At 39.5% G+C, this 288,358-nt stretch overlaps 2 protein-coding genes across 6 annotated transcripts; one reads left to right on the top strand and one right to left on the bottom strand.

The window, feature by feature from the left end:
- Positions 1-28,443: 28,443 nt before the first annotated feature.
- Positions 28,444-127,434, top strand: PIK3R1 (phosphoinositide-3-kinase regulatory subunit 1). 5 transcript variants are annotated; one of them, XM_036762391.1, is made up of 16 exons: positions 28,444-28,708; positions 42,617-43,307; positions 93,182-93,274; positions 94,419-94,493; positions 101,878-102,009; positions 103,529-103,730; positions 103,928-104,007; positions 116,512-116,617; positions 117,287-117,385; positions 117,498-117,678; positions 117,975-118,100; positions 119,436-119,578; positions 119,810-119,986; positions 120,095-120,163; positions 121,681-121,851; positions 123,028-127,434. In XM_036762391.1, exons 2-16 carry the CDS (start codon positions 42,974-42,976, stop codon positions 123,215-123,217), a joined length of 2,178 nt encoding a protein of 725 aa, XP_036618286.1. In that variant the 5' UTR covers positions 28,444-28,708; positions 42,617-42,973; the 3' UTR covers positions 123,218-127,434. The 5 variants fall into 5 exon arrangements, with proteins under 5 accessions (XP_036618286.1, XP_036618292.1, XP_036618299.1 ...); XM_036762397.1 differs by lacking the exons at positions 28,444-28,708; positions 42,617-43,307; positions 93,182-93,274; positions 94,419-94,493; positions 101,878-102,009 and adding an exon at positions 103,195-103,212; XM_036762404.1 differs by lacking the exons at positions 28,444-28,708; positions 42,617-43,307; positions 93,182-93,274; positions 94,419-94,493; positions 101,878-102,009 and adding an exon at positions 103,260-103,420.
- A 149,204-nt stretch (positions 127,435-276,638) lies between these two features.
- On the bottom strand, positions 276,639-276,961 carry LOC118834489 (60S ribosomal protein L38). Its single transcript, XM_036741935.1, has one exon. It carries the CDS (start codon positions 276,906-276,908, stop codon positions 276,696-276,698), a length of 213 nt encoding a protein of 70 aa, XP_036597830.1. The 5' UTR covers positions 276,909-276,961; the 3' UTR covers positions 276,639-276,695.
- Positions 276,962-288,358: the final 11,397 nt, after the last annotated feature.

The raw sequence follows: 288,358 nt of genomic DNA on the forward strand, positions 1-288,358 counted from the left end.
TGACAGATTTGGACTCAGTGATCCATTCCCTGAAATTCCTTTCAGCTCTAAATCCTACAAATGTCTAGAGCAGAAATTGGATCTCTCCAATAGTGGGATCCTTCGACTTGTCCTGCCCATTCTAATAAGTCATTTAGAAAAGGTATTTACAGAGTTGAACTAATACCAACTCTATGTTGGCAGCTATGTACTAGTAATTAAACAAAGTCAGCATCTTTGTTGTCACTTTCTCTATGAGAGTCAAGACAAAAACAGGGTAAATCACAGGCTAGTATTGACTCTGCCAATATCCTCCATCCTGAAATAAAAACATGACCCCCACCCCCACCCCAGAGAAACAAGTAAGTATCAGACTTTACAACCAGGCTTGGGAGGGGGTGGTAGTGGGGTGGTCTTTGCTCCTTGTTTCATAGCACCTGTCAGGGAATTGGAAGGCCTAGAATCCCAGGAGCAGACCCAGTTTCCTCCCTCCCCCATGTCCAGTGTTCATCCAGCCCGCCAGCTCCCAGCAACAGCGCTCAGCCCACTCGACAACTAGAAAGCATGCATTGAGGAGATGCAGCTGCCTGTGCTGCTTGTCCAAATGCTAAATAAAGCCACCGCTTCAGCGCCAGGGAAGACACTACTGTATTCTTCCCTTTGGGCAGCACAGTCATGGCTGGGATACATTCAAAGCAAACTGGTGATTGTTTAGATTTTCTTTTCATTGGATCACATTCCCTATCTTGAGCAGCAATGGGGTCATCCCAGCTGCAAAGTCACCCTAGCCTCTGGATTCTCTGGGTTGTTCATTCTCCCACCCATCAGACACAGTGTAACCAGGAGCTGAGTAAATGCCATACTACCCTTCGTAATAGATGCTTATCCATAGAATCATTTGCAAGAGACATTAAAAATAAGCATTGTAGCTATTGCATAATTTCATTATATACTGATCGCCTGTGATGTTTTGTGTAGTCTTTGTAGAGTAGAAGAATGAAGCTCCATAAATTACGATATAGTCAAACAAAATTAAGGGGATAACCGAGACCTTAAAACAAAGTTCTGTCTCAGGCTATAATACACTTTGTTTCTTAAGTTTTCCCATTACAGGGTACTCATATTTCTTTCTTCCATTCTTTCTGTCCAGTGAGAAAAGAGAGAGGGAAGGAAGGTAGGAAGGTGAGAAGGAAGGAAGGAAGGAAGGAAGGAAGGAAGGAAGGAAGGAAGGAAGGAAGGAAGGAAGGAAGGAAGGAAGGAAGGAAGGAAGGAAGGAAGGGAGGGAGGGAGGAAGGAAAGGAGGGGAGGAGGGAGGGAGGGAGGGAGGGGAGGAGGCAGGAAAGGCTCTACTAACAGTGCATAATGTACTTTCTGCAGTAGAAAGAGTGGTGAATTTGAAGTCTAGAGAACCTATATTCAAATACCAGGTTTGTCACTTACTACTTAGGTGACATTGGGCAAGTTACTTAGTTTTCCTTGGTCATAGTTTTCTTGTCTGTAAAATGAAAGAATTGCTTTAATGGCTTCTAAGATCCCTTCCAGCTCTAAATCTATAATCCTAACGGGGTTTCTTTAAAAAATCTTTCTTTAAACATTTCTACTTCCCTTAAAAATTCCCCACTACTTTTTTAGGCCAAGAACATTGTGAGTATAGTATTTGTCAATTACTTGGAACAAGTAATAATTTTGGTATGTTCTCATTTTGTGACAGCAATGGTCATGTGTGTATATCCTTCTCCAGACACTAGACTGATTCAGAAACAGATGACCCTGGATTAAACTGGTTTCTCCTCTGTTAGTTAATTCTTTATCAGTTGAGAACTAGATTGACAAAGTGAGAAGCACAATTATTTCAGAGTTGTAGAAATTACCAAATGGAGATTTTATACTGGAACACAACCATGTGCCATGCCCACACACAATGAAAATTTAAGAAATTCATCCAAGATAAGAGAATAAATATCCTTCAGTGGTCTGGTAATTCTCCTGATTTATAACCCACTGAAAACCCATTAGCCATAATTTAGTGAATAGGTAAACAAATTGTGGCGTATGGATATAATGTAACATTCTGAACTGTAAGAAATTATTTTTTAAAAAGTTTAAAGAAACCTGAGGAAACTTGTAAAACTGATGCAGAATAAAGAAAGCAGAACTAGGCAATTTGTATAATAGCATAGTAAAGATACACAACATTGAAAGACTTAAGAACTCTGATCGATGCAATGGCCATTCACAATTACATGGAATTTGTGATGAAATATGCTGCCCATCTTTCGAGAGAGATGCTATAGACTCAGGGAGAAGATTGAAACATATATTTTTAGACAGTGGCCAATTTGGGAATTTGTTTTGCTTGACTATGCATATTTGTCACAAGGATTTTGTTTTTATTTTTTTCAAGAAGGAGGAAAGGAAACAGAGAAAATTTATTTTTGTTTGTTAAAAAAATTAATTTTATTAAAAAAATCGATATTGTAAAGAAAAATAGCCTTGAAGGAGTTAAGAACTCTGAACAGCAGCATGGCCAACCACAATTCCAGAGGAACTATGATGAAGTAAGTTGCCTACCTTCTGACACAAAAGTGATAGACTCAAGATGCAGAATAAAATAAAAAAAAATTTTGGGCATTGGCAATGTGGGAAGAAAAGAAGGAGGAGGAGGAGGTAGAGGAGGAGGAGGAGAGAGGAGGGTGAAGAGAAGGGGGGGAGGGAGAGAGAGAGAGAGAGAGAAAGAGAGAGAGAGAGAGAGAGAGAGAGAGAGAGAGAGAGAGAATCACTAAAGATTTTTTTCAATGCACAGAAGATAACAAAAAGAAGACCAGAAAGAATCACAGGAAAGCAGAACACTGAAAGTTTAATTTATAATGTTTAATTTATGATACTATTTATTATATCAAAAAGAAATCAAGCAGTACATTATAAAGACAGTTTCATGTGCTATTTTCTTTTTCTATTTTACCATGTGTATGATAATATTAATTTATTTGATATTTGTTAAGTTTAGAATAACAGCAACAAAAACAATGAACCCTGTGGGCTATAATCAAGGCCACCCATGGAAGAATGGATTCTTTGTCAGATATATTTCCTATCTCATGTGATATGTAGTTTCTTAAAGAAAAATTAAAGAACACGTGTCAAAATCTTGCAACTCTGAAAAATCATGTAAAACAAATAACTGCAGCAAAAGATATTGCATATTAAAAGTTTTCTCTTAAAGATCTAAAATGTTATAAACATTTATGATTATGTTGATAAATCTAATTTTTTTGCTTAGTTCCAGTTAGTTTGCAGGCCACTGTAGCTTTGAAAATCTCCTTTGTTTCACTTCAGTACATTTTAAAATTCAGAATTGGATTACTATGAAGACATTACTAGAACATTTCATTTTGCCATGGCCCTCAGTCACTTTCTTCCTGCTCTTCACTTAAAAGAATTGGCAAAGTACAAATAGGCCAGTGATCCCTGCGTCTTTTGGAAATGTATCAAAAGAAGACGGGAAAGAAAATATAACGTGAAGTTAGAGTGAGGATGTGGTGGATCAAAGCAGAGATGGGAAACATGCAAAATGGGTACACAATTTAGATGTAAAGGCTGGTGTTATAAGCAAACAAGGAGAGGAAGGAATAGTTTACCTGTCAGATTTATGAAGAACAGAAGAATTTATGACCAAACAAGAGATAGAGAACATTATGAAATGCAAAATGGATAATTTTTATTACATTAAATTGAAAAATTTTTGTACAAACAAAGCCAATGCAACCAAGATTAGGAGCAAAGCAGAAAACTGGGAAAGGATTTTTACAACCAGTGTTTCTCATAAAGGCCTCATCTCTAAAATATACAGGGAACTGCATCAAATTTATAAGGATCCAAGACATTCCCCAATTGATAAATGGTCAAATGATATGAACAGGCAGTTTTCAGAGGAAGAAATTAAAGATATCTATAGGCATATGAAAAAATGCTCTAAATCACTATTGATGAGAGAAATGCAAATCAAAACAACTCTGAGGTACCACATCACACCTGTCAGATTGGCTAAAATGACAAAACAGAAAAATTATAAATCCTGGAGAATATGTGGGAAAATTGGAATGCTAATGCATTGTTGGTGAAGTTGTGAACTGATCTAGCCATTCTGGAGAGCAATTTGGAGCTAAGCCCAAAGGGCTATAAAAATGTGCATGCCCTTTGACCCAGCAATACCACTTCTAGGGCCGTATGCCAAAGAGATTGTACAAATGGGGAAAGGACCCACATGTACAAAAATATTTATAGCAGCTCTTTTTGTGGTGGCAAAGAATTGGAAATTGAGGGGATGCCCATCAACTGGGGAATGGTTGAACAAGTTATAGCATATGAATGTAATGGAATACTATTGTGCTATCAGAAATGATGAGCAGACAGACTTCAGAAAAACCTGGAAAGACTTATATGAACTGATGCTGAGTGAGGGGAGCAGAACCAAGAGAACATTGTACACAGTTACAGCCACTTTGTTCGATGACTAACTTTGATACACTTGGCTCTTCTAAGCAATACAAGGTTCTAAGATAACTCGAAAAGTCTCCTGATGGAAAATACTATCCACATCCAAAGTGAGAATTACAATCTGAATGCGGATTGAAGCATATTATCTGTTCTCTCTGTTTTTTGTTTTGTTTTGTTTCTTCTTTCTCGAGGTTCATTCCATTGGTTATAATTTTTATTTACAACATGACTAAAGTGAAAATATGTTTAATAAGAATGTATATGTAGAGTCTATATTAGATTGCATGCCATCTTGGGGAGGGGGGATGGGAGGGGGGGAGAAAATTTAAAACTCAAAAGCTTGTGGAACTGAATGTTGTAAACTAAAAATAAATAAATGATTTTTAAAAATCCCCCCCAAATAAAATAAAATAACCCCACCCCCAAGAAAATGGGAGGCAGAAAGATGAAGACAGAGGTAAGAATTTTAGAATACACATTCATGCAAGCTTGCACCTGAGAAAGCATGCCACATGCGTGCACACACACACACATCCACACACACAGACACACTACACTATGATTCTGCAGTTCTTATACAAGAACACTTGAGTTAGACACAACCAATAAGTGTAAATCAGAATTATAGTACTGAAAATTACAAGGAGGAATGGAAAGGAAGGAGGAGAACAGAAGGGAGGAGAAGGGAAAGGTGAAAGGGAAGGGAAGGAAAAGGAAGGGGAAGGAGAAGAAGATGGAGAGATGGAATACTGGTGTTGGTGGGGGGCAGCCAATGAAAATGCAGAAAGCTGGAAGATTCAAGAACAGCAAGGAAGCCAGTGTCTCTGCATTGAAGAGTATGTGAAGGGAGTAAGGTAGATTGGAAAGGTAGCATGGGGCAAATTGTAAACTTGAGTTTATTGAAGGGGAGGGAAGGGATCCGAGGTGTGTATATGTGTGTGAGAGATGGTTAGATCTTCACTTTGGAAAGATTAATTTGATAGCTTAGTGCAGGCTGGACAGGAGTGGGGAGAGACTTGAGGCAGGGAGGGAGATGAACCAGCAGGTTATTTCAATAGTCTAGGTATGAGGTGATAGAGCCTGGAATCCTTGGATAGATTTCAGTAACTTAAATGAGAAAAAAAAATACATCTTTATTTCAATAGAAGTGGTTTCTTTTACAAGTCTATCTATTACGTTCTATGTATTGAAGTACATTATTCTGAGAAAGGTTCATAGGTTTCACCAGGTTGACAGTTAATAAAAGGTTAAGAGGCCCTGTTTTATATGGAGTGTCAAGTTGTGGGACAATGGATGGTAATAGCTTGCAGGCATTCTGAGTCACGAAAGAGTTATAACACTGTCATCCAGGATTCCAGTATGATTCTTCTCTATTTTGGCTACTCTAGAGCTCAATCCTAGGGAGGAGAGCCAAAAATCATGGAGCAGGAAGTAAAACTGAACACAATAACAGCAGTGAAGAGGACCATGATGCCTGACAGGAGACAGAAATAGTGAGGCCCCATCCAAGGCAGTACTTACTGTAACCCATAGGGATTCTAAAGGACCCTATAAGAAAGTGACCTTCAGATGCAAATCTGTGGATCTTTAGTGTTTAAATAAAGCTGTTTTATGTTTTGAAAGCTCATGAGTCTGTGGCTTATCAGGAAAGTTGGAGGTCTCCACTGAGGGGAATGGCAGATACTGAAGTGCCTGGTTTCTGCTTGGAGGGGGTGGGGGAGAGGGGAAAATCACATTACTGAGAAATCCCTAAAAGAATTTAGACTCAATGTCAGATCTGTCAGCTAAGGACCTTAGAGATGCCTACTTTAACCCCTTCATTTTGCAGATAAGGAAACTGAAGCACAGGGTTTAGTTTCTATAAAAATCAAATTTGCACATGGTAAATCACATACATTTTAAATATACACTGGGAGCTTTTCATGCAAAGGAATCATACAGTGAACCCTGTGTAATGTAAAGGCTCAAACATTTGTTTGATATGCATTCTTATGTAGATAATCAACTCCTAAATTATCTGCATAGTAAGTTTGAATTTTCACGTACATATCGACTTTCCTAAAAGTAGGACGGGTTTATGCTTAGTTCAGCCATAAGAATAAACCTCTACCCATTAATCTCAGGGCTAAAAAAAAAATTTAAGGGGACCTACGGGAAGTCAAGCAGTGAATCCCAGAAGAATTTATAATAGCTCCAACCTCTGTTTCTTTTTGCCTTCTTGTTTGCTGTTCATGGAAATTGTGCTTGTGAGAAATGCTGTGTCTGTGCTACAGAGAGACACTATTTTCTCCCACCCTAGTTCTCTGAGGAATAGTAGAAGACAGATGGCAATGGACGAGGGCAGCAGCGTGAATGTGGGCAGAGTGAATGCAAATTATGCAGGCCAAATAGATTATTTTTGCAGGCCTGAATAACTTTGAAAAGAACCTTATTTAGCACTTGAAAATTTGAGAATCATTTTTTACTAGTTTCCTGCCTCCCCCAGTACAGAGACACTCTTAAGGTAGGTCAGTCTTATAATTATAACTTTACAGCTAGAAAAACCAAAATGGGGAGGTGAGGTAAGCTGTTCCCTCAGGTTAGGAACTCAAACTGTTGCCCGCTAAAAGAGAGCCGTTGCCTAAAAGGATGTTGGCCTCCTGAGGCTGCACTGCTGAGTGCCCAGCCCAGGGCTTGGCTTACTGAGCCATGAAGCTGCTGCCACCACTGTTCACATACCCCATCATCCTCTGTCTCCCAGACTGAATTAAAGCCCTATAATTTCCATGATGTCAGAAATATCCGTGAATGTATGATGGGGAAAGTCACATCCATACATCAATATGTAACTGAATGGGTAAAGCGTAGCTATTTGTTCTTATCTCTGAATTCCCATGCTTTTCCTCTAACCGCTTGGCCAGAACCTATTTCATTGTGGTTAGAGCAAAAAAAGAGAAGGTCTCAGGTCTCAGAACGACTTTAAAAAATGTAAACTAAAAAAAAAACTAAAAAAAAAAAAAAACTAAAAAAAATGTAAACTAGAAAATTCAGTTGTTTGGAGAATCATTGAGAATGGGACAGCTATGTTGTCACATAAAGTGGTCTAGCTTGTATTTTGTTATTTGGATCATAAAATTACAACTGGAAAGGACCACCATCTAACCTAACCTTTATTTTACAAATGAGGAAAGTAAAGCCAAGGGAGGTGATTTATCCAAGGTCACATAAGTAGGTGTCAGAATCTGGATTTGAAACTAGGTCTTTTGAAGGTAAGTACAATCCATGCTCATTCTATTCTATTCTATTCTATTCTAGAGACATGCTGTCTCTAGTGGAGTTTTTCCCAAATTACAAATATCCCAATAAACTTTTTCAAAGATAGTCAAGACAGTTTCTTTTTAGGACAAATTGTCATTTTTAAGTCTTTTTTTTTAAGGGGAATAGTAGGGAGGGAAGAATGCAACAATTTATTTCCTCTGAAGAAAATCCCCACATCAAACAGAAACAACCCATTCTTTTACATATTTCCCCATTGTTAATTCTATCCTGGTTTATTTTTTTGCTTTAAACATATTTTTGCTATCAGCATGGTTTTCTGCTTTTCTTTATAATATATCAAGTCAATTCACAGTACTTCACACTAGTTATGGTCTGAACAACCCTGATCCCTCCTCCAAAAAGCTCACAACTTAAGACAAAGTGGGAAGTGGCTTTGTTTGTCTCTGCCATATCCTATACTGTACATCATGTCTCCTTGCTACAAATTGGAAGGACCATCATGATGAGAATGTAGTCATTGTGTTCCTACTTTGAATTAGGAAATGAGAGAACTTTTGGTACTGGAAGGGATTTTAGAGAACATCTAAGTCCAACCTCCTCTCCTCCTCCCCTCCCTTCAGTGACTTGCCCAAGGGGCCACAGCAATATAATGCTGAAGCTGAGATTTGAACTCAAATCTCCTAACTTTACAGATTAATGTTCTTTCAATGGTACAGCTCTGCCTCATTGTCAGACATTGTTCAAGGGCACAGTTTATTTCCCACATTGTAGGAACAGCATCATTTTCAAACTTTCTTTTGGGTCAACGAAGAAAGGACCCAGAAAATCCTAATCACCATACTCCACTACTACAAAGAATCATTTTGCAAACCAGCCTTCCTCTACTTTTCCATGACTTGCAGTGGAATGCCATCCTTCCTAAATCTCCTCTGGGATAAAACCATTTCTGGCAGGGCTTTCCCATAACATGTAATAGATAATTCTTCAGTGAAATGGAGCTGTCCCCAAACCTGTTTAAGCCTGTGGTAACATCCGATTGTACTTGCAGGTAGGTGTTGACACAGCCCACTCCATCACACCACGATATATCATTATATCCCTCTAGCTGTATTAAGGCAAGATGGCAGAGCATCATGTCACCCTATCACACCACAAGGGTGAAGACTCATTTAGAGGATGACCAGTTTAAAGATGGCCACTTGACTCAGAAAATCAAAGACTTTAAGGGGGAAGGAGGTTGTCTAGTCCAGGGCTTCTTAAACTTTTTCCACTTACCACCTCTTTTCCAGTTTGGCAGGTTTCATTGGCGGTGCATGGCCTGTGCGCATGTTTTGTAGTCAGAACCAAGGCTGAAATGAAGCTTTGTCATGCAACTTGGGCAAGCGCTGCCAGAAATACCTCAGATTCATTATGCATTTGATTTTTAATTAATTTTTGGTTATTGCACATTCAGAAACCTTTTACTGCTACCAAATTTTTCGTGACCCTATATGGGGTCAAGACCGCCAGTTTAAGAAGTACTGGACTCTAGTCCAAACCAACCCTCCTTCACCCCCAGCTCCTTATATTATAGATGAGAAAAGCAAAGCCTAGAGAATTTTTGATTTGCTCCAGGTCACACAGGAAGTAAGTGACAGAAGAAAATTAGAGTACAGGTCCTGTGTGTGCAAGTCCCACCATCTTTCCCCTGGAGTGGGATGTCTTAGAAGTCAACTCTTTAGTCCATTCCTTCATTTCTCAGTATTAATTAGTTTCTAGACTACCTCACCATTTTCCTAAATAGGGGCAGGTTCCTATAACTTCAAACTATGTCATTGTCATACTCAATGCTTAATGATTAATTTTTTTTTCTGTATATGTAAATTCCTCAGTCTAGGAAAGTGAACCAAGCATGAGTTCATTCCCTTCGCTAATGCAGAGCCCCAACTATTGTGCCACTTAGTTTTAGAGAGTTACCTGGAGCACTGGGAGTCTGTACGTTTTGTCCAGAGACTCACCGCCAGAGATAGGATGAGAACCCCTCTTCTGGACTTCAAGGTGTAAGAAACAGGGGGAAGAGTTTTGTTTCCACGGAGTCGAAAATATTCCTCTTCCGCTCCCCCGCCCCCAGCTTTAGCAGAAACCAGGCCTCTGGTCGGTCAGGTGAAAGGTTAGATGCATGCTTAAATGAGCCATTTGAAGAGGGCATGATGTAGACAGTTTGGGGTTTGCATCTGGCCAGTGAAGAGCCTGGTGGGAGTTTCAAGGTGAGGGTCAATGAAAGGACTGACATCCATCTGAGTCCTTTGTACTTTCTCCTGTACTCTGTTCAGGTGATGTACGCATTTATACAGACTGAATAAATGTAAAACATAATTAAAACGTTCCCAGCTTCCCAACGAGCATTGTTTATTCCTAGACAATGTAAGTATGTTTCTAACAAAGGCTAATTTCCTATCCCCTAAACCAGATTATCTCTGATGCTTAATCAGTACAGCTATAAAGTATTGATTAACCAGAACCCAACCAACTGGGTCCTTCAACAGACAAGGAATTTTTATGCATTCTGTTTTTAGCAGAGAGAAGCAAGGGAAAGAGAGCTGTGCAGTGGTGACAGGTTCAGAAGGATTTTAAACTCAATGGAGATAGAGGACTGTGCCTTATTTAATCTGGTACTTTACTCAGTGATTTTGTATCTTTTTTATTTCCCATTTTGCCTATCCTCTCAGTTGTCTTGCACATAAAAATGACCTAAAAAAGGTTTGTCGAATTGCAATGTTATCGCACCCCCTAATTTTGAAGATAACCAAAAGACTCAGTTGTATTCAGTCTACAAACCTTACCATGACAGAAAATAAATCAAAACATTTTAAACAGATTTTAAACAAGAGTTGAAAGAAAAAGGACTTCCTGTTTTATCCTATTTAACAAGAAAGCTTCCTTACCAAGAACATGCTGTTGCTAGATTATTCCAGTTAATCCAGTCTTTGCTATTGCACTGAAGGAGCATTGCACCATTACAGGGTAAGAGAATAAATTGAATGCCTCTTTTCCAGTGTTCTTGGATAACGTAGACACCGATAACATAGAAACACAAGAAGAAGGATGTTCTGTTGGCAGGCTTTCCTGACCAGCCCAGTTGATAACCCTAAGAATGAATGAATGAATGATCTATTAAACACCTATTATGTGCAAATCACTTTGCTAATTGCTGGAGGTAGAAATAGAAAAGTTGAACAGTCCCAGACTCAAGGAGCTCACATTCTAATGGGAGAAACAATAAATATGGGAGGTTTCACCTGCAAGTCAAATACAAAAGTCCCATAATCCCTGAGGTGTAGTGGCAAAGCAGATAACAATGCTTTTTCTTTAATGCCGTTTCCACCAGTAAAATTATATTAGTTTCTGATATTGAATCATTTGACACTGCCAAAGACTTTGGTGACAAGAAGTTTCTTTTCTGAGTCTTCAATAGATGTGGTCATAATACCTACAGGAATACTTGCTAGACTGCATCTCCATAGGGGTTACTTCCCAGGATGATAGCTGCCAGCACTGGACTGGAAGCATTGCTATTCCTAAGGCTCTTGGGTTCAGGGTCCAGGACTGTCTCCATCAGAGCCTGAGGGGAAACAGTAGCCAGACCTGCCTGGCACATATTGCTTTCTATCTCTCCCATGGGGTACCATGGTACTTCAGCTAAGCCGACTTGTCTGCCCTGAGAGTGGCAGTTGATTGGCAATTGGTGGGGATGGCTGGCCCCCTTCTCAACAGAAGTTGCCTCTCAATGATGGCTAAGAGGGATAATTGGGAAGAAGAGCCAGTGGTTTGGGGGATGATTCAACGCTGGGGCTCCCATGACTGTTGGTGGTAGTTGACCAGCAATTGATATTGGTTGTCTTTAGGAAAGTGGACCCCCTCCCCATAGTGCTGCTTCCTTCAATAATGGTTGTAGGAACTGGGCTAGACATAGTTTTGGTGGTTTGGGGGAAACTGCTATTCCCCAAACTCTTGGACTTAGGGTCAGGGGAACTGGTGGTCAAAGTAGTAGGGGTGGTTTGACTTGACCAGTATATGCTGCCTCCAGTTTCTCCTTCAGTGTGCTTTTCTGCTTCAGGTGGGGTGGTTTGCCAGGTAGAAGAGGCTACCCATCTTTTACTTCAGAAGTCATAGACTTTTACACCTGAAAATCTTCTACAGCAGAGGTTCTCAACTGATTTTGATTATCTATGAACTTCTTTTTATAATATTTGGATAACTGCATTTCAGTATATTTGATTTCCTCTGCAATCCTATCTATTTTATTTATGCCATTAAAGACATTATTCTGAAAACAGTCCATGGGCTTTGCTAGATTCTCAAAGGGGTCCATGACACAAAAAAGATCAAGAACTTCTATTCTAGAATCTAGAGACATGTTCTTCAAGGAGCATCAGGATATTGGAACATCTCCCAGCTTTTAGTGCATTGAAGAAGATGCTCAAATACACAGTGTATTTATGTACCTAAATGTTAAGCACCATAACTCTATTTCATTTAAAAAATGTTTTATTTCATATTCTATTTTTACATCACCTCCATTCCTCATGTATCTTCTGCCTATCCCTTTCCAGAGTTATTTCTTATAAGAAATAATAGAATTTTTTAAAAAGAGGAATAAAGTTTCATGAAACGAACAGACATATTAAAATGTTTGATATTTTATTCAGTCTCTCATGCCCATGGTCCACATAGCAAAAAAAAAAGGCTCATGTTTTATGCAGTCTCTCATGCCTATGATCCCCTACCTTTGCAAAGAAGGAGAAGACCTGTCTTCTCATGTCTTTTCTTTGGAGCCGAGCTTGGTTATTATAATTCAAAACATTGTTTCATTTATTTGCTTTTGCTGTTGTTCCTCTCATTAGTCATTATGTATATTGTTTCCCTGGTTCTGCTTACTTCACTTTGCATCCATTAATAGAAATCTCCCCATGTTTCTCTGTAGTCATCACATTCATGGTTTCTTGTAGTATAGCAACATTCCTTTCCATTCATGTACTACAGTTTATTTAGCCATTTCCCAATAAATGGGTAGCTTTTTTGTTTCCAGTTCTCTGCTACCACAAAAAGTGGTCCTATAAATATTTTGTTGTATATGGGCCTTTCTTTTTGTGTGAGGCAGGACTTTTTAATGTTTTTGGTGTCGTGGACCCATTTGGGAGTCTGAAGTCTGAGTCTGAGGATGTGACCCTTTCTCAGAACAATATTTTTAAATCCATGAAATAAGATACATAAGTTTACAAAGGAAACCAATTGTATTGAAACATATGTGTCAAAATATTTTTAAAATTTTAAAACAAGTTCATTGACTCTAGGTTAAAAACTCCTAGTAAGAAGTTTTTCATTTTAAACTTCGGCAATTTTGCTGATTGAAAGAAGCAAATAACAGAGAGAAATGTAACTCTTACTTTCAATGCCAACTTACAGATTATGGAGACTGTTATTGTCCTTTAAGAGCCAAATAGCTCAGAGATTGTTACTGCAACATTAAGATGCAGATAAAGTGATAGTTGGTGCTGGCAATTAAGGGTTATAGTTGAGAAATGGTTTTATGTGAAGCATCTTTCCCTATGGCATAAAGGAGAAGGTGTGCTCATCTGTGTTTACAAGGATGCAGGAAGAATTTGTTTCCCGATTTTCTTATTTCTATCAGGGGTACCACCATCTTTCCAGTTATTCAGACTCACAAAGTTAGAGTAATTCTTGACTCTTCCCTTTCACTTGCCTCTGCTTCATCTTCCTTCATGTTCAGTCGGTTGCTAAGACCCATCAATCCAGCCTCCTTAGAATCTCTTCCATCAGCCCCACTGAGTCCACTCAGGTAGGTGGCCCCCGTCCTAGTTCAGAGCCTCATCACTTCTGACCTGGACTATCGCAATACCTCCTCTCTCCAATCTCTTAGTTGTTGCTCCTCTCTCCAATCTCTTCTGTCTCCAATCTTTCCTCCACAAATTTCCTCCCAAACTGGTATTCCTAAAATACAGTTCTGACCGTGTCCCTCTCCTACTCAAGAAGCTCCAGTTGCTCCTAATTGACCCTAGCATAAAATACAAATTTCTCTATTTGGCATTTAAAACCCCTTATAATTAACCCCAATCTTTCTTTCCAGCAATATACATGATTCCCCTTCGTGCAACCTTCAGTTCAGCCTAAGTGGTCCATTTTTTATTCTCTGAAAATGACATTCCATGACCTGTCTCCAAAGGCTTTGGGGGATAGTCCAAGGCTATGGAATGGACCTCATACTTCACTCTCTGAAAATGCCCAGCCTCATTCCAGATTCAGTCTGCCACCCCCTAGACATTCCCTATCTGCCCTAAAAATATCTCCCTAGCTGTTGGTGCTTCCACTCCAACCAACCCCAAACTACCTTATATTTATTTTGCACTAACTTTTCTGTGAATATGTTGTCTTCCCCTATAAAATGCAAGCTCTTAGCAGGCTGAGACTATTTTGTTTCTGTCTTTTTATGGCCTCTGTCTAGCACAGTGTCTGGAACCCAGTATGTATTGAATAAGTGTTTGTTGATTGAGTAAATGGAGGCCCAGAGAGGTCTAAACTCACATATTTAGTAAGGAATAGAGCCATGTTTGGATTGGAACTCCAGATCCTATGCTCTTTTGAACATATTCCACTTTGTCTCTCAATGTACTCTGGGTCCTGAGTTCTAACCTAGCTGTCTTATTTCCTGTTTCCAAGGTATGAATCCTGTATCCCCACTCAGACTGTGAATTCCCAAAAAGGAAAAGTCTGTGTTATCTCCTCCCTCATACTCAATACTGTGGTTCAGGTAGGAGGTGATGAAAGCTTGTACTGGGAATATTGACAATAGGAATAGAAAGCTGGAAGATATTGGTAAGGTGGAATCAGTAGGATTAGGCAACTGGAGAAGAGTTATAAGAGAGGGAGAGAAGAGTTCCACATCACATCAGGTGTGAATGCTGGTGCTAGTGACAGAAGTAGTGGAATAAGGAGAAGCAAGCAGGTTTTGAGGGAGACCACTTGCATAAAATCTCACACTCAAGGAAAAAACACACAAAATATTTTAAGAATAGGTTAATCTTGAAACGAATGTCCTAGACTCTCTTCACGGTGGCTATATTGATCTTCAGTGACTTGCAGACTTCATTACCGAGGGAGGTAGATGCTTAACTCATAATGATCATTTCTAGAAGGAGTCTCTGTTGCTCTCCCTATGTTGTTTACCTGGGGGCTTCATTTTCATTTGTCTAAGGCATATTTTGTTCAGAATCCCCTTTAATGATGCTATAGAAGTACAATGGGACTTCCTAACGTTTCCCTTTTAATTTTGCCACATGCAATAGCAAATATCTTGCCATTGCTTCTTTAGTAGGGAAAGGGGGGTAGGGAAAGCTCATTCCACAAGGACTACAGAATTCTACTTGGTTAGGAAAACACAGATGTTGTATCTGTAGGCACATGAAGGCAGGAGGGGAAGGTGAATGGGGAGAATACTCCAAGCTTGAGGGATAGCCTGGGGTCAGGAGGTAGAGCAGCTTGTTGGAGGAAAAGCAAGGAAGCCAATGTCACTGAATTGTGGAGTGGGGGGTAGACTGGAAAGGCAGGAGAGGACTAGGTTGTGAAGGTCTCTGAATGCCAGCAGAGAGTTTTATATTTGTTCTTAGAGACAATAGGGAGCCACTGGAGTTTATTGAATAGGGAGCAATGCACTCAGACCCGCACTTTAGTTGAGTGGAGAATGGACTGGAGTGGGGAGAAACTTAAGGCAGGGAGACCAACCATCAGGCTAGTGACATAGTGGGAGGTGTTGAGGGACTGCACCATGTGGGTGCCCATGAAAAAGAGAAGCGGACACACAGGAGAGATGTTATGAAGGTAAAATGGACGGGACGTGGCCACAGATTATTTGAAGAAGGAGAGTAAGGAAAAAAGGATGACACACCTAGGTCGCACATCTGGGTGACTGGAAGGATGGTGGTGGCCTCAAATAGTAACAGGGAAGCTCAGAAGACAAGTGGGCTGGGGAAGGGGGCAGAGATAATTGAGTTCAGTTTTGGACGTGTTGAGTTTAGGACATCTATAGGACAGCCAGTTCAAAATGTCTCACAGGCGATTGGAGATGTGTGACTGGATGTAAGGAGAGAGATTAAGGTAGCTTTGGAGAGAGCAGCTGCATTTGAATGATGAGAATGAGAGGAGAGGAAATATAGACATCTATTGTAGATCTCCTCGATGAGTTTAGCCATGAAAGAGAGGAGAGGTACAAGACGTAGCTAGTGGAGAGGGACAAATCAAGTAAGAGTGTTCTGAGGTTGGAGGGGTGGGAGTGGTAGGCATGTTTGTAGGCAGTAGGGAAGCAGCCAGTAGACAGGAAGAGGCTGAAGATAGGTGAAAAGGTGGGGATTAGAGAAAGGCAATTTCCTGGCTTGAATGAGATGACTTGCACATATAAAAGTCATTCTTGGTAATAATGTCACTTCTTCATTTGAGACACAGGTGAAGGAGGAGAAAGGAACAGAGGCATGTGGGTAATGTGAGATAAGGAGGAGGAAAGAAGAATTCTTAGTGAATGTCTTCAATTTTTCAGTGAAATACGAGGCAAGCTTCTCAGCTGAAAGTGTATAAAGAGATCATAAGACCACAGATTTGTTGATAGAATGTACCTCAGAGGCCATTCAGTCCAATGTCTTTATTTTACAGATTGAGGAAACTGAGGGACCGATCAGTGACTTACCCAAGGTCACATGGCTAGTGAATAACGTAGGATTAGGACTCTGATCTGTTGTTGTTTTATAGCTTTCAGACTGAAAGCCTGAAAGAGGAAATGAAAGTTTCTGGAACAAAGATCAAGACAACAGCGTTGGATTCATATTGGAATTTTGGGCCTTGTAAGAACTTCCTTGTATCCCTGGGGTTCGTAGAACCAGTGGTATAAAACAAAGTGAAGCAATACTTAATTGCCCTAGGAAAATCATTTAATATGCACGTACATGTTGCTTTGATAATCCAAGTCTCACAAGTCTTCTAAGCAATGGTAAAGAGATCTGAAAGGATGTTGATAAATATATTCATCACAACATTAGCATGTCCAAAGTAGAACACCACATATATCCATTTGCATTTACATAATGCTTTGTAAATGTTCTTAATTCTTTTCCATGATTGCAGTGTTGTGTATTCCTAACTAGATTGTAAAGTCCTTGAGGGCTAAAATTAAAAATCGCAAACTGGTGGAACTTCAGAATTGGTTTATAATCTACACCTGCCTCCCAAACCCTACTTTGCTTTGCAATGGTCTGGACACAGCAGGCACTCAATGATTGGTACTGAGGGACACCCTCCCTCCTTCAGAACTTAATTATTCTAATGAGGAACTTCTGCTGATGGATGACCCCCCAGTTGGATATTTCCTCCTGGCAATTGTCAGTCGGTGAGTCAATAAACATTTAGTAATCACCTACTATGTGCCAGGCACTGTGGTAAAGGCTGGGGATTCAAAAGAAGGCAGAAAACAGTCCCTGCTCTCCAGGAATTCACAATTGAATGGGGGAGACGACCAACAATTATGTACAAACAAGCAATATACAGGATAACAAGAAAATAATTAACAGGGAAAAGATACTAAGATTAAGAGGAGTTAAGAAAGGCTTCCCAGTAGGAGGTAGGATTTTAGTTGAATTCCTACATTGAGTTCTGTCTAGCCCTAATGCTTTAATATTTAAAGTCTGAACTAAAAATTGGAATGATTGATATTCATCTGCTGAACCTCAAACAGAACCTAAATAATATTTTTTTTACTGAACCAAAGTTTTTATTTGTTTGTTTATTTTTAGTAAACACTATTTAGTGAACCAACCCAGATCTGACCGATGCTCGGTTTCTAACCTCATTGAACTAGGACTAAACTAAATCATTATATTTTCTAAAATAAAATAGTGTTTCATAGGATAACATTTCAATGCAAGTCATTGATCCTTATAGTCCCTTTGTTAACTGTGCAAATTATCATCCAAAGCAAGGAATTCTAAATGACTTGCAGTTAGTGACTAAATGTGGGAGAATGTGTTTACAAATGCACATAAATTTTCCAGAAAACTCTTAATGATAAATATGTAGCAATATTTCTCTTTACTTTATTCCTGTATACATGTACCCCATTCATATGTGTGTACATATGTGTGTATGTATGTATATACATGCGTGCGTGTGTGTACATAAGTATGTATATGTAATACTGTTTGGTATTTTAATTTTAAGCTCATTTTTCAGTCATAACAGACTAAACATCTATGTATTTGTTTATATAGTTTTGACATACATACATATATAATTAAAGTTTTATTGATGCTATTTTTATCACTGTAATTATTTGTGGATATAACCTCTCACTCTCATCATCCACCTGGCACAGTCCCTTCCACTTATCGAATTGAATTGAATCGAAGGGAAGGCTATGTCTGAACTTGTAGACCAGTAAGCTCTTTAATTCAAGGAGAGCTTTAGCAATCTGTAGATACTGGTCCGAAGACAAAAAGGAAACAATTGCCTTTTGGTGTGCCTATCAGCTTCAGGAAAAGGGAAGGGTTTAAGGATGATTATAAAGCAATCTACACATGAATACAGACAACTACAATGCAAATGAACTGCTTGAGCTGGGGTGGTCAGCTCACTTGAAAAATGCTTGCCAAAGGTGGCACTAGGGTTATTTTGAGCCACACATCCAGAAGTACCCTCCCTCTGGAAGAACTGCAGAGTAAGTCTAGTTTTCTTGAGTGTTCTCTTCTCCACTTCCTGAACAACTCTTTCCACCCTGTGGAGTTTCTCCTCAGCATCTTACCCCATATTTCTACTATATTGTACTTCTCAATTGAATGTCAATTAATGCCAAATAAGGTGTTAGTGGATAATTAAGATTTCCCTGGGATAACAAGCTTAACTTGTGACCGCCACCTGCTTTATTTGTGTTGTTAAAAGTCTGGAGGGAGGATCTGCCTAATGCCCTCTCTTCCTTCTTCGGCTCTTAATTTGGTAGTCTATTCTCTTTCCTTTAGGATTCCCTAGCCCAAGCAGGTTCAAGTCACAGAGACTTCTAGGATACACTGTGCATGTTAACTCTTCTGCCTTTTGAAGAAGTGGGTCTTTTCTGCCTTTATACCCAATAAAATGTAAACTCCCTGAAAGAAGGAACTGTTTTTTCTCTGCTTCCCCAGTGCCTAGTACTGGCACCTGGTAGGCACTTAATGCATGCTCATTGGTTAACAATATCTCTCTCCCACCAACTACCCCTCCTCCATATACACTCTTCCCAACAAACTCAGATTCATTTAGTATTAGGAGCCACTGTATCATAATACGAACTACGTTGGGATTTGGAAGAACTGGGCTTTAATGTTGGACAAACTACTTCATCTTTCATACCCTAAATTTCATGTTCTTTTTTCTTTCTTTCTTTTTGGAAATGAGAAAGTTGGATGTGATGACTTCAAAGATCTTCCAGCTCCTAGTTGTTGATCTTGTGACCCCTTGAACTGGGGCCTGGGGGAATGATCAGAGTAGAGTTTTCAGGGAAGGTTTCCTGAAAGAGTGCAGTTTTGAATAAGGAGAAACAAGTGGAAAATATACTTGGGAAAAGGAAGAGAGGAAATGGGTAGAGAAAGGGAAAGAAAATTTCAGGTGAATGGTGAATGGTTTCAAGTGATCAATCTGCCCTGAGGGCATCATGTCTAGGGGTTTGTGTAGTGCCCTGGCACATAGATGGCACTTAGTAAATGCTTTTTGAATTGATTAAACTTTAATTGAACAAATCAGTTGTGCTTCTAGTCCTAGCTAGTTAGTGGTTAGCTATGTGACTTTGGACAAGTCACTTCCCACTTGTGCGGCATTAATAATTATTGCTCACTGAGTTATTAGTTTTACACATTAAGGTGTAGTTGGGGTCTGGAACATATCTAGGCCCCTGAACAAGGCGTTTCTCCACTTGGAGGACACAAGACTCTCTTCACAAAACCAGGGAGACATGATAAGGAAACCACTAGGAGAGAGAGAGAGACTGTGGAACAGGCATGGACATTTTGTAACTAGTTCTGATGTACTAACTCTTGTTAAAAGTGGGCTCTTTGATATCTATAGAGGCATTCAAAAAGTCCATTTTACTTATGGGTTTCTTGGCCTCAGTGTTTTGGGGGGAGCTCAGAGAGCATGCTGAAGTAAGAGGAACTATTCAACTCACTGAGTTTGATTTGTCCAGTGGGCTTCCTGGCATCCAAGTTTCACAGCCAGGGTAACATACATGCCATGAGTCCAAGTAGGGACTTTTGGGATTTGGGTGTGTCCTTCCTGAATGCAGACCAGAGGTAGCTGAGGGGCTGACAGCAGTCATGTCATATCTGGATATAAATTCAGTGGGACCAATGCTATGTAGGAAGTGAACCTCCCTTTCTCCACCACTTTAGTTGTAAGGGGGTTTGGGGGGAATTGTGCTCCCAGGTGTTGGAAGAAGTATTTTTATTTGTTCTTGCTGTGTCTTTAGAACAAATATCCTTATATAAAAACAAATCTAATTTTAAATGGAATTGGGAGGTGCTAGGCACTGAACCCCTAACAAAGGCAGGGGAACAGCAGAGGGGCTTGAACCAATGGCAGTAGACAAGAAATAGCCAAAGGCTCAGGGTACCTGAGTACCCTAGATAGACACGTAACAGGCCTGACCCAGAGAGAGTGAAGCTAGAGTCATACACGTTAGAAAAGAAAATTATTTTTCTTGGCCTTATTTCATCATTCAAATGCTCATTCTTTTGGCAAACATCTATTTTCACCCTTTTTTTGGGGGGAGGTACCTCCTTTAGTGCTCACATCTGGTGTAATTACTTATCAGGTAAGGAGTATTGTGTTGCAGACAGAGCAGGAGCAGACTAATAGTATACGTGTTCAGCATGAATTCAGCTTAATGACTTTGCCCTTAAAAGAGAGTAAAGAAAGGAGGCAAGTCTGGAATAAATTAGTGATAAAAAAAAAACCCACCCTGATACCAAAAAAAAAAGACATCATCTAAGAAATATCAGTAATTAAGCCTTTTAGAGTGTGTTTTGGACTAATAACTACATGTGCAAAAATACTTGTTAAACTCTGAGTACACATACTCTATAGACAGTTTTCATATTAAAGTACAAGATTCTAACCCTCAGTAAAAACAATACTTTCAGAGTGAATCTTTACTTAATCTCAACAATTTCCTTAGCTAGGCTTTGAGAAACATCTACATGGTATTAGCAAAATCTGGGAAGCGAATGTTCTATTTTTTCAGGAGTCTGCCTGAATACTCCAGATCACATACAAGGACAGCTCTGCAGCCACTCTAAGGGAGAGAACAAAGGCTAGGATTTCACTTTTGAAAAATCCGTTTAAGCAGTTTGCTTATCTAATACAGATTTCATGATCAGGGTTATCTACTGCACTGGTGTGTGTCTGTTCTTAGTTGGCAGGACTGGGCACATGTCATCCAAACCTACTTAGACACCCAGCTGTCATGGCACTATCTGGCTGAGCTATGCCATCGTGGACTTAACTAACATTAAAATCTCCCAGAAGTATGATTTCTGTCTCATTTTCCTGTTTATTCTTCTTGTCTATTTGGCTGCTTAAGTTTATTTCCAGAAATGTGACTGCTCCTAGAAATGCAGGATGTTTCAGATTTGCTGCTTTGCTAAACTGACAATTCCCTAAATGACTTCAGGATTGTCACATATACCAGATGCTATGGCTACTTTCCACTACAAAAAGAGTCTGTGTTTTGCTCTTTGGTCCCCTTGAAGGAACATGCATTTATAATCAGTAATTTCTGAGTAAATCAGCACAGTGTAATGGAGAAAGTGCTGGGTAGGAAGACCGGAAAAAGGCCTGGGCTTAAAAAAAAAAATCCTACTCCAAGGTTTGCTAGATGTGTGAACCTGGGAGTCACTTAATCTCTTGGTGCCTCAGGCAATGCTCTGTGACCTAGCCACTAAAGTTGGAAGATCTGCTTGGTGGTGAAATTTCCCTGTGACAATGAATGAAATCCCAGATACTTTAGTTATTTCTTAGTAATCATACACATATATAAATATATATATAATACATACATACATATAAATATAAAAGATGCAAATACACACAAACACACAGACACATAATATACATATACATGTTATATCTTTAATAATTTTAAATGCAAGTTCACTAGGCAACCAGTGCAACAAAAATATACATACATGGTTATATACATCTATATATATGTACACAATAAGTATGTGTATGTATGGGGAGAGAGAGACAGAGAGAGAGAGACAGAGAGAGAGACAGAGAGAGAGAGAGAGAGAGAGACAGAGAGAGAGAGAGAGAGAGAGAGAGAGAGAGAGAGAGACAAAGAGAGAGAGAGAGAGAGAGGAGTGGGGGTAGAGCATCAAGGGATTTGCCCAATGTCACACAGACAGGATATATCAAAGGTGGTACTGGATACCAATCTTCCTGACTCCCAGGTCAAAACACATATTTTTAATACATATATATGTAGATACGTATGTATATACATACATATATGTATGTGTTTATTATAACATATAATTTATAATATACATATAATATATACATATACCTGTGTATTTTGGCCTGGGAGTCAGGAGGATTGGTAGCCAGTACCACCTTTGTTATATCCTGGCTGTGTGACATTGGCAAGTTGCTTAACCTCTCCCTGTCTCATACAATCCTCTAAAACTCTTTGTGTCCTTCTGCACTGATATAGGAAGTTCCTCACCAGAAACTCCCTATACCAATGAAATTACAAATCTGGCCCCCATACACACATACACACACACATGTGCATTCCATAACATGTGGTTTTGAGACCACCAGGAATTGCTTCCCATGTTGAGAAAAACTTGGCTAAACCACTGAGGTGTCCCACAACGTTCCATCTCATACTGGTTGATCTCTCCACAGGCTTACAGCCAAATGAGACACTAAGTGTGTGCAGCTTCAGGAAATCTAGAAAAGAAACTATAGCTCTATTAGCAGAGGAACCTATACAAATTGTTCTAAAGAATATCATTTCAGCAATGTCTGACTTCATTCGAGCTGAAAAAGAAAGAACTGCTCAGCCAGGCTTGGAAACAATATACTAAAGAGACTCATGGTACTGTTTCCCCCTTGAATTTTTGTGTCTGTAAGTCTTCATTAATAAGTGCTTTTAAAAGGTTTCTATGTTAAATTGTACAAGTTTTTATTTTTGTTGTTAGAAGAGGGCCAATGACATGGAGGGGTGACGTCTGGACTCACATGTGGACTGGATTTAAGTGAGGCAGAAATGCACAAAGTTATCACCATCACTCCTTCTTTCAGGCATCAAAGTCCAGTGATGATTGGTGGTGAGTGGGATGCAGTGGACAAATTTGGCATTTTTTTTTTTACCAGGGCATAGTCACTGTGCTACCAATTCTTGTAGCTACAGGTAAGAGGTGGGCGAGAGGTGCACACCAAAGGTGGATGTGCAGCCTGGAAAAGGCTCAGCAAGCCCTCACACCAGAGGCGCTAGTCTTCTTGAACCCGTCATACCCATATGAGCTTTAGTTAAGCACCTATTAGGTGGCACAGTGGATGGCACACTGGGCCTGGAGTTAGAAAGACTTGAGTTCAAATCCAGCCTCAGACTCATCTGTGTGACTCTGGGCAAGTCATTCAACTTATCTGCCTCACTTTCCTCAATTATAAAATGGAGATGGTAATATCACCTAATTGTTGTCAGGATCAAATGAGATGATAGTATAAAGTGCTTAGTACAGTGCCTGGCACATAGAACTGACAATACAAGGTAGCCCAAGCCCTTCAAGAAGAGGTAGAAGAGACCTTAGAGATCTAGTTTAGATGGGGTAGCTAGGTGGAACAGTGGATAAACTGGTACAGACTTCCTAAGTTCTAATCAGGCCTCAGAAACTTACTAGCTGTGTGACTCTGGGCAAATCACTTAACCCTGTTTGCCTCAGTTTCCCCATCTGTCAAATGAGCTAGAGAAGGAAAAGGCAAACCCACTCAAACCGCATCTGCCAAGAAAACCCCAAATGGGGTCATGAACAGTCTGACATGACTAAACAATAACATTTTAGAGCAGGGACCACTCAAAATGGGAAAATAATTACCAAAATAAATTTTAAAATCCAATAAAACATATATTACATTCCATTTTTAAAAATTTATGATTTTTAACATTTTTTTGCATTCCAAATTCTCTTCTCCCCTCTGTAAGAACAATGCTGCTTGCCGCTACTGTGGTTATGTAAGACCAACGACACCAGCACACAGGAAGGCTGCTAGCACATGTTCTTTGATCTGCTTTTCTAAGGAAAGCAACTTTAAGGGGTTAACAATCTCACTTTAATCAAACATACATATATCATTTACTTAGTTCATGGAGGAAAGCCAGGACCCTGAACTTCAGGGCAAATACAAACAGAAATAATATGAACAGAGCAAACACACATAGTTGTCAAAAGACAGGCCTCTAGCTGTCTGACCAAAGAATTACATAGTTACCAGAGAGAGAGGCGGGGGAGTGGGGCTCCAGGGGCTACTCAGAGTCTCATCTGGTCACATCACAGGACACTCTTCTAGTAACCTCTGAGTTTATATACCCTGTTCAGGGTCAAAGGGCATCACAACCATGCCACTGAAACCTATGTGAACTAGGCTTTCTTGTTTCTTAAGCAGGTCATCAAAGACACCCGATTTAATCAAAGAAAAAAAGGCCAGACTCATCAAAGGCACTTGATTACCTCAGTGCTCCAAAAGAGAAAACAGTAAAAAAGTCACACCTTAATTGCCATTATACCCTCCAGTGGGGGGGGGAGCAGCACCCCCACCCTTTGAGAAGGCAGGCATTATGATATATTATACAAAAATTATTTCATTTTAAAGTTAATATGCTGCCTACGGGGATCTTTAAGTATAAAGTAATGCTCCCCCACCCCTGATTCTATCTGAGTTCGATATCCATGTTCTAGTTTAACTTACCCCTTGTCTTTTGGATAACTGTAGAGGTCACATAAGTAGCTAGCAGCAAAGCTAAGCTTCAGCTTGGCTTCTGCGACACCAAAACCAGCACACTTTTCAATGGACCATATTTATAATTTGCATATTTATACTGTAGTACCCAGTACCCTTCCATTCAGTGGTTGCTATTGCTTGTGGCTTTGTTAATTTCAGGTTTGCTCTAAGATGAAGCAGATTTACAAGTATTTGTTCCTAGATCATCTCTCTAAGGACTCGAAGGGACTCAAGATGGCCATTGAGTCCAGCTCCATCATTTTACAGATGGGGGAAATGAGACCCAGAGAGGTGGAAGGGCCTTGTCCAAAGTTACATAGGGAGTAAATGGCAGAATTAAAACTCAGGTCCTGACTCTCAAGTTGTATTCTTTTCACTGTACCAGGCTGCCTTCCCGTGACAAATGTGCCCAAGTCACTCACACCTCAGTGTCTCTTCACATGCAAAAACCACAGAAACATGGATGTCTACATGACCAAAATGGATTTTGTTTTAATGTCAAAATGTCAAATATGTGATTGCAATGTTTATATTTTCTAAGAATATTCAACATTTAGTATTGGAGGGTAAGTAGCTTGGCATTATACAGGGTGTTCCTTAAGTCTGGACACATAGGCAAAAATGCATATTTTCAAGAAATGAAATTTTCAACATTTTAATTGGAATATTAACAAATAACATCTTCAATATGATTTCCATCATTTGTGATGCAAAAGTTGGCGCACTTTACAAGATTCAAATGAACTCAATCAATAACTCCACATTGCTATCAATTTTGGCATATTCACTGTTTATGCATTCAGTCAAGTTGCATCTGTGATTTTCATTGAGTACACCTTCTCCTTTAGCATACCCCAGAAAAAGAAGTCGCTGAACAACACAGAGTCTTTGGTGAAACCGTTAATGAGATGTTGATGAGATTTCCTATGTGTCCAGACTTTAGGGACACCCTGTAGAAACTGTGATGGGCTTAGTCAGGAAGTTGTTGTTCAGTCATTTCAGTTGTATGCAACATCACATGATCCCATTTGAGGGGTTTTCTTGGCAAAGACACCAGAATGGTTTGACATGTCCTTCTCCAGCTCCTTTTACAGATGAAGAAATTGAAGCAAATAGGGTGAAGTGACTTGCTCAGGATTACACAGCTAGTGTCTGAGGCCACATTTGAACTCAGGAAGGTGAGTCTTTCTGACCCAGCACTCTTTCCACTGCCCCACTTGGTAGCCCTACTCCTGAAAGACCCAGATTAAAATCCTGCAGTGGACACTTGTTTTGGGATGAAAGACAAATCACTGAATTTCTGAGTTTCATGCAACTCCCTTAGACTCATCTACTAAGTATAGACTTATCTATAATGTTTAGACAGGAAGAATGGCAGCACCAAGAAATTCATAAACCCTTGTGCTGATATATTCACCATTTTATTGCACTTCCTGAATTATTGGATGTTCCTTCTAAGCCAGGGCAAATGAATGACTGAATTCAAGAAATACTGTACCATAAGCTTCCATGTGCTTGGCAAGAATGCAAATATAGCTTTGAGTCTTAAGCACTCAGCAGCATTCTCCCAAGGAAATGGAGTGTTTAAACAAGGAAGCCTTCTAGCTGCTTTCCCCATCCTAGCTCAGTTTTCTGTTGCTGGCCTTCCACCTCAAGTAAACAGCTAGCAAATAACCTTTCACACTTTTAAAAAAAAATGACACTGTTAGAAGGCATCCTTTCATACTTGATTTGTGGTTACATTTTTTTTTTTTTACTCAGGTTTATGCAGAATTCAGGACGAAACTTTTATGTATTTATGTCACTCTTTTGAATTAGTTCTTTTGAGTAGTTATATTGCACATGCTTCTTTTTGGTTTCAGAAAAGCTAAGATCCTAAAGGAAAAGAAAGAAAAAGAAAAAAAAAAAAAACCTCTGAGAATCATGAGCCAGCATAAACCGGCATGAAAAAAAAAACCAAACTCAATACCTGAATCACAGAATAGGAGAGTTGTCTGGGACCTTAGAGTCATAGACTCCAAACCCTCCTCATTTTACTACTGTGGAAATAAGAAGGCCAGAAAGGTAAAGGCACTATTTTAAAGTTATTGGCTAGCAACAGGGTGACTCTGGGTGGAATCCTCTTTCCCCCTCACTGTTTTTTCCTCATTATCCCAAGTTTTCAAATGTTATTTGCTTCATTTTTCACGAAGCTCTTGCACTGAAAGGTGACCTAACATTATCTCATTCAAAAGGACTCGCAGTACTGATTAGTTCTGCCCACTAGTATTTTAAAAAGTGTTATATGCCAGTCCATTCTATCTTGGCAGGAAATACAGGACCTTTAATTCAGGTTTTAGGGTCCGAGAACTTTGTCCTGAAAAACTACAGGAAGAGGGGGAGAAAATTTTAGAGCTACTTTAAAAAGGGTGGTGGGGGAATTCATATTTTAATTGGCTAATATTTAATGGGAAACAAGATAATGTTTTTACATGTAAATGTAGGCCCTCTTCCATTTGGGCTGATTGAACCAATACCAACCTTAATGCCAGCAACAAAAATCAAGCTGGCTTTTGTTCCTCTTTCCTTCCCTTCCCCCCTTTCATTCCTCCAACCACACCTCCCGGGTGGGATTGGGGAACCTGGTGAGGAGACAATTAGCGATAACGGGGTCAATCTGCCTTACTGAGTGACCTACATTTGCTTCAATACCACAAGAGTGGATGGGATTAATCAACGAGTACACACACACACACACTCTCTTTCATTCCCTCCCTTCCTCCCCTCTGCCTTATAAAACTTGTATTCCTTCACACAGGCACTCCGTTCTCAGGTTCGTTTAGGTGCCAAGCTTCAGGGGTTCAAGAGCCAGGGGCAAGTAGTAGCTAGACCCTCTAGTTTACCCTTTCAGCCCTTTCCTCACTGCCCTAGGACAACTCGCTGTGTGGCAAAGTCTTTATGCGCACTCCGTGGACTGGTGCTTTAGAGGCACAAGAGCTGGCCGATGGGCACCCGACAGAGGCCAGCTCCAACGAAGCTGACGATCAAGGAGTTGGGGGAGAAGGGGAGGTTTAGGTAAAGGCTGAAGGCGGATACAGGAGGTCTTCGTGAAGCGGGAGAGGAGACTCCCATCCAAGGAATACGCACTAGCTGGCCGCACACACTCGCCCCTCCAGGTGCCTGCTCAGCCCCAGGCTCCGGCCGGGGGCGGCCCGGCCAGCTGCCAGCGGCAGAGTCGCGCGAGGCGGGGAAGCAGCGCACGTCCGGGCTCTCGTCCAGAAGGGCCGGAGCCGAACTCTCCTCGAATCCAGCCCCGCTCCTCCTCCTCCTCGCCCGACGGACGCCAGGGAAAGCTGCAGCAGGTCTGCCGGTTTGCTGGCAGGAGGAGGGAGGGAAAAGCAGAAGGAGGAGAAGGAGAAAGAAGCACGCCTGAGGCCCAGCCGGCGCAGGGGGCAGGGCGCGGCGCAGGAAGGGGCCGGCGGGTCCGGATCTCCGCCACCCCCCGCGGGGACTCATTGGCCGGCGGGCAGTGGGCAGCCGGGTGAGTGGCGGCTGCGGCGGCGCCGGGAGGGAGGCGGGGGAAGGGGCGGCGGCCTCGGCGCTGGTTGGGAGACGGCGCGGGGGAGGGGAGAGCTGGGGGGCCGGGCTGGAGGCGGGGCCGGCGCGGGGCGACGGGGAGCTCCGGTGGAGAGCAGGCGCCGGCGGCTGCTGGAGCGGAGTTGGAGGAAGCTGGGGGCTGCGAGCAAGGCAGCGGGAGAGCGGCGGCGGCTGCGGCTGCGGCAGGAGGAGGGCGACGACGCCGCCGCGGAGAAGGGCAGCGAGGCGGCGGCTGCAGAGACGGCGGGGCTACTGCTCGCGCATCCGTCCCGGGGGTGTCTGCGGGAGCGCGGAGGCCGCGCGAGCAGCGGAGTCAGGCTGCGGGAAGGTAGGGGAGCCGGCGGGCTGGGCTCGGGGCGTGTGCGCACTGCTCCCTCTCTCTTCCTGTCACCGCCGGCCGCTTCTCCTAATGCCTGGCCGCTGCTGTGCTGCGGGCTAGCGGTGTCCGGGCCCCTGCCCCGCAGCCTGGCCGCTCCGTCCTGGCCGGTGAGGCGCGCGTGCTGCCCCTTGGCTCCCAGGACTGCGCTCCGCTTCCGTGCGCGCCGTCGGGGGTGGAGGGTCTTCCTTCGCGCCTTCCTCGGATCTCCCTGCGCCCCTGGGTGCCTTTCCGGGGCGGGGGGCAGCTGCGGGTTCCACACTTTCCCCAATTCAAGGAGTCTTGTTTCAGCCCTGGGTTCCCCCGGTCTCCTCTCGCAGGTTTTTCCTGGGCTCTCGACTGCTGTTACTGCTGCTGGATCTCAGGGCGCTGGAAAGCGGAAGGCGCCCTCCCGGGGGAGCTGCCCTCTCGCTTCGGGGGGTGGAGGGCTGGCAAGTGGTGGTCTAAGCAGCGAGCCCCTCCTGGCCCCTGCCTCCGGAGTTTGACGCCCTCCTCTTCCGGGGTGGGGGGAAGTGGTGCGGGTCCGGGGAGCCCGAGTGGTGCCCGGGAGCCCCCGCCGGGCGTGCATTGTTTGGCCCTGGGCAGATTGTCGAGTGCACATTCAAAGACTGGGGGTCGTTTTGGAGTCTCCCAGACACCCAAACGTTTGTTACATGGTGCCAGACTGGAAGGCCTGCCGTGCAAGCAACATGGAGACGGGGTGGGGAGGAAAAGTGAGGATGTGCAAAAGGAACTGTAGCGTCTTTGGGAAGCGTCAGTCAATTTCACTCGGAGCAGAAAATAATTAATTGCAAATCTTTAAATAATTGCTCCACTCCCTCCACCTTCTCAAACCACCCCCACCCCCCGCAGCCTCCCCCCCCCCCACCAAGAATCCACCGCTTTAAAAAATATAATGCACTTTTGCAAGCGGCATTCAGGCATGATACAAGGGAATGAGTCGAATGGCCGTCATAGTGTCGAAAGCAGAACTGTGTGAAATAGATTTGAGCTAAATACTACTCTATCTGGGCTGTCGCTGTCTTCTAAAGATCTGTCTACCGTTAGATCTTCTGGTGCACTTTGCAGCAGTGTTGTGTGTGATTAATTTTGTGTTTTTTCTTCTTTTCCGGGGTTTTAAAAAAAATGTTTGGGATTTTTTCAGCTAGAAATGCAAATGATCAAGAGAGCCCTTAGCTTTTGAATGAAGTGTGAGGTTGTCATTTCAGCGTGGATTGCCGGGGCTTTTAGCTTTCAATGAGAACTATGCATGGATAAGGACAAGTCTTGGGTTTTGTGTCAAGTGGAAAAATGCTAATTCTTTGTGGGTTGTGTAAGCTTTTTAGCTGTGTTATCCTGCAAATACAAAAGCTTTCCGACTTGCACTTTTTCAGTGGAATAGCAGTTTTGAGTCTTAAGATGCATTATGTTTCAGAAAGCTTTTAAAAAACAATAGGAAAGTAAGTTCTGCATCTGTTAGAGGCAAGAGCTCGTTCTGTAAGTTACGAATTAGTGCTTTCTTTTCACTCACTTTTGAAAACTAGAAGCTCAACGCCACCAATCAGCAAACATTTAAATGGTGCCTACTATGTGCCAGTCGCTGTCATTGACAGATCACAATGTTATTGGAAAAGAGGATTTTTGGAGTTAGTAATTATGACGTGCAGATAGTACTAAATGTTCATGTGATATTCCTAGAAATCTAACTTGGCCAACTTCTAGAAGCAAGTATTTTACTCACCAAAGAGCAAGTATTTTAAACATAATCTTTTCCGCTAGAGGACCTTGATGGTATGGTACGGTGACTTTAGTCTTGGATAATTGAGACTAGAGTTTGGGATCTAATTCAAAAGATAGACTGGAACAGGCTGTCTTGCAGAAGTGTTGAATAATTCCACTGCTGACTCTGAGTAGGAAGCTTTTATTTGCCAGACAGTGGTAGACTCCAGAGGGACACACTGCTTTTTCCATAGGGATTTATTAATTCTTTCACTTGACTGAATGGACTAGGAGACTGTGTGCTCCAGAGGATGGACTAATACTGGTTTTAAAATGGCTACAGGTTTTAATTTTATTACCTTGACTTTGGGCCTGCTCTTGAGTTGCAAAATTGTGGTCTGTGCAGACAAACATCTGTTGTTTCCTACTTTGATATCTTTTTGGTATCTTTTCATATCTGGCGTAAGTGACAAAAGATTTAGTTGCCCATTGTTGGAATGGCTTGATTTTTTTAAAAGTTTTTTTTTTTGTGTTATGTTTTTGATCTAAACTGTTGGTACAAGATACGCAAGAACCATAAATTGTTGGTTTTAGGAAGCAGAAGTAGTGTGTATTGTCACAGATAATGCATCTCGTGATTGCTGCTGGCAGGTTTTAGAATATATCTTTATCCAGAGAACATTTCTTTTAGCGTCTTTTTAGAGCAGGGGACCTTTTGGGAGAAGGAGGAACAAAAAAAAAAGTGAGTTGTTCTCAGGTTTGTTTGCAGTGGGCTTAGGGGTTGAAGCTTAATTTGCAATGCCCACTTAATTATCACAAGTCACTATTTTAAATATTTTTCCATTAAAAAAATCTAGTGGCTGCTCATAGCCATTTTTACTTTGGTATGCTACTAATTTTCATTTTTTTCTTGGGGCTAGTTCAGGAAATTTTTGAAAAGAGTCTGACAAATGAAATTGTACAAAGACAAGGTCAGTAAAACAAATCCATTTTAGACTCCTTTTTCATTAATAAGTTTTTTTCAGGCTTGTGAAATATCTAGTTTTAAATGAGGGAGTTACTGAGCAGATTACAGAAGTTTGGTTTGGTAGAGATTAAGGCAGGTGAGAAATGTCTGTGTTGTATTACTATTGTTATTATTAAGATCATTATTAATAGTCTCCAGTGTTTGAGGTGTAGGTGCCTGTTGATGACTGGATGGTTGCTTGTATTCCTTGTTCTCCCATTTTCCCAAGCGATTTTTTTGAGAGAATACAAATTTGCTACTAATAGACAAAGAGAATAGAGGTAGTGATAATGCAATACTGATTTAGTGGATCCCCCTTCCCCCTTAGAAGATAGTAAGGAATTCTTCAACCCCTCCAACAAAACCTAAATTGTAACTCAGGTTTAATATCTGGGTCACTTGTCACAGTTTTTTTTTTATTATTCCTGTCCTTACCTGCCATGCTTTTAGATAGTTTTACAGTGTTTCCTACTTAAAAGGAAGGAAATTAGAGGCTGTTATCTACAGTAAACCAAATAACATGAAGATAGCATTCTAAGAAATATGCTTGTTTGTTTGACATGGGTTAGATTTTAAAGAAATATTGAATCAGTGAAGTGTGGTTTTTTCTTTAAGGAAAAAAAACATACAACTGCTAATATCTTATCTCAGAGTGCCTTTTAGCAGTTATATTCAGTAACCATTATTTTGATTAAAATGTGTACCCATAGTTTGATATAGTGAAGATGAGTTCCAATTAAAGATGTCTCCCACAAGGTATGTCTGTTGTCTTTTTTTTTTTTTTCCTCACAGAGGTCACAGTTGAAAGTGAGTGGAAATTCCTTCAGTGGGAGCTGTAAATTAATAAAACTCAGGTGACTTGCCCCACCCTCTTTCTCTTTGCTTTCCTCCTTGGACTCCAGTGATATAGAAGTGAGGTGATTGGCAGGTTTTAGGGCTATGAGTAGGCAGCTGCCTTTGCTCTGAGGTTGAACAGTGGTGACATCTATGAGTGCCTTTGGGTCACCATGGTGACCTCGTGATAGAGGGACAGATCCCCACAGGTGTGGATCAGACACTTTGACCCTGGACTCCTCCTTTGACTTTCATGTATTACCTTTCCACATTATTTTTTTTTTAAGTCGGTAGGGGTTAAGTGACTTGCCCAGGGTGCCAGATTTGAACTTAGGTTCTTCTGACTCGTTCTCTATTCACTGCGCCACCTAGCTGTCCCTCCTTCTAGTGGACAGTGCTGCTTGGTGAGTCAAATTCCAAATCATAGAAAGAAATTTTAAATTAAGCTATCGTTCTGGGACTCAGCAGGAGGAAAGGTGTTGTCATACTTACAGAAATTGGGGGGGGCAAGTCTATGAACTGAAAGCATGGAAGCAGCTTTTACTCTAATTAGGTGATAAGATCTAAAGTACCTTTCTGTTTCTTTTGACTGTGATTATCCAGGGATTGTTATGTGGAAGAACTATGTCTTTTTTTTGGTGCTCTAGACATAGGCCCTTGTAGTCACAAATTGTGAAAGTTATATCCCTTCTATCATTCCCAGGTTCTAACCATGTAACTCCTAATGGATACCTTATGACACCTACCATTTCCTACAATAGTCTTTCCTTTCTGAATTTTTTCTAACACTGAGTGCTCTTATCAGGCTAGCTACTCAGTTAATTGGTAGACATCTATTAAGCCTGGGTATACAGATTAACACATAATTACATATTGTGTATTAGTCTTGTTTGGCCACCTAGATTGTACATTTCCTGAAGGTAGGGTTTGTTGTTTAGCCAATTAGTATCTTTCCTTGGCAAAGATAGTGGTGTAGTTTGCCATTTCTTTCTCCATCTTATTTTGTAGATGAGGAAACTGAGGCACATGGGGTTAAGTGACTTGCCCAGGGTCACACAAGCTAGTAAGTGTTTTGGGTCTGGATTTGAACTCAGATCCTCCTGACTAGGGCTAGCACTCTATCCACTGTGCCATATTATCTTAATATATTACTTATTTACCCATATACCATAGTAATTCGAATTATGCCCGGCATGGTGCCTTTGGACTCAGTTATTCCTAGCCCATTTTTATAAAGTTGAGATGATTCAGTAGGTTTCTTAGTGTTGTGAATTTGGCCTCTTTTGATTTAGCTGTCTTGGTGGATTGAGACAGAGGTAGTGGGCTGTAGTTTAGAGAGGGTGGCATTGGAGTCAGGAGGCCTGGGTTCAACTTCTGGCTCTGCCATTTACTAGTTGTGGGACCTGAAATGGGGGTGATAATAGTACTGCTTCCCAAAGTTGTTGTGAGAAAAGCACTTTGTGATTATTAGATTTGTATTTAATAAGAGCTCTGCTCAAGGGAAGAAATGTATCTAGGCATACCCAGCATAATTTTGTCCTGAGCAGTGCCATAGCGAAGTAACATTAATGATATCCCGTAATCAAACTATTGTTTGGAATCCTATTGTAAAAAATCATTTGGCTGATTACCCATTTATAATTGGTTATTCGGCGGCACAGTGGATAGAGCCCATTTCCTTCTCTAGCTCATTTTACAGATGAGGAAACTGAGGCAAACAGGGTTAAGTGACTTGCCTAGGGTCACACAGCTAGTGTCTGAGGCGTGGTTTGAACTCTGCTCTTCTTGATTCTAGGCCTGGACCTCTATCCACTGCTACACGTAGCTGCCCTAGGCTAGAATGTAGACTGTGTCAAAGAGAGGTAATGTGTAATAAGCCTGGGAAGAGGTTGTAGTCTGCTGCCAGATTGTGAAGGGCTTTCAGTGCTCAACAGAGGAATTGATATTTTTTTTGGATGAAATTGGGTACTGCTGGAGCTAATTGACCAGGAGAGCAGCATGGTCAGACCTACTATGCTTTGGGAAACATTTTGGCAACTATTTGGAGGATAGATTGGGGTGAGGAGAGAGGCTGGAAGCAGATAGACTGATGAAGAAATCTTTGGCCAGTAGTCCATGAAGGAGGTGATAAGGACATGAACTAAGGTTGTTGTGAGTGCAGAGAATGGAACTGATGTGAGAAAATTTGTAAATGTAGAATCTTAAAGACTTGGAAAGTGTTTGGATAATTAAGGATGACCCTCAGGTTGTCAGTGAGGTGCCTGGAAGTAACCTGGGTGACTTGGAAGAAAGGTGATGCCTGCAACAGAAATGGGGAAGTTAAGAGGAAGGAATGGTTTTGGGACAAAGATAATGACTTCTTTTGGGACATGTTGAATTTGAGGTGTCTGTGGGACATCCATCCCCAAAATGGAGACTCTTTGACTGGATGATTTTGATTTTAATTATTCTAAATAAATGTGTTTGGAAAGGTCCTATTTCAGTTTGAAATTCCCTTATCTCATCATAATCTATTGTCATTCCCCTCTCCTTCTTCCTTGTAGCCCTTAGACCCTCTTCTTCATCTAACCTATAACTTCCAATCCCTTGACCCCTCGCTTCTTTCCCAGGCTATTACCCCTGCACTTGCTACACTCTCCTCCCTTTTTCATCTTGACCCCTTGGTGAACCAGTTCAACTTTGCACTCCTCTCCTCTTGAGTCCTTTGCCTCCTCATCTTATCTCTGATCTTGCCTTGCCAAGCCTCAGCCTTGGATCACTTCCACTTTCCTCCTACACACATGTTGCTGAATGAAATCAGGGAAAAATCATGAAACCACTCTGAGTCCATTACAAGGAATTTATGATACATAACCCTAAGCGGAATCTCACTGCTGCAAGGCAATCCTTTTATATTCCTCTGCTCTCCACAAAACCTCCTCTTAACCTTTTCATTCCTCTTCAAACCTCTCATCACTCTCCTCCTCCTACCCTCTCAGCTGAGAACCTTGCCTATTATTTTACTGGAAAAAATTGAAGTCTGGGAGCTCTCCTCCCCTCCTCCTCATCTCACATGACCTCCATTGCTTCTCCCATTATCCCCTCCTTCGCATGTGTCTCATATGAAGAGGCGGCCCTTATTACCAAGCCTAACCCCTCTACATCCGCGAATGATCCCATTCCATCTTGTCTTCTCCCCAGCAGATTGCCCCATCTCTCTCAATTGATCCCCACTTCTCAATGACTTTCAGCCTCTTCTCGTCTGCTGGCTTCCTTCCCACTGCCTATAAACATGTCTGTGTCTCCCCCATCCACAAAAACCCTCACTTGATTTATCCATTTCCACTAGCTATCATCCCATTTCTCTTTTACCTTTCATGGCTAAACTCCTTAAGAAGATTATCTAGAATTGATGTATCCACTTCTTTTCCTTTCAGTCTTATTAACTTTCTGTTGTCTGGCTTCTGACTTCATCATTCAACTGAAATTGCTCTCTCCAAAGTCAAAGACCTCTTAATTACCAAGTCTTAAGTCTAATGTCCTTTTTTTCAGGCCTCATCCTTCTTGACCTCTCTGCAGCCTTTGATATTATTGATCCTTTTTTGGGGGTGGGGTGGGGCAGGGCATTTGGGGTTACGTGACTCACCCAAGGTCACACAGCTAGTAAGTGTGTCAGGTGTCTGAGGCCGGATTTGAACTCAGGTCCTCCTGACTCCAGGGCCAGTGCTCTACTGACTGCGCCACCTAGCTGCCCTGACATTCTGGATACTCTCTTGATTTCTGTAGTACTACTCTATCCTTGGTGGTTTTTTTTTTCCTTCTATGACTTCTCCTTCATTTCCTTTGCTGGATTTTCATCCACATCATGGCCAATTAAGGGATAGTGTTCCCCAGGGCTATGTCCTGGTCTCCTTTTTTTTCTTTCTGGTTCCTTCCTTCCTTCTTTCCTTCTTTTCTTCCTTCCACATGCCTCAGCATCTCATTTCATGATCTTATTGTCAGCTGTCATGGAATCAATTATCATCTCTATGCTTGTGATTCTCAGATCTACTTATCCATGCCACAGATCTGCTAATCTCCAGATGAAACTCATTATCCCCCCCCCCCCCCCCCCCACCAAACTTTTACCCTTCTGAATTTATTTACCATTGAGGGCACCAATATCCTCCCCCTCATCCAGGCACCTCATTCTTTATCACACCCCATATCCAATATTCTTCCAAGTCCTGTTGATTTTACCATTGCAACATTTTTTGTATACACCCCATTTTTTTCTCCCCATCTTGGTGCAGGCCTTCATCACCTCCTATCTAGACTGCTCCAGTAGATTGCTAGCTGGTTTCCCTGTCTTAAGTCTCCCCATCCAATCCATCCTGCATGTAGCTGTCAAATTAATCTTCTTGAAGTGTGGGTCTGACCATGTCACCTTCATGTTTGGTAAACTGGTGGCTCCTAATACCTCTGAAAGCAAACATAAAATTCTCTGCTTGGCATTCAAAGCTCTTCACAAGGTAACCCAATCCTAAATGCACTGCCCCCCTCTCCCCAGCACTGATCCAGTGACACTGGCCTTGCTGTTCCTCAAACAAGACACGGTTTACCTAGTCCAGGTGTTTTCACTATCTGTTGCCCGTGTCTGGAATGCTCTTTCTCCTCATCTTGCCTCCTGGCTTCCTTATAAGTCTCTGTTGAAATCTCACCCTTTACCAGAAACCGCCTCAATGCTAGTGGCCTTCTATTGATTATCTCCAGTTTATTCTGTGTATATTTTCTTTGTCCATAGTGACATGTATGTTGTCTCCTCTATTATTTAGATTGTGAACTGAGAACATAAGCTATCTTCTTTGTATCCCCAGCTCTTAGCACAGTGCCCGATACATAACTATCAAAAATGTTAATGAACTGACTGTTTACAAGTGTGTGTGTGTGTGTATATACACATATATATAATTTTGAAATTTGCTAAGCATTTTAGAGATGCTAATTTATGTGCTATAATTTATGTGTTATCAAAAGGTAGTTGACTTCACTTTGAAAGACAGATTTTGAAGATGCAAGAAATTGATTCTTTTTTGTATTGGTTCACTCTTCATGTCATAGAGATTTTCTTTCCTTGCTTTGTGTTCCAAATTCTACCCTTAAACATGTGTGTAGAATTTATAGTGCATTTTAGGTAGATTTGTGGTTAGTTAATCAATATGCAAAGCTTATATTTTGAGACTTCTAGTCAATGTTTCATATTATCTAGTAACCTCCCTATTTTAATCCATGTTCTAAACTGTCTGATGTATTTTTTAAAAGATATTAAACTCGGCTTAATTTGGAAAGGCAAAAACTTGCTTTAGTATTGATGATCGTGTGTGTGTGTGTGTGTGTGTGTGTGTGTGTGTGTGTGTGTAGAATTGCAGTATTCTTAGCACAATTTAGAGCTACTTTTTCTTAATGTTTTCTGCTCCCAATCCTGTTGGAGAAGAGAGCTTGACACAATGGCTAGCATACTGGACCTTTCTTTAACCTTTTGCTTACCTTTTCTGGGTCTTAGTTTCGATGTTTGTAAACAATGAGAAATAACCTACTTCTACTTATGTAAAGTGTTTTGCAAAACTTCATGCTGTCTAAATGTCAGTTATTATTAATATTAAGTTATTTTTTAATTCGAATGTGTTACACTTAGGCTTTTGCCAATTATCCATGAACAGGAGTATGCTTAAAAAGCTCTTAAAGCACTCATACAATTCTCAGTTTCTTTTTGAACATAAAAATATTTTATAATCCAGAATTTTTAATTTTAGTGGTGAGATAATATACGTTCTCTAGCTGATGGTGTGGCATGCCCTCCTGTGTTAGCAAAGTTTAGTCTAAAAGACTGAGGCGTAAAGTGTACTAATGGGGATCAGGACTTTTACACATTAAAATTAGATCAGAACAAGATCATTCTTAATGTGTTGTACTAATCTCTAGTCCTTGTAATATAGTCTTAGAGTTCTTAATAGGAAAAAAAATAAGCCAGCCAAAAGCCTTTGTCTTAAAATTTTGCAATTGTAATTTGAAAAGGTCTCAATGGTAGCTAATTGATACAAACAAAATAGGTGATCTGTTGCACAGTAGTGAAATACTGCAACACTCCTATGCCAGATAAACATAACTGGGAAATATTTAACAAAATAAATGAGAGACCAATAAAACAATGATAATATTATACTTTAAAACAAAGTCAGTACATGGCCTGCAGGGATCCTTATGTACAAATTAAGAGCCCCAGTTGCTGTTTGAATTTGACCTCAGACTAGCTGTTTGGTTCTGGGCAAGTGACTCAATTTCCCATGGTTTCAGATTTCTCTAATGTCCTTTCCGGCTTTAAATCTATAAGCCTCTGAAAAAGAACTTTGAATATTAAATTTGAATAGAAATTATTTATTAGACAGTCAGCTATGATAGTAGAAATGGCATTGCAAGGCTCCACAGGCCTTTTTTCTCATTGTGCCTCAACCTCTTAATAGCTATGGGACCGAAGGCCAGTCACTTACCCTTTCCTCCCCATAATTCCCTCATTTGTTAAAAATTGAATAAAACCACTTGCTGTCTATGACAAGTGACTATAGTGGAGATCAGATGAGGTAATGAGTATAAAGTTACATCACTGATACCTGTTAACTATTTGTTTTGGTCATACCTACCCAGTTGGACAGGGTGTTTTCTTAGTGACTTGGGAGATGAGCGGCCTGCCAATCTGTATAGCTTGAGTCCTGAACTGTTTTTAAGAGTCTTTACCAAGCCCTGACCAATTTTTAAGGCTTTTGGACTAGCTGGAGTACCAACAGGAGCAGTGTGAGGAGGAAGAGGAGGTGGTGGTGGTGGTCCAGTGATAACAGCAGTAACACCTGTGATTCTGGATTCCCTTATGTCCCTTGTCTTACGTGAAGTTGAAGGGAGAAATCTTTTCTTCCGTAGCTCAGGTGGAAAAGCCTGACGTAACAGTAAGAGAAATGAGATGGCGGCAGGAAATAATGATTAAAACTTATATCTGCATTGTGCTTTAAAGGTTGGAAGACACTTTACGTACAGTATCTAGTTTGAGCTTCATAGTATCCAGTAGGTTATTCAGGGATAATAATCCTGATTTTCCAGATGAGGATTTTAAAAGAAAGGAATCATTTTCCTAGCATCATATATCTAGTGAGGATCAGAGGTGAGATGTGAACCCAGTTCTTTCTGACTTAAAGTCCATAATGGGAATGTCTGAACATAACAACAGCAGGGGACAGGGGAGGGGTGTCACCAGACTTTCAAGAATAAAAAGTATTCCAGCTTTACTTATTTCCTCTGATTTAGTTTTTTCACATGCCAATAACAAATTTTAGCATTTAGCATCTTAAGACTCCCCCAAGTTGCATTCCCTTTGCTACCTTCCCAAAGCAGTTACAGCCACTGGGAACTGTAAACTGTGAGACACTTACACCCTGGGAACCTACAGACTGAAGCTGTTGATAGGGAGCTAGGGCCAGTCTTGTAGAACTGGCTTGGGCAGCCAAACAAGTCAAGTGTAGGCCCCCAGGGGCTCCATTGGAGTAGGAATAACAGTGAAGAGAAAAGGGAGGACTTTCGGGCAGACTCTCCCATAGCCTTCTCCATTCATTTCTTAGAATCATAGAGTTAGAAGAAGAGAGCTTCTTAACTTTGATGTGTGTCATAGATCTCTTGGGCAGTCTGGGGAAGTCGGTGGGGGGACCCCTTCTCAGAATTATGTTTTTAAATGCTTACAATACATAAGGTCACAAAGGAAAGCAATTCTGTGGAAAGAAAGATGTAATTTTTTTGCCATCTGAATTCACAGACCCTCTGAAATCTGTGCATGGATGTCTCAGGAATGGGATGCAAAAAAAAGTCCCCTTTGCAAACCTTAAAGTGTTATATAAATGTGAGCTGCTATTATCATCACCCTCCTCGCAATCAAAAGATGTCATCAAAGCGATCTATGGCTGGAAAAGGAAATAAGATACAACAAGAACAAGTGATAACAGATGGACCGCCTACATGCATCATTTGTGCTCCTTATAAAGCTGAGAGACATGAAGGAAGATCCCCAGCATGGTGGCTAGACTCTCTAGGAAGGGTTTATGGGAGTACAGGAACAATAGACAAAATGAGGGTAGGATGGAATGTTGGTTTTAGAGCCAGGAAGACCTGGGTTCTAACCCTGCCTTTCTCTACTTAGTTATGTGAGTCTGAACAAGTCACTGAATACTCTAGGTGGGTCCAGCAACTACCTAGGACTTACTGAAGTAATAGAATTTTGGTGGAGGGAGCTCCCTATGTTGACAGCATCATAGTGTGTTCATATATGGACAAAAAAGCACAGGATGAGAAGGCATGAATGGATCAGGACGTGCCCCGTGCAAAGGAGAGATTCTTTGAAGTCTGCAAGTATTAAGGCATCCTGGCTCCCTCTGAACGCAAATGTTAAATCACTGCTTACCATAGATAGACTTGAGTATATAGAAAATGAATTAATATTTACTGAAATGATCTCACTTTGTTTGAGTGGCTCTCTTGTAATATATAAAGAGCCCAATTTCCATAGATGACAGATTCATGTAGAAGACCTGTTGAAGCGGTGGTCAGTAATACCATGACTCCCAATAATGACCTCTTTAGGTTTCTCCTAATAACAGTCAGAGGCAGAGAAGTTTCTAATTTGTACTTGGTTCTTTTTAGTTAAAAGAAAATGGTAAATGTAAAAGAATAAGCGATATATATTTTTTTGATTTGAAAAAACACATTTACTAAGTACTGTGCTGAATGCTGGAGATAAAATAGAAAGAGCGAAATGGTCCCTGCCTTCAAAAAACTTGTAATCTAAGAGGGGAAGACAGCATATATTGTTGAGGAATAGGCAGGGAGGAATTGGTCTAGGAAGTCAGGGATAGTGAGTGGAGCCATAGGGCAATTGATTGATATGAACTTTGTGGAAATGGTAGTGTTGAGAGTTGGAAAAAGGGTAGAACGTGAGATAGTGGGGTCTGGGTGGAGCTAGATATGGAGAATTCTGGCCAGTCAGGGGTTCAAGGTGGCAGGGCAGGATCTAGAGTGCCCATTCTGGATCTGAGCATGCATTTTGTGGAAAATGGATTCTCCTTTGTATGTTGCACTTCTAATTTCCATGCCTGTGGCAGTCTACAGCTGGGCAGGGACTCCCTCCAGTGGCTTTTGGCCTCCTGATTGGAAAAAAAAAATCTCTACCTCTGCCTCCAGACACTCGGAGATGTGGACATTTTTATGAGTTCTGGGCCTCCATTACAGTAGCACCCTAAAAGTTTGGTTCTAAAAAAGTGCCTTTTGTTAGTTTACTTGATCCTTGATCTGTCAAAACAAAGTTGCTCTCTGAATAGATATTAGACAAAGGAATTTTCTCACCCTTGTGTAACCTGGTAATTGCCTTTATTTTTTATTTGATTGGATTGAGACATAAAACAATAGAATTCCAGATGAATGTTCTTGCTACAAGAAGATTTCCATGTTAGTAGTTTTTTTAAAAATATGTAGCGATCCTAAGAGTGCCTTCGGAAAGGGCTAAGATTTTAAAAATCTGTGGAAAGATGAATACATTTTGAAATGTCAGCATGTAACCATTTAATTTATAATTAGATTTTTTTTTTAAAAAAAGATCAGAATTTTAAATGGCTGTGACGCTGAAGTTTTGAAAATGTGTCTTCAGTCTGGTATACTTAAATAAGTTTTTTTAATAGATACGTCTCCAGGCTTGAAACATTCTTTCCTCACCTCTGCTTCCTAGAATTCCTAGTTTTCTTTAGAGATCAGCTTACCTGACTCTTTTTACATGAAACCTCTGATATTCTCAGCTGTAAGTGCCCTCACCCCATTACCTTGTATTTATTTTATATATCCTTATACATGTAAAAGCCATCTCCCTAATAGAATCTAAGTTTCTCAAAGGCTGGGAATATTTAATTTTTTTGTTTTTATATGCCCAGTATATAGATACTTGCTGTCAAAAAATTTGTTGTTTTATTGAATATAATAGGATATTAAAATTATGACATAATTTCAATAAATATATAAAATTCAATATATAAAGTTGTATATTGAATATATGAACATATTTATATAAGATTCATAGTATATAAATGCATATTCTATCTATATGAAACTTTTTTTTTGCTTTTTTGGGTCACTGTTAGAACTGAAACTTTCTAGATTTAACCTCTATACAGAAAGATAAGGTACAGAAAAACAGAGGTAAAATGTGTGTATTATATTGAAATTTCAAATGCACAAAAGCAGTAAGTTTGATGTTAATGAGTGTTCTGTTTCTTCTTTACTAGGTAAAGCATGTGTTCAAGGTGCAACTGTAAGATCTTAAGACCGATGGACAGTCAGTGGCAAGAGCATCACAACGGATGGCATTTGACTGTGAAATTCAATTAAATGTTTGCAGCCCCGAGAATTGAGCAAAGGAGCCCATCTGAAGGGAGGAAGTGGCATACCTTCTCCTGCCACACCTTTGATGGAGGACACATGGGCAGTAGAATGGCAGATCACCTTTCTTTTTAAATCTTTGAAGAATTCAGTTTTAACTTTTTCTGGAATTACTTTAGGTGTTTTAAGACACTCTCCCCAGGCTCTTTTCACATAAAGATAATATAACAAAACTCAGTCATTGATTGGTAACATTGGCAAAGATGAGTGCCGAAGGTTACCAATATAGAGCCTTGTATGAATATAAAAAAGAACGGGAAGAAGATATTGACTTGCACGTGGGGGATATATTAACTGTGAATAAAGGGTCCTTAGTAGCACTTGGATTCAGTGAGGGAGAAGAAGCAAAGCCTGATGAAATTGGTTGGCTAAGTGGCTTTAATGAAACAACAGGGGAAAGAGGAGACTTTCCAGGAACTTATGTAGAATATATTGGAAGGAAAAGAATTTCACCTCCTACACCAAAGCCTCGTCCACCCCGACCCCTTCCTGTAGCTCCAGGCTCTTCAAAACTGGAAGCAGATAATGAGCAGCAAGGTCAGTATTGACATGTACTTGCTGACTAACTCTCCTCTCTCTGTTAAAGACTGCTATTAAATTTGTATCTGGTCGTTAAACCTGGGGCATTATGCATCATTTCATTCCCTTTAGCATCTGCACCTAGAGGCCTTGCGTGAGAACTCTGGTCATCATTATTACGAACCTAGGAATAGGGATATTTTATGTTACATTAGTGGAAATGCTACTTAGTATGTGGATATGTCTAAAACTTTTTATATTTTAAAACCCATTCTCTATTGGCACAGTAGGATGCAATTCTTGGGACTCTCCAGAGGAAACATTAAATGCCTTCTCAGTCATCAAGCTTTTATTAACTGCTTATTATGTGCCAGGCACTGTGCTAAACACTGGGGATACAAAGAAAAATGAAACCACACTATTTCTGTCCTCAAGGAACTCATTTTCTAATGGGAAACAACATGCAAAAAAAATGGACATGATACATGATATAAATTGAAATCTCAGAGGGAAAGCAATTCTTATTGTAAAACTCAGATATTTGTCTAAACAGGAATCTTAGACGTGAGAGCCTTTTTAAAGTTAGCCGTATTTATCATTAGAATATTTGTAGGGGAAAATGTAGAGTAATAAAATGACCACAGAATCTAGCACAGAAGAAACCATTGTTTTTCTAACCCTGTATCTACCTTTTGGTTTCCTGTCCAGGAACACTGTGGCTGAAACACAATCCTGTAGTTAATATAAGTGTGGAAGCTTTATTTTCCTTAAATGCAGGGTTTTTTTGGGTGATATTAACACATATATTCTGTTTGGGTGATGTGTGGAAAAAAACTTTGATTTAAAAAAAATTACGACTGAGGCCACTTTGATTCAGACTGTTGATCAGAGATTGATTGTTATTGGCTTCTGCCTTGCCAGCCTTGTGGTTTAAGGCTTACAGTTTTTGCTGCTTCACGTAGGAAAGAGCCTCCCACTTGGGCAAACATTGTAGAATTAATTTGTGCCATGCTAGGATATCTCAAGATAATTTTTGTGTGAGTTATGCTTTTTTTTTTAATTCTTTGATTGAAAAGGAAGTGTGTTTGCCCAAGTTGCATAATGACTTGCGCTGTATGTGATGTCGCAATAACTCTTCTGGAAGAGCTTCTGATGTCGCTAATGGTGGACTATACTGCCACCGATAGTGGATTATTCTGTCACTGACCGAATCGGGTGGATGAAAGTGGAAGTGGAGGAGGATAAAAACTGTCTTTTAATCCAGTTATCTTGGTAATAAGGGATGATTGAATAGGAAATTAAAAAAAAAACCCAATTATGAGAGTTAAAGGAATTTGCTGAATACTTAATAAAATTTGCTAGGACATGCCAGAAGTTGTTTTTCTTCCCCAAAGAAGATGCTGCTTTCTTAAGTTCAAGTAATGCCCGCTACTGTAAAACTAATCACAGAGCTCATTTCTGTTTGCATATAAGTCAGAAAGCAATGACTTAGCAATAAAATACTGGGCTCAGCCTGCTATTCAAAAATGTTTTGTATAATTTCACTGTCTGTCTAAAGATATTTATTTATGTGAGTCTACTATACAACTACTTACTTGAATTCAGATTTTTAAAAAAATTAATCAGAGTAGTTTTTAATAGAAGTATTGAAAGATGAAAAGGAGCGAGTGTTCCCTAATATACACAGCCCTCTTTTAAAAAGGAGGGATGGAGTGGGTTGGAGGGAGCTATTCAAGAAAAACCATTTTTACATAGATTGTCAAGAGTAATTCCAATAGAGTCATCAAAAAAAAAAATACCGTCAGCAGTAATTTTAGTTGACAGCCGGCCTCAAGTATTAATATAGTTTTTGCTGTCATTCAGTCATTTCAGTTGTGTCCAACTCTTCGTGACCTCATTGGGATTTTCTTGGCACAGGTACTGGAGTGGTTTGCTCTTACCTTTTCCAGTTCATTTTACATATGAGGAAACTGGGATAAAGTTAAGTGATTTGCCCAGGGGCACATAGCTAGTAAGTGTCTGAGGCCAGATTTGAACTCATGAAAAGGAGTCTTCCTGACTCTATTTTCTTACCTAGTCTTAATCTCTGAATGGGTATTGCCTCAGTCAAACTGAGCTCTGTTAAAGACCTTAGCTTAAAAAAGCCAAAGTCTCCCGCTGCATCCAGGGTCATCTCCAGTTGTCTGGATCTATATCTTGCCACTGGATCCAGATGGCTCCAGAGGAGAAAGTGAGGCTGGTGACTTTGCGCAACCCTAACTCACTTAAAATCCAAGTCACTTGTGCATCATGGCATCCACTTCCTGATGTCATGGTTTTCTTTCTGAATGAAGGGCAAACAACAACCTGGTGCTCTAGCCGCTGTGCCACCTAGCTGCCCATCAATATAGTGAGGTTGACCCGTAATGGAATAGAAACAAGTCTTTCTTGATTGGTAAATGAATTTTAGTTCTCTTTTTAAATTTATTCTTTATTATTTCACTTCATGTATGTAGTACTGATCAAGATCTTTTAATAGCTTTTAAAATTTGACTCTTTAAGACACAGGAAGCTGATTTTTTTTTCTTAAAAGAAGCCACAGAAGAGAGGTGCAGAGTGTTGAGCGTAATAGCATAAGAGAGAATATTAATATAGAAAATAAGTGAGGAGGCAGCACAAATAAAAGTTTAAAAGAAAGTGGGAAGAGGTCCAAATTCAGTTTTCTGGAAATACTGAGCTTCATGTTTCCCGTTTTAAAGTAGCTTCAGTTTAGTACAATGATAATTCAATAGTATTAGTGACAAGCCAGATTATTATGGAAAATAGGCCAACGGGAATGAATTTTATGTGTGTTAGCAATTACTATTAAACTCGTTGGCTTCCTTTGGGCTAAACATATGTATTCTGCTTGAAAAGATATCAAAGTGACAAACTGGAAGTTGGGGAGCATAAATATCCTTTTCTGCTTCATTGTAATGTGATAATTATTATCCATGCCTCTTCTATCCCCTCCTCCCCAAGTGTTCATTTGTGACCATACTTACTCAGTTTAATTGGTTACCACATTGAGTCTGCCAGTCAGGCACACAGGCTAGGCCTGGGAATGGGAGTGAAAGCAAAGATAGTCCCTGGCCTAAAGGGACTTACATTCTCATGGGGGAAGACATAAAAAGAAGCCGAAAAGGAAAAGGGAGAGGAAGGTACCCAGTGTCTGGGCATAATGGAGACTGAGACTGCAGTGTGGTGAGCAATGAAGAGAAGGCTGCTCTGAGCCGGCCACTCTCCTTTCTTGGAAGTCCTGGAAGAAGCAGGGGTGGAAGGTGCTCTGGAGGTGTGAAGACATTAAGGTCAAGGACCAAATCTGTAACTCCCACTTATTGACAAGGTATTTTGCAAAATGTTGTCACACAAATAGTAATGGATCACAGTAGTAAAAAGACGAAACTCTGATTTGAGCTGCATGTTAATACTGTGTATGTGTTGTTTACTTTTTTTTTTTAAAGTGTTAAAGTCTGGCTAGAATCCTTTTCAGTATGAGAGCCTGGACATCGTTGGAATATAAAAATCTTTGTGAATGCATGTAGCTAAGGGAGTATTATGTCTCAAAGCAGGAATAGCCATTTTGAGTTCCAAGTTAATCTTCACAATTGGATCCGCACTTAGTATGAGATGTGTGAAACTATAAGACTACAATAGCTCATTTTGTTTCCTCCACTCCTTTTTTATTTTTCATTCCCTAGTATCATCCCCTTTCAGTAGTTACCATTGCATTCCTTTTTTGAAGATCTGAAGGCCTAAAACCCAGGTCTTAATTATTATATTAGCTCCTCCCCAGTAATAAGTACTCAGGGGATTATCTAGAGTATTTATGCTGGTGGAAAATGGGCTTCATCTGATATTACTCTCACTGTATCACTTAAGCAGAGTGAATGGAGTGTGTGTCATGGCAAACATTGACTGACCTGAATGCAGATGGTACCTGGCAGTAATGAGTAGGGAAGGAGTGAGGAAAGCATATCACCTTTTTTCTTCTTCCTCTTCCTTTCTTTTTCCCCTTTCCTTGTCACAGATGGTTTAGAACTTCACTATTAAATCTTTCATGCCTTTTTCTGTTCCCTTTTGAGATTAGAGAAAATGATATTGGGGAGTAGGGTGAATATTTGACTAGAAGCTGAATGAATCCCCACTGGGATGTGGCAGCAGTATTGTGTCCAGAGTATGGGGGTGTAAAAGTTTTCTTCTACTCTGTCCTGGTCAGGCTAGATATAGAATACTGCATTCAATTCTGGGCTCTCCATGTAAGGAAGGAAATAGTCAAATTGAAAAGTGTCCAGAAGAAAATCACCAGAGTAGTGATAAGACAAGAGCACAAGACATACAAAGGATGGTCGAGGAACTGGGGATAGTACCCAGCAAATGGGCTCACTTTCTGGAGACCAGAAGACTAGACTAGGCTGTCATGTGGAAGAGGGATTAGCTTTGTTCTACTTGTCCCCAGAGGGTGGAACTGGAATTAATGGCAATAGATAGAAGTTGCAAAGAGGCAGATTTAAACCCCACTTAAGGGAAAGCTTTCCTACAATTAGAGATACCACCAAAGTGCAGTGCCCTCCTTCTGGAGGTAGTGAGTTTCTCCTTGTTGACCATTAAGCAGAGGGTAGCTGACTACTTGGGGAAGTTGTAGAAGGAATTATTTGTTGGTCAGATGTGGGTTGCTCTATGTGACCTCTGACCTCCTTGTCATTCAGATTCTGGATATCTTTATCCTGTATTTCATTCTACTACTTTACTAGTGTTATGGACAGAATCCAACTACACCTCTGGCCAACAAGAATTGTGCCTGTTTTAATTTAAGGCAGTTTTCTTGTTTTAGGCCTCCCCAAAAAGGTAGAAAAAGTGAACATCCTTCTATAGTCCTTTATTTACTAGAATGGTGTTGTCAGATCACCTCTGAGCTAATAAACCATCTTCATTGTGACACCTTATCTCCTTCATATTTATAGTAGTTTCCTTTTAGGGCTTGTAAGAGCCTTCAGTACCCCACAAACCTTAGAAGTAACAGGGAGTAGTAAAGAAAACATTGAACTTGGAGTCAGGAGGACTTGAATTTGAGTCCCAGCTGGTATCCTAGCTATGTGACCCTGGGGTGTGTGTGTGTGTGTGTGTGTGTGTGTGTGTGTGTGTGTGTGTGTGTAGAATATGTGTATGCCTGTATATATCTACATATGCACACACACATATACATAAATGTGTGTGCATGTATATGGATGTATAGGTATCTGTGCCTCAGTGTCCTCCTCTGTAAAATGATGTGATTGGATTTTGTGTCTGTAAGTTCTCTTCTAGCTTTATATCTCCAATACTGTGATTCTACCTTTCTAAAAAAAATCTTTAAAAAACCGTATAAAATTTGCTGCCAGGTTTGGATAAATGTTTTCTAGATGAAAGCAGATCATGTCTGCTCATTAATGTATCCAGTGACTATAGTGCTAAGGAGAAAAAGCAAACTTGAGTTAGAAGTAAGATTTTAGAAAGTCAACAAAATAGCAATTCTGCATGTAGGTTTAGTGGAGAGTCAGGAGAAATTTTTATCTAAACTGACTATCAATGGCTTAATTTTTTCATTATGGTAGATGTATTTTCACTACATTGGGTTTTGATTAGTTATTCAAATAGACATCATATATGTCAATTAAAGTAACTTTTATAGGTCTCTACTACTTTGAGTATTTTCCTTCATTTTTAAAGAATTCCTGTTCTTTAGAGATTTTAGACATTGAAAGGTCTTGGTTCTAGAAATTTTGTTTTGTTAGACAATGGCATTCCATTCCCTTAACATATACACAAACCCACATTCTATAGATAATGGGTCTACATTTCCTCTTCTGCAGGAGGAAATGAGTTGATGGGGGGAGGTTGGGGAGTGATGAAAGTTTATTATCCTGCTTATATAATTGAGCTTTCAGTATTCCCTCTAGGGGATATTGTGTTCTGGAGTCTTTTTGGAAGTGCTTTGAGATCTTTGGTTTAAACTCATTATGGTAGAGAGAGTGGAGAGAGAGAGAGAGAGAGAGAGACAGAGAGAGAGAGAGAGAGAGAGAGAGAGTGTGTGTGTGTGTGTGTGTGTGTGTGTGTGTGTGTGTGTGTGTGTAATGTGCATCAGTGAGGCATTGCTGCAGTTAGATGTGAAAGCATTGACTCTTGTAACTTGGGAGATATTAGCTAAAGGCATGAAGCATGTATTCTGTGCAGGTTCACAAGGTGTTTTTTTTCCTTCTTCTCTCTTTGAAATGATTCTGATTAGGGTGAGCATCATAGTAGCCCATGAGACACAAAGTGCCAGCATTGTGGGTTCTTTTTTCAACTGTAATATTCCTTCTTGGTTGGAGGTTTCTTTGGGGCCTGTGTTTGTGTTTCTTTTTGTCCTATTGTAATTCTTTCTTGGGCTTGGTTATTTGAAGTATCCTGTGATTTGGCTGTCAGCCCCCTGTCTGGAAGCATAAGCTGTGATAAAGCTTATCAAATGGTTGCTTTCTATAGAGGTCACAGAAAAAGAGTATGACCTGACACCAAAATTACGTTTTGGTGACCCCTGGGCCCACTTTATGTTATTGTTCCTTGAGTTGACAGGAAGATATCTTTTGAACATGATTTAACTTACATCAAAAATGTCTGACCTTGTGAATTCTTTTTTCTTCCCCATCCAAAAATAGCTTCTTCAACTCCTCTACCCCGATTCCTGTAGCATTTTGGGGAATAGCAAGAAAGGTGTTCATTCACCATTTAGATCTCTGTTGTCTTTGCATTGGAACTGAAGTTCATGTTTGAGCAAGTGTCTCCTCTTAAAACACTGTGAGCCTCTGCCATAGAATTTTGACTGCCTGTTCTGTCACTGTGATCCATTTACTCATTTTGTGGGAAATTCTGCCTTGTTACTATAGTTGGCATTTGAAGACAAAGACCTTTGAAGAATATCTGGATTCAGGCTGACCCAAAGAGTACTAGCATTCTACACTCTGCTCCCTGGGGGTAAAATGGAAATTTTGCCCTTTGTAGTCTAGTGGGAAATAAAATAAATGTCTCACAGATGTACTCAGTATAAAGTGGAGCCATTGACATTTTGGGAAACAAAACCAAAAGACACAGAGTCATGATGATGAATCAACTTTGGGATGTCAGATGAGCATTATAAGTGCCACGATTAGAATCAAATACATTAATGAAGTGTTGCAGCCACACATTCAAACACAATTGTCAGAAATTGAACTTAAAGTTCTTACTCATGTGAGTTGTCCTCACATTTTTTTTTCTAGGCTGACTAAATTCATAATTTTAACAGGTTTATACTGAGAAGTTTTAATTTAACTGTTTTATCTTATCTGTGTATACAGAAGAGACAGAAGGACTAGTATTCCTTTGATCTGATGTTGATTTGGAAAGTTTGTTGCTTTTTGTCCTTCATTTTCAAGGAGGACCAGTGACTTCACAGAGAGATGTCTTGACTTCCTTGTGAATTGGATTTAAGTGAGGCAGAATCACACAAAGCTGTCAGCCTTACCTTTCCACAGTCGTCGAAGTTCAGTGGCAAGACAAAGTCAAGACTACCAGACATGGCCTGGATGTAGTGGATGACTATGGCATCTTCAATGTCTGATCAAGCTCTAAGTGCTCCAGAGCACCTGTTTCAGCCGCCTTCGTGGCCATTGGAACAAATTGTTCTCATTTGCCCATTCCACCTGGGGGAAAATTTTCACATGTTTGGGGTAGACAGCCCCCTAAGTAATCCTAACAGATTACCTGTCATTTCCCTTCAACCTGGTTTAGCCTGCCTGTTGAGACTATAATGAAGAAAAACTGGCTTAGACTTTTATTAGGGGAAAAATAATGTATACTCACAAAACCTTGTCTGTATATTTAAAAAGAAAGCACATCTGCTTTTTAAAAAAAAAAAATTATATCCTCTGGGTCTAGAATAGTACCTTGCACATAGGTAGTGTCTGATACCTGTTAGTTGTTGATAATTATTTGTTGAAATGAATTCACATAAGTAATAATGTGTATCATTAACCTGAATGTTACGTTTTTGGTCAGTGGTGGGGAGGTACTTCAGGAGTTATTGGTCTAACAGTGAAATGTCACCTTTAATTTGATTTTTAATATTCAGAAGTGGAGTTGCAATGCACTTTGAAGGAACCCCCCTTTTTAGTTTTTATCATAGGAGTCTTCATCATTTTAAATATTTGCCCTTTTCAATTTCTGGGGCATGAGAGTAGGCAGATCACTAGACTAGAACTAGAAATTCTTGAGCTTCATCTGCCTGTGGTGGTTTATATCTGCTAGAGCAGTCAGAGAGAATTTTGTACCACTGGCAGATGACCATGCCAGATGAAATCTATGGGTCCGTTTACATATACGTATCTTGCTTCATAAAACAGACATTAGCAGTGCAGCTGTATAGTAAGTCACATATTAAATTTCTCACTACCAAACTTTCATGAGGAAGAGCCACAGAATTGTTCTGCATTCTGAAATACGTGAAATTGTATTGACTTTAATAGCTAATAATGAATAATCCATTTGCATGATAGATTATATTCTTTATTGTTTTGAAGTCCTTGTAGCTTTTACTTTTGAAGTCTCTAAGAGTATAACGATTCTTTGCCCTTTTCACTAAAACTAGGTTGGATTAAAAAAAAAATAAAGCAATAACCAGTATTCATTGTATTAATCTGGCACCGTTTTCCCAACATTTTAAACAACTGAAACAAATACTGAGGTTATATTTTTTTTAAAGCATCCCTTTTTACTAAAACAATGCAAATAGAACCCAGCAGTTAATCTAACTTTTAATCAACCAAAATATTTTGTTTCTATAATAACCATTTCATTTATTGTTATCCTGTTAAATTGACCTGGCTGATTTTATGGACTACGGTGGTCAAAGACTAGTCTGGAAAAGATAAGAGGCTCAGCAGGTGAACCACAGGGTGGTGAATTTTTTTGGCCATAGGTAGCTTGTTTGTCAAGCTAGCTTGTCTGCTGCCACTGGAGAGGAGCTGGGGCCTCTGTCACCAGAGGCACTCGTTCCCCAAGCTGCCTAAGTAATAGTTCTTTGCAATTATCAATGTTAAATTGACCTTTCTGGAATATTACCTGTTTCTTCTAAAACAAAACCAAAAAAAACAATTATATTTTTCTTTTTAATTTTGCCCATAGGACCTTTTGTCTTTGAAGTTTTATAGCACTAAAAGTATTGTCTTAATTTTCAAGAAGGTAAGATATTTGTTCAGTCGAATGCTTCATACTAGCAGCTGTTTGCAGTAGGCTTATTTTATTGAGTTATCCATCTCTTCTAAGTTGTAGCATGCATGATGAAACACCTGTACATTTTTCTGAGCTATCTGAACTTGATGCTTATTACAGTTCCATGAATTTGTTATTAAGTGTTGTAGGAGAATTATTATAATTTGATCAGGCCTGATTTCAAGAGAAAGTACAAAAAAATCCCATTATTATATAAATAAAATAGAAATATCCTTGTTGTATGGTTGAGTTAGAACCTCTGCCTGCCCTGATTCACTTCTTGAGAGTTCTTTAACCCATCTGTGCTTAAGATTTCTCCAGTTTTCCAGAGCTGGAAAGATAAATGTAGGGATGTTTTCTTGTTAGTTAATTTTCTCTTGAGTACCTCTTGCTTGGGAAGAGTTGACCCCAAACTATTCAGAGAGGTCAGTGCAAATATGAAACTAATAGTTTCTTTCCTTTCCTCTAGCTCTTTTCTAATAAAACAAGTCCCAAGACTTTAGGTAGATCCTGCAGTCTTATTTTGGGCTGTGGTTGAGAATCACAAATTTCATTAGGGCTACATTTCAGTTTGTTTAGCTTTAAGAAAATGATTCCATGGATTAAAAAGAAATTATAGTCCTCACTGGTACCCCCAGACTCAATCTGCCAGTCTTATCCAAGCTCACCTGCTATAAGGAATTGTTCTGCCAATGTGAAGATTTATGTTCTGTTTAAAGTAGACATTCAAATGCTGGTGCCTGAATCAATTTGAGGCTCATCCAAGTTAAAGTCTTGCATCCAGTTGATCAAGAAGCAGATATTTATTAAGTGCCTATTACATGCAAGACAATGTGTTATTGATGGTACTGGGGACTTGGCTAAGGGCATTTTTGTTGACTGGTGATTGAGGGAATACAATGCTATGTATTTCAATGTTGGTTTTTAACTAAGGCAAGTTATGTGAAGAGGGGAGGTTGTCTTTAAAACCTTCTAAAATGATTTGCTTCTTGGATCGTGGAAGGTTCAAGAGAGTCTCACTCTCTGTGTGACTTTGTACAAGTTACATAGCTTATATGGGCTTTAGCTCATCAGTGAGAGAATCAGGTTGGGCTAGGACCAAAGGCCCCTTTTATGGCACTTCAACTTCTTTGATCCTGTGGACTTTATATTTCCCCTTTGTGCAGAATGTTTGTTTGAGATCCTTAAGTGCAGTCATCTCATAGGAAAGTATTTTCATAAGCCGATTCTTGTGAGATTCAAACACCTCACCCAAATTATGGCCAAATTTAAGGAAATTTCAAGATAGTAATGAAGATAGGGATACAGACTGAACCATGATGTGGCACACTTGGGTGAGCAAACTTGTCTAGATTGATGCTTTCTGTGTAACTTTGGGTCTAGAGCATGGAGAGGTAGTAAGCAACTTTCCAAGGCTCACACAGCCTATCTGTGTCATATAAATGCCCTGGACTGTGGAATTTTCTAACACTAAAAATATATACATTTATAAAAATATTTTAAAATCTCTTTCAGTGTTCCCGCCCCCCCCCCCCCCATTTCTCAAGTGTGGTTGGCCCTAAGACCCCTGATCTGTGCCTATTCTGTTCACATTTTAATTATTTTCATGTTCTGCTAGTGCTTCTCAGTTTCCAAGGGTTGTTTATGCTATTTGCTGCTATTTGTCCTACATTCTCAACGAGGACCATGATATCAGGGAAGTGATTCCATGACATACAAGTGAATTGGATTTAAGTGAGGGAGGGCTGTGCAAGGTCCCCAGTCTCACTTTCTCCTCCAGAGCCATTTGGTTCCGGTGGCTGTATATAAAACAGTACTGGAGATGGCCCAGGATACATGGGACCTTGGCCTTTTGAAGCTAAGCTCTTCAACTGGTCTCAGTTTGATTGAGGCAAAGCCCATCTAGTGATTAAGACTTAGTAAGAAATGAGGCAGAGAATGGCCTCCTTACCACATTCCAAAAAAAAAAAATCTGGAAGGGGAAGACCTCAGGGTTTCTGGCCAAAACCAAAACACTTGCTATTTACATTCATTCTAAGCCAATCTTGTGATACCTTTTTGATTGATTGGGTAAGCAACTTCTTTTGAAATACTGGTGCTGACGGGGTATGCTTTTGTAATTAAGTTCTCCATTTAACCTGGTTTGGGGAATGCTGGGTCTGTCATTGTTATTCAGAATCCTATTTTTTGTTCTTAGTTACATTTGAAGTTATCTTGTAACTGTCTTTGTTGTGGGCCGGTCTTCACTTAAAACCGTTAAAGACATTGTCAGGTTTTTTAAAAAAAAAAACATTTTTGAGGCAGTTTAAGAAAATTTATTATCTAAAGTTTACCATGTTCTTTAACTCTTTCAGTTCAACCTGTGGTTGATCAGCTATTTTAAGATTTGGGTAACCTTTGGTCTGTACTTAAAGAAAATAAGATAATATATAGTATGTATGTGTGTATGTGTGTATGTGTGTACATACACATATACATTTGCACACACAGTTATTCCCCTAGTCACCAATTCTAATCTGTAATATATAGAGTATATAATATACACATATATAATATAAGAACTGCATTATATAGAGTAAAAAGCACAAATGTCTTTATAGGAAGATAGTATTAAAACCCTATCTTGTTAAGTAAATACCTGAAAATAAAGGTGTCCTATTCAGTTTAAAGAAACATTCAAGGGGAACGCAGGGACTGGTTCTGAATTCTTATTGTTCCATTGTCTTTGCAGTTAATTTTCATCAATTGACAGATGTTTATGTCATTCTTAATAGGTGAATTGCATGGATTCCAAACCACTTTTTTTAGTCCCTTTAATGTTTCATTTGTGTGACTTGTATTTCTAAATTATAGAAGCCAAATGTTTGTTCTTATTTTGTTTATTTTAGGTTTACCAGAACATAATTCAGTTAAACAAATATTTGTTAAATACCTGCTGCATATGAATCATAATGCTAGGCTCTGGAGAAGACACCAAGTTTAGATAAGACAGTCTTGCCCTCATGGAACTTGACATGAGTGCCAAACTTCTACTCTGATACTCCTGGGTCATTATAAAGAAAGGGATGGAACTTAGAATTTTAAAAAATGAATATTAAAAATTGTTATTACATGTAATTTGGGGTGGGGGGAGAATGGAATTGTATTTCGAACTGTCAACTTGGCTACTGGCACAAGTGGCCCCTATAGGAACATCTTCAATCAGGCTGTCAAATGCTATTATTAGTTAGGTTCATATCTCTCAATTTTCCCTGATTTTGTATACTTTTAGTTTTCTGGTAGAGAAAGGAAATGGAGAGAGGTCTGGTACTTAGTTGTCATCGATGAGAACTTTATTTCTAATGTGAAAGGAGCTTATATTTATAACAGTGGAAGATCATTCCAGATAGGCCCACTAAGTTTTTATTCTAGAATTCATTCTGAAGAAAACTTATATATTTAGTGTTTGCGAGATGATAGAATGGTAAGTCCTAGTTTATCCTGCCAGCCTTTTCTGTGGATTTGGAATCTTGAAAAGATTCATCTTTGAAAGGAGAGTATGTGCTATTTAATTATTAACATTAACAATATTTGTTTTTTTAAAAAATTATTTGGAATCATTTAGGTTAGAATATTGCTCTCGTAGTGACTGATCCCCAGTGGGGAGAGTTAGGTATGTAGGTGTACTTTGCTGCTCATGTGATAGTTACATGAAAAACAATCCGTCCTATAAAATTTTATCCTGATTGTGTATGGATCAGAATCCAGTTGCTTGACTAGTTCTATGTGTAAGGAACATAAATCTTTATTTTGTTTCTTATGCTTGTATTTCCCAGAGTGGTACTAAGTATAAAGTTGAATATTTTTTCCCTGAGAACAAGGAAAGTTGCGTGTCCATAAGCCACTTGGTTCTTTATTAGCATCAAAATGAAATGTGAAGAAATGTTGACCTACATCAATAATAGCTTTTCTATAGTTTACATCCTGTAAGTGAAAATGCTAGGTACAGTGTGGCAAGGTGGGATGGACTTGGAGCTAGGAAGACCTGAGTATGAATCCTTTCTCAGCCAGTTAGCTAATTACATGACCCTGCCAAGTGTCTGAGCCTCATCCTCTGTCTGTAAAATGGGGAATTATAATAGCACCTATCTCACAGAGTTATTTAGGATCAAGTAAAAGAACACTAATAAAACACATTGCAAACCTTACAGCAGTGTTTAAATTCTAGCTAGTATTTTTATTATAATACTAAATGTTATATTAAATATTAAATTAGTGGTTTGGGGATTAGTGGGCTTGAAATCTAGATAATCCAGACTCAGAGGTGTGCCCTCTAACCTTTGATCCTGCAACGTGCAAAAATTTCCAATCGTGCTTTGTTATCATGGAACAAAGAGCCTGATACACACACAAACATCAAGCCGCATTTGTTGAAATGGGAACCTCATTTCATTTCGTCAGAAATGTTGAAAGGAAAGCATCAGGTTTTTGTCACCTTAAAGTAGTTTTGTTGTGACATAGACTTCATTATATGAGGACTTTGCGTTTAGTTAGTTTAGATTAGTTAAAAGTTATACTTTTCTTTCCTTGGAAAGATTAGAATGATTTAGAGTAACCTAAATAGAGGGAATCACGGGCATTGTTCTCAGGGAGCTGCGATCTGAAGTGTGCATGCAGTGTAAGATTGAATTATGCCCACTGATCAGGGTTCTAAGAACATCCAGAATCTGGTTCAGGGGTTCACCGTGTCACTGACCTAATTATATAACCCAAAGACCAGGACAGGTTCCAAACCGTCATATGGCTGGTATGCTGCTTCCAGTGAACCACAAGTGGGGAGACAGGGTGGCCTGCAGAGGGGAGGAGATTGGTAGAGACATGTGCCATTGTGTTTGAGGCTTTGTTCCAGCTCTGACTCAGCTCAGTTCTCACTTCTGTGCCAGGGACATAGCTAGCCCCAGGCTAGATCAACTCAATGCCTGAATCAGAGTGGCTTGTCAAGTGAGGCAGTGGGAAGAGAGTCCCATCAGTGCACTGTCTCAGAGATGTACCCAAGAATTGCTAAAGACTTAACTGCCAGCTCAGGCTTGGCGTGTTGGCTTTTTGTCTTGCCAGGATACATTGCTTTTCATTTTTTGAGGTAAGCATAGAAGGTCTCACCAGTGTAAGCCCATTTTCAGATTTGCAGGGAAGAGCTTGGTTTTCTGTGGGTCTAAAATGTTCTGACCCTTGTTTCTGAGTTTAAAGTGGCCAGGTATGATGGAATAATTTGTTTTAAATTAGTACTATACAGATAGAAAGAACCTTTCCTCTATTCATTGTCTTCCAAAGTCAGGACAATGGAATAATGAGAGCATTTTGTACATATACCATGTTATAGACAAGGCTGAACTTTAAAAAAAAATGTATATGTATGTGTATATATGCATACACATAGACATGTGTATTTATAAATATGTATATGTGCATGTGTGTATACATATATATGTACACACATGTGTATATAGAGAATAAAAAGCTAGATATCAATCAAGATCTCTCTAGCTGGAATTATCACTGCCCAATTGTGGCAATTGTTTACAGATGCCCATGAAAGAAAAAGAAGAATTTGTGCCTAGTTTTACTTCTTTTCTTTAAGTGGAATACACTTGCCTGCCTGCTTTGGTCACTTACAAGAACACTGTTTCTTTTTCCTTTTTACTCATTTGTGTGCACCTAAAATTTGAGTCTAATTCTTAAAGTAAAATTTTGACAACGACCAGCTATTCCTCATTCATGATTAGGCACATTTTTCCCACTCCCCTCCAAATTCCCATTTTCTGCTTTTAAAATGTGCCTTCCTCCATTAACCCTAAAATAAGGGGTCCCCAAACTGGATTCCTTGAATCCTGGTGTTCTAAAGGATATGAATAGGGCTTTCTGTGAGAATGCCTAAGTTTAGTCCTCATACAGGCTAGTGGTTTTGAGGGTGAATCAGATAAATAGTAGGGTCAGGCAAAAATGGGTGAGGAAATGAAGAGAAAAACACCAGAAACAGAACCAGGGACTATTTGTGGTGGGTGATAGCATCATGAAGGATGGGCCAGGGATCATTGATATGTGAGATCCTGCCCTGTTTAGGTAGCCCAGGCCTTTGAAGTAGCAACCCCCCCCCAGCCCCCTCATCTATTTTAATGCCTCCCTCCATATCCAGAAGGCATCCTGTCCTCCTCTTTAGCTATATGACCCCAGGCAAGTCTCTATGAGCTTGAATTTCCATATCTGTAAAACCCGGATAACAATCAATACCTGTAGTATTACATGGTTGTGGTCTGGCTTAAATGAGATAATGTATATAAATGTGATAATGTGGATAAAGTGATTAGCAAAATTAAAAACATGTACATATGTATCTATACTGATACACAAATGCATGTGTACACACACACACACATATATATATCTTTCTACACACACATACATAATATGAAAATGAACCTGAGTTCAGGAGCATGTAGGCCTCTTGTGGGCAGGGACCATTTTTCACTTTTGGTCTGTTTCTCCAGTGCCTTATACATAGTAGGCACTAATTGAATCACTGCCTGTTGAATTTTTTTTTCTCTTCATTAAAGATTCAGCTTAGGTACTACCTCTATCATGAAACTTCTAATTCCTCTTTACCCACTTCCCCAAAAGTAACCTTTCTCTGTTCATTTTTTCCTAGAGTACTTTGTATGGATCACCCCTTTGCCTCTGACATAGTCTTCGTTGGATTATCATGTGTTTACTTACCCTGTGCCCCCTCACTCACTGCCCCACCCCCCCGCCACCCCCTACCTCCTTTCTAAGTTTTTCAGAGAGAGGACTTTGTCAGGTTTCACCTGTTTATCTCCAGTGCCTGGTGCATGTTGAATAAATGATTTGCTGTTTTGAGGAGCTGAAGTAAATTAAGCTAATACAGACTAAATAATCAGGCCCTGAGCAGTTGAGGGACCTGCCTGTGAAAGAAGACTGACTACTTTCTCTGAACAACATAAATGGGGCCTTTAAGGGCCCTGGGCAAATCAATAACTTTGGTTACCTCTATTCTTCTCTTGCTCACTTCCTCCTAGACTATTATCAATGGTAGTTTTTCTGGCCTTTTATAATGAGAAGATTAAACCACATCTGTAATTTAAATTAAAGCATTAATTTAAAACGGACTGAATCAGGAATATACTCATTTACCTAAAAAAAAAATGTCAGCAGTCATGAAGTCTAGCATAGGAACATGTGGAAATCCCTGCAAAATTTGGACATTCTGTGCTTTTGTGAGTTATTTTTTAAAAAGATATTGAAATGGTGGTTCCCTTTCATTAAACTTGTTCAGTGTATGTCGAAATGAGTCTGATGTGTGTAGGGCCATGTAGGTAATATTGTTCAATGGAAAAGCGTGCATTGTAATTTGGCAAAACCTTAGACATTAGATACTGAAATGTCCTACAACAATCTTGGTCAAAATGAAAGAAAGATTTTCGGACTCCTTTAATTAGAGGTCTCTCGATACTGGTCTTAATGTAGCAAGCATCTCTTCCTTCCTCCTTTGTTTAATAATGGCATATCCCTCGTAGTGATGAATTCTGTCAGTGGATGTTCCATGTACTTAATAATTAGACACAGTAATTTCAGTGGACATGTTTAACTGTAGTAATTGTAATCAGGGAAACAAAAGAACTTTTAGAAATACTCAGTCCTTTTTTAAAAAAGGATGATATTTTTCCATTTTTAGATAACAGCATCGCATAGGTAGAATGAATTGCTTGTTAGCAAACGCATGTTTTTGTAGGTATCTAATAGCCAGTTGCATTAGGAGTTCAAGCAGAGAACATTTGATGAGCCACTTTGGAATCTTAGTGCTCTGGACAGTACACTTGGTCTCTCTACAGCTAGCTAGCATTTATAAAGTACTTTTAAGCTTATAGATATTATCTTATTTGATCCTCACAACAATTGTAGTAGATAGGGATAAAATTATTATCCCCATTTTACAGATGATCTAATTGAGGCTTAGAAAAGTTGAGTTGTTGTGCCCCAGGCTCACATAGTGAATGTCAGGTGGAATTTGAACTCGGAGTGTTCCCAGGTCCACAGCTATATATGCACTAAGTTGTAATTTCCACCACTGATTTGGCCTGTAACCTAAGGAAAGTGACATACTTAACCACAGTTTTCTCATCTGATGTTTTAAAAAAAAATCACATCATTAAACAAAGTTGCAGATTACAGTAAGTAAACATAGTAACTATCAATAAAAGAACCTTTCAGATGTACTAACAAGAATCTTTTTTTAAAAAAAAGATTGCATATGAAACCGAAAACTTCCTTTATTGAGTTTGTTTTTAAAAATTAAGTGGATTTGAACTTTAACAAAGTAGTTAAGTAACAAAGTTGTCCAGTGTGTTTCTGTGCCCCCTTTTCTGAATTTCTCCCTCCCCCCAGGATTTGAGATTGTTTAGCCTCAGGAGATAAGAGTGGGGAGCAATTTAAATCTAAAATTATATGAAGTTGTCAGAAGAATGGTAATTAAGTGTTCTGCATTCCCTGAGGAGAGCAGGAAAATGTCATTGCTAGGAAGGAAGAATGAATATGGCACATGAATCTAGCTTACCTGCTAGTTGTTCCCTTTTGTTCCCTTGTGAGGCAGACTTTGGTATTAAATCTTTCCCTTCAATTTTAGTATGACAGTGGTTGTACAAAAAAGTTAGATGTTTCCAAGGAAATATTATGGTAATATTTATATGTGGAACTTCGAATTAAAGTTTGCATTTTCTTTGTTGTGATTGTTCCCTGCAATAGGATTTTTAAACTAATCACCCTGCTCATTTCTCATGCTTTTCTTTATTACCAATATTTAGGGCCACATCAAATGTTTTGAAAGTATAGACCTAGACTGTACTTAACCTATGTCTGTTGCACAGTAGTAATATTGTCAAACCATGCCAGGTAAGACAATTTTCCTTTCTCTGAAGTCCAATCTGTGTTGTTACATAGTTATGGTTAAGTTTTACCTTAAAAATCTTAAGTTGTAATCATTTTCCCCTCCTAAAAATATTTTCCTTTCATAATTACCAATTAGTTATCCAATAACTTGTGGCTTAAAAAGACTCTCCCTCCTTCTCTCTCCCTTTCTTTCCCCTCCCTCTTTCTCTCCTCCTTTTCCTCCCCCTTTTCCTTCCTCCCCCTTCCCCTTTCTGTCCCTGTTTGTTTCTGTCTCTGTTCCCACCACCCCCGCTTTTGTTTCTGACTTTTTCTGCCTCTGTCTCTCCTTTTTGAGTTTCAAATCCTCAGGACAGTGATTATAGTAAGAGCTGATGCCATCTATTGGTGCACATAGGGAACTAGAAGATTCTTCGTCATTCATTTAGCAATCTGAACTTTTCAAAACCACTTGGGTTTTTTGTGATGATGTGACTAGTCACATTGTTTAAAAAAAGTTTAATTTTCGTCTGTAGTCTTTACATCATACTTTATACTTGTCTTAGTTCATCTTATTAAATTAGTAATAGAAGCATAGGGAAACTTGGTGTGTTGGTTTCATTTGAAACTTCATTTGAAGAGTTGGAATTTTTAAAATGTAGATTTCACAAAGCTTATGCTATTTTATTACTAACTCTTTGTAGCTAGTAAAATTATTTCACTTTTCACCTTCTCTTCATTTGAAACTTCGAAAAAAAGAATGACCAGATAAATCGAAGTTTCTTTGGACATATAGAAAAGAATTTCATGGGAATCTGACAGATTTAAGAGACATTAGAGGTCATTTAATCTAGTTTAAGTGACTCCTTCTGGGTCATAAAGACAGTAAATAGTAGAGCTGGTATTCAAACCTAGGTCCCGGGTCTCAAAATCTAAGATTTTTTTTTTTCTGCTACGATTTTGTAGCCATTTGATGACAGTTGATATATGGACATATTTTCCAAAAATGTGGAAATGTCAGAAAAATCTCTCAGGTGTTGTTTTCCCAAGTTGATAAAGTTCCTTAATACTTACTTTATAACCACAACCCAAAGTTGACACTTTCCCATGAACAATTCAGAGAAGGGAGGGCCCTTAGAAGTCATCTAGTTCAACTCCCAATCCCCTTTATTTTATAGATGAGGAAATTGAGGCCCAGAGAAGAGAAAGTGTTATAGAGGTTATATATAAAGGTTATATATAAAGGTTATCAAGGTTATAAAGGTATTAAGTGGAAGAACTAGGCCCTTAACCCTATGTCTTCTGACACAACATAGAGTATGTTTCCCATTATATCCTGCTTCCTCCCAAATTGTCCTAAAGTCTATCAATTTTCACCCTATTTTAATCAGAATTTTATACTCAGCTCTATAGGACTCCCTGGAGTGAAGATAATTTAATTCCAAAGATTCTTAACCTTTATTTGTCATAGACACCTTTGGTAGTCTGGTCAAACCTTTATAAGAATGCTTTAAATGCGCAAAATACACGGGAAACCTGTTTTATTGAAATACATTGATCAAATTATAAAATAAAAATTCTCAGACCCCAAGTTAAGAGCCCCTGATGTAAACAAAGCAAACTGGTACTATGTTACTTCCTCATTTACAGCACTGTTGCCCCATCTCATGGCATGCCTGTAAGAATGTAGGGAAATTGACTAGATTACCACTTCACCAAAGATTTATTATACTTGTTGATAAAATTGAAAAATAAGCTAAATTCTGGCTGTGGAGAAGAGCTGACAAACTTACCTCCTTCCTTCTTTGAAGAGGTGGGAATCTATGGGTGTGAAATGTTACTTGGCTTGGTTTTTTTCTGTTCTGTTTTTTGGTTAAAAAAATTTGTTTTTGTTTTTGTCACAAGATATGGTATGGTGTAGAGCAGTGGAAAGAGATATTTAGAAATAAAGGTGATGTAAAAAATCAAATGATTTCAATAACAATATTTTAAAAATTAAGCCTTTTTGAAGGACTAGTATTTTTCATATTGACCCCCACACTATTTTACTTTAGTTTTCAAAATACTTCATCTTGGAAAATTAAAAATCATGGGATCCTACATTATGTTACATTTTACTTGCTAATTTTTTTTTGTGGGTATAGGTATAGTACTGTCACAAGTTTATGAAACTTCCATAGGCAACATTCTGGGCTACCCACATATTCAGCCATGTTGTGTTGTGTGATGTGTAATTCATAATCCTCGTCTTTAATGTAAGGTATACAGGACCATCAGAAGAATTCTTATACCCTCTCTGTATTGTCATAAGTTGAATAAAAGTATTTATCTAATGAGTCTGTCCAAATTTATTAGCCATCCATTGTGTGCTAAGCTTAGAACTAGTGATATTAAAGGGGGAAAAACAGTAGTCCCTGCCTTAGTACCTAAGACAGTCATAGAATCCTGTAGCCCCTTAGATAGTGAGTGGGGAGCAGTGAATGGAAAAGCTCTGGGTGGGGGACTGACATTGGTTAGTTGCTGCTAAATCAGAAAATCCTTTTTGGAGGCGAGTGAAATATTTTATCTTTTCCAGGGAGCTAAGGGTCTGTAGTAATGGCATGTTTCCTTTAGTGTTTGGTGATGGTGCATATAATCCAGAAGAATGGTGAAAGGCCTGAGATTAGGTCACGCTTGGCTGGCGTTCAGTCATTTTTCAGTCACATCTGACTCTGTGATCGCATTTGGGGTTTTCTTGGAAAAAATACTGGGGTGGTTTGCTATTTCTTTCTCCAGCTCATTTTACAGAGGAGAAACTGAGGCAAACAAGGTTAAGTGACTTGCCCAGGGCCACACAGCTATTAAGTGTCTTGAGGACAGATTTGAACTCAAGAAGATTAGTCTTCTGACTCCAAGGTCTGTGCTCTAAGGCACGCCATCCATAGCGCCATCTAGCGGCCCAGAGTGCTTGATGGTGGTTGTCTTTAAATATTGGATGTTAGACTTTAATCTGCATAGCCCCAGAAGCAGAGGTAGACGCTTTTGCTTCAGGTTTTGTCTGGGCAAGAGAGAAAACAACAGTAAAAACACAGCTTTCCAACAATTAGCACTGCTTTCTCAAAGAGGGATGGACAGCCTCAGTGAGTGGCAAAGGTGGGTTGACCACTTGTCTGGAATGTTATAGAAAAAAAATGATATTGACGTGGCCTCTGGGGTTCCTTAGACCTCAGAGATTCTGTGAAATTCCACAAAGGTAATCCTGCTTTATGAAAATTGGCCAGAAACTTTAAAAAATGGACACTTTATTTAGGAAAAATGAAATGGCATTGTTACAATGAGATCTGCCTGAAAGACCTGCCTGCTTACCAGTAATGACACCTTCCTTCTCTTCTATTTCTGACCCTTCCTTTAGGAAAAAGAATAGATGCCCAGTCATTATTTAAAATACAGAGTCATTTTCCTGTTTCAGTTTTTTTTTGTTCTCGCCAAGATGATTAAGAATACATATATGTTGGAAGCTTTTCTGACCCTTTTACTTTCATTCATACTAAGACCTTAATCCTAAATAGTACTTTGCTCTTGTATTTTTGTTGTCTAGTGTTATAAAACTTAAAAGGAGTATATACATCTAAAATGTTACCTGGACTAATTTTCTCCTTGGGGACAGAGAAGCCTTGTTTTTTATCTGTTACATTGCAAGTAACAAGTTTCAAACTTAATACATTATAACTACTCTCACTCTCATCCTACCCCCATTCAATTTTATATTTTTAAAGTTAGTTTTTGAGTTTTATCTTGTTTTTATATTATTAAAACATGATAGCAGGTAGTTGAATTTAATAGCTAGCTGTGTGGCTTTCCTCTAAATTATAAATCTTGTCCAAACATTCCAGGAGTGACATCTAGAAATGATTACCTGTTCCATTTCTAAAAGTGTTATTCTAAGAATTCTTGTCACAGTGTGATTTCTATCAGTAGATACTTCTGCTCTGGTTAAATTTGTGTACTATCACTGTCACTTTACATTCTGGAGAGCCACTCTTTATTACTCCTAGGAATCCAGTCAAATTCTGAAGGGGAATTTATAGGGTGAGATAGCAGATTACAATAACATGGAGTCCTGTTGTCTGGAAAAATGACTGAATTAATTAGTTTATCAATATTTGAGATGGAAAGAAGTCCAATCATCTTAAACCATGCTTGTCTGAGCAGGACGGGTATTCAGGTAGTTTTTTAAAAGCACACTTTAAGAAATAGCAATTGTTAAGTATTCATGTTTGACTAATACTTTTTAGCTCCCCCCCCCCAAATTAAACCTTTTACTTCATTTACTAGCTTCCTTTTAGTAAATATTCCAGATCTTAACATAGTGCTTTTCTTTGTCCTCCAAATACAGAAATATTATACTTGCTTAAATGCCAGCCTTTCCCCTACCTCCTCTACCCCATGCATTCTTTTCCTGTAGGTTTTTTTTCTATCATTGTTTCATCTTAAAATTTCAAAAAGACTGTGTGTGTTTTAATAATGTGTTTGTGAAATTTAAATTCTCTGTTGTGTTTCTTCAGGCTTCAAATTTAATACAATATACCTAGCAGCAAAAAACCAAATTGACACATATTAATTCAGTCCTCATGTTAAGACATGAATTTTCTTTCCCAAGTGAACTTCATTTATGTGACTGCCAGACAGGACATTATTCCCTTTTCCTGAATTTTTTCTATGGCAGAGTTAATTTTCTGTGATCTGAGAGAGAGCATTACTAGAATGTAAAACAAGAAACTTCACTTTTATTCTCACCTCCCTTGTTTGCTTGTGTTATGCTGTTAGGAAAGTAATTTGGTTGCCCATAAAGTAGATATTATAATAGGAAATGCTTACTAAGCATTTTGAAATTTTGGATGGGGAAAAAACCCCTCCCTCTTGACCTACAAACTCTTTCCTTGTGAATATTGCACATGTGTCAGGGGTGGGGTCTCTCTAGAGAGGAAGAAGCCTTGCTTGAGACGCTGTGTTCTTTTCTTGCTGGCTGGGTGGATATTGGGAAACTTGGAATCAAAAGGCAAGATCATTTGTTCCTGGTGCTGTGGGATGCCCCTTTCTCCACCAGTTGCCATGACAGGCTATTAAGGGAGAGGACTACCGCCATGTTTCCTTCTGTGTAGGCCATACATAGCCCATGGTCAGGAGTCAGGTGAGTTAAGGAGGAATTTCCTGGAAGAAGTTGGAGGAACTCAGATATTGCTCCCTAATCTTCATGTAAATATTGTATTTCTCCTTTCCTTTTCTGTCTTTTGCTACCTTCCTTACCTCTCCTTCCTCACCACCTCAGCAGCTATGTAGAGAAGACTGCCAATATGTCCATATTCCTTTCTCCAGGTATACTAGTACACTTACCCATATAAAACATGTTCAAAATGGAATACAGCCTAATGTTAAAAAAACATAATTAGTAAGCCATAATGTAGGTAAAATGCTGTGAACTTATAATCAGTGCTTATATATCATCTACATTGTAGATTAAACAAGCTTCGACGGACTAGCTTGGTTGGGTAACCTGTGGAAAAAACATTCTAAGCTTTAAAGAAAAAATCAGCTTACAAAATGACTTTTTGAAACATAACTTGTGAGTAAGTAGGAGATTCTCTGTAGTCCACCTATCCCAAGACTTGTTTCACTTCATTTCTGTTATTGTACTGGCCTTTGCTTAAACCAAAACCAGCAATTCAGTCAATTTGAGTTAGGATTCTTTAGCCTGATGACAAGATATTAACTCTTGCTTTTTTCTGTTTTTGGATAGCCATGCTGATGGAAGACCGAGGTCATATGGACAAGTAATCCAAATCCTAAATTTAGCTCAGTTTCAACCTTTTCCCCACCAGCTAATCACAGGATCTACTAAGGTTAGCTTGGTAATACATCCTTTCTTCTTAAGCTCAAACAAAAGACAGGTGGCAGAAAGGAGAGAAGGAACGGGTATACACATACAACATAATTACCCCTTGAGCCATGGAGAGTTGTCTGTACAGCATTTTGCTGGTGTAATGATCACTATATCTATTTGAGAAGTCCATTGTTGTAACCATCAAGAGGGAAATGCTGTTTATACTAAAGACTTAATAGAGGGGGAGATACTATATGAGATAGATGGTGACTGCTGCAGCTAATAATTGCTTTTTTTTTTTAATGATGGGAATTTAAATTCTCAGGTTCCCGAATTAAATTCGATCAAATAGTTTTAAAATTTGCCATGAAAACAAGCTGTTTGACCAGACCTTAGTAATATTCAATAGGTTCACTTTGTATTATGTTAATTAAAGGGTTCTGAATTTCAGAGGGACTGCTTTCGCAGCGGAGAGCCCTGGGTCCTAGAAAGGGAAAGTGACTTACTTGCCCAAGGTGATATAACTATGGAAGAACCAGAGGCCAAGTCTCTTTAGGAGAGCAGCGAGTTAGCACTTTGGATAGAGCCCTGGGCCTGAGAGTCAGACAGCTTAATAGTTGTGTGACCCTGAGCACTTTTAACCTCTGTTTGCCTCAGTTTCCTCATCTGTAAAATGGGATAACAATAATAATAATACCTACCTCCCAGGGTGGTTGTGAGGATCAGAGGAGATAATAAAGTGCTTAACACCATCCCTGGCATCTAGTAAGGTCTATGTAAATGTTAGCTACTAGGGGTGGTGGTAGTAGTAAGTAATAGTAAGAAATAAAGATACAAAGAAAAAGCCATTCGAGAATGTCCTTCTGAGTCTGGACTTACAAGAGAAAAACTTTAAAATACTATGTTTTGTTAGGAGTAGGGACTGGATCTGTGATTTCATTGATAACGGGGAATTCCTAGATCACAATGCAGGTGATTTTTTTTTTCTTTTTTCCATCCTGTGTTCTTAAAGTGTAGACCAGAGGGGAGGTTTTAAGGGACTTGTCCAGGGTCATACAGCTAGTACATGAACTTCGTGCTGTAGGGAGGGAGGGGTCTGTCTTAGTGTTTCAGTGTTTGACCAGGCATTCTCGCTACTTTCTTTGCCAGGAGAGTTGGTGACTAATAAAAAAATATCTGTCAATCATTGACCTTAGAGCTGAAAGTAATAAAGATATCATCTGATCTTTGCTACCCCCCTGTCTTGACACATGTAATCTGTGAACTCCATTTTACAGATAGGATGACTGAGACCCAAAGAAATTAAATGACGTATAACTAGAAAGGATTGTAGTGGACAAGGAATATGAATCCATGTTTCCTGTCTCCCAGTACTTTGCATGCTACGCTAGATTAGTAACCTCTTAAGTTTGAGAGGATTAGAACTCAGTTGCAGAATTGCCACCTCATTATTTAGGCTAAACCCAGTATTAAAGACCACCTCTCAGCTATACTGCAGTGAACCAAATATCACAGGAATAATATCAGTTAAATTTGAGGAGTTTGCCTGTGACTGGCTAATGTGATGAGCAAGTTCATACATGTGTGTTTTATTATGCGTTGCCTTAACAGACTCGGCTATTTAAGTTGGCAGATCTACTTACTGAAAGTAAAGCTTGTCGGCTGGTGAGATTGCTGATTTCAGGAATGGGGGGTGGGGATGGGGAGGGAGGATTGTGAAGGGACTAAATGCCAAGACAGAGGGAGGGGAATATGGAGCACTAAAACTGTGGGGGAGCTATGAAGTTAACGAGAAAAAGTAGAATTAAATGTGGTTTCAATTTGTTGTACTGGAGTCAGGATGATCCCAATTGAGTTGAATTGTGGAGTGATTTTTTTTTTTGCCCTGCCTTCTTCAAAGACATTCAGCATCTAATTGTATAGAAGGACACATCTCCATGGTGCCTAAATTACTCTCCCTGGTTGTTAATTAAAGACACTAACTGTTATGGCATTGGTATGGTTCCACTTCATTTTCATTACTTAGCAATAAATTAAGGATTAAATAAAAAAAATGAAAATAAATTTAAATTTAAAAATAAAATAAAAAAGATTTATCATCTTCAGCCTGAAGTGTTGCCATTTTGTAGAAGTACAAAGAATAGGATTTAGAGTTAGACATCGTGGGTTGGAGTTCAGATTTGCCACTTGGCTTCATTTTCCACATAAAATGATGGGTGTATGCTAGGAGTAGGTGTCAGGCTTGAGGGTATAAAACTCCTGAGTGAGGTTGGTACTAGATTAAAATGTAACTGGAAATGTTTAACAAAATGAATGAAACGATAATACAACATAGTTAAGGTTAACGTGAAGCTGCAGGGAATATGTTTCCATTTGAGCTGATGCCACTGGACTGGACCATTGAGGTTCTTGTCAGCTTAGCTTTTGTGACTGTGGCTGTTCAGTGTTACCTGAGCCCTCACCATAACTCTCAATTGTCTTGAAATTGAAATAAGGCTTATTCTTCTTATACTTTAAAGGTTTGGCTAAAAAAAACCATTTGATTATATTTTGTTTCTTTAAAAGTTTGAGGTTAGGGAATAGTGGGGGAGAAGTGAGGAGGAGAGGGGGGAACTCATTTGTTGACAGTGAAGTCATATGCTCTAACTGACCCTCTGCTTTTTCCAAGAAGTATTTAATACAAGAAAATTCCAGGACAACAAAAGAATTTGGACAGCACCACAGAGTTCACTCTAGTGGCATTTGACCTGAATTGCTGCTTCCCTGTACTAAATGATCCCCTAGTGTCCTGTGCAAGAGTTAATGAGGCTCCCTCCCTAAATAATTGGGAGTAACTTGGACATTAGAGCCTAGCTGAAAAATATAATAAAACTTCACTAGCCAAAACTAATTTAGACAGAGGACTCGTCTGGATTACAGAATCTTTAAAGCGATGTAGTTATATTTATGTGTTGTACGTATGGTAACTGGAACTAGGCTTACATTATTAAGTTCAGTAGTCATTGTTGGGGGATCCCATTAACAGTTCACTGAGAACACTGTGTAATTTGTACACCATTTATATACGTAAGTGTTTCTAAAGTGGGATAACAAATTAAACATTCCCCCTGTAATCTTTATGCAGGCAGGTGCAATCCTGCTTTTTATCGCAGATTTGTTCAATTCATCTTGTGGTGCCTGAAATTTTAAAATTTAAATTCCCCTTTTGTTACCTTTCCACTTATTTTTTGCCATAATTCATTTTCCAGGTTCTCAGCTCTATTGGTCCCTTGTAGTAGGGTTTTCTAAATGGGCTCTCCTAGAGAACCATCCTTTCATCTTCCTTATACAAGATTGCCACCTAAAGGTTGTTTAAATTAACCGTAGGCTATACAGTAGCTATATACTTTCTAGGGAAAACAATCTCTTTTTAGCTATATGGCTTTCTGATATTTTCAGGAATTCATTAAGGTGAAGAGCAGAGACCCTTCAGAGTAGAGTACTCTTCATTTGAGATTAGCAAAACCATTTTTTCCACCTCCATAGGTAAAGGTCAACATTTTAGCTTGGCTCCTATTCTGCTTATGAAAAGTTTAAAAATTCCCTGTTTTCTCTTTCCAGCAAGCCCAGTGATTGCACAGTTTACAATTGAAATGTTACCATCCTAATCCCAGATCCTCCAGGTCCCATTAGTATAGCAGAAATGATTGAGGTTTGACTGGAAAGTAGTCTTGCTTACTTTCAGCTGTTACTTATTGTTTAAAAGTAGTGCACTTCAAATTATGTTCATTTAAATTCCTTCTTTAAATACCCTTTCCTAAATTAGGTTTCTAGAGTCAGTCCTTCTAAAAGTATTCCTTTTACCTTCACCTAAGTTGAAATACCTGGCATTATTTCTGTATTATACCACTGTTTTGAAAAAGCCTTCAGTTAAATACTTGAGTCAGTCCTTTAGGTATGAGATATCAGTTTCCCAGTATGCTTCATGATTTTGACTTCAGAAATGGATTAATCTCTCCCATGGGATTCTCCTGGTTTAAGAGGCAAAGCCAACTAACAAATGGAATTATCCAGCCTTGTGGCAGTAACTAGACTCCAAGAAATAGAAAACAAATATTCTTGGGAAGAAATTCATAGTCTGTTAGAACTTGGCTAATTTTTTTTTCTTGGTAAAGAAAAGCACATTTCCTCTACCCTTAGGAGCACATGCAGTTTGAAATACTACACTTTTAAAAGCCATTCTTAAATTTATTATGATGTTATTTATTTACACAATCTAGTTCTTTTCAAAAATTTGAGAGTTGAATTTAGAACTCAAAATTAAAAAAAATGAATGTTAAAAATTGTCTTTATGTGTAATTTGGAAGAATATTAACAAGTATATAAAAAATAAGTCATTGTCTGCCTTAGAAAAATTTCAGAATTCCATTTCTAATTAAATGATAGTTTGGAAAGTTATGCAAGATGCATGCCGCCTCAGCTATCAGTGACAAACAGCTGTTACTTATAGACATGTTTGCAAATTTCTGTAGTGATCTTGCGCATTGGCACCATACAATAAAAAGTCAGGTCCAGCTGTATGCATTTGCCTTATTAGCTTCCTTTATGGTGAATGAAATGTATACTTCATATACATACTTTGGTGTATTTGTAATATTCTCACAGCAATTGACTAAGCAGGTGGAAAGTTCATCTCAACAGAAGAATCACTGGAAATAATTGGCAATAAGAACTGCCTATATCTTTCTAAGGAAGCCCACTTAAGTAATTATTCCATGGATGCTTGCTTTTTTTCATGTTTTATAGAATCTTTGCTCTACAGCTAGAAAGGACCTCAGAGGTTTTCTAGTCCAAGTCACTCATTTTAAAGATGAGGAAACCAAGACTCAGAGAGGCTATGATTTGGTCAGATTTACGAGAACTTTCAGTGACTTTTAGAAATAACTTACTACCTTATCATAAGTATGGAACATAATGAGTTTTGCATACTTGAGCTCTATAAATGTATATAATAAACTCTCAGTTTATGACTCTGTTGGAACCTCTAACATCTTTTCTGCCCCACTACCCCAGTTGTAAGGGCAGTGAGGTATTGCAGTGGACCGAACATGGCTTGGAGTCAGGAAAACTCATCTTCCTGAGTTCAAATCTGTCCTCAGACATTCACTAGCTGGGTGACCCAGGGCAAGTCACTTAACCCTATTTGCCTCAGTTTTGTCATCTGTAAAATGAGCTGGAAAGGGACATGGCAAACCACTCCAGTATCTTTGCCAAGAAAACATCCCAAATGGAGTCAGGAAGAAGTGGACACGATTGAAGGGACATAACAACAAAAAACCCAGTTATTCAGTTTAGAGTGTTTTTGAGGGAGAATGGGCAGGGGGTATTCTGGCAAATGAGATGATTGCTAAGGTCCCTTACAATTTTCATATTCAGTGATTCTCTGGTAAACTTTGAGTTACTTAACTTTCATTGCTAACTTTTAAAATTTCTAAATTTGGATTTAAACAGATGTATCATATAACTGAATCAAATTCTAAACCACTTAACCGTGTTTATTTTTGGTTCTTTAACCCCCCGTGTATTCTTTAAGCAGTCTCTTACTAAGTGCCTACTATGTGCAGTACACGGTAGTGGGTGCTGGAGAAGATGCAAAGACAATGTCCAGTTCTGCCCTGAAGTAATATTTCAGGGGACTAGATTACCTAAATATAGTGTTTCTATTTTTTCTTCCAAAGAGGTAAACTAAACAGTGTCTTAAATTAATTTGAGCTTTTCTGAAGATCCAGAATTTTGTTCCTAAAATTTCCATTGGATTACATCCAAGTTTTAGTCCTGCCTTTGTCCCTAGTTGACATTAGTTGGGCCCTAGTTTAAACCGCTCCTGGAATGGAGGCCATTTTAAAACTGGACAGGGAGGGAAGCTGTATCATGTACTTAGAAACAGACGTAAAAAAGAATCTTCACTTGGAGGATGATCCAGAAACCATTCAGATGTGAAGTTTATGAAATTTCAGAATGGGTTATGAAATAGAGCAATAGTCAGCTTCTATAGTTAAAACAGGAGAATTACTTTAATTGTTGATTTCAAACAGGCTTAATGATTAACACGCCTCTTGAAAAAATTTAGCAAATAAACCTTTCTATCGTAGATATATGAGAGAAGGCAGTTGCCACTGAAAAGGGGAATCAGTAATGTGCATCTTGGGTTCAAAGCTTTTTAAATACTTGACCAAATTAAGTAAAAAAATTCAAAATATTTTTGTTGGCTTTCAAGTTGACTTGCTCATTTACTTCTTTAATTTGACAACGAAAATGTTATTTTTTCCCCTATATCTTAATCTGTACCATGATCCATCTATCCTTATAATTTATCATCATCCTTTTATCAGTCTTTGGCCTAGCTTCAAATATTAATGTTAGAGGGGATGGCTAAAAATAGTTTGGCCAGGCAGTGATGAACTTTCTTTTCATCACCTCACTCCCCCATCTCAAGTATTTTCATGATTTCTCCCAGTTCAGACTGTGTGGCTTTATGTTTTAGGTACAAGTAAATAACACCAGCAATAATAACCAGCATTTATATAGTGCCTGCTGTGTGCCGGGCATTGTGCTACATCCTTTACAACATCCGTATAACTACCTTGAGAGTGAGGTGCTTTTATTATCTCCATTTTACAGATGAGGAATTGAGGCGAACAGAGAGTTAAATGCCTTGCCGAGGGTCACACAAGTAGTAGGTGTCTGAGGTCAGATTTGAACTCAGGTCTTCCTGGCTCCAAGCCTGGTTGTTCTAGCTACTGAACCCACTTAGCTGTCCCATGATAATAGCTAATGTTTACATAATTGCTTTATGGTTTGCAAAATCCTTTACATATGTTTTCTTCTGATCCTCCCAGCAGCCCTCTAAGGTGAGTGCCACAGGTAGTTATCTCACATTTTCATAGCTTTGTAAATGTTATTAAATTAATATTTTGCTATGAAATTTCTTACTGAAAGAAGCCACAGCTACTGTACCTACTTGGGCATATCAACAAGCACTAATTTATGTAAGGAAAACAGTTTCCCTAAAAGTGTTAGGAAAGTTCTAAATGCGTATGTTAGCAACAAAAGTATCAGCGGCAACAGAAACTCAGTATATCAGACTGCGACTAGTCATTCCACTTGGATGTTCAGTCATGTTTGAGAGACAGCATGGCAGACTGAATGGAGTGCTGCGTCATACAGATGAGGAAACTGAGAATGAGTGCCCAGGAAAACACAACTAGGATACATCGGATGGACAATAAAAATACACGGCTTCTTGACTCCAAATTCTTTACTCGGTCATTTTAGTTGTGTCTAACTCTTTGTGACCTCATTTGGGGTTTTCTTGGCAGATACTGGAGTGGTTTGCCATTTCCTTCTCTAGTTCATTTGACAAATGAGGAAACCGAGGCAAACAGGGTTAAGTGACTTGCCCAGGGTCATAGAGCTAGTAAGTGTCTGAGGCTGGATTTGAACTCAGGAAGAGTTGGCCTGACTCGGGACCTGATGCTCTGTGCACTATGTTGCCACCTAGGGTCCTTTATGCATACTGCCTTTCAAATGTACCCACTTCATTGTCAGTAAATAAGAAGTCCTTTTTGCAGTCCTGGCCTTTTCCTGCTTTTGATCACTTTGATGGCTGATGTTGGAGTCATCTAATTTCTTTTCGGAATTTAACAAAGTTGACAGGTTTTGAAATTCCCAGCCAGTAGCTGTTGTTTGGGGCGTGTCAGTAAGAATGTTCACACCAAAGTATTGATAACATCTTCAAAACCACCAAAATGTGGGTTTTGCTGGCTTTCTAACTCAGTGTCTTTGTGTTGTGGTTTTGTTCTCTTCTGATGCATGGGGCTCCATGCGCTTAGACCCTGGAAGTGTGTACGGGTAATACAATAGGACCTTTAAAAGTAAGTCGTGGTTTATACACAATTCAAAGGACCTGCTGTTCCCTGCCAACTATATTGTCCTTTAATGAAAATAGCAGGGCAGCTAAGTGGTGCGGTGGATAGAGTACCTGGCCTGAAGTCAGGAAGACAGACTCCTCTTCCTGAGTTCAAATCTGGCCTCAGACATGTACTAGGGTCATGAAGACATACAACTGAAATGACTCAACAACAAAATGAAAATAGCCGTCCAAACTTTCTAACCTAGGCTTTTCTGTTGTCCCCTTTCATGCTAACTGGATTTCCCCTGCATCATACAGGGACGTGTGTATGTGTTCAAGATGGAGATTTGTAGAAGGAACAGCAGGCATTGGTTATTAGTCTCAGCTAGGATGTAAATGAGGGAGCTTTATGGTGCAGGTTGTTTGGCCAGAAGTAATCACGTTCTGCTCTTAGGTATGAAAAATCAAACGCCAAATTCAGATGTCAGCAGATTAGCAATTTCATGATTTGGTTGTATACATGTAGAATGGAGTAATTTTTGTTATGTTCCTAAGCAAGGCCAATGGCAGGGGTAGTGTTCTGTTATTAGATCAGGGAAGGGAGAAAATGCCTCTACCATTTGCCCTTATACTGGAAAACCATCATTTCTTTGGCTTTTTTTGTTTCATTAAAGTTATTAAGTTTATAATAAAAATGATTTAAAAGATAAATAAAAAGAGAAGGCCATGTCACACTTTATATCAAGATCAGAGAACCTTAGTTGGCACAGTGGATGGAGTATTGGATTTTGGAGCCAGGAATACCTGAGTTTGAATCCTGCCTCAGACACTTATTAGACATGTGACTCTGGGCAAACCATTTATTCTCTCAGCCTCAGTTTCCTCATCTTCAAAATAGAGGAAAGAATGCTTTCCTCACATGGTTGTTGAGGATCAGATGAGAAAATATACGTCGAATGCTTTGCAAATCTTAAAGCATTAAATAAATGCTAGCCAGTGTTGTTGTCTGTGCTCAGTGGGACCCTCTGTCATCTTCCAGCTCCTGGTGCCTAGGGCCACTTTCAGTGGGGAGCAGCTCTGCCATCTGAGGGAGTCCATTGTGCACCTCAACTGGCACTGAATGGATGCTAGCTGCAGAATAAGTGGGGTTGTTCCACATGTGGCAAGCAAAATGAAGCCAACTGGGGGGGTCTTGGATCATGTAATACTTGTTCCCGGGAGTTTGCATCCGACCATTCCTGATACCTGTCTCCTGGTTGCTCCATGACCAATAGAGCACAAACTCTTTAAAGGCAGATTATTAGGCTGTCTTCTTTGTATTTCCAGTGCTTAATAGATTGCCCTGACAATAGCAGGCCCTTAATAAATATTTATTAAATTATTGTTCCTACTAATAACAACTTATTCACAGAATTTGAGAGATGGAAGGGCCTTTAGCAACCATCTAATCTAATCCATACACTAAAGGAATCCCCACTAGAACACATCCTACAAGTGGCCATCTGTCCTCTGCTTGTAGTCTGTCACGGAGGGGAAACCCACCACTACTGAAGACAAGCCATTCTAATTTTGGACAGCTCTAATTTTGGGGACACTTTTCTTGACATTAAGCCTAAATTGCCTTCCTTCCATCATCCACCCCATGGCCTCTGTTTCTGCCCTTTGGGACTGAACTGAACAAGGCTAATCCCTTCTCCATATGACAGCCCTTGAAGATACTTGAAGACAGCCTTCGTGTCTCCTCTGAATCTTCTCTTTGGGATAAATATTCCCATTTCCTTTAAGTAAAAGATTCAGGGTGCTTTAAGATTTGCAAAAGTGATTTCTTTCCAGCAATCCACCTCTATATCTTCCCATATTCCTCTGAGGATAGGAAGTAGAAATAAGACCATTTTATAGACGGAGAAACAAATAGATACATGCCATCATAACACAGCCAGTAAATCCTGCTACAGATTTGATTCCAGGTCTTCCAACTTTGTCAAGTATTTTTTTTTTCTACTCTAACAGTCCATTCAGTTGTTCATACTTTAGTAGGAGCAGGTTTTGTTTGGTGACAAGTAGAATAGTCCATTTTGCTGTTTTGTGGTTTCTAAAGGGGCTTTGGGGGGCCAGGGGAGGAATGGATAAGTAAAATCAGAAAGGAGGTTGGTGAGAGAAACTTACTTTGAAGTTTTCTGCAGGATACCTGATTTTTCCCCTTTATGGGTAGGTAGCAGGGCAGGGGTATACTTTGCTAGAGGGAAAGGGGGAGAATAAAGTACAATTATCCCTTCCATATTGACGACTTTCCTTATCATGGTTGTGATACATGGTGGGTCAGCATAAGCAACTAAATGGAAATTTTGGGGGAGTTTTGTGAAGCTACAAACCACACACAAAGGCCAGCAGACAACACAAAAAAAGTTTAGAAATTCAGAAATGCATAAAATACATGTATAGTATTGTATAACATCAGCATATTTTATCTTTTAATATCATAGTAATTCAGACTTCTTCTCCGATACAAAGAAATGGCCAAAGAATTTTGTGAGGATTTTCCAGATCTTGCAGAGGAGGGTGGGCACCATGGCAGCTGCTGTGATGTGTAAGGGATAACCACACTATCCATTTTGCCTGCCTCGCAGCCTAGCACAGGTTCTGACAAATCATAGTCATAGCATTCTTTATTTGGCTGCTTGCCAAAATTTTTCAGTGCTTTTTAGTGAGGAGATACTACTTTAGCATTTCCAGGTCCTGGCATACTGCTTGTTGTCAAGGAGACCCCCCACAAAACCTAGTAGAGTGTCTTGTCCATAGTAGGCATACAGTAATGTCCATAGTTTTGCTTAGATTTTTTCTTTCTGAGTTAGGCCTAATGACACACGTCTCTTAACCAGGGGAAGCTGAGGTCAAGAGATAAATCGAGCTAGAGTCCAGAGCTGGTGAAAGGATCAATTTATAAAGTGACTGCAATGTGCCAGACACTGTACTAAGCACTTTTACAAAATATTATCTCATTTGATTCTCATTATAACCCTGCGGAGTAGGTGCTATTATTATCCCTGTTTTACAGTTGAGGAAACTGAGGCAAGCATAGATTTGCAGGTGCACAGTAAGTCTCTTCACCTGAATAATAGACTCCTTGAGGAGACAGTGGGGTATGGTCAGAAGAACATTGGTTCCCGAGTCAGAGGAACTGGGTTCAAATCTCAGTGGCTCGACAGTACCTTTGTGACCTTGGGCTAATGACTTCATTCCTTGGGCCTCAGTTTCCTCATTTGTAAAATGAAGGAATTGAACTAGATGTCCTCTGAGGCTCCTTCTAACCCTAGACTATAAGCCTGTATTTCTGTTTTCACTTTTTTAATTTCACGTGCCCATGAAATTCACAGTAAGAACAATAACTTTGGGTCCCAACGTGCACATTTTAGCTGGAACTTTAGCACCTTAGAGAAAGCCTCATCAGGGAACCAACTCTCACTTTCAGTTTTGTGTGCTGCCACCAAAGACATTTTTTCCTTTTGAGGAAGCAGTAGACTGAACTTTTAAGAGGAAACTGTGCTGTAAGTTGAGAAGCCTCAGTTCAGAGTTGATTTAAGTCTTCCACATCTTGTCTTAAAGAAGAAAGTAAATGTTGTTTGTTTGTTTATTTTGGGTTTTAAAAAATTTATTTATTTTAATTAAGGCAGTGCTATCTACAGGGTACAATAGCCAAGGGGGGAAGCATGTGTCAGGCAGGAGGGTGTGACTTAAATCGCTCCCCACGCATCACCTTGCTGCTTTTTTTGGCATTAGTGTGTAGCCCATAGAGCACTTGCGATTGTAGTACAGGAAACCATGGAATTGTTCCCGATTTTATTAAAGAAAAAAGTATTAATTAAGAGGCATGGCCTGAAAGCAAGCTACCTCGATTCTGGATTTGGGAGAATTCTGCAGATTCCATCTGCAAGGGTAGGAAGCAGACAATTAATTCTCTAGTTAGGTGTCCAATGGCAGTAATAGTCAGTGTACACAAAGACTCCTTTCTCTCATCTGTCCTATAACCAATGTCTCTTGGTGTTAATGGTAACTAATTTCATAAAGGAAATTATTGTCAAAATAAACCTAAGCAGACACTACCTTTTCTGACTTGATAACTTAGCACTGGGAGCCTTTCCCTTGTAAATTCAAGGCTCTGTTGTCTTGAGTCACCAGGCAGCAAGAACGTAAGGTACAGAGATTCGTTTAAAATCCCCTTGAAGAGAGTCCACGGCGGATGGTCATTGCTGCAGCTTACAAAAATGTTACTAATATCCTCATGGTATATTTGGCAATAGCAAATGTATAGAAATGACTGCTGTCCTAAAATCTTGCTTGGCTTAGTTCTTCCCAGTGATAAATTTGCTCATTGGTAGCAAGTTTGATATTAAATATTTAAATTTACTCTGCCCCCCAGGTACCATTTTTGCTTTGGACTAAATGCTTTGGCTGTCTGGGGCTAGATTATTTCCTTAATTGCTTACAATTTAGTTACTGAGGATTAAGGGATACTTAGTCTCTTAATTCTTTTTATGTGTATAGAACACCTTTCTGTAGTGCTTGGAACCCAGAGGCTAGCTGGCTCTCACCTTGACTCTTCTGTGAGGTCTCTTTCCCCTCCACCCCACCCAATGGCCTCTTTTACCTTTGAACTCCAATAGTACTGACTGTCTTTTCTGACAGTTGTCATTTTGCTCCTTGTATGGTTAGTTATCTTTTTGTGTGTCTCTGTCTTGTCTTGTCAAATAGATGACCAGATTATCCAGAACAAGGACCCTGTCCCAGCCCTAGAGCCTAACAGGGTACTTCTTAGATAGCAGACACACTATAAATACTTCATTGATTTCTCTCCTTCTTTCTATATAATTTTTCTGATTTGTAGAAAGGAAAACCTAAAATAAGTTTGCTGTGGAAATAAACAATGTTATTCCTCCTTGAGTAGTAATGAAACATGGCAAAGAGGTAGGTAAGAATGATTTTGGGCACCAGATTAACAAAAAAATGTGGCTGGTGGGAAGTTTGAATGGATGGGTTAAATTTAGGCTTATTAGATTGTTATTGGGTTTCATTCATCCACATGAAGTGTGGGAGTGGGATATATTTAAGCCCTGTGCTTAGCAGATGTGATATTTGACCTGCTAGGTCTGTCCTAGTTCTGGCTGCAATGTATATGACCCTTGGCAGGGCATTATGCCTGGGTTAGTGCCACATACACTCAGCTGCTCAACGAGAGCTCTCTGATTTTGAGGAAGCTTTGTGGGTCTCCTATGCCTCAGTCTTTTTTTTATACCTTAATTTCTTATTAGACTGGGCCTCTTCTTTACCTTAACCATGATAATACATTTAACTCAAGAACTTTGGAGTTTCACAAATTGCTTTCCGTAAGGACCACCCTGAGCACCTGGGGCTCAGAGAAGTTAAATCGGGGCTGCAACTTGGAATTCTGGTGCCTAGAGCAAATTCAGTGGAAGGATTGGCAGAGAAGGTCCATCCTAGTCAAATAGAGTTCATCAAGTAGAAATGGCCAAACAGAGAGGAGGAGAGAGGCAGCAGCTACTAGGCATTGGGGGCATTATGACTGCAGATGGGCAAGCCCCATAAGAGCAGCAAGACCCTAAGGAATGGTGTCTTGGACCTAGGTGAGGAAACGGCCTGAGAATCAAAGGATGGCTGTGGTAAGGACATCTTCCTCTCTCCCCACCTCCGCTCCCATTTTCCATTGCTGCCTTCTTAGGCCAAATCCTACTTAAAGCTCTATTTGGTGATTTGGTAAATCATATAGCTAATGTTGGATACAAGATTTGAACCTGAATCCCTGACTCCAGATCTCATGTTCTTTTCACTATATTACACTGCCTTATTACACCATAATACACAGACTTTACCAGATCATGTTCTGAGAAATTCTAGGGAATGTGAATTAGATGTTCTGCAAGATAATTTCACTGAGAGATTTTTCTCTCTGAAATATTAAGTGAGAAATATGTATCTCATACCCATGTGTTACCATTTTAGAGGTATTAGAATGGGTTTAATTTTCTGTTTTATGCCAAGATTTCCCTAGCCACCTTTATTCTAAGTAATATCTCTGGACCAGCATTTTTTTTGTCAGTATGTTTCAAGCCTCAAAATATTCTGTGGCCAAATTCATTTGGGAAATGCTCCCTTAAAGGAATGTCATGGATAAAGGAGAGCATCTGTAAAAAACATTTAGAAGTACTTGAACTGTCTGTAGGCTAGCTGGTTCATTAGAACACAGTGCCAATGGAATCAAGGCCTGGGGTTTGATAGCTAGGTTAGTTAGTTTTGCTCAGTTCTGTGGTTATACATTTGACCATCTTGCAAACATATGCCACAGATTTGGGAGAGAGGTAGATGCAGAAGTCAGAAAGTGTAGGTAGAGCAATAGGATAGTAGATTCAGAGGGATCTTAAAAGTCATGTAATCTATCCCCTTCATTTTATAGAAGACTGAGTTGCGTTGAGATAAAACGACTCACCTGAGGTCATACACACAGTAAGTAGTAGAGGATTTGAACCCTGCATCACTGGTTTCAAAGTCAAGAAACCGAAAGGCTTCCCTACGAATAATGGTGGGTCAGGATCATTCTTTCCATGTGTAGGACACCATTTATAAACAACTGTGCTTTGGAGGTTAATTTTAAGTTGTCCAGATATACAGTACCTAAAGAGTCAAAATTGACTAACTAGTTAAATAACCAGATTAATCTTCTCTTGACATTAGGAGTTTCAGAGACTTGAGCCTTTGGAACACAGATATGTTCCCTGAACACTGGGCTTGGGATGGGCACCAATCACTCTTTACCTGCTTTAGATACTGTCTCATTTGCTTTGGTCTCTGGGAAGTTCAGAAGAGCATGAAGCTTCAGTAAAATGCCTTATCAGCAAAATGAGCTAGGAGGGAACATTGGTGGAGGTGTACCCTTCTGCTTCACTGATGCTCCTCAGCACTGCTGTACTCTTAAGCTCTTGGTTCATGAACCATAAAGTGGACAAAAGAGACTTAGTTCAGAGGTACCCCCAAAACCCAGGAGGAAGGCAGCAGAGAGAATGACTCTTTGAGACTGGTCGGTTTAGAATGGTTCGAGTATTGCTCTTAATTTTCTTTGCCTCTGGAGATAGACTCCTTTATTACCAGTTTTTTGTTAAAACCAAATAGTTCTCCAATCTGTGCCTATCTTGATATGTGGGGCATTTAAAAAAAATATTTGTAATCTGATCCAGGTAAAGATATCTTGGGGTCATTTTTGCTTATTTGAAATTCTTCTCTTCATTGTGGTATAAAGCAGCTTGAAATCCTCATAAATTTTTTTTTACTTAGCCATTAGCAACATTTCCTTAGAAACTGGACTTGGGTTTTAGTATCCCTCCATTAACATGAATCCTTTCTATTTGATTTTCTCCTTTTTTCCCCCCTAGTACTTAGAGTAGCAGTTTACTTGCTTACAGTTATACCCGTGTATGTGTGTGTGTGTGTGTGTGTGTGTGTATGTGTGTGTATGTGTATACACAACCTTACACCTCCAAATGTTTTTGTATTTATATGTTGATATTTATTTGAATGTGCAATTAAATCCAAATTGCTAAGTAAAACTAATTTGATAGTTTAACATCAGCCTTGCAAAGAGGCTTTCATTAATGATTGTAACCTTGCATGGCAAGGACTCCATCTTTAGAATCATAGAATATTAGCCGTGGATAGTACTTTAATGACAAACTGCTACAACTCTTTGAGGAAACTGAGGTACCCACAGAATTTAAGTGAGTTATAAACCAAGGTCACCCATCTGGTTGATGAAAGAGCTGGGGTTAGAATCTAGTCCAACATTCTCTCCCCCCTTCTCTACCTGATATTTCTCTTTTAAAATAAACTTAATTCTTTTCGGTTGTAGTAGAGGTAACAGATACAGTCAGATTTTTCTGTTGGCAGTATTGAATCGCTAGATACAGCAGTTTCTTTAACCACAAACAAATAGATCTTCAAAAGATTGCAGCAAAGTTACCCATAGAGGGTAGCCTAGCATAGGCTCCACAATGACTCTGTTAACTTCAAGACACTTTTAAAAAATCACCCAAGCTCTGATTGGAGCCAACAACCAAAAGAAAAAAAAAACATCTGTTGTTTTATTTATAGCTCCTATTTCTTAGAAGCATATTCTTTAGCAGATGAAAAGAAGTGGTTGACAGGCCATAATTCATAAAGTTACTGAGGCCTAATCTGATAGAACAAAATGTACAAAATTCTCTTCCTTCATTCAGGCACTATTGCTTTCCTTTTAAACTGAACATAGGAATGGGGCAATGAAAAAGGAGAACATAAGTTGTCATACTTGTTAAGAAAATGAAAACTCTTTAAATAAGAATGCAGAAAATAATATCCTGCCATGATAAATTATTGCTTTCATCTGTTGGACTTCTATCAATCTGAGTCACTGTTTCTTCCTTTATATTGTCACAGGTGATTCTCATCATAAAACCAAGATTTTCTTATCATTCACATGACTGTTTACTTTTGACCATTTGTGTACTTCACACATGTTTCCCAGGGCTCCCAGCTTGATACCGTTCACCAATCTAAGTGGCATGTTCTTTTGTAAAGAGGTATAATATGTCAGTCACAAATAATGAGTAGATGTGGATCAGGGCCAGGCTTTAATACTCTCTCTTCCCACTGCCACACACCCCCAGCACCAATTCTGCTTTCGAGTTCTAGTTCATATTGATATCATAATAATAAACCAATAATAAGCCAACAGTTGATCCTCATAATAGCAATATGGCCTCTGCCATGTATTACAGATTCATTGATGAGACTGTAACTTGGGTTATGTTCAAAGGCTTTCCTGAAGCCAATTTATATCGATTCTATCGCTTCCCTCCATCTATAAGAATGACCACTGTATCACAGACAACATTTACATTTGCCTGACATTAATTACTCTTCATAAACCTATGTTATTTGACACTCAAATGCTCCAGGGTCCTTTTAGCTGTATAATGATTTGTTCTAAACACATTAAGGGTAAATAAATGATTGTAACCCTTACATTTTTCTTTTTTAAAAAAACCCACCAACAAAGGTGGTTTCATGAGTTAATATTGAGTTTAGAAAGATTAATATGCTCTTGTAGATTTCCCTGCTGGTCATCTTATGCTGTGAAATGTGAATGAGAAGCCATTAAAATTTGGTTCCATTTTAATTTTTTTTTTTTTTACTAATTCCCATATCATTGAGCTGCACATGTTCATGGCCATTTGTACCCATAGCATTACATTTGTCTTAAATGTACTCCAGCAACATTTCTTTTTGTTCTTTACATGGCTAGCATGCCAAAGAGATCAGGAGAATCACTGTATCAATTTCCTTTTCCATGAAGAAAATTGCAATAAATATGAACTTTTCTATTCACCTTTCTATCTGACAGCCAGTGGTGCTTGATAGGATTTCCAAGTGTCCTTTTTCTTTCCTCTATATTATACTACATAATTATCGAGTGGGGGTGTTGTAGAAAAACCTCATGCTTTGGATATGGATCAGATCAGGTGACCCTCAAAGTCCCTTTTATGAGTCTAACCTGATAGGGAGGGGCATCCCCAATTCCTGCATGTAATCATTGTCTCAGACCCCTTCATTAACAAGTAAAGCCTGGGAATCTTTAGATCCCATTTGGAGGAGCAGTTAAATCTGTCTTAAGATAGGATAGATTTTTGAAAACTATTTATTATCCCCTTCCAACTTGATTAAATAGGAGTAGTTCTCTTGCACCACTGAAAGTGATAAGTTGGCCAGCTATATTTAGCTGAATAAAAACTATGGCATCCTTTGGGAAGAATGTGCTTAGTTTAGCCTTATGAGAAAATGTTTAATAAATGTTATCCTGAAAATATTTAGCCTGGCCTATGGTCCTGGCTTAGCTTCAATCTTGATTTAAAAAAAAAAAAAAAGCTGTCACAGAATGGAACAGGAATTACCTTACATTCCACAGATGGAGGATTTTTGCCCCTGGCAACATAGGGTACAGTGGGGAAAAACACTGGATTTGCTGTCATTTACTAAGATGACCTTAGGCAAATTGATTAACCTTTGATCCTCTATTCTCTCAAATGAAGTGGATTTAACTAGATGGTCTCAGAGCCCTTCCAGCTCTAAATTTATGGTGCTGTGGCCTATAGATATTAAAATTTCTAAGGAAAAAGTATTCTTAGTCTATTATAGATTTTCCTTAGAAATTTTAACCTCTTTAAATAGTAGCCCCTGCCACCTTCTTTCCATGTCTTGGTAACCTCAAAGATATTCTGTGGTATGGTGTGTGTGTGTGTGTGTGTGTGTGTGTGCGTGCGCGCGCGTTAAATAAATAAATAAATACACACACACACACACACACACACACACACACACACATACCACACAGTAGCAAATATATATAAAGTAATACATATTACTATATATATATGTTCCTGTACATAAATATATACTTATGATATATCACTACTTTATAAATATTTACTACTATGTTTTATTGTACATATATATACATACATATATATACACACTCACATATATATACATTAATACACACACACACACACACACACGCTACTTAAGGTTTATGACATGTCCAATGAAAATGCCCCCATATTTGCTATTGTGGAATGCATCAGGGCTTTCTCTTCCTTAAACATTGTCCTAGCCTATTATCCTTTGCCATTATTTTTCCTCTGCACCCCTTCCCTATTATTTATGTGCACCTTTGGCAGTGTGGTGAATCTTGTGGACCTCTTCTCAGAATGTTTTTAAATAAATAAAATATATACTATCACCAAGGAAACCAATTATATTGAAATTAAGTTAGAAAAACCTTTTAAAAGTTTGTAAACTCTAAGTTGAGAGCCCCTGCACTTAAAATATAAACAGCTTACAGGATACAAATGGTATATTCACAGATAATTATAAGTAGTAAGTTAACCCACATTATTTGTTGATTCCAATTTAATTCAACTATAAGAGGCTTTTATAATGGGGCCTTTTTTGACTTTGAAGCGAATGGTCTCCCTTTTAACCACAAACTTAGATACATGTTGTCTTTCCTTGCCAGGCATCAAGTATAACACTTGAGGCTGGAGGTTCTATCCTCTGGATTCCAGTAGGGCTCATTTAATATGGAGCCCTATCTGGGCCCTTAATGCCTCCCTGAATGAATTCTCCTCTGCGTTCCAAACCTTTTTTTTGTACTAATTTCCTTCTCTCCTCTGCAGAGTCTTATTATTATTATTACTCAGTCTTATTACTTATTATCCAGTCTTTCAGTCTACTCTCCTCTAGCCTGAATCAATTTTTTTTCTCTCATCCCCAGTTTCTCTTAATAGCTTCCTTTACTCTCCATCTCTACCCCTTCCCTAGTCAGCAGCAATTCTCATGGGTGTCTTTCAGACCAGTCATGCCATTAGCATTTCTGAAATGATATGTGGTAACTTTTTTCTCAGTTAAAATGCAGTATAACTGCAGAGGAGTGTATTTCTTCACAGGACTGCCCTTGAAGAAAACCCAGGAGCTTCAGGTATTGTAAGAAACAGAGATTCATCTCTGATTTATAAATGTAACCATTTATGTTAGCCCTTTCTTAGATTAAAAAAATATTACTTACCAATATTGTAAAATGGGCTGGCAAGAGAAGAAAATAAAATACTTTATGGGAAATACCCAAACTTTTCTTGGACCAGTAGGGAGGAATTTTTGGTCATCAAATTTAGCGACAGTGAGTTCTAACCAGAAAATATTACTACGACCTGTGAAAATTGGCCAGTTTGCTCTCAGCTCCCCCAGTAGAAGTGGCTCCCAAATTTCTGTCAGTTTAGACCAGCTTCCTTGTGTTTAAAGATTTAAACTAGGAAGCCTTGGAAGGAAAATCCACTTCCTTTTGACACCCGCAGGTTTAAGCTAAGTTAAGTACTAAGTTGTTCTACTCAGCAAATAGAAAAAGTTAGCGTTCTTCTTGTAACACTCCAGGTTCTGAAACTGTATTGTATGCATTTTCTTCGTGTGTGTGTGTGTGTGTGTGTGTGTGTGTGTGTGTCTTATTAAACATCCATCACAGGGTCTTTGCTATTCATAGTGCATTGCAATGCTAAAGTCAGATTCTACTTTAGATGATGGGATCATAATTAGCTAGGCTGTCTGAGATTAATGTGGTATTATTTAGCTGTATTTTAACTGTTTCACTGTCTTGGTTAATGACATCAGAAGCAAAGTTGGAATGTCCCATTTTATAAAAGGAATTGTACCTGCTATTTCGGTCCTTATTTCCTATAGTAGTCTGTCTCCTGAGTATAAAGTTAAATTTGGAACAGATATCGGATTTTTTTTTTAAATCTATGTGGTTGAGAGGCTGGTGTCAGACAGTTCAGTTAAAGGTGTTAAAGAAGTATTTGAGTATCCAAAAAAGATATGAAAGGTTCAGCTTTTTAACAATGTTTAATCTCTTCAGTTCAGAATTCACCTGCTGCTAATTTAAGTCTGACACACAATTTTGATTGGGCCTCTTTCTTGCTTTGAGGAGGGGGAGAAAGGAGTCCTGTACATTTCTTTCTTGTTCCATATCAATTCAAAATAATTTTCTTTTTACTCTGAAGAGTAATGTCTTCTTCCCTCTTAAAATACAAAACTCAAGACTACCCAAAGTTACAGATGTTTTAAAATAAAAATCAGTATGTGTGTGTGTGGGGGTGTGTGAGAAATAAACTGATACTTATTTTAGTTATGACTTCTTTAATGAAAACATGCTTTTTTATTTTGGATGAATCTGCAAAAAGTTGCCAGTGCTCTGAACTTGAGCTGGTCCAGTTTTAAGCTCCTCAAATATAAAGACTATAGGTCTCTGCCTGAATGAAATGCCTTCTTCCTTCAAATTTTCCAGATAATTAAGTATAAAACCAAGATTAAGTTTAAAAAAATTCCCCCTGAAATTTTAAAATCAGGTTCTTGCATTGTTGGTAACTTTTTATTCACTATACCAAGGTATTTGAACAGCTCCTTCCACCCCATGAGGATGAAGATTTCTGTGGGGGTCCCAGATGGGTCGAGTAACCTTTGATACCATAAAGTGTCATTGTTAAAGGTGTATCAGAAATCTGCAGCGTGTATTTTTGCATCACAAAGTTTGTATTATACCACCAATTTGGATTTCTTGGGCTTGCTGAACCTTGAGAGTCTTGTATTCCTCAAAAGCATTTTAAGGGAGGTATAGCAAAGTATCCAATCAGTCTTGATGGCAATGGAATTTGGACTTAGCTACAGTTATTATGTAAAGTAACATCTGACAGATATTTGTTCCTACTTTGTATGTGAACCTCTTTTCATGTTATATCCTTTTACAGTTTAAGCAGCTCATGGTCGTTTCTGCCACTTTTATACTGCTTCCATCCATAATGAAAGATTTGGCTCTAACATTTCTGGAGCTAGTCAGTATTCTAGCTTTAATTTTCCACTTGCCTCTGCCAGACACTCTAAAATATCTCTTTTTACTGAGAACTCCTCCAAAAGGTACAGCTGTGTGCTGGTTTCATCTTGCACTTTGTAGCTATGTTGGCAACATTTAGTATAAGGTATGCTCCCACCTCCCACACGTTGTTGCTGCTGCCCAAGTACTGTTCAGGCCTGTCAGTGTTACCAGCTTGAGAAGAGCCCCAAGATTGCAGGGAAGCTTGGCCTCTCTTTCGCATGATTGGTTGTCGTTAGGGTAAGGAAAGAAAAAAATAGAACTCGTGGAAAATGTACCATTTGATGGGTCATCCAAAATCTTCTGCAGCCCGAGAGACCAAGGTCATCTTTGTCCTTCCAGAGGATGAAGAGAGAACATGGTAGACTCTTTACCCTCTACCTTTTAATACTGTGGAGGGGGAATGAGATTTATATCTTCTAATTTCTTCAGCTGGTCCTTTTCTTCAAGCATGCTGATGGCTTTTCTTATAAAATGATTCAGTGAAAGGAAAAACTGTTGCTGAGGTGTAGTTAATTTACAAATTTGCACAGATTTGAAAGGAGTGGGCTTGATTCTCAATTTAGTCCCTTGGCTCCAGCAATGCTTCAGAATTCCAAAATAGTCCTCAGTCAGGTACTCACCTAGAGTTCGTTGAGGATGATTTCAAATGCTTGCAAAAATAAACATTTGTAAATTTTGGGAAGACTGGATTCTGTTCATTGGTACTTTTCCTAGAGATTTTACTGAATAAAAATGGACTTTCTGTCTTAGTAGCAATTTAATGTCACTAGATTTTGTGATTATGGTGCTTTATCAGAGAGTTACTGTTTAAAAGGTCACTCCTAGTGATTATTGTTGCTTAAACAATTTCTTAAACATTACTTAAAAGAATGGGCGCTGAATTTTGCCTTTTTTTTGGATGGAATTAAAGACTCTCGTTTTTATTTTATTGTGTTTCTTGAAGGATTTTTGTGCCTAAGGTACAATTATGAGACTTCTCAAGGAAAATAGATTTAATAACATAAGCTGTAATGATGAATAGGAAGTCCTTGAAATCTTGTGTCACCTTGTTTCTGTTAAATGGTACCTTTAAAAACTTCTTTTGCATATTCTTAGCAGGCAACCTTGATAATTCAGGCATTTGAACAGTTGAATTACAGTATGTACAGTGAATTTATTGACAAAAAAATTGCTGCATTCATTTAAACCTCCAAATTTTCTACAGGGCAACCTATGTGGATTTTAAGGAATGTTCAGTATCTTGGGAGATAGGCTAGGTATAGAATCTTAGAGAGTTGCCTAGAGCGTTGAGCCCCACTCCGAGTCACCTATAGCCAGTATGTGCCAGAGGCAGGACTTGAACCAGGTTTTCTTGGTTTCAAAGCCAGCTCTTTCTACTCATACTGTGGCAGGAACCTTTTTGTTGTTGTTGTTGTTGTTAAAATATCACCATACTGTGTTTTGTTTTTTTTTATTTCTTTGTTTTTGGAGTAGACCGAAGTGGTAAGGAACTTTGTAGAGATAAGAAAATTGATCTCTTGGCTTACAGAAATATTGAAAGGACACAGAGAGGAACAGCACTAAAATCTGTTTGAAGTCAATTATTTTTTGTTCTGTTTTCAAAGCTAATGTTTAGGTGTAGTTTTTTTTTTTTTTTGGAAATATGGCAACATAAATATCCCTTTTTCTCTTTCCTCACGATCTAACATAGTCCATAAAGGATCTGTTTATATTTCAATTGGGTAAAATCAGTACCGTTTTTTACCACCATCTTTTCTTAGTGCCAAAATAATTTTATTGCCAAGATTTCCGAAGGAATCTTTTCGAACCCTTTCTTCTCTAGTCACTTAGTTTTTGACTGTCCCCATTTCACAGATTTCGAAAAAGAAAATAAGGGGGAAAATTGGTTTGCAAGAGAGGAGAGGAAGAGTGGGAGTAGAGAGTTTTTAGCCCGTGATCAGAATGTTACACATCAACTTAGTTATGCCTTTGGTGTTATGAGGCACATTTGTGCTTGCTTGAAGTGATGGATAGTGTGCTGGGGATAGATTCAGGAAGACCTGGATTCAAATTCCCCTTTAGGTATTTATTAAATTTGTGACCTTGGGCAAGTCATTCAACTACCTGTTTTTCCTCAACTCTTAAGAGTAGATAATAGCAACTGATCTCACACAGTTGCTTTGAGGATTGAATGAAGTCATTAATGTAGTTTGTAAACTTTTAAAACTTCATATAAAATGTCAGCTCTATATTATTGTTGTGTGTGGGACTTGAGGGTATAGAGAATCCCAATTGATGGCTTTCCTTTGGCCTCGGGTTTTTTTTTTTTTCCATCCTCGCCTTTTAATCTTTGCATTTTTCTTGCCTTTTTTCTTTTTAGTTGAAAATAGAAAATTTTGAGATTTTTAAAGCATAATTCACTCTCTGGTAACATTGTTTTTATATATAATGATCTGTATTGATTTTTCATCTAATCTTTAAATAATATAATAAACTTTTTTTTTTTTGCTTTTGTAATCAACCATGTTGAAGACAGGAACTGGTTGTGATGAGCAGTGTTTATGTGATCTGGTAATATCATGTAATAGAGAGGCAAAGAGAAGTGGATTGTGTTGTGTTGTTTGAGAAATCAAGAGTTGTTGAACTTTTTGCTTTCACTTTGTAGCATTTTTAAATAGAGTCTGTTTTTTCAGATACCTTCACTTTTGTGTGTGTACGTGGAGGTAGGTGGGTAGTGTATCCTTTTATTGTCTTAACTTGAATTTGCTTAGCTCAGCATTTCATTTTAAACTGTTATCCTCAGATATACTTTATTCTGCCAGACACTTCCCATTGTTTGGTAAGAATGTCTTATCTTTAAATGTTCCTGTTTTCTAAATATAAAGAGAGGAAATAACATTTATTTAGTGCCTACAAACATTTATTTAGTGTCTACTATGTACCAGGCACTGTGCTAAGTGCTTTACTAATATATTTTCATTTGATCCTAGCTTGGGGAGGTAGATAGTGTTATCCTGATTTTACAGTTGAGGAAACTAAGGCAGACAAAGAAACTTGTCCAGGGTCACAAAGCTAATAAGTATCTGAGGTCAGCTTTGAAGTGAGTTCTTCCACACTCCAGGCCCTATACTCAATCCACTGTGCCACCAGCTACATTTTAAACTTTGTAGTTTAAAGGAAGGAAAAGAAAGAAACTTCAGAAGGAAAAGAAACATGGGTTTCACTTATGAATTAGATGAGTCCCAAGAAAATTGTCTATAAAGTTAATTTCTATAGCATGAATCCCCTATTCCTTACAGCAGAGACATTTTTGATCAGGGTGAAGGCACAAGGAAGATGGGCTTTGTAAACTTAGAGTATAGAAGAAAGTAAAGGGGTAGGGGGCCCTGTGCATTGTAGCTATACCTCTACCTAGAGAATGTCCTTTGACATTTCCTAGGCTCTAACTCTATACACACAGCTCTTGGATGGTTTTTGTTTGTTTGTTTTTTGCTTGTTTTGTCTCATAGCTAGAATTACCAGCTAACACATGATGTAGTCTTGCCTGAAAGTTTCTGAAGTCTCCAGCTGTATTGATTTTATTAAAATAACCTAATGCCTTTTAAAAATAATTCCAAAAAGCAAATATTAATGAGATAATTTTGCATGGTGGAATATCATGGCAATTGAGAAATGTATAATGCTTAGTATGTCTGTATTTGAAGCTCAAGCTTTAATTGAAGAAATTTGTGTGGGCCATTTAGCATGTATTGCTTCTCATAAAGAATACTTGACTAAGACCCAGAGAACATTTAACACAAAAGGGAAAAAAACATTAGATCATATAAAGTTATCTATTTCCCAATAAAAGCTTATAATGAGTCACTAAAAAATAGTTAAAAGTCTAAATGGAAATAAGGGTGAATTTTAGCAAAATATTGGCCACACATGTAGAAATTTTCATATTGAGTCTGTTCCTCCTACAGTCTATGGTTTGACAACTTTGTGGAGAAAGTATTTAGCTCCCTCCTCTGGCATACTGTGAGAAAAATTACTTTTGCTGCCAAAAGATTTTCCTTTTTTTTCTTTTTGGCAACAGAATACCAAATGTCATCTGCAGTGTCAAAGAAAGAAATATTTGTGTGAATAACATCATCTAAAGTGTTTTTGTAGTATTGTAGGGTTTTTTTTAAGTATATAAGTGGACCCTAGAAAAAAATGTTGCATATAAACACTAACATTTCAGAAACTACTCAGTATCTCTCTTCTGACCAAAATGGATCTATGCAGAGTATTCAACAGTAGTGGCATGGAGCCTTCATCTGAATACAGAACTGATAGTATGCATTTGTTAAGGTTGAGAGTAGATAAAATTAGTTAGTTCTTGTTTTTAAAAATTGACTTTTTTTGTCTTGTGACTTATAAACTCAGCATTTTTAACTCCTGTCCCCCATTTTTTTTTCTTTTAGGTTTTACACTTCTAGACCTCACAGAACAGTTTTCCTCTCCTGCAGTTGCTCCACCAATCCTTATTAAATTAGTGGAAGCTATCGAAAAGAAAGGTATGGGTTAGGATTACATGCTGATTCTGTCTGACAGGCCCTTAGGTCATTGGTCTTACTTTGTGCATTTCTTACTTAGTCTTGAAAAAGTACTAGAAATTCAAGTATTAGAAAGTAGTTTTCATCTGATTTTTGAAATCAAATGAAGTTTGTTCTCCATTTTGTTTATTCTCCATCAGCCCATATTAAGTACCTGCTAGTGCTTCCAACTAGGCTTAGCCTTGGAGATATAAAGACAAAAATGGTGGTGACCCTGGGTTTTCAAAGACTGTGCCAGTGGGGTTCAAGTTATGATGGGCTCTGACAAATTGGAAAAATTTTCATCTATGAGGGTTCTGGTATCTTTTGTAAGAGGCCCAGCCTAGCTAAGCATGGATAAGCTCATCAGCAAAGGGTTGGCTAACCTGGTGATCAATTTTTTTGTGCACTACAATTTATGGAATTGTAAGTGACTCCCTTCTAAGTCATCATAGATTAAGTCAGTGGAGGGAACTCCAACACCAGGAACGTCATAGATCTTTTGAAGTGTTGGAGACAGTTACTAAATAATAACTTCTGCCTGCACTATATATAGCAATAAAATAACTTGTGCCTACACAGTTGGTCACAAATCAGTGCCATTCAAAAGGCTCGGTGCAGGATTTGACCTTTACAACATTTTAAGACATATGGCGTAAAATATCTTTTCTAGAATTTAAAAAATAGAAATTAATGGGAAATGGGCATGCCTTTCTCATTTGGTCAGCAGGTATTCATTAAACATTTATTATGTACCAGACATTGTGAATATAGATATAAACAGAAAAATGTCTTTGCTCCCAAGGAGCTTACATTCTGATGGGGGATTCAACACATAAAAGGAAGCTTAAAAGGTGAGGGTTGGGATGTGCGAGCCTGGGGAGGAAGAAGATATAGATGACTTGGGTGCCCTCCTTAAATGGGGGTTCTGGGAGGAGCCATCCTGTCTGAGAGAGAAGCAAGGGGCAGAGGGTACTTTCAATGTGTGATTTCCAGGACTGGAGTGAGACTTTATGATGAAGAGTTTGGAGCATGATAGAAGCGCAGCCTGTGGTTCATGGGTTTTCCAATAATACTTTTTTTTTTTAACCAAGACTGTTTTTTTTTGTTTGTGTGTGTGTTTTAGGCCTGGAATGTCCAACTTTGTACAGAACCCAGAGCTCAAGCAGCTTAGCTGAACTCCGGCAGCTTCTCGATTGTGGTAAGTATCTCAGGTCTTAGGAATATATAACACAAAAGAGGTTTCTTTATTTCTTTTTTTTTTTTAGGATATTTCTTTATTTCTTTTTTTAAAAATATTTTTAAAATCTAAATTTAATTAACCTGAATTTAATAATTTTTAACCCAGTTACATGTGAAAATAATTTTAACATTCATTTTTTGAAAATTTAGGGTTCTAAATTTTCTCCCTCCCTCCTTTCCTTGTGTGCTGTCAGGAATTGAACTAGTTGACATTTTAAGCTCTCTTCTAGTTATGAATAAGGATACCCCAAGCCATGTTGGCTGCCCTCACAAAAAAGCTGAGGTGGAGATAAGATAGAAACTTAGAAAACTAATACAAATTATGATATGGAGAAGGGTAAAACAGAATACTGTGTGTGATCTGAGACTTTTCTGTCTTGGTGGAAGTCTTCATGGAGGAGATGGGGTTTGAATTGAATTTTAAGAGATAGTAAACACAAAGCAGGAAGGAGATATCTTGAGCACAGGCGAGCAACATGAGTAAAGCACAGGAACGGGTGGGGGTGGGAAGTGCAGATTTGCTTGTAGAGTTCGCCTAGGGTAAATGGTATGAGATAAGGCTCATCAGATAGGGGAGGACCTAAATGCTAGCCAAAGGAGTTGGAGATTTATTTTGGAAACAGCAGGGAATCTTTGAAGATTTCTGAGCAGATCAGAAAGGAGGAGAGGCCATATGAAAAGGGACTTGGAAGGAGCAACTTAATAAAGCTATAGAAAAGACCTGCTAAAAGCCTATTAGCACTAGTACGGGCAAAAGGTAACAAGGGCCTGTGAGAGTGGGAATAGGGAGGAGGGGACAATAGAGGAAATGGAACCAACAGAATTTAAAACATGATTGGATGAGAAGGAGCTGTCAAGGTAAATATCATAATGCCATAAAAATAGCTTTAGTAAGTTACCATTGTCATTATGCCTTTCTCCTGTCATCTGTCTTCCAAATTGCCAACTCTACATTTCAGAATCACCAAGGTAAATATAACATTATAAGCAGCGTAATCATTACTATGGTAATATTGCTTTTTTCCCTTGGGATTTAATAATAAATGTTGCCGAGGTGTGCACATGTACACATACATGTCTCTGTGTGTGTGCGTGTGTGTGTGTGTTTGTGTGCGCATGTGCATTTGAGCATTATTCTCCTGCACGTTTTTTTACTTTTTTCAACAAGCCTACTTATGTCCCCAAGCAGTTGTCACAAATCCAGGATAGAAGCATTTTCTGATTTTTTAAAAAAATTTCTATTTCAAAAAATACATTTTCAAGCTAAAATTCAATATTTTTAACGAAAATGCCTAATATTAGATGTGATACTGTGTGATACTGGTTAATTTGAAGTGTCTTGAGTATTAAAGAAGTTTTCTGATGGATATAAAGTATCACTTATGTTTATCTTAAGTATATTCATATGATTGGGAGAAAAGGGACTCTTCACTCAGCAGCTCTTTATCAGGAACCTTTCCTGTACAAAGCATAAATAGGCCTTTTTAAAAATTTTTCTTATTTTAAAAAAAATATGGGAAAAAGGTGAATTGTGTGAGTAATGATCTATATTCTTTTTTCTCCTTCTTTTGCTCAGATGGTCTAAGATAGAAAAGCAGGCTTTTCTTTTTTAAATGCCTTTACAGAAATCTAGTTTTTCCACAGGTCACATCTTACGTTATTCATCAAATTTTATTTCATCTTTATTTGTTCATATTGCTCATGCTGATCATCCGACAAAGTAGCTATCATCAGGGATAATTGAATTGTCATGTTGTAGATTTGTGACTGGGAGAGACAGCAGAGACTGTCTAGTCCATACCAGGGCCCTGTCCCTCCCTTCCCCCATTTTTCAGATGACGAAACTGAGGTATGAGGAAATTGTGACTTCTCAAGTCATGGGTAGTAACTTTTTGAGGGGTCCTTTTTAAGCCCACTGGTTCTTCTCCAAACTCCCAGGGAATAGCGGAGGAAAAGAAACACCCTGGAATTAGCAAGTATCTCATGTGGCAGAGAAAATTGCCTAGGCCAGAGTGTAGAATCAGAGAAACTGAAGTCAAAGCCCGATTATGCCTCTCAGTCCGATGGTGGCCTTGGGTAAATTAGCCCATTTTCAGTTTCAATTAAATCACTTTTCAGCTTTAGTTCACTCTTGTGTAAAATGAGCAGCCTTTAAAGATCATTTTCACCTCTGTCCTGTGACTTATTGGTGATCCCATGACCCAGTGAAGAACCCTCTGGAGGAGGCAGGGGGAAATTATGCTGTTATGTTTATGTAGGTAACTGGAAGGCGGAAAAACTGTGGCTAAAAGACTACCAGTCTGGTTCCTTCTCCATAAGAGAAACTTAGGAAAGGGTCAGAGAAGCATTTGTTTCTTAGGCTGGGCAATTAACATAGAGTTTCATGTTTTAGGTAGGAAATTTGTTAAATAGTGTAAAGGTCAGAGGAAATACAGACATCAGAGATTCATGATAAGTCTATGAAACACTGAAATGGTGGTTAGTACTTAAGGTAGACCATGTATAGAAGTGAACCAGGTTAGCAATAAATATCTTCATGCCATGTTATTGACACAAGAACCAGAGTTTGTGCAACCAAAATATTGTGACATTAAATTGGTGACCTCCTGGAGGGCCCTGAGAAGCACCAGTAAAAGGAAATCACTTTGGGTCTCCACTTTCCTCTCCCTGTGAAATGAGGGGAATGATCAGCAATCTCCAAGATTCTTTCTAGCCCTGATATTATGGGGATTCTTTGCTGGGATGCTGAACCACAGCGATCCATTCATTGTTGCCAGAGAGAAGAGAAGGCTGCTTCAGTCCAGGCTTGTGATCAAACCACTGGGGCCAAGTTTTCAGCACATTTTCTCTTTCATGAAGATATATGATCCAGAAGGAGATTTGGGGAAGAGCCATTTAATCAAAATTTGGGAGAGCATGGCTTGCATTTAACTGTGTGAATTGCTGAATGCCCATCTAAGGTTTTATGCGTGTGTGTGTGTGTGTGTGTGTGTGTGTGTGTATTTAATTGAAGATAATTTGCATCTTTAAAAAATCTAGAAATCAAGGAGTATAATGACTGAGAGACATAATTAGCGAACTATAATAAGATGAAGAATTTAGGGAACAGAAGAAGCGAGTGTTTTCAATCCTGTAAATTATTTAAGTTTTTTGGGTTTATGTCTGAAGTAATTATGGGACAGAGTATATTTAACGCTAGTACCACAAATGGAACAAATAAGTCTCAAGGGAAGAAGTACTTAAAAATGCACATACATACATTCAAGGAGTAATAATTATGTTTAATATATACTAAATAGTATATCCTATAGAATGAACTTGGGCCTTAAAACTTGCTGTTCAAATTAGCTTATTTCTTATTGGCGTACTCTTTTACCTGCATGGTTCCCCTGTCAGTATTCCCAGAGTTAGCTTTTTACATACAGAGAAGCTTCTTTGTATTCAGATATGGGAGGTACATTTGGAATGCTAAATTCAGTGTCTTCTAGAAAATTTATGTGGCAAGTCCAAGGTTTTCATACAAAGGGAAGCATCTAATTATGCAAATTGTAAAATTAATAGTAGTAATCTGTTAGGCAAATAAACAGATTTATTTAAGTATACAGGAGACCAGAAACTTGCTAACAATTAGGGACATTGGGCAGGTATGTACATATTTATTTTTAATAGACTGGTGGTATTAAAAAAATATCTAGTAAGTGTTATAATACCAAATTCTCTATAAAAAGACAGGAAATAGTGAAAGAATCATTAAATAATTTTGTTAACTCAATTGAGGGTCTAACTTTAATTTTGTGTGAATGTAAACTCCTCAAAGACAGAGCACAGTTTTGGTTTTGTCTTTGTATTTCCCAGCACATAGTAGGTGCTTCAAAAAGACAAAAATTGAAAAAAAAAAAATTAAGCAGTACTTTTAATGACTCAAATTTTCTCTCTGAAGCAGATACCCATTTTTCACCACCAATATTCTTCCAGTTGTGCTATATAACTATAAATAATGGAATACCATAGTCTGTGATGAAATAAAGCTAGGAGTCACTCAAAGGACAGCAGGGAGATACATGATAAGCATAAATAGGCTTAAATGTATCACCAGTTAAGAATCATACCAAGAGCAGTGTAAAAGTTCATCAAAGAGATGTATGACTGAAAGAGGAGGTAGGCTAGTTGTGTAGAAGGTGTCAGGTATAATAACAGCTTATGTTTGTATGATGATTTAGAGTTTTGCAAAATGCTTTATAGATATGTCATGCAAACACAAATGCATATATACACACATAAACATAGATATGTTAGTCATATATCTCTAAGCCTCAGTTTCCTATCCCATTCCCAAATACATTAAATATTTAACATACTGGCCCATATATCTTCTAGCTAGTAGAAGATGTCTAGTGGTTAGCTAGTCCCCATTTGTGTGAATAATGAATCCTACGAAGTATCACATTATTTGAATTCATGCTGCGTATTTCCATCAGTTGCTATATTTTTCACAATCATTAACTTAAGATAGTACAAATTAGTACAAACTTCATTTTTTTTGTACTAACTGGGACCTAGCTGTAAATGTCAGAGGTGGAATTAGAAACTGAGTCTTTTTGACTCCCGTCAGGTACAGAAGTCCATCCATTATGCCATACTGTCTTCTTTAATAGGAGGTGACAGATGAACTGTCTCTTCATTCCACTTGTACCTATTTAACAAGAAAAGCTCTAGGGAAAGGCCTTTAGTCCATTGGTTGACTCTCCGGTAGAGGACTTGCAGGAGGACATTAAAAAGTTGCCAAGGACCAGAAGGTGTCGAATGGGTGGCAGTCAACAATGTTGGAGGGAGGGAGTATAACTTATCTTGGTGATATCAGAGATCCTTTGGAATATCTAAGTATGCCTTATTTGAAGATTGTCACGGCAGAGCAGCTTGTCTGGCGTCTTAGTCTCAAGTCTCCAGGGTTTGATACTTGAAATTCTAAAGTCATAACTCTAAAAATCTACACTGAGCCTTGTGCCTACTTACTTGGGGATAGGGCAGACAGTAGCTTCTCTAAGGATCCCTGTTTCCTTAGGTTAAGTGACTGAGACCCACATAAAACCTGATGGTGCCCCTTTCCTCTCTAAGTCTTTAGGATGGGCTATGTTGGTGAGCTTCAGAAGAGTCAGTTTTCAGTCAGTAAGATCTGTCAAAGCACCCTATCCTCTAGCCCCCATTTCATACTTAATTTCTTTGTGTTTGAAGAGATGCTGCTGTTGTTCCTCTCTCTGTTTCTTTAGGGCTAGCCAAGTCAAATGTGTGACCCACAGGCCTTTCCACACAGAGTACAAATGTAATCTGTGGTTAGTTGTTCTTGGTAGGGCCTAAAGTGGTTTGAGGCACTACCTCACAAGCTGCAATATTTTTTCTTACCTCCCATTGCTTCATACCAGTTGGATCTGTCTTGGTGCTTTTTGGTTGTGTCTGTCTTCTTATGATACTTTGTACTACAAGCGTCATAACCTTGTACAATGTGGTTTGCTAGGGAGGTGAACTGGGCTTAAGGTAAGGGATTTTCAGGACACCATTTCTATTTTCTGTTTAATCTTGGAGGGATTCTGAACTTTCTTAGGTATTTATTGCCCATTATTCCAACCATTCAGGCTCAAAATATCAGCATCATCTTAGATTCTTCCCTCAGACACCCCATCTCCCATATCCATGTGGTCACCAGTTCCTTTATAATGTCATACATTTGCCCCTTCCCGCTGCCATCACCCCAATGCAGACCATCAACCATCTTGGTTGCTGCCATCTTACGCGTTGATTCTACATATCAGTGCCAGATTAACCTTCCCAAAACACTACTTTGTTTCTTAGAAACCTACTGATACTTCCCATTGTCTACAGGGAAAAAGTCTGAAGGCCATAGTTATTAAGCCTCTATAAAATTTCTAGCCTCAACCTACCCTCACTCTTAAATCTCTCATTACAAACTTTTGTCACCAGCCAAACAAGACTATTTATTATCACTATGCCATCTCCTTCCTTATACCCCCTTCAAACACCATGTACGTTCCTCCTTTTAACTTGACTCATGCTGTTCTTCCTGCCTGAAATATCCTCTCTCATCACCTCTTGCATAAGTCCTTCAAGGCGCAGCTCAAGCTACCCTTCCTCCTAGAAACTTTTCTCATTTGACTCAGACCTTAGTGGCTTGTCCCTGAATTTCTTGTCTTTGCGATTTATGAGGAGTTTGCAACTGAATTATTACCGTAGCCTTCTAATTGGTTTACCTGCTTCAAGTGTCTCCTTTCTCCAGTTTATTCTCCTCCCCGATGCTAGAGTTATCTTCTTAAAGCACAGGTCTGACTATGTCACTCCCCCATTCAATAAACGCTAGTCACTCCCTGTTATTTCTAGGATCAAATAAAAACTCTTTTTGGCATTAAAATCTTGCAGTAATAGGCTACAACTTAATTTTCCAAATTTTTTATACATTGCTTCCTTTCGATTTCCTTCAGAGTTCAACTCAGGTGCCATATCCTACTTTTCTGATTCTGCTTCCCCCTTAGTTTGTACACCTCGCCTCCCAAATTAATTTACATTTATTTTGCATGTACTTGTTAAATGTGTACATGTAGTCTCCCCCCAAAAGATCAAGAATTGTATAATTTTTCTCTTGATTCCCAGTCTCTGACAGGAGATACTTAATAAATACGGTTTATAATACTGTTAATAAATACTGTTGTTTATAACTGAATTTATCATTTTATGTATATGTTGGGTTCCTGTAACTGGATATAAACTTCGTGAGGATGAGGTTTTATTTGCCTATGGTGTCTTGCATGGATTTGATTCTGATGCTTTATTTAGTGCCTGTTGGGAATAATTTGCCATAGTGTTGCTTAGCTCTTTTCTCAGTCGCTGGAATAGTAATTCTAAAAGTTGCTTTGAGTGGCTATCCAAAGAGCCACATTGTTATTACCTTGCATATAGTAGATGTTTCATAAACTTTTGTTGAATGTCAAGGAAAATAGCTTTAATCGTTTTGTGAACTAAAACATTGACATCCTTGTGATTGACAATTGCTAGATTTCTGTAAGTTTTTTCCAAAAAATTAAAGATAAATTTGCATGGATTTGTATGGTTCAGTCAGTGTTTTTGTGACCATCCCAGCAATTTGAGACTTTTAGGTAGTGTAGACATGATATATAAGAACACTTTTGAGATATCAAGCCTCTTACCATTTTCTTTCATTTTACTACTGTTAGTAGAGCAACAATTGGGTGTGCTGCTTAGGAAGCAGGCATTTTTAAAGACTGCAGGTCATGTTAAAATTCTTGACACCTAAAAATGTATTTCTTGTTTTACAGATGCCTCTTCCATGGACTTTGATGTGATTGATTTGCAGGTCCTATCAGACGCTTTCAAGAGATATCTCCTGGACCTGCCAAATCCTGTCATTCCGGGGACAATTTACAGTGAAATGATTTCTGTAACACAAGGTTGGTTTTCCCTTTGTAGGCAACTCAAGTAAACATACATTTAGAGATCTCAAAGAACTTAAATGTTGTTTACGGCTTACCTTTCCAGGCTGATTATGCTTTATTTGCATTTCCATACTGTGCTCCAGCCCAGTGAAGCTACATCTCTCACCTCTATCTTTGCACAGGGTGTTTGTCCCCTTTGCCTGGAATACTCTTCCTATTTACCTCTGACTCTTTTGTTTTTTTTGAGGGGAGAAGGCAGGGTAATTGGAGTTAAGTGACTTGCCCAAGGTCACACAGCTAATAAGTGTGTCAAGTGTCTGAGGCTGGATTTGAACTCAGGTCCTCCTGACTCTAGGGCCGGTGCTCTACTCACTGCACCACCTAGCTGCCCCTTACCTCTGACTCTTATAGCCTCTAGCACCCCTCAAAGCTCAAGTGTTCCCTTTCTTCTTCAGGAAGCCTTTCCTTACTCCCCAGGTGTTCTCTCCCCACCAATCCCCCCTGAAATCATGTGTTATTTATGTTGTGTATATACCCTGTATTTGTGAATCTGTCGTATCCCCATCGTTCTTCAGTCACGTCCGATTCTTCATGACCCCATGGACCTTAGCACACTGATGCTGTCCATGGAGTTTTCTTGGCAAAGATACTGGAGTGGTTTACCATTCGTTCTCCAGCGAATTAATGCAAATAGAGGTTAAGTGACTTGTCCAGGGACACACAACTAGTAACTGTCTGAAGTCAAATTTGAAACTGACTCCAGACACAGTGCTCTATCCCCTGAGCCATCTAGCTTCCTGTGGTATTCCCTTAGTAGAATGTAAGTTCTAAAAGTGCTTTACCCACCATAGATGCTTAATAAGCTCTTCTTTCTGGATAAGAAAACATTAATATTAAACTGAAAACATGAAACTGTATTGTCTAGTGTACCTTACTCACAGAGGCATCAGACAGTTTACCCAGAAGGATGTGCCCACATGTCGAAATGGCTAATTGTTAACCTTTTATCAATATTGGCAAAGTTCAGTATCAGCAGAGGACACAGTGTTCAGAGGTTCATTGGTAGTTTCAAGGAATTGGGACAGGAGACTGGTGAATGAGTATGCCCATTTCAGTTTTTTTCTTTTTGGATGATCATTACGGTGTATGTTCACAAAAGATGAATGTCAGCTAGGAGCTAATGCTCTCATCACGTGCTCTTTGGGACAGGATATCGTGGTTAGTAACCTTAAAAGTTAGAACCTGTGTCGCTTATCTGCTGCATCTCCAAATTAGCCAATCACCCACCAGTGAACACTCAGTTATGGCTTATGCCAAGCGTCTCTTAGATTTCCATTTGGCTTAAGAAGATCTTAGCTTGTCACAGAAGCACTTTCTCTAATGAGAAGAAAAAATGCCCTGTTCCTCATGGATACCGGCATTAACTGTGATATTCATTAACTTTGGTCTAATTAGTACTTCTTGTGAAGTTGTAGAAGCAATTGCTGGCAGTTTATTTGCTGATCTCTGAAGCAGTTTCTCTTTCTCCTTGTAGAACTACAGAGCACAGAAGAGAATGTCCAGATGCTAAAGAAGCTTATGAGGACTCCTCACATACCTCATCAGCATGGGCTCACGCTTCAGTATTTGCTAAAACATTTCTTCAGACTCTGCCAGGCCTCAAGCAAAAATCTTTTGAATGCGAGATCTCTCTCTGAAATTTTCAGCCCTATGCTTTTCAGATCTCCAGTCACAGGGTAAGTGCTTGTGTGGAAAAATGTTGGTCGTATGTTTGATAAAGTGGTCCTACGCCTTCAATTTTGAGGGCTAAACATGTTTTAAAAGGGCTGGCCCATTAATAGATCTGCATGTTTGTATCTCCTGTTTATAAAGATGTATGTTTTCTATTTTTTTAAAGCAAAATATTTCTAATAAGAAACTTTGGTTTTTGCAGCTCTGATAATGCCGAAAACCTCATAAAAACGATAGAACTTTTGATCTCAAGTGAATGGAATGAGCGACAGCCTGCACCAGGTCAGCCCCACCTTTTTTTGTTTTTATTTTCTTAAAGTTTAAGGATGCTTTTCTCTCCTTATCATCTTCCTTTTTCTTGACAATTATTAGCCTCTTATAGAATTCGGTTTCATTTAAAAAGCATATTAATTTAGTGATAAAGATTGAGTTGAGAGTCTGTGTGTGTGGTGCCTGTTCACTGGTTTCAACACAGGATTTAAATGAGAAGTACAGAGGTTCTTGTTTCCTTTCCTTCTCCCACAGGATACTTGAACACAGTTGCTTTCAGTAGTTGACACTTATTTTTCTTTCTAATGCCTTTAGAGGAGAAAATTTATAATTACTCTGTAATTTGAAGTATCTTGCAGTGCATGTTTTAGAAGCAGGTATGCTGAGAGAGATGTCAAAAAAAAATACCAAAACCCACCATTTTCAATCATGCAAGCCATAGAAAGCCAGAGTCTTCTCTGGAACAAGTTGTAGCAAGCCAGATGCTTCTTTGAAAGCAGGCTGCTCTGTGTTCCATCGGCTGGCGAACAGAACAGGAAACAGACTCGATGAGCGGTAGCTTTCATTTGAAATCATAGATCGATCTTTGCTCCTGTGAGATAGCTTCTCTCTCACGACCCTCTTGACCAATCTGGAAATGTGTCAGGAGTATTGATGAGAAGTGAATTCTGGTCTTTTATACTCATGCTGTATGGGCTGTGGGTGAAAGAAGGAAAAACCCCTAGACCTTAGATTTCAAGATGCTGTGTGTATGTTCAGATACAGATATTTAACTTTTTTGAATTACTGTATTATACCAGTGCTATGCTGCTCTGTACCAAAACATACCAAGGGTTAAACAAGAGAGTCTGGTTACTTAGAATGGTCCCGTTAACCAAAGTGAAATTTAGGGAGAACTAGGAATTTGTGTTTTGCTAATTTTAATTTATGTTGAGAATTAAAAATTATAAACTTGTCTTGAAAAATAGAGCACACCGGTAGAAGGTGTTTCAAGCTTCCTACCTGCCATTTAGCCTCTCGGCCTCAGTTTCCTTACTTGTAGAATGGGTATGGAATAACGCCTTTATGACATTGTTTTGAAGATCAGATGAAATGGTGCTTTTCAGATTTTAAAGCACTGTACAAATGTTGGCTGTTGAGAGATAGCAGGGTATAATGGTAAAAGCTGAACCTTTGCCTCGTTTATAAAATGAGGGGGTGGACTTGGTGGCCCCTAAGATCCTTTCCACCTCCTAAGTCTGTTCTGCAGTAACATGACAATCTTACTTTCATTATAAAAAATGTCATTTTCCTGTAGGTAGTTCACATGTTCAACTCTTGGTTGGGTTGCATTAATACTGTGCCTCTCTATAGGGGGTATCCTTACACACAGATCCAGTGCCTTCCCATGCAGAATTAGCTGTAGTGGATTTATATTTGGGTCTATGAATTTATCGTGTGGTATTTATGGGAGAGGCCCTAGCACATAGGAAGAGTTAGGCTGCTGTGTAAATTGAATAGCTCTTTAAATAATTTTGATCCCTAACTTAACTAAAAATACAGCAATTAAATTGTGCCTGTATTCATAATCCCTATTTAAAGCAGCTTTATGACAAAGGTGTGTACCTGTTCTTAGCATTAGGTGAAGAAATATCACAATAGGATTAGCTCAGTCATTTGTATCGAAGAATAATAAATAAAGCCATTTATGTTGGCTAGAATATCACAGGAGGGCTGATACTTAAAAGTGGAAGCTATTGGAGCAGGCTTTCCAGAATGCTACAAGCAAGAAGTTCTCAAAGTCTAGCTTCTATAAGGTTCCCCAAACACCTTGACCAATCTGGAAATGTGAGAGGAGTATTGAAATAAAGTAAATGCTGGTCTTTTATACTTATGGTGTACATGCTGTGGGTGTAGGAAGAACAAACCCCAAACATTAGATTCTGAGGCCCTGGAGGTGTATTCTGATACAGATATTTAACCACATAGCTTTATTATATTCTCGTTGGGGAATACTCTCACATGTGCAGCAGAGGTGTGCAAACAGTTTCTGAGATTGGTTGGCTTTGCACACTGCCCATGCGGGAGATGGCTGGACCTCTGTTACGGGGCTGTGACCAACCAGATCATAAAAGATTGACTGCTGCTTGACTAGCATTTGTCCTGGCGTTGGAAGTAGGATACACACAAGTGCTTGGGCCCTGATATTTAGGAGTGCAGTCTAGTAGAAAAGACAAGTCCAGAAAATGTATGAAAGCTAGCAAATGATACAAAATAGTCCATAATTAGGGGATAAACTGTATGAAAATGGGAGTTTTCTCTATAGGAATTCAGAGATGAGGGAGACACATGAGGAGTGCATTGAGCTGGGCCTTGAAGCTCGGCATAGGATTTTCCTAAGGGAAGGGACAGAATCATTGAAAAGTTCTGGGATGTTAAAGAGTCAATGTGAAAGAATAATCAGCCATTCAGTACTTTTACTCTGGCGAGAGTATACTCCCAATCACGATGCTGGTAACTGATAAAAACATTTTGTTCGGCAGTAAAGTGGTTAGCAGTATTGTTTCTTATGTTAGAGGGTTAAAAAAAACAACAACAATAAACCTGTTATTTCCTTATTTCAAATGTGTTGTGGTCATAGAAGTGTTAGCGCTGACAGAGACATTAGAGACCATCTAATTCAGTCCCTTCATTTTTACAGTGACATGCCCCAAATCATACATGTAGAGCTGGGACTAGTCCAATGGGACTTTTCCCCGTGCTGCATTGGATTTACTTTTCTTCTCCTTTCCCACTATCAGCCTTAATCTAGACTTAGACTTCATTATCTCATGCTTATGTTACTCAAGGATACTTTTAGTAAAAGATCTGTCAAATCCCACTCAAATCTCTCCTGCAAAATTCTGCCAACCACAACTTCTTTAAACGCTGTTTTCATCGTTAGTATTGTATTGCTGTCCTTCCTGTAGGATCTACGTGGCTCCCACTGCCTCCTGAGTTAGGTCCAGATTTCTAAGATCATCATCCTGACTACCCAAGCGCATCCATGTGTCCAGTGATAATTATAACGTCACACAAGTATTAAATTTATTATTGTTGCTGCTGCTATTTGTGGTGCTTTACTATATGCAGAACACTTTATGTACGTCATCAGGTAGTGTGAAATAGTGGAGAGAGTACCGAGTTTGGAATTCGGGGGGGACCCGGCTTCAAATTTGGTTTTGCCACTTAGAAGCTGTGAGATTAAACAGGTCACTTGACTTTTCTGGGCTTTGGTTTGCTCACTTGTAAAACAAAGGGATTGGACTAGATGGCACAGAAAGCCTTTTCCATCTCTAAATCTACGGTCCTAGGTTATTCGATCCTCCCAACCATCTGGTGAAGCGTAGATACTATATAAAGGATCGCTACATTCCTGTTTTTCTTGTTGTTGTTCGGTCGTGACTGACTCTTCATGACCTCATTTGTCATTTTCTTGGCAGATACTAGAGTGCTTTGCCACTTCCTTCTCTAGTTCATTTGACAGATGAGGAAACTGAGGCAAACAGGGTTAAGTGACTTGACCGGGGTCACACAACTAGGAAGTGTCTGAGGCCAAATTTGAACCCAGGAAGATGAGGCCTGACTTCAGGACCAGTGCTCTGTGCACTATGGTGCCACCTACCTGCTCACATCCCCATTTTACAAAAGAGGAAACTACAACTCATGAGTTAAAGAGAGTTGGCCATAGGTGTTCAGTGTCAGAGGCAGGATTTGATCACACATCTTTTTAATCAAATCCAGAACTCAGTTTGTACTACTCTAGGTTGCTTTTCCATATGCATCTTCCTCCTGTCAAATCAATTTCTTTGCCCCACCTGCTTCCGCCTCCGTGCCTTTCTTTGAGCTGTAACAGGCACATAGAGCGCCATGCCTGCAGTCAGGGAGACCTAAGTTCAAATCTGGATTCAGACACCAGTTCGTGTGACTCTGGGCAAGCCACTTAACCCTGTTTGCCTCAGTTTCCTTAACTATAAAACAGGGCGGTAATAGTGGCTTCTAGGGTTGTTGTGAGGCTCAAATGAGATGATATTCGTAAAGTGCTTAGCACAGCATATTGTAGATGCTATAGAAATGCTTATTCCATTCTTCTTCCTCCTTTCATCTAGTCGCCATGGGATCACAGGATTCCCAGGATCACATCCTACATTGCTTTTATACCTCTCCCAGCATGCAGCATGGTGCTTGTTGGGGGCTGATAAACTGTTGCTTCCTCCTCTCATTGGAAAGCCCCTGGTACTCTTTTCTGACACTCCTAGATTAGTGGTATATTCATTTGAAGTAATAATTTTTTGTAGCTTATCCTCTTTAGAACCACAGTTTTACTAAAGCTTAGTTTCTCCAAAGATTTCAGTGGCTTAGAATAGGACTTGTCATAAGGATATTGACAAATGTTCTTGGTATAGTCAGAGATACTAAAGTGGAATAATTGAAGTATGAAATTGTACCTTTAAGTCACATGAGGAAAATTTTAAAATTGTCCTTGCCTCCCACCTCCCCCCCCCCCAGCCCCTTTCCAACTGACAAGGTTAATTTTTAACTTCCAATATAATACAGTACATTCAGGTTGAACCTGCTGCATAAATCCTATTAAATGCCCTGGGTTTGATTTTCAAGCAAGCTTATAAAAGCAAGCCCTAGAGCAGAGGGAATGGCCTTTCAAGAATTTTTTCTGTTTCCTAATGCTCTGTTGGACCTAACCTTTGATATAACATGGGAGGGCTGACTGCTTTCAAAGGAGAGAAAGGGAACTTTAAAAAAAATCTGTGTCCTAGTTGGTCGGGAGGAAAGAACAGAGAGGAAGGCCCTGCCACGTTCTGCTGCAAATAAAAAGAATATAGTTGTGCTTTGTACAAGACAGAGGAGAATAATGATGCCAGTTTGTCTTAGCAAAACTCTCTCTCTCCTCTCTTTTTTCTTCTCGCTCTTCTCTCTCTCTCCCCCCCTTCCTTCCCCCCTTCTCTTCTCTCTTTCTCAGGTTTACTGGTAAATTTTACTTTTGGTTTGTCTGTGCAGGCTTTTCCTCTTCCTCTGAAAGTGACAGGAGGTTAGAAGAAAGTGGCCTGGGAGGGAGGAGTCATCATTGTACCATCAGGTGACAGGCGGACTTTTTTTTTTTTCCCTGTGGCCCAATAAATAGTAATCTCTGTGGAAAGGGAGGAACTTTTAAGTTGATAGGCCCTTCTTAAGTCTAGCTCTTATGCAAATAGATACCAGCCTGCATTTATGACTACAGCTTGTAAATTGAGGGCATGCTCCAGCTCCTTTTGAGGGAGGGGCGGTGTGGAGCAGTGGGAAAAGAGTCTTGAACTCAGAGTTTTTGTTGGCTTTGGTTCAAATGCTGGCCCTGCTCTTTACTACCTAAGTAACCTTGAGGGAGTCACTCATTTCTATGGGTCTCCATCTCCTCGTCTATAAGATGAGGGAGTTGGCATGGGTCCCTTCTGGTTCATTCATCCTCAGACCTTTTTACTTCTTTCTTGTGGGTATAAACAGGCAGAAGGGGCTAGGAATTCCCCCTTTGGCTGACTTGGAGGAAGAGTGGAGCCAGACAGTGGCAATAGATTTTGTCAGAGAGGCAACAGCACAGCAGATAAGAGTGCCGGTTTTGGGAAGACCTGAATTCAAATATAGCCTTAGACACTTATAATTGTGTGACCCTGGTAGAGTCACTTAACCTCTGTTTCCTCATTTGTAAAATGGAGGTAGTAATAGCACCTGTTTCCCATGGTTGTTTCAAAGATAAAAGGAGATGATATTTATAATGCTCTTCGAAATCCTGATAGTGCTATTTTAATGCTAGAATTATGATTAGCAACTAGTTAAGCGCCAATCATAAAAAGCAACAAGTTTATATAATAAAAGAACTTTCAGTTCCCAGCAATTATCTGAAGAGCATTGATATGTTGTCAGATTTAAAGGACTGAAAGAATTTTGGCATTATATGGAAGCTTTTTTTAGATTAGTAGCTTAAATGTTTGCCTTTTTTCATGTTTGCCTCTAAAAACATTTTTAAAAATTTATGCGTGTTTAGAAGATTTATGTAGTAGTTATTTTGCTGCCTATTTGTTACAAACAGATTTTTAGTAGTGTTCTCAGGTTCATGGAAGCAGGGTGATTCTTTGTCTTGAGTATACCTGTCGGGAAGTGAATTGCTAATGTTTTGGGTTTGCCTCTTAAACTAGATCTTGTAAAATATTTGGGAGATGAAGGTTGATGTGCATTTCATTTTTTTAAGACCTGATAATGCGAGCAAGTTTTATGGATATGTTAAGTTTTATCAAGATGACTATGTGTTTTGGACCCCATATACTAAATAATAAAATGCATGCATTAGCCTTAGGAAATATTCCTGCTGCCATTTTGTTGGTTGTTAGATAATCAGTCTATGGCGTTTGTGTTCACTGTGTGGTAATAAGTGATTCTCATAGTGAATCACATTGAGTTAAGTAAACTCTTCGTTTACTTGAAAATTCGACTTAACTAGGCATGGTCTTAGAGATCAAATTTACTTTCAGGAAACTTTCAGGAAAGTTACACAACTTCTCTGTTTTGCCAGCAGAGGGTGCTCTTTTTTAAGCTATTATGAGTGTAGCCTTTTTTTTTTTCAATAGTATTCATCAAAGGGAAGGATGCATTGAGAAGTGATTTATCTCATATTTTCAGCAATATCATAGCATCTGCATGGATAACAGAGAATTCATGAAGAAATTGTGTAAGCAAACTGTTTCCAAATATGTATTATAAGGCTTGTCTCTCCCAGTAACTGGGAAGAGATCCTGTCTGGTGGATAATTTGATTTTGAAACATAATCAATATCTTGGTTGATTTGGGAAGTAATTTAATCTTGTAAGTTTTTCATTTGATTGAAGTGAGAATTCTTTAGGCGTGATAACTCTTACGAGTAGAAAAGAGGTTTCTAAATTGATGAGATTTAGAAAGACAAATGGCAACTATCAGTGCAACAGTATCTGAGCCGGCAAATGCTTAACTAGCATTATTTTTAATCTATGCCTTTTTGTTGGAAAAGTTGGATTTTTGTGGGCTAGTCCATAGAGTGATGCTTCCTAAGTCATTCTTGAATGTCAAAACATTTTAGCTGTTTGACCAGAGTACCCCATTCATTATGAGAGTAGTTCTAAAAAGCATATTTTCTGTGTTTGTATCTGTTAATTCTATGTCAGGACAGGGCTGTGTTTGCTCTTAGCACTCTGATCACTCAGTGCAGTGCTGGATTGCTTTCAGTGATGGCTGTTATTACAACAAGCACAGGATAGAAAGCAGGAAAGTGTCAGGTGGATGGAGGTTTTAGCTTCTTTGCATGTGGCTAAAAGTACTTAATGACAATTTCTCTTGTAGCTTGGTTTTGACTCCCTCCTCCCCACCCCCTTTCTGTGGAGAATGGAGGTGGTATAGATTCTCTTACTGCTCTCACAACATCCACAGAGGTATCTGCAACTGATAGCCGTGGTACCTCTGGTCAGTCAGGTGAATGTGCCTCATGTTAACAGCGTAGCTTAGACTTTTTTCATGGCTCACTTCTTCCCTATAACTTCCTTACATGCAGGAAATGAAAACATCCTCCGGGATGATTTGACCCCAATGTCTTCCCCATCCTATCCTTTGCCCTGTGTGGCCATCAGATAAACACAATGTAGACACACCTCTTAATTATTAGAAAATGGTGTGGCAATTTAACTGTCAGGCAAAATCAACCTCATAGGAATGACTGCAAAGAAGTTTCCACATGGTCATGAAATACTCTATTCATGCCTAGTAATAATAGCCTTACTGAGGAACCCTCCCTTACAAATATTTTGGAATCTGTATTTTTAATCCGTCCCCTGCCAGTGCTATTTAAATGGACTCAGCCCCGGATGGAGCTGCTTCATAAGGGTCTTCAGATTGCACCTGTAGTAGCGGGTTCCATATAAGTGTGGAGGAGGAGGAGAGGAGGAGGTGGCCAAGAGAATTGTGAGCCAGTTACTCTGTATGTGCCTGGGTTGTTCTGAGAGGTTCAGAACTTTACAAGGAAAGCTTTGATTCTATTTTTTGCTGAACTAGCTCAACCACTTCCTGTGTTTGGCTCCTCATAGTGCCTTGCTTGACTGCCGGTTACTTTAGTCCTGCAGCCAGTTACAGAGCTTATTTTAGGTCTGCTTACAATGGCCTTCTCTCTCATGTGCTCGGCTAAAACGAGAAAGTTAGCCCTGCGTTGGCCACTTGTTAGCTGATGACAACTTTTACTTTGACTCTGGCTTTTCCCTCCCCCCACCTGAAATCCCTAGCTCAGCAAATATTTGAACCTGCCCAAGTTAATCATGAAGCTGAGATCTTTATCTGAGAGAGACGTGCCAGCGACTGAGTTTTTTTTCCACAGTACAGTACTGAAATTGAGTTTGCTTTTTAATGATGAGCCAGATAGAAGTAGATCTCCTCGGACTGCACTGAGATTGCATCTGTTCAGAGCAGAGCAGGAGGAGGGCTCCGCTTTTCTGTCTACATGTTTCAGTCGTTTCCTAGTGGATTTTATGGAACGTTAATTGAAAGCTGTAGAATTCCTCTTCAGGAAAACTTTTCTACCTCTCCCCTCAATTGGTCCACACAGGATTGGAACCAATTCATGATCTGGTTGGGGAAGGCCTGGGGGCTTTTTATATTTTCTTGGTGGAAAAATAGCTTTGTAGATTTTTCATATTGGTGGATCCAGGAATTTCAGAGGAAAACATTTGCAATGCATAACTTACAAAGTAAGTTGTTTCTAATTTGTCTTCTCCCCCCCTTCCGCCCCCCCCCCCAACCCCACCCCCTTGGATTTCACTCTCCTGAAAAGCATGAGATTTCCTCCCTTAGGATGTTGCTGGTGCTTATAGATTTTGTGAGTTGGGTGGAGGTTTGAGCTGTAGAATGGGGGTGGATTAGAGTAGTTTTTGTGAGTGTGTGTGGAGGGACAGGAGGGAAAGGCTGTCTTTGGATTGGAAGAGAAGGAAGGAGGTAATTACATTGTGCTTGGTTAGAAGTTGTTCCTAAGCCAGGTCCTAGGGAGGCAGTGGAAAATCACCTGTCTCTCTGTCCTCCCTGTACTGGCTTGCCATATGGTATCACAGCAAGCTAGACTGGTTTGGGTTAAGTGCTAACCTGATTGTACAAGTGTAGCTGTCCAGAGTTGGCTAACTAAAAAGTTGTAAAGAAATTGCTTTGAAAGTGTTGTTTTAATTTTTCTTTTGGGGGCCAGTACGGTGTCTTATTTGTAACCTTAAAAAGGGGAGGGGGAGGTTTACAAGCCTTATATTAAGCAAAAAGACTGTTACTTAGCACAGGCATTCTCAGCCCCTCTGTCTTTTGTAGGTGTCTTCATCTCTCTAAGTACCTTTTTATTGTATACAAATAAAATTTGGAGGTGTAATCTGTAGAATGGGGTGGGGGGAATACACACATATAGTACAAGTACATGCACATACTTCAATGGCTTTGTCCATAGTGTCCATTTAGTCTGTGACCAGATTGGATGAAAATCCTAAGAATAAATTTCAGTGCCATCTGTACTCTTCATATTGTCTTTAAAAAAATGCATGATATACAATTTAAAAAAATAATGCAGGCATTTTTTCAAGGACTGTGCTAACTTGCATAGCTGTGCAAATAAGCACCATTTGTCTTGGGAGAGTTGTTTCTTCTTTCTTTAGAATACATTGAATTTGATAGATCCGATTCATAGTGGGGATTTATATAGGCCTCACAGTAGGGTCAGCTGTGTCATGAGATAATTCAGTGGGGCTGAAATTGATCATAGAGGTACATGAAATCCATGTCTTAACTCTAAATACTGATGAGATGATATGTTGGTCTCCAAAAGGAGACACTGGAGGGATAGTACAGTGAGTAAAAAATGTGATGAGATTTTCTACTCTATGGAAAAATTAGTAGCAGAGTAACTGTAATGATGGAAATAGGGGTGAGGAATAATTTGTAGCTATACCGTAGTCTCTGCATTGTGATGGATAAACCATCTGTGTTTGGAGAGGCATATTAAATTACCCAGTTTTGTTCCATTTTATTACTTTAGTTCTCATTAAGCATTGACAATTACGTTTGCCCTCTCTGTCAATTTTCACTTTCATGCCTGTTTCATTCTTTCGCGGCGGGGGGGGGGGGGGGGGGGGGGGGGGGGGGGGCGCGGGGAGGGCATACAATTATATTTAGCTTTAAAATATTTCAGAGAGGGGAAGGGTTTTCTGTGCAATCTAATAAAAAAAAATACCTCTGATGTAGTGGTCCATTTTAAGGTCTCTGGGCTTAAATCACCCAAGTGAATTAAGTAAGAATAAAATCTGCATATCCTTCAGTTTTTAGAATTCTTGGACTTACTGTTGTTAGTATTTTGTTACTTCAGGAATATAAACTCTACCTTAAGTGTAGAATTTTGACATCTTTGTAAGATTTTGAAACCAAGAAATGACCTGGCTATCTGTAAACCCAGATGCACTAGGGAAAGGAAAAAAAAAAGAAAAAAAAAAAACCTACGTGCTGCAGCATATCAGCTTTTGTCAACCTGCCAACAGTGGAACGTACCATGCTGCAAGGAATCGTAAAAATGAATTAGAAAACTCCATGCTGGGAGGGAACCGTCCTCTTCAACACCTTTTGAGTAGATGAGCTTGCATACATTGCAGTCCTGTTAAATGTACAGTCTCCCCGAGACTGAAATAGTGTTAAGATTAGTATAGAACAAAAATGATGAAGCAGGAGGGGTCTGGTGACATTATTCTGACTTGATTGGCTGGGGTGTATGATGTAATAGGTTACAGTGCAGCCCCTTATAGGTTTTAAAATGAATTCCAAGACACCATTACAAAGAGAGCCTGACTCTTTTCTTATAACTGAGCTTAACCAGGGACACTCTTATACAAATGTACAATACTGTTTGGAATATGGAAGACCTGGATATAGACTGTTCTAAGACAGATATACATTGTGGCACAGACTTGATGTTTTACATAGAAATGGATCCTCCAGGTAATACTGCAGTGTATGATTGTGTGTGGAGGGCTAGTTCATGTTAGTCTTTTGACAGCTGCTGTCAGATGTCCTCTTTAGATTTCTAGTCTTGATTTCTTTCTTTCTTTCTCTTTTTTTCACAGATTAAAATGAGTTGGAACATAATAGAAATTTAAGAAATTGTTAGTTTTCATGTGAGGAGCCAGGATATTATGATAAATAGCTATTATTACTTAGATTGAGGTGAATTAAATTCAGACTTTATAGTTCTGCCTTTTGTTATTTTTAATTCATTGCTGCTTGGGTCATGTTGTTATAGTACGTTGTTTTGTGGTTAAAATGTTGCATCCTTTTTGCTTCTGATCTTCGGGGTGGGGGGCAGGAGGTAGAACGTGAAGGAAAGCACTGGTACTTTGCAGTGATAACACATTACCGTGTACTTTTAGCAAGAGCATTTACAATAAGACAATGCTTACAACTCAGTTCCTGGCCTTGAAACTATTCTAAGTCAAATACGAAGCTTTACTTGCTCTTGTTCATTTTAAGGTGTTGTAAAAACAGGAGTTGGGCTTACATTTATTATTCTTTAATTTTTATGAAACATTAATTTATCTACACAAAGAGCTGTAGAATTATTCTTAAATAAAACCATTAAAAGAAGCTTTAAAACTTGAAACTTAAACCCCCTCCCCTAATTCAGGATTCATTTTGATTTTTTTTGAAATCTCCCCCCCACTTCCAAATCCTGATTCCAGCTTTGTCCTTCCCCCTCCCTCCTTTCCCCAGCTAGTAATTCAGAAGTGCTGCAGTATCTTCCTTGGCACCCGCTAGTGTATGTATGCTGCTTTGACATTGAGAAAGGGGGATGTGGTTTTTAATTAGTCTTGGCATTTGGAACACAATTTATTCAGCAGAATATTATGCTTAACACTAAGGATATTTAGGTCACAGATGGGTTTCTTAAAGTGGTTTTTGGCAGATCAGTGTACAGAATACTAAGGATCAGAGAAACCTAATTCCTCTTCCTGAAACATACTGCTAGAGATGGGCTGTTTTTATTACCACAACAGCATTTGTGAAAGAGAGCAACCAAATTTCTCCTTGATAATTAAATAGGAAGAGGAAATTAAGCCAGACCATTCGATTCCTCATGGTCATATGTTGATGATCTTATAATTGATGGAATGAAACAGACACCAATTTTATTATAAGGAAATTGGAAAATGTATTTTATTTTGAATTTTTGTCACTTGTCCGACTCAGTTTATCATACTTTGAATTCTTTTGATCCGTACTTTGAAACATAGTACTCTGTCTCTTTTCAATAAAAATGCTCGAGGTGTTTTCAGGAATTGCTATTTTCAGGGACTCTATTTCCCAGTTTAATTCTTTGCATACACTGTAATGTCATTTGTCCTGAAAATGATAGGCATAGTTTTTATTCTGGACTTATACTTGGGAGTGAAAATAAACTTTGTCCCCCACCTCCATCCTTTACAGCACTGCCTCCTAAGCCACCCAAACCTACTACTGTAACACCTAACAACGGTATGAATAACAATATGTCCTTACAAGATGCTGAGTGGTACTGGGGAGACATCTCAAGGTAAGACAGTAGCACAAGTGATTGTATATGTCCCATTTATGTTTCACATTATTACGAACAGGAAAACTACCAGCTTGCCAGGGTCCATTCTCAAGATAGCTCCCAACATAAACATGAAGCATAGTTGGCTCTGTTCCAGAGATGACCAAAAAAAGTCACTGGGACTTGAGAAGCAATGAGGGCCTGATGCCTTATGAAATTAAATACTTTTAGAGCTTTATTATTGTCTGACATGCCTAGGAAGAGCTTAAATTAAAAGGGCAGTGCCTAGAGACAGAGTGAAAAGTCAGACCTTCTGCTTAAGAGCAAAACTTGCGAGATTTAATCCTCTCATTTCTACCAAAAATGAACACTGGTTTTGAAAGCCTGAATCATGATAGAGGAGCTGCTTCCTAGCCATGTCAATTGTTCAGAGATGTTAGAATAGTTAGAAAGAACTTACTGCAAGGATTATAGCAGCGAGACTGTTGAGTACATTTTTATCTTTCATGTTGATGTGCTTGCTTTTACAGAGACATTTAAGTGAGAGGGGGAAAAAATTGCAGTGTCTAAATAAAACACAGAATAGAGAGATTTAGTCTAGAAAGAAAAAAAATTACAGTTGTGAAATCAGAACAGCTATGTCACAGAAGTGAGCATCTATTCTTGTTACTCTTCTTTTTACTTCAGGGAAGAAGTAAATGAAAAGCTTCGAGATACAGCAGATGGTACCTTTTTGGTTCGAGATGCATCCACCAAGATGCACGGTGACTATACTCTTACACTTAGGTAAGGCTGCATGTAGTTGAGCTCAGCACTTAGGCTGACTTGGAAACACTTTCCTAGATAGGAAAAGTTGCACTTTGGAGATTAATATGGTCTTTTCCTATTTTGTTCGCAGGAAAGGAGGAAATAACAAATTAATCAAAATATTTCACCGAGATGGGAAATATGGCTTTTCTGACCCGTTGACCTTCAGCTCCGTGGTCGAGCTGATCAACCACTACCGGAATGAATCTCTAGCTCAGTATAATCCCAAACTGGATGTGAAATTGCTTTATCCAGTATCCAAGTACCAACAGGTAAATGACTCCAGTTAATGATTACACTTTGACAAGACATTGCTTGCAAATCACTGAAATATTTCAAAGTATAGCAAAAAAAAAATTGTAGTACAATTTTATTTGTAATCATCCTTGAACGTTTTATAATTGAGAATGGCCTTTCCTTCTTAAAAATAGTTAAATGAAATTTTGCATGTTCCTATATGGTTTTTTTTAATAAGGACCAAATTTTCTTAAGTTATGACTTTAATAATAAATTTAGTGTGCAAAATATTAACTCAATTAAAAAATTTTTAATCTAATCTCTTTTCTAGGATCAAGTAGTAAAAGAAGATAATATTGAAGCTGTAGGAAAGAAATTACATGAATATAACACTCAATTCCAAGAAAAAAGCAGAGAATATGATAGATTATATGAAGATTATACCCGTACATCTCAGGTAAGTTATTCCTAGAGCAGCCAGATTTCAACTTGAGAATTCTTGGTTATTGGATTTTAAGCTGGTCACCAACTGGCAAGCACTGGCTTTGGGAGTCAGAGGGCATAGGTTTGGCTTCAAGCTCAGTCACTCACTAGCTGTGTGATACTGAACAAATTAATCCACCTCTCTGGGCCTCAGTTTTCTTATCTGTAAAGTGAAGGGTCTGAACTAGCTGACATCCAAGACTTAACGATACTCCTATGATCCTATATACTTCTTTAAAAAAAAAAAAGGGAAAAGAAAAAAGAGAAACAAAAACCTGAGGAGTAAATTGTGTGTGTATAATGTAACTATTTGTAACAACATATACTTGATATTTCCATGATCCTAGTGACATATTTATCTTAAAAAACTAAGGAGCAAGTGTATAATATATGCATAATATATAGTTTAAAACATGATAAATGTGATTATACAATATATAAAAATCTATATTTGTCCTCTTTTTTTTAAGATAAATATATCACTAAGATCATAGGTATACTAATTAAGAAATGGAAGTCATCTTGTCATCCATTTGAAGTTATATATTGGGGTGTGTGTGTGTATGTGTGTATCCACCCATCCCAAAGGGTTCTCTGAGATTGGTTTCCCCCACTTCCCTCTTCACAAACCCTTCTCTGAGGCAGACAGTAGGAGGTGGGGAAAGACATGAATGCCATAAGATACTGATTCACAATGGGATAGCCTTTAAAAAAGATGACCACTGAAGGAAGTGCTACAGGGGTCTTCTTCCTTCCCAAGTTCTATAGAAGCAGCACAGGTGTGTGGTGTGTTGATTTCATTGATTTGAACACTGCTTATAAAACTATCTTGCCTGTGCTGAGTCCTTGACTCCAACAAAAACTGTCAGTGTTTTCTGTGTTTAGTGAACTGTGTTAGATGGGAGCTAGATACAAAGTTTAGCTAAGACAGAGTTCTTGCCAGAATGAAGTTTGCAATAGTTTTTGTTCAGTCGTTTCAGTCATGCCTGACTCTTCGTGACCCCATTTGGGGTTTCCTTGGCAAAGATACTGGAGTTGTCTGCTGTTTCCTTCTCTAGCTCATTTTACAAATGAGGAAACTGAAGCAAACAGTGTTAAGTGACTTGCCCAGAATCACATAGGTAAGAGTCTGAGGCAAGATTTGAATTCAGGTCTTCCTGGTTCCAGGCCCAGCACTCCAGCTTGCAATATACCACTCAGATTAATGAAGCCAGTCAATCCTTTTGTCTGTGTTTTGCTACTGAAAGGAAATTGTCTGCTTCATCTGAAGCATTGAGTCTTATTTCAAAAAACTCAAATTCCATTGCAGGAAATCCAAATGAAAAGAACAGCTATTGAAGCATTTAATGAAACAATAAAGATATTTGAAGAACAGTGCCAAACCCAGGAACGGTACAGCAAAGAATACATAGAAAAGTTTAAACGTGAAGGAAATGAAAAAGAAATACAAAGGTCAGTGGGCAATTAAAGGGTTAATATTTCTTTTTGGTCAGAGGTCCCTGAGCCCTTCTGTTAATCTCCAGAAGTTCCAGCCAGCTTTCTCTGTGGCATATAGTTTAGAAATGGAACAGGGGTACTGAGGACTGTGAGGTCCTTTATGCAGGTGGGGTGAAGATTGTTATCAACTTATGGAAACCCCATATGATGAGCCCACTGTCTGACAAGCCTGTTTCTTCCCTCCAGGATTATGCATAATTATGAAAAGTTAAAGTCTCGAATCAGTGAAATTGTGGATAGTAGACGAAGGTTAGAGGAGGATTTGAAGAAGCAAGCAGCTGAGTATCGAGAGATTGACAAACGGATGAACAGCATTAAGCCAGATCTCATTCAACTGAGGAAGACAAGGGACCAATACTTGATGTAAGAGAATTGAATTGAAAGCTAACTAAGTGAGCTATTTGTAGGTGATGTGTTTTATAGAATTATATCCTGACCTTGATTTTTAAATTGTTTTTTTTTAAATTATAGGTGGTTGACTCAAAAAGGTGTCCGACAAAAGAAGTTGAATGAATGGCTGGGCAATGAAAATACAGAAGAGTAAGTATATATTGACAACAGGGATATTGTCAAGAAATTTCTTAGCTCTGGGTGGAGGCCATAGGCAGTCGGGCTTAAAACAGTAACTTAGGCATTTACAAGGCTACAAAACAGTGGGCAAATTATTTTCATTTCTCTACTGAACAGAGAGCTCAGATCTTTAATTGGTTCTTGAGGGTTCTTCAGGCCCTTGGAACACAGATTTAGGATATATATAAATTAGAGATAAGGGATAATAGATTTAGCATACCATAAAGGACCATAGGAATCATCTAGTCCAACCCACTCATTTTACAAGGGAAGAAACTGAGGCCCAGTTTTTTCTGTCAATGAAGCAGACAGAAATTAAGTGACTTGCCCTAGGTCATACATACATTAAATGTCAGGACCAGGATTCCTACCCAGTTCCTCTGATTCCAAATTCAGTGCTTTCTAGATGGTGAAGTGGATAGAGTACTGCACCTGGGAGATAAGAAGACCTGAGTTCAGATGTAGCCTTCTCCACTTTCCTCAGTTGTAAAATGAGAATAAACCCCTACCTCCCAAGGTTGTTGTGAGCATCAAATGAGACAGTATTTGTACCTTATGTTTGCATAGTTCCTTTCATTTCTCAAAGCACTTTTGATTTGCTTTATTAGATGTCTCTTTTCTGGGGTAGCTGGGAATTAGTTTGGAACAGCCTCCAAGATAAACTAGTAAACCCTCCCCCATTTATATAGAACCCAACTAGACAGAAAGTTTAAGTAACTGGCATTTTTCCCCCCTCCCCCCTATAAAATGATCATGTATATTCATAATGGCGACTGTGAAGAAAGTGCAGAGATCCAAAAGGGCTTTCTGAAATCATCAGAGGAAAAATTATGTTCTGTCTGTGTTTAGGGTTGTTTTCATTCTTTGAAAACTGATGATATTGTGAACAAACAGTAGTTTACTGTACTCATTTTTTGCCGTCGGGATTGTATGTGGAATTCTTTGGTAGTAGGCACCACACCAATGGTTATCTGGCAGTGGGGTGTTCAGGGGGCATCTAAGATAGTAACTGATGCCGTTTCAGGATCTGTAGTGGTTGACCATTCCAAAATAAGAATGATAAGGATTTTCAGTCAAATCCTTCTCTTGCCCTACAACGTGAGACTGGCCTGATCCTTAAATGTGGCCAAGGCTAACCTCAGACCGGAGCAAAAGGAAAGCTTTAATCTGAGAAGGTGGGTCACCATTAGAGTTCCGGATTTGGCTTCAGAGCACCTGGGTTCAAGTTGACTCTGCTACCTATGTGACCTTGGGCAAGTCATTTAAAGCCCGTTGGGCCTCAGTTTCCCTATCTGTTAAAACAAGAGGTGGGATTAGTGGGTCCCCTAAGATTCCTTTCCACTTCACATCTCTGATCCTGTTTTGTGGATGTGGGAAGGACATCTACAAACGGTCATGATGGGTTCCCTTCACGAATTAGCAGAGTGACCAAGAATCTATGCTAATGTTCACCTTACACATAAACAACCCCTTCTGTTTCTGTGCAGCCAATATTCAATGGTGGAAGATGACGAGGACTTGCCGCACCATGATGAGAGGACGTGGAACGTGGGAAGCAGCAACCGAAGCAAAGCAGAGAACCTCTTGCGTGGCAAACGGGACGGTACCTTCCTGGTCCGAGAGAGCAGCAAACAGGGCTGTTTTGCTTGTTCAGTAGTGTATGTATTTCCAGTGAATTTTATTTTATTCTAGACTCTTCTCGAGGGCAGTGTCTGTTTAATCAGTGAAAACTTCCGGAGGCTCTCTGTGCGACAATCTGTATTAGATGTTGCTAGGGATCAGAGGAATAAAGAAGGCACGGTCTCTGTCTTTGAGGGGTTGACCCGCAGAATCCAAGGGTACCAGCGTAGGGAGGCACTGGCAGTTGATATTGGGCATTGGTCAACAGAGAAGACTCATTGATATTCTGGCGAGTCGAGGATGCATTCCCTTCATTTTAGTCTATTTTGAGGATGTCTTTTCGATAGCTTGAAAAATAAACTTGAATTTGCTAACAATACTTCTGAGAGGTACGGGTTAGCTTAGCAGGAAGGCTGGTGAAGACGGTGACAAAGAGACCATCTTCTACATAAACACATCTTCTCGTAGGGGGTAGGGTTGGAAGAGAACTTTGAGCAAGGACTGTGAATGGGAGGATGAGGTTTTCAAAGTATTTTTCCATACGTCATTTCATTTTAGCTTAACCACAAGGCAGTGAGTGGTTGAGTATTAACAGGGATTATCCCCATTTACAGCGGAGAAGCGACATGACTTTCTCATGGCTACATGATTCATTAGTTTCCAGTGGAATCTGAACCCAGGTTTTCCTGATTCTGAGTTCAAGCCATTTCTACTGGGTCATCAGCAATAATAGCTAATATTTATAGAGCACCTACTGTGTGCCAGGCACTGTGCTAAGCGCTTTACAGTTATTATCTCATTTGATCTTCATAATAACCCTAGGAGGCAGGTGCTAGTATTATCATCCCCATTTCAGTGGTGAGGAAACTGAGGCAAACAAGTGACTTGCCCAGGTTCACACAGCTAGTTACACGTCTGAGGCTGGATTTGAACTCCGGTCTCCCTGACTTCAGGCCTGACACTCTCTACATTGTACCACCTAGCTGGTTTAACATCAGACACTAATAGTTTAAAGTAGGCACTAAGCTGTTTAGTAAAGGAGAGGATTTGGGGGGAGAGGATGGTACATACCATGTTAATTTAGAGAAGTCCATAACCTTTAGCCAATTTTTTTTTTAAATCTCTTCTTTTTTCCTGCTCTGTAATTGCAAAGTTAAGTCTTTCCTAAACTCAGACCTCAGAATAACGTTTCCCTTTCCTCCTCTCCTTTCTAGGGTGGATGGTGAAGTAAAGCACTGTGTGATAAACAAGACACCGACGGGGTATGGATTTGCAGAGCCATATAACTTGTACAACTCTCTGAAAGAGCTGGTGCTACATTACCAACACACATCCCTTGTCCAGCACAACGACTCTCTCAACGTCACCCTAGCCTACCCAGTCAATGCACAGCAGAGGCGATGAAGAGCTCCTCCTGTCTCTTTACCTAAAGTTCCACGACACTGAGGCCTCTGGAAAGCAAAGGGCTCCCCCCCTCCCCTCCTCAGCCTAACCTGTGATTATGAGCTGCAGAAACAAAGCTGTCTGTCTTCAGATAGGACTAGAGCTTTCTTCGGGGGAAAAAAAAGGATGTGGGGGGAGAATGCAGCCTTGTGCTGTGACCGTTTTTAATCCGGAGTGTTTTTTTTTTTGTTATTTGTTTGTTTTATTTAAAAAAAAACACGAAGAGGAGAAAAAATGCTAAATCTCTGCCTGCAGGGACATAGAGGCCTTTAACTAACATGGTGCTTGTTTACGCTTTCTGAAGCTTTACCAGCCTGACGTTTGGACTGTGTGGACCTAGGGGCCGGCAGGGCTCAGCAGCCCTGCTATGAGAATCGATCGGTCCAGCCTGGATTGGATTTTGGCAAGCCACTGTGCTTGGTGGATCCAGACACACAGCACTGTGGATTATTTCATTTTTCTGATGAATGAATGAATGAGTGAATATGTAGCAGAAAGACACTTCCACTTACAAGGGACACTTTAAGAAGGACGCTTTAAGAAAACTTTGGTTTCGTGTCTGTTCAGAGGAATTGCTGTAGTAGCCAATTTCCAGGAAGTGTTTTGTTTAGACTTTAAAACAAAACAAAAAAAAAGGAAAAAAAAACACCACCACCACCAAACTACCCAGTTTGGAGAAATCAAGTTTGGAGAAACAAGACTTTAAATGAAATACAGTATATATATATATATATACATATATATATATATAATATGTACATAATATTGGATGACTAACTATCAAATAGATAGCTCCTATCAAAACCAAACAAGCTTCTCTTTTCTTTGTTTTGCTGAAGGCTAAATCCTTAGTGCTATGCAATTCTTCCTTTTCATTAAGTTGTATTTCAATTTTAAATGTACCTTCAGAATAAGCTCCCCCTCTTCCGGGTTTTGTTGCTTGAAAATGTTGTTTCCCCTGATTTTTTATTAATATTCATTTTGTTATTTTTTTTTAAAGAAAGAAATGTACAGGTTGCCAGTAAAAATTGGCTTCAGAATTAAAACTATGAAATATTTTACAATTTTCCTTGTACAGAATACTTGGCTGTTAGCCCAAGGTTAAAAAGTTCATAACAGATTTTTGGACTAAATGTTTTGTTGGGCAGTGCCTGATAAGCTTCAAAGCTGCTTTATTCAATAAAAAAATATATGAATATTACAAAGTATCATTGAAGTCCAACAATATTGTTTTGAGACTCTCTTAAAAATACGGTACCTGGCAATGTTTATTTGAAAGAACATTGTAAGCTTCTTGTGTTTGGTGGAGTGGGGTAGAAAGGGGAGAGATGGGAGAGGAGGGAAGGGTAATTTGCACCTTCTCCTTCCCTTAATGATTTCAGAGAACAAATGACGTAATTTGTTTTAGTCTTTTCCAAACCATTTTGATTTATTACTCATAGTCAATTAAATGATAGTCTAACCGATCACTGTAACCCTCAAGCTTCACCCAGCTGGTCAGATATTTCAGTTTTTAGGAAGGATGGTTTTCTGTTACTCATAGAGAAATACTCAAGTTTTTTTGGACACCTATTTATGGTCAATTAAAGGTGAGCCTTTGTGATCGAGAGGGGTATGATTGTTGGAAAGTTAGGATTCCCATTTTCTAAAACAATGAGAAGGAAAGGCAGGTTCTAAAAAGCATTTTGACTGTGGCAGCACCAGGTATATTCCAGCTGACCATTTTTTCGGGTACAAGAACCAAAGATGTGTCATCTTCATCGCCCACACTGCATCAGTGGTATGACCATTCCAGAAGTCTTGTCACTGCCCTTTCCTGTTCATCCAGATAATTGTGTCTTACTTTGTAGGAGGGAATAGGAATGGTCCAGTAGAGTTATCCTTCCAATTTTAGGCTAGGCAGAGGTATATTTTCCTTCATTTACATATGCAAAATCTATTTTGATTAATAGGATTTGTATATGTACTGAGAGGAATAAATCCTAGTAGATTCTCTGGTCACTGTCCAAACTAATTAACACAAGAGTCTGGAGACATCATTTTAACTTTGGACGTGCTCTTAAGAGATTGGTTTAATTCATGTACACTTCATTTGCCTTTCCACTTCTGCTTCTGTGAAGATTTTTTTAGTTGCTTTTGGAAACCAGCAATTGACTTCATTTTCTGCGGAATGTTTTATCTCTCAAACTGAAACCTTTCACATATGTAAGTTTGCTCTTAAGTCCAGAACTGTCAGTCCAAAAATTTAAGTGAATTTTTCTGAGCTACACAAAACTATTTATCATTTCCTTCTCCTCTCCAGACGGATCAGAATTCATCTGGACTAAATTCTTTACCAATGTTACTTTATGACCAGTTTGGGGGAGATAGGGTTGGGTAAGGTCTCGTGTGGCACAAAAATAGAGCAATTAGTGTATAGTAGTGAAACTAGCTTTCGTTGCAACCCGGATGTAGTAAGTGAAATTCCATGTTGTTTCAAGTAATAAAGACAGATCAGAGATGAATTACATTCCGTAGGCAAACACACATAAACAAAATTGCTGTTTTCACTTTTTTAAGAATTTTTCTCAGTATGATACCAATGGAGATGTTGGTATTCCAACATTTGCCTTCCTTGTAGCTAACGAGCACACTTGCAGAAGTTTTTATTATCATATTATTAAATAACGAGGCAGAATTCACAGCAACATATCATAGCAAGTTATGCCATGTATACGGTATTGCAGCCCTGCTGAATGCCTCTGTGGTTGCTGAGTAGCATGCCCATCATAGTTGTACTTCCAGACATTTCACCAGCATTCTGCAGTGTCCTTTCAGTGAAATCCAACAGTTGTTGCTAACCAAAACCAAATTGAAGCTTCCTGTAGACATTAGTGGACAATACATATATTAGAGCTACTTCTGAGAACTGTTTTATCCACCTAATTTTTCCCATCTGTGTGATATCCCTAAAAAGAAAAGCTAAAAACTAAGGTACAAAGATGCTATCGCAGGGCTGTAGGAATGGGAACACTGGCCCTCATTCTGATTACACAGGAAGGAAAGAGAGATCATAAGTACATGTAAAAACAGAAAAGCATGTTTTTGAAATCATCTTACAACTTAGACTTGAGACCCATATATATATATATATATATATAAATAGTTATATAGATATATATTCACATATGTGCATGGACTGTGTTTTCAGTGCACCTTTCAGCAAAAAACAAATACACAATCGTTTCGTTCATTCAAGCACATAACCATCCAAACTTCTGAGAACAATTTTTTGTGTATGTGTGTGTTTTTTAAAGGTTGTGTTAGTTTTGTTTTACAATGGTGAAAACTGTTTGCAAGTGAAATGGGAAATACAGTAATTCTCTGACTTTTTTTTTCCCTTTTGAAAAAAAGTAACTCCTTGCAGGCCGGTCTGGATGACTCTCAACTGAGAAATCCTTGTCTAAGTGTGTAGAGTCAAAATGTGTCATTGTGAGCTGTTGCTGTGGGGAATCAGTGGCTTTGTTTTGTAGCTGGTTATGAGTTATTGTGCTTGGGATGTCCTACTGATGTCCCTCCTTGGGAGGGACTCATTGCTGGTTGTAACAACTGTGCTTTTGTTATGCATGGTATCCAAGTCAGTTAGGAAGTAGACCCTGGTAGGTGTGCAGGTTCAGGGTCATTTAAGAGAGGGGCAGTTCAAAGCACAATGCCTCCCATGGGACAAAGTTCCAAAATGTCAAATTTTTCTAAAGATAAAACCTCCAGCTTTTGGGGGTGGGGATAGAGTTGTTATCCTAGGTGAGAATGGGGTTAGGGTCAATTGGAAAGAATATCCATGTTACTGTTACACTTGTCACCATGAGAGAGAGCATTATCTGCCCAGGATGCTGCTATTTAATTTTTTAAAAAAAATTAAAATTCATTTTTCTTGTTACTTTGTTTAAAAAGCTTTGTTCAATGTTTTTTACAAAAAAATATATATTGTTAAAATAAAGTTGGTCTTTGACGAGAGGGAGGATATGGTGGTCAGTTGTAATTTTGCCTTTACAAGGTAATGGGGGGGTGCTGGGGAAGTGTACCTCCTTGAAATTTTGTTCAAGCTCTAGATTCAATGGCTCTGTGTCTCGTTGTTTTAAGTTGCTTTTGATGCATTGTATTAGGTCTTCAAAAAGAATAAAAGTTGTTTTGAAACTTAATTTTGAATTGAGACTTATATGATCACTTTATAAGGACTTCCTAAAATAGCTCTTTATACTTTTAGGTAACCTATATGTGGCTGAATTTGTAATAAGTAATGATATGGGCAGTGGAGATGACCATAGTCAAGTTCATACCATAGCTACAGGGTTATTTGTATGCACAGGGTTGTGGAAACTGACTTTGCAGTCGGAGAACCTGAGTTCAAATTCTGCCTTTCAAGCTTACTACCTTGGGCAAGCCACTTAATTTCCTTAAATCTTAGTTTTCCTTCTATATAATGATGGACAATAGTCTAAATGGCCTATGAGATTCCTTCCATCTCTAAATCTATGACTAGATAGTATCTGAGATTACCATTTTAGCTCTTGTTCTATGATCTTCTGAGTTCATTCAGTTGCATCCAGTATTTCAAAGATCTGTGGTTTCGTTGGTTAAGAATTCCTCTGGTGGTGCAGATCACAAGCTTTCCAATGATGATAAAACCATCTGGCCCCCTTAAGTTGTTAGGTCCAAAAGCAAAAAAGAAAAAGAAACTTGGTACCCCACCCTCCAGTGATGACCTCCTCCAAACTTCACCCAGCAGGTCCTCGAATGAAACAGAACATGTTACTAGGCTCATGAACAAATTCCACAAAGGGCACCAGAATAAGATTTTAGTGTACAGCCCATATGACCATATTGTCTTTTTTCTTCAAGAGAGCAGAGCTTACTGAAAATCTTTTAATAATGTTTTTACAAATTCATTTGTAAAATCTTTGTCTATCTAATGATTGATCAGTAACAGAATCTGAGTCACAAGGAACTTAAGCCATCGAGTCTAATAGGTAATTGAATCAGAATGCTTTAACCAACGGACAAGTCATCATCAGTCTTTATTCGAAGACCTCGTAGGGAACCAGCTATCTCCATTTCACTATTTCGATAGCTCAAATTCTAGGAAGTTTTTCTTTAGGTCAGGACTGGATGTACCTTTTCAATCTTGTTGGTCCTAGTTCTGTTCTCTCAGGTCAAATAGAGGGAGTCCAATAGCTCTCCATCCCAGGTGATTTGCCTTCAAATAACCGTAGGTCACCTTTCCTATTTCCCTCTGCCATCCTCACTGAAGGCTTCTCTGGACTTCCCTACAATAGAGTTGAAGGACCTTCCAAAAGAGAAAGTGCTTGGAGATATTAAGCATTGATTCAAATCCCCAACTTACACCCCCCCAAACTGTTTCATACCATGAATTATGATGAATAATGAAGACCTGGGTTTGCTCCACATGCTTACTTTGGCTCTGGTACTTTAGGCTCATGATTCTTACTCAATCTCAGAATTCTCTAGATGCATCAGTCAATGTGTAAAGTACCTGGGGAGCATACAGAAGATTGATAAAATACTGTCTCCTATTAAGGGTTTTTACTCTTGTTTCATGTTTTGAAATACATAGTCTAGTCAATAGTTTGAAGAATAGGATATTTTCACATTTATGTTTAGCTCTTCCCAGTTATTTCTGGGTCAGATATGGTCAGATATGCAAAAGTTGGAAAGATGTGGGCCAAGTGAAAATACAATTAGATGTATTTAGAACCAGTCAAATGGCCAGACTCAGAGAAATCATTAATGGTTCAATGTCATCTGGGAAGGAGGTAACTAGAGATGTGTGTTTGGCCCAGTGCTATTTAACACTTGTCAATTACTTGAATAGAAGTATATAGATGGAATGGCCATCAAATTTGCAGATGTCGTAACTTCGAAATGTATAGCTAAAACATGATGACAGGATTAAAAAAGATCACAATGATAGATAACACCATGCTGAATGTGAAAAGATAAATGCCAAGTCTTATATTTGAGTTAAAAATTCACCATCACAAATATAAGATGGGAGGAATATTTTTAGAAGCTTTTCTTAAAAAGGTCTGGGGGCTTTAATGGGCTTCCAGTTCAACGTGTGAAATGCCCCCTGAAATATCTACGGCTGCTTTAAGAGAGATGTATTTGGCTCTTTTTCTCCCACCTGGAATGTTCTACCTTCTATCCAAATCCTACTAGGCTTCCAACATCCATCTCGAGATGCACCTCCTCTATGAAGTCTTTTCCAAGAACTCTCACTAATCTATCTCTATCTCTCCCTCCTTCCCTCTTTCTCTGTCCCCTCCACACAATACACACACACACACACACACACACACACACACACACACACACGTATATATGTGTATATATACATACGTGTATATGTGCGCGCATATGTATATATATTTTTGTGTGTATGTATCCAGTTCCAAGTCTTTCAGCTAACATTTGTCAGATTTTTGGGTATGTAAAGGATCCAGGAATAAAGAAATAACAATCCCACTTGTGTCCTGCCTGGGTGAGACCAATTGGCAGCACCGTATTGAGTTCCGGGTAACATATATTAACATATTAGGAAGGACATCGAAAAGCCAGAGAGTATGCAAAAGTGGGCAGCCAGGATGGCACAGGGCTCTGAGTTTGTACCCCATGAAGTTTAGCAGAAGGACCTGGTGATAGCCCAGAAAAGAAAAGACTTGGGGAACATGAACAGGTTGCTTAAGTATGTGAAGGGCTGTTGTGGAAAACGAATTTGACTTTTTTCGGCTTCAGAAAGCAAAACTAGGAGCAATGAGTTGATATTGTGGAAGGAAATTTAGGTTACCTATAAGAGGAAAAAATTCCTGACAGAGCTGTCCCAAAGTAGAATGGGCTGCTTCAAAATGTAGTGGATTCCCTTTCGTGGGACTTTTTTTAATAGCATGGGCAAAGTCAACATTTATTGGGTATGAGGAACAAGCATTTTATCAAGTGTTTACTACGTATCAGCCGCTGCGCGAAGCACTTTGCAAATGTTTCATTTGAGCCTCACAAACACCCTGTGAAGTACTTTTATTATCTCCCTTTTACACTTGAGGATACTGAAGCAAACAGAGGTTAAGTGACTTGCCCAGGGTCACACAGCTAGTAAGTGCCTGAGACTGGCTTTGAACTCAGGTCTTCCTGACTCCAGGCCCTGCTCTCTATCCATTACATCATTTATCTGCCTATGATTTATTGGGGATCATTTTAGGCTTGTTTTGGATTAGATGGCTGAGGACTCTAACATACACAGATAATTGATGTTTAGACCCAAGCTAGTCTGAAGTTCTGTGAGCACCATTTTGCAGTATGGTTTAAGTTTTTTGACTATTTTAATGTTTCTTGTGGTCTTCTGGAGTCATTAGTTTTTATTTGATCGATTTTAATTTTCATCAATTTTCCCCCCCTTAGATAAGGTACCTCTTGTTTCAAGTTGTTAATTCTCCATACAAATCTTTCTTCCATAGCTCTTACTTCTTTTCTCATTTTTTCCTCTCATTCCTCTCATTTTTCATTTCCTCTTCATTAGTTTTTTAAAATTATGTTTAGCTCTTTTTAAAAATTGTTGCTTCTCTTTCAGGAATTCTAGTTGACCTTGTGCACAAGCTTTGTTTTTTTTTTTTTTGTTGTTGTTGTTTTGTTTTTTGAGGCTTGCTTTGCTTGTAGATGTTTTGTAGTGATTCACTTCAGGGTTTGTGTCTTGAGCATCCCTCTTGCTATAAAAGCTTTTTATGGTGGGACTCCTTTTTGGTTCCTCATTCTTCTAGTCGACTTCTTGGCTTCAGATTTTGTTAGAGTGGGGTTCTATGAACTCCTAGGGATAATATCCAAGCTGAACTTTAGTCTTCTTGAGTCCTTTTGGTGCTTTCTTGTGGGTATTGAGTGTTACATTATTCCAAGATCCCAGGTACAACTCAGACTAAAGACCTACAAACTTTGAGTGCTTCGAGAGTGATCTGATCCAGGACAGACTGATCACTGCCCTCCTAGTCTGAGCTCTGCAAGTTCTTGACCTGGACTTGGGTCTGAGCAATACTCCTGTTGGCTTACCCCTTGTTAGAAGTCCCAGTAGTCTACTACTGGACTCAACCATTACTAGCGAGCTAGAAAAAAGTGCTAATTCACAGTGACAGAATTCTCTTTAGTCTGCGATTTCTGCCCTTGTTATTCTGCTGCAGGTTTCAGACTGGACTAAAGGTAGACACAGAGTTCCTGCTTAGATCCTGGGGTCAGAGCCACACAACTTACTCTTTGCTTCTGGAATTGTTCTTAGTTCAGTAAACGACCTAAGGCCCAGAACTGTTACTCTCTTTGGAATGCCACCCTTAGGCACAGGTTTCCTCTTAAGTCTCTCCTGGAACTGGGGAATGAACCACAGAACTGCCTGCTGGCACCTGTCACTGCTTCCTACACAAGGATGGGGTATCCCCCACACTGGGTTTCAGACCTCTTCTTGCCCATTGATTCCCTTTCAGTTATTATGTACTGCAGTGCTCTGTATACAGCACTCCCTTAGCCAGGCTCATCCCTAGTGTTCTCAGGCCTCTCCATCTCCTTATGGTGACCAGGGCTGGGAAAATGATTCTGGCTCCTTATGGTGACCAGGTCTGGGAAAATGATTCTGTGTGATTTTTTCTTTTTAATTTCCCAATCAAGATCTGTCCTAGTGTTTCTTTGATATTTGTGGAGAAGTTATGTTGAAAGACCCTGGTTGTAGTTCTTCTTGCTCACTGACTCTCTTGTCTCTGCCCAGTATGATTTGTTTAAATAAAATCATACTAAGATATAAAAGCCCTTATTTTCAAAGCAACTATGATTTTTTTAAATTTAAGTTGATTTATTAATCATTTAAGTTGGATTCTGAACTCCAAAAGTCAAAATCTGGCCCAGGAAGTTGCCAAATCTGCCAAAATGCAGTCACCAGGACCTTGCCTCTTTACAGATGCCAGCCACAGGGCTGTAAGTCAATCTGCCATCTGCCTGCTCCCTGGTATTGGTTGAAATGGTGGGAAAGAGAATGTACATGTTGGTTTTGGGCTAGGAAATTTTAAGGAATTTTTTTTTGGAGCAGAAACACTACACAAGTCAGTATTTCCATTAAAATCCAAATGACTGTTTCAGTGGGGAGTAAGAATGCTGCAGTTTGGTTCTCTTGAACACCCACTATGTTCTAGACACTGGGCCAGATGGTGAGAGAAGTACAAAGACACGAGTCCCAATCTGCAAGAAATTTACATTCTGCTGGGGAGAGATGACAATCTAAATATATGTTATATGTGTGCATAATACACATGTCTATTACTATATATGTACATGTATTTATACATATATATTTGTATATACATGTATTTAAATACATTTTTAGGTATTTCATATACACATACATGTATGTGTTATATGTGTATATATATACACACACATGCATATAGCTATGTGTATATACATACATCTAATACACAAGGATACATGTTATATGTGTATGTTATATGTGTATATATGCACAGATATGTGCATATATGTACATACATATATGTATACATACATATATATGTACATGGGCACATCACACAATGCAATATATGCCTCTATAACAAAAATTAGATTGTAAGTGCATGAAAGAGGTACACAGATCTATGACGTGTCTGAAGACAGAAAGATCATGGGATTGTGGACTTAGAGTTGGGAGGAATCTTTGAGATAATCTACTCCAACCACTTCGATTTACAGATTTGGAAACTGAGACCTAGAGAGGTTGATTTGCACCCAGGTTTTTTGACTTCAAATTCAGCACCAAACCACTTTCCCATGTTTTATTTACATCTTAGGGGATTGAGGAGGTTCTTGGAGGAGGTGGAACCCAACTTTGACTTGAAAGATTGGAAATGATTCCAACACAATTGATGGGACAAGAGACTGAATTCTGGGTGTAAGGGTTGGCATATGTGAAAATACACTCTCTATCCCTGTAACCAGTATCATAAAAAGGACACAGCGGAAAAAAGAACTGGACTGTTCTGAGCCAGGAGGCCTAGTTCTACCTAAATCTCCTTACTTTACTACAAATTAGCAAAGTTACTTTGGGCAAGTCAACCTCTCTAGTCCTCTTTAGTAGATGACCACTAAGGTCCCTTTCACCTCCAACATTTGTACTTGCTTAAATTATTAATAGAAAAATTAGATCTAAGGTCCTGTCTGACTCTGAGATTCCATGATTTGGTGGCTCCAAGGTACCTGTATACAAAAGCAGCCTTAGTCCTTTGCTAAGATTTTGGCCAAAGCTGTGGCCAGGTTGTGAATGCCCTAAGAAGATAACCACTCCAGTAACTCAGCACTGGTTGTTGATATTGATAATGAAAAGGGTCAAGGGAAAGTTTCAACATTGTTGTAGTCGAATTTTCCCACTTATCCATGCCACTTGGTTTCATCAGCATCCAAAATGGCACTATGGTCTTTCAAATGTTGTGACAATACATTTGGGAATAGTGTCAACACTTGGTTGGGGGTGGAGGTGAATGAGGCGGAAATTGAGAGTTTCTGAAGGCTGAGTAGAAAGAAGTATCTGCTGGGCCCAGTCTTGGTGGGGAAGGGTAATGTGTACTGGCGAGACTAGATAAGGACTTGGCCCTTTTAAAGGAAAAAAAAAGTTTAGAACTTGTCCCTTTAAATATGTGACAGCCTAAAAATAGGAATCCTGTTGAGATATCTTATGTGTAAATAGATGTAATTGATTGCTCACTAGCCAAACTTCAGATAATCTTTTCAAAGAATAGTACTTTGTAATCTCTAGCTTGGTATTGATGTCATAAATCAGCAGAACAGAAAGGTGCTGAAATACTTTTGGAAGGAAAAAAAAAAGATAAATGTTTAACCACCAATGTGCTTGACCACATATTTTTTTTCTCCAAAAAGATAGATATTTAGAGGCACCCTCGCTAGTGTACCACTCCAATGCTCATGCCGTGCAGAGTGACTTTAGGCTTAACCTCCTATTAAAGAAACCATCTACAGCATTGCCTTAAACACATGTAAGTGTTTGTCCTAAGACAGGACGGTGGAGCAGTCACCAACCGAGGAGGGCCTCTGGTGCCTCCATTAATCATATAAACATGAAAATGCAGGACAGGACTGCTGATCCTAGAGGTTGCTTACTGAAATAACAATGTGTTGGCTGGAAAATGCACTGTGTATCTTTCCTTCAAATCCAGAGCCTTTTGATACTGATGCAGCTCAAGTTTCAGATAAAACTAATTTATAGTGTCAAAAACCTTACCAATAAGAAAGAACAAATAACATGGTCACAGTGGGGGAAAGGTCCCGATCATTTTGAGTCTACATTGATTTATTCTTGCCCTGTTCTTTTGTTGGTAAGAAGCCTGGGGGCTGTTGAGGTCCTTTACATTTGGAAATGACAGTTTTACTGGTGGCCCTGTTAGAGACCGGGGTGGGTGTGAACACTTCTTGTTGCCTTGTGCTCTTTCTTCTTTGGGTGTGAATAGGGTTTCCTTGTATGGGTATCAGCCTTTACAAAGCTTCTCACTGTTCACAAATTTAGAACTAGAAGGGCCTTGGAGAGCCGGACTAGATGGTAGAGATGGAGCGCTTGTGTGGGGTCACATAGCTAGTGTCTGAAGTGGGACTTGAACCAGGGACCACTGACTCCAAGTCTAGTTTTCTGTTCACTGCCTCTCTTCTCATCGAAGGTTTTTGTTTTTCCATCTCCTGAGGTACACCAGTGAGTTGCCTCATCCTTGAAGGCTACACACCATTCTGGTCAGGCAGCTGACTTTTTTCCTCACTACTTAATTGCTTCCCGACTCCAATGGTGGCAGCTAGGTGGTGCAGTGGATAGAGCTGTAGGCTTGGAGTTAGGAAGACCTGATTTAAAATCTGGCCTTAGACACTTACTAGCTGTGTGACCCTGGGCAAGTCACTTAAGTTTGACTCAGTTTCCTCATCTGTAAAATCTGGAGAAGGAAATGGCAAACCACTCCAGTATCTTTGCCAAGAAAACCCAAATGGGGTCATGAAGAGTCAGATATGACTGAAATGATTGAACAACTCCAATGGTATCATGGGAAGAACAAAAGAAAGAATGCCTGGAGACTTGAGCTGCAGAGCCAAGACTAGAACTCAGGATCATGTGCTGTATAATCATATTACTTTACTCCTCTGAGCCGCAGTTTCCTCATCTGTAAAATGATGCTTTTCCTAAGGCCATTTACAGATTTAAGATTCTATTCTTAAGTCAATTCAACCAGTATTAATTTAAAATACCTAATGTACATAAAGCCCTATCCTCAGTGGTGAGGGACACACTGAGTTTAGATGACACCTTTTCCCTTCGCCTCTTTGCTTTGGTCAACTCAGTCTTCTCACAGTCCCTTACAACATTGCCATACTGATTTCCTGTCTCTTTGCTTTTGCCTATTTCCACCACCTGAATGTTTCCCTATGCTTTCCTCTCTACCCCACACCCACCAGTCCTTCAAGGCTTAGCTCACTGTTAGAATGTTAGAATCCCCTTGATGCCCATTAGTTGGGGAATGGCTGAACAAGTTGTGGTATATGAATGTAATGAAATACTATTGTATTCCATAGCTATAAAACATGATGAGCAGGCATATTTCAGAAAAACCTGGAAAGACTTATATGAACTGATGCTGAGTGAAGAGAGCAGAACCAGGAGAACATTGTACACAGTAACAGCCACAGTGTGCAATGACTGACTTTGATAGACTTAGCCCTTCTCAGCAACACAAGAATCTAAGACAATTCCAAAGGACTCATGATGGAAAATGCCATCCACATCCAGAGAAAGAACTATGGAGTCTGAAAGCAGAGCAAAGCAGACTATTTTCTTCTTCCGTTTTGTTTTCTATTTATTTCTCATGGTTTCTCCCATTAATTTTAATTCTTCTTTACAACATGACTAATGTGAAAATATGTTTGATAGGAATGTATATGTAGAGGCTATATCAGATTGCATGCCGTCTTGAGGAAGGAAGGGGAGTTTTGAAGGGGGGAGGGTGGGGGAGAAAGTTTAAAACTTATGGGAGTGAATGTTGAAACCTAAAAATAAATAAATTAGCTAAAAAAAGAAAGTAATCCCCTTCAGGGCAGGGAATGTTTTACATTTGTCTTTGTGCCTCCAGTGCCTGCTACAGTACCTGGCACAGAGCGGGTATTAAATAACTGCTTGTTGATCGACTGACTCCTCTTCCATGAATCTTCTCTGAGGTAATTTATAGCTGAAACATAAAAGACAAACATTTGCCTGCGGTTCTATTGACAGGCTGAAGTACTCTAATTCACTTACTTTCTCCCTTCCTTGGGTATTCTCGCCCTTTCCCTCTCCAAAAAACCCCTAAAACAAAAACCCGATATTTTAAGAAAACAATAAAGAAAAAAATCCCTTTCTGCACAATTCCCTCTTTTTTGATTGCTTTTCCCATTGAGTAAAACTTGAATCAAAAAAGTTTCAGAGAAGGATATTTTACAAGGTAAAAAATTACCTAACGAAAGATGTCAAAGAATGAAACGGTTTGTCTCACCTCTGAAAGCTTTTAAGCAGAAGCTAAATCACTCCTCTAGAATGTTACAGAGGTTTTGTTCGGGCACAGGTTGGACTTGATGTCCGAGAGGGGTCAAATATGGCAGAAAGAGCAAAAAAAGAACTGAAAGAAGTTCACAAGATTGAATGGAGTAATGAAAAAAAAGAATTGGACATTGGTCTAAATCCCCTTGCTTATGAAAACAGGTCATATCCCCTCTCTGAGTCTTATTTTTCTTATCTGTGAAAGAGAAGGAAATGGCTTAGAGTCCAGGGGTGGGGAAGCTTTGGCCTTCAGGTCACATGTGGCCCTCTAGGTCCTCAAGTGTGGCCCTTTGACTGAATCCAAACAAGATTTGTTCTATGAAGTTTAGATTCAGTCAAAGAGCCACACTTGAGGACCTAGAGGGCTACATGTGTCCTGGAAGCCACAGGTTCCCCACCTCTGGCCTAGACACTCTAAGGTCCCTTCCGTAGGGTTGGCTAGGTGGCACAGTAGATAGCATTTTGGGCCTGGAGTCAAAAAGACTCGAGTTCAAACCCAGTCCTAGACACTAGCTGTGTGACCCCAGAAAAGTCACTTCACTTCAAAATAGCACCTACTTCCCCAAGATTGTTGCAATGATCAAATAAGCTAATATTTGTAAAACACTTAGTACTGTGCTAGGCACACAGTAGGTACTTGATAAATTATTGTTTCCTTCCTTCCAGCTTTATATCTTGTGATGCCATGACTTCCAAGTTCCCTTTCAGTACTGAATTTCTATAATTCTAAGCCTTCCCAGAATGCTTGAGGCCACATCGATTGCTCCTTTCTTGGAAATCCTAAAGCATTTACAGTTTCTAAAACAATTTAACATTTGATCATGTACCTTCTCATTTGTTTTCAGTTTCATGACTAGCTTCTGAGGCCAAAGACTCATCTCCAACTTTTGAACATTGTGCACTAGCAAGTGTCTCTTACAAAGGCCATTTCTTGTCGATTTAATGAATTAATAGCAGTGAAAACTTGTTGGCTATTCTCGGCTCTGAAGGAAACTTTGAGTCTGGGTAGTGTGTCCAACCCCCCATCTCCCTTCATGAAGTTCCATTATTTCTGCCTGCCAGAGAAAGCTGGGATGGTCTTCCTGCTGTCATCTACTCTTAGCAAAAACGCAGTCCTGGGTTTACAAGCTAAGATACCAGACTGGCTGCCCTCCAGCGTCTCATTAGTGATTCTGTCTTTTTGTTTAATGTTAATTTTGGCTCATAGATAATGCTGATGAAACTGTTCAATTAGCCCTTTGTGACATCTATGGCAGATCAAAGTTTCAAAGTCATTTAGTCGGTTTATGTGCTCTCCAAGTTGTTCATGATTTAGCTACCTTTGATGCCGACCCAGCACCCCCTTCTATCACCAAGGTCCCCAGGGAGTAGGTTTGAGTTCTTAGTGATTCTTAGTCTTTTTCTTCATTCTTTGTCAAAACATCTGTGACTTTTCAGAGGTCTTAGAGACTGGAAGACACTTCCTTATCATCCCCACAGCTTCCAATCCCCAATTCCTTTCAAAGCAGAGCTTGGGTGCCATCTCCTACTCATGCCTTTCCAGACCCTTCTCCCTCAGTTGTCAGGGCTTTCTTCCTCTCTAAATTATTTTGCATTATTTTTCTACATTTTGTTTTTACTTACCTGTGCCATAAGAGTAGAAAAGCCAAGGACTATTTGGTTTTTATATTTGTGTCCCCTGCACTTACTATTTCAAATAGTAGCTGTTTAATCAAGTTTTCTTGAACTGAATGGAATTGAAAGTGTTGTTTGCCAGACGTCAGTGGTGACTTTCAGCTCCCTTTCTGCGAGGCATATAGGTTGGGCTAAATTAGGAATGCTGTGTTCCCATAGTTTTCTGAGTATTGTAGCCTGGTAACCATTAATGTTTCAGGTCAATCAATTGCTCAATAATCATTTACCAAGGGCGAACTCTATTCTAGGCCTGTGCTAGATGCTGGAGCACCAAGACAAAAATGAGGCTTTCTGCCCCCAATAAGCTTACCTTGTATTGTACCATACAGTGTTTTCACAGAGAAGAAAATAGAATGTGTACAAAATAAACACACAGCGATTGGGGAGAGGACAATTAATGACCAGGGGAGGTTCGGGGGGGGGGGGGGGGGAATGCTTTTGAAGGCGTGATACTTGAAGCGAGCCTTGAAGAATCCTCCCCCTCCCCAAGACGGCATGCAATCTGATATAGGCTCTATATGTACATTCCTATTAAACAAATTTTCACATTAGTCATGTTGTAGAGAAGAATTAGAATGAATGGGAGGAACCACGAGAAAGAAAAACATAAAACAAATCAAAACAAAAAAAGAAAATAGTCTGCTTCTATCTGCATTCAGATTCCATAGTTCTTTTTCTGGATGTGAATAGCATTTCCATCATGAGTCTTTTGGAATTGTTTTAGGTCCTCATAAGGAACTTCTTGAGCAAAGAAGTGACATTGACAGTCTTGTGCTCTAAGAATATCAAATTGGCAGCTGTACAGAGGATGAATCAGAAAGGTGAAAGACTGGAGGCAGGAGATCGATGAGAAGGCCAGTCTAACAGCTCCAGTGAGATGTGATGAAAATTTAAACCATGGTCATTTGAGGTGTATAGAGAACAGGGGAAATGGGGGAGAGAGGTTAGGGTTGATGAGACGTGGTAACCAATTGGATAGGATATGCAAGAGAATGTGAAAAACTAAGGTTGACCCTTAGTTTGAACACCTGGGTGACAGGAGGAAAAGTAGTTTCCTTGATAGAAATAGGAAAGTTAGGAGAAGATTAAGGAGGGAAAAAAATTCTGCTTGGGACATTGACTTTGTGGTGACTGTGAGACATCCAGGTAGAGATGTCTGGCAGCCAGTTAGAAATAAGGGACTGGAACTTATGAGACAGGTGAGAGCTAGATATAGACATTTGGGAGTCATCTGTATGGAGATGACAGATGAACCTATAGGAGCTAATGAGATCACTTAGACAATGTAGCAGGTCCAGGACAGAATCTAGGGGAATACGCATGTATGGGAAATAGGGCATGGGTGATGATCCTGAAAAGGAGGCCAGGAAGAATTTATCAGACAGATGGGAAAAGAAACATGATGGAGCAGTGTCACAAAAACCTAGACTGAATGGAATGCCCAGAACTAAGGGGTGCTCCAACTTGTCAAATATGACAGAAAGAGCAAAAAAGGAACTGAAAGAAGTTCACCAGATAGAAGAGTGAAGAGATAATGGATGACTTTGGACAGGTGAGTTCTGAGGATAGAAGGTAGATTATAACAGGTTGAGAAGTGAGTGGGAGGTGACCAAGTAGAGGTGAATGGAGGCAGCTTTTATGTATGTATGCATTTATTTTTGGAGAATGGCTATTAAAATTAGGAGAGGTATAGGATGATGATGTGAAGGGAAGGCTGGGGGTCAATAAAAGTTTTTTAGGGATGAGGGAGATCTGGGCATGTTTGGAGATAACAGATAAGGAACCAGTAACTAGGAAGAAGTTGAAAAATTAAAAAAAAGAGGGAATGATTGAAAGGGCAAGCTGCTCAGGGAGATAGGAGGGCATAGGATCACTGGAACAAATAGAAGAATTGGAATTATCAAGGAGAAGGACAACCTAATACCCTGAGACTGAACCAAAGGAGAGAATGAAGAAGGAAGTTGAGATGATTTGCAAAGTGGACCTGGATGGCAGAAGCAGCTAACGTTGTTAAATGATTTGTTTTTTTCAGTGATGTCTATCATGAGAGGAAGAGTAAGGGTGGTGAGAGAGGGGTTTTGAGAAATGAAACCTCTAGAGCATGTGTTGGTGAGTTGATGAATTAAGAGTAAAAGGATTGGCATCAAACATGAGGGCCCGAGTGAAACTGGATAACGTAAATTTGCTTTCTACAGCCGCATTCAATAGCACGTAAGTAGGAGCAGAGTACACCGACGGTTAAAGTCACCCAGGGCTGGGATCTAGAAAGGCATGAGCAGAGATAGGGCAATAGGGCAAGAGACTTAAGGGCCTGGGACAAAGGAGATTTGAATTTGTAAAAATAAAAGTTGAAATTTTGAAGGGAGAGAAGTAACATAGTTAGGGGTAGGGGTGGTGACTTGGGAAAACAAGGCAGACTAGAGGTTGCAGCGAAGACAGAGAATAAGCTTAAGAGGGATGAGACACAAGGCGACTTGGAAGGATAGATTCTATGGTCAGATTGAGAGATTTTAAAGTGATGGATCCTGAAAGTGGGACATTTGTGGGTGATGAAGAGATCAAGGTTACGGCTATCTCTGTGTGTGGCTGACGTGGAATGAAAGTGCTAGTTTTAGGAGCTGGGAAAGCTGATAAACCAGGAAGCAAAGATATTGATGGGGATATCAACATGCAAATTGAAGTCCCCAAGTATAAGAATGGGAATTGAGATACAGAGGAAAATTGTGAACCAAGTGCTCTAAGCTTCTTGTGAGAAGAAGGTGGGTGACCTGGGGCTGGTGGATAATTGGATCTGGACAGGATGATACATCTGAATGGTTGTTGTTGTTGAGTTGTTTCAATGGTGTCCAACTCTTTGTAACCCCACTTGGCAAAGATACTGGAGAGGTTTTGCCATTTGCTTCTCCAGCTCATTTTACAGATGAGGAAACTAAGGCAAACAGGGCTAAATGTCTTGCCCAGGGCCACATGGTTAGGAAGTATCTAAGGCCAGATTTGAATTCACAAAGATGAGTCTTTTTGACTCCAAGCCTGACACTTTTTCCACTGCATCACCCAGCTGCCCTATATCTGAACGGACTGAATCTCAAAAGGGAAGAAGCCCCCAAGCGAAGATGGTATAGGGAGGGCTAGAAGTAGCACAGAGGAGGAGAAGCATGCCTACATCCCTTCCTGAGCTGCTGTGTGTCCAGGGGTAAGAAAGAAAGTACATTTAGGACTGGGAAGAGTGGCCAAGGATAGAAAAAGTATCTTCAGAGGAGAGCCAGGATTCTATAAATGTAGGAAAAGGAAAGGAGTGTGAGAAGAAGAATCTTTATAGGAAAAGCAGCTTGGTAAAAATGGAATGAAAGTTCATAAAGGCACGTTAGACTGTGAGCTTCTTGAGGGCAGGGACTATCTTTGCTCTTTTTATATCCCCAGCACTTAACCCAGTGTCTGGCACATAGTAGGTGCTTAATAATTGTTTCTTGACTGATAATGGAAGGAGAGTACAGAGCTGAATAGAGCTGACTTGGATGGGTATGTGCAAGTGGGAAGTGGTGACCAGGAAAAGAAGCTTGTATCTAGGCAGAATCATAGGGATTCTTAGTGAATTTGCTTGCTGTTGTCTCCCACATTTGAGAGATGGGACTGTCTTTTACCTTTCTTTGTATCCCCAGCACATAGTAGACATTTAATAAATGTACATTGACTGACACTCTTCAAATCACCCCATCGTTGCCCCCACCCCATACTCTCCTTCTCTCCAGAATCACAGGGATGGAGCCAAAGGACAGTATATTGCCAAGTCCTTTCCAGTCATGATGGTAATGTTGAATTATCATTCCCTGAGTAGAAGCAGATAGCAAGTGGAGAAGAACATGATAACAGAACAGAGATGCCTGTCCTGGTGGGACAATTGAATGGGATAACATTAGAGTCTGGTTGCAATGTCCTTTGACTTACCCTCCAGTCAACTTCTGGGGCAGCTCTGCCAGCTCTGGTTTAAGGAACCCCTGAAAATGTAGTTGTGTTGGTGGTATTTGGAATCAGAAGATGGGTTTCAATCCCAACTCTTCCATTGATTAGATGGATGACTTTGGGTGCCTCTCATCATTTCTCCATGCCTCAGTTTCTTTTTGGAGAGAAGGAGATGTTAATAACCACACTACCTACCGAGCAGAATGGTTATAAGAAAAGCACTTTGTAAATTATGGAGCACTATGTAAATGCCAGCTATTAATATCACTTCTATTATCTATTTATGTGTATTCATGGGAGGAATGTCTGTGGGCTTGCAGGGGAGAGATATCATTGATTTAGATCTGGAAAGGACATTAGCAGTCGTTTAGTCCAATCTTTTCATCTTATAGTCTCTGTCTCTGTCTCTGTCTCTCTCTCTCTCTCTCTACCTCCCTCTCTCTCTCTCTCCCCCCTCTCTCTTCTCTCTCTCTTTCTCCCCCCTCCACTTCTCTTTTTTCTCTCTCTGCCTGTCTCTCATTGATGTCTTCTGCTGTCTTTTTGGCATTATTTCATACAACACTTCCTAGATAACACCTGTTCAATTTTTACCACATCACATTTTTTACACCCCTCCATCTCTCTCTTTCTCCTCTTTTCTCTCTCTGTCTCTCTTTCTCAGTCTTTCTGTCTCTTTTCTCTGTCTCTGTTTCTCTGTCTCTCTGTCTCTCTTTCTTTATCTCTATCTCTGTCTCTGTGTCTTTCTTTCTGTCTCTCTCTGTCTCTGTCTCTCTCTTAACAGCTATGCCCAGTGGGAACAAACCTTTTGGATCACACAGCACAGCAATGTTATGAAATCCTGGCCTACAGAGTAGACCTACTCAGGGAGATGATTGATGACTGAAGACAATCCTCTTCTGCTCCTCTGTTCCCTGAATTCCATAGAAGGAAGATGAGAGGAGCCAGAGATCTGTATCTCACACCATTAGCAGGAACTAGCGATGGTACCCATGAAAACTGGCACATCTGAATGAGACAATTACATATGTGAAGGAAGACTGGCTGAATTGGGACTATTGGATAGAGCATTGGGTTCAAATCCTAACTATATGGTTTACTTCTTTGGGATCCAGTTGCCTCATTTGGGAAATGAGGTGGTTATTTGGATTAGATTCTCCCTGTGGTCTCTTCCATTGATCATCTTATTAACCCATGATTAGTTTCCTGTTGATGAAAAAGTCATGGACTTCAAGCAAAAAGGCTTTATGAGATAAGAATATTCAGAGCTGGACTAGTGAGAACAACAGAGAGCAGGGCCAGCAGGAAATAGAGGCCAAACGGGAAAAAATCAGTAATGGAGGATCTCAACCTATCCTATATTAGAAGGATAGAAAGAAAAGGAAAGAAGAGAGCACAGGGAAGCATCATAAATAATAATGAGAATTATGATGGGAAGGAACAAATTAAGAATAATATGGAGAGAATAAAGAGAACATGGGAGATTGTATGACTGGTGAACTTTTTGGAGCTCTCTGTCCCAACCACTATCGGTCCCCACTAAAAGGCAGGCACACACCAGAGACCTCACCCATGGGCCTATCTGAGGCTGGTGAGTACACCAGCAGCTCTTGGTGGCCACGCCTTCACCTCCAGCTATTGCCACCAGCACCTTCTAGGGAATGGGACAGTTTATCAATATGGATCTTATAATTCCTGTCCTTGTCCTCACTCATGGTCTCCCTTTGGAGTTTTCTTTTTCCCACACTTCCCTTATGCCTAGTTCCCTTTTTTTCAGTTATGTCCATCTCTTTTGGTAACTACCATTGCCTCCTATAATCGATGTTATTATCTTTTTAAACTTCAAATCCTTGCAATTAAGGCTAAATCATGCTCTATGGTCAGATACACTTTTGGAGTTAATAGTTTTCCCCCTCTTCTCACTGTCCATATTACTGATAGGACCTTATATTTACTTAGCTACTATCTCCAAGCTCAAAGGCATCCTCCTGGCCTTATCTTATCCATTTTCATTCTTCCTTCTGCTAAGAGGTTTTATTGCCCTCATTGTATAAATTAGGAAACTGAGGTATTGACTTAGTGAAGGTCACTGAGTCAGTAGTTAGTGGCTAATCCATTAGAAAAATCCAGCTCTCAGAACCGTATCTATCTATCTATTTATCTTATGATTAGGCGTCTTTATAGAATACAAAGAAGAGAACGAACATTAAAACTGGCGTCACTCAGACTTCTCTTTTGTTCTGTGCTAATGTACAAACATTTTTTATAAGAGCAAACACTCATAGCTACTACTACAAGCTCTTTTTTTCTCTTTTAATAGTATTTGCATGAAATTTTATCTCTTTTCAATGAATAAACTTTTATTTTCTAACCCTTCTATCTCACCCCACTAAAGAAAAACAAAAATAAAAAAGTAAAGCAAAACTATTGTAACAAATATACACAGTTAAACAAAACAAATTCCCATATTTAACAGTCTTAAAAGTGAGGAATAGTCCATGTAAGCCATTTTTTGAGCTAGTGTTGCATATACATATACAAATATGTATACATACGTGTAGATATATATGCATATACACATATATCTATAATACACATACATATACCTACACACACATATATACACACACCTGCATTTTAATACATGTGTGTTTATATATACACACATACATATACATCTGTTCTTAGCTCTATAATATTTCATGATATTGGTAAATCATATAAACTTATTCTATAATTAATCCTCATGACCTCCACTTTTTAAGGGGCTGGAAATGCTCATGGCCAATGGAATTACTGGAGGAACAGTGAATAGTTTTGGGGGATGATCCTCATGGAAAGACCCTCACAATATGAGTCAAGTGGGATTGTTTTCCAAGAGGACCCCTAAATCACTCTCCAGCTGTATCAGTTTTTGTGTTTTCATTTTCATCCAATTACTCCTAGAACAAACTGAGAAAGATATCAATTGGTTATTGTACAAATATCTACCCAGAGGGCAGCCCTGGCCAACACTCCTCTATCTTCATAAGATAGGTAAGGGGCTAGGCAGAGTTGCATATATCCTACCACACTCATTCCTCCAACTTTTGCTACCCATCTCTCCCCAAAAGACAGGCCACAAGTTCTTTGGATTTCTGTTTCCTCATTTGTAAAATGAGAGACAGATTCTAGTTGACCTCAAAAGTTCCTTCCAGCTCTGGTTCTACAATTCCATGATTTCTTAGTGTACATGAATTATAGAACCAAGTCAATAATGGTACTGATTGATCCAGGAGAGTCTCTGGTTGCAGAGGTTCTTAACTTGGGGTCTGTGAGCTTAAAAAAACCTTGATGCCTATATTTCAACACAAACCTGGTTGCCTTTGTAATCCCATGTAGCCTCTTCCCCATCCCACAATGACGTGTCTCCAGAGACTTCTTCCTTCATCGTATAATTACTTCTCCTTCTGTCCTATAGTAATGTTTCCTTTTAGTGACTTCTCTCCATCATGAGTGATCTCCCTCTACAATGAACTCTCTTCCCATTTCACAGTGACATTTCTCTTCTGTGGTCTCTGCCCCATTCCAAAGTGGATGGTTTCACCAGCGACTTCTCCCTCTCCTGAAAATTCACTATTATTTAACCTTTGTTCTTTATTTTTCATCTTTGTGTCTTATTATCTCTTGACTAGGCTATAACTTTCCTGAGAACAGGGATTGTGCATTATATTTTTCATATCCTCACAATGCTGTAATCTTTGCACTTAGAAGAAACTCAGTAAATATTGCTTCTTTGATTAGGATGTATGATGACTGATGATATTCTGGTTTATGTAGTATAGAAAGGGAATTCTTTGGCAACTAGATAGTGGACCTAGTACAATCACTACTTGCCAAGTGCTTCTTTTCAGAATTAATTTTAAGATTAATTTAAAAAATTATTAGGCACCTACTCTGTGTAAGCTAGTATCCAAGGTGTTAGAGATGTAAAGACGTTATAAGATACAGACCCAACCCACAAGAAATTTGCACGCTAATGGGAAGGATAAGATATGTAGAAAGAATTCTTTGATAACATATCATCTTGAATGTGATAATTTTATAATTTATTATCTTCAATGTAATAAGGAAAGAGAAGTGTTGCCTCTCCACACACCACTATCATGACTCTCCTCCAAGCCCTCATTCCCTTTTGCCTGTACCATTTCAATTGTCTCTTCATGCATTTTCAGGCTTCCCAGTTTTCCTTCCTACAAATCCATCCTCCCTATAGATATAAGATTAATCTTCCTAATGCATTGTTTCCGTTATTTCCTGATTGAAACTTTTCATGGATCCCCACTATCTATAGAAACAAGTCCAAACTGCTGTGTCTAGCATTCAAAGTCCCCCACAGGGTGACTCCTCACCTCTCTGTATAAATGACTTCCCTGCCTGCTTCTTATAAGAACCCTCCACTCTAGCCTTTCTGTACTACTCATTGACCCTCAAATGACCCTTAACATAAATTAATTCCTTTTCACTTGTGACTCTATAGCCTTCAAATTGAAATCTATCCCACTCTCTCCTCCTCCCTTCCTTCAGCACTATTGGAATCCTAGATGTCCATCAAGGCCTAGTTTAAGTCTAACTGTTCTGTTTTGAAAGCTTTCCCAAACCATTCTATCCTTCAATGAGCTTTTTTTCCTCTGAACTCACCCTATAGCATTGGGCACTTGGAGAAATCAAGCATTGCCATTTTCTGGTAGCTAATATTTTCATATGTACTCAACCAAACTGTGTATTGAGAAGACAACAATCACGTCTTGTACTTCATCATATCCTCTCACTGGCCAAAGTAAATCATTTACAAAATACTTTTTACTAGCTTATTATGGATGGCACCTATCTCCTTACCCTTTCAAGAGCCTACCTTTACCTAAGAGGTCAATGATGTGGCAGAAAGAGCCACATTCATTTAGAATGAAAAAGTTTAGATACTGGCTCTACTACTCCCTACCTATGTGAGCTTGGCCAAGATATTTCACATCTCTAAAACCTGGCTTCCTCATCTATAACATGAAAAAGTTGGACAAGGTGGTCTCCATATATCCCAGCTCTGAATCCTATGATCCCACCCACCAACTTTTCTCCCAGAGAAAAAGTGAGGGTACATGCAAGAATGCTGATGGTGCATTGAGAAAAGAGTTTTTCTAAAAGTAGCTGGATTCTATTATTTTTTATGACATATTTCAACACCGTAGGCTGGGACTTGACTCTGAAATTCTTTGTTGCCAGAACCTCTAGATGTGCTGCTGTGTCTCAGAGTTGTTATGTTTGATAATAGAAGGTTGGGAATGTTTCTATTTGAAACTCAGTCTATTTACATTCCATATCCCAAGATAGTCTGAAGTGTCAGTATTCTGTCTTCATGTTTCTAATAGAATTTTATGGTGTTATATCAATAGTCACAAGTTCCCATGAGGGATTGTTGCCTGTTTCAGCTTTCGGGAAAGCATGTTATGATAATGACCAAGGTCGCATTCATGAAACAAGGCCAAAAAATCTATACATACATTCTATGCCTTACATGTTGGAGAGAGCTCAGTTACAACTTCATGTGGAGTTCAGTTGCTAGACATAGATTAAGCTCATTTCTCCTCACCTCTGCCTCATAAAATCCTTAGCTTCAAAGCCTTGGTGCCATTTCCTACACAAAGACCCTTCTTGTTAGTTCTGCTCCCCTTTAGAAATTACTTCTGTAACACAGGCTTCTTTGGGTACGCCTAGCTGAAAAGATGGTGGAAAAGAGCAGCTTGGTTTTACCAGTTTTAGAAATGCAGGCAGCCAATCAAAGAAAGCTACTCCCCACCCACATGGTAGGTAGGGAATGCAGCAGGTTCCATATAAGACAAATTTGGCATGCTCTAAAGGCCTCTCAAAGATGTCTCCATATATAAGAACTAGGCATGCCCAGAGAAGCCCAAGGTATACATTATATTATTTTGTGTTTTTGTAATATACATGTGTAATGTATGGCCACCTAGGGGTTGCAGAGGATAGAGCACTGTGCTTGGAGTCAGGAAGACTCTTCATGAGTTCAAATCTGGCCTCAGACACTTACTAGCTGTGTGACCCTGAGCAAGTCACTTAACCCTCTTTGCCTCAGTTTCCTCATCTGTAAAATGAACTGGAGAAGGAAATGGCAAATCACTCAAGTATCTTTGCCAAGAAAACCCCAAATGTGGTTATGAAGAGTTGTACACAACTGCAAAACTGAACATTATGTACCCACATTGGATGTCCAAACATATAGACAGGGTTCACAGATGTCATGGATACATAGGATCTGAGATCTGGCCTCCCTCTCAGACAGGAGCTCCAAGGACCATGTCAGCACTGCTGGTACACCAACAGGGAAGAAGGTGACAGGCAGACCCCAGGAGTGCCACCAAGGCTGCGTGATCTTTCCTGCCATCTCTGAAAGGGGTATTAAGCTCGATTTATAGCTCTGTGTCTCCCTCATATATTGGTAGTAAGGAGAAATGACAAATTCAGAACAATAGCTGCTTCTCTGTTTTAAGGAGCTTCATTCATTAACTTGGCCTTTTCCCACTATAGGTCAGTTACAAAAAAAAGACCATTACAAATAATGAATAACAATTTACTTATCAAAACTCATTTATCCAAGCAAAATAGTAATCAGAAGTTAAGGAAGTTATGCAGATTAGAATAGCATTAAAAAAAAAACACATAAGAGTAATTGTATTCTAAAGCTGAGAGCAAGAAAAGATTTCAGCTTAATTAAGAAGGAATAGCTCATTCTCACCAAGGGGAAGTCTTCTCTCCTCAGTCTCTAGCAAGACAAGTTGGAAATCAAAGCTATTGGGAATTAACCTGCCTTATGCGTTTGTAGGTCTTCTCACTCCATACATATGCCCCAAGACCATCTCTGGAACCAACTCAGTAAGTGCCTTACATAAATATGCATTGTTGAAAGTAAAAGGAAGCATTCAGCACACTGGGTCAACTCCCTATGGAGAACTCATGGGAAAATGTAGTGACAAGAGTCGCACAGGATGAGCAGGCATAGATGGTTCTCCATATGCATCGCTGGAGGAAACATTCACATCTATTGTCCCCCGAGAGTCCACACACCTATTTATTTTAGCAAGCATTTAATAGGCACCTACTGTGTGTCAGATATTGTAGCAGGCGCTGAAAGGGCACAAACGCTGAAGCCATCTCTGCTTTCAGGGATCCTGATGTTCTCATTGCTTTAAACATTTTGGGATTCTTGGAAAAAGTGTCTTTTTGAGGCCATTACATCAGAAAATCAGTCTGTTTCTTTTATAGCCACACCTTGTTTTTCATCAAAAATGCTTCTTCACATTTTGATCACCCTCCTTAGCTGTCAGGTTAGGCTGATGATGAATTTTGGTGATTTCCCCCCAAATCAAATCTCTTCTCAGAGTGTGAAGAGCTTCCATCATTTGACAGATTCAAGAGAATGCTCTGCTTTTGAATTTTAAAAAATGTGCACAACAAATAAATAAAAGTGGTTGAAATGAATACGAATGCATGCTGGTTTTGGTCTCTTGGATGGGAAAAATGTAAAGTTTGCCAGGATGCTCTCAACTAGAGGGCTATCTTGAATACAAAAATTAGATTCCTTTTCTCCTAATGACCATTGCTAAGTCAACAATACACATGCACATAGGAACACAGATGTGTTGCTCTTGGGTGAGAACCAGACCTCAATTCCTCTCCTGTTTAAACACTATCATTCCCTCCATATTTCCCTTTCAGCATCCCAGAGCTAATCCAAGAAGGGCACCCCCTGAATCTGGACCTCCAAAAAGCTTGTACAGTTGAGTTAGGGGTCAACACAATTTAGCAAACATTCCTTAAGTGATTACTACAAGGGAAGTGTAACAAGGGGTCCTGATTCATGATATTTTGTGCCTACAGTTTGGTTTCTCTATAATGCCAAGGCTTTCTATTGCCCAGGCCTCCTATCTCTTCTGAGGTCACAGGCTTCATATGGAAACAGCTCAAGTTGAGATGTGACCCAGAGTGGTCAGAAATGAATTTGGCAATCAGTTCAGCTCAGGTCAGTGGAACCACACATGAGCAACCCAGGGTAGGTCAGGAAGGATGACTAGAAATCCCAAAGCATGAGCCGCTGGTGTCAGGTTAGTATAGTGATTCAAAGTGTGGTGCTGAGACCAGTGTCATGGATCCAAGCTTAACTTTTTCAATTCACTGATGTGTTCATTTACCAAATATCAAGTTCCTACTATGTGCAAGGTATTATGTTAAGTGCTGGGGTGTTTTAGATAAACCCACATGTAACGTACAGGCTGTCCCAAAAGTTTTAGTGCAATTTAAAAGCTGCAAACTGTTAAGGAGGACACCCCCTGAATTTTAAAGTTTTAAAGCTTAAAACTGCACTAAGACTTTTAGGACAGTCTGTATATTACATGTGGGTAATATAAAATTCCAGCACAGTACCTTGCACACAGTAGGAACATAATAAATTAATTTTAATTAGTAACTAATTTTAATTGATATGGCTCATTAAAGCTTAAAACTGCACTAAGACTTTCGGAACAGTCTGTATATTCAATATATACATGTATACAGATACAATGCATATTATAGTATACAATGAATTACATATGTACTGTGTATAATATGTAAATATGTAAATAAATATATCATACACGTAAATAAATAACAGACCCTGCTCTAAGGAGCTTACAATCTAATAAGGGGGAAATATTTATATATTAAAAACTATAACATGAGAAAGAATAGGGAAAATGTAAAGGAGAGGATCAGGAAAAGTCCTATGAGAAAAATTTGAAGGTAGAGAGATTACTTTTTGACCAAAGTTGTTAGGAAAGGCTTCATAGAAGTGGCAATAGAGTCAGAACATGGAGGAAAACAGGGGTTTCAGAAGATACAGAATATGGGTGGGTGACAAGGCTGAAGAGGAATCACAAGTTCTCTTTGTTCAGTTGGTCCCTCCCAATTGCTAATGTCCTCATTCCTGAACAATTGTGTATTTAACTATTTTGTATTTGCTGAATTTCAAATCCAGCCTCAGATACTTACTAGCTGTGTGACCCTGGGCAAGTCACTTAACCTTGTTTGCCTCAGTTTTCTCATTTGTAAAATGAACTGGAGAAGGAAAGAATCAAACCACTCCAGTACCTTTGCCAAGAAAACCCCAAATGGGTCAGGAAGAGTCAGACACGACTGAAAAACAACTGGACAACATTAAAAATATATTGAATTTATTAATTTTATATTTATGTTGTATATATATTTAACATACACACATGTATACTTCTTGTTTCTCCCATTCAAATGTCAGCTCAACAGAAATATTTGCATCCCTAATGCCTAGCCCAGTGCCTGGGACATAGTAGGCACTTTGTAAATATTGTTGATTGATTGGCCACACATACTGTTTTCCCTTTCAGGCAGCTATCTCTTGTATACTTGGTACCAGTCACAATAGGAAGTAGATGAACGAAGCAATATGGTACAGTTAAGAAACTATGGCTCTGGAGCCAGAAGACTTGAGTTCAAATTCTGGTTCCATTACTCATACCATCTGTGTGTTCTTTGGGTCTCAGTTTCCTCATCTGTAAAGAGGGTTGAAGTAGATGATGTCATAGGTACCTTCTAGCTCTAGCTCTGTAACTCTGTCTGTCGTTTAGTTGTGTCCAACTCTTTGTGATCTTGTGGACCACAGCACACCAGTACTGTCCGTGGGATTTTCTTGACAAAGATAGTGGATTGATTTATCATTTTCTTCTCCAGCAGATTAAGACAAACAGAGGTTAAATGACTTGCCCAGTGTCACGCAGCTAGGAAGTATCTGGGGCTGGATTTGAACTCAGTTCTTTCTAACTACAAGCCCAACACTAAACCATGTAACTGACTCCATAACAATGACCAGATGACCTCTAATATCCTCTCCACTCAGAAGTGTATTGGCAAATTTTTAGCAACCAACTCTCTGGAAAACAAACAAACAAACAAACGGAAAACACAAACAAAAAAGTACCCACGACCCCTTTTTTTAGGAGGCAATCAGGGTTAGGTGACTTGTCCAGCTAGTAAGTATCTGAGGCCGGATTTGAACTGGGTACCTCCTGACCCCAGGGCCACTCTGGCCACTGTGCCACCTAGTTGCTTTCAACAACAGACTTTAAAGCTGAATCTGCATTATTAAAACTTTTCTCCATCACTTTCTTAAGTCTAGACAATCAACAAAGCAATATATCAAGGCCTGATTTGTAACATTTGCCTATTTCTGAGGTGGAAAGCTCACATTGAAAATTTAATTATCTATGCTGAGCCCTTTGAGCTGTTTCCAACACACCCCTGCTTCCAAGCTCTAAATTCTATGGAACCTTATGAGATTGGAAGGCCCGGTGCACACCCAACAGACAAACAACTCAAAATATGGGTCCTAGTGATGTGGGTCCACAGCAGAAGTGCTCTATATGAGGGAGTGAGCCCTTGGCAAGGTAAATGGTGGGCCATCACGCTGCACCCAGTCAATAAGAGGGAACCAACTCCTCTTAGCAGACACCTAGAGGAGTTCTCAGAAGCTTGGGTGGGAAAGTGAAGAACCGTGACGCAAATCACTTTAATTAGAGCTTATATAAAGGAACAAAACAGAGATAGGCCTTGTCTCCAAATAAGTTTGCTGGAAATGAATGAATGCCAAACAGAATCTATGTGAATTTTCATATATTTGAACCCAACCCAATGCTCTCCATGCAGGTGGAGGTCATCTATGTTTTCCTCCAGTATTATAAGATCAAGATATATTTTACTATCACAATGCTGAGTCCTAACCTTTCTGTGCAAGAAGAAAATTGATAGAGATTGTTTTCCCCTTGACTTTAGTGAGCCTAAATCACTTTAATCATCTCCTCTTTAACATTTCATTCTCAAGGGACTGGAGAAGAGGAATGTGAAGTCAGCTCACCAGGGGAGCAGGCAAGGTGGCTCCAGTCTCTTCTATGTGAAACAAAGATGTCAAACACAAGGTCCCACTGGCCACACTAGGCCCACCACATTCCCCAGGGTGACCGGAACCAGATTTAAATGTAATTGGGAAATCTCTAGCAAAATAAATAAAAATTCGTTAAAACATAGATCACATTACATCTTAAAACTAAGTCGGTGTGTGGCCTGCAGGGCTCCTTTTGCACTATTTAACGGCCTCGGTTTCTATTTGAGTTGGACTTGTGCAACAGTAGACACACGACTTCAACTTTTCTGGGCTTCAGTTTTCTCGTCTTTAAAAGGGAGGGTGGGATAGGTGACACAATGAGTGGAGGATGGGGTGTTGGCTTTGGAAGCAGGAAGACTCGATTTCAAATTCTACCTTACTTGGTAGATGGGTGAGCCTGAACAAACCACTCAGCCTTTCTCAGCCTCAGTATCCTCACCTGTAAAACGAGGATGATGAGAATCTATAATGGGAATAATAAGAACCTATCTCCCAGGGTTGTTGTGAGGATTGAATGAGATGATATTTGTAAAGCTCTGAACACAGTACCTGACATATGGTAGGCACTTACTGGGGAGCCAGAATCAAATATAAATGCCTTTGTTTGGCATCTTCAAGTCTGTGATCTTGGCACTGTATTTATATAGCTTGCATTTATATACCACTTTAAACCTAGACTGTCTCATTTATTTGACTCTCACAACCATCCGAAGAGGTAGGTGCTATAATTATTCCCATTTTACAGGTGAGGAAACCAAGTCAGAGGTTAAGTGATTTGCCCAGGGTCAGCCAGTGCATGTGCGAGGCAGGATTTGAACTCAGGTCCTTCTGACTCTAGTCTGCTTTAACAGTGACACTCCCTACCTGGGTGTGTACCGTATGGCTCTGGCCTCTTCTCTCTCTTTGTGACCTCATCAGCAATGATTATCTCTATTCCAGTGGCTTCCAGATGTCTACACACAGCCCTCTTCTCTCTCCGGAGCTGTGGTCAGGAAAGCACATTTCCAACTGTGCATTGCACATATCACACTGGACAGATGTCTTGCAGGCGCCTCCCACTCCCCAGGTGCAGAACAGAACGCATCCTCTTAACCTCAATACTCACCTTTCTTCTGAACATCCATATTACTGGTAAGTGACCATCCTCCCAGCCTCTCACACCCTTGGCATTATCCTTGGCTTCTCCTTTCACTCTCCTCCCAGAACCAGTCAGTCGCCAAATCTTGTTTCTACCTCCACGGCATCCCTCACATCCTCTTCCTACTTTCTCAGCTCACATAGCCACACCTCCTTTGTTCAACGCCTCCTTCCCTTCTTGCTTGGACTGTTGCAATAATGTCTTAATAGGTCTTTTGGTCTTGGGTATTTCCCTCTCTTTGATCCATCCTCCACCTAGTTGTTGAAATATTTCAGTGAAGGAACCCCGAACTCAATAAATTACCTACCTACTCCTGTTACCTTTAGTATTAAGAACAAAAAAACCAAGACTGTAACGACAACAATAAAACCCCTCCCTGTTTGATTTTTAAGGCCTTCACAACAGCCTACCTCCCTAACTTTGGTATACATTACTCACCCTCCTATGATCTTTATGCCAGCCAGACTGGTCTTTTATGATTCTTCATACGTGACAATCTAGTCTTCATCTTGGTGACTTTACAAAGACTGTCTCCCATGCTGGAAATGTACTCCCACCTCACTGCTGCCTGTTAGAATATCTTATTTCCTTTAGAACCCAGAAGCACCTTCTTCTATACAAAGCTTTCTCCAATCCACCATCTACTAATATATTCATTTTGCACATATTTTTCACATCGCTCATTATTAAGTACCTAGATGTTCAGAACATTGTGTTAGGAAATAACTTTAGCTCTCTGTCCTTATGATGCTTACAATCTAACTGGAGGCAAAGACTCCCACAGATAACTATTTTGTTTGTTGTTTAGTTGTTTTCAGTTGTGTCGGACTTTTTGTGACCCCAGTTGGGGTTTTCTTGGCAAAGATATTGGAATGGTTTGCCACTTGTTCATGTTGTTCACTGTAAACACGAGGCAGCGAGGTACATTCCCAGCATGAGAGACCACCCATGCAAAACCACAGAGAAGAGGAATGGAGTGTCATGTATGGAGAGTCTTAAAAGATCAATCTGGTTGGATTAAAGAGTATGGAAAGGTGAATAACACATAACAAGGTTAGAGAGATAGGTTGGGGTTACCTTTGTTGTGAAGGGCCTTCAAAGTCAAACTGGAGTTTCTTTTTGATCCTAAAAGCAATAGGAGGCATTATTGTTGTTTATCCTTCATTTTCGAAGAGAACCAGTGACATCCCGGGGTGATGTCTTCACTAGTGTGATTTGAATTTAAGCGAGGTAGAATTGCGCAGTTGTCAGCCTCACTCTCTCTTCCAAGAGTCATCGAAATCCAGCAGCAAGACAAGTCAGGACAACTGGCGATGACCGGGGATACACTGGATGACTTGGTATTTTTGATGTCTGACCAAGCTCTAAGCACTCCACAGTGCCTGCTTTGGCTGCCTTCATGGCCATTGGAACAAATTCTTCTCATCTGCCCATTCCATCAGGGAGAGTCTTCAATGCTTGGGGTACACAACCCCCTAACCCACTGACGGGTTGGAGGCCTTTTGGTTACACGCAGTCTGGTTCAGCCCATCTGCTGAGACTGTTTACTGGGGTGTGGCCTCTGGGCATGCTACAGCTTCTTGGAGCCGCAGGTGAGAATTGAGTACCAAGTGGACACCAAAGGTGGACAAGCAGCCCTGAAAAGGGCTCAGCAAGCCCCCACACCAGAGGTGCTTGTCCTCCCTGGACACCCTATATACATCAAAGGCAAGAGGAGGTAGGAGCAGTGGGAATAGAGAGGAAAAGAGAGAAGTGAGAAATGGCTTGAAGGGGGCATCAATGGGCTCCAAGTTGGGGGGGGGGTAAAGAGGAGAAGGGAAGGGAACTGGCACTTATTAAGTGCTTACTATGTGTCAGGCACTGTGCTGAATCCATGTCAACAAACACCTCCTGATCCCTCTAGGATTTCCTTTTATCCTTCTCCTTACCTCAAGCTTTACAAATATGATCTCACTTGATTATCACGACAACCCTTGAGGTAGGCACCATTACTATCTCCATTTTACAGTTGAGGAAACTGAGGCAGATAGGAGTTAAGTGACTTGCCCAGGGTCATTCAGCTAGTGAGTTTCTGAGAGCCAATTTGAACTCAGTTCTCCAAACTCCAGGTCCAGGTTACCATATCACTTCTCTGTCAAAGAGAGTCTCTACAAACCAGGTAACAAGGCTAAAGTGTGATGCCACAGATGGAAAGAGAGGTGGTAAGGAGCAGGTTAAGGGGAAATTCTAGGCAGATTAGGTAGTGTTTGTTGACCTGGATTCAGCAGAAGTAGGAAGGGAGGATGCTGAGGATGCCAAGTGTATATGGTTGGCTGGAAGAGAAAGGACGCTGGGATCCCTGAAAGCTGAAAAGAATCAGGCCACATGTCTGGGAAGACTGCCAACAGAGGCTGCTCCTGGAAATTTATCAATGGCCAGGGGGCCAGTCCATTAGATGAGGCTGTTCAGGGGCTAGCATGGTTCCAGAGATTATTTCAAACCCAACCTGGGGCAATCACTGCTCTCGTGGGGGAAGGACAGCCATTGGATGGGTTTTTTTTTGACAACCCCAACCTCGTTTTCATCTTTTAAATTCCCTCTTGTCTGAGTTTGAGAGACTTCCTGACAGTGCTGACAGCCACACAGCTAAATCAGAGATTGTGACAAAGGAAGGAAAAGTGCAGCTGGCCGAGTTCATCCGGGCATACAAGTGTCAGATAGAGCAGGCTCATATCTAGTCCTGGATTTGTGGCTGGAAAGGATCTCAGGGGTCATCTGACCTAGCCCCAAGATTTTACAAATGGAGGAAAGGAGGTCCGAGGAAGCCAAGGTCACACAGGTGGCAAGAGGCACAAGCAGGCGGTGAATTCAGGTGACATGACTCCAAATCTGGGGTTCTGGCCACTGTATCTGTCAGAGGTGGGTTAAGCTTGGAGATCAATGGAATTTTAAAGAAGTACTTTCCACAGAGGCCTGACTAGGAGAATAGGCTCTTGGAAGAATCAGAGACCCTATAATTTTAGAGGAAGACTGGCTTTATAAGACTGTGCTTGGGCATGGGTCTTCTCGGGTATTATTAAAATTGTATTGGCATTCTATTGCCTCCACTGAAGATGAAGACAATCAATTACTTCAGCCAAACAAAGCAATCTAGCCTTTTCTTATGAAGAGAGAGAGTTGTTTAGGATCATTGTTCCGGGATGGTGTCAGGGCCTTGACCCTGAGCCTAACCCTAAACCTTAACCCTAACTTGATTTGAGTCTGTGTCTCAACACTGTCCATACTTGTCCTCACAAGTTGAGAAGCCAGGACATGTCCTCAGACTCCAATATGACGACCTTAGCTCAGATAACTACAGCAAACACATTCAGAGATAATGATAGCTGCCATGAATAACAATCGCAAAGTGCCTGATGTATGTGATCTCATCTGAGACTCACAGTAACCCAGAGAGGAAGGTACTGAAGGTATTGCAATTCCAATTTTATAGATGAGGCAAGCAAGGTTAAGTGGCTTCTCGTCCAGGGTCACAAAGCTAGTAAATGTCAGAGGTGGGATTTGAACCCAAGCTTTCCTAACCCCAAGCCCAGAGTTTTATCTTCTTCAGGTTGCTAACTGAGACAAGCATGTTTGTTCTAGGGATTCTGATGTAAGTGGAGCATTGAGGTGGTGTTGATACTATGGCATTAAAAGGATGTTTCTCAAACAATAGGGAATATTGTGAAAGCTACAGACACTAAAAAGGTAACTAACTAGTCAGCACATATATACACTCATGTGTGTACAAACACACCCATGCATTGAGATCTAGGAATTTTTAAGCCTATTCATTTACCTTTCCCTAGTTATTCCTTGAAAGTTTCTCATGGTTAAAATAATAGGGGGACCATTTTTTCTAGCTTCTTCCTTTATGCTTTAAATGCTGTTCCCCTATTTTTAGAAAGGGGGGTTGCCTCCATACTAACTCATGTAGAATTAAAAATGGGAGCCAGAAGACGGATGCTTTGAAGGCATGTAATGAGACTCAGGACTTGTCATTATGAGAACATGATTCAATCAATCAGCCCATATTTCTCTTTTTTAAGTTTATTGATGTGTTTTGTCTTTACATATGTGTGTGTTTATATATACGTTTGTATATATATATGTTTATAGATTACTTTTCCTTCATGAGACATAGTAAAACATAGTAAAAAACTAATAATTCAGTAACCTTATCTGAAAGCATATGTAATCTTCCACATCTGTAGAGCCCTCCCACCACTTTATTAAAAAAGTTTACAAAAATCTATTTTCCCTTTCTTCTACCCCCTACCCTATTAAGAGAGAGAGATAAAAAAGAAAAACCTGTTTCTTGTAATGAATATGCATAGTTGGGCAAAACAAATTTCCTTGGTGGTTATATGCAAAAATATATTTGCCTCCTTTTGCACCTTACCCTATTACCTCTGTGTAACGTATAACGTGATTCGTCATTGCTCCTCTGGAATCACGACAATCTTTGCACTGATCTTCGTTCTTGCAACTTTCAGAGCTATTTGTTTTTACAGTGTTCTTGGTATTCTATAAATTGCTTTCCTGGTTCTGCTCATTTCATTCTTCGTTAGTTTATAAAAGTCCTCAAAATATTCACTTTTATAATATTGCTGTTATGTTATAAATTGTCCTCCTGGTTCTGCTCACCCTACTCTGCATCATTTTACAACACAAGTCTTTCCATGCCTCTGAAATCATGTTTTCTAATATTTTACAACACAACAATATGCTGTCACATTCATATACCACAACTTAGTTGCTCCCAACTGTTAGACAACCCCTTAGTTTCCAGATTTTTTTTTGCCACCACAAAAAGAGCTGCTACAAATATTTTTGTGTGCAAAGGACTTTTTACCCTTTCTTTGATTTCTTTCAATTTAGACCTAGCAGGAGTATTTGTTTGTTTGTTTTTGGAGGGGAGAAGGGAAGGCAATTGGAGTTGAGTGACTTGCCCAAGGTCACATAGCTAATAAATGTGTCAAGTGTCTGAGGTCATATTTGAACTCAGGTCCTCCTGACTCCAGGGCCGGTGCTCTATTCACTGTGCCACCTGGCTGCCCCATAGTATGGATATTTGTAACACACAGGATGTGAGCTGAAGATCTGTGTCCTTCCAGTGAGCCAGGGGTATCATTAAGCATTGGGATAGGAACAGGGACTGGAGCTCTGATTCGTCAATATAGGAACTCCCAAATGAGGAAAATCCTTCTCCAAATGTGATTTCTTTTCAATTTATGCTCTTAGGGCACTGAAAGATTAAGCAAATTGCCTAGGGTCACATAGTCCCCATGCATAAGAGGTGGGACCTGAATGCATGTATTCCTGGTTTTGAGACTAGTTTTTCATCCATTATGCATACAGTTATTTTCAGTCATGCCCAACTCTCTGTGACCCTGTTTAGGGTTTTCTTGGCAGAGATACTGAAGGGATTGGCCATTTCCTTCTCCAGTTCATTTTACAGATGAGGAAACTAAAGCAAATAGGGTTAAGTGACTTGCCCAGGGTCACACAGCTGGTAAGTGTCTGAGGTCAGATTAGAATTCAGGGAGATGAGTTTTCCTGATGCCAGGCCCTGGCACTCTATCCACTGAACCACCCAGCTGCCCCCATACACTCTGCATATTGCTTCATTAAGGATATACACCTTTATAAACTACATGACCATTAACTGTTTGTGTCTCTAGGTACCACATTAGGCAACTGACTCTACCATTTGATGGTTTGAATGAGCACTCTTGCCGGGAAGGAGAGTGATCTTAAGCTTATATAGAGAGTGACAGGTTTACTATGGCCGTGCCAGCAATGACTCCAGACCAGAGAGAAAACTTGAGAGATGCTTGAATGCCTTCTGGCTGTCTGGCTTATGATTCATGGCCATGTTAGAGATTTATCAATCGATCAAAAAAGTAAGGATTTGTTTGACTCCATGCTAGGGATATAAAGGTAAAAGAGAAACGTTCTTGACCTCAGGAAGCTTATATTTTATTGGGGAAACAATATACACACATACACACATAATACACATATGTGTATATACATGTATATATGCACACATATACACATGTGTGTATATGTACGTATGTGTATGTATATGCATACATACATAAACACACACATATAAATACATACACACAGACGCATATCCACAGTAATCATTTGTCGAACAAAAGCATCAGAGAAAATTGACAGAATCTGTTAAGGACGACCAGTTTCTGGTCTGAGTTCTGGTATTTGACCTGCTTCAAGTTCCCTCCTCTTTCATGGATAGAGCTGGTTTTTTTCTGTCAAATTGAAGAGGGTAAGAGGGACTTTCTTATTTATAAGGATGGGAAGGAGAGTGGGATAGAATTTAATTTATAGGAAAACCAATATCTTGTCCTGTTATATCATCATCTGTTTCCTGCCCATTTCATGTGGCTGACCCCAAGGTTGTCCTGGGGCTTTTGTTTTCTCTCTACATGTGCTCTCAGGGGTCTCATTTGGTGTTGTAAGTTCAATTATCATCTCGATGTGAATGACTCTCAAATCTATATATCCAGCCCAAATCTCTTTCCCCCTCACATCATCAATTAACTGCTGGACATCTCCAACTGACTGTCCCCAGAGAATCTCAAACTCCCCATTAATCCATCAACATTTATTAAGTGCCAGACTCTGCACTAAGTGCTGAGGATGCAAAAGACAGTTCCTGCCCTCCAGGAGCTTAAAATCTAACGGGGAGATAAGATGCAAATAAATATATGTAAAGCAAGCTACGTACAGGATAAATAGGAAATAATCAAGAGAAGGAAGGCACTAGAATTAAGAGGGGTTGAGGAAGGCTTCTGGTAGAAGGTAGGATTTTAGTTGGGACTTCAAGGAAGACAGAGGGGTCAGTGGTCAGAGTGAAGGAGGGAGAGCATTCCAGGCATGGGGGACAGTCAGAGTGGAGCTGAGAGATGGGGTATCTTATTTGTGGAACAGCCAGGAGGCTGGTTGAAGAGTATCTGATAAGGAGTTAGGTGTAAGAAGAATGGAAAGGTTGGTGAGGGCTAGGTGATGAAGAGATTTGAATGTCAATAGAACATTTTATATTTGATCCTAGAGGTGACAGGGAGCCAATGGAGTTTATTGAGTGGGGGGCTGACACGGTCAGACTTATGCTTCAGGAAAATCAGGTGGCTGAATGGAGGATGGATTGGGTGGGGGATGGAGGATGGATTGGAGTGGGGAGAGACTTGAGGCAGGCAGACCTGACAGTGGCTACTGTAATAGCCCAGGGATGAGGTGATGAGGACCTGCACAAGGGTGATGGCAGAGAGAAAGGGATGTATTTAAGAGATGTCTCAAAGGTGAAATTGACAGTCCTTGGCAACAGATTGGCTATGGAGCATGATGAGAGATGATGAAGAATCCAGGCTGACTCCTAGGGTGTGAGCCTGTAAGACTGGGAGGCTGGTTTTGCTGTCTACAGTAGTAAGGAAGGTTGGAGGTGGGGGAGGGAAGGGTTTAGGGGAAAAGATAATGACTTCTGTTTTGGATATAATGAGTTTAAGATGCCTACTGGACATCCAGCTTGAGATGTCTGAAAGGTGGCTGGAGATGCAAGACTGAAGGACATCAGAGAGTGTGGGGACAGGACAGGTAGATCTGAGGGTCATCAGCATGGAGCAGGTAATTAAATCTATGAGAACTGATGTGATCAACAGATGCAATAGTGTAGGAGAAAAGATAATTTTGATTACATTAAATTAAAAAAGGTTTTGTACAAATGAAACTGAATGTAGCCAAAATTAGAAGGAAAGCAGAAAATTGGGATAAAAATTTTGTAGATAGTTTCTCAGATAAAGGCCTTATATCTCATTTGGGCATAATTCCAGATTGCCCTCCACAATAGCCAGATCAGTTCACAGTTCCACCAACAAGGTATTAGAGTCTAAACTTTTCCATATCCCCTCCAACATTTATCATTTTAGACAATCTGATAGGTGTGAGATGATATCTTAAAGTTGTTTTAATTTCTCTAACCAATAAAAATTTAGAGCATTTTTTCATTTGACTATATATAGTTTTGATTTCTTCATTGAAAAACTACCTATGTCCTTTGACTATTTATCAGTTGGGGAATGATTCATTCTTATAAATTTGAAAAAGTTCTTTCTCTGTCTCTGTCTGTCTCTGTCTCTGTCTGTCTCTGTCTCTGTCTCTCTTTCTCTGTCTCTCTGTCTCTCTGTCTGTCTCTCTCTCTCTCTCTCTCTCTCTCACACACACACACACACACACACACACACACACTTATTTACTCTTTATTTAAACCCTTGGAAATGACAGGAACTCCTGGAAGATAGGAGATGCTATATCTCACAATGTAAAAGAAGGTCCAACATGGAAAAGGGTACCTTTTCATAATGACAGATTGCATTTATAAAGTACTTTAAGGTTAGCAGAACCCTTTAAATATTTCATTTGAGCTCCTCAATAACCTTGTTAGGTCTATGCTATCATTATTAGTCTTTCTACTTTACAGATGTGGAAAGCTGAGGCTTACTAAAGTTAAGTGACTTGCCCAGGATCACACAGATAGTAAGAATTTTGGGGTAGGATTCAAATTCAGGTCTTCCTGATTCCAGGTCCAGCTCTCTCTCCCCTCTTAACATCTAGCTGCCTATTTACTAACTCGGTCTCCCTCTTCAGAAGCTGGTTGGCTCAGATTCAAATCTAGATTGTGTCTAAACTGGAGAGGCTTTGGGGCAAGTCACGTGTTTTCCAGAGAAAGTCCAAGGACTACCTGGGAATATGTTATTGCATTATGGAAAAATCAGTACCCTGGGATCAAGAGATCTGATTTCTTGTTTTATATTTGTCACTCTCTAGCTACGGGATCTACAGCAAGTCACTGGCTCTGTCGCTTCTGTGACCTTGGGCAAATCATTTAACCACCCTAGGCCTCATTGTTCTCATCTGTAAAATGAGAGATGGGCTACAGAACTACAAGTTTTCTTCTAGCTCTATATCCACGACCCTCTGGGACACAAACAGGTGTCAGGTACAGTCCCTTCCCTTAAAGGAGTTGGTGTAATGATCTTATGGTTTTTTTTTTCCTGCACCAGACTTCTGATTTCATTGATACAGGGAATGCCTGATAAGGAAACTCCTCGTAACCAGTGCAAATCGGCACCTGCTCTAGTCATGAAGATGTGTTGAGCACAGACAAGGTATGAACAAAGTAGAGCCACTCAACAGGCCCTACGTATGCCTTTTGTTGTTGTTCAGTTGTTTGAGTTGTGTTTGACTCTTTGTGACCCCATTTAGGGTTTTCTTGGCAACACCACTTGACTGGAGTGGTTTGCCATTTCCTTCTCCAGCTCGTTTTACAGATGAGGAAACTGAGGCAAACAGGGTTACAAAGCTAGTAAGTATCAGGCGGGATTTGAACTCATGAAGGTGAGTCTTTCTGACTCTAGGCCCAGAGCTCTACTCACTGCTCCACCTAGCTGCCCCCATGCCTATCTATGTTAAAAACAAATAGACTTAAAAATCGCCTGGGTCACTGAGAGTCCAGCCCAGATCTCTGTGACTTGAAGGCTGGTTTTTTAACCACTGCAACAGGGTCTCTCATGATGATAATAATAATTGCCATTTCTAGGGCTTAAAGGTTTACAAAAGTGCTTTTCTCACAAAGATCCCATGAGGTTGGCGGTGCAAGAAATAGGAAGATGTAAGATGATCAGAGGACCTCACCAGAGCTGAATGGGATCTCAAGGCAATCTACTTCAAACCTTCATTTTACTGATGGGGGAACTGAAGCCCAGAGAAGAGGAGTGACTTGCTCAAGGTCAAACTTGGAACCCGTCTTCTGACTCCAGAAGCAGCATTCTATCTACTGTACCACACTGCCTCCTGATAAACGCATATGAAAAGATAACCAACATGTGGAAAGATACAGGGTAGCATCAAAGGAAGAGTGTAGGCAGTCAGTGTGATAAGAGTTTAAGGGAGGAATGGTTTTCTGGAAGGAGGACAAGGGCTGGACCTTAAAGGAAAGGCAGGGTTCCAACTATAACAGAGATAAAGGAAGCTGCTATGATGGAAGTGCCAGGCCCCATCTTTGGGCTTGGAGGGGTGAGAAAGCTCAGATGAGCTACAACAATAAGAGAAAGAAAAGCAGGTGGAGGGCCCCGTGGAATTTAGTTAGCTGCCAAATGCCCAAGGCTTTTGGGGTAAAGACAGTTCATGGCAGCAAGGTGGTTGTTCAGTAGATAGAGTGCTGGGTCTGGAGTCAGGAAGAGCTGAGTTCAAATCCGGCCTCAGACACTTACTAGCTGTGTGACCCTGGTCAAGTCACTTAACCTCTGTTTGCCTTAATCTGCTGGAGAAGGAAATGGCAAACCACCCCAGTATCTCTGCCAAGAAAACCCCAAATGGGGTCATGAAGAATCAGCCACGACTGAAAATGACTGAACAACAACAACAATATGCCAGGCCCCTGGGAGGTAGGTGCTATTATTATCCCCACTTTACAGATGAGGAAACTGAGGCAAGCTGAGGTTAAGCGAATTGCCCAGCATCTTACAGCCAGTATGTGTCTGAGGCTAGATTTGAACTCAGGTCTTTCTGACTCCAGGGCTAGTGCTGACTTGCCCAAGATCGTATAGGGAATACATGTCAGAAACAGGATTTGACTGTGGGCTCCTGATTCCATTTGGTCTCTTGAGTTTCTTCGCCTGCAGAATGTGCTTTAGCAGAATAGTGGAACTCTCAGGCAATATCCCTGACCAGAGGTGATGTCTTTCTCCCTTCTAATGGTAACAGTTACAGAAAATCCCCCCCTGCCACACTGTGCCATATGTTCTCAAGTCCCAGAGCAAGGCCCACCGTGTTCGTTGCCCTATTTTGAGAGGCTAGCTGAGGTACAAGAGAGAGGGCTGGTCTCAAAGTCAGGAAGATGGAGGTCCTAGTCCTGTTTTTGATACTGATTATGTAAGCTCGGGCTTACACTCAGTTTCTATGTACCTCAAGGCCATGAGGCCAGACGAGCCCAGTTGTTTACTGTTAAGCATTTTGATTTTAATTTGGCTTTGGAAAGAAGCTTCTGATCATGTGTGTTATTTCTCATAGTGCCACCTTGGGATTAGAGGATTTGAGATTCTCCCATCCTTGTTACAGGTGATACAATTGAGACAGTTGGGATTACGACTTTAAAGGAATGGACCAAGATTCAAATTCTTCTCTAAAGTAATGGAAAATGAGAAGCATTCTGACAAAGAGTCTTTTCTCTTCTTTTTGATGGTATTGTATGTGTGTGTGTGTATGTGTTTCATTCAACTATGTCAAGATCAGGAGTCCAACTGGGAAGCTGCCATTCTGACCAAATAGGCATTTCAGGACAGAATTTGTACTTAGGCTCCTGGGTTTGAAGCTTGGGCCCACAGCGTTGTTTGATGAGCTTTGTAAAATACATGTGACTGGGCTAATGTCTACATAGAATTTAAGCTTCCAAAGTTCCTTTCTGCCATGCCCTAAGTCCAGAGATTAACCCAGGAATCTGTGGTAAACCCATGTGCAATTTCTCCATTAAAATAGTTCCAGAGTTGACTTTTGATTCCAATAAATCCTGCCTAACAACAAAGGAAAGAAACTCTGAGGAACTTACGCATCTGAAGATCAGGGAAAACAGAGGCACCAATGGAGAAAGATGCCATTTTGATTTGTAATTTGCAAGTCAAATTTGAATAAAGGAAAAAAAAAAGGTTGGATTTACCTTATCAGTCCCAAAGCCCTTGTCCAGTCAGAGAAAATTTAAGGAAAATGCAATAAAGTTTCCAAAAGCATAGCTGGACCTAGGAATTTTTGCCCCTAGAACAATTATACCAGACTGTGCCAGGGCGAACAGCACGTACTCTTAGTTAGGGGGATGGAGATAGGAGGCAAAGGAGAAATTGTCCTTTGAGAAAGAGAAAGAGAACTTGGAATCTAGCTTTAATAGGTTAGAACTGCACTATGACTTTTGGGATATCCTTTATAGTTTTCACTCTGTGTGTGTCATGGTTTGACTACCCCATTTCTTCACTTCCTCTTGGATCTTCTTATGGGTTCTTATTAATGAACTATTTTTCACAAACAGTCTAAATGAGCATTTTGAGCTGCTGTTGTGCACAAGCTAAGGTTTAGGATTGAGAAGAAATGTTTCAGAAAATAGGAATTATTAAAAAGCAGCTTTAGTTGATTATATATATTCCCCTTCAATAGAAAAGCCATTGGACTGAGAGGAGAAAGTCAAGTCAAGTCAGCAAGAATGGATTAAATCACCTACTACCCGCCAAACACTGTGCTAAGTACAGGAAAGAAAGAAGCTTTGGGCAAAATGCAAAGGGAAATAATTAACAATCATTGGCTAAGTGGGTCGGTGGAATCAGAAAGGCCCCTCTTCCTGAGTTCAAATCTGGCCTCAGATACTTCCTAGCTGTGTAAACCTAGGCAAGTTACTTAACCCCTTTTCCCTCAGTTTCCTCATCTGTAAAATGAGCTGGAGAAGGAAATAACAAACTACTCTAGCGTCTCTGCCAAGAAAACCCCAAATAGGGTCACAAAGAGTCAGACACCACTGAAAAATGACTGAATGATAACAACAATGGGAAATAGCTCAAGGTTTCTTCTCTGAAAAAGTGTGGTATTTCCCTCCTTTTCTTTTGTGTCTTCAGTGCTTAGCACAGTGCCTGGCACATAGTAGGTGCTTAATAAATGTTTTTTGACTGATTGACTAAAAAGGAAAAAAAAATTATGTAGGATTCTGCTGCTCACAACAGGGCTGCCTCTGTCAGGTGTCCCCTCTGTACATCCCCAGGAAGGCCCTCTCTGACTAGAGGTGAAGGGGAAGCCTCTGAGATGCCCATCCTTCAACCCCTGACTCTGGGAATTCTGAGTTCCTATTTTACCTCCAAACCCTCTTCTGGACGTACAACTCTTAATATATGTATGTGTATATGTATATGTATATGTATATGTATATGTATATGTATATGTATGTGTATGTGTATGTGTACGTGTACGTGTACGTGTACGTGTGTGTTTGTGTATGTGTATGAGTATGTGTATATGTGTGTATGTGTATGTATGTGTGTTTGTGTATGTATATGTGTATATACACACATACACACACATTTACACTCACACACATATATATACACACACACATACACACATACATATATACACACATATATATACACACACATTTACACACACACATATATACACACATATACATATATACACACACATTTACACACACACACATATATACACACACACACATATACACACATACATATACACACACACATATACACACACACACACATATTGTAAGCTTCAAGGACTTTCTAAAAGTCAGTTATTCTTATCATTCTTATCATAGGAATCAGCCACCAGGACGGGGCAGAGCCTAAGGACACTATTGACTCCACTGTTGACCAAGAGCCCAAGTTGGCAGAAAGGTGATCCCGATAGATAAATTGGAATTCCTCAGGGGCCTGAACAAAGGTCAAAAACTGCCTTCATCTGCTGCTTTAGACTTTGAGGTTTCCCTGGGAAAAATCTGGTTAAGGAGTCCCAAGTTCAACGCAGAATGGCCTGCTGGGAAAAGAGAAAAGCCTTTGCCACTGTTGAGGGCGATGAGTCACCAAAGAAGAGGAGGTTTCCAAGCTGATCTTGGGTTCTGAGAGCAGCCGTGGTTAATGATTCACGTCAGCCTGCCTCTATTTTGGGTAACTGTTATCCTTTGGGGTTGGGGTTTCCTGTAGAGCTTGATGAACTTTCTGTTTCTTAATATCCTTCCTTTCCTCCTTCCATTTCTTCCCATGGTCTTGTCAGGTGAGTCTATAGCACTAGCTGTTTATGAGTTCAGAAGGAGGCAGGATCACTAACCAAGTCTTACAAATTACTTTCTCATTTAAATTTATCATAAACAAACGAGAAAAAAAAGAAAGATCATCAGGAAAGAGAAAGTCTAGGGAATCGTGTCTAGCCCTCTTCTTCATCTACTTACATGTTGGTACAAACCAGCCTTTTTTTTGCACTTAGTAGTATTTTAATTTTTTTCCAATTACATGTAATCATAGTTTTACCAGTCATTTTTGTAAGATTTTGAGTTCCAAATTGTTCTCCCTCCCTCCCTTCCCTTCCCCCCCATCAAGACAGCAAGCTATCTGATATAAGTTATACATGTGCAATCATGTTAAACATATTTCCACATTGGTCATGTTGTGAAAGAAGAATCAGAACAAAAGGGAAAAACCACGAGAAGGAAAAAACAAAAAAACAACAAAAAAGTGAAAATACTATGCTTCAATCTGTGTTCAGACTCCATAGTTCCTTTTCTGGATATGGATAGCATTTTCCAGTATAAGTCTTTTGGCCTTGTTTTGGATCATTGCATTCCTGAGAGGAGCTAAATCCATCATATCTGATCATCAAGCAATGTTGCTGTTACTGTGTACAATGTTCTCCTGATTCTGCTCACTTCACTCAGCATCAGTCCACATAAGTCTTTCCAGTTTTTTCTGCAATTGGCCTGCTCATCATTTCTTATAGCACAATAGTATTCCATCACATTCATATACCACAACATGTTCAGCCATTCCCCAATTGATGGGCGCCCCCACAATTTCTAGTTTTTTGCCATCACAAAAAGAGTAGCTATAAATATTTTTGTACATGCATATTGGCAAGCACCCTAGCACACCCAGGATGGCCTGCTGGCACAGTTCTTTGATTTGCTTTTCTAAAGGAAAAACAGCTTCAAAGTGGTTAATAATCTTATTTTAATTAAAGATATGTAAGTAAAGAAGGTAAAGGTCATTCACTAATTCAGGATCCTGAATGTGGAAAAAATACAAACAGAAAGAAATTAGCACAGAGATCCAATAGACAGGGCTCCAGCTGTCTAAACAAAGTAATAGATACATAATCACCAGACAGGGAGCACCAACATCTGGGTTCACAAAACCAGAGGTGTCCTGAACAATGGATACCCAGAGTTACCTCTGACTAAATCACAAAGACCTCAGGCAAACATTCTTCCCCTGAGTGAGCAAAATCTCACCTCAGAATATATACACACTTATGGCTAATAGGCTCAGAGCCAGAAGGCATCACCACCTTCAGGACTCAGTGCCTAACAGCTCAGTACCAAAAGGTGTGAAAGCCTCCCTGTAAGCAAGCTTCCCTTTAGGCAAGTTCTTCCCCCAATGGACTCTATGTGACTTGGGATATATCACAGCTGTGAACTTTAGGATATATCACAGCTGTGAACTGGGCCAGAGCTCAAAGTAGCAAGACACCCATTCTTGAAATACCTGTGTATCCTTAGACCTGGGAACACAGCTCCTGTTCCAAGGAAAGAAGGGAACACATGTGGTCACATAGGTCTATTAATGGAATGGGAAGATCTTATATTCCATTAACCCTACAACATGTGGGTCCCTTTACCTTTTTTTATAATCTCTTTGGCACACAGACTTGATAGTGGTATTGCTGGATCAAAGGGTATGCACAGTTTTATAGCCCTTTGGACATAGCCCCAAATTGGTCTCCAGAATGGTTGGATCAGTTTACAACTCCAACAAAAATGCATAAATGTTCCAATTTTTTCATATCTTCTCCAAAATTTATCATTTTCCTTTTCCAAATGGGCCATTTTTAAATGGTGTATTTGGAAAATTTCCCTCCTTTTCTAGGATTGGAAAGAGCACCATCAATCAGCAAATCCTTTAATTAGCTACACTGTGTGCTGAATACTACGGTAGTTGCTAGAAAAATAAAGATAGACCCAATTCCTACTCTCAGGTAGTTTACTTTCTGTAGACTGTAAGTCATTATACTACCTTACAAAGCTTGATATAGGACAAATTCATGGGCCCCAAAAGGGGCATTTTCTAGGCCACATGATATAAATGGGTAAATTGTTTCACCTAAGCACTTTAGAAAAAGGGAAGAAGCTTTCAACACAGTGAGCACAAACTGTCGGTGGAGTTTTAAGTGTTAATAGTTTTAAACTATTTAAACTTAAAACTGCATTAAAACTTTTGGGATACTCTGTGTAGTATCACTGATTCATCTTACATAGTTTGATGGCTGTTGCTTAGCCATTGGTGGTGTTCCCTATGATTCAAGTGGTTTATAAAGATATTATCATATTTTTATCATCATTTAATCCACAAAAATTAAAGAATCATGTTTGTAATACAGGCCATACTCAATACCCATAACCTCCAAGCTCTGTAGCAAGAAAAGCTTTCAAAACATATAGACCTAACAGAAGAAGTAAAAACCATGTGGGAAAAAAGATGAGGTACCTGTAATCCTTATCATTTTGTTTGCTACTAGAATTGAGAATACTTTCAGTGAGCCTATAGATGAGTGAGCTTACATCTCCATATTTGTATTGTTATTTTTATATACCCATGTGTCAGTGAGGTGGATTTTAGTGTAAGTAAGGTGGATTTTAGCGTGTGTAAAGTGGCTTTTTGTTATTATTTCTAGAGTTCAGTTTCCTAGGATCCCTGGCCATAACAATCTGTTTCCCAGTTATTAGATATGAGTTCTCAGTCTCATGGTTCAAAACACCTTCACCACACTTGCATAGCATTATATAATGATAAATAATATGAACATGTATGCTTAAATTGTAAACATCCACTGCAACTGCACAGTGAGATACAAGGATGGTGTGATGTAAACTTGAGGTTATTGCTGGCAACATGCCTTATTTCTCTGATGCCCTATAAAACACATAGGCACTGGTCAGTAAGTTGAAGAACCTTTATGATTGAATGCACAAGCTAGAATGCTGTGTGCCTTGATTTGCCCCCATCAAGGCTTGGGGGGAATCTATGTTTGCCTCAACCAGCCCCCATTGAGGCTTGAGGAGATTTAGGGGAACCCTCTAGGGTTGGATGCACAAGTTGTGCCTGTCTTGATTAACTCCATCAAGATGTAGGGAGAGTTGCGTCCCCACTTCTTGCCAGCCCCTGTGAGAAAGGTGATTAGGAAATGCTGTAGGAGTTTGTGGTGCTCCTGTTATCCTCAATGCTGTGTTAGAGAAGACTAGACTAGAATAAAGTAAGATTATTAGCCCCTCTGAAGCTGTCTAGCCGTCTTCCTGTCTGACCTGATCTGGTGAATCTGTTAGAGTCTAGAGTCCGAAACCTCCAGTGCTTCCTGTGTGTTATCTGTCTAACACCACGCAATAGTCCAAAGGGCATTAAGTGTAAAAGAATAATATAAAGATGTTGAGTTGTCCCAAGACTTTTTTTCAGTCTGTACAGTATTCAAAAAGATGAAATTAATAAGATGAATGACTAATAATCATAATTACATATGTATTTACAATTTCATTTGATCCTTAAAACATCAATGTGAGGTAGGAACTATTATCTTCATTTTACAGATGAGAAAAATGAGGTTCACAGTAGTCAAATGAATTTATGATTTATCCTGGTTTATACAACTAGTTAGTATCTGAGAGAGGACTGTTTATTCCTACATATATTAGGAAGGAATAGTCAATCTAGCAAGCCTTCCTACACCTCCCAACCCATCCCTGTGCACATTTGGGAACCTTATATTCAGAAATGCTGTCATGGGGTAGATGTAGATTGTAGATATGGATCATAACCTTTGAGCTGAGCTAGGAAGAGGTAAAAAAAAAAAAGGATGAGAAAAAGAACAAAGAGAATTTAAAAAAAAACACCCAAAAATAAGGATGGAGAGAGTAGTCACGATCTTTTCCCTTTTTTCTACTCAAGGGAGTGGATTTAATTTTCTCCTACATTTCAGCTGCCTTTAATTTGCAGGAAATCTCTATTTTCTCAATGGTTTTCCTAATTAACATTTAGCTCTTCATAAAATGTGCTCTCACCAATATGCAAATGTTAAGCTTGCAGTGTGGCTGAGTGTGTGTGTGTGTGTGTGTGTGTGTGTGTGTGTGTGTGTGTGTATGTGTGTGTGTGTGGTGGGAGGCAGTGAGGGCATGTGTTGGGCTGATGATGTGATCACCATTTCTTCATGCAACGTGATGGATAAAGAACTCATAATCGCTTGGATGAGTCAGATTTCCCAGTTTCTTCTGTCTGCCTTACAGAGTAGCTGAAAGGATGGATTGGGTATTGCGAGGCCCTCTCAGCCCCAGGAAGAAAAGTGCACAATAATAGTAATACTGATAAAGCCATCATCATGATATCTGATTTATGTATTACCTTCCTTGGAACCCTAGCTATTTTTACCAGATATGCTTCAATGCTAACCATCAAGTGATGCTCAACACCAGATGCATCTGAAGCTGAGCAGCATCTGCCTTTATTAATAGCAGGTTCCATTTATCTAACTTCATCCTTCTGGACCCCTGAAAAGCACTTCACGTACCTGTCCCAACTTATTCCTAGGGCATCAGTGAGGAAGGGGAGAGAGAATATCATTAGTCTCATTTTATAGGTGATTGGATTGGTGAACTGGTGAAAGATTTGTAGGCAAAGGGGATTTCTGAAAGAAGAAACATCTTGCTTCCTGTGACCACTGGAGTTCTTTTCTTTCTAGCCCTGTTTTAAATAGGTGAGATTAATTAGTTACTCGTTTGGCCAATCAATAAGCATTTAATAAATAGGCATCTATGTATGTATGATATGTCATGTTATGTTATAAAATCTACTGTGTGCTGGGCACTGGGGATGCCACCAAGAACGAAACGGTTCCTCCCCTCAAAGAGCTTGCATTCTATAAGGGGACACAACATGGACACATAAGTATATATGAAACGAATATAAAGCAGAGGGAAGAGGCCCCAGTACCTAGGGGAGGTTGGGGAAGTTTAGGTACCACCTATCAGTGGTAAAATCTCCCCCCTTTTCATCATCTTCATCATCACCATCGACAACAAATTTTAATTGAATGCCTGCTTTGTCTAGGGAAGTGTGCTAAGAATTGGGAGTATACAAAGAAGTATGAAGTATGACTCACCTCAAAGGGTTTCTGGCTCTAGGTAGGGAGTGAAGGAAATGCTGGACTACTTATTTTAAATGTTTTAAAATATATCACGGCCATTCTCCATTAATTTCTGCTCCCCACCCTCTCTTGTAACAAAGAAGCAATTAAGAAACCAATGCACTGATCATGTTTGACAATCCATTCCTTATTCACTTGTAGTCTCCCACCTTTCCAGTTACAGGAGAGAGGTATATTTCATCATCCTGGAATCAAGACTTGTCAATGAATTAATCTAAAACCTTGGGTCCTTCAGTGATCTTGCTTACTTCTCTCTGCATCAGTTTATACAAGCCTTCCCATGTTACACTAAATTGCTAATGTTCATTGTTTCTTATGGGACAAAAATATTCGTTTAAGGCAATTATTTTCTTTTTAAAAAAATCTATTTATTTTTAGTTTTCGACTTTCATTTCCACAAGATTTCAAGTTCCGAATTTTCTCCCCTTCTCTCCCTTCCACCAGCCCAAGATGGCATACATTTTGGTTACCCCTGCACCCAACATGCCCTCCTTTCTATCACCCTCCCCCCTTATCTCCTTCTCTTCTATTTTCCTGTAGGGCAAGATAGATTGCTATACCCCATTGCCTGTATATCTTATTTCCCAGTTGCATGTAAAAACAATTTTTAACATTTGTTTTTACAATTTTGAGTTCCAAATTCTCTCCCTTCCTCCCTCCCCACCCACCCTCATTGAGAAGGCAAGCAATTCAGTATAGGTTATATATGTGTAGTCATGCAACACGTCCTATCCCACCCCCTCCTTTATTCTATTCTCTCTTTTGACCCTGTCCCTCCTCAAAAGTATTTGCTTCTGACTACCCTCTCCTCCTATCTGCCTTCCCTTCTATCATTGCCCCCCCTTTCTTATCCCCTTCCCTGTACTTTCCTGTAGAGTAAGATAGATTTCCCTACCCAATTGAGTGTGTATGTTATTCCTTCCTTAAGCTAAATCCAATGAGAGTAAGGTTCACTCATTCCCTCTCACCTTGCCCCTCTTCCCCACCATTATAAAAGCTTTTTCTTGTTTCTTTTATGTGAGATAATTCACCCTATTCTACCTTTCCCTTTCTCCCTCCCCCAGTACATTTCTCTCTCACCCCTTAATTTTATTTTTTAGATATCATCCCTTCATATTCAGCTCATCCTGTGCCCTCTGTCTATCTCTATATGTATGTGTATGTGTATGTGTATGTGTATATATATATATATATATGTATCTATATGTGTATCTACATATCTATATCTATCTATCTATCTATCTATCTATCTATCCACACATATTTCTTCTCCACCCATTCAATAAGCCTCAGGTGGGGCTAGGTGGGAAGGCTTGATTATATCTTCATTTGTAAGTAAGCCTAAAGCCTCTACTTACCAGGTACTAAGCCAATTTGGGCGTGAAACCCTCAGGGCCTTAAGGGGAGTTGCTAAGACCAGAACCAATGATATGTGCACTGATTTCTAGTCAATCATGAATTCAGCCAATCAGAGACCTGAGTTCTAGCCAATCAGATGCTAGCTAGGATTGTATATAAGGAGAGGCCAGAGTGTGAGAGAGCCAGAATTGAAGAGGGACAGAACTGAAGAGGAGAGGAACAGAATGGAAGCAAAATCGAGAAGCAAACATCAGGAAGACATTGAGGCAGCAGACATTAAGAGGGAGCTGAAGAGCAGACATTTGGAGAGCCAGCATCTGTAGAGCTGCAAAAGATAGTGCTTAGTGGAGAGATAGGACTTGTGAGTGATTGTTTACAGGAAGGCTCTAGCAGGGGGGAAGGTTACAGGATGACTTGGTTCCTTGCTATAATACCATTATAATTTCCTTGTTACTACATTGAGGTGGGCTTACTGGTTTTGGAATATAATTACTGCTATATTGAATTTGAATTATTGGTCTTGGGGTTTGAGCCTCTGGAGTCTAAATAATTGTTATACTTCCTCTGCCTTCTACCTAGAGAATTTTTCATACTTTGTGATTCTGAACCATGCAGGCATGTTCATGGTCATCCTTGAGGTCATGAATCTTGCCTTACTGATACAACCCTAGGTCTCATGAGTTACAAATATCATCTTTTCACGTAGGAATGTAAACAGTTTAACTTTAATAAGACCCTTATGATTTCCCTTCCCTGCTTACTTTTTCATGCTTCTCTTGAGTCTTGTATTTGAAAGTCAAATTTTCTATTCAGCTTTGGTCTTCTCATCAAGAATACTTGAAAGTCCTCTGCTTCATTGAATATCCATTTTTCCTCCTGAAGGATTATACTCAGTTTTGCTGGGTAGGTGATTCTTGGTTTTAATTCTACCTTCTTTGACCTCTGGAATATCCTATTTCAAGCCCTCCAATCCCTTAATACAGAAGCTGCTAAATCTTGTGTTATCCTGATTGTGTTTCCTCAATACTTGAATTGTTTCTTTCTGACTGCTTGCAACATTTTCTCCTTGACCTGGGAACTCTGGAATTTGGCTATAATATTCCTAGGAGTTTTCCTTTTGGAATCTTTTTCAAGAGGTGATCAGTGGATTCTTTTGGGATTTCTTTCAGGCAGTGATTGGTGGACTCCCTAAATTTCTATTTTACCTTCTGGTTCCAGAATATCAAGTTTTCTTTGATAATTTCTTGAAAGATGATGTCCAGGCTCTTTGTTTTTGATCATGACTTTCAGGTAGTCCAATAATTTTTAAAGTATCTCTCCTGGATCTATTTTCCAGGTCAGTTGTTTTTCCAATGATATATTTCACATTGTCTTCTATTTTTTCATTCTTTTGGTTTTGTTTTTATAATTTCTTGATTTCTCATAGAGTCATTAGCTTCCATTTGCTCTATTCTAATTTTTAAAGAACTTTTTCTTCAATTAGCTTTTGTACCTCCTTTTCCATTTGGTCAGTTCTGCTTTTTAAGGCATTCTTCTCCTCATTGACTTTTTGGAGCTCTTTTGCCATTTGGGTTAGTCTATTTTTTAAGGTGTTATTTTCTTCAGTATTTTTAGATGTCTCCTTTAGCAAACTGTTGATTTGTTTTCCATGATTTCTTGCATCACTCTCATTGCTCTTCCCAATTTTTCTTCTACTTCTCTTACTTGATTTTCACAATTCTTTTTGAGCCCTTCCATGGCCTGAGACCAATTCATATATTTCTTGGAGGCTTTAGATGTAGGAGTTTTGACTTTGTTATTTTCTTCTGGCTGTATGTTTCGATCTTCTTTGTCATCAAAATAACATTCTATAGTCTGAGTTGGTTTTTTTTTTGCTATTTGCTCAGTTTCCCAGCCAATTACTTGACTTTTTAAACTCTTTGTCAAGGTAGGACTCTGCCTGCAGTGTGGAGGGTGTACTGTCCCAAGCTTCAGGGGTTTTGTGCAGCTGTTTTCAGAGATAATTCTAGGGACTTGTAAATTTTCAGTTCTTCTGAGGTGGTATGATCAAAGGAGGGGTGTTTACCCCTCAACTGGCCTGTGCTCTGGTCTGTGAGTGACCACAAGTACTCTTTTCTGCCTTGGAACTGTGAGAAAGATTCCTTCACCATTGCCACAAGCTCCACCATGCCAGTGCTTCTCCCCGCCCCAGGACCTCCACTCAGGACTGTGACTAAAATCCAAGCAGGGACAAAGCAAGAGAATCCTGCCTTAGTGCCAGCAAAGAGATCCCTGCAATCTCCCTCTGATCAGCTGCTTGATCCCCCCACTGTCTATGGGTTGAGAGCTCTGGAAGCAGCTGCCACCACTGCCACTGCCACCTGTGGCTGGCGCTGGACTGTGTTCCTCTCTTACCCTGGTCTGAAAGACCTTTCCTACTGACTTTCTAAGTTGTCTTTGGTGTTTGTGGGTTGAGAAGTCTGGAAACTGCTATAGCTGCTAGTGATTCAGTGCCCTGAGGTCTTCTCTGGGTTCCCTGGGGCCTGGTCTACGATGGCGGGTTTTGTGCTGGACTGCACTCCTCTCTCAGCCTGGTGCAACAGGTCTTCCTTATTTACCTTCCAGGTTGTCTTGGGCTGGAAATTTGTTTCACTCTGTCATTTTGTGAGTTCTGCTGCTCTAGAATTTGTTTGGAGTAATTTTTTACAGGTATTTGAAGGGGTTTGGGGAGAGTTCAAGTGAGTCCCTGTTTTACTCTGCCATCTTGGCTCTGCCTCCTGTTTATTTTCTTATTGCAATTGTTTCTTACAGAATAATCATGGCTCTATGTCATGAATTGCTCAGCTATTCTCTAATCCATAGGCATCCACTTCATTTTTTTGGTTCCCCCCACCCACTCAAAAAAGGTGCTGCTTGGCATATGACCTTTCCTTCTGTCTTTGCTCTTTTTGTGGAACATACTTAGTAGTGGTATTGCTGGGTCAAAGAAAATAGAGTAAGTTCAGAAGTAAATTCTTCTTTGTTATTTTTCAGGCTTTTCCAGAGGCAGCATAGATAGAGTGCCGTATTGGAAGTCACAAAGTCAGGAAGACCTAGATTTGAAACCTCCCTTAGACACTTAGCCACTCTGTGGCCCTAGGCTTAGCCTCTCTCAGCTTCAGTTTCCCTATTTGTAAAATGCATCTAATACTGACATCTGCCTCACAAGGATGTTGTAAGGATCAAATGAGATAATATATGTAAAATGCTTTTCTACTACAAAAAGTGCTGATAAAAATTTTCTGGCATGTATTGGATCTTTCTTTACATTTTTGTTCTCCTTGGAATACACACACATAAAAATATACGTACACACATAAAAATATACGTGCACACATGCGCATGTCTATAGTTGGTGTATACACCCAGATATATGTATTCATGCATATATACATGCATATAAATGCCTACCAGTGGGATTTGTGGGTCAAAAGATATGGATATTTTAGGAGACCTCAAAAGTCTTTTAGTTCTGGCTTTCCATATATGTGCTCTGATTTGGAGCACATATATTTAATGTTGATATTGGTTTGTTGTCAATAATCCCATTTGCCATAATATCATTTCATATATCATACATATATATTATATATACATATGTAATATAGATCACTATGTACATATGTGTATCACTATTTTAGATTGTGAATTTTTGTTTAAATTGATTGCAATTCCTGCTCTTTTTCATTCACCTGATGCATAATAAATTTTGTTCCAGCTTCTCATTTTTATTCTATGCACATCTTTGCTTTTTAGATGTTGTTTCATTGTTTTCAGTCATGTCCAGCTCTTCATGAACCTATTTGGAGTTTTCTTTGCAAAGAAACTGGAGTGGTTTTCCATTTCCCTTTTCAATTCATTTTATAGATGAGGAAACTGAAGCAAACAGGGTTAAATGACTTAGCCAGGGTCAGAAAGCTAGTAAGGGTCTGAGGTAAGATTTGAACTCAGGAAGATGAGTCTTCCCAATTCCAAAGTCAGTGCTCTGTCCACTGTGCCACCTAAGTGCCCATATTTTTTTAAAAGATGTATTTCCTGTACAACTCAGAAGGACTCATGATGAAAAATGCTATCCATTCCCAGAGAAAGAACTAATGGTGTCTGAATACAGACTGAAGAATATTTCTTTATTTTTCTTGAGATTTTTTGTCTATATTTTCTTTTACAACATGACTATTATGGAAATGTTTGCATGACTACACATGTATAATCTATATTGAATTACTTGCCTTCTCAATGACTGGGCAGAGAAAGGGAGAGAATTTAGAATTCAGAAACTCAAAAACAAATGTTAAAAATTGTTTTTACATGTAACCAGGGAAAAATAAAATCATAAAAAAGATGTACTTCTTGTAAACAGTGGATTGTAGGGTTTCATCTTATCTAATGTGTCATTCACTCTTTTTTGTTTTATGGAATTGTTTAAACCACTCACTTTCAACATAATGATAATTAGGTTTATATTTTCCTCCATTTGTCTCTAATATTTTTTCTCAACAAGGATTTAATTGTTATTGTTATCCTTCTGCCTCTGTAAAGATAGTATTTTGCATTTTCAGTTCTTTTTACTTAATCTACTTTAAGGTGACCCAGTTCCCACAGTCTCTCTTTCCCTCACTCTCAAGCTTCTCCTTCTATCTGTCAACCTTTCCCTTAGATTTGGAGTTTTGTTTAACTTACTACTTACCTTTTCTTTCTTCCTTTTTCTATTTATTTTCCTTTTTTTCTTTCTGTTAAACAGTTAGGTAAAATTCTCCCTGTTCCTCCACTCCATTCCCCACCTTCAGTTTGTTTTGTTTGTTCAGGTTTTTTTTGTTTGTTTTGTTTTCATTTTGGGAAGCATTTTCTAAAAAGGTTTTTTTCTCCCTCAATCTCATTAATAACTCTCTTCCTTCTCTGTTTATTTTAGACTTTTACTTTTTGATTCATGATTCTTATACTTATTTATTCCTTCTTTAGTCTCTGTATCTCTCATGGAATTAAAGCTTCTAAGACACCTATTTTGACTTCTCTTTTCTAAATATTTTCTATGCTATTGCCTTGCATCTTTCCTCCTCCCCATTTTCTCCTCTGTTGTGTGTCTCACTCTTGGAAGCATAAATGCCTTGAGGAAATATATCAGGCAGAAGTATTGTGCCACGGTAGGAATTTTCCTGTGTTCCTAATTTTGCAGTTAATTCTTACTCACTGCCCTTCCCATGATGATTTTTTTCCCAATTTGTCAGGAAATCTCAACTCCGGGTCCATGCCTTCCCATACTTCTGAGTATTGGCTGCCCCCAAGGAGCTCTGATTTCCTTTTTTCTGAAGCAAAACAAGTGGTCACTCTAAACACTCAATCCCTGCAGATGATATTCATTGTAAGGTTCCCATATCCTAAAAGGTTGACTGAAAAAAAAAAGACTAATAATTCGTGGTCTTCTGAGCTCATAATAGGATAGTTGATGACAATGGTTCAGCTAGGTAGAGCAGTGGTTAGAGTGTGGGGGTTACAGTCAGGAGAACCTGAGTTCAAATCTTACCTCAGACACTCATAAGATATGCAGGCAAATCATTGAACTTTTCTGTGCCTCAGCTTCCTCATCTGAAAAATGGAGACAATAAAAAACACCTACCTTCCAGGGTTATTTTGAGGATCAGATGATATAATGTTTGTGAAGTATGTTGCAGACATTAAAGCACTATATAAATGCTAGATATTATTATTATTATCATAAGCAGAGTGGGGTGAAGAGTGTTCTCTATCACAGGCTACATTCTTGAACAGGTCAGTTATCTTGAAAAAGTATTTTATATTGGTCACAAACAGAATATAGCAAGAGAGTGTGGGTAATTTGTTGTCTGACTCTTCATGACCACATTTGGAGTTCTCGGCAAAGATACTGGAGTGGTTTACCATTTTCTTCTCTAGCTCATTTTACAGATGAGGAAACTGAGGCAAACAGGGTTAAGTGACTTGCCCAGGGTAACACAGCTAGTAACTGTCTGAGGCCAGATTGGAACTTTTGAAGAAGAGTCTTCCTGATTCCAATCCCAGTGCTCTCTTCACTGACCCCACCTAGCTGCACAGATCTATTATGCTACCACTGGAGGGAGTTGGGAGAGAAATAGAAATTAATCAGTAAGCATTTAGTAAGCTTCTATTATATTCCATATATTAGTCTAAGTGCTGGGAATACAAAGACAGAAGTGAAACAACTCATGCCGTCATGGAGCTTACATTCCATCGAAATGTAGCAACAACACAAAATGCAACTTATTAACACTGAGTCAGCAGTGCCATCCTCATGTATAAAGCTTAGCACATTGAGTTGAAGGGAAACCACTGTTGTAAGTCAAAGTTACTTATGTCAGGTTAAAGAATACTTTGAAAAAATATAAGAGCAGGAAAGCAAAAATGTGTCGGGAGGGGGTCAGGATGAAAAAATGGAGAATAGAAATTTGGGGCATCCAGACCTAGCTGTATTTCCTTGAATGCCCTGTTCTCCATTTCCTCTACTGACTCCTCCTACCATTCTTCCCCCAATCCCTAATTACTGAGACTGCACATTTTCGTCATGGCAGGACAACCCCTCAGATTCAGACCAAAGTGTGTGTGTGTGTGTGTGTGTGTGTGTGTGTGTGTGTGTGTGTATCTATATATATATATCTATATTTATACTTACATACATGTATATATATTTTTTCAAATTTGAAATTGATGGTTTGAATTTGCAACCGCAAGCCTTGGGACCCCACCTACACCTAATGGGCCTGAGAATTATGAAGAATAAGTTCCTTTGGAAAAAGTTCATTGGCAAATGTTATTTTTCCAATGTGCCAGTACAGCCCTGTTCACATATTTGCTTTTTTTTTTTTTTGTTTGAGTCATTGGCCTGTACAGAAAGATACCCAAAAGGTGCCCTGAGCCTGGGTGTATGCTGGAATCCACATTCCCTGAAATGACTGTATCTCCAACTGTGGCCAGGGGAATCTGTCTAATCCACACATTTCTTCCCCATACTAATTAAAACATAAATGCATGAACTACTTCTTAATAATTCTGGAAGTTCATGCATAAGCAAAAACAACCAGAAATGGAAGAGTTTTAGGATTAATCTCTGCCAAGCCAGCTTTTCTCCAGATAATTGATTTGTTGGTTAATCATTTTGAAGCAAGTGTTAGAGGGCAGTCAACAGTTTAATAAACTACTCATTTCTGATAGTGCTGACTAGTTTCTTGGGCTTTTTTTTTGCTATTATGTTATAAACATTACTCTAAATTGTACTAGAAGTTGTTTTTGAGAAGGACGACAATGCCTACTGACTGGGCATTGAAACCGATGAATCTGATTCCCCAGGTCAGTGTTGGAAACTGGGAAACACTTCCCAATAATTTGCACTGGTTACTACACAATTTTCTATAATCAGAGAAGCCATTTGAGCTTTGCTGACTGTGGGAAAAAACCCATATGACCTTGCTGGGCCTCGGTGTTCCTAGGAACAAAAAAGCCTCCACTGGCATCTGAAGGGCAACTCAATAGGATCCTGAGACTTGACTGAAATTTATTGATTTTCAATTGATGGAAAAATTGACAGTGGCAAACGTGGCAAAATTGTATCCCTCACTACTGAGTATATTGTTTTTCCCCAGCCTTACTGTGGCAGTTGACAAGTTAATGGGTTTGCCGTAAACATTTATTCCATTTTTTTTCAATCAGAATGCTGAATTGGTGTGTGGAAATAATGTGAGAGTAATTATAGGGAGGGAGCTGAAGAATAGTAAGTCTTGCAAAATGTTTTCAATAGAGCAGTATTTCTTCCATTTTAAAAATGGAATCAAATATTTAAAGGAGAAAAACATACCCCAGTGAATAGGTTTTAGCCAAGTTAGACATGAAGTTTTCCCTTATTATTGACCTTATTCTTCTTTTTAAATGTCCTTTCATTAATCTAACTTACCCTATAGGAAACAGGAGGGGAAAGGGGAAGAAAAGGGAGGGGGTAGATAGAAGAGAGGGCAGCCTGAGGGAAGCAGTGGTCAAAAGCAAAACCCTAGTAAGGAGCAAAAGGGAGAAAGGAGAGAGAAAAGTATAAATGGGGCTGGGGGGAAGGAATAGGATGGAGAGAAAGACAAAGATAGTTATCATAACTGTGGGGATGAACTCTCCCATTAAACGGAAGTGGATAGCAGAGTGGATTAAAAAATACAATCTTACAGTATGTTGTTTACAAGAAACACATTTGAAGCAGAGGGATACACACAGAGTAAAGGTAAAAGGCTGAAGCAGAATATATTTTGCTTCATTTGAAGTAAAAAAAGCAGGGGTAGCAATCCTGATCTCAGACAAAGCAAAAGCAAAAATAGATTTAATTAAAAGAGATAAGGAGGAAAGTACATCCTGTTAAAAGATACCATAGACAAGGAAGTAATATCATTACTAAATATATATGCACCAAGTGGTATAGCATCCAAATTCTTAGAGGAGAAATTAAGGGAGTTACAGGAAGAAATAGACAACACAACTATGCTAGTGGGGGACCTCAATCTCCCCCTCTCGGAACTAGATAAATCTAACCACAAAATAAGCAAGAAAGAAGTTAAGACAAATTGAATTTTAAACGTCTTTTCATCATTCAGAGATGTTGTAGCGTAGAGGAAAGAGCACTGGTCAAGAAGGGAGGTACACCATTTACTAGATGTGACACTAGGCAAGTTTCTGAACCTCCCTGAATATGAATGTTTTTGTCTTTGAAATGAGAATAATAACATGTGCACTGTTCTAGCTCACAGGGGTGCTAAAAGGATCAAATGAAATATTATGTTAATTTAAGGGATTGTTATTGTTACAGTATAAATTCCAGGACAATCAGATCTATGAAAAAAATGTCCACAGGACACACCTTTAAGTTTAATCTGCATTATTAACATTTTCCTCATCATTTTCTGAAGTCTAGAGTCCAGGGGTGGGGAACCTGCAGACTTGGGGCCACATGTGGATTTTCTAGATGTTTGGGTTCAGCCTTTTGACTGACTCCAAATTTTACAGGATAAATCCTTTTATTAAGGTGATTTGTTCTGTGAGGTTTGGATTCAGTCAAAGGCCTGCACCTGAGGATCTAGAGGGCCACATGTGGCCTTGAGGCTACAGATTCTCCACTCCTGACTAGACAATCAATGAATTCTTTGACCATTTCTGAAGTATAAGTATTCACAAAGAAAATTTAACAATAGGCCCTCAAGGGCCGATAAGACCTCTGATTGTAACTCACAGGAAAATAGCATATCCTAGGAGGCTGATCTTTCTCACTTCATTCTCCCAGTAGAACACAAGCTCCTTAAGAGCAGAGACTTAGTTTCCTATTTGTGTTTGTATGCTCAGTGCCAAGCACAGTGTTTTGAACCTAATAGGAGCTTAATAAATGTTTGATAAATTGACTTTTTTGTTGAATATAACTGAAAACAACTCTTTATGACATGTTTTTCCTGTTGGTACTGAGAAAAAAATACCTATCTTTATAAGTCCTACTTTTCATGAAAAGGGTTCCAGGAAAACTCAAATTAAAGCTGCATCTCCACCTTGTAGTGAGTGGATTGTGATCCCTTGAGTGTTGCCCTGTCACAACAAAACAATAGGACTTAAACAAAAGACATCCCTGGAGTTGACAGTTTTTAAGATTCCGTGGTCTGATGGACCAAATGACAAAAACTCTGTTCCATGATAGGAAACAACCTCCTGAAGTCATTGTTCAGCCTAGCTGCTAACTGCTGGCCTCGTTCTCAGAGGGTTGTATAAGCAAAATCCAACACCAGTACAAATCCAATGGCAGGGTAGATCAGGGAAAAGATGGATAAACAGGTAGCTAAAGGGTCTCTGAAGGGTTGCACTCGGTCAAAATTGTAAAGAACCTTCTTACCTCCCTTTCAGGACTCCTGCTTTTTGAACTTCTGCTGGAGATAGAAGGCTCAGCGTGTTGGCATGTCTGAGACAGGCTATGAGGCATCAGCAGTAAATAGTAGACTTCCAGCCCAGCCTGACCCCTAGCTGGCTTTCCTATGCTCCCAACAATGTCATAATCCCCCCTAAAGGATTAATTACAAATGGGTTAAAGTGCTGCCCTTTTTAGAAGCATTTGAATTTTAGAAGGTATGTTGCCTGGGCGGGGGATGGGGGGGTGGGGGGCTGGAGTTTGGGGCAGGGGGGGGCGGGGAATCTGATTTTTTTTAACTTTTGTCCTTTCTGCCTCTGCTTCTTCTCTGGAATCTCTTATAGCTAGAATTTTCTATTTCAGATTAGAAAATTCCAGCCTCCTAGTTGACTGTTGTCTGTGTGCCTGTGACATCAGGGATGAGAAACCAATCATGCCCTCTTGAACAGGACCCGTCCCCCTCCTTAAAAAAAAAACCCCTGAGCTGCTCTGATAGCCAAGCTACTGTGACTCCTGAGCTGGGATAGCTGCCCTGAACCCTGAGTTTCCTGAACTGTGTTACAGTATAGACCCAGGAATCCTAGCAAGAAATTGTTGTAACCATAAACAAATCCTAAGAGAAGCCATTCGAGAATACAGAACTAGGGCTGGAAGAAACCTTAGAGTCCATTGACTTGAAAGCACTCATTTTTATTGTTGTTCAGTCGTGTCTGATTCTTTGTGACCCCATTTGGGGTTTTCTTGGCAAAGTTACTGGAGTGGTTTGCCATTTCCTTCTCCAGCCCATTTTACAGATGAGGAAACTGAGGCAAACAGGGTGAAGTGACTTGCCCAGGGTCACACAGCTAGTAAATATCTGAGGCCAGATTTCAATTCAGATCTCCCCAACTCCAGGCCCAACATTGTATTCACTGCACCACCTTAGTTGCACACTCATTTTCAGATGAGAAAACTGAGGTACAGAGAATTTAAGTGACTTGTCCGTGGTCACAGAGCTAACAAGTATCTGAGGTGGGATTTGAACCTAGGACTTTTTGATTCCAAGTCCCGTATTTGATCCATCCAGTGCTTCTTAAGCTGTGGGGTCATGACCTATGGTGTAAGAAATGCTGAAGGGGTCATGAGTGGAAAAAGTTTAAGAAACCTTGCACTGTATCAGGCTTTTTCACTCATTGTTCATTACTTCCCTCTCTCATATCTGAAGACCATAGTCCTCACTCTCTCCGGTGATAGACATCTCTGGTTTTATCTCTTAGGACTTTTCCAGACCCTGTTTGGAAGCATCAATCACTGTCCTAACACAGTTTTCCTTTCTTCTCTGACCTGTTCCTTTAGGTGCCTCCAGTTATGCATTCCCTTTGGGATCTTTCCTTAAATACACTAAATAAAAGGGACTATTCATTTAGTCATTCACTGATTCCTCTAATTCTCCTACAAAGACCCTTTAGTCTTATCAATGAAACCTAACTGCAAGGAATCCTGAAGAGCAAGAACTTCCCTTCAAAATTCAAAGAATAAAACTCTCTAATACTGGATTTTCAGGCACGGTGACAGGGGCAAGTAAGCCCTACCTTACATCCTTCAAAACACATTACTAAAGTGGCTGCCTTCTCTATTCAGAGGCTGATTTTTGGTCTTTTGGATCTGAAAGGGAAGACCTTGATCATCTAGACCCCATAGAGAACCCTTGCTGAGAGAACACTGAGTGACAGTATGCCCACCCAGACTCAAGTCTGAGTCTTTTTCATTGTATCTAAGGCTGCCAGCTCTGCAACAGATGATGGCTAGTTGCCACCTCCTTTCTGTTTTCTGCATAAGATAAATAAAGCCCTTAAATCCCATCTTTTACCATTCAAACTGAACCATATTCTCTCTTCAATGTCTTTTCAGGCTTTAGTCCCTCCCATTTTTCTATGTTGAAGGGAAACACCGACAAAATATTTTTCACAGAAACCACCTTTGTGACTGATATGCCTTAGAGCCTTCACCACAATAGCTAGGGCTTAACCACAATACGCCCAGAACCGTTGTGCTGAACCCACTCAGAAGGTTTTCTTTATCAGTTATGTTGGTAAATTTCTATAAATTTTCAACTTGTAGTTTCTCCTTTATAGTTCAATATATCATGTTTATGTTTGTCCCAGTTCATTCCATTCAACAGACATTTTTTTTAAAAGCATTGATTTTTTTTTTAATTATTCTCATTTACAAATACATCCCTTCCCCTTTCCTATCCAGGGAGCCATTCTTTGTAAATAAGTATAAAAAAAAAAGAAAACAAAAAAAAAATCAGCAAAACTAAACAACATTGTCAACTGAGTATGATGGTACAGGCAAATTTCTATACCCACAGTCCCCTGCCTCTGCACTTTCTTCCTTCCTTGCTTGAGATCAAGCCCAGCCATTATAATCACATGGCACTCAATTTCAGTTTATTGTTGCTTTTTCCATTTACATTATAATAGTTATTCTGTATGTTGTTTTCCTGGTTCTTTTTACTTCACTTTTCATTAGCTCACACACATCTTCTCATGCTTATTTGAATTTTCCATATTTGTCATTTTTTATGGAGCAGTAATCCATTACATTCATGTTCAGCAAACGTTGATTAAGCCCTTACTGTGTACAAAGATCTATATTAGTGGCTGAGGGAAGATACAAAGTTAAGAGAAGATACGATTGCCACCCTCATGGAGTTAAAAGGAGACAAGATCTAAACACAGATACTTAGATTATTGAAACACACACAGACACACAGACACACACACACATCATGAGAAAGATGAGAAAAAATACATTCTGTCAAGTGCAAGCTGGAGATTCTTCATAGATGAGGGAATCAAGAAAATTTGCATTGAGCAAATGGCATTTAAATTGGACTTTAAAAATCAGTTGGGACTTCAAAATTCAAGGGGAGGGCATCTAAGCATAGGGAGCACCATAAACAAAGGCACAGAGGTGGGAAGGCCAAATACATGGTCAGGGAACAGTTTGGCTGGTGTGTAGTATACCTGGAGGAGCAATAATATTTTATACTTTGGGTAGACAGTGGAAGGACTTGAAGGCCAGGCAAAGAAGTTTGAATTTGATCTGGGAGGAGCCAATGATAACCTTTGAATATAAGAGTAACACGATTGAATGTATTCATAAAGAACTCTAGCTTGGCATTTGTGTGACAAAATGGAGCAAAAAGTGGAGGCGGGATGTCTGTTTAGGAAGCTATTATCATAGTCTAGGCTGGAGGGAAGAAAGATGTGGTGATCCTGGGAATAAAAAGAGAGACAGAAAGTAGAGCAGAGTTAGAATCAGTGGGACTTAGTAACTAATTGACTATCAAAGGAGACAAAAAGGGACCTTTCAAAGGGATCTTTCAAAGATAACATCAAAACTTTGACCATGAGAGAGAGGGTGAATGGCGGTACAATTCAGATAGATTTAGAAATGTGAAGTCAGGAGGAGGATCAAGTTTAGGGAATAAGATAAGCTTAATTTTGGACATTCTGATTTAAAGTTCCTGGGGCACAATCCTAGGAGATGTCTGATAGGTATTAGAAGACATGAGTCTGGAACTAAAAAGACAGGACCCAAGTCATTTATTTGAGAGCCATCTACATAGTTGAAACTACAGGAATGAGTGAAATTGCTAAGGGAGAAAATATATAAGAAGGAGACAACATGGCCAAGGACAGATTTTGGGAAAATAGCAACCTTAAGAGGTCAGGAATGGTATTAGAAACCAACGAACAAGATAAAGAAAGAATGGTTGGTAAGGGAGATGAAAATATTTAGTGGGAAGTAGTTGATCAACAGCTTCTCATGCTTCAGAGAGGTCAAAGAAATGATAACAGAAAAACAAAAAAAAATTGGCAACTGAGAGGCCATTGTTGACTTTTGAGAAGGCAATTTCAGTAGAGTTGTAGGCACAGAAGGTAGTTTGCTAGGGGATGAAGAGAGAGAGGAGAAAGTCTGGTGGAGAGCATTTGAGTGAAGATCAACGGGAGAAACAGAAGCAACACTGACATGAGAACATAGTATAGAACATTGTACACAAGAAAGGAGAAAATGGGAAGTTTGAGAAACAGATCATGAACTTGGCATGGAGTCATGGTATAGCTGGAATGTAGGATTTCAATTATCCAGACATCTGTTGGTTCAGTCTTTCTGCCAAAAACAGAGCAGCAGATACATTCTTGGCTTGCCTTAACAAGAATTTCATCCTTCAGAAAATGGAAAAGGAAGAGAAATGACTATTATGGACCTGATTTTGACTATCAAAGAACTGACTGTTGAAGTAGAAATGATGGGAACTTTGGGGGAAGTGACCACTCTGTTTTAGAATTTATGATAGAGAAGGAGAGGAAATCTGGGCTTAGTCTAGGAGTCACCTGAGGTATTGGGATGATAGGTTTAGATAGGCTTGGCAGCCGAGAGATCCACCAGCATTAGAGGCATCTTTCTCCTATTACTTTCCTCTTTCACACACTCTCCTGGCCAGAGCTATCCATCTGAGCTACCAGACTGTTCACATGGCTTAGACAGAATTAGTCAACAACTATATTCCTTCCAGGGGGACCAGCACGCTTTACCATTTACCCTGACATATACATCTCTACATTCTCTCCCCCTGACAATTACATCCACTCTTGCTTATCTTTACTATCATGTATCATTCATACTATTTTTCTTCAGTTATACTGCACAGGATGTCTCAAACATCTTGGTGAAGTTTTACACTTAGAAACCTTAGAACAACCTGTATTTCAGCCAAACCAAACTTGCCCCTCCCTCATTTACATATCACAATTTGTTTTGCTATTCCCCAAACAATAACTATTTACCTTATTTCCAGTTCTTTGTTCACACAAAATAATACTGCACTGATATTTTAAGTTTATGGAAATTTTCTTTCAACCTTGTTTTCTTTGAAGTCTTTGTTTAGCAGTGAGATCTCTATGTCAAAGGATATGAATATTTTAGACACTTCCTTAGCATAATTCCAAATTGCTTTCCAGAATGGTTGGGCCAACTTGCAGCTCCACCAACAATGTATTAGTATGCCCATCTTTTCTCTACACTTCTAACAATTACTATTTACATTTCTTTACCTTTGCCAATTAGCTAGGTCTAAGACTTAATCTCAGAAATGTTTTTATTTATATTTCTTTTATTATTAGTGATCTGGAGCAATCTTTCTTATGATTATAAATATTTTATAAATTTTTCTTTTCAAAACTATTTGTTCCTACGCTTTAACCACATATTCATGGGAGAATTGTTTTTAGTCTTAAAGATTTTTTTGTTCCTTTTATACTTAGGATATCAGGCACTATCCCCTTATGAAGCAAACATTAAATGTCTACTATATGAGAGGCCTACTATATGAAAGATAAAAAGATAGCTACAGGTCAGTTCTTGATCTCAAAGAGCTCGCAATCAAACAGGGAAGAAAAGATATATTCCAAATTTATTATGAGGCAAAGGAGGATATTATAAATGCAAAGCAAAGGTCTAGGAAAAGTACTCTGAGAAACTTATGGAGGGAGAAGTCATTTTTAAGAGATGCTAGTAAGGTGTCAAGGAAAACTTCATGGAGAAGGTGGTACCTGAATTGGGTTTTGATGCAAGAAATGACTTCAATAGGTGGTGGTGGGTGTAGAGTTCATTCTAGATTTGTGGACTAGTTTGAACACAAAGGACAGCAGAGGACAGGAGGAGAATGAGGGTGAAGTGAGATGGACTCAGTTTGGCTGAAATGTAGAGTAAGTGATGGGAAATAGTATGAATGATACAAGATTGTAAAGGTAGATTGGAGCAGATGGGATTTCCAAGGGGAGTGAGTATAGTGATGAGAGAAGAGAATTAAGGACAGAACCTGACAAATGGTCAGTCAGTCTCTACTATCTTCAGTACTGGGCGACTCCCCATCCCATGAAGAAGTTCGATTTGAGGCATTCTCCTACAACTCTAATCAGTAGGAAGTCATTCTGCAAGTAAAGTTGAAATATACCTCCCTGGGATTTCCATCCAGTGGTCTTGGTTCTGTCTTCTGGAACTACGCAGAGTAAGACAGATTTCACTTCTATAGGGCAGCTCTTCATGAGCTTGAGGGTAGTCATCATGTCCTCTTAAGTTTTTTCTTCTCTAAATTAAGCATACCCCATTCTTTAAGCTATTCTTAGGTAATGTGGTTTTAATATTCTTCATTCTGGTTGTCTTCCTTGGGATTTTTTTCCAACTTGTTAATGTTTCCCCTAGAATGTGATCCTCAAGCTGAGCCACAATATTCCATATGTGGACTGACAAGGTCAGAGTACAACAGAGCAAAATAGGACTATTACCATTTCTTTTCTGGGCACTATGTTTCTCTTAATGTAGCTGAAAACACATTAGCTTTTGGGGGTAAGGAGGTGCAGCCACATCCCATTAAAGACTCTAACAGTATTAACAGATTTTTTTCTCCTTGGTGGAAAAGATGGAAACAAAATAGGAACTGAATAATTTTACCTTCTCTTTATCATCTCAAGTATTGCATGATCATCTTTGTTCCATATGTATGTGTGAATACATACCATAGTCTGTATGTATGGATTTATGTAGGTGTGGATACATATATACAGATATATATATTATATATATATACACATACATGTGTATATACATATAAGTGTGAGTGTGTATGTATATATATATAGATAAGTGTGTATACACACATAAGTGAGTGTATATGTATGTGTGTATATACATATATACATACACACACATTCTTATATAAAGAAGGTGTTAAGGAATTTTCCTATAGTCCCATAAATTGATGGCCCTCACTACTCTACTATCAGATTTTCATTTTTCAGACTCATCTTCACTTTTTTAGTTGGGGCCATAGGATCCTAAAGATATATTTTATGCTTGTCTTTCCCTTCCTTCTTCACTGTTAAAATCCTTTAAATGGTAGGATTTTGTCACTTCTACAAGACCAACCAGCTCTTTTTTTGCTGGTCATAATTACATTCAAAGCAACTGGTCCTTTAGCTCTTGAAAAATGAAATAGAAGGCAACTCGAAAATTTATCATATGCTCTGACCTCCATCTTCACGTTTTGAATTCTTTTCAATACTTTAAAGTCTACCTCATTCAGGAAGCATTCTCTGATGTCCTTGCTTCAATCTCTCCCTTCAAGCCTCATATAGAACTTTGTTGGGTAATCCTCTAATGCACTCATCATGTAATCTTGTTTATTTTAGATAGTCTCATCTCCATTTTATACTGTAAACTCCTTGAGGTCAGTAATCTGGCACAGTCTTCTGAACACACAGTCCTCTGCAGTGGCTACTTAATCAATATTTTGATTGATCAATTTTGACTGCAGACTACAGACCAATACTCTATTTGAGAGCCTCTAAATGTTAAAGAACAGAAATTATGGTTATATAAAACAATAAGGAATTATTTTTTGAAGTCAATTTCATCAAGTGTTCTAGACTAGTAACTTAAATTAAACAACCCATTTTTACCTAAAGAAAACAAAGGGATGTATTTTTTCTAACACAGAAATATATGTATAAGAAAAGAAGTGCATCCAAATTCCAAAGTTTTCATAATCAGGGTTAGATTAACTTGGAAGGTTAGAAACACAAGACATTATATATTAGATAATCTTCATCCTTAGAGATGTCACTGTGCCATGCACTGAAAATCACTTAAAAATGTTAAACAACAGTTAACTAAAACTACATTTTCTTTAGCCCACAATACTTTAAATCCTTTGCTGAGGAATATCCAATTATCTCAGCGATATTAAAATCTTATTTTAAGACTACAGACTCCTAAATTTAGAGCTGGAAAGGACCTTGGAGGCTATCTAGTCAAACCCTCCAATTTTACAGACGAGAAGACTGAGGCCCTGAAAAGTTAATGTTTTGGGGACTTTCTTTTAAGTAACTTAAGAGGCAGCTTGGTAAACAGTGGACTTCCTGGAGTCAGGAAGACCTAAGTTAAAATCCAGCCTCAGATGCTATACATGTGACAAGTCACTTAATCTCTGTCTGCCTCAATTTCCTCAACCTGTGAAATGAAACAGGAATAATAATAGTACCTACCTCCCAAGGTTGTTGTGAGGAGCAAATGAGATAATGTTTGGAAAGTACTTAACACAGTGCCTGGCAAATGGTAGGTACTTAAATGCCCATCTCCTCTTCTCCTTAACATTACATGGGTATAAATGGAGCCTGTGAGCTGTCCATCTGTCATCTCTTACTCTTGCTACATGACTGGCTCATATCCTTTTCTGGTCACAAATCTCTGATGATATTGTTTATATTGCTTTTTTTGTGTGGGATATTCATGAATAATAATATGCTACAACCTATTTATCCCCAATGGAAATCCCCTCATTAACCTTTGGGTAACATTCAATTTTCCCCCCATGAAAATCACATTAATCCATAATTTTCTCTATAGAGCACCAGTGGGAGAACATGGGTGTTTAAAACATGAATTTTTGTTTGAAGAGGAAGCTTGGAATTCATGGAAAACATGGAACAGTATCCTAACTGCAATTTCCTCATTAATTCTGGGTCCCATCTGCAGTGTCTATCCAAGACATATGTACTGATAGACTACATGTATTTTTCATCCACATGGTTTTTCCTGTGTGCAAAATTAAACTGAAATCTTTTGAGTAATTACAGCTCTTATTAAGGAGACTTTTCAATGTTTCAGTACTTGAAGCAATCAACACAATGGGTCTGCTAACAACAGCATCTGGAGGACCTCACCATCTGTAGGGAATCTCTTTTCCATTTGGAGTCTTTACTGGATGTTCTCTATGTCAACAGAAAACATCTTTGGAGAGCATATATCTCACTTGATATAAGTGGAGAGTAGGGAAGGGAACATGCATTTGTTAGTAGCCTACAATGCATCAGGAACATTACTAAGTGCTTTATAAATAGTATCTCATTTTATTTGATCCTTACAGCAATTTGTGAGGTAGGTGTTATTATTATCCTCATTTTGTAGTTGAGGAAACAGAGGTATACAAAGGTTAAGTGACTTGCCCACAGTCACACAGATAAGATGTATCTGAGGCTGGATTTGAACTCAGAATTTCCTAACTCCAGGCTCAGGAAGCTATCCATTGTACCACCTAGCTGCCATCTAGTTTTCCCTCTCAATGAAGTCATCTCTATTGTTTCAATGATCTTACATATGCACAGGAAGAGCCTGCTTAGAGGAAAACATTAAGACTGTTTTGCTTGATGGAATAACATGCTTTTTAAACAAACAACAAATACAATGGGGTCTTTTATTGCCTGTAACTTTCAGGCAATTGTGTGACTATAAAGATCAACTGTAGAATATTGTTTATGAAATCTTATCTGTTCCTTTCTCACATTTTTATCGAGGATACACTTAAGATATGTGTAATTTATTCTCATAAGCATTTGTAAAGATGAATAACTAAGGATATAGGTATAAGAGATCTCATCAGATTTTACCCGGGGGTGGTCATGGCTCTACCTGGTTTCAACTCCATGGAACAAGATGCCCCTTCCAGGGTAAAACGATCACTTCTAATCTCATTGCCATGCTGCTTACTCAAGTCTCAGATACCATCTCTCTCAGTTTCTCCTCTCCCCTGTGATTGGAAGATTAAAGGGTAGAATTATAAACTCTTCTCAAAGCTTTCCTTCATAGAGGGCAGAAATCGGATTTCCAGCTTACTCCACTCTACATCTACAGCTCTGCCTGGTTTCAACTCCATGAAACAAGATACCCCCAGGTGCCCATAGCCCTCTCTCATATACCTTCCAGCTTCCTCTTGTGGGTTGTCTTCCCCCATTAGATTGTAAGCTCCTTGAGGGTAGAGACTGTCTTTCTTTTTCTTATTTGTATCCTTGGAGCTTAGTACAGTGCTTGGTACATAGTAGACACTTAATAATAATCTGTTGAATTGAACTGATATCTTTTTGGTTGCTATTTTGGTAATAATAAAGACCATAATTTTCTTCAATAATTTGATATTTTCTTTTTTTCAGATACCTTGAGAATCAATACAACAATGATCTCACAACTGTTTCAACTCCAAGATGGTCTTCCTTCTTTTGTTTAATCAATTTATTGTAGAAATGTTGACCAATCTCATGTGTGCATTTTTAATCGTCCTTTCAACTTCATCCTTAAATGCTTTTGAATTGATCTGACTTAACTGAGTATCATGAAAAGGTTACTGTAAACTCATCTTCCCCTCCTCTACTTCTTCATGTTTTATGATGCACTACAGCTCATAATCATTCGTTTCCTTTTCTGTAAGATTTTGCAAATGATTTGCCCCTTGGCCAGTAGCTTGGCAAGGAAATCAAGTGTTTTCTAACTAAAGTATTTTCTACCCCTTTTTTGGCTTTGCTTTGGAAATTGCTTTTTTGGCAGTGTTTTGCATTGGTTAAACTTTCATAGGAAAAAAAGGGTAGTTCATGTCAATGTTCATTCCTTTATCCATTTCCTGTTTTTTCTGCATTAGTTGTCAAGCTATATTAATTGCATGCTGTAGCTTTACATTTTCAGTCTTTCTTTTGACTCAAAGTTGATTTTGAGCTTTGCTCTAAAAAGTCAATGACTTTACTATCTAAAGACAACTGATGGAGAAATGGCATCCACATTTGGTAACTAATTGTATCCTGTTTATTAAGATAAAATTTATTTATTATTTTTGAAGTTGTTTTGGGATTGTCATCTCTAATAACTACCAAATCTTTTCTTGAAATTATTCGCAAATCTTAAATTAATAAGTTTTTTCTTAAACTATTTATGATATATAGGTGTGAGACTTTTCTGTAGTCTGTAAGCTTTTGACTTTCACTTAATAAAACCATTTTTTCAATTTTTTTTGTCATCTTCCTTTCATCTTTTCACTGAAGTTATTGAAAATACATGTTGACTTCATTTGGAGTATCATATCAAGTACTTTGAAAAATTTCTTTAAGTCTGTATCCTCTTTATAGGATGTTGGCTCATAAGCTGCTATTATCTTCATGGTGGGCATTTTGGTATCTGAACTATGAGACGATCAGATAACTAAGTGTACCATTAAATTATATTTTTTTGGCTTTTGGATATACCATAAAATCCATCTTACCATTTCCTTTATTAACTTCTTCAAGAAAACCTATAAGCCACACTTTCAATTAGCTATAATTTCTTTGTATCGTCTGGTTTCATGTATAGCAAGAATGTTAACATTAATATGACATAGTTTCTTCAATAATATGTACACTTGTTGGTCGTTGTACAAATCTCACATTTAAGGTACCAACAATTAAGTGAATGTTTATATATAGTCTAGAAACTGTGATTGTTCATGTCCTCTGTCTCTTTTTCTGCTATTTGGGCAGAGGCTGAAAGAGGTCTCACAGAACCGAGGGTCATTTTGTGTGTTCCTTTCTTTTAGAAGTTGCAATGGCCAAAGAATTCCATCACCTAGTGTCCCTGATCATGATGATGAGCCTCTCTGTACTTAGCTGGGTTGGTCCTCAGAAAAATAGTCATAGTCTATTGCCTTTCCAGCTTGGTAAAGTCTACCAGAGCCTGTAGTTTTCTGGGACTAACTTCGAGAATTGAGACACTAAGTAGGACTTTACTGGGGGAACTGAGGGTAGAGTCAATTAAACATAGAGCCAGGTGTTAGCTTGAGAATTTTCAGCAAGAAATAAGATTTCCCTTTATTGTTAATCCACAAAAGGTACCATATATATACATATATACATATGCATATATGTATATATACATATACATACATTCATACATACATTCATACATATATACATATACATATATATACATATATATATACACACACACACACACATATATATATATGAATGAGACAATTTCTCAATGGAAATTCAAAGGAAAATTCTTCCTTTTTGTTTTGGAGAAGCAGTGTGGGGTGACTGAAAGGATACTGCATTTGTAGTCAAAAGGCTTCAGTTCAAATCTTAACAGTGATGTGACTTTGGCAAACCACTTAAATTTTCTGAGACAGTTTCCTCCTTTGCAAGATGAGTATAATAATATTTGTTCTGCCTACTTTTAGTGGTCCATTGGAAGCACTAAGTGAAATAATATATTTATTTTGTAAGCTTAGAAGCACTATATAAATGTAAGGGATTATTGTTATTGAATTTAAGTGGTAGCTCAGTTATTCTATCAGAAATTTCATATCTAAAAGCCTAAATAGAGACTGAATATTGAGACAATGTGGACAACTCACCGCTGGTGGTGCTATTTGATCCTGAAAAAATAATAGTCAAATATTCAAGTGAAGTTCTGGGAAATGTTCCTTGTAGATAGCAGTTGATCTTTCTGAAGTAAATGACTAGTTTCAAGACATTTACCTAAATTACATATTAATTACCTGGAGTCCTGCAGAGTTTAATGTGCCAGATTTTTTTTTGGAGGGGTGAAGGCAGGACAATTGGGGTTAAGTGACTTGCCCAAGGTCACACAGCTAGAAAGTATGTCAAGTGTCTGAGGTCGGATTTGAATTCAGGTCTTCCTGACTCCAGGAATGGTGCTCTACTCACTGCACCACCTAGCTGCCCCAATGTGCCACATTTCTAATGGTAACATAGAGAAATCAACTGATTTTTGAGCCTTATTTTTTTTTCTCTTACAACTCCGGTTTCCAGGGAGGAATAAGATATAATCCAGTTAAGGGGATAGCAAACAACTGCAACATGGAGAGAGAGAGAGAGAGAGAGAGAGAGAGAGAGAGAGACAGAGAGAGAGAGAGACAGAGACAGAGACAGAGACAGAGACAGAGAGAAAGAGAGAGGACACAGGAAGTTGATGAAGTTTTTGAATTTTGCTTTATATATATATATTTATATATATATTTAATTTTGCCATTTTTCAATAATTCTTTTCTTCTTTTTTCTTCTTATTCCCTTCCCCCGACTAAAAGAAAAGAAAGAATACAAAACCTCTCTATTACATAATCACAGTCCAGAAAAAGATATTTGTTTATTAGTCCTTTTGAAAGAATGCAATTTGCAAGGATATTAGCAATGCACAGTGAAGAAAACATCCTCACTTGGGACAAGGAGATTGATTGCAATTTCATAAACTAGAAAAGGAGGAAAAAGGCTCACACCCTTGCAAAAGTGATTTGTCTTGTACTCCCTAACCCTTCTCAACAGTTTGTTTCTCAAATTCATGTAGAATTCTGGAAAGGTTTGGAGCAAAGACTGATTTTTATTGGCAATAACCACCATGGTCCTAACAATACAATCTAAAAGGGCCCAGAAGAGATCCAAGGAAAAGGAAGTGAGCAGCAGCATGCATCTGCATTTCAGTATGTGAGTCTAGAGTAAAGTCAAGCTGAAGGAGATGTGTGCACACACAGGGCCTCACGATTCAGTCACTCAGGAGAACTCAAAGTATTTACGTGTAATGCCATGATCAGATGGGAACATAGCTGCTAGTTATGATGTTACAAAAGTCGTAAAGCTGAATTTAGTCATACCCAAGGAACTTGGGAGCAGTTAACTCACAGTCCAGGCTCAAAGGAGTCCACATTTGCTGCCCGTGAAAGTAGACTCCAGAGACATGACTAGCACAGGGCAAATAGGCCTTGAGATCTGAGGTGCAAAAACAGGCAAGCTTGGGGTGGGAGAGAGGAGGGAATATAGGGGAGGAAGTGCTTCCTTTCCAAGATAGCCACCGCCCTAAGGCCTCACTTTGTGGCCTTTCGTTGTCTACCATGTCCATAGCAATTCCATTTTGGTTTTAAAGCCCTGTTTCAAAATAACGCTGGAGCTTTAGATTTCTGACTAGAGGCAATTTAGGACCAGTTTCATCATAGTTCCTTACACACACCATTCATTCCTTGATTCATTCATTGATTCATTCATTCATTCAACAAGCACTTTGTTAAGTGACTAATAAGGGCTGAGCTCTTTGCTAGGTGCTAGTTATACAAATGAAAAAATGAAAGTCCCTTCCCTGGAGGGGCTTCCATTGCATAGACATAATTCCCTCCTGGTCGTTCTAACAGTGCTCTAGAGCCCTATGGACTAGCCATAGTACCCTCGGGGTCCAAAGACAAGGTCTTAAAGTGGCAGAATGGAGGCTAGGAATATACAGAACTCACATCGTAAGCCTCCGATAGACTGAATTCCTAGCAGTCTTTATCCATTAAAGGTCATAAAGGAATTATCTTGGATATCTAATGGCAGCAAAAGGTATTTCCCTCGAGAACCTCTGAGTGGTGAAGAATTCCTACTGTGTTTATTGTATTTGTATGGCTTCGTTATCTTCCCACTAGACTCTTAGTTCCCTTCAGACAAAGAAGATGTCTTATCTATTCTTTGTATCTCCCTCAATCCCAGGCCCCAGTAGCATAGTGACCTCGTTGCCATAGGCCATTAATAAATGCTTCTTGAAGACATGCTCCTACATTAAATCAATGTGAATCATCATTGTAAACAATAAGAATGCATTTTGAAAAGTGATTTGAAAACTCCATGGAAACCCTCTTGGGGAGGGATGGATACCAGTTCAACTGGATGGGAAGAGGTGAGGAAGGATAACCCATTTTAAATGGGATTTTACTATGAAGCCACCCATTGTTTCCTTTCTCCTCAGGCTTCCTCTGTGCTCTTTTCAAATTCACTTCTATCAAAGGCAACACATGTCTTCGTATTTGGGTTTGGGTGTCATTTTGGCTTTCTTTTTATTCTTATCTTGCTATATCTAAATTTGGCACCAAGTACTGTCATTTCTTCCTTCCAAATGTCTGGGTTTTCTACGTCTTTCCATTTCTACTGCTACCACCCTGGTCATTTTCATCAATTCTTAGGGAGACCAGCTGCTAGTTATTTTGACTTTCGTCTTGCCACTGGACTATGAGAGAGAGAGTGAGGTTGATGACTTTGCACGGCTCTGGCTCACTCAAATCCAATTCACAAGCAAGCCAAGGCATGATGTCTCAGACAAACTGAGACCCTGGGAAAGACCTTAGTTTAAAAAGGCCAAGGTCCCCCACTGCATCTTGGGCCATCACATTATCTTGACCTATGTCTTGCCACTGGAGTCTGATGACTGGAGGTGAAAGAGAGGCTGATCACTGCACAGCTCTGCCTCACTTAAACCCAATATATGTGTGAGTCAAGATATCACCCTTGTGATGTCATTGGTCATCTTCTAGAATGAGGGATGAACAATAATATGAAGATTAAAGAAATAACTTCCGGAGATGGTCTTCTTGCCTCCAGTCTCTTATTTTTCCAATTATTCTTACACAAGGCTGATCTTCCTGACACATCATTGACCTTACCCCAGAACCTATAAGAGCTCCCTGTTACCTACATTATTAAATCTGAATTTCTCTGACTTTCTCTTAAGGTCTGAATAATTTGGTTCCATTCTTACTATCCAACCTTATTTACTTCTTCTAAGGTACTCTTCTAACACACACCACACTCCGCCTCCACTTTGTTCAGGGAAATGTGAGTAGTCCCAGATGGCTCCAGGGTAATGTTTCTATAGGGTAGGAGTAAGAGATAATACTGGGAAATTAGGTTAAATTCAGATTGTGGAGTTCTTTGGATGCCAGGGTAAGGAATTTGGAATTTATTGGTTAGAAATGGGGAGCCACTGAAATTTGTTGAGCACAAGAGTAACATGATTATAGTGTTACTTAATTTGGCCCAATATGCCATTGGATTAGAGGGAGGAAAAATTTGGAGACAAGGAGACCAATTAAGAGGTTATTGAAATAATCTGAGAAAGAGTTGATGAAGCTTTGAACTACAACTAGATCACGATAGAACTGAAAGGGCTGTCAGAGATCGTCTAATCCAATCCCTTCCTTTTACAGATAGAACTGGTGCCCAGAGAGTGATTCACCCAACGTCACACAACTTGGAGCTCAGGTCTCTTGACCCTTAGTCAGTGGTGTGCTCAGAGGTTCACAAGAACTGGTTGTTTGATTTTCAGTGTGAGCATTTATATCTTAAAGATCAGTAAATCATACAAATCAGGGCTTGGTTTATTGTTTTGTTGATTGTCTAGAATTAAGAAAGCGGTGGAGAAAATGTTAATAATGAAGATTAAACTTAAAAGTATGTCTGTGGGTACATTTTTTCCTCTAGTTGTTAAACATTTACCGCTGGGTGGAGGGGAGGTGAGGGAGGAGCCAAAGATCATACTGAGGTTTAGGGCCTTTGGGACAGGGAGGATGGATAACAGAAACAGGGGAGTAAGGAAGTAGAGGCAATTGGAGGGAGGAATGAAGTTTGGGCCTAGGCCTCTTGGTTTTGAGTTAACAAAAAGTGAAATTTAACAACTTATACTCTTTTTTTCTTTTAAGTAACATGGAGTAGGTTGACTTTCAAAGCAGCACGTAGGGTGATTTTGGCAAAATGCTATCTATATCTGTTAGAGAAGAAAGTTTATAGCTCTTTTTCTTGCTTTTGGCTATTTATTATGCCTCACTTTATTGCCTTATTTTCCTTCCTCCCAAATCTTGCTATGGTGGGAAGAGACTTGAACTTGGACTTTGAAGATCTAGATTCAAATCTTGGCTTTTCCCCTATTACTTATGTGACCTTGACAAGACCCTTACTTCTCCGAAGTTCATTTTCCTCATATGTAAAGATTAGGGTAGAGAGGGGAAACTGAATGACCACTCAGGTACCTTCCAGCTCCAGAGCCTATCTTGCTACTACCCCTTTGAAGGAATTTTTTCTTTCTCTCAAAGCAAGACTGCCATGAATATCAATAGTTTGCCTGTAAACTCTTCAATCAGGAATTTTACTGGAATCTCTGAATCTCCCTAAGCCAGCATATAGCAATAGCTAATCAGTCCCTTTGGTCAGGGCTGGATGTCAGCCAGGTTTCTAAAGAGATTTTCATTTTTAAATTAAAGTGATTTATCTACCTGTCCTCATCTTTATGGCTTCGAGACTCAACTTCTGGCCAAATAAGATAGCTGATGTCAGCTTCCCCACTTAGCATTTCTGGTTTTTAATTAGTGTATCAGCTAAACAATCCACGGTCATTTCAATTTTAAGAATACGTCCTGTCTGTCAGCCTTGAGAATTTAAGTGAGAACCACTGTGCCTCAAGTTGAGGGCAGATTTAAGGAAAGAAATGGTGTTTCAGGCAGGAACAGTAGGAGAATAAACTCAGTTGAGACAGTCCAAGGATTTCTGGGAATCTCCTCTCTAGGCCCTTCACCTGGCACCTCCTCCACTCTCCCAAAGCTTCCTTTTGTAGTGGCCGCCTAAATTCCAAGAAATTGCCTAATTCTCAGGATTTACTAAACCTCAAGCTGTATTTTGGCTTCAGTTGGGTTTAGCTGTGAATAACAAGGTAGAGTATGGGGGTGGGCCTGACCAAGAATTAAATTAGTCTCCCCTGGATTATTCAGAACAAAACTGCCTGGAACAAAAATTACTAATGCAACATTTATGGTAAAATTTTACATGCATAAAAGTCAGTAAAGTCTTATTTATGAATCCTTATAGCTGCTGTAGAGAGTTTGTCTCTCACTAATTGTTTTGGGATTATCCAATAGGCTGTAAACTTGAACGCTATGTTAGTCCTTGTTTGTACTCATCAAATGCCAATTATGGTTAGCCATTTGCATTTGTTTTCCTTGGCTGGAAGTTAAAAAGAGCCATTGTTGATTACACATCGGAATAAACACATCAAACACAGCTATTTGTTCTGAGTGTGATGGGAGACAGAGTCACTGGTTTGGGGGAGCCACTGGAAGGCCTGGAGTTGGAGGATCCCAGGCCTCCGAGGGGCTTTCTTTGCTTTGGATTGCTCGAGTCCCTTTCCACTGAGTTGTTGATACATGCAAGCATATGTATAGGCAAGTCAGCATTTTGGTGTAGCCTGTGATTACTACCTTTTTTTTAATAATAAGAAATGATACAAAAAGGCCACAAAGGTAACCCAGTCTCTTAACTCTTACAAATCCAGCCCCAATGCATATTAGGGAGGGAATAACCATTTATTAGGCACCTACTATGTACAAGCACTGTGCTGTGTTTTGAAAATATTTAATTTGATCCTCACAACAACCCTGGGAGCTGGGTGCTATTATTATCCCCACATTACAGATGAAGAAACTGAGGTAGAAGCAAGTGACTTGCCCAAGGTCACTGTATTGGCAATCAAGGAGGGCTTTTAGCACTTACTCAACCAAGTGCCCTTGAAGAGTTTGGCCTTTGTTTCATTGATTAAATTAGGCATCCTTGATGACCTCCTTGCCCCAAGGAAAAGCCTAGTTTACATGGGTTTGAGTGACATGTTTGTGACATCAGAGGCTTTTAGACCACTTGGGTTTAAGTCGAATTTTTGTGAAACTTTTAGGTCATGTGGGTGAGTCGCATGTGTGACTCACCTTTGACCCTGAACAAAATATATAAACCCAGAGGATGGCATTCTCCCTTGGGATGTCTCACTCTTGGAGGTGTGTTGATGTGGAGACTCTGGGCAGCTGTAGTTAAGAGCCCCTCAGCTTGTAAACCTGGATGTTGGGATTTTGTTAAATCCTGGGAACTATGCATTGAGATTTGAATCAGACAACGTCTGTCTATTGACGTTTGTAATTTGTTTGTATTTGCTCTGAAGTTCAGGGTGCTGACTTTTCCCCCTGAACTAAGTGAATGATATTTGTATGTTGGATTGAAATAAAATTGTTAATCCCTTAACGTTATTTTCCTTAGTAAAGCAGATCAAAAGAACTTGTGCTGGCAGCATTCTTGTTGTTGGGCTTGTGTTGGTCTTTCACCCCCACAGCAGCTGCTAGCGGAATTTTTGCAATAATCACACAGCTAGTGAATGTCTGAGGCCAGATATGAACTCGGGTCTTCCTTTCTCCAGGTCCAGTATGATCCATTGTGCCACTCAGACCTAATGAATATATCTTTTTTTTTTAATTAAAATTTTTTCCCCTACTTACAGTTAAAAAACAATTTTTAGCTTTCATTTTTTAAACTTTTGAATTCCAAATTCTCTCCCTTCCTTCATCTTCTTCTCCCTTCTTGAAAAGGCAATCAATTTGATATAGATGATACATTTGCAGTCATGCAAAACATTTACACATTAGGCATGTTGTGAAAGAAAAGAGATAAAAAACCCAAGAAAAATAAACAAAGTTTTAAAAAGTACTCTTGGAGCTTCATTCAAACTCTTATCAGTTCTTTCAGCATTTTTCATTATGAGTCCTTTGGAATTGTCTTGGATCTTTGATTTTCTGAGAATAGCTAAGTCATTCACAGTTGATCATCATATAATATTGCTTTTACTATATACAGTGTTCTGGTTCTGCTCACTTCACTTTGCATCAGTTCATATAAACCTTCTCAGGTTTTTCTTTTGTTTTTCTTTTTAAGTCTCATGACTTTTTTTAAAGAGCATTTCCCCCCAATTGCACGTCAAGACAATTTTTAGCATTCATTTTTATAAGACTTGGAGTTTCAAATTTTCCTCCCTTCCTTCACCCCCTCCTCCTTTCTAAAATGGTAGGCAATTTTGTTTAGGTTATACATCTGCTATCATTTCCACATTAGTCATAGTTGCAAAAGAAGAAACAGATCAAAAGGAAAACACACACACACACACACACACACACACACACACACACACAAAGTATGCTTTGATCTGCATTCAGAATCCATCAGTTCTTTATCTAGATGTGGATGGCATGTTCCTTTGAGAGTCCTTTGTACTTGTCTTGGATCAGTTTTAATGAAAAGAGCTGAGCCATTCTTTGTTGATTATCACATAGTATTGATAATATTGTGTACAATGTTTTCCTAGTTCTGTTCATTTCACTTTGCATCAGTTCGTACATGTCTTTCCAGGTTTTTCTGAAATCTGCCTGTTCATCATTTCTTATTGCACAATAGTATTCCATTACATTCATATACATTCATAATAGCTTATTCAGCTATTCCCCAATTGATGGGCATCCCTCCAATTTCCAACTCTTTGCCAGCACAAAAAGAGTTGCTATAAATATTTTTGCACATGGGGATCCTGTTACCTTTTTTATGATCTCTTTGGGATGCAGACCTAGTAGTGGTATTGCTGGATCAAAGGGTATGCACAGTTTGATTGCCCTTTGGGCACATTTCCAAATTGCTCTCCAGAATATTTGGATCAGTTCACAATTCCATCAACAATGCATTAGTGTCCAAATTTCCTATCCTCTCCAACATTTATCGGTTTCCTTTTTTGTCATATTAGCCAATCTGATAGGTATGAGATGGTGCCTCAGAATTGTTTTAATTTGCATTTTTATAATCAAAAGTGATTAGAGAACTTCTTCGTATGTCTATAGATAGTTTTGATCTCTTCCCCAGAAAACTGACTGTTCATATCCTTTGACCATTTATCAATTGGTGAATGGCTTATATTCTTATAAATTCAGTTCTCTTGAGAAATGAGACCTTTATCAGAGATGCTTGCTGTAAAGATTGTTTCCCAGCTTTCTGCTTTCCTTCTAATCTTGGTTGCATTGGTTTTGTTTGTATAAAAGCCTTTTAATTTAATAAAATCAAAATTATCTGTTTTATATTTCATAATGTTCTCTATCTCTTGTTTGGTCATGAACTTTTAACTCCCTTAACTTCTCCTCTAAGAATTTGGATGCTATACCACTTACTGCATATATATTTAGTATTGATATTACTTCATTGTCTATGGTATCTTTTACCAAGTTGTAGTTTCCTTCCTTATCTCTTTTAATTAGGTCTGTTTTTGCTTTTGCTTTGTCTGATATCAGGATTTCTACCCCTGTTTGTTTTTTTTTTTTTACTTCGGCTGAAGCAAAATAGATTCTGCTCTAGCCCGTTATGTTTACTCTGTGTGTGTCTCTCTGCTTCAAGTGTGTTTCTTGTAAACAACATATTGTAGGATTCTGGTTTGTGATCCACTCTGATGTCTCCTTCTGTCTTATGGAAGAGTTCATCCCCTTCACATTCACAATTATGATCACTAACTGTGATCATAACTAACCTTCATCCTATTTTTCCTCTTGATTGTCTTCTCTCTCCTTTCATCCTTTCCCTCCTCACCAGTGTATTGCTTCTGCCTACCACCTCTCCTGATCTGTCCTCCCTTCTGTCAGTCCCTGACCCCCCCTTTACTTAGTCTCCTCCCTTCCTTTTTCCCTGTCTGGTAAGATAGATATATATATTCAACTGATTGTGTATATTATTCCCTATTCGAGCCAATACTGATGAGAGTAAGGTTCAAGCAATGCCCATTGCCCATCCTCCCATCTTCCACTCTATCGTAATAGGCTTTTCACACCTTTTCATGTGAAATAATTTACCCCATTCTACCTCTCCCTTCCTTCTCCTCTTTCTCATCCCTTAGTTATTTTTTATGTCATTTCCTCAAATTCACCTTATACCTGTACCTTCTATGTATATTCCTTCTATATATACCATTAGTATTACAATTTTTAAGAATTACAAGCACATCTTCCCATGTAGGGATGTAAACAGTTTAGCTCCATTGAATCCCTTATGTTTTTTTCCCCTTTTTATATTTTTAGGCTTGTCTTGGGTCTTGATGTTGAAGATCAACGTTTTTTGTTCAATTCTAGTCTTCCCCTTGTGAAAGCTTGAAATCCTTCTATTGAATGACCATTTTTTCCCCTCGAAGTATTATGCTTAATTTCACTGGGTAGGTGAATCTTGGTTGTAGTCCTAGCTTCTTTGCCTTCCAGAATATCCTGTTCCATGACCTCCAGTCCTTTAATGTTGCAGCTAATACTGATTGTGGCTCCCTGATATTTGAATTGTTTCTTTCTGGGCACTTGCAGTATTTTCTAACTTGACCTGATACAATTTAACTATAATGTTCCTTGGAGTTTTTATTTTGAGATCTCTTTCCTGAGGTGATCAGTGGATTCTTTCAATGCCTATTTTGTCCTCTGCTTCCAGGATATCAGGGCAGTTTTCCTTCATAATTTCTTGAAAGATGCTGTCCAGGTCCTCCTTTGGATTATGGCTGTCAGATAGTCCAATATTGTCTCTCCTGTATTTATTTTCCAGGTCAGTTATTTTTTTCCCATGAGGCATTTTACATTTTCTTCTATTTTTTTATTATTTTGAATTTATTTGATTGATTCTTGATGTCTCATATAGTTATTAGCTTCTACTTGCCCAATTCTAACTTTTAAGGAGTTGTTTTCCTCAGCTTTTGTACTTCCTTTTCCATTTAGCTAATTTACTTTTTAAGGAGTTGTTTTCTTCAGTGGATTTTTGTATCTCCTTTTCCATTTGGCCAATTCTACTTTTTAAGCAGTTGTTTTCTTTTTCCATGCTATTGACTCTTTTTCATAATTCTCTTGCATCACTCTCATTTCTTTTCCCAATTTTTCTTTGACCACTCTTATATAATTTTCAAGCTCATTTTTGAGCTCTTCCATGAGTCCTTTCTGAACTTGAGAAACTTCCCATTTTTCTTTGAGGTTTTGCCTATAGGTGTTTTGACATTGTCCTCTTCTGAGTTTATGTCTTGTTCTTCCCTGTCACCATAATAACTTTCTATGGTAAGATTCTTTTTTTGTCATTTTTTGCTCATCTTTTTTGGCCTTTTGAGGCATTCTTCTCCTCATTGGCTTTTTGGAACTCTTTTGCCATTTGGGTCAGTCTATTTTTTAAGGTGTTATTTTCTTCAGTATTTTTTTGGGTCTTCTTTAGCAGGTAATTGACTTGTTTTTCATGATTTTCTTGCATCTCTCTCATTTCTCTTCCCAATTTTTCTTCTACTTCTCTTATTTGCTTTTCCAAATCCTTTTTGAGCTCTTCCATGGCCTGAGACCAATTCATATTTTTCTTGAAGCCTTTTAATGTGGGCTCTTTGACTTTGTTGACTTCTTCTGGCTGTATGTTTTGATCCTCTTTGTCACCAAAAAAAGATTCAATAGTCTGAGCCCATTTTTGCTGCTTGCTCATGTTCCTAGCCAACTACTTGACCCTTGAGCTTTTTGTCAGGGTATGACTGCCTTCAGAGTGGCAAGTGCTTTGTCCCAAGCTTCAGGGGTCTTGCACTGCTGTTTTCAGAGCTACTTCTACACAGCAAGCTCTGCCACAGCAGCCCTCCTCCTCCCCCAAGAAGTGCCAACCAGGACTGTGACCCAGATCCAAGAAGGGCAAAGCAAGGGAACCCTGCCTCTGTGTCAGCAAAGTGCTCCCCACACTCCCCACTCTGATCTGCCGCTTGATTCCTTCCACTGGGTGGACCTGAGGCTGGAAGTAACTTCAGCTGAAGCTCTGGAAGCAGCCGCAGGAGCTTCCTGCTGCTGCCGCTGCCTATGCCACCTCAGCCACCCCTGGGTCTGGGGCCAGACCTTGCACTTCTCTCACACAGATCCAGCAGTTTTCCCACTGACCTGCTAGGTTGTCTTTGGCATTTGTGGGTTGAGAAATCTAGTAACTGCTATAGCTCAGTGATTCATGGCCCTAAGGCCTGCTAGGCCCAATCTCCTCAGTGCCTGGTGTGTCCTGCCATGGCCCACGCTGGGCTACACTCTGCTCCCAGTGTGGTGTAAAAGACTCTTCCCAGTGACCATCCAGGCCATCCTGGGATGGAGACCTGCTTCCCTCTGTTATTTTGTGTGTTCTGTAGCTCTATAATTTGTTCAAAGCCATTTTGACATGTGTTTGGAGGGATTTGGGGGAGAGCTTAAGCAAGTCCCTGTTTTCCAGCTGCCATCTTGGCTCTACCCCCATCAAGGCATATTTAAAAACAAAAAGTAACTTGCCCCTTCACCTAAAGCAGCTCTTCCTAGCCTTTTATTTTTTGTACTACAGCCCCTTTGGCTGTCTGATAGAGTTTATGGACTCCTCAAAATAATATTTTTAAACATATAAAATAAAATACATATGTTTACAAAGGAAACCAAAAGTTATTGAAAGATTTAATTTTTTTTCATTCAAGTTCAGGGACCCCCTGAAATCTGTTTATAGATGCTCAAATTAAGAACTTCTGAGGAGTGAAGTAAATGAGAATCTTGTCAATTTCAATTACTGGTGAGAAGAAGTAGCAGCTGGTAGTTATGAGGTGGTGGTTAAGTAGTGGTGCTGTCACAGATGGAAATAGAGTGCAGGATGGACTTCTGAGGAGCAGGGTGAGCAAGGACATTTGAGAATAACTTTGAAAGTTAGCAGTACTTTGAAGCAAACGCTTTCAAGCCACGTCAATTTGTATTTCATGAACACCTACTGTATACCCAGCACTGTACTAGGCACTTGGGAGAGATAGGTGAGTGTATAAATAAAAAGAAAATTACTAAGCACTTACTGTAGTAAGTGCTTGCCTCAGGACATATAAAGAGAAAAGTAAGTTTCTTGGCCTCGAGTAACTTCTGATCTTACAAAGAAACTAAAGTATGATGCTACAGATTGTTGTGGCCCCTGGATAGGTCACTTAACCCCTCTCAGTCTCTATTTCCTCAGTTGAAAATGGGGCTAATAATCTCCCATTTAAACAGTAGCCAGGTGGTGCAGTGGATAGAGCACCAGGTTGTGTGTGGTTTTGGTTGTGGTTGTGGTTGTGGTTGGTCCTTCATTCTTGAAGAGGACCATGACATCAGGAAGATGATAACACGACTTACAAATGAATTGGATTTGAGTAAAGGAGGGCTGTGCAAAGTCACCAGCCCCATTTTCTCTGGAATCAGGAAGACTCATCTTTGTGAATTCAAATCCAGCCTCAAATATGTGCTAGGTATGTGACCCTGGAGGAGTCACTTAACCCTGTCTGCCTCAGTTTCCTCATCTGTAAAATGAGTTGGAGAATGAAATGACAAACCACTCCAGTACCTTTGCCAAGAAAACCCCAAATGGGGTCATGAAGAGTCAGATACAATTGAGCAACAACAGCAAAAACCATTCAGAACCATCCTGAGGATCAAATGGGAATGCATGTGAAGAATTTTGCAGGCCTAAATGTGCTGTATAAATGCTAGTTGTTACTATTATCATAATCTATTTGCAGAGACAGTATGGACACATTGTAAAAACTAAAGAAAACTACTAGGCAGTTCGTGGTCCAGTCCCAGGTTATAGAAAATATGTGTTGTCTATGTGCCCTGAAAATGAAATGTTTTACTGAAAGTCCGTAGCCTTCTGTTCCCAAAGTAAATATCAGCTCAATTCCCAGCCTTTTCTGTCATTTCCAGATATGTTCTAAGAGATTCCATTTTAAACAAGATTAAACATGCTCACCGTTCAACTCTAAATGGTCCTAAGCGAATGTTAAAATAGTGTGCTCTAATGTTTGATCCTCGGAACAGCCTCGTCTCATCCCTCAGCAAATGTGCTCCCCAGAAGTTCCTCCCAGTTATCCAATGGAGAGACTGAAGGTTGCTATTCTATGTGCCTATGCTGTGCGACATTAAGAGGTTAGCGTGGCCGATGCAGGGTGTAGTGTCAGCATAAAGGATCTTCTTTCCTGGGTCATGGCCCCTTTCAGCAATTGGGTGAAGTCTATGGACCCCTTCTCAGAATTATGTTTTTGGGGTTTTTTGGAGGAAGAGAGGCAAGGCAATTGGGGTTAAGTGATCACACAGTCACACAGCTAGTAAGTGTCAAGTGTCTGAAGTTGGATTGGAACTCAGGTCCTCCTGACTCCAGGGTTTATCTAGCTGCCCCAGAATTATGTTTTTAAATACATAAAATAAAATATATAGGATTGCCAAAGAAACCAGTTATATTAGAAAATGGTGGTAGTTAGGTGGTACAGTAGATTGAGTACTAGTCCTGAAGTCAGGAAGATCTGAGTTCGGATCTAACCTCACACAATCCCCAACTGTATTACCTGGGCAAGTCATTTAATCTCTGCCTCAGTTATAAAATAGGGATAATAACAGCACTTACCCCCCAGGGATGTTATGAGAATAAAATGAGATAATATTTGTAAAGTGCCTGGCACATAGTTGGCAATAAAAATGCCAGCTATTATTGTGACGATGGCAGCTAGGTGTTGAGGTGGATAGAGTGCCAGGCCTGGAGTAAGAAAGACTCACCTTCCTGAGTGCAAATTTAGCCTTAGACGCTGACTAGCTGTGTGACCCTGGGCAAGTCACTTAACCCTGTTTGCCTCAGTTTCCCCATCTATAAAATGAGCTGGAGAAGGAAATGGTAAACCACTCCAGTATCTTTGTCAAGAAAACCCAAAAGGGGTCACAAAGAGTAGGACACAACCATAATGAACGAACAACAAAAAAATCATTACTATGATTATTACTGAAATACAGTTATCAAAACGTTAAAAATAATTAAGTTTACAGCCCCTACCTTAAGAATTTTTCATTTAGAGGGCTTTTCTAATACGTAGAATTCTTGTCTACCATGAATTTTTAGTTCAAAATGAGGAAAATTAATCTTCGAGGTTTTAAAACTGAAACATGAAATTGTGACTTAAAATGGTAGCAAACTTTAGTGGCAGAGATTGTGTTTCTGATGTGTCTCCCATTTCTTTATCTAGTTCATGTTCCAGTGTGCTCTCTTGTCTTATTGATAGATACACAAGGGGAGATCTAGCACGCCCTTTCTGTCATCTACGAGAACATGGTTTTTAAAAGAATTTGAAGAGATTGTCCAGGACAAGACGATTCTACTTAGACCTATGACTGTATCAGATTTCATCTGGCCAACTTTTATTAAGCACCTACTGTGTGCGTAGCACTGCGTGAGGTGCCAGAGATATAAAGACAAAAACATTTCCCGCCCTCCAAGAGCTTATATTCTACTGCTTCAAAAGAGAGGCAGTTGCAATATAGTGGAAAGGGCAGTATATGTGGTGCTAGAAGACCTGAGTTTGAGGCATAACTCTTGTGACCTTGGGCAAATCCTTTAACTTCTCAGAATCTTATTTCCTCATCTGAAAAGTTCAGATAATTATATTTGCTCCATCTACCTTACAGGGGATGTTATGAGGATCAAATGATGTAGTGTATGTGAAATGTCTTTATAAACTACAGTATAATATAGAAATTCTTGTCAACAGGCACTTATAAGGTACGTACTGCATGCACAGCATTAGGCTAAGCCTTGGTGAAAAGACGAAAATTTAAAAAGCTACATGGAAACTTTCCCCAATGTGTTAGTAAGTTTGCTAAACTTTTCCCCTTCTCCTTTTTTATTCCTTATTATAAACTAATATATTATTATATATTATATTATATTATAAAGTAATCTTTTTTCTAACTTTTTTTTCTTAACCTTTGGCAGTGTACTGGAGTCTACGGGCCCCTTCTCAGAGTAATGTTCATAAATTCACAAAATAAAAATAGGTTTATAAAGGAAACCAAACATACTGAAATACAGTTATCAGAATGCTTCTTAAAAAATCACCGAACCTGGTGGTACAGTGAGTGGAGCACCAGCCATGGAGTCAGGAGGACCTGAGTTCAAATCTGGCCTCAGACACTTGACACACTTATTAGCTGTGTGACCTTGGACAAGTCACTTAACCCCAATTGCCCTGCCTTCCCCCCTCCAAAAAAAATCACTGACCCTAAGTTAATCATCCCTGTAATAAGAGATACAGGTGATATAAAAACAAACAAACAAAAGATGCATTAAAAAAAGATAGATGTAAGCTTTTACTTATTTATTTTTGTAAAGACAATCCAAGTGAATCTAGCAGACCTCAAAATTCCTGATCTTGACATCATGTTATCTCAACTTCATCCTGGAAGAGTCATCTTCCATTTCTTCTTTACTGGTCTAAGTGCACATTTCATAGACAGGAGTGCCCCACCTGAGATTCCACTGACATGGCCTATACCAATATGAAATAGTGTCATGCATCTAGGGAGGCTACAATTAGTGCTGGCTGATGAGAATGTCCTGTGTTGTCTTTGTCTAATTGAATTAAGAGCCATCTGGACAGGGACAATGTTTATACAAATTACTGTGGGAAGGCCACAGAGCCACAGGACTGTGTCATACCCAGCTCACATTAGAAAGAGCTATTTTTGAATGGTACTAAGGCCCTCTTCTGATGCTTCATTGTACTCTGGAGGTGACCTTGGACTTTTGAAGGCAGGGTGCAAACTCTGATAGTTCCTACAAAGCACGGTAAAAGAATGGATCCAGGCATGGATTGTATGTCTATGCTCTGAGGACTGGCTTCAGTTTACCAACAGGAGGGCTGACCTTCAGGTGATGAATTTTTTCAGCTACAGCAACACACAAAACTCATCTGCTAAGGCACAAAGGGATTGAAATATGCTTTGGTAGAAGAATTATCCACAGCCAGGAGAGGCAGCATGGAAGTGAACTAAAACCATTCTAGGGGGATTTACTAGAGGGCTTGTGGGTCCTTCTGGCTTGAGATCAGAGGTGGCAAACTCTGCTGCCAGCAACATTACCTAGTGGGGCCAGAACTAGATTAAGAAGTAAGTCCAAAATTTTTAACAAATAAATAAAAATACAGTAAAACATACATTACATTTTAAAACTAAATCAACATGCTGTCCAGCAGAAATCCTTAAATGTGGGATAATGGCCCCCATTTCCATCTGCATTTGACACCACAGTTCTTAATCAGAGGTTGGAGATCTACTGGCTAAATGCTACCCAAGCTAAAGATGTTTTTTATGTTTTTAAATAAAATTTGTTGTATTTCAAATCTTTTTTAAAAAGCATTCTTAGCTCACAACTCTAAGCTATACAAAAGCAGATAACCATGTGGATTTGGGCCTTAGGCCATAATTTGCTGACATTTGCTCTAGATCTACAAGCCTTTCATTTTAGGAGTCAGGAAGATTCTGAAAAATATGAGATGTATGATGCTGAGCAAGATGTATAATCTCTCAGTGCTCTCAACTCTTTAAGACTCTAAGTCACCAAGAACAGGAGAACTATATTGGGTGGAAAGAGGTAGTTTCTTTTGGAGGAATTCCCTACATCAATAAAGTCACAAGTGTGGACCAAAACACCCCCCCAAAACCCAGACAAAATAAACAACCCCCAAAACGAAATCACTGATCCTAGTATTCTACACTGATTCAAGTATTGAAGTCCCGGCAGGAGCCATTGCTTTAAAATGAGAGTAGTATGAAAAGTTCTCCAATTTTAAGAGTTTGACATCATTTGATGGTAACAAACTTGTGAGACAGGTGTTTATTTTCCCCGTTTGGCACTGAGCTGCCTTCCTAAGGAAGTCCCATCTCAGAAGAAAAATAGGGTACTACAGTAAGGGGAACAGGGAGAAATCAAAACAGGCTGGAGGAAATGGGGTAAGCTGAAGGAAGGAGGTGCAGCACGAGCTGGGCATCCAGGACCACGGTGGCATTCTAGGATTGGAGGTGGAGGCGAGGGTGAGAAGGGGTGCAGCCTGAGCAAAGGCAGGAATGAGCAGGGCAAGTCCAAATGGGATAGGTTGAAAGGGACACGGCAACAGCAGAAGCCCAAGTGAGGGGTGTGGGCAGAGCATTAGCATTCAGCAGCCACCCCAAGCTGGCCGCCTACACTCACAGACACACCCACAGCTGCTTGAGGAGCGAACTCTCAAGAGGTCTCCCCTCCGGACTGAAACAGAACCTGATCCCTCTAATAAAACTGGCTGCAAAGTCACCAGGGACTGGCTTCCCAGATGGAGCCCCTTTTGTAGGCTGGTGTCCATCTTGCCCTCTGCCAGCCAAACCCAGTCCCTGGTCAGCTGTGAATGAGGGTGGGGAAGCTCTGAATTGGAAATTGAGTAAGAGCTGAGCCTAGGACTTTGTGTTACCGAATAACTGTTAAAAATGGTAGGCATGTATGTCTGTCACATTAGCTAAGAAAAATATTAGCCATGACTTTGTCTGCCAGGCAGGAGAAGAGTCTATAGGAGGAGAGCTGATGGGGAAAGCCACCAAGACCTGCCTGACTTGAAAGAACTTGTCTGATTTGTTTTCACAGTATTTTTTGGGATGAATTACTTCCATAGGAGGAAAAGGGAAGAAAGCAACAGAACTAGACTTTTTTTAAAGCTTTTGATAAGGGGCCACAGTAAACATGATTGTCTTAGGTAAGAAACTGTGATAGGAGACAAAATATCTTGATGGTGAGAGAAAGAACTCCCCATCCAAGTGGTAGCAAGAGACATAATACAAGGTAAAATTGTAAACTAGAAAAGGGTTACTCACAGGTTTGGCCAAGGCACTTCCTTGCTTATATGATGGATTCAGGAGATAGAGACTTGAGTAGAATACTATACTTTCCCCTGAGGTGACTGGGGCAGTGAGGTGGTGCAGTAGACAGAGAGCCTGGCTTGGAGTCAGGGAGGCCTGAGTTCAAATTTGACCTCAGTCACTATGTTTGTGACCCTGGGCAACTCACTTAACCCTGTTTACCTCAGTTTCCACATCTGTAAAATGAGCTGGAGAAGGAAATGGCAAACCCCTCCAGTCAATATCTTTGCCAAGAAAACCCCAAATGAGATCATGAAGAGTCAGACACAACTGAACAATAACTCTAAGATAACTAAGTGATAGAAACTAACTTCTGATGCCATGAGATGGAAACTCAATGCGGCCAAGAGCGCAATTCAGAGCTCTACTTCATGTGACTGCATATTCAGACTGTGGGAAAAGATACTGATTTATCCATTTTTGATAGGTCTTATGAGTAAGTTAAAACATACAAATATACTCATTTGTCTATATGTGTACATATCTATCCATACCTATATCTATGTCTGTATCTATATCTATGTCTACATCTGTATCTGTATCTGTGTCTATATCTATATCTGTAACTATATCTATATCTATATCTATATCTATATCTATATGTGATGGGGGAATCAAGGGAGCCCACCCTGATCTGTTGGATTGGGTTGGTTGGTTGTTTTCCTTTGTTCTCCAAAATGACATCACTGTGTTGGGAAAAGGATATGGGTGATGTCTCTTGACTCCCGCATAAATTGGATTTAAGTGAGGCAGTTGCTTGAACTCATAGGCTTCACTCTGTCTTCCAGAGTCATCAGGGTCCAGGAACAGGACCAAAGTCAAGATAACTGGTGATGACCTGGGATACAGTGGATGACCTTGGCATCTTCAATGTCTAACCAAGCTCTATGGCCCCTGCATGGGACACTCCGCAGGAAGCTTCGTGAGGCTTAGAATGGACTTGGGCCAATTCTGGTGACCCATATGCCCTGGACTCCTGCTAAAGAACATGTGTCATTGGGGGCTCCTAATAGGTTCTTTGCTTCCTCGTACAAGAGGGAGGGGTTGGGGTATAGTAGTACAGTGCTGTGTCAAAGAGGATTGCTGCCTCAACCAGGAAGAGATTCTCATTTGGTAGGTTTAGAAGGAGAGACAAAAGGTTCAAATCCTGCCTCTGACACTTTCTACTTCTGTGACCTTGGACTACTCCCTTGACCTCTCCATATTTCAGCTATGCTATCTGTAAAATAAGGAGGCTGGATTGGATAGCTGTTGAAGACCTTTCGATTCTATACACGTGTCAAGAAAGCCTCATAGATCTAGAACTGGAATGAACCTTAGAATCCAACCCCCTCATTTTACAGATGAGAAAGTTGGGACCCTGGGGAGATTTAAGGGATTTGTCCAAGGTCAGACAGTGAAGCAGGAGAAACTGTGAAATCCACATACAATACCTATTTCTTTTCCCTTATATAAATACCACCCTTCCCCCATCCCCAGCAGAAATCTCCATTTTTCTGTTGCCTTGTGCCTAGGAACCTAGCAATTATTAGACCTACTTCTTTATTTCTTTCTCTTTTAATACCAAGGATACTTTTTAATTTTGTTGTCATTCAGTCATTTAGTCATATCTGACTCTTTGTGACCTTATGGACTTGTTCATGGAGTTTTCTTGGCAAAGGTATTGGAGTGGTTTGCCATTTCCTTCTCCAGTGTCTCCCCATTTTAGAGATGAGCAGCTGAGGCAAATAGGGATTAAGTGACTTGTCCAGGGTCACACAGCTACTAAGTGTCTGGGGTGGGATTTGAACTCATTCTGACTCCAGGCCCAGTGTTCTATCGACTACTGCACCACCTAGCTGCCTCATACTTTTTAATAGTGGTTTAAATTTTAATCAGAAGTGGGAGTGTTCTTTTCAAGGTACCAAGTTTCTACTGAAGTTTGAATCCACCCATGCCCTCTTACTCTGCGCAATTCAGAGAAAAAAAAATGAGAAGCTCATGACTAGAGGGTTGGCCACTGATGATGAATTTTTCAACCATAGCAAATCAAGCAACAATATACAAAGACCCAGTGCAGCTGAGATTGGCGTCAGTGGGAGGTACACCCACACTGATGAAATCATGGATCCTTGAAGTAAATATTGCTATTATTATCACTATTACTCAGTCCCCCTTTTCTGAATTCACAAAGAAGATGCACCAGCTTGAGATCCAATGCGAATTTTCCCCAGTTTAATTCCCAACTACATCTAGGGTCAATCCTGTACCTAAGATGAGGGAGAACTTTTCCAAAGCAGTAGAATAGAGCCCATGATGGTTCACACAGAAAAGGAGTCAGAGTCTGGCAAATATGTGAAGTAGGGAAAGTTTGTCTTCAAATCCTGGACCTCACAGGGTTGTGCCTCCTCCCCTGCCCCTGTGGCCAAGGTGGCCCAGACCCACCCTCCCCCAGAGCATCTTATTGTTTAGCCATTTTGAGTTTGACTATTTGTGATCCCATTTAGGGTTTTCTTGGTAAAGATATTATAGTGGTTTGTCATTTCTTTCTCTAACTCATTTTATAGAAGAAGAAACTGAGGCAAACAAGGTTAAGCGACTTGCCTAGGGTCACATAGCTGAGATTGGATTTGAATTCAGGTCTTCTTGACTCCAGGTCCAGTGCTTTCTCCACTGTGCCACCTAGCTGCCCAGAGCATCTTATACCCCAAACCATTTTTAACCTGGATGCATAGAAATGTTAGCATTGGAGGGGGCTTTAAAGTTCATTTTCTCTAACTCCCTCAGTTTACAGATGAGGAAGTAGAAGCCTAGAGAGATCAATTTATTTGTTCAAAGTTACAAGACCAGTTGGTGTCAGGGTGGGGAACAGAAGCCATCATCCCTTGTCTTTTGGTACAAGGCTCTTTCCATTGGATGATGCTGCCCCAGGAGCCTATCAAAATTTATTGTCTGGTGATCTGTTCTCTTAAAGCCCCATTCTGGCCAGAAGATATGAAGGGATCATTTAAGCAACCTAATTCTTACTAATATACAAGTGGCAAGAGAGCCAACATCTCTGATTTAAGCAGAGTAGAAGGGACTGGGTAGGAAGAAGTCCTTACAAAATAAGGTTTTTATGCCTTGAGAGCAAGCTTCTCGGTAGACTCGTGTTCATTCTCACAACCCCTTTGTTCCTTTGCTGATGCTTATCTTCTTTAAGACCTTCTGCTTTGCCAGGACAGATGCCTACCAAGATCCTGGAACCATCATCTTTCCTCTTCTCCCATTTCTTCTTTCCCACCCTCTCCCCATCCTCTTAACAAACCAGGTGAGACAACTAATCTGTGAACTTAATAAAGTCTTACCAATTCCATGTAAACCAATGTCATGCTGTGGTGTATTCATGACCTCACATTGATATGAGTATTCTCAACAGTGCAGATCAAAACCTAATGATACCTTCTGAATTCTACACAGTTCTAACTCTTACCTATGGCATTTGGAGAAATTGGGCTTCAGAGGGTTAAGTGACAAGCACCACACCACAGGGTTACTATAAATCAGTGTCAACTCAAAATCAGGAACAAAGACTCAATGATCTTCTTACTCTCTACTATGCATGTCCAGAGGGCCACATGATTGGTGGAAAACTAGAACACTGTATAGATGGGAAATGTGCTTTTTTTTGGTCAAACGGACCTTTGAAAGGCCGTTGGTTCACATCCCACAGACTTTAGTTTCCTCTCCATATACACAGGACTGATCAGACTAGTGGGTAAGTCCCTATCAGCCAGAGGCCTGATTTTTTTTTCTCTTTTCTTACTGAGTAACTAGTAACAACTCACCTAGTGCTCTGGACTTCTTTTCTAATGACTACAATAAGTGGGGGTAGGGCAGTTGAGTTGCATCTAATAGCCCTAATGAAAGCATTAGCCTCTTTTTCCCATGCTGAGCCTCTGCCAGCAGGAAGATTCTGACTTGGTCTTTCTAATATGGCCTCTACACCAGGACTGTGGTACATTGTACTGATTGAGGTAGTGTCTAGGGGCGTTACCCTCTCCTAATTTCTCTGCGAAGGAGGTAGCCAGGCTTATCAATTTCGTGGTGTCAGGGTCCTTCAACAGAACCAGATGAGACCTTGTTGTTGCAGAAAAATGCAGCTCTGAGGAGGTCTGGTGTGTCTAGTTAGCTTTCTCTGGGTGTCTGCGCTCTTTGATATTGTATACAGCCCTGAGGAAGCCTTGCACAGCAGGCTGTACTGCAAGCTGCCTGAGATCTCAGGCACAGACGACAATGTATTATTGTTCAGGTGACAAGGACTTTATACAAGGTGATCACCAGTTGCTTCCCTGACAATGCTGAATTCTGCCCTATTTTCTCAGACATATCAGGTGGGAGGGCACCATGAAGATAATGGACTGAGGTACTTTTCTTCAGGGAAATTATGAGAAAGTAGCTGAGTGCTTTGGGCTCCTTGAAAGAAAGTTTATGTACAACTACAAAGAACCATTATCTTTGAATTTGCACTCCAGGGCTAGGATGCTCTCTTAGTATAGAGCTCACAGATCTGGAATTCACTTCCTTGGTGGTCCAAAGAGCCCAGACCTGTTGGGCTTTGGCACATGCCCTGAAGGATAGCAAGGGTAGCTGTACTCTAGCCCTTCCCTTAGCAGAACTGGGTGAGTCCTATTGTTAGATACCAGTTCTGGATCTAGGAATGTGAAAGTGCCTAGAGGTTATCATTTGTGTGGGTAGATCTTACAAACTAAAGCAAAGAGATATTCACTTTTTGCTCCTTTGTTGAGGAAAGCTGGAAACTGCTCAGAAATGAAACTGTGTAGCAGACTAATTATTTCCAAAGGAAGACCACTGCTTCCCCAAAGCCTTCTCTTCTTCCTCCCTTCCTATTTCCATCAGTGGTACTACTCTTTTTCCAGCCACCTAGATTCAGAAACTTGGAGCCCTCCTCTCATTTTCCATTCCCTTTGTCCCACAAGTCACATTGTTTGTCAAGTCCTGTCAACTGCATGCATGCATGACTTAAAAAAGCATTTATTAAGTGCTTATTATGTGTAAAACTCTGTGCTAAGGATACAAATAAAAAAGCCCAAGCTGTCTCTATTTTCAAAGAGTTCACATTCCAGTTGGGGAGACCACACATAGAAGACAGATGAAAAGATCCCACGGTCCTGAGGGTGCAGCAGCAAAGCAGGTGGTGATGTCATGTCCACTGATAGCATCATTTAATGTCACATATGCTAAAATCATATCTTTTTCTGATGGTGAACCATTTGACAGTACCAAGGGCTTTTGTGGCAAGAACTCTCTTTTCTAGTCTTTAGTAGCTGTGGTTGCTGAGGATGTAAAACATCACTGTGATGTATCTCTCTCACATTTCTTTCCTCTTTTCCAGACCTGCTGCCACTCATCCTCAGTTTGAGCATTTATTACCTTTGGATTGCATTCTTGTAACAATACAGGTCTTCCCCACTTCCAGTCTCTTCCCTCTCCATCCTACGTGGAGTGGCTACCAGGTTGTTTTTCTTCATGCACAGGTTTGATCATTTCATCCCTTATTAAAAAACATTAAATGGCTCCCCATTGCCTTCTAAATAAAGACCAAATCCTTTAGCAAGCCATTAGACATTCATCCAACAAACATTTATGACAAAGGCACTATGTCAGGTGCTAACTTGTCCTCAAAAAGTTTGTTCTCTCTCTCTCTCTGTCTGTCTCTCTCTCTGTGTGTCTCTGCCTCTGTGTCTCTCTTGACATCTCTGTCTCTATCTCTGTCTCTCTGTCTCTCTCTCTCTCTCTTTGCCTGCCTGTCTTTTTCTCTGTGTGCTTCTATCTTACACACACACACACACACACACACACACTGATGATTTCCAGAAACTACTATTCCATCCATTCTATTTGCAGTATTCATAACTAGAAAATTTTCCAGCCAGCTTGAGAAGAGCTCAATGTCAAGATGACCTACAAAAAACCTCACTGCTTTTCACTGACTTTTCCACTGTAGTTTTTTCACTGGGCCTATAGTTATGCAATGGTTCCATTAATCTGTCATAATTGTAACTTTGTTTGTTTCTGATTGCTACAAGTTTGTGAGCTCAGAAAATGGGCAGCCCCTTCCTGCTCTGCCTCCTTAAATCTGCCACCGATTTCTGTCAACTTGGCTCCTAATCTACCTTTCCAGTCTTATCTCATGTTCTTCCCCCTCGTATTCTGAACACTCCAACCAAAGTGAACTACTCACCATCATCCAAACACATTCTACTCTTTTCATTTTTTGTGCATTGGCTCACACTGATCCCTGTGCAGGCAAAAGTCCTTTCCTTTCCTTCTCTGCCTGTTGATGCCTAATCCAGGGATGGGGAATCTGCAGCCAAAAGGATTTGTTCTATGAAGTTTGGATTCAATTAAAGGGCTGCATTTGAGGACCTAATAATGGGCCACATGTGGCCTTGAGACCACAGGTTCCCCACCCCTGGCCATTCTTCAGGCTCAAATTCAAATGCTACCTTTTTTCATGAGGTTACCTCTGCTGATTTCACAGCATTTTGGTAGATTCTTAGAGGTGCGAAGTAGATCAAGTGCCACTTAGACCAATCCCAACCTGTACAAGTAACTGCCTATGAAATATCCCTGGGAAATGGTCATCTATCTATTCTTGAAGACCTTCAGGGCCAGGGAACCTCTTACCTCCTGAAGCAGCTCATTCAATTTTTGGACAGCTCCTTTCCCATTCAAACACAAAATTCTAATTCTTATTTCAAGGGTTGGGTGTTTTCCTTCTGTACCAGTTATGGATGTCTTTGACCCAAAAATGTATCCACAACACAAGAATTTACCATTTCCTTCTCCCACTTTGCACAGACTTCTATTCAAACCTTCCACCTAATTGGACAATTCTGAGATGGAAATCATGGTGCTACAATAGGAAACACTAGCTTCAATTGCTGCATTCTTCTTCTTCTTCTTCTTCCTCTTCTTCTTCCTCTTCTTCTTCCTCTTCCTCTTCTTCTTCTTCTTCTTCTTCTTCCTCTTCTTCCTCTTCTTCCTCTTCCTCCTCTTCCTCTTCTTCTTCCTCTTCTTCCTCTTCTTCTTCTTCTTCTTCTTCTTCTTCTTCTTCTTCTATCTCTTCCTCCTCCTCCTTCTCCCCCATTCTCTTTCACACCTCTTTCTTCTCTTCCTTCTCCTCTTCCTTCCCTTCCCCTCCTTTCCTCTCCTCTCTTTACTCAATCAAATCATTCTGCTTCCTTTCTTTTTTATTGTGAGTCTAACCACCATCAACAAACACAAACATTAAAAAAGAGGATCATAAGAAACTATGAACTTACACCCAACAACCATGTTGTGGGTCTTTCAAATAAGCTTCACTCCAGGTGTATCTGGAGACATTCATCAGTAGGTTGGCCATGAGTTGATGGATATTTTTGGCCATGGAAACTCAAAAAGCTGTTTACTGAAGAGTGAAAGAGTAGCTATCTGCATCACTGGAGCGACCGGTGACCCTGATAGCATCATGGATCTATTAGACAATGTAAATATGTACTCATATTCCAACTTGTAATGTATCTGTCAGAGTACATGCCTCATCACCCTCTACTATATTAAAACCTCCTTGATGGTAGGAACTGTCTTAATTATCTTTATAACTCTCCAAGTGGCCAGCACACTGCCTTGTACTTAAAAAGGTATTTAGTTCTTTTCCCTTGCTGTGGCCTTTGATTTCAACTCAAATTAAACCTTCGTTCCAGTGGAGACAAAGAGTATGGCAGAACACGAAAGCTCAAGGCAGGATCCAAAGTCTATCAGCAGGAAGAGGAGAGAAGAAGTTGGTAATAAATTAATTAGATAAAGTCATGCTGGTAATTGGTTTCCTGCCTGAGACCCTCATCACAGAGGGGGACAGCTGAGGATAGCTTCTGTTTGCATCAAGGCTTGGCAGGAATCTGTTGATTTCTAATCAAAGGCAGATGAGAATTAGCTAAAATATCACAAGAAAAGGTAAAAAAGCTGAGATAAATTGAGTCTCATTTCATAGATTCTCCTACCCTTGGAAAATGAGGCATCCAGAATAGTGAATGGTATAGTAATTAGACAGTTAGTTCACCATAAGACTTACCTACAAGAGCTACCAAGAACGTAGTTTCATGTTTCAAACAATCAAGGAAGAAATGAAGGGGACCTACTATTCCGTTCCCAATTCTGATCAACAAGGAGAAACTAGTTGCTGCGATAGAAACAACAGGAATCTTGAGAGAAAGTGACCATTTCAGCTTAGATTGTGTGATAAAGGAGAGGAGAGATGGTCTTGACTGGCAGATGCTGAGGTTCTATTGGCATCCACATTCTGTAAGAGGCACCTAGATGACATGGCAGCCAAAAATGCCAGTGTCATCTTAAACCCTATGGAGAAGTGCAAGGTATAGAAGAAGAGAGGTCGTCATCATCTTGCTGCATGCTGCCCTGGCCAGACTGCATCTGGGGCTCTGCTAGGAGTTCTGGGCACCATGTTTTAGTAAGGGAATTGACAAGATGGAGTAAGTCAAGAGAAAGACAACTAAGGTATTTAGGAACTAGAGATCAAGCTATATGAAATATAGTTCAATTCCATTCAATAAATATTTATTGAGTACATTTTAAGTAGAAAGTGCTGGAACTTAGCTAGATGTTCAATAAACAGAGATTTTTTAAATGGCATAGTTCCAGAGAAAGAACTGATAAATAAAAGTATGTATAGAATAATTTTACATTTATGTACCTGTTTTTGTCTCTAGGGCAGGGAGGGGGAGAATAGAAAAGAAAAAAAAGAAAAAAGAAATTTACATGGCAACTTTATAATATATTTAAAGGAATAGCAAGTTGCACATAATAGATCTGTAGTTTCATGTGCAATCATCTTTTTTATTATACTATGTTATGGAAATACTTGTTTTATTCCATAAATTAAAAATAAATATATTCTAGTAAAAATGGAAAAAAAATATGTTATCAGCTTCTTAAAAAAGGGCATAGTCCTAACCCTTGCAGTGGTTGTTATTCAGCTGTTTTTTAGTTGTATCCAACTCTTCATGACCCTATTTGGGGTTTTCTTGGCAAAGATACTAGAGTGGTTCTTCAGTTCATTTTACAGATGAGGAAACTGAGGCAAACAGGATTTGAGGTTTTCTTGGCAGAGGTACTGGACTAGTTCGCCATTTCCTTCTCCAGCTCATTTTACAGATGAGGAAACTGAGGCAAACAGGATTAAGTGACTTGCCCGGGGTCACAGAGCTAGGAAGTATCTGAGGCCAGATTTGAGCTCAGGAAGATGAGTTTTCCTGACTCCAGGCCCAGCACTCTAGCTGCCCCATGGGGAGCTTACTTTAATAAAAATTGTGGACATTTTTATACCACTTTAAAGTTTTCATAGTGCTTTGTCTACATTATCTTATTAGAACCTACTAAGAAGCCTTTGAGGTAGATACCATAGATTATTATAATTATAATAATAATTATTATCCCCGCTTTACAGATCAGGAAGTGGAGACTCGGAGATTTAAGTGATTTGACCAGGGTCCCACAGTGTCAGAAGAGGGATTTGAGCCTTGGCCTAAGTCTTGCACTCTAACCACTATGCAAAACTTCCTTTCTTTTTGCGGCTGATGGGGGTGGAGTGGGAAGCAGGGAGAAGGAGGAATGTCAGATGTACACACATACACATAATAGATGGCAGGGCATAATGGGGAAAATGAGAGATCCAGAGAAAGTACTTGGAGAATATTTGAGGGTAATGAGAACTCATAGTTGTGTGAGGATGTGGGTGTGTGGGGAAATGAAAAAAGACTTCACAGAGAAGGTGGGTGAGGATTGAAAGAAAGGCAGAGGTGAAGAGGGAGTCCATTCTGGGCACTGCAGACAGGTTGTGTGGACCTGTGGAGGTTGGGGATCCCATCCTGGGTACTGAAAACAGCTCCTAATCCAGTTTGACTACAACCCAGAGGGAATGAAGGGAAGAGTATGAAATTAAGTTGGGCCTGGGAATGGCAGACCAAGGAGTCTATTTGTACATCACCCAAGACGTCATAGGGAGACCCTGAAGGTTTTTGAACAGGGAAATGACATCAATCAATCCACAATCACATATCAAGTATCTATTATGGGCCAGGAAATATGGTGAGTACTGTGGTTTCATATACAAAAGTGAGACTTCCTCCCACACGCTATTTGGGAGAGATGATGTGTTTACCAATAAACATACATAGGGTATATTCAAATTAAGTCTAGTGATTAGGGGGCAGGGATAGTGTTCCCTAATAACTGGTGGAATGGCATCTTGAAGGAGGTGGTCCTTTATCTGGGCCTTGAAGATTGCCAGGGATTCCAAGAGGGAGAGTGAGGGTATGGGGAACAGCCTATGCAAAATCAAAGAGGGGGGAGATGGAGTGTTATATATGAAAAATAATGAGGCCAATTTGGCTGAAGTATAGAGTGAAAGAGAGGGAGTAGTATGTGTAGTTATCCTGGAAGGATAGACTGGAATCTAATTATGAAATTATTTAACTGCCAAATAGAGCTTGTACTTTACTCAAAGGGCAATAGGGAGCCATGGAAGGTTATTGAGCAGAGAAGCAATATTGCCAGACCTGTACTTTGGTAATATCAATTTTGTAATTATATGGAAGATGTACTGAAGAGAAAAAAAGCCTGGATGCAAAGAAGTTTATTGCAATAGTCAAATCTGTGACTTTGAATGATTGCTTTTTTTGGGTAAAGGATAAGATTGGAGGTTGGAAAAAATGGAAGAGAGAAGGACAGTAAGGAAGTATACCAACAGAACAGGTAACAATCTGTGAAGGCCAGAATGAGGATAGTGGCTATGTGAATGAAGAGACAAGACAGGTGTAAGAGATGTTGTGGAGATAAAGTTGGTAGGATTTGGCAAGTGATTGGATGTGGAAGGAAGAAAAACAAGGAAAAAGCAAGGAAAAACAGATGATTTGGGAGTTTTCTAGCCTGGGTAACTCAGAAGACAAAGGAAATAGGCAAAGTGGGAGGAAAGATAGGTTTAGGGGACTGGAAGATGATGAATTCAGTAGAGCACGGGCTACATTTGAAGTGCTGGAGGGAAATTCAGGTGGAGAAGTCCAACACACAGTGGGAGATGCAGCTTTGGAATCCAGGGGAGGGATTGGGGCTAGGTAGATTTGGAAGTCACTTTGTTGTTCAGTTATTTTCAACCGTGCCCTACTCTTTGCAACTCCATTTGGGGTTTTCTTGGCAAAGATACTGGAGTGGTTCGCCATTTCCTTCTCCAGCTCATTTTACAGAGGAGGAAGCTGAGGTAAGCAGGGTTAAGTGGCTTGCCTAGGGTCACACAGGTAGGATGTGTCTGAGGCCATATTTGAACTCAGTTTTCCTGACTCCAGGCGGAGCACACTGTCCACTGTACCACCTAGCTGCCCAGGGAGTCATTACATAGAGGTAAAAACTGAAGCCATGAAAAAGGATGAAGTCATTCAAGGAGACATTTTAAAGAGAGAAAAGAAGAAAGCGTGGAACCTAGCCTTGGGGGAGTCCTGCATTGACAGGGTGGGAAGCTGTGATGAACCAGTGAAGGACAGAGAAGGATCAGGTAAATAAGAGAACCAGCGGGGAATAGGTCATGAAAGTCGGGGGAAGAGAAAGAATTCATAACAATAAGGGTGGGGAAAAATAAAGTTAATAATACAATATTGTGCCCTTAAAGTATGCTTTTAAGGTCCACGAAGCAGTTTGCATAGATTATCTTGGGTCCTCATCACAATCCTATGAAGCAAGTATCACAAGCATTATTAGTTCCATTTTAAAGCAAGGAAAACAGAGTAGGAGAGTTTAAATGATTTGCCCGTGTCACCAAGTAACAAAAAAGCCACATTTGAATCCAGATCTCTTTTCCCTCAGAGTCTAGCACCTTCCCCATTACGCCACCGCCTGTACTATAGAAAAGTCACGAGGATGAGACCTGAGCAAAGGCTCTCAGATTTCATGATTAAAAACATCACCAAGTGACCTCTGAGAGGGCTTTCCCAATAGAGGGACACCAGATTGCAAGGGGTCGCTGAGTAAATGGGTGATAAAGAAGTAGAGTGAATGCTATTCCTCCTAGGAATTTAGTGGTGGCAAGGAAGAGAAATCTAGAACCTTGGCTAACGGGAGCTAGGCAGTTAGAGGGCACTGTTCATGTTTAGAGCACTGGTAAGGAAGACCTGGGTTCAAATCAGACAGTTACAAGCCACGTGACCCTAGGTAAGTCCCTCTTCCTCAGTCTCTTCGTCTACGAACTGGGGGTAATAATAGCACCTTCCTCTCAGAGTTCTTGTGAGGATTCAATGAGTCACATACAGGGCATCTCAAATGTTTTAGTGTAGTTTTAATCTTCAGGGACGTTGACCTCCAGGGAAGTTAAGCCTTAATGGCTCCAATCTACACTAAGACTTTTGGGACACTCTACATATTAAACCTCATTTGTTCCTCACAGCAACCCCGTGATGTAGGTACTAATATTACCCTCCTTTCACAGATGGGGAGACTGAGGCAGAGAAAGAGGAAGCAAACCTTGAAGTGCTATATAAGTGCCAGCTAATTAAGGGAGACCTGATCATGTTTGTAGACAGCATGGAAGACCTGTAAGTAGGAATAGCAAATAGGAAAATACTGAGGATGAGGAGGGATAGAAGGGTTGAGAAAAAGAGAAGAGAAGAAGCAGAATGGTCTTAGAAAAACATGGAAAGGTTTGCACGAAATAATGAAGAGTGAAATGGGCAGAACCAAGAAAACACTGCAGCAATATTGTTTAAAGAATGATTTTGAGTGTCTAAGTCATTTTGACTATTATAAATACCCAAATTAACTATAAAGGACATATGAAGAAAGATGCTATCTGCATCCAGATAAAGAGCTGATAAATAGAAGCATGTGTAGAAGAATTTTACATGTATATGCCTATTTGTGTCTAATGGTAGCCATCTCTGGAGCAGAGGGGAGGGAAGAAAAACAAAGAAATTTACATGATGACTTTATTATATATTCAAAAAGAAGAGCAAGTTGTATATAATGGATTTTCAGTTTCATGTGCAATCAGCTTATTAAATTGTGTTTTATGTTATAGGAATGCTTGTTTTATTCCATAATTTAAAAAAAAGAAAATTAAAAAAAAAGAAAATTTGAAAGAAAAAAGAGAGGCAGAGATAGAGACAAAAAGAGAATAAGAATTGCAGGGGGAGCCAAACTCCTGGGACACAGGAAAGGTTGTGATTCAGGGCACAAGTGGAAAAGCAAATCTGGACAAGGAAGAGGGGCGCTAATCCCTCAGTCAGAGCAAAGGAGGAAGAATTAGGAAGTAGGTAGGAGGGCTTTGAGGTGGAGGAGGGAGGATGAGCGAGCTCAGGAGCGGGTGAGGTGTCTTCATATTCCCTGTAAAGTAGGATGAGTCCTTCGAGCAGGGCAGAGAAGGGTGGAGGTTAGTCCTTGATGAGAGTTGAAGATTTGGAACAGGTGGGTTAGGAGGTGGGTAGCATAATAGGAGCCAATGCAGATAATTGATTTCTTTAATGGTGTTCAGCTGTGGAGATTACAGAACGTGAATTTCTAGTACATCGTCTCCCTTGACATGGTCATGGTGACTTTCCTGCAGCTTCTACAGTTGGAGCAGGAAAGATAGATGGTGAAGGGTGATTCCAAGCTGAGCATTAGTACAGTGTAGAGAAATGAAAAGAGCACAAGCAACAAAACAGCCTTATTGAGAAGGAAACAGGCCAGCAGAGTTGAAAATCAAAAAAAGAATTGAAAGACCGGAGGCTGCAATGAGGACAAAGAGCAGATTTAAGAGAAGAGAGAAAGTGGGAGAAGTGGAAGGATAGTGGGTCATGATTCAAAATGGAAGTTTCAGCATTCGGACTTTTGGAGACAGAAGGGGGTGACCATTAGATTGAGGAAGTGACTACCTAGCCATAGGTGGCTGAAGTAGAGATGCCTGGTGAGCTTTCAAGAGTTATCGACACGAATAGTGAAACCACCAAGAATGAGGACAGGGCGGATTGCATCTAGAGAAAGAGCTGAAAAATAGAAATAGGTATAAAAGAATGTGTGTAAAATCTATGTCAAAATAGATATAGATATACAAATATACATAGAGGCATATACACATATATACATATGCATGCATGTTTTTAATGGTAGCCATTTCTATGGTGGGGCAGGGAAGGAGGGGAAAAAGGGAAAAAAATGAAATTTACATGATAACTTTATTATATACTCAAAAGGAATAACAAGTGGTACATAATAGATTTGCAGTTTTATTTGCAATCATATTTTTTTAAATTTTACTATGTTATGGAAGCGCTTGTTTTATTCCATAAAATAAAAACTAAAAATAAAACAAAAAAGATTGCAAGTTAGGAACCCAATTCCTTGAGAAAGGAAAGAGAGTGATCTGTGAGTCAGTAGTGATGGCAACAAGAATCTGGATAGGGTTATTTAATCAAATGGATTGATATTCAAAGGAGAAGAGGTTGAGGATGGTGGCGGGGGAAATGCTACATTCATAGTATCTGCAGTTGGGGGACAATTCCACAAGGTTTCAGACAATTTTATTGGTATCTTTTGTTTTTACGTCACATTTCCTAATCTGTGTCTCCTCTAGCTCCAATCCCTTACAACAAAGAAAAAGAGGGGGCAGGGTAGGAAACAGTTCAGCAAAAATAACCAACACGTTGAAAAAAGTCTGATTCATGCCGTATTCCACACCCTTAGGCCTCAAGCTTCGGCAAAGAGGTGGGACAGAGAGGTACCTTTTCTTATCTTTTCTCTGGGGCCAAGTGGTGCAGTGGGTCCAATTCTGGGCTTGGAGTCTGGAAGACCTGAGTTCAAATCCAGCCCGATACTTACTAGCTGTGTGACCCTGGGCAAGTCACTTAATCCCTCTTTGCTTCAATTTCCTCCTCTATTAAATGGGGGTATTAATAACATCTACTTCTGAGAGTTGTTGTGAGGATCAGTCACTAACCATAGCACCTGGCACAAAATAAACACTATATACGTGTTATTTTTGTTATTATAATTCCAAAACATTCATTTTCAGCTATTTTCAACATTTATTAAACACCTAGTATGTGCAAGACGCTGCACACCTGCTTGAGACAACTGCTGCTGCTAAAGAGCAGGGAACTGAATGGGCCAGTGCCTCATAGTGGGGAAAATCAGGGTCACCATTAATTATGTTCTTTAATGAGAAAGGGCATTTAAGGCGGGGAAGGGACATCTATAGGGCTTCATCATTCTCTCTTTCTTGCCAGATTAAAAGCATGCCTCTGTGATTAAACAGCCCAATCAGAAAACGTCCCCAGGGCCGTGGACATCCTTTCCAACGGAGGAGCCTCTATCTTGTCACCATTTCCAAATGTCGGTCCTCTCTCTTCCCTTCCCACTTCTGAAATGGAAGTGTTTCGATTCACAGGGGTGCCTCATGCTATGATCTCAGTCACCATGCAGAACCACAGACCGCTGAGCGGTTAGAATTCTTTCCTGAATAGCTTTGGCCATCGTAGTAACTGGTTTTACTTTCCTACTAAAAACCAAAATAGAAGGCCCTCTTTTCAGCTCACTGCTCCGGCACCTGCAGCCCCAATCCCCATTAACAGCCATATTGTTCAGAGAGAACAGCAGTGGCGGCGAATGCCAATGAGTTCAATGGGCTGGCCTGGCACCTAACGGCATATACTATTATCTGACATTGCAGAGGTCACAACTCCCCATCTCTCCATTCTCCCAAAATCAATCTTTCTATTAAGCATAAAGGATACGAAAGGTCACGAGGGCCATTTGAGACAATGGTGAAGGGGGAGGAGGAGAAGGGCTGGTGATTTATCTTCATGTGGTTTTGATTAAAATTTCCATAAGTTCTGCTAGTTATCAATCTGCAACACAAATGATGGGTGGGAGGCTCAATGTAATGGAGACGGGGAATGTGCTCCATGGGGTCAGCAGCCTTTCCCTACGTCTGTGCAGAGCACAAGGGAGGATAATCACACAGCAGTCTTGGAGTTGCCAACAATCAGCCCCGGTAATGAGTTCACAAGACCATAGAATTAGAACTGAAAAGGACCTTAGAAGGCATGGAGTCCAATCCCCTCATTTTACAGATGAGGAAACAAAGTCATACATAAGTGTCATACAGCTAGTAAATTTCTGAGATGGACTTTGAACTCAGGTCCTCCTGGTTCAAAGTCCAGCACTATTACCTGTTGTACCACCTAGATACCTAAGGATAAATTGTTTCATGTCAAGCGAGCTGATGCGTTCTTGTCTTGGCTCTTAATGGGTATGTCCTAGAATCACAGAACTCCAGTATGCGCAGGTACAATAGGATGCTTTTGGACAGGACTTGGGAGACCACAGGCCCAGCTCTTCTCATTGTTAACACTTCAGAAACACAGTATCACAGAGGGGTCTAGTAGTTCTGCTAGTTATCAATCTGCAACACAAATGATGGGTGGAGGCTCAGCATAATGGAGAGGGAGGAAGAAGTGATCTCAGCCAGGCAGTGAAGGAACACTATGGAGAGAGATCTGGACTTGGACTCAGGAAGACCCCAGTTCAAATCTTGCCTCAGACACTAGCTCTGTGACCCTGGGCAAGTCACTTAATCTCTCTAAAATAATCTCTTAATCTCTAAAATAGGAGTATTTATAACACCTACTTCTGAGGGTTATTGTGAGCATCAAAATCACTTAGCACATAATATTCTTTATAGGAATGTTAGTTATGATTACTAATCGCCTCAGTGGCCGTGTAGTCCAACCCATACACGAAGAAGAATCCCTTCTTCACCATACCCAACAAATGGTCATCCATATTTTTCTCAAAGATCTTTTCGGGAAACTCACTTGCCTCAAGGCAGCCCATTCCACTTTCAATTTAACATGGATTTAGAGAGTCAGTCCGTCAGCAAGTATTTATTAAACACTTAGCATTTATGAGGCTCAAGGGTAGCTAGGCAGTGCATAGAGTGCCTGGGACTAGAGTCAAAAAGACCTCTCTTCTTGAGTTCAAATCCAGCCTCAGACACTTACTAGCTGTGTGACTCTGAGGAAGTCACTTCCTCACCCTATTTGCCTCAGTTTCCTCATCTGTAAAACGAGCTGGAGAAGGAAATGACAAACTACTCCAGTGTCTTTGCCAAGAAAACCCCAAATGAGATAATGAAGAGTCAGACATGACTGAAAACTGTGCTAACTGCAGGAAATACAAAGAGAAAAATGTGGTTCCCACCTTCAAGAAGTTCACAATCTCATGAGGCAGACAACATGTGCATAACACTGCACATATGAGATACAGGTACAGCTATATAGCGTCTATGTGTATGTGTGCATGCATGCAGGCTCACATATATTCAAATATGTATATATGTGAAACGTATAAATGAAACACGTGCTTATATACATGTATGCTAATGTGTATATGTGCATATGTGAAACATGTAAATACATGTTTATATATTCACATGTATAGACATGTATATACACATCTATATACGTGTATATATGTGTGAAATAGAAACAAAACAGGCATTTACAATGCACACATGTGTATGTGTACACACATTTATATACATGTATATATGCATACAAATACGTGAACATGTAGTGTGTAAATGTGTGAAATATATAAATGAAACACATTTGTATATACACATGTGCTACATATATACACATGCATGGGTATATATTTATATGTATATATATATACATATGTATATGTGGTATATGTATATATGTGTATACGTGTGTGTGTGTGTGTGTGTTAAGGAAATAGTGAGAGAGGGGTAGGAAACAAGGCAATACATGACCAAGTCCCAAATTTGTGATAGATAGCAACGTGGTTGGCTAGGGAAGCGAAAGACTGATGAGAGATGGCCTTGTCAGAGAAAGCTTCATAGACCAAATGAATTGCTATCTGAATTTTTGTACTAGAAATTAAGTGGCTCCCTGAAACGCTTGCATTTATGTTTATCCTACTTATCTGCCAGTGATACTGCAGGATTTAGGCAACAAATGATTCTTCTTGGGCCCCTTAGAGCTGGTAGAGACCTTGGCAAACATCTTGTCCATCTCTTGTTTTATAGATGAAACAGCCCAGAGAGATTGTTGACCTTGGCTTACCCAAGGTCACACAGCTAGTTCTTAACAGAGAATGGACTAGAACAAAGGCCTCCTGACTCTTTCCACTTCAGTCACTCGGTCAGCCAAGAAGCATTTATTCAGTACTAACTATCGGTCAGCACTTAATTTTCTTCAAGGCTCTAATGTTTGGCTCTAGCCCATGGAAACAAAGGAGCTGGAAAAGCCATGTGGCTGAATCCTCCTTAGCTGACAGTCCCTTTGGGATGGGAGCAACCAGAAGTGTATATAAGCAGGGAGGGTATTGGCAACGATGACAGGGAGGCTCGAGGTCACTGTGTTTGAGTTAGTTCATCAGGAAATTCTGATAAAGAATTCACCACTCCTAATACAGATAGCCTTCAAGCTGTTTTGAACTCCAAACACTAGCAGACCCTTTAGCATTAATCATTTGGGGGGCCCATGTTTGCATGGCAAATGCTTTGCAGCTCATAATGCCATGTTTAAATCAGCACCTGAGTAATAAGCAATGGTTTCATCTCCGCTGACTCCTTTCCAAAACCCCCAAAGCATCATCAAAAAAATCATCCCATGATGGTAGATAAAAATAGAACTGCAGTTTGTACCTGCCCCACCCCCTACTCCCCCCAGTCCCCCCACTCCAATATTACCTTTATCTGAAGGCTCTTAAGGCATATTTTCAGGCATAATAGCTGTTTTAGATGGGTCCCTGGGGTGCTGCATCATTGCTGATGACATTAATGGTCTAAGGTTCCCTGAATTTTGATTGATTGCTCTAATCTGCAGAAACTATTTCAAGACATAGATTTATTATTATTAAGCCTATAAGATGGTGTCAGGGTCAAAGCAAGCCAATGATTTGTGTTGGAATGCAAACATGGGTTAGTAGTAAATGTGATCATTTAATAAACGCCAATGGCAGGAGAGAATAATGTTTCATCTAGCAGTGAATATTTCGCCGCTCACTCATATAGATTATTGTGGTGATAGGTGGCAATGTGTGTCATTAGTCTACACTGGGAAAGAAATCTTGAAAAGGACCTCAAAGTGTATCTTATTCATTCTCCTGTTTAGTTATTGACCTCCTCTAAGTAATGGAATGACCATTTCAATTATTCTAGAAGGGTATAACATCAGCTTTGGAAGAGACCCGTGCAGATCTTCACTGCTTGGCCTTCTGCTATCTCGTTCCCTAAGCATTATTAGGATACTGATACTACCCCAGCTCTAGGCTGATCCTGGAGAAAGCCAGACAGCATAGTCAGGGCATGAAATAAGTCCTGGACTTGTAGACTGAAGACCTTGGTTTGAGTCACAACTCTGACAATTACTAGCTCTGACCTTAGTCCCCATTACTCAGTCTTTCAAAGCCTCCATTTTATCATCTGTAAAATGGAAGGGTGTGGGGAGTGCTAACATTTGCACTACCTAACTTGCGGTTTTAGTGTGTGGAAAGCACTTCCTAAACTATTACATAAATATAAGTTATCATTCTAAGAAAACTAGTTAAAGGGGGAAGGCAACCATTGAGACTTTGGAAACCATCATTTCCTAAGACCCTGGGCATCTAACATGTGATGCATAGGCTGGTACAGTCCACCAGGCCCTGGGGTATGGACCACTTAAGATCTTTGGCCAAAATTCTTTACCTAATTAGCTAGAACACATTAACTAATAGAAGCCTGCCTGCTGCTACAATTGTAGAACTGCCAGGCATCATGCTAGCAGGCCTGGATCAATTAGTAATTATAATTGAAATGGAATTTAATTAACTATAACATTAAATTTATGTAGCCTGCACACGTGGCCTTCTAATCGTGTGTCTCATTACTGAAAAATTTGCTTTCCATCTCCACCTCACATGAGAAGACTTTCCTGATTCTTCTTCTAAAAATCTTGTCTTTACTTACCTGTTTACACTTTGGATCTTTCCCTCTAGTAGAATGTAAGCTCCTTCAGGGAAAGGGATGTTTTTTTAAATTTAAATTTAAATTTTTGTCTTAATACATAATAGGTAAAAATGCTTGTTGAAATTGAAATTATAATTAGACAATAACGCTACGGAGGCTGCCCGGTTGCAACTAGTGTATTCATTCTTTCATTTAAATATTTATCTATCTATTTATTTATAATTTTTTTCAATGAACCAAAATCTATTTTCTCTCTTCTCCACCCCAATTAAAAAAGAAAAAAAAAGCAAAATAAATTACTTATAACAAATATGCAAAGCAGAGCGAAATCAGTTCCACATTGGCCACATCCAGAACACAGATGTCTCATTTTGCACCAAATCTATCATCTCTCTGTCATGATGTGGGCAGCATGTTTCCTCATCAGACTTCTGGAATCTCAACCGGTCATTGTGTTGATGAAAATGCTTAAGTTTTCAAATATGTCTTTATAATGTTGTTACTATTGTGTAAATTGTTCTCCTGACTTCCAGTTGCAACTAATTTAGGAGAACCTTGAAGGCAGGACTGGCATCAAACGGTTGGCATTTAAGGTACCCATAGACCAGTGAGAATCTGAATTTGGAAAATTGTGGGAAGGCCAACCAGAACATAGACTGTTCTGTTGATCCAGGTATCTAACTTTCCAGCCTGACCCTCAGGCCATATCTCTTTTCTTGCTACCCAGGCTCTTGATATCAGCTTTTGCTTTTGGTCTGGATCCTGTCTGCAGCCTCTGGACTCTCTGTCCAGCACTCCACATTTCCCTTAACCAAAGCTGGTTCTGCATGACCTGTCTGGTGCTTCTGGACCCTCTTTCAGCAGATGCATTTGGGCTGCAGCCTTTCCTCACTCTCTGTGGTGGGAGGCTTCAGACTGTACTATGAAAAATTCTCAACTCCAAGGCAGGCCAGGCCCTTTGTCTCCTGAGTCTGAAAGGGCCAGGGTCTCCTAATGAATCCTGGGCCATCTCCAGTCATCCCGAGGAACATCAGGCCACTGGACCCAGATGACTCTGGAGGAGAAAATGAGGCTGGTGACCTTGCACAGCCCTCTGTCACTCACATCAAAGTCAACTGCAAGTCATGTCATCATTTCCCTGATGTCATGGTCCTCTTCAAGAATGAAGGACAAACACAAGAGGATTATAGGTACAGTGTAGGATTTCTGTTCTGATCATCTTCCTCCTTCCCTCTTTCTAGGAAACCTCAAAGTTAGTTATTAGCAACTCAATAGAACTGCTAATGAGAAGGAACTACTTACGAGGCTAATTTTGGTGGGTGCTGTAGGCCATGCCTGACTCAGGACAGTTCAGTGGTTCAAGTTGGGGACTGGAATGAAGGATAAACTTATATACCATATAATAGTTAATACAAGGAGGTTTACTTAACCATATCATGAAAAGGATATCAAGCAAGGATACAGCATTGATTAAACTGTGGGCAGCTTTCCTGCCTCTGCATTTGGTATGGTGGAGAACTGGTGTTAAACCTTAGGGAGGTGCTCCTGATTTCTTATCAGTTAGTCAGTCAACTAGCATTTATTAACTAATTCTTTTTCATTGACAGCGAGGTGGTTCAATGGATAGAGAGCCAGACATGGAATTAGGAAGACCTGAGTTCAAATTCTGTCTCAGATAGGTGCTAGTTGTGTGACCTTGGGCAAGTCACTTAACCGTATTTACCTCAGTTTCCTAATCTGTAAAATGGTCTGGAGAAGGAAATGGCAAACCACTCCAATGTCTTTGCCAAGAAAACCCTAAATGGGGTCACAAAGAGTTGGATAGGACTGAAAATGACTGAACAAGAACAAGAACAAGAACGAGCTTTCCTGCCTTTGTATTTGGCATAATGGAGAACTGGTTGAAAAAAAAAAACTCGAGGGAGGAGGAGCTCCTGACTCCTCATCAGTTAGTCAGTCAACAAGCATTTATTAACTAACTCATATTCATTGGCTTTTCTACTTAGGCTAGGAGGAAGCTATACCAGTGTTTCTGATCTTAGTTCCCTGAGCCAATTAAATATCAAAAATAGTATGCTGGAAGGAAAAATTAATCCAGCTTACATGGGTAGGTCTGTACATGTGTATTAATATTTCTTCTTTTAAATTTTGAGTTCTAATTTTTTTCCCTCCTGCTCTTCCCCCATTCATTGAGAAGGCAAGCAATATACTATCAATTATACATGTGAAGGCATGCAAAATATATTCCTCTATTACCATGTTAGGAGAAAAGGCAAAAAAACCCTGAAGAAAAATAAAGGAAGCAAATAAAGGATTCAATCTGCACTCAGAATTCATCAGTTCTCTCTCTCTGGAGGTGGATAGCATTTCTCATCGTGGGTCCTTTGAAGTTGTCTTAGATCTTTGTCATAATCAGGATAGCTGAGTCATTCACAGTTGATCATCATACAATATTGCTGTTACTGTGTACAGTGTTCTCCTGGTTCTGCTCACTTCACTTTGCATCAGTTCATATAAGTCTTTATAGGTTTCTCTGAAAGCATCCTGCTTGTTATTTCTTATACAGCACACTTGTATTTCATCAAAATTATGTAACACAATTTGCTCAGCCATTCCCCCAATTGATAGGCATCCCATCCAATTCCGTGCCATTGGGTAGGTCTTTAAGAAAAAAAAATACCTATTATGTGCCAGAGACCTTACTAGAGATTGCTCCTGCTACAATAAGGATTTTCCCAGTGCCTCTTTCTCAGTCTTTGGTTGTAAGGGGTCCGTCTCTTCTCAGCAGAGCTTCACTGTTAAATGACTTTGGTCATTTAATTTGGTAGAGGAGTAGGACAGGCCAAGGCTTGAGAAAACACATTTCTTTCTAATCATAGCAGAAAATGAACAGCTGGCATTTCACACAACACATGGAGGAAATGGGATGTTAGGGTCCAATGAATTTGGTACAAAATGTTCTTTGCAACGTTTCATAGAAAAATACAAATAAATAAACCTATGACTTCTCCTGTGGATAGGAAAGACTACTCAAAACGGCCTGGCATTAGAAAGAAAGATGAAATCTTAGTCAAAAAGGCTCCTAGGTCAGAGAAATAAATGGGTAACAGATCTATGAACTAAAATTTTAGGCCATGAGCTGGCTGGACAAATGACAATAATATGCTCACTATGGATACAGGATGTAAATCTGACTCTTTCTCCTGAAGCAGGAGAAAGGTAAAGTGTTTATGCTGAGCCCAGTCTGCCTTGAAACTAATAGTAGCCACCTGTGATGTGCCTAAATGGAGTTAGGAACTATGGTTTGGGAGAGTAGAACAAAATAGTTCTCCTTGTGAAGTGAAGTGGTGTAAGTAAGGTGAATTTTAGTGTATGTAAGGTAAATTTTAGTGTATGTAAAGTGGATTTTTGTTATTATTTCTTAGAGTTCAGTTTCCCAGGATCCATGGCCTTAACAATCTCTGTTTCCCAGGTATTAGATATGGGTTCCCAGGCTCATGCTTCAAAACATCTCCACCACACTTGCACAGCATTGTATAAGGATAAATAATACAAACATAATGTGCTGAAATCGTGAACATCCACTGAGACTGCGCAGTGAGATATAGGGATGAAGTGATGTAAACTTGTGAGGCTATTGCTGGCAATATGCCTTCTTTGTCTGATACCCTATAAAACAGGTGGTCAGTGGTCAGTGAGCTGGGGAACCTTTATGGTTGAATGCACAAGCTGGGAATGCTGTGTGTCTTGATTGGCCCCCATCAAGGATCAGGAGGGGGGAATCTGTGTTTGCCTCAACCAGCCCCCACTGAGGCTTGAGGGGATTTAGGAGAACCCTTTTGGGTTGAATGTCTCAACTGGCCCCATCGAGATGTAGGGGTAGTTATCCCCCGGTCCTCTCCGGCTTCTGTGAGAAAGGTGATTAGGGAATACTGTAGGAGTTTGTGGTGCTTCCGTTATCAGCAATACTGTGTTAGAGAAAACTAGACTAGAATAAAGCTTATTATTAACCCCTTTGAAGCTGTATTTCCTGTCTGACCAAATCAAGGGCGAACCTGTTAGAGGCCAGAGTCCAAGCCTCCAGTGCTTCCTGTGTGTGATCTGTCTAACAAGAGGCCAAAGTGGAGAATTGATTGTTATCCCTTGGACTTGGTAGTTACATTATAGGCACAAGTAAAGCAGTACATGGTTCTCAAGGAGTGTCTGGTTAAATCTATAAAAATCCACTGAGGAAAAAAACTACTTCATGCTTAATAGTTCTATGGAGGTATAAATATGTGTAGTGGCTGTGTTTTTGTGAGTGTAGGATGTATGTCCACTGGCGGAGACACAATTTGTGTGTGATTTAAAAGGTCAGAAATTTAGAGCTGGAAGGAATTTTAAAGGTCATTTCATCCAGATCCCTCATTGTTGTTGTGGTGGTGGTTCAGTGGTTTCAGTTGGGTCTGACTCTCCATGACCCCATTTTGGGGTTTTCTTGGCAAAGATACTGCAGTGGTTTGTCTTTTCCTTCTCCAGCCCATTTTACAGATGAGGAAACCGAGGCAAGCAGAGCTAAGCGACTTGCCCAAGGTCTCATGCAGCTAGTAAGTATCTGGAGCAGATCTGAACTCAGGAAGAGAAATCTTTCTGATTCCAAGGCCGTTGCTCTATCCGTTGTGTCACCTAACTGCCCCTCATTTTACAGATGAAGAAACTGAGATCTAGGGATTGAAAGTTACTTGTCCAAAGTCCTACTAAGAGTAGACAGCATTGGGCATTGACCCCCGTCCAAAGCCAGGTCCTCATGAAATCCCAGGGCTCTCTCCACCGTTCCCTCGCGGATCAAGGAACAGGGGCTGATGTCAGTCTAAGGCAGCAGACAGAGGAAAGGTGGCACAGTGGATAAAACGCTGAATGTGGCAGAAGGAAGACCCGAGTTCAAATGTGACCTCACTCACAAGCTGTGTGACCCTGGGCAAATCACTTAAGCTCTCTCAGCCTCTTTTTTTTCCTCTGTTAAATGGGGATGATAATAATGACACATGCCTTCCAGGGTTGCTGTGAAGATAAAATGAGATAGTATTTGTAAAGTACTTTGCAAAACTTAAAGCTATTTATATTATTGTTATTATTAATAGTAGTAGTAGTAGTGGTGGTGGTGGTGTAGTAGTAGTAGTAGTAGTGGTAGTAGTAGCAGTAATGGTAGTAGCAGTGGTGGTAGTAGAAGTAGCAGTGCTAGTGGTGGTGGTGGTAGTAGTAGTAATAGTAGTGGTGGTGGTGGTGAAAGGATATCAGCAGGCAGTAGCAGCGGTAGTAGTAGTGGCGGTAGTGGTAGTGGTGGTGGTGGTGGTGCTGGTGGTAGTAGTAGTAGTGGTGGTGGTGGTGGTGAAAGGACATCAACAGGCTTCCAAGGAAATATTCTTCCTGAGCAAGAGGGCATGTTCCAAGTGGTGAACGCAGTGCAAGCTGACTGCTATGAGGGACCCAGACAGAATTCATAGGGTCACCAAGTCCAAGGAGGGGCTACAAAGAGTTGGGAAAGGAGCTCCCAGGAATAATCCAAATCAAGGAGTCAGGGAGAAAATGCGCCCTGATAGGGAAATAGTAGGCTCTATGAGATGATAGTTTGTCTTAGGCAGCTTTTCCACTGGAAACAACATTATTTTATGCGCTGGCTTCCAGTTCCCCTTCCCGTGGAGTAATGGGGCAAGGTACATCTATCTCTGGGAAATGCTTTCCTAATAAATTCTCTTCATATGCTATTAGGATAATAAGAATAACAATACGGTTGAAACAGGGCTTTAAGGTTTACAAAGCACTTTATATATGTTAGCTCTGTTGATCCACACAGGTAGGTGCAGATGAAGAAACTGAGGCAGACTTAAGGGACTTGCCCAGGATCATGCAGCTAAGGGAATGTCTGAGGGTGAATTTGAACTCAGGTCTCCGGTCTTGATACTCTATCCATTGCACCAACTAGAGCTGGAAGAAACATCAGAAACCATCTAGCCCAACTCCCAGTTTTACAGATGAGGAAACTGAGGTCCAGGGGATTTAAATTACTTGCCCAAGGTGACACAAAGAGTACATGTCAGGGATCCAGGACAATTTCAAAGGACTCATGACGAAAAATACTATTCACCTCCAGAGAGAGAACTGATGGATTCTGAGAGCAGATTTGAAGCATCCTTTTTTCACTTTATTTCTCTTGCTTTTTTTTTCTAACATGGCTAATATGGAAATATGTTTTGCATGACTTCACATGTGTAATTGGTATCATATTGCTTGCCTTCTCAAAGGATGGAGAAAAGGCTGGAGGGAGAATTTGAAATTCAAACTTTAAAAAAGAATGCTAAAAATAAATAAGTAAATATAAAAGCAAACATACAAAAAATGAAATTTAGCACCAAAAACAAAAGGGAAAAAAAGAATATGTATCAGAGGTGGGATTTAAACCCAGATCTTCTGGTTCCGCACCCAACGCTTGCCCCACAACCTTAACAGCCTCAGTGTCTCTCTCCCCCTTAACAGCCTCAGTGTCTCTCTTCCCCAGAGGTCTGGAATCACCTTGTCTTCATTGCCTGGTTCTTTAGTCTTGTGCTTTTGACAGCTCCTACTATGATTTAGATATGACGTCCTTTGAGCAGAAATGTACCAGACTCACTGCAGACACCTCAGCATCAGACTCCTCCATTCTGTGCCCAGTCCAACCCTCTTCCCCCAACCCTAAAAAATTAAAGCAGTCTGTTTATTGCAAGGCTACAAGATAGCTTCTTCAGGGCTTTGGAAACACATTTACTGGAAGAGAGTTATTTCAACATATTTGTTCAGAGTTCTCAGTACCAAGGGGCACACACTTTTATTAAAAATAATCTGCTCCAGATATGCACATAGTAACGCCATTAACACTTCTTGCAAGCACACGAACTTTACAGAATAAATGTCTAATTGAAAAGTTACTGGCAAAATAAATAAATATATGTGTGTATGTGTGTGTGTGCACATGCATGTGTGAGCCTGCATGCATGTGTGTGTATGTTGTGTGTATGTGTAGTGAATCCTATTTACATTTTGATTTTTATGCCAAAATTGGAGTTGTAGGATCATGGAAGGAGAATGGGAAGGGATTTTGGGGGCCACCTAGTACCATACTTTCATGTTATAGGTGAGGAAGCTGAGGAACTTCATCATGTCTCTCGAATATGCCCCCTTCTCTCCTCTGACACTGTCACCACTCTGGTGCAGAGTCTTATCACCTCACTCCTGGACTACTGCATTAACTGTACTCCAACCCATCTTCGACTCAGCTGTCAAAATGATCTTATGAAAGGTCTGACTACATTGTTGTTTTTGTTGTTGTGCAGTTATGTCTGACTCATCACGACCCTACTGAGGTTTTCTTGGCAGAGACGCTGGAATAGTTCACCATTTCTTTCCTCAGCTCATTTTGCAGATGAGGAAACTGAGGCAAACAGGGTTAAGTGACTTGCCCAGAGTCACACAGCTAGTAAATATCTGAGGCCAGATTTGAATTGAGGAAGAGGAGACTTCTGACTCCAGGCTTGGCACTCTATCCACTGCGCCACTTTGGCTAACCCCTGACTACATTACCCCTACAAACTCCAGTGGCCCCCTGTCACCTCCAGGATTATATATAAAAATGTCTCTTTCATTTTCAAAGTCCTTTATAACCTGGCTGCCCCTCACCTTTCTCGTCTTCTTCTCCACACCCCTCTACATACTCTGTGATCTAGTGACTCTTGCCTCTTTCCTGTGCCCTGAACAAGATAATCCATCTCCCAACTCCAACCATTTTCCCTGGCTGTCCCCCGTGCCTGGAATGCTTTCCCTCCTCATCTCCACCTCCCTGACTTCCCTGGCTTCCCTCAAATCCCAGCTAAAAATCTTAGCTTCTGCAAGAAGCCTTTCCCAATTTCTCTTAATTCTAGTGTCTTCCCTCTGTTGACTATTTCCAGTTTATCCTGCATATAGAGAGTGTTTGTATGTAGTTGTTTTCATGTTGTTTAAACTGTTAGACTGAGCTCTCTTTAAGGGAAGGGGCTGCCTTTTTTGCCTTTGTATCCCTAGCCCTTAGCTCAGTGCCTGATGCATAGTAGGCACTTACTATATGTTTATTGACTCGTTGATAAAGTGATTTGTCCCAAATTACACTGCTAATAAGGGATAGAGGCGGGATTTGAAATCAGATGCTCTCATTCCAAATCCAATGCTCTTTTCACTATGCCTACCATGTGACCTCTGTGTTTTTTGAAAAAAATTTCAATATGTTTTTTGTACCAGGGACTGAGCTAGATGCTGGGGATACAAAGCCAAGGTCAAAGCAGTCTCCGCTCTCAAGGAGCTTATATTGTTCTGGATTTATTGATGCAGTATAACTTATATATAAAGAGCAAAATGACAAGTTTTCTGACAACATTTTAATGGTCAGCTTGGGGCACAATGGGTCCATTTAATTGCTTAGAACATGGTGAACTGAGATGTCACTCTGTTTCTGTAAACTCTCTCCCCACTATTCAACGGCAGGATGGCATGCAAGTCTATTAAGTTGCTTGGACCAGACTTCCTAGCATTTCCTGGAAGCTGCTGGCTTTTAAAAAAATTTGGGTACAAGGACAAAGAAACACTGGTGAAGGTCGCAATTAAAAACGGAATATTGCATGAAGTAATGGGGAGCATATGTAATGAAACACATACCACTGTGAATGAAGCAATGGAGGGACAAGTTCAGTCAAAGTCATTGCCACAGACACTGGGAAATACTTCTCGAGGCATAAATTTGGGGTCTCATATTTCATATATTGGGTTTCTAGATAATGAGACCCACCCTCAGCTAAGGAACCATTCACAGCTTCATGAAGACATGGTCCAAACAGCCTTCACAACAGCTCTATGTTCATTCAAATCCTCTGCCTCATCTTACAGAGCTCTGACATCCTTTTATGTGTCAGAGGAGGGGGGAGGGGAGAGGAAGCTGGACCTATGATTTGACCCAAATACAAGATCAGTGAAAGGAGCCACAGTACAGAATCGAGAGCCAGGAAAACTGTAAAACCTATGGCTCTGGCAACAATGATTTCTTTGATCTATCCCTTAAATAAGTCTGAGGACTAAAGGGATTAATGAGTATTTATTTGTAAACCAACTCTGTAGGAGTTAGAATGGACATGGGACTTGAGATGAAGGACTTGGGGAGGTGATAGGCCATCCTAACTGTTATCATTGGAGCAGCCTGGTGATCCAGGGAATAGAGCTTCAAGTCAGGAAGACCTGAATTCAAATGGAGCCTCAGACACCTACTCACTGTGTGGCCGTGGGCAAATCACTTCATCTCTGTTTGCCTCAGTTTCCCCAGCTATAAAATGGGGATAATAATAGCATTTACCTCTCAGGGTTGCTGTGAAGATCCAATGAGATAATATTTGTGCTTAGCACAGTGCCTGGCACATAGTGGGTGCCTTATAAATGCTAGCTATTATTATTATTTGTTGTTGTTGTTATCATTGGGACCAACATTTTACATCATACTCCATAATAAATTCAGTATGCACTTGTGACCTGGATGTTAAAGATCATACCATAAAAAGATTAGAAGCAAAGCAGGTGATATACCTTTCACAGCTATGGATAGGGGATGGATTCTTAACCAAACAAGGGATAGAGGTAACTACAAAAGATAAAATGGGTAGTTCTGATCACATGAAACTGAAAAGCTTTTACACAAATACAGTTAACCCATCTAGGATAAGAAGGGAAATAGTCAACTTGGGGGGTGAGGAGGCTGTGGACAGGTGGGACTCTTTTTTAACAAATATCTTCAATAAAGGTTTCATATCCAAGATATATGGACATCTAACAGAAATATTAAGACCAAAAAATAGTAAGACAAGATAGAGTAAGCCCTAAATAGATGTTTGTTGACTGACCAAGATGCATTCTTCACTGGAAAAGTGATCAAGCATAAACAAATGGATCTCAAAAGAAATGCAGACTATTAATAACCATATGAAAATTGCTCCAAATCACTAATAAGAAAAATGGATTTTTTTAATGCAATTAGGGCTAAGTGACTTGCTCAAGGTCACACAGCTGGCAAACATCTAAGACTAGAGTTGAACTCGGTTCCTCCTGACTCCACGGCCGGTGCTCTATACACTGAGCCATCTCAGTGTCCCTAAGAAAAATGGATATTAAAACCATCCTGAGGTTTCATCTCACACCCAGCAAGTTGACAAAATGGGAATAGTCAATGTTGATGGAGTTATGGAAAGACAGGCATACTAATATACTGTTGGCTGAACTGTGAGTTGGCGCAAACATTTTGGAAAACAATTTGGAAACATGAAAACAAAGTGAACATAATGTCCATACCCTTTGAGATTCCACTAATATTCTTATACCTCAAGGAGGTCATTGACAAAACAGAAAGGCTCCCCATACAACAAAATAGTTATGGCAGCAGTTAGTAGCAAAACATGGGAAACAAAGTAGATGCTTATCAACTGGGAAGTAATTGTGATGCCTGAAGGTAACCGGATGTTATTTTTCTGTAAGAATATGATGAATACAGAGAAGCGTGGAAAGGTTTACATGAACTGATGCAAAATAAAATAAGCAGAACCAAGAAAACAAGATACACAATGTCTATAACAGTTAAATGGAAAGAACAACCACAACACGATGGAAAATAATGTTGTGAAATTAAATAGAGAACAAGATTGGCCCTAAAGAAGAGATATAAGAAGACACCTTCCTGAACTCCTTTGCAAGAAGTGGGAGTCCCTGGGGCAGAATATTGCATACAATGCCAGATTTTTTTAATGTATTGTTTGATTTTGCTGATTTTTTTTCTCCTTCCTCTTCTTTTTTCTTAAAAGATAAACAAAAAACAAAACTTTATTATAAGAGATAGCTTTCCAGAAGAGGGGACGGGTGGAGAAGGGATAGAAGGGTAAATCTGAGCAATGTAGAAACAAAAGATACATGTAAAAATCTATATTTTGAAATGTTTTCATTGTGTCATGGGGAATGAGGATAGGTAAAATACTTCCTCTGGGAATAAAATGAAGGAGTTCATTTAGCCTCTTGGGTAGAGTGCTTTTGTAAGTCACAGAGAATCAGAGATTTGGAGCTAGAAAAGGACTCTAGAGCATTAAGTATGATCTCATTTAACATTTGAGGAAACTAAAGCCCAGAAAGGTAAATGATTTGCCTAAAGTTCCACAGCTGGTAATGGGCCAAACCAAATATCAAATTCAGATCTTCCGAATTCAAACTCAGAATTTTTTCTACCACACCAAGCTGCTGCCCTATTGGCAAAGTGATTGACAAATAGCCTTCAATAACTTGAATAAAATCTTTGACTTTCTCTGGTGAGTGCTTGGCTGTTGGACTACATATTTATCACCTGGAGACATAGCTTGATGAGGCTCGTGTCTCTCTCTCTCTCTCTCTCTCACTCTCTCTCTCTCTCTCCCTCTCCCTCTCCCTGTCAGCCTGTGTCTATCTCTCTGCCTATGCCTGTCTGTCTGTCTCTCTAAACAAAATATGTGAGTAGGACAATAAACACAGGAATAGGACCCAAAACAGTGACTCTGCCCCAAATACCTATAGTATATCTGTCACAGTTGTCTGCTTGACCCTTTTCCACCTAGAGAAATGACTTACTAAGGTAAGTAGAGGCCCACAGAGGTCAGTGCAGGTTTCACAGAGCATAGGAAATACCATATTAACCAAGAAATTGGTTATAAACACTAAGGCCACTTTGTCAATAAGCCAGAAGCCAAGACAGGTGACTGATGGAGAAGCCAGGCTCCCCTGAATGACATTCACATCTCACCTACCAGGGCCCATCATCCTCTGGGCATCCCAGTCAGCTATAGTGCCTCCCCTCCTATAGTTGGCAGCTAGCTTCTGGGGTGGGAATGTGTAAAAGGAGGAGTGTCTGGTGTTGACCCATTCTTACCCTGGTAACACAATTCTGTTCCTTGCCCAGTGAACTTTTTGCATGCATCACAGACACTGAGGACAAATGAAGCAGCATATCTGCAAAGGATCACTTACCACCAAGCAATTAGCGGACACCTGTTTCACTTAAGATCTCAAGGTGCAGAAATAGGAATTACAATCAGGTTCTCATAGCATCCTGGTTACTTTTCCTGGCACCAGTTATGGTTCAATTTCAGGGCAAGGGCAAAGAAGCTATGCCTAACTTGCTGATCAATGACAGTCAGGAAATGTTTTGGCTATCCATACTTGTAGTCGTAGGTACAGGAAGTACTAGGTGCCCTGGCCACACACTGCTGTGGAGACTGGCAGCAAAACTGATGCCAGGAGTCATTCTGATGGAAAATTACAATTAGGCAACAATAACTTTCCTTTCTGTGGTACTTTATGGTCTACAAAGCCCTTTCCATTACAGTATCTTACTTGAGTTGCACGACAACCCTTTGAGGTTGCTAAGACAAATGTGATTACTGCCATTTTACAAATGAGGAAAATGAGGCTCAGAGAGGATAAATTATATTATTTTCCCAAGGTCACACAGTAAGTATGATAAAAAAAATCCGAGGTAGTTCTTGTTAGACAGAAAAGTAATTCATAATAAAGTAATTCATACTAAGAGATTAGTGTCTAATTCTGTAATTCTTTTCAGGGGCTCTTGTGTTTTAGAAATGAGTAGCTCCCTGATGATAGTGACACTTAACCCAAAGAGATGAATCTCTAAGGGTGGAGTTGCAGACATTGTGACTCCTGGATGGGGAAAATATTTTGGATATAGAGGAATAGTCTTAGCTCCCCTTATACTATACCTTCTGTAATAACATCAGGTTCCTCAGGCCCTGTACTCAGAGGAAGGATTGCTGAAGTATTTTGGTTGGTCATTAGCAGTGCTGCTCATTATTGCCAGGGACAGACAAAACTGAATTGGTCTGGACGTAAGGCAACACACTCTTCGAATATGGCTTGTGTAAGTCTATACTTGGTGTGATTTTTCAATATACACAGATATATAAATGTATATATGTATATACATGTATGTTAGAGGCAGCGTGGAGGAGACTAGAAGACCTGAGTTCAAGTCCCATTTTTGGCATATGCTGGCTTGATGATCCTGGGCAGATCAATCAACTTCTCCAGGCTCTAAGACTCTTACGTTACAGAAAAGGTGATGACCTACATTGGCAGAGGAAGTTTCCTCATCTGGGAATTCCTTAACACAATTAAATCACACACACAGTTCTAGTCACATTAGGATTACGATGTACCTATAATCCCTCTCTTCTCTCTCTCTGTCTCTCTGTTTCTCTCTCTGTCTCTCTTTCTCTCTCTCTTTCTCCTATTTGTATCTATCTGTCTGTCTGTCTTTATATCTGTCTGTCCATCTATCCGTCTGTCAATCTATCTGTCTATCTGTCTGTCTATCTATCTGTCTGTCTATATATCTGTCTATCCGTCTATTTTTCTATGTCTGTCTGTCTTTCTATCTATGTGTCTGTCTATGTGTCTGTCTGTCTCTCTCTCTCTCTATCATCTACCTATCTGTCTATCTATCTGCCTGTCTACCTCTCTGTCTGTCTGTCTATCTCTATCATCTACCTGTCTGTCTATCTATCTGTCTATCTGTCTGTCTATCTATCTATCTATCTATCTATCTATCTATCTATCTGTCTGTCTGTCTGTCTGTCTGTCTATCTATCTATCTATCTATCTACCTACCTATGTCTGTTTGAATTAGTCACAGCCAGGACTAGAGCCTGAATCTCCTGCTTCTTGGTCCACTGCACTTTCCATTGCACCATTCTGCCTCCTCTGGCTGTTCTTTAGCCTTTCTCTCTGCCCTCTCTGGAGCAGCTCCCCACAGAGAATACTGCCCCCCGCAACCCCATACACAAACATACACACAATGGAGGACAGAGCCATCATATCAGGTATAGTGAAAAGAATGGTTATCTTTGAGATCAAAGGGGCCTTGGTTCAAATGATCAAAGCACCTGTGTGACCTTGGGCAAATCCGTTCTCTGAGCCTCAGTTTCCACATCTATAAATTAAGGAGCTTTAGACTACCTGATTTCTAAGGTCTCTTGCAGATCTAAATCCTTTAATCCTATGGTGTCCTTTAACTTGAGTATCTCATCATTGAAGTCAAGTTTGTTGTGGGGGCAGGGCAGAGATAATTTTATAGACCCAGGGGAAGAGGTATTTTTTCTGGCCGTTAGAGGTTTTCTCCCATAGAAGTTTCCTCTAGGAAGCTCTGCTTTCAGACAGGATCCTAACATTTGGGATAAACGTAGTGGTATCATGCATTTACGATATGACTCTAGGCAAATCAGATTTTGTTTGCCTCCATTTCACCATCTGTAAAGTGGGGTTGGTTAACGGCAACACCTCCCTCCCAGGGTTGTGAAGATCAAAGGAGACAGTGATTGTAAGCTGCTGTGCTAAGCACATAGTAAGATCTATATAAATCTTAGCTATTTTATTATTATTAATGTTAGCTTTTATCTTTTCCTTTCCACACTTCCTTCCCAGAGAAAGCAAGAGATTTGACTCATTATTATAGAATCATAGATGCTTATAGGTCCAGACCTGGAAGAGCTCACAGTGGCCACCTAGTCCAATGCCCTCATTTTCCACATGAGGAAACAGGCTTAGAGAGATGAAGCAATTTGCTCAAGTTATCATAGGTAGTGTGAAAATGGATATGCTAACTCCCTTGATTTGCTTGAACCTCCCAATTATCCAGGTAACCAAGAAGAGCTATATGAGAACTGGCTGTACATTAACCAAGATATAAGGCTACTTGACATACCAACAATCCTTTGCAGCGACCAAGAGTAAACCCAGCTGGACATGCAGAAAATCAGCTACCCTGAAGCCAATTAAGCTCATACCAGTTTTGAAGCAGACCCTGAGCCATTTGGTGGTTTATGGACCTTCAAGAGACATCCTTATCTTTAAAGACTCCCCTCACTGTTGGTCATGGGGCTCTCAGAATATCCTGTTTTATGATTTTTGGAGACATCCTCTTATCTTATTGTTTGTGCTCAATCCTTGAAATGTCAAGACTGCTTATCACCAAGAATGCCTTCTGATTTGTGCCTCAAAGGGACACAGCTCTGACACCTGGAATTCCTCACTCCCCCTAATTCTTGGATCTCCCCCTCCCCTTGGGAATGGGGCTCCGGGCCTCATTTCTTTTCAGGATCTCATTCCCATCTTTCTCCCCAATTCCCTGACTTCCTTTGTTTAAATAGTATAAATACTTCCCTCTTTCCCGCTCCCCTGCAAACAGACGTGGACACTGTCTCATTATTCCAGCTTGCAAATGCCTTCTCAGGCAATAAATGCTGTTATCATCTCTGTAAACTGTGATTGGACTCTGGTTCATTTCAGGTTCTCCTTTAGGACATGGGGTTTCTTCCATTTTAGCAGCTCATAGTGGTAAGTGACAGAGCTGGGATTATTGTACATCTCCTAGGAAGGAACTTTTAGGGAAATCACCAAGATCCAGTCCTTTCTCTAGAGTAAGAAAATCAAGAAAGCTCTCATACACACACTCACGAACACACTCATACACACGTACTTTCTCACACACATATACTCACACACATCCTACACACATACACACACACACACACACACATACACACACACTCACATTTAAATCATTTCAAATCATTTGTTTTCTGGTAAGTCGGAGGGGTGGAAGAGCGGGTGCTATTATATTTATTATGGATTTGAGGTAGAGAGAAATATAGGAACACCTTTCTCCTTGTCCCTTGCTCAGCAAATGAGAGGATTCTGAAAGCTTAAAGGCACCTGGTGTGTACTAGGAGAAGTAAATTAGTTCCAGAACAGGCTAGGGAAGCAGAAATGGAATGATAATTAATAATAATCACATATACATAACACTTTACATATAGTATCTCATTTGGTCTTCATTGCAACCCTGGGAGTTAAGTGTTATTATTACGTCCATTTTACAGATGAGCAGAAGAGATTAACAGACTCGCACAGAGTCACACAACTAGTAAGTGAGGCAGAATCGGAACTCAGGTCCTCCTGACCCCATGGCCAGAACTCTGTCCACCCTGCTATCTAGCTGACTGAATGAAGAGGATCAGTGGTAGTGAGGGGCAGATTCTTTTCTTCAAAGGCTTTAACTTCTCTCCCAAATGGAATGCTGGAGATGCTCAAGAATATAGCTTCATGGAGGCCTTGTGCAATGTATTCTTTTCAATTACCTCCCTCCATGTATGTAAAACCATTAAGAGGCTGAATTGCAGGGTGTCAATTCTCCAACTTGCTGTCCTTTGGGAGTCGTACCTGAATTATGTCTTTGTGTAACATAATCTTTGTAAACTGCCCTTGGGCAGGAAGCCACTGTAAGCAGGTTGACTCTTTCACCCCGTGTTTTTATCTCCAAGCCTTGCATAAGTAACATGATCGGTCAAGTCTGTCTGAGACGAGATGGTCTGATTTTTATTTTTTAAGGCAACGTGAACTAGCCCATCATCTGAGTGCTGTGTTCTCACCAGGCTGGTGAGGGAGGAAGGAAAACAAATATGAAATGAGTAGCAGTGAAGATCTGTGCTGGTGGATGTTTGAAACAAACTCTGCCCTCTGACAGATAGAGTTCCCCACACAGCAACAGATTTCACGGTATTTGGGCATGGGGATCAGGACATCTGCCATCTTTGTGAGCACTCAGTTAAACAGTAAACTTCTTTGGGAACATCTGTTCTCCTTGGAAACAGGAGAGAGGGGACGGGCTGCCTGCTCCTGATCTCAAGGGCATGTACCAGGTACACTTTGGACCCTTCTCAAGCCTCTTCTTAGGATCTCTAAGCATTCTGTAAACATCACCTCATTACTTAAGCCACTCTCTTGCCTTCTGAAGGAAGAGAGAATGATAGTATTTATAGTTGTTTATAAGAGTTTATTTATAGATATTTATGAAAGTATGTATAGATATTTATGAGTTTTATTCTCTAACCAGAGAAAGGGTTAAATTGCAGACCTGAGTATAGTCTTATTTATATTATTTATAGTATATATATATATATATATGTATATATATGTAGAGAGAGTATACTATACTGTATATAGTCTTGTATAGTATAGTATAGTCTTTCTATATTTCTCCAGATATTCTAGAACCATAGACCTTTGATTGACAGCTGGAGAGGATATTAGAGCTCATCTATTCTTACCCCTATTCAGGGATGTTAGAAATCTTTTCTACTACTCCTTACAGTGAATATCCACTCATTGTCGTACCTCCTACACTAGAACACTAGGCTTGGAGCCAGGAAGACCTAAGTTCAAATCTGTCCTCAGACACTTACTGTGTTGTCCCTGGCCAAGTCACTTAACCTCTGTCTGCCTCAGTTTTTTTCAATTGTAAAATGGGGATGATAATAGCACCTGCCTCATAGAGTTGTTGGGAGGGTCAAATGACATATTTGTTAAGCACTTAACATAGAACCTGGCACATAGTAGATGCATAATAAAATGTGTGTTCCCTTCTTCCCCTCAACAGAAGCACAAGTGTGGTTTGGTGGAAACCACTATGGGGTTGACATCAGAAGACCCTCATATGAGTCTTGGCTTCATGAAACCATCAGCAAAGCCAAACTCCCTGAATCTCAATTTCCCAATCTGTAAAATGAGAAGGTTAATATATAATATATTATATATAATACACATATATGACATATACTCACCTTATAAAGTCATTGTGAGGACATTGCTTTGTTAAGTGTGAAATAAAAGGGACTTCTTATTAATAACTGTAAGTTATTAGAACAAAAACACATTTCTCCCAAAATATTCCCCTATATCTCTTCATTGAGAGATAATTCTTTAATTCAGCAAAGATTAGGGACTTCCCTGATATTCTGCCTTATGTTTTCCTTGTCGAATTTTATTTCTGAGCATTGCCTCAGGTCCCTAGATTCCTGGTTAAGTTATTTTTATATTTTGTAATAATTCCTCCCTCACCACCACCCCCATCCCCTATGTGCTTTTGTTCTCTCCTAGGCTAGAGGGAGCACCCAAATCTGGGCTGTTTTTAGTTTTAGTTTAGATTGTGTGTGTGTGTGTGTGTGTGTGTGTGTGTGTGTGTGTGTTGGAAAAATAAAGATGCCTTGAATTATTACGAACAATAATGGTACCAATAAATTATTTTTATGTGGCACTTGAAGGTTTATAGTCTGTCTAAATACATTTGATCCCCTTTCATCAGATTTATCCAGTTCAAAGCTTTGAAGGCTATTACAACCTAGTTTTAAATGAACATTTGAAAAAATCACAAAAAGCAGTGCTCTTACCTCTCCTCTCTCCCCACGAGTACTGTCACCTGGACCAGTCTTCAGACTCATATGTTTTCTCACATAGTATGCTTTGAGGTTCCTTATATCTGCTTTTTTCTTCTTCTTTCTTTTTTTTTAACCATATCTGGGAACTCCCAACTAGGAAACTCCCTCCACAAAACACTTAGTTACTTGAGGCAATGAGATGTTAAGTGACCTGCTGAGAGTCCAACCACCAAGGTGTTTTAGAAAGAGGACTCAAACACAGATCTTTCCAAAAGACTCCAAGATCAGTTCTCTATCTTTATCCACCAATCTAAGTTACTTTTCCTATACTCTGACTTCTCCTTGAATAAGGCAGCTTCGGTGGAGCCTTTCTATCTCTGTTCTTGCTACACCATTTTACAGATGAGCAAAATAGAGACCCAGAAAAGTTAATGCTTTGCCCAAAATTACACAGGTAATAAGCGACAGAGTCATGATTTGAAACCAGACCTTCTGACTCTAAATCTAGGGCTTTTTTTCCACACACAGGGCTATATTCCTTTGGCATTTCATCACTAGAGCTCACTTTCTGAATCAGACAATAGTGAATGCAGCAATCCTCTGTCCATTCTCTGGGGCTGCTAGGTGGCACAGTGGATAGATTGCCAGGTCTGGAATCAGGAAGACTCATCTTCCTGAATTCAAATCTGGCCTCAGACACTTACTAGATGTGTAACCCTGGGTAAGTCATTTAACCCTATTGGCTTCAGTTTCCTTATCTGTCAAATGAGCCAGAGAGGAAACTGGCAAACTACTCCAGTATCTTTGCCAAGAAAATACCCAAAAGGGGTTACAAGGAATCAGATACAACCAGAACAACAACCACAAATACATTCTCTATATTTTTCACATCAATATTTTGATGTGGGTCTTGAATAGAAAACAGTAATCCAATAGAAAGCAGGAGTGAGTGTTAAGGGTACCGGGGATTCTCCAGCTGAAATAGAATTCTCTTAAAACATCATAGCATCAGACCTAACTTTTAGCCTACGCATTGTATTGTAGGCTCATTTTTAGCTTATGGTCCCCTGTGACACCAACACACTGCCTCCCCTCCCCTGCCTCAATTCCATTCCATATTCTTCTTTCTTCCACTTGGTCAAATTCTAAATATGCTCTAATGTCTGGAGAAAAAGAAAACTAAAGAAGGGCTTAATGAATTTCAAATATATACAAAGAAGTATTATTTGATCAGTGATGACCCATGATTTGTTTACACTGAGGGCAGAAGTAAGCTTAAATTGCAGCATATGGTATATAGGAGGGACATTGAGAAGGCATTCCTGACTTTAAGTATTTGCAAGGGAAGTTGCAGAGTTTCTTTCTCTGTCAAGGGATGAAGCAAATGATGTCTCACACTCCTTTGAGTTCTTTAATCCTATGATTTTTTTCCTTGTCAATCCAGAATCTGTAATTCTATGCTGATTTCTCCCTTTGGCCTTTTTCATTCTCAAATATCTTGTGTTAAGAAACAGATATAGGGTTTTTTATGGTTTTTCTAAGACAGTGATTCCTACCTCTGGAGAGTCTCCAAATCATAGATTCATGGAATGTTAGTGCTTCAAGAAATGTGAGAGATAGTTTTACAGGTGAGGACATTGAGGCCCAGAGAGGCTATGGCTAGCCGGTGGCAACCCCAGGACTTGAGTCTTCTTCCTACCATTCAAAGTGCTTTTTCCACTCTGTAGTTCTGCCTGTTAGAGCTAGAAGGGGTAACGCAAGCCATCTAGTCTAACCTTAGTCACATCCCTGACAGATGTTCAGCCAGCCTTTGTGGTGATGTGAAACTCATTACTTCACAAAATAGCTCATTACAGAAAATCCTTTTGTTTTTCAGTCAGTCTGCCTCCTCTGATTCTAGTTGTGTCCTCTAGTGTTATACAGAAAGCCTGCTCCCCATCTTACCGCCCCTACACACATTTTTTTTTGGTATTTGAAGATAGAGATCTTGTATTATCTAAGTCTTCTCTTCATTAGATTAAGGATTCTCAGTTCTTCCAGCCAATCCTCCTATGAATAAGGTTTCAAATAACCTCATCTTCTTAGTTATCCTTCTCTGGATACGGACCAGCTTCTCAATATCCCACTGAAAACATCGTACCTGGGACTGAAAGCTTTACTTCAGATGTGATCAGGGTCCCACATTGTCTCCTGCCAGACCACCTCTAATAATAAGAATAAGAAAAGACTCAGGTGTTTTTAAGGATGAAAGCATCACTGACCTTGTGATAGTCATCCTTGCTAAAGAGATATGTGTATGCTTGACCTTAAGATTTCTAACAACTACACTACAGGAATACATACAACATAGGGGAATATAAAAACAGGCATATGGGGAATGCCCCCTCCCCCACCCGTAGCTCCGCTGCTGCACAGAGGTCTTGCCTGGCTTCCTGGTCTTCTTGTGTTCCTTCCTAACAGCATAGTCAGCGCTTCAGCCTTTGGGCCATTCCTGAAGAAACCTGTGCAACCTCAGAGGCAGAGAAAGCCTGGTGTCTTGTGGGGGTTATTGGCAAGGGACGCTGCCTTCCTGTCCCACAGATCAATTTCCCTTACTTGCTGATTGTGCTAACACAAGACAGAGTACAGTACCCACCTTGTTCTATACTTTACTTTTATTAATATAGCCTATATTTGCATTAACATTTTTTGGCAGTCAGGTCACCCTGTTGGCTTATGTTGAATTTGAAATCAACAAAAATCTGTCCCTGGGACTTAGTCATTTGAACTACTGTTCAGTCAGACCACCCCCATCCCATATTTAGGTGGGCTGATTCTGTGAACACAAGTGTTAGACTTTACATAACATTCCTATTAAACTTCATCTCGTTAAATCTGCTATTTGGAAGGACTACTGAGCCTTTCCAGGTTAACATGGGTCCATTAATCAAACTCTGTGTGTTGTTTTTAAATCAGCTCAACTCACTTCACCATTCTGTTATCCAACTCATTTCCATAAAGATACATTGTCAGACTACAAAATTGCTGCTATAATAAGATATAGACTATTTATGGTGTTACTCTGCTCTGCTAATGTAATAATAACATTAGGGAAGAAAATAGGATAAATTTGGTACAACTTGTTCTGGCAAACCTTTCTGTAGCATCTAGTGATCACTATGTTATCAAGGTACGCAGGAAAGAAAATGTTCATCAGGAGGTGATGTCTTCACTATCATTATCAGCGATGTTATGATGATTTCATGAAAATGCAGTTTTGACCGGGTGGCGCAGTGGCTAGAGCACTGGGCCTGGAGTCAGAAAGACTCATTTTCCTGAGTTCAAATCTGTTCTCAGAGACTTATTAGCTGTATGACCCTGGAGAAGTCACTTAATCCTGTTTGCCTCAGTTTCTTCGTCTGTAAAATGAAGTAGGGAAGAAAATGGCAAACCACTTCAGTATCTTTGTCAAGGAAGGCACAAATAGAATCACAAAGGGTTGGATGGGACTAAAACAATACAACCACAACAACAACCACTAAAGCACAACAACAACACAACACAGTTCTGGCCATGTCACTCCCCTACTCTGTAAGCTACAATGGCTCCCTATTGCCTCTAGGATCAAATGCAAACTCTGCTGTTTGGCCTTTAAAGCCTTTTTCTCACCTGATTCCTAACTGCTTTTTCGGGCTTATTACATATACTCTGCTTCTTGAGCTTTATGCTCCAATCAAAATCACTTTCTTACTGTTCTTCACGCATACCTCCAAGACACTGAATGATTGTCTCTAATACCCAGAATACATCACCTGCTCCCCTTTGCCTCTTAGAATCCCCAGCTATACCCAGAATACGTCACCTGCTCCCCTTTGCCTCTTAGAATCCCCAGCTTCCTTAAAAATTCAGTTCAAGCTTTACCTTCTAAATCAAGTCTCTCTAGATTTCCAAATGCTAGTGCTTACTCCTAGAATTACCTTGAATTATATATGTATTTATGTGCATATGTATGCATCTCCACTTTGCATTTGCCACTCTGCCTGCTTTTGGGTCCAGGAAATAAGAGCAAGGTGCTTCTGCGGGGTGTGTCACCCTCCACTTCCTTGCTTCCTTTTGTGTGTGGTCTCCCTCTTTAAGCTCTTTGTATTTTTACTAATTGCATCCCCAACACTTAGCACAGTGCCTGACACATAGTAGGTGCTCCATATTTATCAGATTGGATTGAACATATGTATGCATACGTGTTATTTCTCTTGATAGAATACAAGCTCCGTAAGGGGAAGGATTGTTTCATTTTTGTTTTTGTATCTCTAGCACACTGTAGGAACTTAATAAATACTTGTTGACTGAGTGTTTAATTATTAATTATCTGAAATATTGTAATTATCCAATTGGCACCAGGAAGTGAGGACTCTAGCAGGAGTCAGGAGACAGATTTGGGATCCAAAAAGATCTCAATAATCTAGATTAATGAGCCAAACTGAATAAGAAGAAATATAGAACTCAACGTAAAGTCCTACATTTAGGCTCAAAAAATCAGCATCACAAAGAAAAGACACTAGGAAACAGCTTATGTGATAAAGATCTGGGGAAGGTGAGAAGACAACAGACAAGACAAGGTGAGTCAACAGCACAATATGGAAGCCAGAGAGTCTCATTTAATTTTGGGATTCCTTATGAAGCTGATCCAGAATATGGAAGAAGGTACTTCTTCTGTATTCTGTTCTGTTCTGTTCTGATCACATTTGTAATATGATGCTCAGTCCTGGATAGCACAATCTCCTAAGAAGGAGATTGACCATCAGAAGAGCATCCTGAGAAGGGAGAAACTTACTATGCAAGCAGCAGCTGTTTGAGTATTTAAAAACCTGTCATTTGGAAGAGGGATTTTGCTTGGCTCTGGAGGTTAGAATTAGGAGCAATGGGAGGAACTCTCAGAAACACAGATTTTAGAGGGTTTATTTTTAAGGAAAAACTGCTCACTGGTTAGAGTTGCCTAAAAGTGGAATGAGTGTTGTCATGAGGTAGTTCAGTTCCCTCCCATGAGAGTTCTTCAAGCAAAGGCTGAATAACTTCACATTGGGTATGCTTATTGGGGTGGGGGTGGGGGCCATTCTCCTTCATCTATGGTCTAAACTAGATGGTCCCTGAGCCCCTTTGTGAATGTGAAACTTGGATTCCACCTCTATGTGCCACTAATTTGTTGTGTGATTTGTCCAAGTCACAAAATCTATCTGACCCTCTATTTCCTCCTATGTAAAATGAGACAGTTGGACCAGACCATATCTAAGGTCTCTTCTAGATCTCCCATTCTATGGTCTATCGTCCTACGATTCTAAAAATATCCATTATCTTAAGGGTAATCACGGAGTACTCTGCAAAAGAAAATTCTCAAACCCAAATTAAATTTAATTCATTTTCATTACTGCCTTTGATAAATAAATGTATTTCTGAAGAAGCTTTCATCAAAACTGAATTCATCATCTTTCCTCCCAATCCCCCAACTTCCCTATTACTGTTGAGGGCAATGCCATCCCTCTAGTCGCTCAGGCTCCCAACCAGCCCCCATATCCAAACTGTTGCCAAGGCCTGTTAATTTTACCTTTATCTATTTGAATACATCCCTTCCCTCTTCTGACACCGCCACCACTCTAGAGCAGCCCCTCATCACTCCATGTCCAAATTACTGCATTAGCCTGCTGGAGAGTCTGCCTGCCTCAAGACTCTGCTCACTCCCATCCATTCTCCATTCAGCCACCAAAGTGATTTTCTTAAAATGTAGGTCTCCCCACCTCACCCTACTCCAAAAACTCCAGTGGTTCCCTTATTACCTCCAGGATCAAATACAAAATCCTCTGTTTCGTGTTCAAAGCCCTTCATTACCTGGCCCCCTCCAACCTTTCTGGTCTCCCTATACGTTACTCCCTGCTACATATTGTTTGATCTAGTGACACCGGTCTCCTGCCTCTCCCATGAATGGGACACTCCCTGGTTCAGCTTCAGGCATTTTCTCTGGCTGTCCCTCATGCCTGGAATCCCTGTTCATTTCCCCTACTGCCTTCCCTTGGCTATCCCAACTAAAATCCCATCTTTAAAACAAAGCCTTTCCTACTCTTTCTTATTTCTAGTGACTTCCCTCTGTTAATTATTCCCTATTAATCCTGTATATAGTTTGTATATTTTTGTTCGTTTATTGTCCCTCATGTTAGATTTTGTGTACTTTGAGGGCAGAGATTATCTTTTGTCTCCCGAGCACTTAGCGCAGTACCTGGCACATAGTTGGTGCTTAATATATGTATTGACTGACTAACTGAGGTTGCCTAGTGGTACAGTGGCTGGAGAGCTGGGCCTAGAGTCAGGGAGATCTGAGGTTCAAATCTGGCTTCAGACGCTTACTATCTGTCTGACCCTGTCAAATCACTTAACTTCCAGTTTCTGCAACTGTAAAATGCTCATAATAATAGTACCCACTTCTCTGAGTTGTGTACTGAAGATCAAATGAGATAATATCTGTGCAGCACTTAGCATAAAATAGGGGCTTAATAATTTTTCTTCTTCCCTCCCTTCTTTTTTTAGGTTAAAAACAAGGAAAAGCCACCTAAGATCAAGTAACGATTAGATGTCACAACGCACAAATGGCTGGGAATCCCCGCCCTGCCTGAGCAGAGAGGGGGCCTTTGACTTTAGGCTGGCGCAGGTCCAGCTGCTATCAGTCATGGCAGGTATAGAGCTGTGGTGCAGAGGAAGGACCATTCACTGATAACTGGCATGAAATGCTAGGTAAAAAAAAAAAGTGCAAAGTCAGGTTAGGGATCCAAAGCACCCAAAGACAATGCACGTGGGCATGGAGATGGGAACCATGGCACTTAAGGATGAAGGATAATGCCAAACTTGGGGATGCAGATATGAAAGGAGTGTGAGTATTGAGGGGCAGCGTAGTGATAAATGATGACTTCATAAAATCAAATAAAAGAACCAGCTAGCTTGGTTTGTATATCCCACGTCTAAGCCATCACTGTTAACCTTGAGTTCCTGATTTTTTTCCACAATAATTCATACTGAAGCTTACATATACTTTTATGGACATTGACTCTCATTTCAAAACAGCTTATTAAATCAAGCAGATTACTAATAGTTATAAATGTCTTGTGAAAAGTCTCTGCAATTAAAGTCTAACAGATGGTGCAGGACTGGTACACACAGGCAGATGACACAGGACTGGTACACACAGATTCACTGACGCGTTAAAATCATCCACACAGCAAGGTGTAACAAAGAGAGCACTACCTGGGCTCAAAAAGCACTACTAAAGCTTGCTACCTGGGCGACAAGCTATTCAACTCTGTGAAGTAGCTATCCTTGTCCTTATTTTACAGAAAAAGAAACGGAGGCTCAGGTCAGCCAAGTGATTTGCCCAGGTCACAGAGCAAGTAAACATCAGTGGCAGAATTCAAATCCAGTTGTTTCTGACTACAAGTCCAATGAGCTGAGAAAAATTGAAGTCACATTTGTTCCCCGTATCTCTAATCGAAGGGCAGTGGTATATGACTAGGGGGCTTGCTTTGCATTCAGGATGACCTGGGTTCAAGGGTTATCTCTGACACACTGGCTGAGTGATCCTGGGGCAAGTCGCATCTTCTCAGTACTCCCAGGGACCCTCTTTTAAGAATATAAAAAGAAGAGAAGATTCCTATTTCCATAGGTGGGAAAAGTTCTTCACTGGCATATCTCTATATGATTTAGTTCCCTTTACCCCTCGGAAATTTTTTTTTACTTTATCCAATCATGAAAATTTTCTCTCTTCAGAAGTCTTCCATAAGCTCTTTTCTTTTCTTCTTTTCTTTTCTTTTCTTTGCTTTGCTTTGCTTTTCTTTGCTTTGCTTTCCTTTCCTTTCCTTTCCTTTTTCCTTCCCTTCCCTTCCCTTCCCTTCCCTTCCCTTCCCTTCCCTTCCCTTCCCTTCCCTTCCCTTCCCTTCCCTTCCCTTCCCTTCCCTTTTTTTCACCTTAGAACCTAGAAGTTACACTCAGTCACCAGCAAAGATAGCTGAATCTAGAAGGAAAGAAGTTGTATTAAAACCTCAGAGCTATGGGTTAAGTGGGGTTTATATTTTTAATAACATATCTCCTCTCTGGGTTTCCCCACTTCAATTTGTACAAACAAGTTATTTTTAAGAGTCTTAAAATATCCTATACTAATGAATATTGTTTTAAATAAAAAAAGAAAACAAGTTACACCCTTTCAAGACTACATGACCAGGCCATGGGGCCTTGACCTCTGACCATGAGGTCAGACTTCAGCACTTTGCCATTAGCAATGATGCCTTCCCAAACATAGAAACCTCAAAAGAAACCTTGCCTTCTCTTCTTGCAAACCAGGTTCTGGGATGGAGGGCAGTGTGGGCGTTGTGGGGAAGGGGCGAGGGGGGGGGGGGTGCCGGAGATGGGCTTGAGGAAGCTTCTCAGGAGATGGCCCCGAGTCATACAGGGGCCACATTTGCTCTTGCTCAGCATTCAGGAGCCAGTGAGAAATTCAGGAGTTGCTTGAGAGAAGTTTTCCAAGTAAACAGCAGTGGAGTGAAGCTATGGACAAGGTAGTCCAACCACTGGTTTCACCTTACGCTAATACTGGTTCCTCGCTTATATAGTTGTCCTTGTATAAATGCTACTTTTTCTTCTCTGGAAAGTTTTAGTAGAGAATTTTTAATTCTTTATCTTTTTTTTTTAATCTCTGAGCCCCCAGTCAGAGACAGTGTCTAACAAAACACCTTTATGCTAAATCTATTTCTACCTCTTTTCTGAGGAAACTTTCGCCTTCAGTTGCCTCCTCCCAACTGAATTTCCAATAAGGATACCCAGGCTTGGAAAATGCTGTGGTTAACACTATTTATAAAAAACAAGATTAACATTTAAAACAAAGAAAGGTAAATAGACTTTCAGGCAAGTGAGTGCTGGGTCTGCAGTCAGGAAGACTCATCTTCCTGAGTTCAAATCTGGCCTCAGACACCTACTAGCTGTGTGACCGTGGGCAAGTCATTTAAACATGTTTGCCTCAGTTCCTCATCTGTCAAATGAGCTGGAGAAGGAAATGGAAACCGCTCCAGTATCTTTGGCAAGAGAATCCCAAATGGGGTCACGAAGAGTTAGACATGACTGAAACAACTGAACAACAACAAATAGACTTTCATCTTGCTCAGAGGAAAAGGGTTCTCATGGGAGCTCAAGAGGAGAAAGGAAATACAGAAAAATCTTCTTGAAGTCTGTGGTCCAGGGAGATTTTAGGAACACTGCATCTATTTTAACACATCTTGTGTTCAAGTGGCCCACTTAGCCTCACTCTTGGAGTTTTCCTCCATTATAATGGAAGATCCTTGAGGGCAGGGCTGACATGCTTGTGTTTCTATCTCCAGGGTTCAGCACAGTGCCTGACATCCAGTGAGCACTAAATCAGTACTTTGTCATTCATTTATTCATTCACTCACTCATCCACTCAATCATTCATTCACTCATTCATTCATTCATTCATAAAGGGGTCACCTGACTTTGATTGTAACTGGACAGTTTAAGACCTAATTACTGGACTCTTGCTTTTTGTAATCAGGTCATGGTTTTTCAAGAAAGAATTTCCTTATACAAGCTTTAAAAGAACTTTTTGAAGTGGTCAGATAGTTTTTACTCTATCGCAAGAGTTTTAGAGACCCATGAAGCACTCAGTGGTGCCCTTTCACTGATTTTTGTGAAATCTGGGGCTCGCCCTCCTACCTAAATGTCCAGGAGAAATTGTTGAACTTCTGCCCTGGAGTTAGACTGTCCTGATTGATGAAACTTCACTGTATCTAGCTGGGCCCAGACCTGACCATAATCTTTCAGCATGGCCATTTTCTACCCTGCTGATGAAGGAGGGGAAACCCTAACACACTCCTCTATCCTATTTCCATCTCTTGCCTACAGAAATAGAATTAAATTGGCATCATCATTGTTTCTGGAAAGGGTGTATCCATTGACTGACCTATGACTCTGTTCACTGACCCTTGGGAGTTCTCAGACTAAAACTTTCTTTCTGGGGCACTGATCTTTTAATAGGTACTACCTCCCCTCATTAGAGTGTAGGCAGGGACTTGAAGGCAGGGACTGTCTTTCTTTTGCATTTGCATCTCCAGCGCTTGGCATGATATCTTACAAACAAGTGTTTAATTCATTCATAGGTCTATGAGAATCATAGTGGCCCCAAGGAGCCTAAAAGGTTTTCAGGGTATTAGGATATCACCAATAATCTTCTCCAAATTTTTCCAAATTGCAATTAAATAGATGGGATTCTTCTAGCCACAAAATGGGGGGCTAGGGGGAGTTCTGTCATAACATACACAGCCAACAGTGGACTTGGGTAGGGTATGAATGATGCCACCTATACCAGAGTATAGACCCATTCCAAAATGGAGAAACATCTGCCACTGCTATGATCGCCTACTCCCTAAGTAACAGTGCTTATGCTGCCTACAACAGGATTGGAAAGGTACTTGATAAATGTGTATGATTTTGAATCATCTCAGAAGCCCAGAGGTAATTGGATATCTGGGTAGGGAGATGGTCACAGAACAGAAAGCATAGGGCCCAGAAGAGTGATCATTTTTTGAGTCCCCCAGTTCATGTCCTAACTCTAAAACTCATTGTATGACTCTGAACAAAACCCTTAACTGCCTAGCCTCAGTTTCCTCATCTGTAAAATGTTGTTGCATAATGTTGTTGCAAGAAAAATGCTTTATAATCCTTTAAGTGCTACATTGAGTGAGTTATTTTCAGACCTGTTGACCAGTCACAACAACTCAACTAAAAAGTTATTTGTTAGGTTCCTTAATTTACCACCTCACCCTACTAAAACATAAGCTCGTCAAGGGGAAGGGGTTGCACTTGATACATCATTTTTTAATTGACTTGACCATAAATCTACTCAGTCCTCTCAAGCAGAACCCATGTCGGGGTAGATGGGTAGAAAAGGTGCTGTATGGGAATCAGGGATTCAGCCTCTGCTGACCCTATGGCACAAAGTTCTTACAGATTCTTCCTGGTGATGCAACATGTGTTCATACCCTAGGATAGTTCAGCATTTCTGGCTGTTTTAGCCTTAAAGTTGAAACCTATAACAGAGTGGCAAACATGCAGCTTTTGACAAGTTTTCCACTAGTATTCATTATTTATTGGCTAAGTTTGCTGCTTTGTATGGTCTGAAAAAAGACTCGCTATAACTTAATGGTTCCCAAAGCTGTTCAAACCAGTTAAGTTTTTGGTTGAAATCTTATACCTCAGTCCTAGAAAAGTGATCTGAGTTTAGGTATGTAGCTTCTAGAAGGGTCTATGGATTTCTCCCAGTAGGTGAATAGACAATTACTTTCTGTCCTATTTGGCCCACAATCAGGGGCGATCAAACAGAGAATGATTGAGATAATTGGAACTACTTGTTAAGGCTCTTTCTGGCTTTAGAACTTACAATGAAGCTTCTATTAAAGTTATTCTGTGAGAAGACAAACCGCAAAATGGATATGCATAAAAGCCTTTTCTAAAATTGCTATTCACATGATTTATTTATGTAATAATACTTGGCCTAGGAGGAACTGGGGCATTTACCTTCTCCCTTTCCCATTAAGGGGGGGGGGGTCCTTAGCTTCAAACCCACATTTTTGTACCAGCTTCTGTACTGGGGGAGCTTGGCTTCTACATAGAAGCATCAGGCTCTTCTTCCAACATCCTCTGGCTCTTTACACCTCTCCCCTCCCCTTCCCCAGGGTCCTGAGAAGAACTAGAGTCTTTTCAAAAGGAAGTAGAAAACTACTCCGTATGTGATATAGATGAGATATAAGACAATGATTTATCTCCTTTTCTCCACACAAAAGAAATGTTTAAATTACAAAAAGATTCATGAGCATACGTTGACAAAGACCTAAACACAAAGGGGTAACTTATAACTCCTACTATACTCTCGAAAGTTTATACTTGGACCAAGATGGCAATGTCCCTGCTGCTGCTGCTGCTGCTGCTATCCCAGCTTCTTTTCCAGGCCTGGCTCCTATGTCTCCTTCTTGATCATTTAACATTTTACAAAGGGAAACTACCCAAATGGCATGCCCAGCTGGCTGAAAGTTATATTAACACTGGGCACTACTCTGTGTCTGTGGCCTTCTTCCTCCATCATGAAGATGTTTTGGAGTGTGAAAGAAGGAATGGGTTGGAATAAATTATCTGAACCATCTTCTTTCCTAATTGCATGCTGGAAGAAGTGATAGCAACCAATTTATGGGTCCCCTGAGTGACATGTCAGAAAACCAGCCCATCCTGTGTAAGGATCTGGGTAGGACATCACAAAATGTACAAATAAAAACTCATCTAATAAAAAATACCTGATCATTTTTTAGCTTAGAAACATCCTTCCATCCTGTAAGAAAAAAATCAATTAGGTACCAGTATTTAATCCAATCATGCAAATTAGAGGGATCTTACTTATACTTGAAAGGTATTAACATGACAAGCAAATTAAGAATTTCAATAAAAACGAAAAATGAAATGCACTGCCTGAAATTGAATGCTGGTAGTGACTATTTTAAGGTACTTATCCTCTCCCATCAGGTACATCATCCCCATGACAGTTGGTCATTCAGAAACTTGGTGAAAATTTTCTGTGAGCTAGGGATTTCAGTATAATTCTGCTAAGCTGATTTAATCCTTATGTGAAGTCATATTTCAGATGCAGAATGTTAAGTATTTAACAGGCTAACAAATTGGGAAGGCAGATATGATTTTGGTAAACTGGAAAAAGTTGCCCTCTTTTACTTTCTTCTAGTATAGCAATTTAGGATCAGAACAATGACACTTAACCCTGTTTGCCTCAGTTTCCGCTGCTGTCAAATGAGCCGGAGAAGGAAATAGCAAACCGCTCCAGTGTCTTTGACAAGAAAACTCCAAATGGGGTCACAGAGAGTCAACTGAAAAATGTCTGAACAACAACCACAACAACAAGGAGATAAGTGCCTGATGGAGCATCCTATCTCTCTACTCTTTGGAAGTTAAATGATTCATCTTTGAGTTCCTATCCTTACTTGAATGCAGCAGGTACTTAAGGGAGCCTATTAGCCCTTCTTGTAGAACTACAACTTATAGCATATGATTTGGTGGAGGTATTGTTAAGAACTGAGGGGATACAGAGATGATGAAGAAATCCCTGCTTTCAAGGAGTTCACCATCTACTAGGGGAGGTGAGGCTTGCTCAAGTAATTACAATACCAAATAGAGTATAAAGTTTCTTGGGAAGTACAAAGTGAAATACTCTGACAATTAACAAGATAAAAGGAAGGGAGGGCCTAGAAAAGTATCCACTTACAAATGAAAATATACTAAACTTGATTTGTCCTTAGGACCCTTGCTTATAAATAAAATTAAACATTGTATTGGCAATATCCAATTATTTGTTTGGAACTGAAAGAATTTGTTTTAGTGAGAATTAGATGATATCTCCTTTTTATTTTGTTTCTTATCCAATGTGGGGGAAAAATCACTGCCTTTATAATTCTGTTCATCTATATTTTAAACTATGTTCCGGTTCTGATTAAGGTTTTTCCTACTAGGACCTGGGACCACTACCCAAAAGGATCTAGATGGCTAGGGACTCTATTTCTGAACTATACAGAAAAAACTACCTGTTGTTGAGATTAGCAAGAAAAGTGTTTCTAACCTTTGCCATTTTTCTCTGTCCCCTATCATTCAAAGAAAAGACACAAGGTGATACCAACTGAAGGCCTTCGACAGTGGTCCTTTTTAACTGGTAATTTTGTTAATTGTTATTCTTGTCATGGGTCCTTTTTAGTGTAGTTTTAGAAGTTCAATAATATTTCTGAGTGACTTGCCTCTTCATTCAATAAACATTAAAGGCCCGCTATCATAAAGCAATGAAAACCCTAGTCATGCTTAGAATATAACCTAGAATATATACATGACATGGTAAAATTTTTCTCCTTCTAGATAATAGAGTAGATGATAACCTTATTTGAACTGAAAAGTGCATGAAGTATTCGATAATGTCAATTTAAATTTGATCACAGTGGAAATAAAGTGACTTGGATGAAAATAGAAGGGAAAAAAGGTTGATATATATCAAACGTGGACATTTTGTGAGGTTGGGCAATTGGTCTTTCTCTTTCACCTCAACATTGTATTGGCCAAACAGTTCCCTCAAGGGAAATGTCCTCTGGCCAACCAGGCCGGGGGTTGTGGCCTTCTTCTGTAGGTGGCTGTCTTCTCCAAGAAACGTCAGAGTAGCTGTAGGGGGTGTTGTTGTTCCTCCTCCTTTGTTTTTGAAGAGGACTGATGACATCATGGAGTGATATCTTGACTTTACTGTGAATTGCATTTGAGTGAGTTAGAGTTGTACGAAGTCATCAGCCTCACTTTCTCTTCCAGAGTTGTTGAAGTCCAGTGACAAGACAAAAGTCAAGATGAACCCAAGATGCAGAAGATGACTGCAGAGGGCATCTTTGATGTCTGATCAAGCTCTATGTTCTCCATAGTGCCTGCTTTGGCCACCTTCATGGTCATTGGAATAAATTCTTTTCATTTGCCCATTCTGTCTGGGGAAGTCTTCACATGCTTGGGGTAGACATCCCCCTAACTCACTGATGGATTTGAGGCCTGTTGGTTATTCTCAGCCTGGTTTAGCCTGACTAGGCAGTTTTACCAGGGTGTGGCCACTATACAGGCTACAGCTTCTTAGAGCCACAGGTGAGAGTTGGGTGACAAGTGGACACAAAGGTAGATGAGCAGTCCTGAGAAGGGCTCAGGGCAAGCCCTCACACCAGAGGGGCTACTCCTCCTTGAATATCCCATATACCCCAGCTCTAGTGGGTACCAACCTCCCATAGTGAAGCTGGTACCATCTAAGGGTCCTAGGAGTTCCTGACATCTCACACTTCGCAGGAACTCAAAGGTTGCTTTTGAGGCTGGAAACATCTAGCTCAAGATGAGGGACCTATAATAGGTATGGCCACAGACAAACTGAGACCTGGGAAAGACCTTAGTTTAAAAAGAGCCAAGGTCTCCCATTCCAATCCAATCCAATTCACGTGCAAGTCCAGTCATCCCCCTCCCAAGATCATTGGTCTTTTTCAAGAACAAAGGACAAAAAACATTGATCAGGGACCTATGTTCAGGAATGGAAATACAAAATAGAAAAGGCAACTTGGGGTGTGAAGCCTAAAATTAGATTTGCCTAGACAGTACACGTGTGCAAAGTCACCCACGAATGCCAGGTATTCCTCTTCCACTCCTCACAGGAAGTCAGAGAAAGAGAGAACTACATGCTTCATATTGAAGGGAAAGGAAGGAAGAGAGAACATCAGAGAATGGAGTCACTCTTACTGAGTGGGCATTTCTTCCTGACTCCATGGCCAATTCTCACTACTGCAGCATTGCCACAGTTGCCTCCTTCCCTCCCCCCAGCCATGGGGTCAAGCAGTTACTGTGCCATCCTTAAGCCCTGAATCTTTCATCACTGAAGCAGAAGGGGGCAGGGGTGCTCTAAGGGCCTCAGCTCCAAGGACAGCACATGTGATACTTGATGGGGACAAACTCCAGGTTTGCTCCTGGCCAGAACTGATGAGGGGTATGGGAGGATTACCTTACTACTCCTATTACATTTAAAATTGAAACCTTGAATAGGAAGAATTACAAACATGGAACAACAACATCTCATCAGACAAAAAGATGGGCCCAGACAGGCAAGTTTTGCCCCATGTCTTAGAGGACTTTGCCAAAGCATTGAGAGAAGGTAATTCTAAACTCCAGTGCCTTGCAAAGACTCTGGCCTCTTTTTGATTTCCCACTACTCAAAAAACCTGAAAATACCAACTACTTGCTTAGAAATTTATGGGCAAGGCTCGTCTTGAGAATGTCTTTGCAAGACCATGAATGAACATTCTGTTTCCTCTCTACTAAAGCCAATCGTGTACTGAGCCATGGGCCAAGTTTTGTTTCTTCTACCTCCCCTATAGAGCCGGGTCTGCCTGTTGCATATCTCATCAGAGTGGCATAAATCAGGTTTACAAATGTCAAAGGATTACAGCTGCTTGGGAAATGTAAAAGAAACCTGTTAACCTTTCATAGTGTCAGGGAAATTCCCGGCCTGGGGAAAATCAACCTCTCCTCCATTTACTATAGGTTACTCAGGCATAGGATGAAGAATTACTACCCTTTCATAACTGGCTGGTCAGAGTCTCCATTGTGAAAGGAGATAAATTACGCCATGAATTTCTTCACTATTAAAGAGATGCTTTGAGTGAAAGGTTTTCAATAATTACATCCTGTGTTCAGGATGAGAAAGACAAACTCATTAACTGCAATCAGAACACTTGTTCAAATTGTCTACTTGATCACTTAAAAAAAGATGATATTTCTCTATTCGCTGTGATTTTTTTTTTCTGTTCTCACCTCGCATTCAGTTTCCCCCCATTGTTTCCAGGTGCTTTTTACACATTTTTTTACAAGTAGGAGGGAGACACTGGAAAAAAAAAGCAGAGGGTGTAAACTGGATTATAGTCAAACTAGATGATGGATAAAAAATATTTAATTAGGTAAGTAACTCTACAGGAGTTTAGAAAAGACTTATAAAGTTGGAGGTGGCCATACCTAATTTTATGAGCCACAGCAGATCAAAAGGCCTCTCCTACTCTCACGCAAATATACTTTTATTGTTATTGATGTTGTCTAGTCATTCCTGATTCTCTGTGACCCCATTTGGGGTTTTCTTGGCAGAGATACTGGAGCGATTGGCCATTTCCTTCTCTAGCTCATTTTACAGATGAAGAAACTGAGAGAAACAGGGTTAAGTGACTCATGCAGGGTCACACAGCTGGTAAGTGCCTGAGGTGAAATTTGAAGTCATTAAGATAAGTCTTTCTGATTCCAAGACCAGTGCTCTATCCACTGAACCACCCAGCTTCCCCCTGCAAACATGGTACAGAGGGAAAAAGTAGCGACTTTGGAGTCAAAGGGATTGGGTTTAAATCCTGCCTCTGATATTTAATTGTGCTCTTGGGCAAGTTATTCAACTTCCCTGCCCCTCAATTTCTTTCTTTGTACAATGAGAAAGTGGGGTCCCTTCCAGTTCTAAATCTGTGATAGGTTCTTCTCATTTGTTTAGCCAGACCACAAAGACTGTACCAAAGACGATTATAATTCATTAGACCGCTGTGAAGGGAAGGTCTCCTTCAATGTGCTTCTTAATGCATTTCCTTTTCCTTTCACAGCTCCTTTCAGTATTCCTGCTGAATTAATAGCCTCTATTTTGTGTGAGAGCTATCTTTGGGGCTTTCTCTAGTACTGGAGGTTACAATATTGTCTCTACTGCAAGACAGGCAACTAAAGAGATAACAGACCACACTTGAAAGCACACGACGTATACCCAGTAGAGGTTCCAGACAGAGGGAAAGAATATTTATAGCAGTACTTTCTGTAGTGGAAAAGAGCTGGAAGGAAAGTAATTACCCACGGGTTGGGACTGGCTGAACAAGTTTGGTATGGAGCAGATTAATATTCTTCATATATTATGCATATGAAGAATTCAGAGAAACTTAGGAAGATGTATATAAACTGATGCAAAGTGGAATTTGCAATTGACCTATCAATCAGCGAGCCTTTATTTAGTGCTTACTATGTGTTATGCACTGTGCTAAGGGCTTGGGATTAAAAGACAAAAAAAGAAAAAGTTCCTGTCCTTCTGATATTCTAATCGGGAGACATCCTGTATGCATATAAATGAATACGATATATATATATATATATATATGTTTGTGTGTATATGTATATATATGTATGTATGTACATATATACGTATGTATATATATGTATGTATATATATGTATATATATGCATATAAATGAATACAAGATACATATATATATATATAAAATGAATAAAAGGTGGTTATGGGAAGGCATGTAATATTGAGGTGGAGGATGGGGGAGTAAGATTAGGAAATGTTTTTGGTAGAAACATTTCTAGCTCTTGGCTTGACTGCTGAAGGAAATCAAGAATTCTGAAAGACCTCTGAGGTGAGAAGGGAAATCATTACAGACTTGGGTAGAGCCACTACAAAGCCAAGAGAATAATGGGTGATGGAGTTTTGTGAATGAATGGTATGGCTGAATCATAGAGAAAAGTGTAAGATGACTAGAAAGATACAAAGAACAAGGTTGTGCAGAGCTTTAAATTTCAAGAGGAGGCATTTATATTTGGTGCTAGAGGTAAGAGGTTGCCACTGGAGTTTATTAGGTAAGGGAATGGCACGGTCAGATCTGTGGCACAGGAAAATCACTTTGGCAGCTGGGTGGATGATGTAAGTGGGGTGGTGATATAGGTTTGAAGGAGGGTCATCAAATAGGAAACTATTATAAGTCCCAACAGAGATAAGGGCTTGAACTAGAGTGGTGAAAGTATGAGTAGAATAGTTGACGCAAGAGACTTTATTGTATAAATAATAATAATAAATAAATACAAGATATTTATACAAGAAATAAAAACAAGATTGGGAAACTAATTTGAATAGGTGGGGTGCGAGAGAGATCAGATGAGGATGACACGGAGATTATGAACCTCGGTGACTGGAAGGATAGTGGCGTCCTCCGCAGCAATAGAGAAGTTAAGAAGTGGCCTGAGTTTATAAGGAAGATCAACAAGTTCTGCTTTGGATGTGTTGTGTTTGAGATGCCCATAGGTTATCTAGTTCAATAGACAATTAGTGATACAGGATTGATATTCTGGAGAGAAAATAGAATACGTCGATCTGGGAGTCATCTGCGCAAAGATGGCAGGCAATTGAACCTGTGGGAGCTAATGAGGTTGCCAAATGAGAGAGTGCAGAGAAAAAGGAGAAGAGGGCCCAGGAAAGAGTATGGGTTTACCCCTTCTTAGTAGGTGTGACACTGATGAAGATACAGCAATGGAGACAAAGAAATATTGACTAGACAGGCAGAAAAAGGAAGAGTAGAGTCAGGAAAAGCAAGAGAGGAGAGAGTCTCCAAGAGGAAAGGATAGTGAAAAGTATTGAATGCTGCAGAGGCCAAGAAGGATGATATTTGAGAAAAGACCGTAGACTTGGCAATTAAGTGAGCACTGGTATCTTTGGAGAGAGCTGATTTGGTTGAATGATAGAGAAAAAAGAGAGATTGCAGGGGTTTATGAATAGAGTAAGAAGAAATAAAGTAGAGGTGCCTGATGACTTCTTCCAGGAATTTGGATGAAAGGAGGGAGATATAGGGTGACAACATGGGGTTTTGTTTGTTTGTTTGTGTTCAATAGTGAGGGGAAATTTGGGAGTGTTTGTAGGAAGCAGGAAAGGAACCAATTATTAGAGAGAGATTGAAGATTAGAGGGGAGCCAATAACAGTGGAGACAATCATCTGGGGATGAGATCAAGGGGTCATATAGAAGGGCTGGCTTTGGCGAGGAGAAGGGCCACTTTTTCATCAAAGACTGGAATAAAAAGGAAATTGGGAGGGAGGAGAATATTAAGGGGTTGTGAGATGAGGGTGATGGGAAAAGAAAGAGTTCTTGGCAAATGGCCTCTGGCAGAACCAAGAGAACAATTTTTATGATGTCAGCAGTAAGGTAAATACTTTACAATGCCTTACTGTTGTCATTATGCAAATTTATCAACTTCATAACTTTGTTTAGTTCAGAGACCATCAGAGGCCTACTACAAATGAAGAATGAGGCAAACCTTATCGGACATAGTCAATGTATTTTTAAAAAAACTGTTTCATTTAAAAAATTTTTTTCTTAACCATAATTCTTTGTTAAAGGAAGTAGTCATTTAGAGTGAGGTAAGAAGTTATTGGAAAATAATTATATTTTTTTAAAGAAAATCAACAAAACATTTTTTTTAAAAAGAAAAAATGTTAGCTACAAAGAACCTCTGAAGGAAGATGCTATTCACCTCCACAGAAAGAACTGTTAAATAGAAGTGCATATAGTATGGCATATGTGTGTGTGTGTTTATGTATTTTTTCTTTCATAGAGAGAGGGTTAATTTTATGTTGGGTAGGGTAAGTCTCCATGCTCTGATTAACAGTTAACAAAATCTCTTTCTACATATATGCAAAAAAAGTTAAGTAAATATAGGCCTACTCAGTGGGCCTCAGTGCCTGGAATTCCCACATTGCTTGCTAAATCACTCTTTAATTTTAGAAACTTGTAAAAAAGTAAATATTATTTGGGACTAGTCATTAGCAGTAAGCTATTACTACCCATTAACACTTTGGCTTCTATTAGTTTATCAGATTAGCCTCTAGGGAGAGCAAGACCCTGAGAGAACAGAATATAAGGCAATAAGTAGTGATGAAGAAAGAGAGATAGAATATGAAACACTGGAGGTGGGGGGTAGGGGTGGGAGTGGGGTAAGAGGTAAAAGTAATAAATAGCATTAAATGAATGATCAGAGGAAGTCCCAAATCAACCATCCTTATAGAGTCATAAAAATTAGAGGTGGAAGTGACTTTAAAGACAACCAATCCAACCCTTTCATTTATACGGACAAGAGAACTGGGACCGAAGGAGGGGAGGGGATCAATAGACTTGGCCAAGTTGATCCAAGTCTAAAAGTGGCAAACCCAGGCTTCCAATGCAAGACTATTCATTCCATGGCCAGTGTTCTTTCTCTTCCACCACAGCTGCCTCTGTTCTCCTGTTTCACAATTTTGCCTAGAGCTGGCCCTAGTTATGTATATTCAAAGTGTAGGTGGGAGAACAGAAGATTGCCTATTCATAATAAATGATCTGTCCTACCTGAGCACTGGGCAATGAATAAACTTGCTAAGTTTTAGTAACTGAGAACAGTTAAGCTTTCAGAAATCAAAGAACTCATCTGACTCATGTGGTTTGGAAAGAGGACTGGGTATCTTATTGTGTAAGCTCCTTCTGAACTAGTTCTAGGACTCTGAGCCCATTGCTTTCATTTATGAGTCAGGATTGTTGGAAGAGAAGCTTGGTATTTCCATGCTGACTTGGGGGGTAAAGGAGGACAGTAAATGTTTCTGATAATTAAGGGAGAAAAAAATTACCTATTGATTCTAGTAGCTTTTTTTACCCAACAGCCTAGCTGTTCAGCTTTCCCTGGTGTGCTAACATTATTTATATACGGTAAATGGTTGTAGGAAGGCAAACAGTATTGAAAGACTTCAGAATTCTAATCAACAAAGTGACCAATAGGGACTTCAGAGACTTAAAAGTAGTATGTCTCATGCCTCCCAACTGAGATGTGGTGGACTATTGGTAAAAAATGATGTTAGACACAGCCAGTATATTAATTTGTTCTTCTTGACCATACTTCTATGTTACAAGAGGGGATCTGAGGGAGGGAGGAATCAATGGAAAGTGACCACAATAAGTGTTAAAACAAATAGTATGAGAACTATAGGAATAGTTCTTGCTCTTAAGGGGTTAATAATCTCATTAAGAATAACAATAAGACTTTCAGAGGTACAGCCAAGATGACAGAGTAGAGAAAGCACTCAGTTGAGCTCTTCCAACATTCCCCTCTAAACTGATTTAAAATAACATCTTAAATCAAATTCTGAAGGGCCAAAAAAGATCAGAGTGAGACGTTGTTCCAGCCCAAGATAACTTAAGAGGTCAATTAAGAGAGATCTGTGACATAGGGGTAGAAGCTGGCCCAGAGTCCACATAGTTGAAACACCAGTGGTGGAATAGAAAGTAGTGACAGAAGCAGCAACAGCAGCTTTGGGAGCTCTAAGTCAGAGATGATAAGGAGAACTGACAAATGATCAGAAAGAAATTTACAGGAGGCTCCTGTGTTAGCTGAACATAAGACCAGATGGGCAGCTCCATTGCCTATACCCACTTCTAGGTCATACTTTAAGGTTGGAGAGGAACATATTTGGTCAAGAGGGAGCTGAAACCCTGAAAAGCAGTCTCACTTTTGGTTACAAGGGATCAGGGATCATGAAGAACGATATCATTTCTGGTACCAAGGGATCAGGGGCCCTTCCTGGACAAGGACCAGAGTACAGACCAGGAAAACAGCAGCCCTGCCTCTCCCTAGATCATACGGAAGCACAGAAAATTTCAAAATCCCCAGAACTAGTTCTGAAAACAGTAGGGCAAAAAAGCCTGAAGCTTGAGAACATGTCCTTCCCCCTTCCTCACACCTCAAACTAAGAACAGAACCCAAGTCAAGAAACAGGACAGGAAAATGAGCAAATAACAACAACAAGAAGAGCCTGACCATAAAAAGTTACTATGGTGACAAGGAAGATTGAGACAAAAACTCAGAAGAATACAATGAAGTCAAAACAGCTACAAGCAAAGCCTTGTGACAATTGGACACAAACATAACAAGAATTTCTGGAAGAGTTAAAAAAATGATTTTCAAAAGTCAACTAAAAATGTTAGAGGAAAAATTAGGCAAAGAAATGAAAGCAAAGGAAGAAAAATCTGAAAAGACAATTAACAGCTTGGTAAAAGAAGCACAAAAATACCTTAAAAACAGAATTGGCCAAATTAAAAAAAGTTATCAAAATTCACTGATGAAGATAACTCTTTATTATGCCCAAAAGGCTATAAAACCATGGATACCCTTTGACCTAGCAGTACCACTACTAGGTCTGTATCCCAAAAGGTATAAAAACCAAAAGGGAAAAGAACTTATATGTACAAAAATATTTATAGCAGCTCTTTTCTGGGAGCAAAGAATTAGAAATTGAGGAGATTCCCATCAACTGGAGAATGTCTTAGTAGGTTGTGGTATGTGATATGACTTTTGTACTGTAAGAAATGATGAGCAGGATGCTCCCAGAAAAACCTGGAAAGACTTGCATGGGCTGATGCAAAGTAAGCCATGATCAAAGAAAGAGCCTAGACATCACATTTGAAGAAATTATCAAGGCAAACTGCCCCAATAGCCTATAATCAGAGTGTAAAAGACAATTTGAAAGAATCTACCAATCACCTCCTGAAAGAGATCACAAAATTAAAACTGCCAGGAATGCCATAATCAATTCCAGAGCTCCCAGAACAAAGAGAAAATATTTTTTTTCTTTTTTTCCCCCTACATTTTAATACAGGTGGAACACTGAATGATTCCTTCACTTCAGCTCCTTCACAGCCAAACCAGGAGGCAGGGACTGTTTAAGTTTCTCTGCCTTCTCTTTGTCTGTGATGACCAACGTGTACAGGTACCTGCTGCATCGAACTTTAAACTTCACATTGTCCTTGTTTTTCTTGATCTTGACAGATTTGGCATCTTTTCTCCTGGCTGTGAGCAGGAAGTCTTTTATTTCCTCGATTTTTCGGGGCATGGCGGCGGCGGCGGGACGAGGGGCGGCGTGTGGCCCGAGAAGTCGCGCTACTGCCAAGCAGCTGAGGAAGACGGAAAAGGAGCAAAGAGAAAATATTTTAAGCAGCCAGAAAGAAATCATTCTAATACTATGGAGTCACACAGGATCTCACAAGATTTAGCAGCTACCACATTAAATGAGCAGAGGGTTTAGAATATAATATTCTGGAAGGCGAAAGAGCTAGGATTGCAACAACAACAACAACAACAAAAACTACCCAGCAAAATTGAGTATAATCCTTTATGTGGAAAAATGAATAGAGGACTTTCAAGCATTCTTGATAAAAAGACCAGAGTGTAATAGAAAATTTGACTTTCAAATACAAGACTCAAAAGAAGCATAAAAAAGATAAAAATGAAAGAGAAACCATAAAGGACTCAATAAGGTTAAACTATTTACCTTTCTATATGAGAAGATGAATCATGTATCTCCTAAAAACTTTATCATTATTAGGGCAGCTAGAAGGATTCTACATAGAAAGAGGTTCTAGGAGTGGGTCAATTATGTTGAGATGATATAAAAACAATGGATAGGTGAGAAAGAGGAATGCCTTGGGAAAAGGAGGATGGGAGAGGAAAAATTGGGAAAATTATCTCACATAAAAGAAGCATTCCTGGAAGAGCTTTTATAGTGAAGGGGAAAATGGTGGTAGGAGGGCAGGTAATGATTGAACTTCACTCATAACTGAATTGGTTCAAAGAAGGATAATACACACTATATATATACATATATATATACATATATATGTATATATGCATATATTTGAGTATATATATTTAATTTACATATCATTTTAGTATATATAATTGAATATGTATGTATTCAATTGGTAGTAGAAATCTATCTTACCCAACAGAGAAGTAGGAGGGGAAGATGAAAAGAGAAAGGAGGAGTAATAAAAGGGAGAGTAGATAAAAGAAGGCAATGGTAAGAAGCAAAACAGACTTCAGAGCAGGAACAGGATAAAAAGAGAGAAAGAAGGATTAGGAGAAGAAAATAGGATGGAAGAAAATACATGCAATTATTAATTATAATTGTGAATGGGATGAACTCACCCATAAAAAAGAAAGGGATAGCTGAATGGATTAGAAAGCAGAATCCAAAAATATGTTGTTTTGAATAACGAGATAATGTTTAGAATAAGGGACTGGAGCAGATTCTATTATGCTTCAACTGAAGTTAAAAAAAAGGCATTATCTCAAACAAAGCAAAAGCAAAATTAGACCTAATTAAAAGGAATAAGCAGGGAAACAATATCTTGTTAAAAGGAACAATAGACAATGGAATAATCTCAGTACTAAACATATATGAACCAAATGGCATAGCATCCAAATTCTTAAAGGAAAAGTTAAATGAATTACAGGAGGAAATCGTAAAACTATGCAAGTGGGGAGCCTCAACTCTCCCCAGTCAGAGTTAGATAAATCTAATCATGAAGCAAATAAGAAAGAAGTCAAGGAGGTGAATAGAATCTTAGAAATGATAGATAAGATAGACCTCTGGAGGAAATTGAATGGGAATAGAAAGGAATATACATTTTTCTCAGCTGTATATGGCACCTTCACAAAAACCGACCATGTATTAGGGCATAAAATCCCCACAACCAAATACAGAAAAGCAGAAATATTAAATGTGCCCTTTTCCAACCATAAGGCAATAAAAATTACATTTAGTGTAGGGCCATGAAAGCACAAATTAAAAACTAATTAGAAACTAAATAATCTAATCCCAAAGAATGTGTGGATCAAAAAACAAATGATAGAAACAATCAATAATTTTATTAAAGAGAATGACTACAATTAGACAACATTCCAAAATTTGTGGGATGCAGTCAAAGTAGCACTTAGGAGAAAATGTATATCACTAAATACTTGCATTAGTAAAATACAGAAAGAGCAGATCAATGAACTGAGCATGGAACTAAAAAAAACAAACTAGAAAATGAACAAATTAAACATCCCCAATTAAACCCCAAAATGTAAATCCTGAGAATCAAAGGAGAGATTAATAAAATTGAAAGTAAAAACCCAATGAAATAATAAATAAAACTGGGAGCTGGTTTTATGAAAACACCAATAAAATAGAGAAACCACTGGTTAATTTGATTTAAAAAAGAAAGAAGAAAAACAAATTACTAATATCAGAAAGGAAAAGTGTGAATTCACCACCAATGAAGATGAAATGAAATGAATTATCAGGAGTTATTTTACTCAATCATGTAAGCGAAATGTAAGTGAATGGATGAATACATTACATGAAAAGGTAAGTGAAATGGATGAATATTTATGAAATTATGAAATGCCCAAACTAAGAGAAAAGGAAATAAAATGTTTAAAAATCTTGTTTCAGAAAAGAAATTGAATAATCCATAAACAAGCTCCTAAGAAAAAAAATCTCCAGGACCAGATGGATTTACAAGTGAATTCTACCAAACATTTAAGAAACTGTTAATTCTAACACTATACAAACTATTTGGGGAAAAAATAGATAAAGAGGCCTACCAAATTCCCTTTATGACACAAATATTTTCCCTATACCAGGGAAAGCAAAAACAGAGAAATAAAACTAGAGACCAATTTTCTTAATGAATATAGATGCAAAAATTTTAAAATAAGGGGCGGAGCCAAGATGGCGGCTGGTAAGCAGGGACTAGCGTGAGCTCTGTACCGAGTCCCTCCAAAAACTTATAAAAAATGGCTCTGAACCAATTCTAGAATGGCAGAACCCACAAAACAGCAGAGGGAAGCAGGGCTGCAGCCCAGGACAGCCTGGATGGTCTCTGGGTGAGGTCTATCCCACACAGAGCTGGGAGCTGGGAACGGAGTGGAGCAGAACCCAGCCTGAACGGCGTGGACCATCCAGACCAGAAGCCGGGCAGAGGGGGCCCTAGCACCCTGAATCAGTGAGCTGCGGCAGTTACAAGACTTCTCAATCCACAAACACCAAAGACTGCTGAGAAGGTTAGTGGGAAAAGCTGCGGGAGTGGAAGGAGTTCGCGGTTCAGCTTCCAGCCCCGGGGGCAGCGGAGGGGGGCAGCTAGGGCTGTTGCTGCTTCCAGCTCCAGGCCCACCTGGTGGGAGGAATTAAGTGGCGGAACAGAGCAGGGATGCACACAGCCTGCTGAAGATCTAAGCCCAGTTCGGGTTGGGGGTTCTTGGGGAAGGAGCAGTGCTGTTGTGGCAGAGCTGGCACCTCCCCCCCAAACGTGGAACATAGAACTCTGTAGTCTACAAGCAGTCATACCCCACTGAAAAACTCAAAGGTCAAGTTAGTTGGCTGGGAATATGGCCAGGCAGCGAAAACGCACCCAGATTCACTCTCAGACTCTGCATTCTTTCTTTGCTGACAAAGAAGACCAAAACATACAGACAGAAGAAGTTAATAAAGTCAAAGAGCCTACAACAGAAACCTCTAAGAAAAACATGAACTGGTCCCAGGCCATGGAAGAGCTCAAAAAGGAGTTGGAAAAGCAAGTTAGAGAAGTAGAGGAAAAATTGGGAAGAGAAATGAGAAGGATGCGAGAAAACCATGAAAAACAAGTCAATGACTTGCTAAAGGAGACCCAAAAAAATACTGAAAAATACACTGAAGAAAACAACACCTTAAAAAATAGACTAACTCAAATGGCAAAAGAGCTCCAAAAAGCCAATGAGGAGAAGAATGCCTTGAAAGGCAGAATTAGCCAAATGGAAAAGGAGGTCCAAAAGACCACTGAGGAAAATACCACCTTAAAAATTAGATTGGAGCAAGAGGAAGCTAGTGACTTTATGAGAAATCAAGATATTATAAAACAGAACCAAAGGAATGAAAAAATGGAAGACAATGTCAAATATCTCATTGGAAAAACCACTGACCTGGAAAATAGATCCAGGAGAGATAATTTAAAAATTATTGGACTACCTGAAAGCCATGATCAAAAAAAGAGCCTAGATATCATCTTTCAAGAAATAATCAAGGAGAACTGCCCTGATATTCTAGAGCCACAGGGCAAAATAGAAATTGAAAGAATCCATCGATCGCCTCCTCAAATAGATCCCAAAAAGAAATCTCCCAGGAATATTGTTGCCAAATTCCAGAGCTCCCAGATCAAGGAGAAAATACTGCAAGCAGCCAGAAAGAAACAATTTGAGTATTGTGGAAACCCAATCAGAATAACCCAAGATCTGGCAGCCTCTACATTAAGAGATCGAAGGCCTTGGAATACGATATTCCGGAGGTCAATGGAGCTAGGATTAAAACCTAGAATCACCTACCCAGCAAAACTGAGTATCATGCTCCAAGGCAAAATATGGATTTTCAATAAAATAGAGGACTTTCAAGCTTTCTCAGTGAAAAGACCAGAACTTAATGGAAAATTTGACTTTCAAACACAAGAATCAAGAGAAGCATGAAAAGGTAATCAAGAAGAAGAACAAGAAAAAGAAATTGCAAGGAACTTACTAAAGGTGAACTGTTTTGTTGGCATTCCTACATGGAAAGATGACGAGTATGATTCATGAGACCTCAGTATTAGGGTAGCTGAAGGGAATATGCATACATATATGTTTATGTATATATATATGGGTGAATGTGTATGTATGTATATATCTATGTGTGTGTGTATATATATACATATATATGTATATATATGTATATATGTGTATATATATATGTATATATGTATATATATATATATATACAGAGAGAGAGAGAGAGAGAGAGAGAGAGAGAGCACGGACACAGGGTGAGTTGAAGATGAAGGGAAGATATCTAAAAGAAATAAAATCAAATTAAGGGATGAGAGAGGAACATACTGAGAGAGGGAGATAAGGAGAGATAGAATGGGGTGAATTATCTCGCATAAAGGAGGCAAAAGCAAGCAGTTCTGTGGGAGGAGTGGAGAGGGCGGATGAGGGGGGAATGAGTGAACATTGCTCTCATCAGATTTGGCCTAAGGGGGGAATACCATACATACCCAATGGGGAATCTTACCCCACAGGAAAAAAGAGGGAAGAAGATAAAAATAAATGGGGGGGGATGATGGAGGGGAGGGCTGATGGGGGTGGAGGTAGTCAAAAACAAACACTTTCGAAAGGGGACAGGGTCAAGGGAGAAAATTCAATAAAGGGTGATGGGTTGGGAAGGAGCAAAATATAGTTAGTCTTTCACAACATGAGTATTGTGGAAGGGTTATACGTAATGATACACATGTGGCCTATGTTGAATTGCTTGACTTCTTAGGGAGGGTGGGTGGGAAGGGAAGAGGGGAGAGAATTTGGAACTCAAAGTTTTAAAAACAGATGTGCAAAAACAAACAAAAATGTTTTTGCATGCAACTAGAAAATAAGATACACAGACAATGGGGTGTAGAAATTTATCTTGCCCTACAAGAAAGGAAGGGAAAAGGGGATGGGAGGGGAGTGGGGTGACAGAGGGGAGTGCTGACTGGGGAACAGGGCAACCAGAATATACGCCATCTTGGAGTGGGTGGGAGGGTAGAAATGGGGAGAAAATTTGTAATTCAAACTCTTGTGAAAATCAATGCTGAAAACTAAATATGTTAAATAAATTAGAAAAAAATTTGGAACTCAAAAAAAATTTTTAAATAAAATACTAGCAAGGAGATTATAACAATACATCACAAAGATCATACACTATGACTAGATGGGATTTATACCAGGAATATAGAACTGGTTCAATATTAGGAAAACCATCAGCATAACTGAACATATCAATAACAAAACAGCAAAAATTACATGATTACATTAATAGATTCAGAAAAAGCCTTTGACAAAATACAACATGCATTCCTATTAAAAACACTAGAAACTATGGAAATCAATTTTGCTTTTCTTAAAATGATAAGTAGTATCTATCTAAAATCAAGAGCAAGTATAATCTATAATGGGGATAAAATGCACAGTAGTAAATGGCCATAGTAATCTAGCATGTAATAAGCTCCCAAATCCAAGCTTTTGTCTTATCATTCGACAAGAATTACCAGGGAAGTTGGAAAGCACTTTGGCAGAAATTTGGCATAGACCAGTATCTCACACTGTAAACCAAGATAAGGTCAAAATGGGTAAATGATTTAGACATAAAGGGGGATATCAAATAAATTAGGGGAACATGGGAAAATGTGGCTGTTGGATCTGTGGATAAGGAAAGAGTTATGACCAAATAAGAGATAGAGAGGATCACGGGCAGTAGAACAGATCATTTTGATTACATGAAACTAAAGTTTTCATAGAAACAAAACTAATGCAGCCAAAATTAAATGAATTTAGGAAACTGGTGGGGAGGATTTTACAGCAACTTTCTCTGATAAGATCTCATTTCAAAACTATATAAGGAATTGAGCCAAATTTATAAAAAAATCCATTCCCCAGTTGATGAATGGTCAAAAGATATGAACAGAAAATTTTCTGAAGAAGAAATCAAAGCAATCAATAGTCACAAGAAAAAAATGGTCTAAATCACTAGAGATCAGAGAAACACAAATTAAAACGACTCTGAGATACCACCTCACAACGATCAGATTGGCTAACATGACAGACAAGGAAAATGACACATGTTGGAGAGAATGTGGATAAATTGGGTCACTAGTGTACTATTGGTAGAGTTGCAAATTATTCTAAACATTCTGAAGAACAATTTGGAACTAATTCCAAATACTATAAAACTGTATACCATTTGACTCAAAAATACTAGTACTAGGTCTGTATGCCAAAGAGATCAAAGAAAAAGGAAAAACATCTCTTTTTGTGGTAGCAAAGAATTGGAAATTGATGTGATAACCCTCAATTGAGGAATGGCCAAACAAATTGTGGTGTATGATCATGATGGAATACTATTGTGCTAAAAGAAATGATGAGCAGCTAAATCACTATTGGTTAGAGAAATGCAAATTAAAACAACTTTGAGGTACCACATCACACCTATCAGATTGGCTAATGTGACAAAACAGGAAAATGATAAATGTTGGAGAAGATATGGGAAAATTAGAACGCTAATGCATTGTTGGTGGAGCTGTGAACTGATCCAAGCATTCTGGAGAGCAATTTGGAACTATGGCCAAAGGGCTATAAAATTGTGCATACCTTTTGATCCAACAATACCACTAGTAGGTCTGTATCCCAAAGAAAAGACCCACATGTACAAAAATATTTATAGCAACTCTTTTTGTAGTGGCAAAGACTTAGAAATTGAAAAGATGTCCATCAATTGGGAAATGGCTGAACAAGTCGTGGTAAATGAATGTAATGGAATACTATTGTGCTATAAGAAATGATGAGTAGGCAGACTTCAGAAAAACCTGGAAAGATTTATATGAACTGATCCTCAGTGAAATGAGTAGAACCAGGAGAACATTGTACACAGTAACAGCAACATTGTTCAGTGACCAACTTTGATAGACTTAGCTCTTTTCAGCAATGCAGGGATCTAAGTCAGGGCTGTCCAACCTTAGGTTTTTATTGAAACAATAGACAATACATTTTGATTTGCCGTTTTAGTGAGAGCTCTGTGGTAGCTCAGCTTCCTTTACTAAAGCATTTATGTAAATTTCTATGCCTGTAGGGGGGTGCATAAATTACACTGCAGGTGGTATGCAGCCCACGGGCTGCATTTTGGACAGCCCTGATCTAAGTCAATCCCAAAAGACTCGTGATGGAAAATGCCATCCAAATCCAGAGAAAGAACGATGGCATATGAATGCAGATCAAAGCATACTATTTTCTCTCTTTTTTTGTTTTTTCTTTCTCATGCTTTTCCCCTTTTGTTCTTATTCTTCTTTCATAATGTGACTAATGTGGAAATGTGTTTAAAATGATTGTACATGTACAGCCTATATCAGAATGCTTGCTGTCTTGGGGGGGGGAATGTAGAGCTCAAAATCTTATAAAAGTGAGTGCTCAAAACAAGAAGGAAAGAAAGAAAAGAAAGAAAGAGAAAGAAAGAGAAAGAAAGAAAGAAAGAAAGAAAGAAAGAAAGAAAGAAAGAAAGAAAGAAAGAAAGAAGGAAGGAAGGAAGGAAGGAAGGAAGGAAGGAAGGAAGGAAGGAAGGAAGGAAGGAAGGAAGGAAGGAAGGAAAGGAAGGAAGGAAGGAAGGAAGGAAGGAAGGAAGGAAGGAAGGAAGAAAGAAAGAAAGAAAGAAAGAAGGAAAGAAAGAAAGAAAGAAAGAAAGAAAGAAAGAAAGAAAGAAAGAAAGAAAGAAAGAAAGAAAGAAAGAAAGAAAGAAAGAAGGAAGGAAGGAAGGAAGGAAGGAAGGGAAGGAAGGAAGGAAGGAAGGAAGGAAGGAAGGAAGGAAGGAAGGAAGGAAGGAAGGAAGAAAGGAAGAAAGGAAGGAAGGAAGAAGAAAGAAGGAAAGAAAAAAATTATGAGCAGTATGGTTTCAGAAAAAAAACTGGAAAGACTTATATGAACTCATGCAAACTGAAGAGAGCAGCACCAGGAGAACAGTAACAACAGTACTGTAATGATGATGAACTGTGAAAAACTTAGATTCCCTGATCAAGACAAGGATCCAACATAATTGCAATGATGAAAAATGCTACCCATCTCCAGAGAGAGAACCGATGAACTCTGAAGGCATATTAAATCATACTTTTTAAAAAAAAACCTTTATTTTTCTAGTTTTCTTTTGCAACATGGCTAATATGGAAAGGTATTTTGCATGACTTCATGTGTATAATAGATATTGAATTGCTTGCCTTCTCAAGGAGGGGGCTGGGGTGGGAGAGTGCGAGGGAACTCCAAATTTAAAAAAAAATGAATGTTAAAATTTTGAAACTTGTAATTGGGAAACATCCAATGAAATAAAAGAAATATGTTTTTAAAAAGAATGAAGATAGATCACACTTATGTATTTCTTTAAGGTTTACAGAAGCTTTACATATAGGATCTCACTTGATCCTCAAAACAACCTCGTGTGGCAGCTAGTATGGGAAAGCTAGACAACCCGGTAGACAGAGCTTTGGGCCTGGAGTCAGAAAGACCTGAGTACAAATCTATCCTCAGACACTTATTAGCTGTGTGACCCTGGGCAAGTCACCTAACCTGTGCCTCACTTTCCTTATCTTTAATATACAGATATTAATAGCACCTGAACCCTGGGGTTGTTGTGAGAATAAAATGAGATTAATATTTGTAATGCAAGGTGCTGTATAAATGACAATAATCATTTTGTTAGGTGAGAATTATTGTTTCTTTCTTGTTTACCTTTTCATTCTTCTCTTGATTCTTGTATTTGAAAGTCAAATTTTCTATTCAGCTCTGGTCTTTTCATCAAGAATTTCTATTTCATTGAAAATCCATATTTTGCCCTGAAGTGTTATACTCAGTTTTGCTGGGTAGGTGATTTTCGGTTTTAATCCTAGTTCCTTTGACCTCTGGAATATCATATTCCAAGCCCTTCGATCCCTTAATGTAGAAGCTGCTAGATCTTGTGTTATCCTGACTATGTTTCCACAATACTCGAATTGTTTCTTTCTGGCTGCTTACAATATTTTCTCCTTGACCTGGGAACTCTGGAATTTGGCTACTATATTCCTAGGAGTTTTCCTTTTGGAATCTTTTTCAAGAGGTGATCAGTGGATTCTTTCAATTTCTATTTTACCCTCTGGTTCTAGAATATCAGGGCAGTTTTCCTTCATAATTTCTTGAAAGACGATGTCTAGGTTCTTTTTTTGATCATGGCTTTCAGGTAGTCCAATAATTTTTAAATTATCTCTCCTGGATCTGTTTTCCAGGTCAGTGGTTTTTCCAATGATATATTCCACACTGTCTTCTACTTTTTCATTCTTTTGGTTTTGTTTTTATAATTTCTTGATTTCTCACAAAGTCATTAGCTTCCATTTGCTCCATTCTAATTTTTAAGGAATTATTTTCTTCAGTGATCTTTTGGACTTCCTTTTTCATTTGGTCAATTCTGCTCTTTAAGGCAAACTTCTCCTCATTGGCTTTTTAGAGCTCTTTTGCCATTTGGGTTAGTCTATTTTTTAAGGTGTTATTTTCTTCAGTAATTTTTGGGTCTCCTTTAACAAGCTGCTAACTCGTTTTTCACGATTTTCTTTCATTGCTTTCATTTCTCTTCCCAGTTTTTCCTCTACTTCTCTTACTTGATTTTCCAAATCCTTTCTGAGCTCTTCTATGGCCTGAGACCAATTCATATTTTTCTTTGGAAGCTTTTGACGTAGGATCTTTGACTTTGTTCTCTTCTTCTCACTGTATGTTTTGATCTTCTTTGTCACCGAAGTAAGATTCTATAGTGTGAGTTTTTTTACACTGTCTGCTCATTTTCCCAGCCAATTACTTGGCTTTTGAACTCTTTGTCCAGGTATAACTGCTTTCAGAGGGGAGAGTGCTCTATCCCAAGCTTCAGGGGTTTTGTGCTGCTGTTTTTAGAGCTACTTCTAGGCACCAATAAAATTTTCAGTTCTTCTGAGGTGGCATGATCCAATGAGAGGTGTTAACTCCTCTCCTGGCCTGTGCTTTGGTCTGTGAGTGATTGCAAGCACTCCTTTCAGCCTTGTAACTGCCAGGAGGACTCTCTCTCCACAGCCACCACAAGCTCTGTCACACCAGTGGTCCTCCTCCCCTCAGGACCACTACTCAGAACTGTGACTAAGATCCAAGCAGGGCAAAGCAAAAGAATCCTGCCTCAGCACCAGCAAAGAGATCCCTGCACTCCCGCTCTGATCAGTCGCTTGCTCCCCCTCCATCTGTCTATAATTATATTTTAATATAATTGGTTCCTTTGGGAGTCCTATGTCTTTTGATGAACTTGAAAACATTATTCTATCACAATTGACAAATAGTCAAAGGATATGAACAGTCAGTTTTCAGAGGAAGAAATTAAGGCTATCTATAGTCATATGAAAAAATGCTCTAAATCACTATTGAGTAGAGAAATGCAAATCAAAACAACTCTGAGGTACCTATCAGATGGGCTAACATGACAAAATAGGAAAATATTAATGCTGGAGAAGATGTGGGAAAACTGGAAAACTAATGTTGTTGGTGGAGTTGTGAACCAATTCAACCATTTTGGAGAGCAATTTGGAACTATGCCTGAAAGGCTATCAAAATGTGCATACCCTTTGACCCAGCAGTACCACTTCTAGGGCTATATCCCAAAGAGATCATACAAATGGGAAAAGGACCCACATGTGCAAAAACATTCATAGAAGCTCTTTTTGTGGTGGCCAAGAACTGGAAATTGAGGGGATGACCATCATTTGGGGAATGGCTAAACAAGTTGTGGTATATGAATATAATGAAATACTATTGTGCTATAAGAAATGATGAGCAGGCAGACTTCAGAAAAACCTGGAAAGACTTGAATGAACCGATGCTAAGTGAAGTGAGGAGAACCAGGAGAACAGTGTAGACAATAACAGCTATAATGTGCGATGACTAACTTTGATAGATTTA

This window comes from Trichosurus vulpecula, chromosome 1 (genome assembly GCF_011100635.1).
Source record: "Trichosurus vulpecula isolate mTriVul1 chromosome 1, mTriVul1.pri, whole genome shotgun sequence".
Taxonomy (NCBI): domain Eukaryota; kingdom Metazoa; phylum Chordata; class Mammalia; order Diprotodontia; family Phalangeridae; genus Trichosurus; species Trichosurus vulpecula.

Bases quoted from the DNA above. Each gene is read 5' to 3' on its own strand.
- PIK3R1 (XM_036762391.1), top strand. From the start codon at position 42,974: ATGAGTGCCGAAGGTTACCAATATAGAGCCTTGTATGAATATAAAAAA. The intron at 118,101-119,435 runs GTAAGTTATTCC...ATTCCATTGCAG, and splicing joins ATTATACCCGTACATCTCAG to GAAATCCAAATGAAAAGAAC. The intron at 119,987-120,094 runs GTAAGAGAATTG...TTTAAATTATAG, and splicing joins ACAAGGGACCAATACTTGAT to GTGGTTGACTCAAAAAGGTG.
- LOC118834489 (XM_036741935.1), bottom strand. From the start codon at position 276,908: ATGCCCCGAAAAATCGAGGAAATAAAAGACTTCCTGCTCACAGCCAGG.